The sequence below is a fragment of the Pan paniscus genome, chromosome 9, assembly GCF_029289425.2.
Source record: "Pan paniscus chromosome 9, NHGRI_mPanPan1-v2.0_pri, whole genome shotgun sequence".
In the NCBI taxonomy this organism is placed as follows: domain Eukaryota; kingdom Metazoa; phylum Chordata; class Mammalia; order Primates; family Hominidae; genus Pan; species Pan paniscus.
In genome coordinates this window covers 94,970,624-95,175,658 of record NC_073258.2, presented here as the reverse complement: position 1 = coordinate 95,175,658, position 205,035 = coordinate 94,970,624, and the positions used below count along the sequence as shown (strand labels likewise).

General features: G+C 41.5%; 2 protein-coding genes and 1 pseudogene across 4 annotated transcripts; 1 reads left to right on the top strand and 2 right to left on the bottom strand.

The window, feature by feature from the left end:
- Positions 1-13,350: 13,350 nt before the first annotated feature.
- IZUMO1R (IZUMO1 receptor, JUNO) lies at positions 13,351-16,919 on the bottom strand. The gene is made up of 5 exons (XM_003813790.4): positions 16,620-16,919; positions 15,725-15,868; positions 14,777-14,986; positions 14,199-14,334; positions 13,351-14,075 (listed from the first exon to the last, which is right to left on the bottom strand). The coding sequence occupies exons 1-5, from the start codon at positions 16,701-16,703 to the stop codon at positions 13,807-13,809; spliced, it is 843 nt and encodes a 280-aa protein (XP_003813838.4). The 5' UTR covers positions 16,704-16,919; the 3' UTR covers positions 13,351-13,806.
- Positions 16,920-39,287: 22,368 nt separating this feature from the next.
- On the bottom strand, positions 39,288-194,336 carry PANX1 (pannexin 1). Of its 3 annotated transcripts, none has more exons than XM_063608756.1 (12): positions 191,908-194,336; positions 167,597-167,736; positions 143,030-143,253; positions 141,363-142,018; positions 139,644-140,828; positions 135,681-135,989; positions 132,568-132,744; positions 121,693-121,794; positions 119,130-119,280; positions 107,395-107,564; positions 44,414-44,567; positions 39,288-42,758 (listed from the first exon to the last, which is right to left on the bottom strand). In XM_063608756.1, exons 1-5 carry the CDS (start codon positions 192,086-192,088, stop codon positions 140,749-140,751), a joined length of 1,281 nt encoding a protein of 426 aa, XP_063464826.1. In that variant the 5' UTR covers positions 192,089-194,336; the 3' UTR covers positions 39,288-42,758; positions 44,414-44,567; positions 107,395-107,564; positions 119,130-119,280; positions 121,693-121,794; positions 132,568-132,744; positions 135,681-135,989; positions 139,644-140,748. The 3 variants fall into 3 exon arrangements, with proteins under 3 accessions (XP_063464826.1, XP_063464827.1, XP_003813837.3); XM_063608757.1 differs by having other exon boundaries at positions 107,438-107,564; XM_003813789.6 differs by lacking the exon at positions 119,130-119,280 and having other exon boundaries at positions 107,438-107,564.
- Positions 132,654-133,231, top strand: LOC100979343 (actin-related protein 2/3 complex subunit 3-like; annotated as a pseudogene).
- Positions 194,337-205,035: the final 10,699 nt, after the last annotated feature.

Below are 205,035 nucleotides of genomic sequence, written 5' to 3'. Positions count from 1 at the left end.
TTACATATGTATACATGTGCCATGCTAGTGCGCTGCACCCACTAACTCGTCATCTAGCATTAGGTATATCTCCCAATGCTATCCCTCCCCCCTCCCCACACCCCACAACAGTCCCCAGAGTGTGATGTTCCCCTTCCTGTGTCCATGTGTTCTCATTGTTCAATTCCCACCTGTGAGTGAGAATATGCGGTGTTTGGTTTTTTGTTCTTGCGATAGTTTACTGAGAATGATGATTTCCAATTTCATCCATGTCCCTACAAAGGACATGAACTCATCATTTTGTATGGCTGCATAGTATTCCATGGTGTATATGTGCCACATTTTCTTAATCCAGTCTATCATTGTTGGACATTTGGGTTGGTTCCAAGTCTTTGCTATTGTGAATAGTGCCGCAGTAAACATACGTGTGCATGTGTCTTTATAGCAGCATGATTTATAATCCTTTGGGTATATACCCAGTAATGGGATTGCTGGGTCAAATGGTATTTCTAGTTCTAGATCCCTGGGGAATCGCCACACTGACTTCCACAATGGTTGAACTAGTTTACAGTTCCACCAACAGTGTAAAAGTGTTCCTATTTCTCCACATCCTCTCCAGCACCTGTTGTTTCCTGACTTTTTAATGATTGCCATTCTAACTGGTGTGAGATGGTATCTCATTGTGGTTTTGATTTGCATTTCTCTGATGGCCAGTGATGATGAGCATTTTTTCATGTGTCTTTTGGCTGCATAAATGTCTTCTTTTGAGAAGTGTCTGTTCATATCCTTTGCCCACTTTTTGATGGGTTTGTTTGTTTTTTTCTTGTAAATTTGTTTGAGTTCTTTGTAGATTCTGGATATTAGCCCTTTGTCAGATGAGTAGGTTGTGAAAATTTTCTCCCATTTTGTAGGTTGCCTGTTCACTCTGATGGTAGTTTCTTTTGCTGAGCAGAAGCTCTTTAGTTTAATTAGATCCCATTTGTCAATTTTGGCTTTTGTTGCCATTGCTTTTGGTGTTTTAGACATGAAGTGCTTGCCCATGCCTATGTCCTGAATGGTAATGCCTAGGTTTTCTTCTAGGGTTTTTATGGTTTTAGGTCTGACATTTAAGTCTTTAATCAAGCTTGAATTAATTTTTGTATAAGGTGTAAGGAAGGGATCCAGTTTCAGCTTTCTACATATGGCTAGCCAGTTTTCCCAGCACCATTTATTAAGTAGGGAATCTTTTCCCCATTGCTTGTTTTTCTCAGGTTTGTCAAAGATCAGATAGTTGTAGATATGTGGCGTTATTTCTGAGGGCTCTGTTCTGTTCCATTGATCTATATCTTTTTTTTGGTACCAGTACCATGCTGTTTAGGTTACTGTAGCCTTGTAGTATAGTTTGAAGTCAGGTAGCATGATGCCTCCAGCTTTGTTCTTTTGCCTTAGGATTGACTTGGTGATGTGGACTCTTTTTTGGTTCCATATGAACTTTAAAGTAGTTTTTTCCAATTCTGTGAAGAAAGTCATTGGTAGCTTGATGGGGATGGCATTGAATCTATAAATTACCTTGTGCAGTATGGCCATTTTCACGATATTGATTCTTCCTACCCATGAGCATGGAATGTTTTCCATTAGTTTTATCCTCTTTTATTTCATTGAGCAGTGGTTTGTAGTTCTCCTTGAAGAGGTCCTTCACGTCCCTTGTAATTTGGATTCCTAAGTATTTTATTCTCTTTGAAGCAAATCATGTTCACTCATGATTTGGCTCTCTGTTTGTCTGTTATTGGTGTATAAGAATGCTTGTGATTTTTGTACATTGATTTTGTATCCTGAGACTTTGCTGAAGTTGCCTATCAGCTTAAGGAGATTTTGGGCTGAGACAATGGGGTTTTCTAGATATACAATCATGTCATCTGCAAATAGGGACAATTTGACTTCCTCTTTTCCTAATTGAATATCCTTTATCTCCTTCTCCTGCCTGATTGCCCTGGCCAGAATTTCCAACACTATGTTGAATAGGAGTGGTGAGAGAGGGCATCCCTGTCTTGTGCCAGTTTTCAAAGCGAGTGCTTCCAGTTTTTGCCCATTCAGTATGATATTGGCTGTGGGTTTGTCATAGATAGCTCTTATTATTTTGAGATACGTCCCATCAATACCTAATTTATTGAGAGTTTTTAGCATGAAGGGTTGTTGAATTTTGTCAAAGGCCTTTTCTGCATCTATTGAGATAATCATGTGGTTTTTGTCGTTGGTTCTGTTTATATGCTGGATTACATTTATTGATTTGTGTATGTTGAACCAGCCTTGCATCCCAGGGATGAAGCCCACTTGATCATGGTGGATAAGCTTTTTGATGTGCTGCTGGATTCAGTTTGCCAGTATTTTATTGAGGATTTTTGCATCAATGTTCATCAAGGATATTGGTCTAAAATTCTCTTTTTTTGTTGTGTCTCTGCCCGGCTTTGGTATCAGGATGATGCTGGTCTCATAAAATGAGTTAGGGAGGATTCCCTCTTTTTCTATTGATTGTAATAGTTTCAGAAAGAATGGTACCAGTTCCTCCTTGTACCTCTGGTAGAATTTGGCTGTGAATCCATCCGGTCCTGGACTCTGGTTGGTAAGCTATTGATTATTGCCACAATTTCAGATCCTGTTATTGGTCTATTCAGAGATTCAACTTCTTCCTGGTTTAGTCTTGGGAGAGTGTATGTGTCAAGGAATTTATTCATTTCTTCTAGATTTTCTAGTTTATTTGCGTAGAGGTGTTTGTAGTATTCTCTGATGGTAGTTTGTATTTCTGTGGGATTGGTGGTGATATCCCCTTTGTCATTTTTTATTGCGTCTATTTCATTCTTCTCTCTTTTTTTCTTTATTAGTTTTGCTAGTGGTCTATCAATTTTGTTGATCCTTATACTATTTTTTTAATCATTGCCAATCTAATTAGTTTTAAAAAGGTTCTCATTATTTTAATTTGCATTTATTTAACTACTCATGAAACAAAATTTTTGTTAATGTTTATTGATTATATTTTCTCATTTTTCTTTATTCATTCATTTAATCATTTAACAAATATTTGTTGAGCCGCTACTATGTGCCAGGAAATGTTCCATATACTGGGGATACAGCAGTAAATAAGACAGGTGAGGTTCTCCCCTCATGGAGCCTGCTTTCTAAGAGTGAGGTGAGGGAGACAGTGCAGATACACATACACACAATTTTCGATGGTGATATAAGCTATAAAAAATAAGACAAGGTGACATGGAGTATGACTTGGAATGGTGACTTGAGTAATTGCAGAAGGCTTCTCTGAAGATGTGATATTTGAACTAAAACCCAAATTATGAGAAAGAGCTAGGTATGCAATGATATGGGCAAAAGCATCAAAGGAATAGAAAACAAGCAAGTACAAATGTTCTGAGGTATAAATGAGCCTAGTTTGTTTGAGAATGAGAAGAAATCCCAGGTCACTGGAGAGTGGTAAGTAGGAGCAAAAGTCTTAGGAGCTAAGGTCAGAGTTCTAGTCAGGAGTTTAAAGTTTATTCTAAATGTGAATTACCTATACAAATCCTTTGCTTATATTTTAAAAACTTTTATTGTACTAAAAATATTAACATCTGTATGTATATGTTGCAAATATTTCTTCCTATTTTTATCTGTCTTTGAATTTTATTTAGAGTGTTTTTAAAAAAACCCTTTCCTTTTTCTTTCTTGCGTTTTAAAAATATTAGTAAATATATTAATCTTTTACTTTATAGCTACTGCCTTTAGAAAACTCACCTCATCAAAACTATGAAAATATTCACCAAAATTACTATCCTACTCATTATTTTCACATACCATCAATTTTTAAGGTTTTTTTTGTGTAGTTATTAAGTCATGTGTAAGACAAATGTTTTTATCTTACCTCTGAACTTCCTTGGGCTAGGAAATGGGTTAAGAACTGGGTGGTGTCATACCTCTTACTTAATAGTAAAACCATAGCAACAACTATTATTTAATACCTTGCTGTGGCTATTTTGGAGTCCTAGAGTAAGGGAGGGGGAAGGGGACCAACCACATTTGACTTGTATCCACAGAGGATAAACTCAACTTAGCTATTGGTGAGAAATGCGACCCTTCTGCTTGCCTTTCTTTGTTCTTGTCTATGATCTGGCTTACTGGGGCTTGTTGTTAAGGCTCCAAATTCCATTCCAGGGAAAATTGCTCTTTCTTCCCAAAGATCTCCTTTGAATTGAAGTAATCAGAGCCTGATAAGTGCTAAGTTCTTCCTTCATGAAGTAGTCAGCAGGACTAACCCCATCAGCTTTACAATCAGGGGTTGTTCTAGGATCTGGAACCATAGCCCCTCTCTCTATAGACAGATGCAGAGCTCAGAAAAGGTGGAAATGAATTTGTTTTTTGCTTTTTCATTGCTGGTGCCAATTTTTAATCTCTAGTCATAAAATGTCCTGACTCTGAATATAATCCTGTCTCAGTTTTTAAAATCTCACTGATAGCAACAGGAGGCAGCCAAATGCCTAGGCAGATAGGGGCAGGTCCCTGGTGAAAACCCACCTCTGAGCCAAAGTCAGTTTAAAGCCTGAAAGGAAAGCTACAAATCAAATCTACGCACTGGATTGAGAACCTGTCTTCCCATTTGGCGTACTTTCCTCTGATTGATCCCCACCCTTTGCCTGTTTTACCTTTATCTACCCTGTCCTAATTTGTTTTCTACACTGTTATGCCCACCTTTGAGTGGCGTCTTCACTTTAACCTTTTTTGTACACTGACAAACCAATCAGCATCCACTCCCCATTCTGAGTCCATAAAAAGCCCTGGACCCAGCCACACAAGGAGAGAGACAAACCACCTGACTGCATCCTCTCTCCACTGAGAGCTTTTCCGACGCTCAATAACAGTTTCCACCCTCATCATCCTTCAATAGTCAGCATGACCTCATTCTTCTTGGACACTGGACGAGAGCTCGGGACCCACTGGGTGTGGGTACACAAAGGTTGTCACACTGGCACTTTGCCCTTGCCGATAGAGGGCAGCCAACCCATGTGACAGGGCCAGGGGCCAACTGAGCTGCTAACATGACACCATCCATAGAGTTGTGGACAGCAGAGCTAAAAGAGCTAATTATCACACTGACACCCTCTCTGGGGCTTTGGGGTCATAGATACCCTTGTCTGGGTGATGCCACATTCACCTTGAGGCCACATTCCTGGTCTGGCTGTGGGCCTCACATGGAGCTTGCTCCCGTGTCGGTGCTCAGAGTGGGCAGCCAGATCCTGCACTGGCTCACTCACATGCTCCCTCCTGCAAAGGGCTGAGCTCAGCAGGCTGAGTAGATGGGGTACCCCAGCTGTGAGTCCAGCAAAGGGCTGAGAAAAATCCCGCATTATCAACCTTGGGTGGATTTTGATTCTTTGGACATTTTACATTTACCATATGGCTGGGAATAGACGAGCTGCCCAGGCTGTGAATTTGGGAAGCTGGATGTGAGGAGTAGCTGCCCATGTGACACATTGCAGCCAGAATGTTCCCACTGGCCCACAGATATGGGCTTCTAAACTCACAGCAGGTGGCAAACCTCAATGTTAATTGAGTCAAAGGTTACATTTGAAACATTTTAATTCTGAAATCACTTTTTAACATTTTCTTTCTTCTCTCATTTCAGTGGAAAAACTATCCCACCTCCAACAATCTTTGTGTTCAATGCTGGGTCTCCTAACCCCTTTGAAATCATGCCCTAAGTTCTTCTGCCCTGTTTTAAACCTCATCTCAGTAGCACTTTCCATTTATCCTACAAACATGAGCCCCAATCTTCAAAATGTTTTCTCAAGCTTCCTATTCCTTTAATATATCTACCTTATCTAAATTATCCACTTCTTCAACTCTCTCTGGGTCCTTGTATGCTTCTTTCCTAAGAATCATCTTATTTGTAGTTCCTTTAATTTTAACCATCTGCTTATATTTTTTAATGTATTTCTTATCATAGTATAAGCTCCTTGTGGCCAGGAATGATGTTTGTCTTCTTTGCTATTCTATCTTGTGGAAATAAATGGAGACCACCCATATGAGAACAAGCAAAGGCTACTCATTCAGAGCTTGCAGAGAGTCAGCCACCATAACTTACATTTTGCCAGAGACTCAAGGCAAGCAGGGGAGTGGGAAAGTTTTAGAGTAAATAAAAGAGGAGGCTTCAGATCTGCTCAGATCGAAGGCTGTGAGCAGGGGCAAGCTGTAGGCAGTTGTATTAGTCCATTCTTGCATTGCTATAAAGAAATACCTGAGACTGGCTTATATATAAAATATATATATAATAGGTTTAACTGGGTCACAGTTCTGCAGGCTGTACAGGAAGCATTGCAGCATCTACTTCTGGGGAGGCCTCAGGAAACTTCCAGTCAAGGCAGAAAACAAAGGGGGAACAAGCACATTATGTGGCAAAAATAGCAGGAAGAGAATTGTGGGTGGAGGGGCAGAGGTGCCACACACTTTCAAATGACCAAATCTCATGAGAATTCATTATCACGAAGACAGCACCAAGTCATGAGGGATCTGCCTCCATGCTCTAAACACCTCCCACCAGGCTCCACCTCCAGCATTGGGGATTACAGTTCAACATGAGACTTGCTTGGCTGGAGACAAATGTCCAGACTATATCAGCAGCTAACTAGAAGCAGGGCATTCCATGTGATTGGTGAGGGGGCATATTTAGCTTTCTCCAGTTGGTCCTAAGTTAAAAGCAGGAGCTGAAACAGGAAAGCTGGAAGTTATTAATCAATTCCTGATCATTTTGGGTCAATCGTTATAGGGGTTATCCTTTGGCTTCCTGGAATGGATACTGTGGATAGTAAGTTGGCTTCCTGGGCTGGCTGTTACAGGTTGTGGGTCAGAGTCCTGCTTTATACATTGCCTTGTCATTGCTCATTTGTATATTCAATCTTTCAATTCCCAGGACCAGCATTTTCCAGCATAGAGTAAGAACACAGTAATTATGAGTTAATTAATATGAAGCGGGCAACTTCGAATTTGACATTGCCCCTCAGAGATGCAGCTCCCTTCCATCCTTTTTCTACCTGGCTTCTGCATCCCTGTGTCTTTACTAGCTCCATTCCCTGTCACTTCTTTGACTGTAGGTGAGTCAGAGAGACTCTCCACAAGCTTTTCCTTTTTCTCTCTTTATTTTCCTTAGAGAACTCATCTACTTCCACACTTCTACGAAAGTGAGTCCAGGATTCTTATCTGCAGCCCACACCTCTCTCCTGCACTGTGGGTCAATTGGCTGATGGACAACTCCTCGCTGACATCCTGCCAGCATCTCAGAGCCCATCATCAGCTCCTCCTCACTGGGAAATCCTCTCTCCTCTTCCAGATGTTTCTTTCTTTTTTTTTTTTTTTTTTTTTGAGATGGAGTTTCACTCTTGTTGCCCAGACTGGAGTGCAATGGTGCGATCTCGGCTCACCACAACCTCTGCCTCCCAGGTTCAAGCGATTCTCCTGCCTCAGCCTCACTAGTAGCTGGGATTACAGGCATGTGCCACCATGCCCAGCTAATTTTGTATTTTTAGTAGAGACGAGATTTCTCCATGTTGGTCAGGCTGGTCTTGAACTCCTGACCTCAGGTGATCTGCCTGCCTTGGCCTCCCAAAGTGCTAGGATTACAGGCATGAGCCACCGCGCCCGGCCCTCCAGATGTTTCTATTTAGTTTCTGTGGCAAAAGCACTATTGAACATGGTTTCTGATTCTGTGGGAGAGTAAATCTGAGGATGGATGTAAGGAAAACCGAGTAGGAGGGAATACAAAAAAAGGGCGACTGGTGTTGTTGGCAGGAAAAGTGTCCCCTGGGGATGCAAGAAGGGAGTGGACACTCAAGCTATCTCAAGGGCTGGAGCTGGGGAAAGTGATCTGACCTTTTCTCCTTACCCCCTAGTCTCCAAAGTCCATTGTATCATTCGTATGCCTTTGCATCCTTGTAGCTTAGCTCCCACTTGTAGCTTAGCTTCCAACACCAGCCTGGAACACCAAAATAATCTTCATTTCTGGGTCTTCCAACAGACAAAGCAACAGGACATTGGGAAGCAACTAAGGAAGCAGTCCTTTTTGTGGAGGAGGTCAGTGGGGGTGGGGTGGGAGAGGAATGGCAGGGGTGCTCAGTGCTCCTCCGTCAGGCAGCAGAGGCGGTCTAGGAACAAGATCTCTGTGCATGACTGTCGGGCTGCAGCAACTCCTGCGCTTGGTAAGGGATCTCACTGAGGAAAGTTACTCAGAAAGAATCTTAAAGCAAAGGCAGCATAAAAGAGGGCCGTTTTGTTTTGTTTTTCATTTGCCTCCCAGGACTTCCCATTGTCCCTGAGGAAGGACTTGAATAGGGTTTGATGTTCCCACATCATCAAAAGTGACTGGGTTGCCTCCAGGAGAAGGAACACCCTCCAGTAGCTCCCTGCTACCAAGACCTAGTACGATCCAAAGTGGGGAAAGTTCCTCTTATAAATGGAAGCATCAGAGTACAGTTATCCAAGGCTGTTGGTTTCTTTGTGATAGTTCTCTGTCCCTAACGTCTTATACCTATTTTGTGGCACTTTATGCAAAAATATGCTCTAAGCTTCTATTGATTCTATCTTCTAATAGTTCCTGAATCTGCCCCTCTTGTGTCCACTGCCTCTACTGTGGCTTGGCTTCATGCCTCCTAGAAAGTTGCTCGCAATTAGGTTTCTAGCACCTGCCTTCTGATTTTCTTTCTTTCCTGCACATTCATTCTACATATTGTCCTTATCCTCCTTGTCTTCCATTTGGCTTTCTTCTAATCTACTGTTTAAACAACCGTTGAGTCTTTAATAAATCTACAGCTTCTGGTTACAGAGAGTGGAATGAATACCTGGGATTCCACTAAAATTATTATTTCCATGTTCCTTTATCAAGAGCATGTGAAGGAAACCATCAGTGAACAAGAGATTTCAACAAATATTTAGAAGACAGGAAGCACATGAGGGCACATCAAAGGAAACAAGGAGGCCAGAGAAATTGGGGGTGGCAGCTGTAGTGGACGAAGGAGCTGATTCATCATGCAGAAACTCTGAGAGGATCTGGGCTCAGAGTTGGCAGGTGTTGGGGGCAGAGCAAGAAAGTCTCTACATGCCCCTGGCCCACATGTCCTCTGCCCAAATCTAGTGCTCAGGCAACCCAACTTTAGCCCTTGGGGTAGAAGAACCTTCTCTAAAAAATTAAATTCTGGATAGTGCTGAAGTTGGGTTTTGTTTTTGTTTTTTAAGATAGGGTCTCGCTCTGTCACCAGGCTGGAGTGCAGTGGTGCAATCTTGGCTCACTGTAGCCCCAACCTCCCGGGTTCAAGCAGTCCTCCTGCCTCAGCCCCTCAAGTAGCTGGGACTACAGGTGCATGGCACCACGCCCAGCTAATTGGATAGTGCTGAAATTTCACATATGGTTGTTAGCATCCCAGAGAGAACCATCCCTATTCTGGCATGCAAAGGCTCCATACCCCAATATAGCTATATAGCTCCTGCTAACTTGGTCTCGAGATGGACAATGGTCAGACCACATATAACAATAGAACTCTAACCCATTATCTATAGTAACCAGCCCAGAAGCCATCCTACTATCTTGCAAGTCAGACTCGTAGGACATCAGTACTCTCTCTCTAGCAATTAGCCCAGAAAGCCAAACAATCAGCCCTGCAGTAGCCCCAAACAGCCAGGAGTTGATTAATAACTGTTAGGTTCCCTAATTTTTATCCCTGGGATTGAAAGACTGAATCTACAAATGAACAATGGCTAGCTGTATATAAAACAGGATTCTGACCCACAAGTAGCCCAAGAAGCCAACCTACTAACTGCACTTGGTAAGGGATCTTACCTTCAGGAAGATCCAGTCCAGGAAGCCAAAGAATAATCCCTATCACAATTGACCCAACATGGCCAAGAATTTATTAATAGCCAGCTTTCTTATTTTTGGCTCCATTTCCAACTTAGGACCAATCAGAAAAAGCTAAGTATGTTCCCTGAACCAAACACATAGGATGCCCATTTCTAGTTAGCCTGCCTACAGCTTGCCCCTGCCCACAGCCTCTGAGCCTAGCAGACCTAAAGCCTTCCCATTTTTTTTTTTTTTTTTGAGACGGAGTCTCGCACTGTTGCCCAAGCTCGAGTGCATTGGTGCGATCTCAGCTCACTGCAACCTCTGCCTCCCGAGTTCAAGCGATTCTCCTGCCTCAGCCTCCCAAGTAGCTGGGATAATAGGCACCCGCCACCATGCCCAGCTAATTTTTTTGTATTTTTAGTAGAGACAGCATTTCACTATGTTGGCCAGGATGGACTCAATCTCCTGACCTTGTGATCTGCTCACCTCAGCCTCCCAAAGTGCTGGGATTACAGGCGTGAGCCACCACGCCCAGCCGAAGGCTTCCCTTTTATCCACTCTAAAACTTTCCCACTCTCCTCCCTGCCTTGAGTCTCTGGCAAAATGCAACTGATGGTGGCTGACTCCCTTGTAAGCTCTGAACAAATAGCCTTTGCTTGTTCTTATTTGAGTGCTCTTCATTAATTTTCACACTCTGAAGCAAGGTCTTTCAACAAGCTCTTCTCACATACCAGTAAACCTTTACAAATTGTTACAAATAGCAGCACTGAAATGAAGATCCTTATATAAAACCATGGAGGAAACCTATACTAGCTTGCTATAAAATCAACTCGGCTCCTCATTCTTAAATATGACAGCCAAAGATAGACAGCCAAAGCCACCAGACTCAGAGAGAACGAGCAGCACGTAGGAGACGATAAAGAAAACAGAACAGATTGACCTTGGAGGAAACAGGTCATTCAGAGACTCAAAACAAGCTTAAAAACATTCTAATTAGATCTTCAGTGACATTTGAGAAGATATTACATCCATGAAACAAAAAACAGCAGGCTGTGGAAAAAAAAAAAGTCTCTTGGAAATTAAAAGTGAACTGCCAGAATTAAAAAGATTGGAGGATTAAGTTGAGAAACTCAAACAGAACAGACAGCAAAAAGATAGTCTGAATGTGTGGCAGAAAAGGTAAGTCACATTTTGTCACTTTTTTATAGCTAAACCCAAAAATGGTTAGAAGGGGTGCTCCCAGGGTAGGAACCTGATGGATGAGTGAGCTGGCAGCTGCTCTCTTGCTTTGCATTAGAAATCCCTTGGCCGATGTTTGTGAGCCATGTGCATGGATCACTCTGATTAAAACACACAATCCAACTGCAAATCTGACAGTTGTACTCCTTTGCTTAAAACCCATCACTCCTCCTGTTGATCAAAATTAAGGCTATTTGTAACAATTTGTAAAGGTTTATTGGAAGCAGAAATAATTTGTAAAGGTTTATTGGAAGCCAAATGTGAATAATGACCCAGGAAGACACACTAACAAAGTTGGGAGTCTTCTGGACTCTGTCTCAAAAAAAAAAAAAAAAAAAAAAAAAAAAATCACCCTTTTCAATGTCGGTAGGCTACACATTAATCAGTATGTCAACAATTTGGGAACTCATAATAAGATTCTTTCTCAAGGAAAGGATGTCACCATGAATCACAAGACCTACCCCAGGTGAGTTAACTTGGAAGCCTTTTTACTTTTAAACTGTCAGTGTGACCTGTGGGTTATGACTCCTAATCACATGAAGGGGTAGAACTCAGTCTCTTTCCTGACTGTGACTTGCCACCAGCTATCCCTCCCTCTCTCCCACCACTCCCAAATCCACATCAGTTCAACTCAACTACAGATCAGGCTGTTCAGTGTAAGCCTGTGAGCTGGAACCGTGGGTTCAGACTTAGCTGGTTTCTACTTATATTTATGTCCCAATCTGAAAAATGAGAATAGTAAAAAATGATATTATAATACAACAAGGATAATAGGGCTTTTGTGAGGATCAAATGAGCTAACATATATTATGTACTTCCCAGAGATCCTGGGTGCATGGTAAGTGATCAATAAGTATCAAGTTATTAGGGCTTCCAGACTACTCTTGTTTTGTCCATTCCAGTTTTAACCTTCTTTTGGCAATTCGTTATATTTAAAAACACTTTAAAAAGGGCATTAACCTCTCAGCTTTATTATCAACCACACACCCACAGACACCTCAGTTTTCAAGAGATTTTAAATTTCTTAAGCTCTTTAAGAGATTTTTGATACATTTATATGTACTTTTTAAGCCACAATTTATTAATTTAAGAGCAATTGAAGGTCCTGCTTTGTCTGGCTCATACTTTGGGGCCTCCACTGGGTTTTGACTAGCACTTCCCTTCTGTTCTCAGCTGCTCTCCTTTTTTGGGGTTCCAGCCTCACCCCTTTGTGAGGCCTTCTCAGAGACCCCCACCCAGCCCCTTTCTTTCAGACTTCCTATGAACAGCTTTGTCCCCACTGCAGCTGTCATCTGTCTACTACTCTAGACACCGAGGGCCACACTTGGAAGGACGCTCTTTGTAGGTTTTGTGACTCCAGTGCCTCCCCTGAGACAAGATCTGCTCTGTGGATGGGCCTGTGAGGCCAGTGCAGAAGGAATGGAGGCCGAGTTTAAGCAATGAGCAGGGCTGGCTGGTGTCTGGCAAGAATGGACAGTTGTTAGAAAAGCCAGTCAAATCAAGTGCAGCCATGCTAGAACTTTCTCTTTGTCAAAGAAAAGGTTGTGGGGAAAGCATCATCTACTGCTGGGAAGCTGCCCGGCTCCAGGCTCCGGAAAGTGCTGGGTGGGCAGGTCAGCTGCTTGACTACTTACAGCTGGGGTGCGAGGTCAGGGCCCCATCCCCAGTTCAGTTCTAATACTTCATTCTTGAGGTCTTCTCAGATAGTATGCTATCTGAGAAGCACACACTATCTCCTGGCAAACAAGGTTGCTAGCTTTTTCCTTTTTCTTACTTCTTTTTCATAAGTTAAATCCAACTAACTCATTCCTTTCAGCAGAGAGAGAAATTAAGGCAGTCTTAATGAAGATCACAGGAGTTGCCAAAAGTCATATAGAAAGCAAAAAGGTCAGATTAGAACTTGGGTTTCCAAAATGTTAGACCAGTGTGCTGTGATTCTGGGGGTAAAATGAATGGGTTAAAAGGAAGAGGGAACCCTGAAGGCAGTCGAGGTAGCTGCTTCAATTTTGGCAGCCAAAATAGAGCTGATGTGCTGGGTGGCCCCATCCCTCTCGCCCTGGCTTTGGGTCCTTTGTGTGGTGTCACTTATTGAAAAAAAAGGGGCATTGAAAGTACTCCCATCAGAGAGGTATTGTGAGGATGTGTGGCAGATATTAAGAAGTTAATAATTGTTAGGCAAGTAACAACCTAACTTTGAGGCTTCAGTGCAGTGGGCAAACTGGCTCCCTCTGTGTGCATGTTGGGTCCCTGCACATAAAGCTAAGACACAGGAAGTCAAGCAGAGGAGAGGTTGAGTGCCGATTTATTGAAGACACCATCGGAGGATGGGAGGCCAGGTCTGCCACCATCAGCTCTGTCACAGCAAGGGGTAGGCGTGCACTGGATGGGAAAGTCCTTGAGCCCCTTGAAAGCTCTCATCCCTCAAGGCAGGAGGTGGCCAGTCACCTTGGCACTTCCAGCCCCCAGCTGCCTCCTAGGCCAGCTAAGATAGAGCAGAGCAGTGGAGGGGGTCTCGGACCAAATGTGCAGGTTGCAGGCACCAGCCGCTGAAGCCTCAGGGGCACTTCCTTCCTCAGGCCCTCCCCTAAAAGCAGTGGCATGGGCTAGGGACTGGGTGGGACTGCAGTCCCTAGCCCATGCCACTGCTTTTAGGGGACGGCCTGAGGAAGGAGGTAGGCCATGGCCTGGCCTGACCCACAGTTGGTGGACATGCAGGAATGTGAGTGGGAGAAGAAGGGCTCTCAGGAAAGGAACGGCAGGAACAGGGAGCAGACCATGATGGTGTAGGACAGTTCCCAGGATGGGGCAGAGCTGGCGAAGAGGCGGGCCACGGCCACATTGGGGTTGCCCTGAGCAGGCTCAAACCACTTCTGGAGACACCGCCCACTGTTCCGTCGCTCAGGGCTGGCTTTGAAGGAATTGCTCCAAGTCTTCTCACACAGGTCAGCTGGGGTGGGGAAGTAATGGGAGAAAGGGAGGCACTGGGCCCCTTTGGGGCAGCGGTTCTTCCCTGCAGGGGATGGAGGAGGGACAGCTTACCTCCTACTCCCTCATTGCTAGCCTTTGCACCTGCACCCTTGTGGGGACCACCAAGGGGCCTCTTCCCGACCAAGGCCTTGTCAGCACCACTCACCCTGACTCCAGTCCCAGCCACCACGCCAGTTGGATTTGCATGTGTAAGACATGCGACAGTCTTCCCACCACTCCTCACAGTCCTCCTGGCACAGCGGCACATTCACAACTCGCTCTCCCTGCCCACTCGGGGCCACCTGGGTGCAGTCATAGCCAGAGATTAGAACATTAATAGCAGAGATGTGAAGACTACTAATAGCTACAGTGGTATTTGTACCAGGTACCATATGTACATCATCTTCCATAAAGTCTCTAAGTGTTATTTTACAAATAATACCAATGAGGCTAAGAGATTTAATAGTTTGTCCTGGGCTATACAGCTGGTAGGGGCAGAACATGAGACTGAAGCTCAGGTCTGTCAACTCCACCAAGCCTCCTGTGGTAATAGCCCCTCATCCCACTGTTGTCAGAACAGTCTCCCCCATGTGGTTCTCCAGCAGGGGCCTCTGGCTCTGCTCTTGTCCATAGGGAAATAACACCTCCTGTTCCTACTAGCATCCTGGCGGCATCAGCATAAGATCGGGTGAAAGCTCTGGCTGTTAATATAATAACAGGGCATGGCACAGATCTGCTTCCTACCTCCCACCCCAGGCTTCCCACTGGCTGGATCCAGGGCCCCAGGTTTGGGGAGCACTCATAGAAGCAGATAGCCTGGATGAAGTGCTTCCGACAGCCAGGCATCAGCAGTCCACAGTGAAACAGGCTGAAGTTGTAGAGTGGGGATACGTCCAGATGGGCTTCCCAGCTTGTCGTGAGGGTGCAGCAGGCATTGTCCTTCCAGGGGATGCACTGAAGGCAGAGGAAGAAACAAAAGGCCCAGGCAAAAGGGGCAAGGATCGGCAAGTGTCTAGGGAAGAAAGGTGGTGAAATGAAAATGTCCCTTAGGAGGCCTGAGCAAGTGGGATGCCTTTGGCTAGTAAGCCCCTACATAAGAGGAACCCTGATAATCTCTCAATATTTACCCAAAGGGCAGAGGCACCTGCACAATGACCCCCTGCCACAGGCTGCTACAGTCCTCTAGGAACACAACTTCCGGGCTGTCAGCTCCTGAGAGGCAGCAGAAGCCTTTTAGGGCAAAGCAGGTAGAAGAGCCTCAGAGAGACCCAGGGGAATCTGGGGTTGCATTGGGTGGGAGGGTCTCATAGGCCAAATGCCAGCTGTGTTCTTCCTCCCATATCCCTGGCAATTGCCCTTAGGAGCTTGGGGAGGGGTCACATAAGTCATATGTTTCCCCAGGACCTGTTGGCAGGAAGGCTTGTTTTCATCTGTGCCGAGTCAACAATGGATCTCTGGGATCACCAGCGGTCCCTGCTTTCCCAGTGGCTAGAGCAGCTCAGAAATGGGAACTTTGAATCGCTTGGCTCTTATGGTCTCAAAAAGGCATAGTCTCTTTCCATCTAGTTGCCTTTGCTTAACTCCTAACCCCAGGAACCAAATGATCAGGGTTGATGAGGTTCGGAGACCATCTTGGCATTTGTGTCCCTTCCCTGATCTTCCCCATCCCATACCCAGGTCTGGCCTCTGTACCTCCTCATAGAGCTTGTCTTCTGGGCTGGGCACTCTCTTGTGGTGTTTGGCATTCATGCAGATGTTGAGCAGCTCGTCCCCAGCCCAGGTGGGCATGACTGTCCACAGCTCTAGCAGGAGCGGCCACCACCATGCCATGGCCTGCTACAGAGAGACCCATGCTGCACACTCGATGGAAATGACACCCCACTCCACCCCCTTCATCATAGCAGGCACTGAGAAAGGGGGATGGGCTTCAATCTCCCTCAAATAAATGCAACACTCTGGCTGCTCCTAGGACCTTCTGTTGGAGGCAGCATCACAGAATGTCAGGGCAGGAAGAATAATCCTTGGAGGCCTGACACAGTGCTGGAGGCCTTGCTGGCCCTGCAGAGCCAGGGGCATGCCGAGGCATGAGTCAGATAGGAGGAGCCTTCTACATCCAAAGCCTGATCCCCATCACAGGAATGAGGAGGAGGGCCCTTCCTATTTCCAACTCTGTTCTGGGTAGTAGTGGTAATGAGAGGTAGTGGAAAGAGAGACAAAACAAAGCAAAAGGCAGAGGGGCCCCAGGCCTCAAGCACCCAACCTCTTAGGACACAGGGCCCCTCACCTTCATAGCCCAGGAGCCCATGGCTCCCCCAGCCCCCCAGGTCTGGCAGGAGCCTGACCTGGACCCATCATGGTGAAACTGGAAACTTCTAGCCTACCCTGGTCTAACAGCCTCAAACATCCTGGGGAAGAAGAGCCCAGCCCCCCTCTTCAGAGCCCAACCTCAAGTCCAAATCTAAGGCTGTTCTCTCTCCAGACGACCAGTTTCAAGCTCAGCCATGGCCTTGAATATTTTTAAAGAATCAGATCTGTTAGGTAAAAGGAGGAAAGATGCTGCCCCTTCCAGCACTCTCTTCATACTCACTTTCAAGGCAGGAGCCTCCAGGTGCTCCTGCTCCCTCCTCCCCCTGAGACTATGAGGCTGAGGGGAGTTCCATGTCCCGCCCATTTATTACCCAGTCTGATTTCTACCAGGTCCAGGTGCAGGAGGAGAACTCCACGTGGCTCCCATTAAACAGCATCTGTCTCACCCAGCTCTGCAGGCCTGTGGGTTCCGAGGAAGTTTGCTTCCTCAGAGAAACAGACCCCATCGTAGGCAAGATCCGGGGCTCTACAATAAGTTACCGGGTTCGGCTCTCAGCTCTGTTACTTACTAGCTGGCTGCCCTGGAGAAAATGACTCAAATTCTCTGTCAGTTTCTCTCTCTGTAAAGGAAGTTTTTATTATGGGATTGGAAAAATAAAGAGAAAGTTCATGAACAAAAACCTTGGCATTGTGCCTTGGATAGAGGAAGTCTTAATGGTTTTAAATTTTATTCTTTTATCCTCTCTCCACATGCCCCTCCTATGTTCTGTTCCGTAGCTCTACCTGCCCCTTCACTGTTAGCCAAGCATCAGCTCAGTCACCTGGTGGCTTTTCTGACAGTGTCCTCGCACAGCCCACAGGAACTATGGTCCCTGCTGGAGCACAGACCGAGGACACAGGATGCAGAGGTGAAGTGTGGCCTTGGGGACCCAAGAATTTAAACATACAAACAAAGCCAAAGCAAACAAAACAAAGAAAGTCCCTCCATAACCCACCAAGCAGCCTCCCTTAGCATACAGGAATCATTGTCCTGTGAAATATTCTACAAGTGTTCTCAGCAGTGATCATATTTGCAAGACTATCCTTTTCAGCGAAGGAGAGACTGGAAACTGGGATAGGATTCTTGGGAGAGTCCCAAAGATGATAAAAATGCTGGAAAAGGAGCATATTTCTTTGTTTTTATAATATGTCCTCTCTCTCTCTGAAAGAGAAGTAGCTGAAATCATTGAAGTTTTATTGATACAAAGGAAATGAAAACAAAACACTAAAAGCGTTTTTTTAATGGAATAAAATACATTCTGTGGTGTTCAGCTACACAATTGATGTGTAAAGCATATACTAATGTTGGAAAATGACATTCTCCACACCTGGGTAATCACAGCCACTGAATGCTGAGCACAAACAAGGAGCCAGGCACTGGCCTGGTACTGTCTACAGGATCTGAGGTCTCAAGAAGACCTCCAATATGAACACCCTCTTTGTTTTAGCTGTGGGGAAACTGAGGCTCAGCAGTGAGTAGCAGAGCTGGGATATAATTTCAGGTATTCTCGACTCCCTATCTAATGCTTAAGGACCAGGTGAGCGAGAAACCTCCGGGACTAGAAGAGTAGATACTGCCTGGGTGCCTGGGTCTCAAGTGAGGTCTGCTTTTTTTTTTTTTTTTTTTTTTAACGTTAAATGCCATAATGAGGTTGTGCATGTATTGGGAGGTGTGTGTTGGCTTTATTCTAGAACAGTGACAATTATCAACCCAGTCTCCCATGTCCCCACATTAAGCAGAGCCTGGAGTCTCCTCCTTAGGGTCAGATACCAAATGGTAATAGCGTCTCTATAGCCTGACAGAGGGAGAAGCAGGCTCTCATGTTCTGTTCAGTTCCTCATGAATATTCAGGAAGCTCCAAGCATTGATAAGGTAAGAGATTTGGGGTTTAAGGTTCAGTTTAAAATGGCTGTGGAGGTGCCAGAGCCGAGAATCCAGACATGAATCACAAGAGTAATTATTGAAATGGAAATAGGTCCTCTGACAACCGTCCTTCATAGGGTGGGAAGAAGGACGAAGGGCGGCTTGCTAACAGTCTCCAGGACAAAGCTGTAGGAAATGAGCTAAAATTGCAGCCAGCGCATATGCAGGTGGAGGGAGGGAGGGAGGGAGGAAGGAATTACCCAGTGAGTGAGGCTGCCTTTCAGAGAACCATCAGGCCGGCCAGCATCTGCTCTCGGGAGACGCAGCTTGAGACCCTTGAGCAAAGCTCATTTTTGCCTTATTGTGACTGAGCCTTCCATAGCAATCTGTTTTCTGACTGAAAGCAGATAAATCAAAGCTGACTGTAGATGAAGCAATTTGAAGTGGCTGATTCAAAACAATTTTTATTCTAAAACACACACACACACAACAAAACCAACACTTCCGTTTCCAAAAGAAGAGGTACAGCAGCCTTCAGCGGGCTCTGAGGGAGGACAAGGAGGGCAGGGCAGTAGGTGAAGCAACCCAGCCTTGGCTCTGGTTTGGGGCCACTGGAGATGCTGGGCAGTGATGACTTCCTTCCCCTCTCCCATCCTGAGGTCACTCCCCCACTGAGTTTGAGAACAGACTAGGAAAGTGAAGAGCTAGAGCCAGGAGTCTTCTGGTGAGAATCTGATGTCAGAGGCCAGCCGAAGGGGACTTCAGTGATTCAGAGTTCTTATTGGGTCTCATGAATTCTTCTCACCCCAAACCTGATTGACCATCCTCATGTAAACTCTTAATTGGTTTCTGTCTAGGGAGGTAAATAGGGATATTAATTTATTCTTCGCTCTATGTCTATCCAATCGCCGAAGCTGTTGATTTAACTTTCTAAATATTTCTTGAATTCACATCCCTTACTTACTGTCTGGACCATGATCGGCTCTTGCCTCAGTTACTGCAACAACCTCCTAACTAGCTCTCCCACCCTTTTCCAGAGCTTTAATCAAGTAGCAGCCATAATGATCTAATTTCTCAGAATTTTTTTTAATTTGTATAAATTTAAGGGTATAAGTGCAGTTTGGTTACATGGATATATTGCATAGTGGTGAAGTCTGTGCTTTGTACATTGTACTCATTATGTAATTTCTTATACCTCACCCCCTCCCGCCCTTCCGAGTCTCCTACATCTATTATTCCATGCTCTATGTCCATGTGTACACATTATTTAGCTTCCACTTTTAAGTGAGGAAATTGCAGTATTTGACTTTTTGTTTGAGTTGTTTTACTTAAGATAGTGGCTTCAGTTCCATCCATGTTACTGCAAAAGATACGATTTCATTCTTTTATATGGATGAATAGTGTATCATTGTATATATTTTACCACATTTACTTTATCCATTCATCTGTTAATGAACACTTAGGTTGATTCCAAATCTTTACTATTGTGAATAGTGCTGTAATAAACATAAGAATGCAGGTATATTTTTCATATAATTATTTCATTTCTTTTATCAGTATTTTAATTATGAAAGTTTTCAAACATAAAGTTGAGATAATTTTATAGTGAACTCTCTCTCATATGCCCACCACTTAGATTTCACCATTACCATTTTATTATATTTTCTTTATTATATATTTAGCCAACCATCCTTCTCTCTATTCAGGTATCAGTCTTATTATTTTTTATGTATTTCAAAGTAAATTGCAGATATCAGTAAACTGATGTCTTCCTAAGTAATTCAAACATGCATATCATTAACTAGGGTTCAACATTTGTTTGCAGTCTTTGTTTTTCAGAATGATCTTTTAAAAATGTAAAGACAATTATGATACTCCCATGTTTAAAACCTTTCTAGACCTTAAGGTAAGTCCCAGGTCCTTAACATGGCACACCAGCCCTTTTAAATGTGGTTTTTATTTACTTTTAGATCTTAATCTGTTGTACTTGCTCTCATTGATGCTCTGGGCACTCCTGAGGCCTGACGGCCTGTCATTGTCCTGCCGCTTGCAGGGGCCCCACTTTCAGGGCTGTTCTGTCATAGCCCAGCCTCTGTGTCTAGGGATACATACCCCTCAGCTCTCGGAACTGAAGGCTTCCTGTCAGGGAAGATCGTATGGCCGTCATGGGCTGGTGAGATGTCTCTTGGAGCTTATGCTGCTGCAGTCATTGCACATACCTCCTGCCCTTGGAAATGAATGCCTGCAGACAGGCTCGACATTGCCTCTTCTGTAAGCTGCTCCAGGAAGACAGTAATAGTCACAGGGTCAAACACAGTCCCTGGCCCAGAGTGCATACTCTGCAATTTGTTGAGTAAATGAGGAGAAATACCTGAGTAGAATAAAACTGCATTTCTTTTCTTTTCTTTCTTTCTTTTTTTTTGAGACAGACTCTCGCTCTGTCGCCTAGGCTGGAATGCAGTAACACAATCTCGGCTCACTGCAACCTCTGCCTCCCGGGTTCCAGCGATTCTCCCACCTCAGCCTCCCTCCCGAGTAGCTGGGATTACAGGTGCACACCACCATGCCCAGCTAACTTTTTGTATTTTTAGTAGAGATGGGGTTTCACCATGTTGGCCAGGCTAGTCTCAAACTCCTGATCTCCAGTGATCCACCTGCCTCGGCTTCCCAAAGTGCCGGGATTACAGGTGTGAGCCACCGTGCCTGGCCCAAACTGCATTTCTTAAAAACATAGTTTTAACTCAGACCCTTCTCTAGTTTAACCTGACGTATCCCATCTCTCTTTTCTGCCTCTCTTCTTTCCTGCTGCTGAGTGTAATAGCTCATAACTGAGGTTTGTATACAGTTTTACAATATGCAATTGTTCTTGATACATTTTCAATCCACCCAGCATCTCTTCCTGGAATACTAATTCAGACACCTCCCTAGTTTAACCTGACCTATCCCGTCTCTCCCTTTCTCCTGCCTTCCTTCCTTTCCTCTCTCTCTTCTCCTTTATCATGTGCTCACCCATCCTTTTCTCTCCAACTTAAGGTGACATCTCCTTTCTCCCTCTCCCCATCCTTCTTCCCATCTCTTCCCTTCTCTCTCTCCTCTCCCTCCCTCCCCTCTCCTCTCTTCCTTCCTATCCCCTTTCTTTTCCTTCCCTCCTCTATTCTTCCTCCTTCTAGTTTATAGTGACCTCTCCTCTCAGCCTTTTCTCCCACCCCTCCCCTCCCTGCCTTTCCTCTCTCAGTTTTCTTCCTCACTCTCAGATTTTCCAACCAGAGCCTCTTCATTTTCTGATAATTTCTGTGATGTTTCAGAGCGTTAATGCTGGGGCCTCTGATTGCCACTTGAAGAAGGCCACTTTTTAGGTCTAATCACCACAAGGGAAATGAATGCGAAGCTCATCAACTGTTGAAGAGAGTCCAAGTAAGGGGAGAACAGAGAGCAAAACACCAGTGTTCTATGGACAAGGAATTAACTGAAAATTACAGACAGGGGAGAAAGAACAAACGTCTTTACTCTCCATATTTTCCTTCTCGGGCCGATGGCTCCCTTGCTCACCATTACACTTATGTCACATTGTCACATTCAAACCAGGCTGCTGCTGGGTATATCAGAGAGCATTATTAACTAGTAACTAAGATTTGCATGCAGTTTTAAAATTTGCACTGTTCTCCATACATTTTCTTTCTTTTCTTTTTTTTTTTGAGATGGAGTCTTGCTTTGTCACCCAGACTAGAGTGCAATGGTGCAATCTCAGCTCACCGCAACCTCCGCCTCCCGGGTTCAAGCAATTCTCCTGCCTCAGCCTCCCCAGTAGCTGGGATTACAGGCACGTGCCACCAAGCCTGGCTAATTTTTGTATTTTTAGTAGAGACGGGGTTTCACCATGTTGGCCAGGCTGGTCTCGGACTCCCGACCTCAAGTGATCCACCTGCCTTGGCCTCCCAAAGTGCTGGGATTACAGGTGTGAGCCACCACGCCCGGCCTCTTCATATATTTTCAATCCACCCAACGTCCCTTCCTGGAACTGTCCTTTGACCCTAAGTTCCACCTCAGCTACCAAACTGTCTTTTCTTCCTAGCCATGTTTTGTATAAAACCTGTGTATGTTCATGGTGGCTCCTCTGTGTCTCCTTATGCTCATTATCCCTCCCTGCTGCCTGGCTCCACCACCGTTCCCTGGAATCCACTCTGGCCATATTCAGCAGCAACTTCTAAATTATCCAATCCAGTGGGTAAGGTCCATCTGTATCCTACCTGACCCTTCAGCTGCCTTTGACCAAAGTACTCAATCCCCCTGGCCTTCTTGAAAGTCATGTCTTCTTGATTCTCAGGACTTTCCTCCTGCGTCTCAACTAGTTCCTTGTTGGTCCCTTTGATAGGTTCCATTTCCGCCTTCTGCCCTTTAAGTGCTTTCTGGGGCTCTGTTCTTGGTTGGACCTCTTCTCTTCTTACGGTACACACTCTCTCTCTGGGCAATCTCACCCCCAACATGGCTTTAGTGATCATCTATATGTGGGTACTCTTAAATCTCTATACAGTCCCGACCTGTAGAATTACATACCTACATACTTCCAATGGTATTGCACTTGAATTTCTCACAGGCACCTTACACTTACCTGTTTTAGCTCCTCATTCAATCTGCTTTTCTATGCTGGCTAATGGCACCCCTTCCCTCCAGTCACCCTGCCTGGAGCTATCCTGGACCCCTCTTCCTCTGCCACCTCATGCAAATACTTTAACATGGTCATTCGAGGCTCTTCATCATCTGACATGGGTTACAACAGAAACTTCTCACCCCCCGTCCCATCCTCACCCTTCAGGCCAGCCACACTGAGCTACTCCCTGCTCTCTGAATGAGCCACCTCTGCTCTGTTCCTTTTCATCTGCAGCTCCATCTGCTGGGGATGACCTTTCCCTGCTTCTCCGCCAGGCTGCTCATCATCTCGGGCTCTGCTCAGGCACCTTCATCACAAGACAGCCTGCTTTTGCCCCTTCCTCTGTGGACTCTCATGGCATTCAATGCTTCTTTTCAGCATCGTATTTAATACAGGGTGATGCAATCTTCTGCATATTTGCTTGCCCCTCCCTCCTTAGACTCTTGAGTTCCTTAAGGGTGAGGACTTTGCTTTATCCTTCTGTATTAGTCTGTTCTCACACTGCTATGAAGAAATACCTGAGACTGGGTAATTTATAAAGGAAAGAGGTTTAATTGACTCACAATTCTGCATGGCTGGGGAAGCCTCAGGAAACTTACAATCATGGTGGAAAGCAAAGGAGAAGCAGGCATCTTCTTCATAGGGTTTCAGGACCAAGTGAGTGCAAGCAAGGGAAATGCCAGACGCGTATAAAACCATCAGGTCTTGTGAGACTCACTACCATGAGAACAGCATGGGTGAAACCACTCCCATGATCTAATTACCTCCACCTGGCCCTGCCTTTGACACATGGGGATTATGGGGATTATAATTCAAGATGAGATTTTGGGTGGGGACACAGCCGAACCATATCACCTTCTGTCACCTGCTCCTACCAGTTTATGCTACATAGAAGGGCCTCTCAATATTTGAACACATGAATGAGTGAGTGAGTGAATGGGATGTGTCAGGTGTGACAACCCACAGGGCCTGAACCTGGGGTAGAACTCAGTGTTTCTGACTCCACAGGCCATGCTCTTTCCTCACAGTCCAATTTTCAGTGGATGCCCCTCCTGCCAACCTTGTATGCTTAAAAAGATAAGTATTTGAATAGGTGCAAACTTATCAGTAGCTCCTCTCAAAGGACCTTGAAACACCCCTACATATGTTCTTTTAGACTGGGACAATTTTACATGGGTATAATACGTATGGTTCAGTGGCCCCCTGCAGGCAAGGCTGCCCAAAGCATGACTCTCAGTGTGGCTGTGTCCTCCCCCCATCTCTCCCCTTCACTTTCCAAGGATGTAAGCCAGTGTTGGTGGCAGCATTAGAATTGTATCCACAATCCTATCCTTCCTAGTGTGGGAAAGTCCAGCTAAACGGAACTATCTTCAATACTTCGAACTCTCTATGATCACTGTTGCTCCAGGCTTTTGTACATGCTGTTCCATTTCACATGGGACCTCCCCCGTCATCCTCAAAACATGTAGTATCTTCCTTTAGCTAACTTGTTATTTTCTAGATCTCAATTTGAAGATATCTATATCCAAGGAAGCCCAAATCTGGGTTAGGTGTCCTTCCAGGTACTCTCTCTCATAGCTCTTGGGTTACCTCCATCATGTCACTTGCCACACTATTCCAGAGATGCCTGCTGACTCATGTGTTCCCCACTGGGCGGCTGTAAGCTCCTAGACCAGTAGAGACTGTGTCTGTCAGTCTTACACCTATAACCACAGTTCTGGGTACATGATAGGCATTCAGTAGGTATTTGTTAAATGAACAAGGGATTGTTTTTTGGTTAAAAAAAAAAGATTTCTCCTATGATTCATTTTTGCCAAGAAGCATACCAGGAAAAATTCTTGGAAATCTGAGTTTCTGTGTATGGTCATATTTAGATGGTCATGTACATATGTGATTTGCAGGCGTTTCAATTTCTACTTTGTAGAAAATGATTGTTTTTCTTCTCTTTATTCACCTCTCTTATCACTAGATGTCCTGTGTCTTGCTGGGCTCATCTTCCTGACTCCCCACAGCTCTATAAACCATGAGGCTTGGCAAATGCAGTTGGTGAATTGTTTTTTGTTTTTTTCTTAGTCAAGTACACAATTTCAAGTTTGAAGAACGGAATCAGTTGGGTTATACTTCATAGCCTAGAGAAAACAAATATGCATCTTTTTGGATTTGTTTTAGTCTTTGTCTTACATTGAAAATATCTGAGAAATCTCGCAGAAGAGCTGGAAGGTCCGCAATGTATTTTACAGTTTTTATAGACAGAAAATAATGGAAAGTATATAGTTTCAAGGTGGCAAATATTTGGCTCTTTATGCCCTTGTGCTTACAAATGAAAAGACAGAGAGAGGAAAATCAATTTTCCAGGAGGCTGTGGGTAAATTGCCTTGCAATACAATCATTAAGCAGTTGCCATTTCTAGAAAAGTAAATTTTGTGATTCTTCAGAGACCTTTATTATAGACCAGTGAGATGTACCATTATGTGAAGCTCTTGAATTGCTTTAAGTTTATTTAAGACTTAAATCTCTGAAAAATGTTAATAGTTGGGAATATTCAAAGACTCCAATTTATGAAACTATAATAGATTTTAAGTTGCTAAGTGTCTTTTCATATTTGAGTTGATGCTTCCGTTTTATGATCAAAGTGTGTGGAATGTCTGGTTGCCATGCAAACTGGGGCTTAAGAGGAAACATTGAGGCCTCTTGCTGTATTTTCCTTAAAGACAAAGCATTGCACTCATTCATAGAAATGTGGAAAGCCTTTATCTCCTCCTTTATCTGCCAAATCCCTTGGCATGGTGTTTTCTTTGAATCTGGAGGAAGTGTTCTGTGATTATTTCTACTGAAGGATAAATGGTCTCTTTGGGTGAAGTGAAGAAACCTAGGATATGAGGATGGTTGTTCTCAGAGCTGTGCCTTACCCATTCCATGAATAAGGGGAAGGCAACTAAGATTTCTCAAGCATTGGCTCTGTTCCAGGTCCTGTATCAAATTCTTGAGACATCTCATCTCACTGTCTGTCTGCTAATCAAGGGCAAAGATTGTATCATATATGAATGTCTTTGTGTATACAACACAGTTGACATTGATTGGTATGAATGACTGCTGAATGAAGGAATGAGCAAACAATCCTGTGTAGGTGTTTTAAACCCATTTTAAAGATCACCTCAGAGAAGTTAAATAAGTTATTCAGTCTTACCTCTTTCATAGAACAGAAGACATATTAGTAATAGTTAACTTTATTTATTTATTTTGAGACAGAGTCTCACTTTGTTGCCCAAGCTGGAGTGCAGTGGCATGATCATGGCTCACTGCAGCCTCAAACTCCTGGGCTTAAGTGATCCTCCCACCTCAGCCTTCCAAGTGGCTAGGACTACAGGCATGCACCACCACACTTGGCTAATTTTTTTTTTTTGCAGAGATGAGTCTCACTATTTTGCCCGGACTGGTCTCAAACTGCCAGGCTTAAGTGATCCTCCCACCTCAGCCTTCCGAAGTGCTGGGATTACAGGTGTGAGCCACCATGCCTGGCCAATAGTTAACTTTATATCACAGTACAGTCATGTGTTGCTTAACAACAGGAATATATTCTGAGAAATGTGTTGTTAGACAACTTTGACATCATGCAAACATCATAGAGTATACTTACACAAACCTAGAGGGTATAGCCTACCATACACCTAGGCTAAATATAGTAGTATAGCCTATTGTTTTCAGGCTACAAACCTATACAGCATGTTACTGTACTGAATACTGTAGGCAATTGTAACACAATGATAAGCATTTTTGCATCTAAACATATCTAAACATACAAAAGGTATAGTAAAAATACAGTATTATGATCTTATGGGGCCACTGTCATCACTGTCATATGTGGTCTACTCTTTGTATTTAAGCTACAAGATATGAAAGGAAAAGAGTGAATATCACCCAAGAATCTGCATTCTGTTCTGGGGAAAGGATTAGCATGTTTCTGTTTGCACACAGGATAGCTGTGTCATGTTAGGGGGAAGTATCACTTTGTTGTCTTATTTGGATATTAAATATGGCTTAAGAAGATGTGTATGGGTGCCAGGTTGTCAAAGGGTGGATTCATGTGGTCGTTATGTATGAAATTATCTAGGCTATTGCCCCCTATTCTCAACAAAATGGTAATCTAGGTGTTGCTAGGAAGGTATTTTGTATCTCTTGTTAAAGTCTGTAATCGGTGGCGAGCAATGAAACAAGAATTTGAGGCCCAATCTATCTAGCTCAAGTCTGTGTTCCCCCTATTCTATATTAAACAGAAAATAAAAGTCTATTGAGTGTTTCATAGGCAATTAAATCTAATAAACTCTGCAAAGTTTAAACACCTGCCATGTGGCAGCCACTGGGCCAAGTGTGTCACTCAGGTTATCACACAGCAACCCTAAATGCCACCACCCCAACTATGGTCATGAAGAAACGGGGGTTTAGAATATCTCTATTTTTTTGCTTAACTTTGCTATGCACGATTCTCTAAAGAATGTTCCCTGAAGTTCTAGTCTCAAAAAGAACAGATTCTTTCCACGATGAAAATGTTTGGGAAACATTCGTGTTATCACTACCTCCTGAGGACTCAAAGTGTACTTGCACAATGTGTTACAGATTCCAATAAGTACTGCAGTAAAGACTTTAAAAAAAATTTTTTTTTTTAAGACAGAGTCTTGCTCTGTCAGCCAGGCTGGAGTACAGTGGCATGATCTCGGCTCAATGCAATCTCCGCCTCCCGGGTTCAAGTGCTTCTCCTGCCTCAGTCTCCCGAGTGAGTAGCTGGGACTACAGGCACATGCCACCACGCCTGACTAATTTTTGTATTTTTAGTAGAGACAGGGTTTCACTATGTTGGCCAGGCTGGTCTGGAACTCCTGACCTCAGGTGATCCACCCGCCTCGGCCTCCCAAAGTTCTGGTATTACAGACGTGAGTCACCGCATCCAGCCAAGACCTTTCTTAAACTCCATTTAACCCAGCATTTCAAACATATTTGGCTACAGCAGCCCTTTTGTGTGTTATACCCATTAACATCATGGCGTGAGACTTCTGCCAAGCAGACTTAGAAAAATTTTGGCTTGCTATGTAGCACCAGGCCTCAATTTCACAGGAGCAACTGTAGGCAGGTTCTCAGACCATGTTGAACTGCTAGGTCATGCTTATTACCTAGATAATGCTTCATGTTTATTTATATTATGTTTTTGCTAAAAATCTTATGTGGGCTGAATTTCTGTTCAGAGGAGTCTCATTTTGCCCACAGGCTATGTGTCATATTCCACTGAAAGCCAATTCTTGCACCTGTTGGCAAAATGAGCCAGAGGACCTCTAGATTATTTTCTTGTTTTTTTCTTGTGTGCCATTTTGATTCCCACCTCATTTCCTTTTCTGTATGTTTCTTAGTTATTTTCTTAGTGGTTACCCTGGAGATTATAATTAACATCCTAAATTTCTTTGAATTGATAGCAACTAACTTCAACAGCATAGAAATCTCTGCTCCTGTACAGCTGCTCTCCCTCTTTACATTGCTGTTGTTAACAGTTTCGTCTTTATACATTGTGTGCCAATTAGCAGAAATTTATAATTAGTGCTTTTTGCACTTATATTTTAAATAATATAGGAAAAGAAAGATGAGTTACAAACCAAAAATACAATAACCCTGGTTTTTATATTAATATTCACTTATGTTGTTACCTTTACTGGTGTTATTTCTTCATATCGTTTTGAATTACTGTGTAATGTCTGTTCATTTCATCCTGAAAGACTGCTTTTAGCATTTCTTGTAGGGCAGGACTGCTAGCAATAAACTTTCTCAGTTTTTATCTGAGAATGTCTTAATTTCATTTTAGTTTAGTTTTTTTTTGTTGTTTTGTTTTGTTTTTTTTTTGAGATGGAGTCTCGCTCTGTTGCCCAGGCTGGAGTGCAATGGCGCAATCTCGGGTCACTGCAACCTCCGCCTCCTGGGTTCAAGCTATTCTCATGTCTCAGCCTCTCGAGTGGCTGGGATTACAGGTGCCCACCACCGCACCCGGCTAATTTTTGTATTTTTAGTAGAGACGGGTTTTTGCCATGTTGGTCAGATTGGTCTTGAACTCCTGACCTCAGGTGATCCACCTGCCTCAGCCTCCCAAAGTGCTGGGATTACAGGCGTGAGCCACCACACCTGGTCTTTTTTTTTTTTTCTTTTTGAATTTCATTTTGATTTTTAAAGAATATTTTTATAAACATATAATTCTTAATTTACAGGCTTTAAACTATGTCACCCCATTGCCTTTTGGCTTTCATGGTTTCTGATGAGAAATGAGCTGTTAAACTTATTGATGATTGCTTGTATATGACGAGATGTTTCTCTCCTGCCACTTTCAAAATTGTCTTAGTCTTGTTTTTCTTGACAGTTTAATTATCATTGTGCCTCAGTGTAGATGTCTTTGAGTTTATTCTACTTAGAGTTTGTTGAATTTCTTGGATATATAGATACATGTATTTCATCAAATTCAAGCCATTTTAGCCATGATTTCTTCAAATAGCTTTTTTGCCTTTCTCTGTCTTCTCTCCTCCTGGGATGCTTCTTGGTATGCTTGATGGTGTCCCACAGTTCCCTTAGACTCTGTTCCTTTTTCTTTTAAAAAATATAGTTTATTTTTTAATTTTATTTCAGTAGTTTTTGGGTAACAAGTGGTTTTTGATTGCATGGCTAAGTTCTTTAGTGATGATTTCTGAGATTTTGGTGTACCCATCACCCAAGCAGTGTACACTGTACCCAATGTATAGTCTTTTATCCCTCACCGCCCTCCCATCCTCCCGCACTGAGTCCCCAAAGTGCTTTATATCATTCTTATGCCTTTGTGTCCTCACAGCTTAGCTCCCATTTATAAGTGAGAATATACAATATTTGCTTTTCCATTCCTGAGTTGCTTCACTTAGAATAATGGTCTCCAATTCCATCCAGGTTGCTGTGAATGCCATTATTTCATTTCTTTTTTATGACGGAGTAGTATTCCATGGTATGTATATGATATATATGACATTTTATTTATCCACTCATCACTCATTGGTTGATGGGAATTTAGGCTGGTTCCATATATTTGCAATTGTGAATTGTGCTATTATAAACATGCAGGTGCAAGTGTCTTTTTCATATAATGACTTCTTTTCCTCTGGGTAGATACCCAGTAGTGGGATTGCGGATCAAATGGTAGCTCTATTTTTTGTTCTTTAAGGAATCTCCATACTGTTTTCCATAGTGGTTGTACTAGTTTACATTCTCACCAGCAGTGTAAAAGTGTTCTCTTTTCACCACATCCATGCAAACATATGTTATTTTTTGATATTTTAATTATAGCTGTTCTTGCAGGAGTAACGTCATTGTGGTTTTGACTTGCATTTCCCTGATAATTAGTGATGTTGAACATTTTTTCATATTTTTATTGGCCATTCGTACGTCTTCTTTTGAGAATTGTTTATTCATGTCTTTGCCCACTTTTTGATGGGATTTTTTTTTCTTGCTGATTTGAGTTCCTTGTAGATTCTAGATATTAGTCCTTTGTTTGATGCATAGTTTGTGAAGATTTTTCTCCCACTCCATGGGTTGCCTGTTTACTCTGCTGATTATTTCTTTTGCTGTGCAAAAGCTTTTTAGCTTAATTAGGTCCCATTTATTTATCTTTGTTTTTGTTGCATTTGCTTTTGAGTTCTTGGCCATGAACTCTTTACCTAAGCTAATGTCTAGAAGAGTTTTTCTGATGTTGTGTTCTGGAATTTATATGGTTTTAGGTCTTAGATTTAAGTCTTTGATCCATCTTGAGTTGATTTTTGAGTAAGGTGAGAGATGAGGATCCAGTTTCATTCTGCTACATGTGGCTTGTCAATTATCTCAGCACCATTTATTGAATAAAGTGTCTTTCCCCCACTTTATGTTTTTGTTTGCTTTGTCAAAGATCAGTTGGCTGTAAGTATTTGGCTTTATTTCTGGGTTCTCTCTTCTGTCCCACCAGTCTATGTCCTGATTTTTATACCAGTATTAGGCTGTTTGGGTAACTATAACCTTGTAGTATAATTTGAAGCTGGGTAATGTGATGTCTCCAGATTTTTTCTCTTTCTTAGTCTTGCTTTGGCTATGCAGGCTGTTTTTTGGTTCCACATGAACTTTAGGATTGTTTTTTCTAGTTCTGCAAAGAATGATAATGATACTTTGATGGGAATTGCATTGAATTTGCAGATTTCTTTTGGCAGTATGGCCATTTTCACAATATTGATTCTACTCATCCATGAGCATGGGATGTGTTTCCATTTGTTTGTGTCATCGATAATTTCTTTCAGCAGTGTTTTGGAGTTTTCCTTGTAGAGATCTTTTTCTTCCTTGGTTACATATATTCCTAGGTGTTTTTCCTTTCTTTCTTTCTTTTCTTATTTATTTATTTATTTTTGGTAGCTGTTTTAAAAGGGATCGAGTTCTTGATTTAATTCTCAGCTTGGTCATTGTTGGTGTACAGCAGTGCTACTCTTTTGTGTACATTGATTTTGTAACCTCACACGTTACTGAATTCATTTATCAGAACTAGGAGCTTTACGGATGAGTCTTTAGGGTTTTCTAGGTATACAATCATGTCATTGGTGAACAGCGACAGTTTGACTTCTTCTTACTGATTTGGATGCCCTTTATTTATTGTCTGATTGCTTTGGCTAGGACTACTTTTCTTGATTATTTTTTCTTTTCTCTACTCAGACTGGATAATTTTTTTTGTCTTGGAATTATTTTATTTTCCACCCTTCCCTAATTTGTAGGCTTATTACGGTGTTATCATCTATCTCTACTTAGCATTCTTTTCCCACTTACTTTCTGATGCAATGGAAAACGTGGCCATCTTCCTGTATAAAGCCAATTGACCCATCCAGCTAAACTTAATCATGATTCTCTCTCCTCTATCTTTGAACTTTCCCTCTTGCTCAGACTGGATAATTTTAATGAACCATTCCTCAAGTTACTGACTGTTTGTTCTGCATGCTCAAATTTTCTGTTGAACTCCTCTAGTGAATTTGACAAAAGTAGCTATTATACTTTTCACCTCCAGAATTTCTATTTGGTTTCTTCTTATACTTTCTGTCTATTGATATTCTCTGTTGAGACATCATTTTCCTGGTTTTCTTTAGTTCTTTTTCATAGTTTCCCCCAGTTATCTGAGCATCTTTAAGACAGTTGACTTAAAGTGTTTACCTGCTAAGTTCAATGTCTGAGCTTCCTCAGGGAAAGCTTCTGTCAATGTCTCTTTCTTGTTCTTCCCGTGAATGCGTCATACTTTTCTGTTTCTTTGCATGTTCATAATTTTTTGCATGTTTGTAACTCTGGAAGTCAGATTATCTCCTTTTCCAATAATTGGCTACTGTTGTTTGTTTTGGGCTGCAGCCATCCATTTGTTTAGTAACTTTTCCAAAGAATTTGGCAAAGATTGTATTTCTTCTTATGTATGGTCACTGTTATGTCTTAGCAGTTAGCCAGTCACCTGAGAGATACTTACTTAAATGCTTGGAACCAAAAATAAAATGAAAAATACTTAGTGGCATCTGCAGTCTTTGCAGATTATTTTTGAGCTGGAGCATTCAATGCTTAGCCAAACCACCAACAACTCTGTCTTAACCCTTATCCTCCTGCTTCTGCAGGGCCCAAAGATCAGCCAGAGATGCAAGCACCGAATCATCCCAGATCTTTCTGAACATTTATTCGGAGCATGCACATGGCTGTCTGGATTCCCTGATATATTCAGGAGTCCTTCAAAGTCCTTATTTCCCCATTTATCTTGATCCTCAGGCTCCTCATTCCCAAGATTTTTGGTCTGTCTCCTGCTTGTCCCATTCTCCACCTCTTTCTCCAGGTGGCTGTCCATTGTATAATGTCCTTATGTGCTTTTGACAAATGCTGTCCAGGAGGCCTCCAGTCATGAGAGAATTCAAAGTGAGGTAAAAACAAAGGCAGTTCTCTAAGCCAGCCTCTCGAGGAACTGCCAAAAAGGTTAAAATGCATGCACAACCACAATTTATTGATAACAAGGTCTGTACTGATCTTTCTGGCACTAGCAACTAAACCACCAGGAACATGGCCACCATTCCTGTGGCCACCACCAAGCTAGGGTATAGGGGGTGATAGGTGGATAAGCAAAAATGCCACACAATTTCTTACTGAAATTTAGAAGTCTCCTCTTTATTAAGCACTCTCCTGGTTGTTGTAAGTTTTTTCTTATTAGATTCTCACATTCCAAAATAGTTTAACAGCTTTCACTAGCTTAACATTTGCTTCAGTGGAGGAACAGGTCCTTAGGGCTCCCTATTCCACCATTTTTGGTGACATCTATCCTCCAGTGTTTTTGAACCTGGATTCTATAATTTCCTGAATCACCTTGGGGGTCCATGGAAAGGTCCTTAGAGTCCATAAGAAGAGTTAATGAATCATCTTGGGGGTCATTGACCTTACTCCACCATTTTTAGTGATGTCTCTTCACTAAATTCTTTTTGAACCTAGATTCTATGGTTTCCTGAATTACCTTGGGGTACATTGTAAGAAGCTCTTAATTTTAGGCCATGTTCATATTTTCATCCTGTTTTGATTGTGCGTATTTTTCAATGTTATTTTTAATGTTACATATAAATATACCATAATGTATTCAATCATTTACCTAGAGTTGACCATTTAGTTCTTTCCAGTTTTTTATTGTAAGTGAAACCATGATAACCATTCTTGTATGCAAATATTTGCTTACAAGATAGATTTGTCTGGATTTTGAGGATTTCTAGAAGTGATATTGTCAAGTCAACTTTTAAAAAATTCTTTATGTGTTAGGAAATAATTTATATTCCTATCAGCATTGTTTAAGAATGACAACATCAAAACTCCCCAGGCAGTGAGCACTAGTGTTTTAAAATCTTTGCTGATACAATATTGAAAACGTAGAAAATTTAAATAATTTTTTTATGCTTGAATTAGTAGTTCCTTCTTGGACCTACCTCATAATATGGCTTTGAGATGAAAAGTCAGCTCATAAACAGTGCCCAGAATAGCACCTGACATATCATAAGCATTATATTAGCTCTTGTTGTTTTGTTTTTGTTTTGTCATTTTGAGATGGGGCCTGGGTGACAGAGTGAGATCTTGTTATTTTTGTTGTTGTTACTTTGTAAATTGTTCACTTCTGTGACTTATTTTTAAAAATTATAGACTTTCATAGGTTTTATTTTACCTATTTATTTCTTTATCTATCTGTATGTCTATCTATCATCTAGTGTTCTTTCTATCTTTTGATTCTTTATTTTGTTTTAATGCACCTTGGTCACAAAGGTATCAATGTATCAAGTTCTGGCACTGAATAGAGAAAGCCAGCCAACTCTCAGGAGAGGAGAGATTTCTTTCTGGCGTAGTTTCTCTAGAGTTTATTTAAAGAACTCCTGCAGCAGAATCACCTGAGACATTTGTTAAAATAAAGATTTATGTGCTCTATCCCTCAGATTCTGATTCAATAGACCTGGGGCAGACCCCAGTAATATTCTCTTTCAGCACTTTAAATATGTCATCCCATTGCCTCCTGGCCTCCATGGTTTCTGATGAGAAATCAGCCCAAGAATCTTCATCTTTTAACATGCTCCCCCAGGTGATTCTTAGGTTCATGAACATTTAGAGGACCACTTTTTTGAAGGAACTTCACTTCATCTTGCCATTCAGATAACAGAAAATAAGAAAGGGCTTACTTTTTCCCCTATCCTCTCTTAATGCATGCTATTATTATTGGTTTGTGTTTGAATGAAATTCTTAATACTCTGGTATGACTCATGTATATATATCCTCCCTTGGTGAAAATCCGGAAGTCCCCTCTTTTAATAATCTGTCTTCACGGGCATTGGTTTCTCAGTCTGTGAAGCAGGAGCAGGGACTAGCAGTGGGCCTTCTTTTTTTTCACTCTCAGTCTCTATCCTCACCCTGTGATTAATGCCTGTTGCTTTACCTGTCCACATGTTCCCCTGCTTTGGGAGTTGGTAATCCCCTTATCCAGGGGTCTGATTCTCTCTCAACTTCCTTTATATGGAGGGGCTGCTGTATCCTTTCAAGACCCTCCCACTGGCATAATTTTTTGGTTTATAGGGACAATGCCTGACCCAGGCTGGGCCAGTGAGATCTTTCCCTGGATTTTTCAACATGAGATTAAATATATCAGGTTAGTCTCTGCTATGGAATGAACCTTCGTATTCCCCCAAATTCATATGCTGAAGCCTAAATCCCCAGTGTGATGGTATTTGGATGTGGTGCCTTTAGAAAGTATTTAGGTCATGAGGGTGGAGCCCTCATGAATAGGAGTAGTGCCCTTATTAAAAAAAAAAAAAAAAAAGACATGGCGGAGGCAGGAGAATCACTTGAACCTGGGAGGCAGAGGTTGCAGTGAGCCAAGATTGTGCCACTGCACTCCAGCCTGGGTGATGGAGTGAGACTCCATCAAAAAAAAAAAAAAAAAAAAAAAAAAAAAAAAGAAAGACATGAGAGCTTGCTCTCTCTGTTCTGTTCTTCTTTGAAATGTCATCACAAGAGGAGATGGCCATCTGCAGATCAGGCTCTCATCAGGACCTGATCATGCTGGCACCCTGATCTTAGCCTTCTCAGCCTCTAGAACTGTGAGGAATAAATTTCTGTTGTTGGATCCCCCTTGTCTATAGTATTCTTTTATAGCAGCCCAAACTAAGACAGTCTGTCTGTGATAGCTAAAACTATGCTCATATTTTCTGTCATGTAGATAAATTCAATTTCTAATGAGGGAGAATGAAATGAGAAAGAGTAGAGCTGATGTGCAGGAAAAAAGGCACTGATATGAGACGGGAAGGAGAGGTTCTGACATAATTTTATTTCATGGTTTTAGTCTTCCAAAACTAGAAGTACCGTTGATTTTCCCCACTCTTTCATGGGATACTCAGTACGGTCAAATACATTGCCTTTTCTACCCACTCTATTTCGAGTTGGATTTCTGCCATTTGCATGCAAGGATTCTTAACATACAAACTTTCTCTGCTTAAAAAAAAATTTCTAGTAGTATCATCGCCACCTTTCATGAAATTTGGAGTACAAGCTATCATTGGCAAAAATGAAATTGCTTTAAGTTGTATCATAAGTGGCTCAGCTTGAAGGTCACTTGGATCTCTAAGTAGCAAGACTGCCGTTGGCCAAAACATTTTGTCTCTAGAACTAAGACAGCAAGAAACTTCAAATGAAGAGAAAGAGATGGAGATCATCTGTGCTCAAAATATAATAATTTCCAGCTAGAATAAGATTTCATTTAACAACAATTTATTAAGAATAGTATCATGGGGCCAGGCGCGGTGGCTCAAGCCTGTAATCCCAGCACTTTGGGAGGCCAAGGCGGACAGATCACGAGGTCAGGAGATCGAGACCACGGTGAAACCCCGTTTCTACTAAAAATACAAAAAATTAGCTGGGTGCGGTGGCGGGCGCCTGTAGTCCCAGCTACTCAGGAGGCTGAGGCAGGAGAATGGTGTGAAGCCGGGAGGCGGAGCTTGCAGTGAGCCGAGATTGCGCCACTGCACTCCAGCCTGGGCGACAGAGCGAGACTCCGTCTCAAAAAAAAAAAAAAAAAAAGAATAGTATCACCAACTCTGTCCTGGAGAAAATCCCAGGCAATCCTTCTTATTCTGCAGCACTTTTTTTTTTTTTTTTGTATCTCAACTGCTTCCTTTTGACTTGGGGTCACAGTTAAGGAAACAAGAGTCTGTAATCCCAAAATGAATTAAAATAGTTTAAACTTTATGCAATATCTTGATGAAACAAATGTTTAGAAAACAAGTTATAAACTTGCCTTTTCTCTCTAACCTGTATGGCATCTTCTCTTTTACTTTCTCTCCTTCCTCATTCTGAAGTCTCCCAAACTCATAAACACAACCTGTGCAGGGCTTTTTATTTTTATTTTTATTTTATTTTATTTATTTTTTTGGTTGTTGTTGTTTCTTTATCCCTTTTCCTATAACTCTCTGCAAGCTTAGAGGTAAATACATTATGTCCATCCAGTTTCTCTTGTCATTCTCACTATTCATCATCCTAATCTGAATAATAATGTCCCAGGGTCAACCAGCAAAACAGAACTTTACCCAGTGGGTGGAGGTGTGGGAGAGGTGGCAAATATTCCATCACTGAAGCTCTTTCTGCATCACTTGCTACATAAGCTAGCCCAGGCAAGCTTATAAGCTGAATTCAGGTCTACTGGGAATGGGCCTCCCTGCTATATAGATAAGGGCATGACTCTTTTTTTAAACAAACCTCGTTCATCAGCTTTATAAACTGGACTCCCTATGCTGAATCAGGCAAAATTGCTTGAAAAGGGCAGCTTGTCAGAACCCCACAGACCTTGGGGCCTCTTCTCCTGCCCAGCCAGGTCTTTTTGGAATAAGAATGATGTGTAGGGTTGATTCTCTCTGACCTAAATAATTGCCTGCTAAATTTTTTAGGCAAAATCGCTTGAAAAGGGTAGCTTTTCAGAGCCCCACAGACCTTGGGGCCTCCTCTCCTGCCCAGCCAGGTCTTTTTGGAATAAGAATGATGTAGGGTTGTTTCTCTCTGACCTAAAGAATTGCCTGCTAAATAACAAGCATGTTGTTTTCTTCTTATTACTGAAGGGCTATTACAGAAAAGTCAAGTGCTGCAGGGCCACGGTGCTGTGTCTTTCTTTGAGTAGCTGCCAAAACTAACAGAGATTTTTGAGGCAAACACCCAGCATTTGCCAAGTTTTTCTTCTCTCCCTCTGTCTAACTAGCCTCTCATGAGTCCTCACCTAACATTCCCTCTCTATCCAGAAGGGGGTAAAAGTTGGGGAAATGCCAATTTCAATTTTATTATGCATTTATTCATTCATTTTAAAATTGTATAAATTTTATCCATGAGCCAGGTATTGTTGTAGGCACTGAGAGTAAAAGAGGGGATTAACAGGCAAAGTACCTGCTCCCATTGCATGTATATTCTAGTGGGAAGAGCCAGAAAATAAACAAGCAAATAAGTAAAAAGAAAAAAGATTATGATATGCTATGAGCATATAAAAGTATTGATGCCATAATTTTGGGGGTTGCAGCTACTTCCATTTGGGTGCTCAAGAAAGGACTCTCTGGGGAGGTGATATTTGAGCTTAATCATGAGAGGAACCCTGTTCTGTGATGATCTGAGAGAAGACTGTTCCAGAATCTATTATGTACAAAACCCTGTGCTGGGAACATTAAGAGGCAGAGTTAGATAAGAAGAAACTCGACGCCCACAGATACCAACGTAATAATTGCTTGGGTTAGTAGAAGCTGTGAGATATCATTGTAAGCCAGTAGATTATGAGAAACCCTAAACTAAAAACCCTAAACCATAACTAAAACAGAAAGGCATAAATACAGCACCTGAGTTAGGGGAGGGAATGTGGCATGTACGCTACTTATCTTCCTTAAGGAATGACATGTCCCATTCTCGGAAATAGCATAGAACCACAAAAGCCTATGGAATCAGATATGTGAGTTTTGAAAAATCATTGTTCCATTTGCTTAAGATGGTCTAAAAATTGCAAATGTATTGTCTTTCTAGAAAATAGCAGCAGAGAAAAGTGAATAGCACTTTGATAGGCTTCATTTGATGATGACATTGCTGTCATGCCATCTCTACCTGGTGGTGTTTATGGGGGAGAGCTTTCTCTCCCTTGGCTTCTTATGAGAGGCATCCGTCACACTTCCCCACCCTCGCATTCAAACTCCTTAGGGGGAGGAGGAGTGATCTAAATTGTGATCATGGGATGAGGGGCTGTCAAAGTGTGGTCAGTACTGGCCTCTTATTTTGGGGGGTCTACTCATCATTCCGGTTTGCTCCTTCATACTGTAAGTTTTTCAGGGGCAGGCTGCAATCAGGAGGCCTGAAGTTGCTTAGCACTGCCTGTGGCTGGGCAGGTAAGCTCTGTTTGAGGTTTAGGATTAGGAAGCCATATTTTTCATTATTAACTTAACTTTATCAGTAATAAAGCCAGTATTTGAATGCCCATCTGCTTTTTCTTCTCTATTTCTCAGTGGTTCCAAACTCAGATGGGAAAAAAGTAATGCTACTTATTTGGCCTGTCTCAAATCCCTACACAATTTTCCTCGTTTGCCAGCAGATCTTGCTTGTCCATATTGGACTGAAGACTTCCTGGTTTTCTATTAATTAATATTCCATTTATTAACAACTTTATTTTAATATTTTACCCACGGATGATTACGAATTATTTATTAGAAATGGCAATTATTTGAAAATGATTTTAAAAGAGAAGTTTTCCTCCTCATTAGCAATATCTCACTGTCTAAGATTACGAGAAACAGTTATACCTTAGGGCAGTGTTTTCCAAAAAATAAGTCAAAACTCACTCAGCCATAATAACAGTTTAATGGGTCATGACAGCACTTTAAAACAATAAAATAGAATAGAAACTATGAGACTATATCACACACAGAGGATTATTTAATGAATTTTTTGCTCTAGTTGTATTTGTGTTGAGTGTGTGTGTGTGTCTCGGTGGGGGGGTAATGGGTAACAACATAAAAAATATTTTGTGGCAAAAACAAGCTAGTGATTTTCCAATGAACTCACAAATAAGCAACATCCCACTGTCTCTTTTATTCTTAGGAATGGTTGTATGCCCGAGTTTTAATTAACAGTGACAGTGATGAATGTCCCTTCTAGATCTGGTTCATAAAAATCTGCCACACAGTTCTCTACTCTCCTTCTCTCCTCTGATATACCACCTGGAGTCTAAATACTGAGCCCAGAACAACTCTGGAAACTATATGTTGAAGATGGCCATCTTCATCAATATGAATCTCTGAATGGTTGTGTGGAACAAACCCCTTTACCACCTCCCCTCCTCACCCCCAGCACCAATGGAACCCTATGAGAACAGGAAAAGACTTCTAATATGGTAAAGCTACTCAGATTTGGGGGTAGAGAGGGTTACCTACTACAGCAGATAGTGTTACCTTAACAAATAAATAATTCTTAGTATTCTTGTAAAAGCCACTGTGCGCTCTTTAATTATTCAGGACCCCGGACAGTGACACAATAGTACCCCATCACCCACTCCCATGGACTAGGACTGTCAGGGTAAGCCTGCAAATTCTTGTAATGTATGGCAAGCCAGACTGATATCTCTCTTCACATGTTGCCTTACTGACACCAAAGCCATCATATTTATTGAGTGGGAGGAATATAAGTACCTTTGGTTGGAGTTTTCACAGTCAGATGAAAAGTGAGAAGACCACATTAAGTTGGGAGCCAGCATAAACAAAAACGTGAGATCAAGGGAACTAAGTGCACTTGGCTATAGTGAGCCCATTCATATTACTGGAGCACAAAGTTTCCATGCTGTATAAGGTAGCTATCACATTTCACAGATGAGGAAGCTAAAGCATGGAGAGGTCGAATCATTTACCTGAAATTTCACCAGGTCATGGCAGAGCCACAGTTGAACCTAGACAGCTTGAAGTTGTAGTCCCGGCTGCTAGCCATAATGCCCTAGATGGCTCATCTATTGTTAATGGCCTCAGCAGCATGCAGGATATTAGAAACAGTTGGATTTCAATTACCAAGATATGGGGGCTGCTACTGGAATTCAGACACTGGTATAAATTCCAACTTTACATTAATATATGTCTTTATTAAACTCAACTAGTTCATAGTGCATACTTAGGAGGGAACATGGCATGGGGCAGGAGTAATAAACACTTTCTAGAAGAAGGCCCTCTTCTTCAAATGAAACCTCAGGCAAAAGCCCAATGTTTAACACAAACAGAAGCAGAGATGCCCTGGTTGGAGTAGAGATAGGGAGCCTGGGGCCCCATGCTGCCAGACAGCCACTCATACTAACCCTCCTCATGTTACCCAAGGCCTTTGTGGCACACAATTTAAAAACCGCCCGTACAGAGGATAGAACATGAACACTTGGGTTAGACAAGCCTACCTGCTTGCTTGCTTGCTTCATCTTATTTACTCATTCATGTATTCATTGCTCAATAAATATTTATTGAAGACCATGTGCTGGGTGCACTGGTTTGAATCCTGGACCCACAGCTAATTAGCTGTATGACTTTAGCATCTTTCTTAGTCACATTGGGTTTTATTTGCTTTCTTTGAAAATATATCATACACAGTGATAACTGCCTCACAAACCTTCAGGATCACAAGAGAGAGCGGTGGCATATGTGGTATTCAGGGAGCTCCTGGCCCTTAGTGAATGCTCTCAGTGAATATTTGTTCCTTCTTCACTTCCTATGCTGATCTTCAAAGTATGATGTAATTCCGAGAAAAGTCATTTTAAAAATATATCTAGTACACGCACTCACACAAACACAGAAACATTTTTAAAACAGCTCTACATGTTCCCATTCCTTGTGGTATACTTTGTTTCAAACCTGTATGCAACTTTCAAAGTCTTCTTTGTTCCCCTCTCACCTTCAGCTTAATACCATTTCTCAATTCCTGTTCTTGGACACAGCAAGAAACCGCCCTTCCTACCAATCTTCTTCTCATTTTCTCAGTGTGAGCTTCCCCAACTCATTCTCTCAGAATCTTCTCCAGATTAGCTGATCCCAGCTTCTCTGTTAGCATCTACTGAGCCACCCTTACTTAAAACAAAAAAAAGCAATTTCCAGAGATTGAAAAAAAAATTACTTTTCTTTCCAGAACATCCAGCATCTTCCAGTTATCAGAGGATTTCACCCTCATTTCTTCTGGGTAAAATGTGTTTCTTCAGTGCTGGTAGAAGACTACACTTGGCCTGGCTTTGCAAATGGCCATTAATGAGGGGGGTTAGTACTAAACAGACTTTCAACAGTTTCCCAAGGAATAGGAATTTTCAACTAGCAACCACTATCGGATTTTTAAACTTATATCATTCAAGTCAGCAAAGAAAACTGTGCATTTCAAGTTTTCTCTAAGGTCAAACATTTCATTCATTAGACAGACCATATAATGGCCATGAATGGAGGCTCTGCAGCTAGACTGCCTGTATCCAAATCCCAGCTCTCTCTCATACTAGCTGTGTGAAAAACTAGCATTTTAATAGTGCCTGTTTCATCATACTCTTATAAAGTATAGTTACAATCATTTTAAATGGTTATTACATTGCTTCACATACAAAAAACACTGAATATATGTTATCTATTATTGTCATTGTCATTATTTTAAAATAGTGTTCTGAAGAGTGTTTTCAGAGCGCTGGTAGTGGATGAGTAAACCTCAGGCAAATTATAAGAAATAAAACATTTGCCAGGGTCTGTGTAGGAGAGAGAAAAATGAAAAAGACAAAGTCTTTACAGATTCCTTTAGCTCTCATCATGAAGCAGAAGATTGTATTCACATCCTTGGATCTTTTCCTGCCCTCTCTCTAGCGATATGGTAGGCATACAATCATGATTGTAGAATAAGCGAAAGAGAATGGATGGAGGAATGAATGAATAAATGAATGGATGGGTAAGCAAATGAACAAACAAGCAGATCACTGGTAATGGAATAAACTAAGCAGTCATGTTCCTTTCCATAATCTTTGATGTTCATAATCTTTGAAGTATGATGATGTTTATCATACTTCACCTAAATACACAGGTCTGATGTACTCCATTCTCTTTCAAATGAAGAATCCTGTTGGTCACTATATGTTGTCCCTCACCTTCCACCCACACAAACCAAAAACAGGGTTCTTGGCTTCCAGCTGTGCTTTCTGGGCTTCTTTGTGATTTTTCCTGGCATCCTCTTGGTCTGCTCCATCCTTGGCCTCTGCTTTCCAGGAAGACACAGCAGGAGCCCACGTGTCTGATATAGAAAAAAGCAGTCCTAGCACCGTCCTGGGAAGAAACAAAGACAGTGCTGTGAGAAACACATATTCACCCATCCAAACCCAAAGAATGGACTCGGAGACATGAAGAGTAGCCGAAGTGAGACTTTTGATGGGGGTCTTGCAAGATCGGGTGTCTGGTAGACAGGTACACCCTGGGCAGTTACAGCAGGTAATTTACCTCCTAGCATGCAAATCCCTCCCCCAGTTCCTCATTGGTCAAGTACTGTGGGGTTACAATCTTCCTGGACGTCGCCTAAGTTTAATCATCCCCCTTATAAGGTTATACCCTGGTCCCCTTCCTGCTTAAGCTTTGATTTCCCAATAACGAAACTTTCTTCCCTTTTATGGGCTGACCCCTCCTCTACATTCTGTTTACATATCGTGACCTTCTAGATGCATGCATGCTGTTTGTTACATCTGCAGGCTGGCTGCCAGTACTTAGATTTATCATGCCTTGAAAATGGACCATTTAAAATGTTTTCTCACAGGGCCTTGTGGCTCTGCTTTTCAGAAAGACTGGAGGACACTCATAGTCACAGGAAGACTAGGATATTCATGGGTAGCAGGCCTGAATTTTCTGGCAAGAACCCTTGGACTAAGGTTTCAAAAGGGAGAGAATTTCCATGCGAGGCTGTAGAGTGTTAGCATATCTGCTGGATATTTCTCTTGTGTATTGACTCAGGTAAGCCCCATTTTTCTAAAACATGGCGGTGACATGATGCACAATTTTCTAGTGGGATGAGACAGTGTACAGGATATAATTTCAGAATCTATCAGAGTGACCTGATACAGGGGCTTCCTTTAAGTTTTCCTAATGCACTGGAAGTGGAAAGGGGCAATGCTTGCAATTTGGTCAGATCGAGGTAGACAGTAACAATGCAGTTGAGCATAGAACAGAGTGAATTCAAATTGTAGCAATTTTAACAACCTATGGCTATACTTAAGTATCTTATTTCTTTCAGCTGCCAAAGACGAAGTGATAACTTAGCACAAGGTGTGAAAAAAGAGGAGTTGTCAATAACTATATATCAAAGTGCTATGTCAACTGTTGAGTGCTTCACTGTTGTGTTAATTTAATGGCATTTATTTTTATTTATACAATTTTTCAATGATGAAAATCTAGTATGTAGAGTTACCTACGTGACTGACAAGCCCAGTCAAAGTTACTTTGACACACTGACTCCCACAGCATAAGAGGGATCAATGTAAAGTCTTATCCTTAGATCCAAAGATCAATTGCACAAATGAGGCAATAAATTACAGCTCTTTGGAGAGCTGTCTTAGGCTGAATCTGGGTTTGAATCTCACTTCCACCACTTATAGTATTGAGCAAACTATTAGACCTCTATGAGCTTCAGTTTCTTCATCTGTAATATTTGGTCAATTATACTAGCCTTGAAGAATTATTTAAGGATTCTGTAAATTAACTCTTATTAAGTGCCTGGAACTTTAGTAAATGGTCAATTATTTATCATCCCTCCCTCTACCCTACACTGGGCAGAGGATCCTCTAGGACATCCCAAGCAGAGGGCCTCCGGAGCTCCGAGAGAGGTCACACTCTTGTTTTTCAATCTCTATATCAAAGACAAGGTGAAGGGAAGCAGGAGCCTGTCTCATCTCCATTTCAGGATGTGTTTTGTTTCACTTCCCCCTAATAATTACCTGACGTAGGATTTTGACGCTTGGCCATTGTTCGGCCTATTTTCTGTTTCCATCCTGATTCTTTACCTCTCTCTCCACAGTATTCTTCCTGATGTGACTTGGTATTTACCGGGGGACAATATTCTTCCTGATATCTCCTTGGTATTTGTCTCTCCTTGGGGAGAAAGTTGAGATAAGGTAATCAGCCCTTAGGACTAACGCTAATATTGCTTTAGTGATTCCTTGCAATAAGGTTGTTAAGCTTGTTTTAATGTTACCTTTAATAACTTCCTCTCCTGTAGCAAAAAGAAGCAAAAAATGATGCTGGTGGCAGTGGAGAGGGTGTGAGTTGTCAGGAAGAAAGAAAAAAAAGAAAATAGAATTGTAGCATAGGTATAGTAGATATGGAATTCTGTAATTTCTATAAGTGCAATGATAGAAAATATAGGCAATTTAAATCCACAAACAACTATAGCTTGAATTACATTTTTCTCTATGAAACTTTTACTCAGACCACATAAAAGGGTTCATCATAGATATGTATTCCAAAGAATGCATGTAGTGAGGCACTGTATGGCACAGGGGGAAGTATGGGGGATTGAAAATTGAAGGCTTTGGTTCCAGCTGTGGCTTTGCCATTGACTATCTGTGTGACCTCAGGGAATTTACTCTCTCTGGGCCTCAGACTTCTCATCTGTAAATTAGCAGTAGTATTACCTAACTGTCAGTGTGTGAGGATTAAATGAGAGAATGTGTACAAATTTCCTGGCACTGTGAACAGACCCCTTTATGGGTCCTAGCACCTTTATTAATAAATTCAGGATAATGCAACCTGCCTTGAGGACCTCAGTGCTTCTAAAAATGAGGACAGGCTTTGAAATAGCCCTACAAATGTAAAGTGTTCTTGGGTTCAACACAGGAAGGTCAGCTGACTCATAGCCTGTAATCAGCAAATGTCTAATGAGAGTAATGATGAGATGGCAGAATCTGGAGAGCTTTTGAATTGGTATCCCTGAGAAGTGTGAGCTTTGTAAAGAGTTCCCTAGTACCTTTGCTGATGTCTGCTTCATTTGAATTTACATTCAGGTGATCGCAAAACCTCAAAGTGAAGTTGTGAGCTTGACAATAGTTTATCGTGCTATGCTTAACCAAGTTAAGAACCATCCTTTTGGTTTCTGATTTTGTGGAAAAAGAGGAAGCACCATGGATCTGCAGAGGCTTGGGCCTGAGGCTCCAGCATGAGAAATATGGGCATAAATGGCATAGAAATTAAATTTTGAGGCCTGGGGATCCCATAGTGTCAGGGAGAAGGCTAGACTTGTACCTGTGCTTACACCTGGCACAAAGTTGGTACTGAATGTATATTTGTGCCACGAAAGAAAAAAAGAAAGCAAAATCTGAGCTAACGAGGATGCAGTGCACTCTCCGAGAAATCAGTAGAGCTGAGTTTCATGAATTTTATAATTTTATAAATACTGTATTTAAAAATAACTAGATCTAGAGCATGGCCAACCAATTTGGCAATTTTATTTATAATAATGGCCACAGTTTATTAAACACTATGTAAAAGTCCAGCACTATACTAAGAACTTTACAAATATTATTAAATTTAATACTACAACCCTGTGTCAAACCAAACCCCTATTGGTTACCCACAATTTAGCCATAACCTACCTCTTACTTGGTAACAAAAGCCTGATTTTTTTTTCTGAGCTGCAATGTTCCCAGCCCAGGATATGAATTCTGGTTGGTCTAAACCAATAATGATAACAATTCCCCAATCTCCCAGCTCTTTTCTAAAGAATTGTCATATGCCCTGTTTCTGGCTAACAGGAAGTCTAGTACAGAGACCACAGAGAATCCTTCTATCTTCTTGATAAAAGGAAAGATATGGTTTCTTTGAATATAAATGTGATATCTGGAGCTACATCAGCCATTCTGCAAACATGAGGCAATAAGAATGAGGCAAAGGTCAAAAGAACTGGGAGATAGCATTGAGGTACTAATCCAACACAGTTAGCCACCATTTGCAGAGCTCTCGTTAAGTGAGAGAAACTATACTTCTTTCTGTTTAAGCCACTGAAGTCATATTGCTTTACTTGGAACCAAATGATGCAAACTCTGTGTTATAGAATACTATCATTCTCATTTTTAGATAGAAAAATAGACTTAAGTAAGTAGCCAACATTACACAAGTGGTAAATTGTGGTATTAAATTCAAGTCTAGCTTTATCCAAATTTAAAGCCTATCTTCTCAACCACTATGCTGTGTTTAAACTATCAGTATTGTTAATCTAATGTATGTTTTTGAACCCCTGTGAATTCTAAAAGATAGAAAAATGTAGGGCAGCAGAAAAAGAGGAAAAAGCAAGTTCCCACAGACTTTGCTGTGGAGTTTGGGCCTTTTCGAATCTGGAATGCTGATCTCCAGGAAGAGGCTGGAATGGTCCTGCAGACTTGCTTGGTATCACATTTGGAAGTTTCTCCAGCAGCAGAAGGAGACAGGGGGTGCCCACATGGTATCGTATTTGGAAGTTCCTCCAGCAGCAGAAGGAGAGAGGGGGTGCCCACATGGGGTGAGGTCAGAGAGTCAGCAACTAGGATTGAGGTTTTGGGGTGCAGGCTTTGCTGGCTTGGTGAGGAAATATGAAGCAATGCTGGAGAGCTAGCCACGGAGCTAGATAGAGACTCAGCCTTAATAATGACTTAATGGGCATTGGCCGTGTGCCTGTGTCTCCTGCACATAGTTAGGAAGCATGGCAACTCAGAAAAGATGCAACAGGAGCCAGGGAATGCCACTCGCTTGTAGCATGCTTATCACGTAAGCAGAAAGAAGGGAGGATCTGCCTGAAAAACATACTCAAAGATGCATATCTAGGGGCAAGACACTTTGGGTCTGCCTAACGGTTATGGAAAACAACTGAATCTTGCACTCCCAGGATTTTCCAAAGAAGGGTAATGATACATTCACTCAACCCTAAGTCTACTGCACTGGAAAACAAAAATGAATAGGTTTCTGTACAATGTGCCAAATGTTGAATTGGACACTTTATGTATCTTATTTAATTTTTACTACAACCCAGGAAGGTAATTGTGTTAATATTCTTAAGTTGTCAATTTTTAAAAAATTGAACCACAGGGACATTAAGTAACTTTTCCAGGATGCACAGCTAGAAAATGATGCGGTTGGAATTCCAGCCTAAGTCTGTTTTGAAAGCCCAGGCTGCACCACACCAACTCCAAGGAAGCTCAGGGTAGAAGGAAACAGATGACGTATGTTTCTTCTATACTACAGAGAGAAGGCAATTAATATGTAATCCCAACACTTTGGGAGGCTAAGGCAGGAGGATCACTTAAGGCCAGGAGTTCGAGACCAGCCTAAGCAACATAGCAAGATCCCATCTCTACAAAGAATAAAAAAAATTGACTGGGCATGATTATGTGAGCCTGTAGTCCCAGCTCCTAGGGAAGCTGAGATGAGATGATTGCTTGAGCCCAGGAGTTTGAGGCTGCAGTGAGCCATGATCGTGCCATTGCCCTCCAGCTTGGGTGATAGAATGAGACCCTTTTCAAAAAAAAGAAAGAAGAAAAGAATTCAGGAGCTCAGTTTGCAAATGTTGAGTGAGTGGTATCAGCAAGATATTCAGACAAAGGTATCCAAGAAACTCCTCTTTTTATAAGAATTTGGGTATTGGCCAGGAACCACAGGCTGAAATCCTAACATGGTTGTCATCAGTATAGAGAATTATCAATTCTAATAGGGTAACAGAGGTTTAAGGGTGAGAATATCTATTGAGAGGAGAAGTGGGCTGTATTAATGAGTTTACTAATGTGGATGCTATTATATCTCAGTGAACCACACTTCCCAGTATTCATGCTCTTGTGAAGTTTTTCCCTTTGCACCTGGCCTGGCCCTGTGACCTGCTTTAAGCAATAAAATGCTGAGACTGTGATACTCTGAAAGTCTAGGACTAACCCTTAACAAAGGCCAGCAGCTCTACTTCGGTGCTCAGGCTCTGAGGGAAGCCAGCTGTTATTCAAGAAATCTGAACATCCTGTGAAAAGTCCAACCCAGTCATGTGAAAAGGCCATACAGACAACTAAGGCTGTCCTTAGAGAGCCTAACATTAAGATAGACTAACATTCTATCTTTCAGTTCCTATCATTCTTAGCTCTGCTGGTCAACAGACACAGCTGTGTTCCTCGTCAACAAACAGCAACAACTGCCTGCCATGTGAGTGAGAACTTCTTGGGATTTGATCTTCCAGCCCCCATTGAGCCATGCCAGTCGATGCAATCAATGTAGGGCAGAGATGAGTTCACTCCACTAAGCTCTGCTCAAATTTCAGAATCACGAGCAGATAACTAGAATGGTGGTATTTTTTAAGCCATTAAGTTTCGGAGTTCAACATACAGGAATAAATACCCAAAACAAGTATGTACCTTGACTGATATGTATATGAGCCTGTTTATCTCCATAGATACATGCTTGCCTGAGGCTATTATTTTTTCCTTTTGAAGACTCTCTTAGAAACAGAACCAGAAGATAATTGGAGATTCAGGAAGATGAAACCTCTCAAAAGCTGTGATCAGTTTGTTTTATATTTTAAAATATAGCCTGTTATTTATAGGTCATGGTTTAGCATCCTGATGTTCCCTTTCAAATACATCTAAAAATATGTATTTTGTAGGAAATGAAATTATATGTATCAGTTTCATTAATGTTCACATCCTTTAGTTTCCAGGGGAATTATGAAGAATTTTTAAAAGAAGCAAAGAAATGAAAACAAAACAAGACTTTCAAAGGAGCAAGGGGCTTAACCCGCCTCCATTTACAAGATCTTTCACTGAACTTCTATGTGTGTGACCCACATTTTGTTGTATTTGACTAACATTCTATCTTTCAGTTCCTATAATTCTTTCAGTTCACCTGGCAACCTGAAATATTTATTATGTCTCATCGTATCAGTCATGTTTAATTATATAGCAGTATGGCCTCAGTGAAATGAGGCCATACTCATTTCACTGATATGTGAAATGAGTATCCTCAGACATGATACAGCCTGACTTCCAATTCTGGTTTGACCTAATCTCCTTACCATGAAACTAAGAAAATGTTCTCTGAACCGCATTGCTGTTAGATGGGGGAAAAAATATTGTCAGGCTGCACGTGGTTGCCCGTGCCTGTAAGCTATGATTGCACTACTGTACTTCAGCCTGAATGACAGAGCAAGACCCAGTTTCTTAAAAAATAAGAAAGTATTGCCTAGAGATACATTTTCAAAACCATAGCCACTATCTGTAGGCAGCTACTAAGAATGTGAAATGTGACTCCTCTGAATTGAGATGCTCTGTAAGTGTAAAATACACACTTGATTTCAAAGATTTAGTATGAAAAAGATATAAAATAATAATTTTTATATTAATTATATGTTGATATAATTTGGATATATTAGATTAAATGAAATATATTAGAATTAATTTCAGTGGCGCATGGTGGCTCCTGCCTGTAATCTCAGTGAGTTGGGAGGCTGAGACAGGAGGATCACTTGAGCCCAGGAGTTTGAGGCTGCAGTGAACTATGATCACACCACTGCACTCCAGCTTGGGCAAAAGAGCAAGGCCCTATCTCTAAAACAAATAAATAAATAAAGTTAATTTTATCTGTTTCTTCTTTTACTTTTTTAATGTGGCTATTAGAAAATTTAAAATTACATATGTGGTTCACCTTTGTGGCTCACATTATATTTGTACTGGATAATACTAGTCTAGAGCACTAGGCTAAAGGTACAAATAGAGATGCAGAATTATACATTCAGGCTGATACTACTACAAAAATATCAGGAGATTTCACATTAACTGACCCCCTTATTGTGGCCTGACAATCTTCGTGACTTCACTTAGTAGAATAATGGTCTCCAACTCCATCCAGGTTGCTGTGAATTCCATTATTTCATTACTTTTTATGACTGAGTAGTATTCCATGGTATGTATGTATGGGTATATACGTACCACATTTTCATTATCCACTTGTTAATTGATGGGCATTTAGGTTGGTTCCATATTTTTGCAGTTGTGAATTGCAGTTATGAATTTTGCAGTTGTGAAACATGCATGGGCAAGGGTCTTTTTCATATAATGACTTCTTTTCCTTGGGGTAGATACCCAGTAGTGGGATTGCTGGATCAAATTGTAGTTCTACTTTTAGTCCTTTAAAGAATCTCCATACTGTTTTCCATAGTGGTTGTACTAGTTTACACTCCCACCAGCAGTGTAAGTGTTCCCTTTTTCACCACATCCATGCCAACATCTGTTTTTTTGTAGTTGTTTGTTTGTTTTTGTTTTTTTAATTATACTTTAAGTTCTGGGATACATGTGCAGAATGTGCAGGTTTGTTACACAGTGATACACATGCCATGGTGGTTTGCTGCACCCATCAACCCATCACCTACATTAGGTATTTCTCCTAATGCTATCCCTCCCCAGCCCCTCACCCCCTGACAGACCATGGTGTGTGATGTTCCACTCACACACGTCCATGTGTTCTTATTGTTCAACTCCTACTATGAATGAGAATGTGTGGTGTTTGGTTTTCTGTTCCTGTGTTAGTTTGCTGAGAATGATGGTTTCCAGCTTCTTCCATGTCCCTGCAAAGGACATGAACTCATCCTTTTTTATGGCTACATAATATTCTATGGTGTATATGTGCCACGTTTTCTTTATCTAGTCTATCATTGATGGGCATTTGGGTTGGTTCCAAGTCTTTGCTATTGTGAATAGTACTGCAATAAACATACATGTGCATGTGTCTTTATAGTAGAATGATTTATAATCCTTAGAGTATCTACCCAGGAATGGGGTTGCTGGGTCAAATGGTATTTCTGGTTCTAGATCCTTCAGAAATTGCCACACTGTCTTCCACAATGGTTGAACTAATTTACACTCCCACCAACAGTGTAAAGCATTCCTATTTCTCCACATCCTCTCCAGCATCTGTTGTTTCCTGACTTTTGAATGATCGCCATTCTAACTGGTGTGAGATGGTATCTCATTCTGGTTTTGATTTGCATGTCTCTAATGACCAGTAATGATGAGCTTTTTTTCATATGTTTGCTGGCTGCATAAATGTCTTCTTCTGAGAAGTGTCTGTTCATATCCTTCATGTACTTTTTGATGGGGTTGTTTTTTTCTCATACATTTGTTTAAGTTCCTTGTAGATTCTGGATATTAGCCCTTTGTAAGATGGATAGATTACAAAAATTTTCTCCCATTCTGTAGGCTGCCTGTTCACTCTGATGATAGTTTCTTTTGCTGTGCAGAAGCTCTTTAGTTTAATTAGATCTCATTTGTCAATTTTGGCTTTTGTTGCCATTGCTTTTGGTGTTTTAGTCATGAAGCCTTTGCCCATGCCTATGTCCTGAATGGTATTGGCTAGGTTTTCTTCTAGGATTTTTATGGTTTTGGGTCTTATGTTTAAGTCTTTAATCCATCTTGAGTTAATTTTTGCATAAAGTGTAAGGAAGGGGTCCAATTTCAGATTTCTGCATATGGCTAGCCAGTTTTCCCAACACCATTTATTAAATGGGGAATTCTTTCCCTGTTGCTTGTTTTTGTCAGGTTTGTGAAAGATCAGATGGTTGTAGATGTGTGGCATAATTTCTGAGGTCTCTGTTCTGTTCCATTGGTCTATATATCTGTTTTGGTACCAGTACCATGCTGTTTTGGTTACTGTGGCCTTGTAGCATAGTTTGAAGTCAGGTAGCGTGATGCCTCCAGATTTGTTCTTATTTGTTCTTTTTGCTTAGGATTGTCTTGGCTATGTGGGCTGTTTTTTGGTTCCATATGAAATTTAAAATAGTTTTTTCTAATTCTGTGAAGAAAGTCAGTGGTAGCTTGATGGGGATAGCATTGAATTTATAAATTACTTTGGGCAGTATGGCCATTTTCACAATATTGATTCTTCCTATCCATGAACATGGAATGTTTTTCCATTTGTTTGTGTCCTCTCTTGTTTCCTTGAGCAGTGGTTTGTAGTTCTTGAAGTGGTCCTTCACATCCCTTGTAAGTTGTATTCCTAGGTATTTTATTATTTTTGTAGCAATTGTGAATAGGAGTTCACTCATGATTTGGCTGTTTGTCTATTATTGGTGTATAGGAATGCTTGTGATTTTGCACATTGATTTTGTATCCTGAGAGTTTATTTTTTATTTTTAAATTATGGCCATTCTTGCAGGAGTAAGTTGGTATCTCATTGTGGTTTCGATTTGCATTTGCCTGATAATTAGTGATGTTGAGCAGTTTTTCATATGTTTATTGGCCATTTGTATATCTCCTTTTGAGAACTGTCTATTTACGTCTTTTGCCCATTTTTTGATAGGATTATGTTTATGTTTTTTTCTTGCTGATTTGTTTGTGTTCTTTGTAGAGTCTGGGTATTAGTCCTTTGTTGGATGCATAGTTTGTGAAAATTTTCTCCTGCTCTGTGGATTGTCTGTTTACTCTGCTGATTGTTTCCTTTACTGTGCAGAAAAGCCTTTTAGTTTAATTAGGTCCCATCTATTTATTTATTTATTATTATTATTTTTTGCATTTGCTTTTGGGTTCTTGGTCAGGGATTCTTTGCCTAAGCCAGTGTCTAGAAGAGTTTTTCCAATGTTGTCTTCTAGAATGTTTTTGGTTTTGGGTCTTAGATTTAAGTCTTTGATCCATCTTGAGTTGATTTTTGTATAGGGTGAGAGATAAATATCTTGCTTCATTCTCCAACATGTGGCTTGCCAATTATCCCAGCACCATTTGTTGAAGAGGGTTTTCTTTCCCCAATTGATGTTTTTGTTTGCTTTGTTGAAGATCAATTGGTTGTAAGCATTTGCCTTCATTTTTGGATTCTCTATTCTGTTCCACTGGGCTACATGTCTATTTTTATACCAGTACCATGCTGTTTTATACCACTACCATGCCTTGTGGCATAGCTTGAGGTCAGGTAATGTGATGCCTCCAGATTTGTTCTTTTTGCTTAGTCTTGTTTCTGTTATGTGGGCTCTTTTTTGGTTCCATATACGTTTCAGGATTGTTTTTTCTAGTTCTGTGAAGAATTATGATGGTACTTTGATGGGAATTGCGTTGAATTTGTAGATTGCTTTTGGCAGTATGCCCATTTTCACAATATTGATTGTACCCATCCATCAGCATGGGATGTGTTTCCATTTGTTTGTGTCATCTATGTTTTAAGCAGTGTTTAGTAGTTTTCCTTGTAGAGCTCTTTCACCTCCTTGGTTAGGTATATTCCTAAAGTGGTGTGTGTGTGTGTGTGTGTGTGTGTGTGTGTGTGTGTGTATGGAGCTGTTGTAAAATGGGTTGAGATTTTGATTTGATTCTCAGCTTGGTCATTGTTGGTGTATAGCACTGCTACTGATTTGTGTACATTGGTTTTGTATCTTGAAACTTTACCAAAATTCACTTATCAGATGTGAGCTTTTTGGATGAATCTTTAGTGTTTTCTAGGCATATGATCATGTCATTGGTAAACAGTGAGAGTTTGACTTCTTCTTTACTGATCTGGATGTGCTTTATTTCTTTCTCTTGTCTCATTGTTATGGCTAGGACTTCCAGTATAATGCGGAATAGCAGTGGTGAAAGTGGGCGTCCTTGTCTTGTTCCAGTTCTCAGAAGGAATGCTTTCAACTTTTTTTCCATTCAGTGAAATGTTGGCTGTGGGTTTGTCATAGATGGGATTTATTACCTTGAGGTATGTCCCTTCTATGCCAATTTTGTGGAAGGTTTTGATCATAAAAGGATGCTGGATTTTGTCAAATGCTTTTTCTGCATCTATTGAGATCATATGATTTTTGTTTTTAATTCTGTTTATGTGCTGTGTCACATTTATTCACTTGGGTATGTTAAACCATCCCTTCATCCTGGTATGAAATTACTCAATCGTGGTGTGTTCTTTTTTTGATATGCTGTTGGATTTCATTAGCTAGAGTTTTGTTGAGGATTTTGTTCTCAAAAAATATTGAGCATCTGTGTTCCTCACTGATATTGGTCTGTAATTTTCTATTTTTATTATGTCTTTTTCTGGTTTTCAAATTAGGACGATACTGGCTTCATAGAATGATTTAAGGAGGATTTCCTCTTTTTCTGTCTTTTGAAATAGTTTCAGTAAGATTGGTACCAGTTCTTCTTTCAATGCCTGATAGAATTCAGTTATGAATCCATCTGGTCCTGGACTTTTTTTATTGGCAATTATTTTATTACTGTTTCAATATCTCTACTTGCTATTGGTCTGTCCAGAGTTTCTATTTCTTCTTGATTTAATCTAGGAGGGTTGTATATTTCCAGGAATTTATCCATTTCCTCTAGATTTTCTAGTTTGTGTGTGTGTAATGGTGTTCATAGTAGCCTTGAATGATCTTTTGTATTTCCAACGTATCAGCTGTAATATTTCCCATTTCATTTCTAATTGAGCTTATTTAGGTGTTCTTCTCTCTTCTTTTCTTGGTTAATCTCACTAATAGTTTATCAATTTTGTTTATATTTTCAAAGAACTAGCTTTTTGTTTCATTTGTCTTTTGTATTTTTTTAAATTTCAATTTCATATAATTCTGTTCTGATCTTTGTAATTTCTTTTCTTCTGGTGGGTTAGGGTTTGGTTTGTTCTTGTTTCTCTACTTCCTTGATGCGTGACATTAGATTGTCTATTTGTGCTCTTTCAGACTTTCTGATATAGGCATTGAATGCTATGAGCTTTCTTCTTAGCACTGCTTTTGCTTTATTCCAGAGGTTTTGATAGGTTGTGTCACTATTATCATTTAGTTCAAAGAAATTTTAAATTTCCGTTTGATTTCATTGTTGACCCAAAGACTATTGAGGAGCAGATTATTTAATTTCCATATATTTGTATAGTTTGGGGGGTTTCTTTTGGAGTTAATTTCCAGTTTCATTCCACTGTGGTCTGAGAGGGTACTTGATATAATTTAGATTTTCTTCAATTTATTGAGACTTGTTTTGTGGCCTATCATATGGTTTATCTTGGAGAATGTTCCATGTGCTGATGAAAAGAATGTATATTCTGCAGTTATTGGGTAGAATGCAGTGTAAATATCTGTTAAGTCCATTTGTTCTAGGGTATGATTTAAGTCCATGGTTTCCTTGTTTACTTTCTGTCTTGATGACCTAGCTAGTGCTGTCAGTGGAGTATTGAAGTCCCCACTATTATTATGTTGCTGTCTATCTCATCTCTTTGGTCTAGCAGTAATTGTTTTATAAATTTGGGACCTCCAGTGTTAGGTGCATATATATTTAGAATTATGATATTTTCCTGTTGGACTGATTTTTTCATCATTATATAATGTCCCTCTTTGTCTTTTAAAATTGTTGTTGCTTTAAAGTCTGTTTTGTCTGATATAAGAATAGCGACTCCTGCTCACTTTTGGTTTCCATTTGCATGAAATATCTTTTCTCATCCATTCACCTTAAGTTTACTTGAGTTCTTATGTGTTAGGTGAGTTTCTTGATTATTTAATAAGTAACACCATTTAGCTAAAGATAATATCAATCTCTATCTCATATCCGCAAAATAAACACTAGATAGACAAAAAAACCTAAATATGAAAATCAAAACTTTAAAGATTTTAAAAGAGCACACAATAGCCAAAACCAGACAAAGACACAGCAAGAGAAAAGAAAAACCCTACAGGCCAGTATTCCTGATGAATATTAAAGCAACAATACTAAACCTAACATTAGCAAACTGAATTCAACAGCTCATTGAAAGGATCATACACCATGACTAAGTGGATTTATACCTGGAATGCAAGGACTGTTTAGTATACAAAAATCAATACATGTACTATACCTCATTAACAAAATAAAATACAAAAACTACATGGTCATCTCAATCAATACAGAGAAAGCATTTAACAAAACTCAAACCCCTTTCATGATAAAAAACAACAACAACAACAACACTCAACCAACAAGGAATAGAAAAAAATCTACCTCTGGACCAGTCATGGAGTCTCATGCATGTAATTCTAGCACTTTGGGAGGCTAAGGTGGGGGGAACACTTGAGGCCAAGAGTTCAAGACCATTCTAAGCAAGACAGTGAGATACTGTCTCTCCAAAAAAAATTTTTAAGTAGCCAGACACAGGGTGCATGCCTGTAGTCCCAGCTACTAAGGAGGCTAAGGCAAGAGGACAACTTGAGCCCAGGAGTTCAAGGCTGCAGTGAGCTATTACTATGTCACTGCACTCCAGCCTGGATGACAAAGTGGGACCCTATCTCTTTAGGAAAAAAGAAGACCTTAACATAATAAAAGTCATATATAAAAATTCCACAGCGAACATGATACTCAACAGAGAAAGCTTTCCTCCTAGTTAAGGAACAAGACAAATAAGTCCACTCTTGCCACTACTATTCAACATGGTACTGGATGTTCTGGTAGAGCACCTCCACAAGAAAAAAAAAGGAATACAAATTGTAAAAGAAGACATAATCTTATATATAAAAAACCCTAAAGAGTACACACACACACACACACACACACACACAGTAGAATAAATTTAGTAAAGTTGCAGAATACAAAATCAGCACTCAAAAATTAGTTACATTTTTATGCACAAATAATGATCAATCTGAAAACGAAATCAAGAAAACAATCCTATTTACTATAAATCAAAAATAAAGAAATACTTAGGAATAAACTTAACTGAGGGGATGGAGAAAGACTTGTTCACTGAAAACTACAAAATGCTGCTGAAGGAAATTAAAGAAGACATAAGTAAATGGGAAAGCATCCTATGTTCATGAACTGGAAGACTTAATATTGTTAAAATAGCCATACTACCCAAAACAATCTACAGAGTCAATGCAATCCCTTTCAAAATCCCAGTGGCATTTTCAGAAATAGAAAAAAAAATCCTACTGTTCATACATAATTTCAAGGAATACTGAATAGCCAAAACAAACTTGAAAAAAGTAGGCCAAAGTTGAAAATTTCAAACTTCCTTATTTCAAAACATATCTCAAAGCCAATAGTAATTAAGACAATGTGGTATTGGGATAAAGATAGATATATAAATAAATGGAGCAGAATAGGTAGCTCATAAATAAACCACTGCTATATGATGAAATGATTTTTGACCAGTGTGCCTAGACTACATAATAGATAAATAACAGTCTCTTCAACAAATATTGTTGGAAAAACTGAATATTCACAAGCAAAAGAATGAAGTCAAATCCTTACCTTACATCATATACAAAATGTAACTAAGAATGGATTAAGTATTTAAATTTAATACTTAAAATTATTAAACTCCTAGGAGAAAAAAGGTAAAAACTTTCAGGATGTTGGATATGGCAATAATTTATTGGATGTAACATCAAAAGCATAGACAACAAATTTTTAAAAAAAGATTATGCAAAACTTTAAACTTCTCAGTGGGAAAGGAAACAATCAGCAGAGTGAAATGCCAGTGGGAAAAGGAGAGAATGGAAGAAAATAATTCCAAATCACATAGCTGACAATGTGTTAATATTCAAAATATTTAAGGAACATCTACAACTTAATAATGATAACAAAATGCCAAATAACCCAATTAAAATATGGCAAAGGACTTGGATAGACATTTCTCTAAAGAAGATATACAAATGACCAATAAGCACATAAAAAACGCTCAGTATCACTAATAATTAGGAAAATGCAAATAAAAGACACAGTGAGATATCACTTCAAACCCATCAAGATGGCTGCTATCAAAAGAACGGAAAATAACAACTTTTGGTGAAGACGTGGAGAGATTGGAACCCATGTGAACTGTTGGTGGGAATGCAAAATGGTGCAGCTATTATAAAAAACAGGAAGGGGGTTCCTTAAAAATTGAAAATAGAATTATCACATGATCCAGAAATCCCATTTTTTTAGTATATATCCATAATAATTCAAAGCAGGATCTCAAAGAGATACTTGCACACCCATGTTCATTGTAGCATTATTTGCAATAGCCAAGAGGTGCAAGGAACCCAAATATCCACTACTGAATGCATAGATGAAGAAAATGTGGTATATACATACAATGGAATATTATCCAGCCTAAAAAATGAAGGAAATTCTATCACATACTACAACATGAGTGAATATCTAGGGCATGCTAGGAGAAAGAAGCCAGTCACAAAATAACAAACAGTATATGATTTCACTTATATGAAGTATAGTAGACAAAATCAGACGAGAGAGTGACACCAGCAAGATGGCAGAGTAGAAGTTCCTTCAGCATCATTCTCCTACCAAAGTACAACTAAAAACTACTCAAAGAGAAGAATACTACCCTAAATTCACCATATATTGGGGAGGGGAGTGGAAAAGCCACCTGGACCCACAGAATCAAGAAATGCTTCAACTAGTAAGGGGAACGCTCATTTTAGACTGGACTAACCCCTACCTCAAGCTGGCACAACGCCACTCACAAAAATTTTTCCTAAACCCAAGGTTTCTGAGGTGGTAGGAGAAAATTGGAGGTGGACGTTAATATCCCCACCAGTCTGGGAATCTTCTTGGGAAGCCAACTCCAGTTCCATCTCACAGAAAACACTGAGAGTACCAAGAAGGCTGAACCACCTGGGGTGAATTGGGGACAAAAAGTAGGGGCACTGATCACAGCAACTGGCATGCAAATCTTGGTGGCTTCTCTGAGCTTAAATCAAAGGGGACACCATGCTGAGGAGACTGACTGCTGCCAGAGCACTATAAGGGAAACAATCCACAGGAAGATCGAAATCCCTGGCCAGATTCCCCACAAAGCCCAGGTGCTTTCATGAAGCCTTCTTCTGACCTGGAAACAATTAAGTTCTGGTGCTTATTTAAGTCTTCTTAAGACTAGAAAACAATGGTAGGGCAGTGATATAGTTCTGGTGCTTAAGTTCTGGTGCTCACTGGGAGTCTTCCCCAGACCAGGCAAGCAATGAGTTAGTTCCAATGCAGTGTTTTAGTTCCAGTGCTTATTGTAAGTCCTTCCTAAAATGAGGAGCAATAGCAGGTCAGCAATTAAGTTCCAATATTAAGTAGTAAAGGTCTAACACCACCAGAGAACACCTGCAAAAGCTGGAAGTGGTGGCTGTCTCCTCAAGTGCATGGGCATCAGTGTAAAGATGCAAGAATTGTGAAAACTCAAATAAATCTGACACCACCAAAAGAAACCAACAAAGCTCTTGTAATAGACAAAAAAGAACTGAAGAGCTATGAAGTGTCTAACAAAGAATTCAGAACATTGCTCTTAAAGAAGTTCAAGGACTCACAAGATAATATGAATAAAAAGCTAAATGAAATATGGAAAACAATCCAGGAAGAAAATTGACAAAAATTTTGTTTTTTATAAACAGAAATCCTATAAATAAATAATTCAATAACTGAATTTTAAAACACATTAAAAATTTTTAACAGCAAACTGGTTCATACTGAGGAAAGAATCAGTGAGCCTGAAGACAGAACATGAAATTGCCAATCAGAGAGGCAAAGAGAAAATGAATAAAAAAGAGTGAAGAAGGCCCATAAGAATTATGGGACACCACCAAGTGAACCAACTTTTGCTTAACAGGAGTTCCTGAAAGAGACAATAGAGAAAAAGGCCTAGACAGCATATTTATAGAAATAATGGCTGAAAATTTCCCAAATTTGAAGAAAGACATTATCCAAGTACAGGAATCTCAGAGGTCACCAATCAAATTCAATCCAAAAAGAAATTCTTTAAGGCACATCATAATCAAATTATCAAAAATCTGGGACAAAAAAGAAAATTGAAAGCAGCAGGAGAAAAGAAACATATCATATTAAGCCCCAATATGGCTTGCAGCTGAAAGGAAATAATGCTAATGTGCAAAAAGAAAACATTTGAAGGTATAAAAAACTCAGTGGTAAAAGTAAGAATATAGAAAAATTCAGAATAATACTTTAACTGTGATATGTAACCTACTTATATCTTAAGTATAAAGACTACAAGACAAAACTATTAAAGAAAATAATAATAATCATGACAATTGGTAAAGAGATAGGCAATACAAAAAGATGTAAATCAAAATATCAAAAAGTCAAAATTTGTGTGTAGGGGGAATGGTGTTAAAGCATAGTTTATTTTTGTTAATTTTTTGTGTTCAAAGTTAAGTTATCAGTTTAAAATAATCTGTTATAACTATAAGATGTTTTAAAATAAGCCCCATGGTACTCATAAATCAAAACCCTGTAATAGATAGAGTAAAAATAAATAGCATGAAATCAAAACATAATACTAAAGAAAAATCACTTAACCACAAAAGAAGATAATAAGAGAGGAGAAAAGAAAAAAAGGATCTACAAAACAACCAGAAAACAAGTAACAAAATGGCAGTAGTAAACCCTTACCTTTCAGTAATAACCTTGAATGTAAATGGATTAAATTCTCCAATTAAACATACACAACATACCAAAACCTAAGGGACACAGCAAAAGCAATGCTAAGAGGGAGGTTTATAGCAATAAACACCTAAATCAAAAAAACAGAAATGTCTCAAATAATCTAATGTTACACTTCAAGGAATTAGAAAAACATGAATAAATGAAATCAACAATCAGTAGAAAGAAAGAAATAACAAAGATCAGAGCAGAAATAAAATAAGAGATTTAAAGAACAATACAAAAGGTTAACAAGACAAAGAGTGGGTTTTTGAAAAGATTAAAAAATCAACAAACCTTTAGGAAGACTAAGAAAAAAAGAGAGAGACTCAAAATCAGAGGTGAAGAAGTAGGCATTACAACAGAAACTACAGAAATGCAAAGGATCATAAGACTATGATGAACAACTATACACAAACAAATTGAAAAAATCTAGAAGATATGGATATATTCCTGGACACATACAACCTCTAAGTTTGAACCATGAAGAAATACAAAACCTGAGTGGACCAATAATGAGTAACAAGATTAGAGCAGTAATAAAGACTCCTTCATCAAAGAAAAGCCCAAGACCCGATGACTTCATGGCTGAATTCTACCAAACTTTTAAAAGAAGAACTGGCTGGGTGTGGTGGCTCACACCTGTAATCCCAGCACTTTGGGAGGCTGAGGCGGGTGGATCACAAGGTCAGGAAATCGAGACCATCCTGGCTAACATGGTGAAACCCCATCTCTACTAAAAATACAAAACCAAAATTAGCCAGGCGTAGTGGTAGGTGCCTGTAGTCCCAGCTACTTGGGAGGCTGAGGCAGGAGAATGGCATGAACCTGGGAGGCGGAGCTTGCAGCAAGCCAAGATCGCGCCACTGCACTCCAGCCTGGGCAACAGAGCGAGACTCCATCTCAAAAAAAAAAAAAGAACTAATACCTATTCTCCTCAAACTCTTCTAAAAAATTGAAGAGGAAGAAATACTTTCAAACTCATTATACAGCACCAGCACTGTCCTGAAATCAAAACCAGACAAAGACACCACAAAAAGGAAAACAACAGGCCAATATTCCTGATGAACATAGATGTAAATATTCTCAACAAAATACTAGCAAACAAAATCCAACAACACATTAAAAAGATCATCATAATCAAGTGGGATTCATTCCAGGAATGCAAGAATGGTTCAACATATGCAAATCTATAAACATGGTACATCATATCAACAGAATGAAGGACACAAATTATATTGCCATTTCAATAGATGCAGAGAAGAGTTCAACATTGCTTCATGATAAAAACTCTAACAAATTAGGTATAGAAATAACATATCTCAACACAATAAAGGTCATATATGACAAACCCACAGCTAACATCATACTGAATGGTGAAAAATTGAAAGCTTTTTCTCTAAGATCTGGAATAAGAATGCCCTGTTTTACCACTGTTATTCAACATAGTACCAGAAGTCTCTGCAGGAGCAATTAGAAAAGAGAAAGAAATAAAGGGCATCCAAATTGGGAAGGAGGAAATCAAATTGTTTCTTTTTGCAGAGAAAATGATCATATATATAGAAAATCCCAAAGACTTCACCAAAGACTATTAGAACTAATAAATGAATTCAGTAAAGCTACAGGATACAAAATCAACATATAATAATTAGCAGTCTATCAGCCAATAACAAACTTGAGGAAAAATAAATCAAGAAGCAATCCTATTTACAATAGCTACAAAAAATAAAATACCTAGAAATAAGTTTAACAAAAGAGGTGAAATACATCTTCAATGGAAACTACAAAATCCTGATGAAAGAAATTGAATGAGACACACAAAAATGGAAATACATCCCATGTTCATGAATTGGAATAATTAATATCACTAAAATGTCCATACTATCCAAAGCAATCTACAGACTCAATGCAATCCCTATCAAAATTCCAATGACATTCTTCACAGAAGTAGAAAAAAAAATTCTAAAATTTATATGGAACCACAAAAGACCCAGAATAGCTAAAGCTATCCTGAGCAAAAGAACAAAGTTGGCAGAAGCAGATTATATTACAAAGCTATAGTAACTAAAATGGCAGGGTATGGGCATAACACAGACACATATACCAATGGAATATAAGAGAAAATCCAGAAATAAATCCACACATCTACAGGGAACTCATTTTTGACAAAGGTGCCAGGAACATACACTGGGGGAAAGGACAGTATCTTCAATAAACGGTGATGGGAAAACTGGATATCCATATGCAGAAGAATGAAACTAGAACCTCATCTCATATACAAAAATAAAAATGAATAAAAGATTTAAATCTTAGACCCCAAATTATGAAACTACCATAAGAAAACATTTGGGAAACTCTCCAGGACATTGGTCTGAGCAAAGGTTTCTTGAATAATACCCTAAAAGCACAGGCAACCAAGGCTAAAATGGATGGATGGGATCACATAACTTCTGCACAGCAAAGGAAACAATAAACAGAGTGAAGAGACACCTAGAAAATGGGAGAAAATATTTGTAAACTATGCACCAGACAATAAATTAATATCCACAATATATAAGGAACTCAACTCAATAGCAAAAACAAAAACAAAAAACAAAAACACATAATCTAATTTTTTAAATGGGCAAAAGACCTGAATAAATATTTATCAAAAAAATACATGCAGGTATATAATAAGATGCTCAATATCACTAATTATCAGAGAAATGCAAACTAAAACCACAATGAGATCTGACCTCTTACCCCAGTTAGAATGGCTATAATCAAAAAGACAAAAATTAACAAATGCTGGTAAGGATGCAAAGAAAGGGAACTCATACACTGTTGGTGGTAGTGTAGATTAGTTCAGCCATTATGAAAAACAGTATGTTCTTGCCTGGTGGTACTAGTTTATCTACTAAAAAGGAAAAGAAAAAAACAGTATGAAGATTCCTCAAAAAACTAGAAATAGAACTACCAAAAGATCCACCAATTCAACTACTGGGTATATAGCCAAAGGAATTCAGTAAGTATATTAAAAAGATATCTGCATTCCTATGTTTATTTAAACACTATTCATAGTAGCCAAGATATGAAGTCAACCTGTGTGTACATCAACAGATAAACAAATAAAGAAAATGTAGTATAAGTACACAATGGAATACTATTCAGCTATAAAAAGGAATGCAATCCTGTCATTTGTAGCAAAATCAATGAACCTGGAGGACACAATGTTAAGTAAAATAAGCCAGGTGCAGAAAGACAAATACTGCATTCTCTCACTTATATGTGGAATCTAGGAAAGTTGAGCTCATAGAAGTATAGAGCAGAATGGTAGTTATCAGAGACTGAGGTGGTGAGGGATAAGGGGAAGAGAGGAAACTCAGCCAATGAGTACAAAATTATAGTCAGATGGGAAGAATAATTTTGGTGTTCCATTACATAGTAGGATGACTATAGTTAAGAACAATGTATTGTATATTTTAAGATAGCTAGGAAAAAGGATCTTGAAAGTTATCACCACAAAGAAATGATAACGGTATGAGGTGAAGGACATGCTAACTATCCTAATTTGACCATTATATAATGTATACATATATTGAAACATAATACTGTACACCATAAACCTGTACAATTATTGTATGTCAATTATAAACAAAATTTTTAAAAAATAGAGTAGTCAAAATCATAGAACCAGAAAGTAGAAAGGTGGTTACCAAGGGATGGAGAGAGGAGGAATTAGAGTTTAGTGAGTATGCACTTTTAGTGTTGCAAGATGAAGAGCTTCCATAGATTTGTTGCCCAACAATAGAACTATACTTAACACTAGTGAGTTGTGCATTTAAAAATGGTTAATAATAAGTTTAATGTTACCTGGTTTTTTAACCATATTTTAAAAAGTGAGGTACAGGAAGGCAATGTTAAATGTTCGATTAGAGAGAAGAAATGGTCTTTTAGAAGAAGAGTGGATGGAGGAAGAGACTATGGTATAATTGTAAGACAATATTATGGAACCGTGTAGTCAGTGTTCAGATTTAAGAGGTTACCAGTCATCATGATTGAGTTTTTCTTCAGCATTGGTCAACTCTGCATGTGAAGATACCATGGAAGCAAAAATTTTTATTTAACCAGATTTTGATTTAGCTAAGGGAGTAAGAGACAGTGAGAAGTAAGAGGTTTAAGGATTTGTGCAAGGGACAGTGAATAGCAGTAGAATTGACAACATTTTCCACCTTATAGCTATGCAAATAATGTTTTGCTATACTTAATAAAAATGGAATTTCAGAAGCAGTAATAAAAAAACATATAGGAGAACATCTTTATCACACCAGAGTATGGATAGAGTTTTGATAAGCCACAGAAGGTATACACCATAAAAGAAAGAATTGCTAAATCTGATGACATTAAAATTGAAACACCTGGGCTGGGTGCGGTGGCTCACACCTGTAATCCCAGCACTTTGGGAGGCTGAGGCGGGTGGATCACGAGGTCAGGAGATCGAGACCATCCCGGCTAACATGGTGAAACCCATCTCTACTAAAAATACAAAAAAATTAGCTGGGCATGGTGGAGCATGCCTGTGGTCCTAGCTACTTGGGAGGCTGAGGCAGGAGAATCGCTTGAACCCAGGAGGCAGAGGTTGCAGTGAGTCAAGATCATGCCACTGCACTCCAGCCTGGGCTACAGAGCAAGACTCTGTCTCAGAAAAAAAAAAAAAATTGAAACACCTCTGTGGCAAAGAGCACTATAAAGAAAAGGAAATTCAAAAACCGACCTAGTAATTGTTTTCAATACATTTACTAACAAACTCTTTCAAATAATAATTTTTAAAAATTCAATAGAATAGAAAATTGGGGAATTCACAAAGGAAAACCAAATGGCCACGTAAACATGAAAAGATGTTGACCTTCACTAGTTTATAATCAGAGAAATATACTTTAAAATAACCACATGATATTTTCACCACTCCAATTGGTAAAAAATTTTCAGTTTGATGATTGCAGGGGACTGATCCTCACTCTTGAGGTCTCAATTCAGGGAATTTTAATGCTACAAACATTTCCCAAACTCCTTTGTCTCCCTGTACTTCCCAGAGCAGAATTATTTCTTTGCTTTGTCCTTACTGTTAATACGTATTTTTTCACCATTATTTTGGTGTATCTATCTCTTTAAGTCATAGGCACATAGAAAGCACATGGGACAAAGCACATGGGAGGTGTTTTGAATTAATTAAGACAAGGTCCTATGTGGCAGAGGAAATTAAAATCATAACTTTGCTAATCTGTCTTTTTTCTGCCCCTGCCCCTGGTACTGTTCATGGCTTATAGTGGGCTCACAATGAAAGCTTGCTGCATTAAATGTAAGCCACCTTTTTTCTTCCAGAAAAGTACACAGGCCAGTCACCAACAAACTATTCTGAGTTTATGTAGTTTGGGCTTATGACTTATAAAATGTGGATGAGCCCAATCCAGAAATTTTTATGTCAAGGAATGCTGGGGAAGAAGCTGATGGTTAGGCATAGATGAGTGGAATGTTTCTGTCACTTATCTGGATTCTTTAACCTTTATTCTCAAAAGTATTTTCTCCTGGTGGGAGAGGCTAACAAGAAAAGTGATATGAGAGGCTGCTTAGGCATCAGGGGACCTTTCTATCAGGCATTAATAATTTGAATCTCATTTGGAAATTCTTTTATCATTTTAGCCGATGGGACCTGAGGCACTGACAATCAATTTTTAAAAATACAAGATGCCAATAAGGACTGGATTGTTTTGAATTAACTAAGAAAAGGTTCTATGTGGCAGAGGAAATTAAAATCATGGCTTTGCTAATCTGTCTTCCTTGTGAAATTGTTCTGTATATCTGATTTCATTTTTAATGCAGAAGTTTTAGTGGGCCTTTGAGGAGATGGAGAGACAGGAGAGTGGGGAGCTGGACATAATGTTTCTGATCAATTGTACCCTTCAGTGGAGAAGGTAGTAGGGGAGGGACTTCTGGACCTTGTGTGTTGGGGGTAGTGGGGGGAATATAGATAGGGCAGTAGGGTACTGCTAGGGTAATTCACTGTAATTAAATTACAGTAATTTAATTATATATTTAGCTCTGCCACTTATTAGCAATGTGGTCTTGGGCAAACATCTTGAATTCTCTCCACCTCAGTTTCCTCATCCATAAAATATGTATAATATTAACAATGAGAATTTAGAAATGTAACATATGTAAACATTTTATGTCCCTGACACACTATAAGTACAGTATGCATTAATTTTTGTTGTTATATAAGGGTTAGCTATTCCTGTTGTAGTACAGTCATGATGTCACACAGGATGTTTAGGTCAATAATGGACTGCATATATGACAGTAGTCCCATAAGATTATAATGAGGCTGAAAAATTCCTGATGCCTAGTGACATCACAGTCATCTTAATGTTGTAGTGCAACCCATTACTTGCATGTTTGTGGTGATGCTGGTGTAAACAAATCTGTGCTGTCACTCATATAAAAGTATAGCACATACAATTATGTACAGCACATAATACTTGATAATGATAAATGACTATGTTTCTGCTTTATGTATTTACTATATGTTACTGGTTTCTTTTTTTTTTATTATACTTTAAGTCCTAGGGTACATGTGCACAATATGCAGGTTTGTTACATATGTATACATGTGCCATGTTGGTGTGCTGCACCCGTTAACTCGTCATTTACATTAGGTGTGTCTCCTAATGCTATCCCTCCCCCCTTCCCCCACCCTATGACAGGCCCTGGTGTGTGATGATCCCCACCCTGTGTCCAAGTGTTTTCACTGTTCAATTCCCACCTATGAGTGAGAACATGCAGTGTTTGATTTTCTGTCCTTGCTATAGTTTGCTCAGAATGATGGTTTCCAGCTTCATCCATGTCCTTACAAAGGACAGGAACTCATCCTTTTTTTATGGCTGCATAGTATTCCATGGTGTATATGTGCCACATTTTCTTAATCCAGTCTATCATTAATGGACATTTCGGTTGGTTTCAAGTCTTTGCTATTGTGAATAGTGCCACAATAAACATACGTGTGCATGTCTTTATAGCAGCATGATTTTAATCCTTTGGGTATATGCCCACTAATGGGATTGCTGGGTCAAATGGTATTTCTAGTTCTAGATCCTTGAGGAATCGCCACACTGTCTTCCACAATGGTCGAACTAGTTTACAGTCCCACCAACAGTGTAAAAGCGTTCCTATTTCTCGACATCCTCTCCAGCACCTGTTGTTTCCTGACTTTTTAATAATCATTATTCTAACTGGCATGAGACAGTATCTTATTGTGGTTTTGATTTGCATTTCTCTGATGGCCAGTGATGATGAGCATTTTTTCATGTGTCTGTTGGCTGCATAAATGTCTTCTTTTGAGAAGTGTCTGTTCATATCCTTTTCCCACTTGTTGATGGGGCTGTTTGATTTTTTCTTGCAAATTTGTTTAAGTTCTTTGTAGACTCTGGATATTAGCCCTTTGTCAGATGGGTAGATTGTAAAAATTTTCTCCCATTCTGTAGATTGCCTGTTCACTCTGATGGTAGTTTCTTTTGCTGTGCAGAAGCTCTTGAGTTTAATTAGATCCCATTTGTCAATTTTGGCTTTTGTTGCCATTGCTTTTGGTGTTTTAGTCATGAAGTCTCTGCCCATGCCTATGGCCTGAATGGTATTGCCTAGGTTTTCTTCTAGGGTTTTTATGGTTTTAGGTCTAACATTTAAGTCTTTAATCCATCTTGAATTAATTTTTGTATAAGGTGTAAGCAAGGGATCCAGTTTCAGCTTTCTACATATGGCTATACAGTTTTCCCAGCACCATTTATTAAATAGGGAATCCTTTCCCCATTTCTTGTTTTTGTCAGGTTTGTCAAAGATCAGATGGTTGTAGATGTGTGGTATTATTTCCTAGGGCTCTATTCTGTTCCATTGGTTTATGGAACAGTACCATGCTGTTTTGGTTACTGTACCAAAACAGCTGTTTTGGTACTGTTTTGGTTACCAGTACCATGCTGTTTTGGTTACTATAGCCTTGTAGTGTAGTTTGAAGTCAGGTAGTGTGATGCCTCCAGCTTTGTTCTTTTGGCTTAGGATTGTCTTGGCAATATGCGCTCTTTTTTGGTTCCATATGAACTTTAAAGTAGTTTTTTCCAATTCTGTGAAGAAAGTCATTGGTAGGTTGATGGGGATGGCACTGAATCTATAAATTACCTTGGGCAGTATGGCCATTTTCATGATATTGATTCTTCCTATCCATGAGCATGGAATATTCTTCCATTTGTTTGTGTCCTCTTTTATTTCGTTGAAGAGGTCCTTCGCATCCCTTGTAAGTTGGATTCCTAGGTATTTTATTCTCTTTGAAGCAATTGTGAATGGGAGTTCACTCATGATTTGGCTCTCTGTTTGTCTGTTATTGGTGTATAGGAATGCTTATGATGTTTGCACATTGATTTTGTATTCTGAGACTTTGCTGAAGTTGCTTATCAGCTTAAGGAGATTTGGGGCTGAGACAATGGGGTGTTCTAGCTATACAATCATGTGATCTGCAAACAGGGACCATTTGACTTCCTCTTTTCCTAATTGAATACCCTTTATTTCCTCCTGCCTGAGTGCCCTGGCCAGAACTTCCAACACTACGTTCAGTAGAAGTGGAGAGAGAGGGCATCCCTGTCTTGTGCCAGTTTTCAAAGGGAATGCTTCCAGTTTTTGCCCATTCAGTATGATATTGGCTGTGGGTTTGTCATAGATAGCTCTTATTATTTTGAGATACGTCTCATCAATACGTAGTTTATTGAGAGTTTTAGCATGAAGGGATGTTGAATTTTGTCAAAGGCCTTTTCTGCATCTATTGAGATAATCATGTGGTTTTTGTCTTTGGTTCTGTTTATATGATGGATTACGTTTATTGATTTGCATATGTTGAACCAGCCTTGCATCCCAGGGATGAAGCCAACTTAATTGTGGTGGATAAGCATTTTGATGTGCTGCTGAATTCAGTTTGCTACTATTTTATTGAGGATTTTTGCATTGATGTTCATCAGGGATATGGGTCTAAAATTCTCTTTTTTTGTTGTGTCTCTGCCAGGCTTTGGTGTCAGGATAATGTTGGCCTCATAAAATGAATTAGGGAGGATTCCCTCTTTTTCCATTGATTGGAATAGTTTCAGAAGGAATGGTACCAGCTCCTCTTTGTACCTCTGGTAGAATTTGGCGGTGAATCCATCTCGTCCTGGACTTTTTTTGGTTTGTAGGCTATTAATTCCTGCCTCAATTTCAGAACCTGTTATTGGTCTATTCAGGGATTCAATTTCTTCCTGGTTTAGTCTGGGGAGGGTGTATGTGTTGAGGAATTTATCCATTTCTCCTAGATTTTCTAGTTTATTTGTGTAGAGGTGTTTATAGTATTATCTGATGGTAGTTTGTATTTCTGTGGGACTGGTGGTGATATCCCCTTTATCATTTTTTATTGTGTCTATTGATTCTTCTCTCTTTTCTTCTTTATTAGTCTTGCTAGCGGTCTGTCAATTTTGTTGATCCTTTCAAAAAACCAGCTCCTGGATTCATTGCTTTTTTGAAGGGTTTTTTTATGTCTCTATCTCTATCAGTTCTGCTCTGATCTTAGTTATTTCTTGCCTTCGGCTAGCTTTGGAATGTGTTTGCTCTTGCTTCTCTAGTTCTTTTAATTGTGATGTTAGGGTGTCAATTTTAGATCTTTCTTGCTTTCCCTTGTGGGCATTTAGTGCTATAAATTTCCCTCTACACACTGCTTTAAATGTGTCCCAGAGATTCTGGTATGTTGTGTTTTTGTTCTCATTGGTTTCAAAGAACATCTTTATTTCTGCCTTCATTTCGTTATGTACCCAGTAGTCATTCAGGAGCAGGTTGTTCAGTTTCCATGTAGTTGAGTGGTTTTGAGTGAGTTTGTTAATCCTGAGTTCTAGTTTGATTGCACTGTGGTCTGAGAGACAGTTTGTTATAATTTCTGTTCTTTTAAATTTGCTGAGGAGTGCTTTACTTCCAACTATGTGGTCAGTTTTGGAATAAGTGTGATGTGGTGCTGAGAAGAATGTATATTCTGTTGATTTGGGGTGGAGAGTTCTGTAGATGTCTATTTGGTCTGCTTGGTGCAGAGCTGAGTTCAATTCCTGGATATCCTTGTTAACTTTCTGTCTCGTTGATCTGTCTAATGTTGACAGTGTGGTGTTAAAGTCTCCCATTATTATTGTGTGGGAGTCTAAGTCTCTTTGTAGGTCTCTAAGGACTTAATGAATCTGGGTGCTCCTGTATTGGGTGCATATATATTTAGGATAGTTAGCTCTTCTTGTTGAATTGATCCCTTTACCATTATGTAATGGCCTTCTTTGTCTCTTTTGATCTTTGTTGGTTTAAAGTCTGTTTTATCAGAGACTAGGATTGTAACTCCTGCCTTTTTTTGTTTTCCATTTGCTTGGTAGATCTTCCTCCATCCCTTTATTTTGAGCCTGTGTGTGTGTCTGCATGTGAGATGGGTCTCCTGAATACAGCACACTGATGGGTCTTGACTCTTTATCCAATTTGCCAGTCTGTGTCTTTTAATTGGAGCATTTAGCCCATTTACATTTAAGGTTAATATTGTTATGTGTGAATTTGATGCAGTCATTATGATGTTAGCTGGTTATTTTGCTCATTAGTTGATGTAGTTTCTTCCTAGCCTCGATGGTCTTTACAATTTGGCATGGTTTTGCATTGGCTGGTACTGGTTGTTCCTTTCCATGTTTAGTGCTTCCTTCAGGAGCTCTTGTAGGGCAGGCCTGGTGGTGACAAAATCTCTCAGCATTTGCTTGTCTGTAAAGGATTTTATTTCTCTTTCACTTATGAAGCTTAGTTTGGCTGGATATTAATTTCTGGGTTGAAAATTCTTTCCTTTAAGAATGTTGAATATTGGCCCCCACTCTCTTCTGACTTGTAGAGTTTCTGCCGAGAAATCAGCGTTAGTCTGATGTGCTTCCCTTTGTGGGTAATCTGACCTTTCTCTCTGGCTGCCCTTAACATTTTTTTCCTTCATTTCAACTTTGGTGAATCTGACGATGTGTCTTGGAGTTGCTCTTCTGGAGGAGTGTCTTTGTGGCGTTCTCTGTTTTTCCTGAATTTGAATGTTGGCCTGCCTTGCTAGATTGGGGAAGTTCTCCTGGATAATATCCTGAAGAGTGTTTTCTAGCTTGGTTCCATTCTCCCTGTTACTTTCAGGTACACCAATCCGACGTAGGTTTGGTCTTTTCACATAGTCCCATATTTCTTGGAGGCTTTATTTGCTTCTTTTTTCTCTAAACTTCTCCCCTCCCTTCACTTCATTCATTTGATCTTCAATCGCTGATACCCTTCCTTCCAGTTGATCAAATTGGCTACTGAAGCTTGTGCATGCATCACGTAGTTCTCCTGCCATGGTTTTCAGCTCCATCAGGTCATTTAAGGACTTCTCTACATTGTTTATTCTAGTTAGCCATTCGTCTAATCTTTTTTCAAGGTTTTTAGCTTCTTTGCGATGGGTTTGAACATCCTCCTTTAGCTCGGAGAAGTTTGTTATTATTGACTGTCTCAAGGCTTCTTCTCTCAACTCGTCAAAGCCATTCTCCATCCAGCTTTGTTCCATTGCTGGCGAGGAGTTGCGTTTCTTTGGAGGAGGAGAGGCGCTCTGATTTTTAGAATTTTCAGCTTTTCTGCTCCGGTTTCTCCCCATCTTTGTGGTTTTATCTATCTTTGGTCTTTGATGATGGTGACATACAGATGGGGTTTTGGTGTGGATGTCCTTTCTGTTTGTTAGTTTTCCTTCTAACAGTCAGGACCCTCAGCTGCAGGTCTCTTGGAGTTTGCTGGAGGTCCACTCCAGACCCTGTTTGCCTGCGTATCACTAGCAGAGGCTGCAGAACAGCAAATATTGCAGAACGGCAAATGTTGCTGCCTGAGCCTTCCTCTGAAAGCTTCGTCTCAGAGGGGCACCCGGCTGTGTGAGGTGTCAGTCAGCCCCTACTGGGAGGTGTCTCCCAGTTATGCTACTCGGGGGGTCAGGCACCCACTTGAGAGGCAGTCTGTCCGTTCTCAGATCTCAAACTCTGTGCTGGGAGAACCACTACTCTATTCAGAGCTGTAGACAGGGATGTTTAAGTCTGCAGAAGTTTCTGCTGCCTTTTGTTCAGCTATGCCCTGCCCCCAGAGGTGGAGTCTACAGAGGCAGGCAGGCCTCCTCTGCTGCAGTGGGCTCCACCCAGTTCAAGCTTCCTGGCCACTTTGTTTACCTACTCAAGCCTCAGCAATGGTGGATGCCCCTCCCCCAGCCTCGCTGCTGCCTTGCAGTTTGATTTCAGACTGCTGTGCTAGCAGTGAGCAAGGCTCCGTGGGTGTGGGACACTCCAAGCCAAGCATGGGATATAATCTCCTGGTGTGCCGTTTGCTAAGACCGCTGGAAAAGCACAGTATTAGGGTGGGAGTGTCCCAATTTTCCAGGTACTGTCTGTCACGGCTTCTCTTTGCTAGGAAAGGGAATTCCCTGACCCCTTGTGCTTCCCGGGTGAGGTGATGCCCCACCCTGCTACGTGGGCTGCACCCACTGTCTCACAAGCCCCAGTGAGATGAATCCAGTACCTCAGTTGGAAATGCAGAAATCACCCGTCTTCTGCGTTGCTCATGCTGGGAGCTGCAGACTGGAGCTATTCCTATTTGGCCATCTTGGAACCTCCTCTTAGTGGTTTCTGTATTAACTTTTAATTGTGATTTTAGAGTATACTCCTTCTACTTATATATATAAGTATATATATTTAAAAAGTTAACTGTAAAACAACCTCAGGCAGGTCCTTCAGGGAACATTCCAGAAGAAGGCATTGTTATCATAAGAGATGACAGCCCCATACATGTTACTGCCTCTGAAGAACTTCCAGTGGGACAAGATGTGGAGGTGGATGACAGTGACGTGTAGGCCTAAGCTAATGTGTGTGTTTGTGGGCTAGTTTTTTTTTTTTTTTTTTTTTTTTTTTTTTTGATGGAGTCTTGCTCTTTTGCCCAGGCTGGAGTGCAGTGGCATGATCTCAGCTCACTGCAACCTCTGCCTCCCAGGTTCATGCCATTCTTCTGCCTCAGCCTCCTGAGTAGCTGAGATTACAGGCACCCACCACCATGCCTGGCTAATGTTTTGTGTTTTTAGTACAGATGGGGTTTCGCCGTGTTAGCCAGGATGGTCTTGATCTCTTGACATAGTGATCCACCCACCTCGGCCTCCCACAGTGTTGAGATTACAGGCGTGAACCACTGTGCCCAGCCTGTGGGCTAGTTTTTAACAAAGAAGTTTAAAAAATAAAAACAAACAAGCAAAAAACTTGAAATAGAAAACAGCTTATAGAATAAGGAAATAAAGAAAGAAAAAAAATTTTTTGAGACAGTCTTGCTCCGTTGCCCAGGCTGGAGTGCAGTGGCTCAATCTTGGTTCGCTGCAACCTCCACCTCCCAGGATCAAGCAATTCTTGAACCTCAGCCTCTCAAGTAGCTGGGATTACACATGTGTGCGACCACACCCGGCTAGTTTTCTGTATTTTTAATAGAGATGGGGTTTTACCATGTTAGCCAGGCTAGTCTTGAATTCCTGCCTCAAACTGATCCACACACCTCAGCCTCCCAAATTGTTGGGATTACAGGCATGAGCCCCACTGTGTTCGGCCAGAAAGAAAATATTTTTGTACAGCTATACTATGTGTTTTATTTTAAGCTAAGTGTTATTATAAAAAAGCCAAAATGTTTAAAACTTAAATTTAGAAGTTTGTAATGAAGTTACAGTAAGTTAAGGTTAATATGTTATTAAAGAAATAAATTTTTAAAAATAAATTTAGTGTAGCCTAAGTGTACCATGTTTATAAAGTCTACAGTAGTGTACAGTAATGTCTTGGCCTTCACATTCACTCACCACTCACTCACTGACCCACTCAGAGCAACATCTAGTCATGCAAGCTTCATTCATGGTAAGTGTTTTATAGACACAGCTATGCCATTTTTAATCTTTTATACTGTATTTTTTATGTTTAGATGTGTTTAGATACACAAATATTTACCATTGTGTTATGCTTGCCTACAGTATTCAGTACAGTGACATGCTGTACAGATTTGTAGCCTAGGAGCAATAGGCTATCCCATATATCCTAGGAATACATTACTTTTAATGGCAAAAACCGAAATTACTTTTGCACCAACCTAATAGTAGGCTATACCATCTAGGTTTGGTAAGTGCACACTATGATGTTCACATAATGACAAAGCCACCCAACAATGCATTTCTCAGAACACGTTCCCATCATTAAGCATGACTGTAGTTGTTATAGAGGCTGAGCCCTGAGCTAGGTTCGGTTAATACAATAATGAATTCTGTACACCCTATTCTTAATAAGGAATCTGGTGGTGGAGACAAGTAAGCAGGCTGTTACTATAAAGTGGTCTGTGTTACCATGGAGACAAGTGCAGGGCATCCTTGGGACTGCAAAGGAGGGGTGCCATCCCAATTACGGGTGTCAGAAAGTACTTCCTGATACCCGTAATTGGGTGCACATTCTTCCCTGCCATTTTTTCTTTTCTCCTACTGTGCTTTCACTGTATACTACTCATATAAGCCTCTCTGGGTTTCCTTAGCAGTCCTCAGGCCTGAAGAAGTTGGGACATCTAGGCTACTCACCCATGCCCAGGCTGAGATGCCTTTGCCAGTGCTGGATGACACAAGGCTTTGTCCAAGCTTTGAAAACTCCTAAGCCTTTCATCAGACCAACCTTAGAATTTAGCCTTACCCAGCCCTTCCTTGCCCTGGTTTCATTTTCTTTTGTCCAAACTGCCTTTGTGGTTTCCACAGAAATGAAAGCTTCTGGCTGGGCCCATCCCCGTGGAAATTTTAAGGTGATTAATAGGCACCATTGCCATATTCTATTTATTTCTCATTTGCTTGCTTGATTAAAAACTCACAATTCCACCTCCTTACCTCCCTGGTGCAAGGGAGAGGGGAATACATGACTTTTTTTTTCAAATATACATATAAACTTTGTTTATTAGGTTACATATGACATTCACGTTTGATTCCCAGGCCACTGCTCTGCAGTTGTGCAAACATCATATTTGCTGGCTTGGAGTAAAAAAATACGTATTTTCATAGATGCTGATGGCTGATGAAAATGACTGACTCTTAAGGTTCCCTTGTTAACTGATGGGATCCTGAAGAATAGACAGAACATTACTTTTGTTTCAATAGGTATGGATGGTCATGGTGGCTCTGAGCTATACTTGGTCATACCTAGCCTGGCCCCTGGGGCTGAGTCTGTTTACCCTAAAGCAACAAGTCCCCCCAGGCAGGGAGGAGTTGGCAGACAGTCTTAGAGGCTGAGGAGGGAGGGTTACGGGAAAGACAATCTTGGCTTATAAGACCCTCACTAACTCAGGGAGCTCAGAGTGTGACTAAGACCTTGACTACCTCAGCAAGCTCAGAGCTGTGACTAAGCCTGTACAGCTTGTCTTGGTGAGCCAGACTGAGAGAGTTATTGAGTCTGCACCTTTTACATCCTTCCATTAATTTTAAAAGCAGGTTTATTGAGGTATAATTTACATACTGCAAAATTCAACCTTTTTAGTGTATAGTTCTGTGATTTTTGGACAAATACATACATTTCTGTAGCCATCACTGTAATCAAGATACAGAACGGTTCCATTGCCCTAAAAATTATTTTGTGACCATTTGTAGTCCACCCCTCTTCCCACCTCTCACCTCCACTGATCTGTTTTCTGTTACTATAGTTTTGCCTTTTCCAGAATGTCATGTAATGTAGCCTTTTGAATCTGCCTTCTTTCCCTTAGTATAATGCATATTAGATTCATCCATGTTGGTGCATGTCTCTAATTCTTACAATAACTCCTCAAGGTGAGAGTTCTCTTAATTTCATAGATGAGGCCCCCAAGAGCCTCAGAGAGGATTCATGATCCACTAAAGGTCACCCAGCTCATAAAAGTGAACCTGAGATTTGAACTCAGGTCCATGTGGTTCCACAGTTCACACTCTGTGCATTGTCCTTCCAGCAAAGGTGATGCTGGCCAAGGAGGCTGCATCTCTCTCTACCTTCACCAGCCGAGGGAGGTGGAGCCATGAGGGAGGACTTGTGGGCAAAGACCAACCATCTGAGTGAGACCATCCATCCGTCCAACAGAGCTTCCTCCCACCTCTCTCCATGCCAGGTGTCAGGATGTTTGAATTCCATTAGCAGCTCAGAGCTAGGAGTGCTCCCATAAGAGAATGTGGAGAATCTCTCTTCCCGTGCCTTGGAGAAGGTCTATGAGTATATCCTAGTCATTGTAATATTATAAAACTGCTATTCTGTAAGAAGGCTTTCCAGGGAAAGAATTGGGTGGGGCAACTGAGTTCCACTCATGTTGTTGCAAATGGTCAGAGAAGATCCTCTGGGCAAGGAAAAGAACAGAAGCATATGCTACTAGGCACTGTGCTTCACTTCCTTTTTAATGAGCATTGCAAATTTTAAATACAGACCAGATTTCGTTGGTGCATTAGTTATGTATTGCCTTAGAATAAATTACCCTAAAATGCAGTGGCTTAAAGCAACAACTATTTATTATCTCATAGTCTCTGTTGGTTGAGAATCCAGGCATAGCCTAACTGGGTGTCTCTGGCTCAGGGTCTCATTCAAGGCTACAATCAAAATACCAGGAGGGACTGTGGTTTCCTCTCAAGGCTCAGCTGGGGGAAGAGCTGCTTTCAAACTCACTCATGTAGCTGCTGTCAGGTCTCAAGTTCTTGCTGGCTGTTGGTCAGAGTCATCAGTTCCTTGCCATGCGGGCCTCTACATACAGCAGTTCACAATAGGGAGCAAGCGAGGCAAGAAGGGCAAGAGAGCACCTGAAAGCCACAGCCTTTTTGTAACCTCATCTCGGAAGTGACAATGCCTCACTTTTGCTGTATCTATTTGTTGAAAGGGAATTGCTAGGTTCAGCACACAATCCAGGAGAGGGAATTCCACAAGAGTGACTGTGAGTACCAGGAATCAGGGATCATCGTAGAGGCTGCCTGCCACAAGGTGTAATTTACGTATCATAAAATGCACAGATCTTAAGTATTCAGATCAATGAGTTTTGACAACTGTATGTGTCATGTACCCATCACTCAATAAGATCTAGAACATTTCTGACCCTCTGGAAAGCTTCCTGATGATCTTTTCCAGTCAATTCAACACATTCCTTTCTCACTCCCCACCACCCCTCCCCTCCATCACAGAGCCAACCACTTTCTTATTTCCACCAGCATAGACCTGTTGTGCCTGTTTGTGGACTTTATATAAATGGAATCCTCCAATCTGATTTTTTTTGTGTGGGTACATACATTTTGTGTGGGTGTATATATATTTATAGGATACATGGCATATTTTGATATAGGCATACAATGGGTAATAATTATACTAGGTTAAATGGGATATCCATCACCTCAAGCATTTATCCTTTCTTTTATGTGACAAACAATCCGATTATACTCTTTTAGTTATTTTTAAATATACAATAAATTATTGTGGACTGTAATCACCCTGTTGTGCTATCAAATACTAGATCTTATTCATTCTTTCTAACTACATTTTTACACTGATTAACCATCCCCACTTCTCACCCCCCTGACTACCCTTCCCAGCCTCTGGTATCCATCATTCTACTCTCTATCTCCATGAGTTCAATTGTTTTAATTTTTTAGCTCTCACAAATTAGAACATGCAAAGTTTGTCTTTCTGTGTCTGGCTTGTTTCACTTAATGTCTTCCGGTTCCATTCATGTTGTTGCAAATGACAGGATCTCATTCTTTTTATGGCTGAATAGTACTCCATTGTGTATATGTACTACATTTTCTTTAACCATTTGTCTGGCGATGGACACTGATCCACTTAAAAATGGCCATTGTCCATTTTTATGTTCAGCTTTTTGGTTGTTTTCAAAGACATGAGGAAAAAGATCCTGGGTAACTCTGTCCTACTTAAAATTCAGTAGCACAAGAGAAAAAGCAGGCAGGAATGGAGGCTGTATTCACTGGTAAAACCAACTTTAACAATCATCAAACATGCTGCAGGGAACCCCACAGGACAGAGGGAACATGGCCAATGCTGAAGGAAAAACTTCCAGGGCCTGGAATTAGAAGCCCTGGAATCAAAGCTGGCCATTTTGAGGCACTTAGAGACTAAAAGATGAATCTTTACGGCCAGCTTGAAATCTACCTTCTTTATTTAATGGGGATACCCTGGGTAAAGTGGGGTGGGGTGGGGCCAGGCCTTGGTCTGGAGAGATTAGGAAGGAGGCTCCTACTGGGCCTGAAAATCCCACCAGCAGTAGCAGTCTTATTACCAGCTTGGATTTCCATGGTCCACAGCTTGCACAGCCATTCTGATCATTGAGGATAAGTCCCCAAGGATGACGTGAGAAGGGAAAGTAGGAGACTGGGCCTCCCATTTGTTTTCAGGAAAGTCAAAGAAATGAAGACCTGGAGAGAACAGGCTGCCCTGAAGGGATCCCAAAGTGAAGGTGGCAGTTCAACAGAAGGAATGTCAAATGTGCCTTTTCAAGATTCTAAGGCAGGTGTGGTATGGTGAGGAGAAGGACCTCTGGTTCTACTTCTCATTCTGCTGAGTGTAAATGCCACAGAAACTTGAAAAATTCTGACAATGTACAAGAGGACATTCTGCCTCTGTGCTATCATCCTCGGGCAGCACAGAGGGAATGAACTTCCATCTTTCTAGGCTGATTCATCTAAATCTTTGTTTTCTCAGTCTGCCAGAACTTTGCTCAGGCCTGCCTTTAGGGTTGTTTTGTTTTGTTTTTCTTTTTCTCTCCCAAAATCTGCTTGGAATTTCAATTATATTTTCAATCTCTTTCATTGGTCCTCCAAAAAAGAATTTGTCTCATAAACTCACCACTTAAAATATAGAGATGCTACTATTTTCTCAAGCAATAGATTGCTTTAGAAGCCTAATTTTTTTTCCCGAAGCAGCTTCTTTTTTATTTTTTACACAAGCAGATTTTGGGAGAGAAAAAAAAAACAAAATGTTTTATCATGCCTCCTCCATTAAAGGGAAGCAGGATTTCATCTGGCAGACAGGATGTGGGGGCTCCAGCTCTTGGGCTCTACTGCTTTACAGCCCTCCTGTCCTAAGAGAAACTTGAGTACTTCAAAGGCTCCCTGGAGTCTCACCTTTTCCAGAGAGCCTGCCCTTCTTAACTCCAGGGTTCTTTGACAGTTTCCTTCTCAGAAACACACCTATAAGAGTTACCAACAACTAGTGAGTGGAGAAGCACATTTGAGATGACTCAGGAATGATAAGTAAGTGTCTGGTGGTGCCTTTAAGGCAGTGGTGCTCAGTCTTGAATTCATTTTGGAATCTTCTGGGCAGCTCTGAAAAATCCCAATGCCAAGACCCAACCCCATTAAATCAGGCACACTAAATCAGAATCTTGGGGGATGAGGATCAGGCATTCATATTTTTTTAAAAAAGCAGGAAAGATCTAAAATTGACACCCTGACATCACAATTAAAAGAACTAGAGAAGCAAGAGCAAACACATTCAAAAGCTAGCAGAAGGCAAGAAATAACTAAGATCAGAGCAGAACTGAAGGAAATGGAGACACAAAAAACCCTTCAAAAAATCAATGAATCCAGGAGCTGGTTTTTTGAAAAGATCAACAAAACTGATTGATAGACCGCTAGCAAGACTAACAAAGAAGAAAAGAGAGAAGAATCAAATAGATGCAATAAAAAATGATAAAGGGGATATCACAACTGATCCCACAGAAATACAAACTACCATCAGAGAATACTATAAACACCTCTATGCAAATAAACTAGAAAATCTAGAAGAAATGGATAAATTCCTGGACACATACACCCTCCCAAGACTAAACCAGGAAGTTGAATCTCTGAATAGACCAATAATAGGCTCTGAAATTGAGGCAATAATTAATAGCTTACCAACCAAAAACAGTCCAGGACCAGATGGATTCACAGCCGAATTCTACCAGAGGTACAAGGAGGAGCTGTTACCATTCCTTCTGAAACTATTCCAATCAATAGAAAAAGAGGAAATCCTCCCTAACTCATTTTATGAGGCCAGCATCATCCTGATACCAAAGCCTGGCAGAGACACAACAAAAAAAGAGAATTTTAGACCAATATCCCTGATGAACATCGATGCAAAAATCCTCAATAAAATACTGGCAAACTGAATTCAGCAGCACATCAAAAAGCTTATCCACCATGATCGAGTGGGCTTCATCCCTGGGATGCAAGGTTGGTTCAACATACACAAATCAATAAACACAATCCAGCATATAAACAGAACCAACGACAAAAACCACATGATTATCTCAATAGATGCAGAAAAGGCCTTTGACAAAATTCAACAACCCTTCATGCTAAAAACTCTCAATAAATTAGGTATTGATGGGACGTATCTCAAAATAATAAGAGCTATCTATGACAAACCCACAGCCAATATCATACTGAATGGGCAAAAACTGGAAGCATTCCCTTTGAAAACTGGCACAAGACAGGGATGCCCTTTCTCACCACTCCTATTCAACATAGTGTTGGAAGTTCTGGCCAGGGCAATCAGGCAGGAGAAGGAAATAAAGGGTATTCAATTAGGAAAAGAGGAAGTCAAATGGTCCCTGTTTGCAGATCACATGATTGTATATCTAGAAAACCCCATTGTCTCAGCCCAAAATCTCCTTAAGCTGATAAGCAACTTCAGCAAAGTCTCAGGATACAAAATCAATGTGCAAAAATCACCAGCATTCTTATACACCAATAACAGACAGAGAGCCAAATCATGAGTGAACTCCCATTCACAATTGCTTCAAAGACAATAAAATACCTAGGAATCCAACTTACAAGGGATGTGAAGGACCTCTTCAAGGAGAACTACAAAACACTGCTCAATGAAATTAAAGAGGACACAAACAAATGGAAGAATATTCCGTGCTCATGGGTAGGAAGAATCAATATCGTGAAAATGGCCATACTGCCCAAGGTAATTTATCGATTCAATGCCATCCCCATCAGGCTACCAATGACTTTCTTCACAGAATTGGAAAAAACTACTTTAAAGTTCAGATGGGACCAAAAAAGAGCCCGCATTACCAAGTCAATCCTAAGCCAAAAGAACAAAGCTGGAGGTATCACGCTACCTGACTTCAAACTACACTACAAGGCTACAGTAACCAAAACAGCATGGTACTGGTACCAAAACAGACATATAGATCAATGGAACAGAACAGAGCCCTCAGAAATAATGCCACATATCTACAACTATCTGATCTTTGACAAACCTGACAAAAACAAGAAATGGGGAAAGGATTCCCTATTTAATAAATGGTGCTGGGAAAACTGTATAGCCATATGTAGAAAGCTGAAACTGGATCCCTTCCTTACACCTTATACAAAAATTAATTCAAGATTGATTAAAGACTTAAATGTTTGTTAGACCTAAAACCATAAAAACCCTAGAAGAAAACCTAGGCAATACCATTCAGGACATAGGCATGGGCAAGGACTTCATGACTAAAATGCCAAAAGCAATGGCAACAAAAGCCAAAATTGACAAATGGGATCTAATTAAACTAAAGAGCTTCTGCACAGCAAAAGAAACTACCATCAGAGTGAACAGCCAACCTATAGAATGGGAGAAAATTTTTGCAATCTACTCATCTGACAAAGGGCTAATATCCAGAATCTACAAAGAACTCAAACAAATTTACAAGAAAAAGACAAACAACCCCATCAACAAGTGGGCAAAGGATATGAACAGACACTTCTCAAAAGAAGACATTTATGCAGCCAACAGACACATGAAAAAATGCTCATCATCACTGGCCATCAGAGAAATGCAAATCAAAATCACAATGAGATACCATCTTACACCAGTTAGAATGGCAATGATTAAAAAGTCAGGAAACAACAGGTGCTAGAGAGGATGTGGAGAAACAGGAACACTTTTACACTGTTGGTGGGACTGTAAACTAGTTCAACCATTGTGGAAGTCAGTGTGGTGATTCCTCAGGGATCTAGAACTAGAAATACCAATTGACCCAGCAATCCCATTACTGGGTATATACCCAAAGGATTATAAATCATGCTGCTATAAAGACGCATGCGCATGTATGTTTATTGTGGCACTATTCACAATAGCAAAGACTTGGAACCAACCCAAATGTCCAACAACGATAGACTGGATTAAGAAAATGTGGTGAAGGAGGAGCCAAGATGGCCGAATAGGAACAGCTCCGGTCTACAGCTCCCAGTGTGAGCGACGCAGAAGACGGGTGATTTCTGCATTTCCGTCTGAGGTACCGGGTTCATCTCACTACGAGTGCCAGACAGTGGGCACAGGTCAGTGGGTGCGCGCACCGTGCATGAGCCGAAGCAGGGCAAGGCATTGCCTCACTTGGGAAGCACAAGGGGTCAGGGAGTTCCCTTTCCAAGTCAAAGAAAGGGGTGACGGACTCACCTGGAAAATCGGGTCACTCCCACCCGAATATTGCGCTTTTCGGACTGGCTTAAAAAACGGCGCACCACGAGATTATATCCCACACCTGGCTCAGAGGGTCCTACGCCCACGGAATCTCGCTGATTGCTAGCACAGCAGTCTGAGATCAAACTGCAAGGCGGCAGCGAGGCTCGGGGAGGGGCGCCCGCCATTGCCCAGGCTTGCTTAGGTAAACAAAGCAGCCCGGATGCTTGAACTGGGTGGAGCCCACCACAGCTCAAGGAGGCCTGCCTGCCTCTGTAGGCTCCACCTCTGGGGACAGGGCACAGACAAACAAAAAGACAGCAGTAACCTCTGCAGACTTAAATGTCCCTATCTGACAGCTTTGAAGAGAGCAGTGGTTCTCCCAGCATGCAGCTGGAGATCTGAGAATGGGCAGACTGCCTCCTCAAGTGGGTCCCTGACCCCTGACCACCGAGCAGCCTAACTGGGAGGCACCCCCCAGCAGGGGCACACTGACACCACACACGGCAGGGTATTCCAACAGACCTGCAGCTGAAGGTCCTGTCTGTTAGAAGGAAAACTAACAAACAGAAAGGACATCCACACCAAAACCCCATCTGTACATCACCATCATCAAAGACCAAAAGTAGATAAAACCACAAAGATGGGGAAAAAATAGAACAGAAAAACGGGAAACTCTAAAACGCAGAGCGCTTATCCTCCTCCAAAGGAACGCAGTTCCTCACCAGCAACGGAACAAAGCTGGATGGAGAATGACTTTGACGAGCTGAGAGAAGAAGGCTTCAGACGATCAAATTACTCTGGGCTACGGGAGGACATTCAAACGAAAGGCAAAGAAGTTGAAAACTTGGAAAAAAATTTAGAAGAATGTATAACTAGAATAACCAATACAGAGAAGTGCTTAAAGGAGCTGATGGAGCTGAAAACCAAGGCTCAAGAACTACGTGAAGAATGTAGAAGCCTCAGGAGCCAATGCGATCAACTGGAAGAAAGGGTATCAGCAATGGAAGATGAAATGAATGAAATGAAGCAAGAAGGGAAGTTTAGAGAAAAAAGAATAAAAAGAAATGAGCAAAGCCTCCAAGAAATATGGGACTATGTGAAAAGACCAAATCTACGTATGATTGGTGTACCTGAAAGTGATGGGGAGAATGGAGCCAAGTTGGAAAACACTCTGCAAGATATTATCCAGGAGAACTTCCCCAATCTAGCAAGGCAGGCCAACGTTCAGATTCAGGAAATACAGAGAACGCCACAAAGATACTCCTCGAGAAGAGCAACTCCAAGACACATAATTGTCAGATTCACCAAAGTTGAAATGAAGGAAAAAATGTTAAGGGCAGCCAGAGAGAAAGGTCGGGTTACCCTCAAAGGGAAGCCCATCAGACTAACAGCGGATCTCTCAGCAGAAACTCTACAAGCCAGAAGAGAGTGGGGGCCAATATTCAACATTCTTAAAGAAAAGAATTTTCAACCCAGAATTTCATATCCAGCCAAACTAAGCTTCATAAGTGAAGGAGAAATAAAATCCTTTACAGACAAGCAAATGCTGAGAGATTTTGTCACCACCAGGCCTGCCCTAAAAGAGCTCCTGAAGGAAGCGCTGAACATGGAAAGGAACAACCGGTACCAGCCGCTGCAAAATCATGCCAAATTGTAAAGACCATCGAGGCTAGGAAGAAACTGCATCAACTAACGAGCAAAATAACCAGCTAACATCATAATGACAGGATCAAATTCACACATAACAATATTAACTTTAAATGTAAATGGACTAAATGCTCTAATTAAAAGACACAGACTGGCAAATTGGATAAAGAGTCAAGACCCATCAGTGTGCTGTATTCAGGAAACCCATCTCACCTGCAGAGACACACATAGGCTCAAAATAAAAGGATAGAGGAAGATCTACCAAGCAAATGGAAAACAAAAAAAGGCAGGGGTTGCAATCCTAGTCTCTGATAAAACAGACTTTAAACCAACAAAGATCAAAAGAGACAAGGCCATTACATAATGGTAAAGGGATCAATTCAACAAGAAGAGCTAACTATCCTAAATATATATGCACCCAATACAGGAGCACCCAGATTCATAAAGTAAGTCCTGAGTGACCTACAAAGAGACTTAGACTCCCACACATTAATAATGGGAGACTTTAACACCCCACTGTCAACATTAGACAGATCAACGAGACAGAAAGTCAACAAGGATACCCAGGAATTGAACTCAGCTCTGCACCAAGCGGACCTAATAGACATCTACAGAACTCTCCACCCCAAATCAACAGAATATACATTTTTTTCAGCACCACACCACACCTATTCCAAAATTAACCACATACTTGGAAGTAAAGCACTCCTCAGCAAATGTAAAAGAACAGAGATTATAACAAACTGTCTCTCAGACCACAGTGCAATCAAACTAGAACTCAGAATTAAGAATCTCACTCAAAACCACTCAACTACATGGAAACTGAACAACCTGCTCCTGAATGACTACTGGATACATAACGAAATGAAGGCAGAAATAAAGATGTTCTTTGAAACCAACGAGAACAAAGACACAACATACCAGAATCTCTGGGATGCATTTAAGGCACTGTGTAGAAGGAAATTTATAGCACTAAATGCCCACAAGAGAAGGCAGGAAAGGTCCAAAATTGACACCCTAACATCGCAATTAAAAGAACTAGAAAAGCAAGAGCAAACACATTCCAAAGCTAGCCGAAGGCAAGAAATAACTAAGATCAAAGCAGAACTGATGGAGATAGAGACATAAAAAAACCCTTCAAAAAATTAATGAATCCAGGAGCTGGTTTTTTGAAAGGATCAACAAAATTGACAGACCGCTAGTAAGACTAATAAAGAAAAAAAGAGAGAAGAATCAAATAGACACAATAAAAAATGATAAAGGGGATATCACCACCGATCCCACAGAAATACAAACTACCATCAGAGAATACTACAAACACCTCTACGCAAATAAACTAGAAAATCTAGAAGAAATGGATAAATTCCTCGACACATACACTCTCCCAAGACTAAACCAGGAAGAAGTTGAATCTCTGAATAGACCAATAACAGGAGCTGAAATTGTGGCAATAATCAATAGTTTACCAACCAAAAAGAGTCCAGGACCAGATGGATTCACAGCCGAATTCTACCAGAGGTACAAGGAGGAATTGGTACCATTCCTTCTGAAACTATTCCAATCAACAGAAAAAGAGGGAATCCTCCCTAACTCATTTTATGAGGCCAGCATCATCCTGATACCAAAGCTGGGCAGAGACACAACAAAAAAAGAGAATTTTAGACCAATATCCTTGATGAACATTGATGCAAAAATCCTCAATAAAATACTGGCAAAACGAATCCAGCAGCACATCAAAAAGCTTATCCACCATGATCAAGTGGGCTTCATCCCTAGGATGCAAGGCTGGTTCAATATACGCAAATCAATAAATGTAATCCAGCATATAAACAGAGCCAAAGACAAAAACCACATGATTATCTCAATAGATGCAGAAAAGGCCTTTGACAAAATTCAACAACCCTTCATGCTAAAAACTCTCAATAAATTAGGTATTCATGGGACGTATTTCAAAATAATAAGAGCTATCTATGACAAACCCACAGCCAATATCATACTAAATGGGCAAAAACTGGAAGCATTCCCTTTGAAAACTGGCACAAGACAGGGATGCCCTCTCTCACCACTCCTATTCAACATAGTGTTGGAAGTTCTGGCCAGGGCAATCAGGCAGGAGAAGGAAATAAAGGTATTCAATTAGGAAAAGAGGAAGTCAAATTGTCCCTGTTTGCAGATGACATGATTGTATATCTAGAAAACCCCACTGTCTCAGCCCAAAATCTCCTTAAGCTGATAAGCAACTTCAGCTAAGTCTCAGGATACAAAATCAATGTACAAAAATCACAAGCATTCTTATACACCAACAACAGACAAACAGAGAGCCAAATCATGAGTGATCTCCCATTCACAATTGCTTCAAAGAGAATAAAATACCTAGGAATCCAACTTACAAGGGATGTGAAGGACCTCTTCAAGAAGAACTACAAACCACTGCTCAAGGAAATAAAAGAGGATACAAACAAATGGAAGAACATTCCATGCTCATGGGTAGGAAGAATCAATATCATGAAAATGGCCATACTGCCCAAGGTAATTTACAGATTAAATGCCATCCCCATAAAGCTACCAATGACTTTCTTCACAGAATTGGAAAAAACTACTTTAAAATTCATATGGAACCAAAAAAGAGCCTGCATTGCCAAGGCAATCCTAAGCCAAAAGAACAAAGCTGGAGGCATCACACTACCTGACTTCAAACTATACTACAAGGCTACAGTAACCAAAACAGCATGGTACTGGTACCAAAACAGAGATATAGATCAATGGAACAGAACAGAGCCCTGAGAAATAATGCCGCATATCTACAACTATCTGATCTTTGACAAACCTGAGAGAAACAAGCAATGGGGAAAGGATTCCCTATTTAATAAATGGTGCTGGGAAAACTGGCTAGCCATATGCAGAAAGCTGAAACTGGATCCCTTCCTTACACCTTACACAAAAATCAATTCAAAATGGATTAAAGACTTAAACGTTAGACCTAAAACCATAAAAACCCTAGGAGAAAACCTAGGCATTACCATTTAGGACATAGGCATGGACAAGGACTTCATGTCCAAAACACCAAAAGCAATGGCAATAAAAGACAAAATTGACAAATGGGATCTAATTAAACTAAAGAGCTTCTGCACAGCAAAAGAAACTACCATCAGAGTGAACAGGCAACCTACAAAATGGGAGAAAATTTTTGCAACCTACTCATCTGACAAAGGGCTAATATCCAGAATCTACAATCAACTCAAACAAATTTACAAGAAAAAAACAACCCCATCAAAAAGTGGGCGAAGGACATGAACAGACACTTCTCAAAAGAAGACATTTATGCAGCCAAAAAACACATGAAAAAATGCTCATCATCACTGGCCATCAGAGAAATGCAAATCAAAATCACGATGAGATACCATCTCACACCAGTTAGAATGGCAATCATTAAAAAGTCAGGAATCAACAAGTGCTGGAGAGGATGTGGAGAAATAGGAACACTTTTACACTGTTGGTGTGACTGTAAACTAGTTCAACCATTGTGGAAGTCAGTGTGGCGATTCCTCAGGGATCTAGAACTAGAAATACCATTTGACCCAGCCATCCCATTACTGAGTATATACCCAAAGGACTATAAATGATGCTGCTATAAAGACACATGCACACTTATGTTTATTGTGGCACTATTCACAATAGCAAAGACTTGGAACCAACCCAAATGTCAAACAATGATAGACTGGATTAAGAAAATGTGGCACATATACACCATGGAATACTATGCAGCCATAAAAAATGATGAGTTCATGTCCTTTGTAGGGACATGGATGAAATTGGAAATCATCATTCTCAGTAAACTATCGCAAGAACAAAAAACCAAACACCGCATATTCTCACTCATAGGTGGGAATTGAACAATGAGATCACATGGACACAGGAAGGGGAATATCACACTCTGGGGACTGTTGTGGGGTGGGGGGAGGGGGGAGGGATAGCATTGGGAGATATACCTAATGCTAGATGACGAGTTAGTGGGTGCAGCGCACCAGCATGGCACATGTATACATATGTAACTAACCTGCACAACGTGCACATGTACCCTAAAACTTAAAGTATAATAAAAAGAAAAAAAAAAAAGAAAATGTGGCACATATACACCATGGAATACTATGCATCCATAAAAAATGATGAGTTCATATCCTTTGTAGGGACATGGATGAAGCTGGAAACCATCATTCTGAGCAAACTATTGCAAGGACAAAAAACCAAACACTGCATGTTCTCACTCATAGGTGGGAATTGAACAATGAGAACACGTGGACACAGAAAGGGGAACATCACACACTGGGGCCTGTTGTGGTGTGGGGTGTTGGGGGAGGGATAGCATTAGGAGATATACCTAAAGTTAAATGATGAGTTAATGGGTGCAGTACGCCAACATGGCACATGTATACATATGTAACAAACCTGCACGTTGTGCCCATGTACCGTAAAACTTAAAGTATAATTTAAAAAAAAATTTCTTTAGCATCTTTTATGTCTTGCCAAGGTTAAGAATTACTGCTCTAAGGACAGTCCTGGTCCAGCTGCCAAACAGAATAAAAACAGGCCATCCTGAGCTTACTCCAAATATCCTGTCTCCCGTCTCCCAGACTGGTTTCAACTATGCCTCCCCATATACACCTCAAGGCTGGCTGTACTCCCACTTAGCTCCTGGTGTCTGTCCATCCCGACCCCTGGTACCTGGCAATCCAGGCCTCTCAGGCTGGGTGTGACTCTCACTCCCACTCTCTGCAGCCGGGACACTCCATCTCCATCTAACTTTGTATGCTATTGGGTGTGATTCCCAGATTGCTTCAGGAAAGTCTCACTTCCTTAAGGAGATTTTAAACTCATCCAAGTCGTCTCACTTCCTTAAGGAGATTTTAAACTCATCCAAGTCAGAGTCCTAATCTATTTCCGGGAGGGACTAGCATACTATTGAGCATATAGCAGACAGAGCCTCAGTGTCTTTATCTGTAAAATGGAGATATCTGTAAAATTGCCTGTAAAATAGAGATATATATAAAATTTACAGGCACAGAAATTTATACCTTATTCCAAAAGAGATACTTGACATGACGTATAAAAAGTGCCCAGGAAGATCTAAAACACAGCAAGGACCCCATAAGTGGTAGCTATTATTGGATCCATTGAAACCCAGGCATTATGACTTCTGGACCAGTGTTTCTTCTAGATCTCAAGTCAACATGACCTACCAGAAAATAACAGTATCTGAGTCATTCAGAGTACTAATGATGTGGCATCAGGAGCCCATCAGCCATGTCAGCCTGCCTGTGTACGTTATGCCAGGCCAATGCTTAACTTATTCTATGAAAGATGCAACTGGCTGGCATTGGCCTTCCTTTTTCTCTTCATTCGGCCTGAATTTTCTGAGAAGACTGTGAGGACCTGCTGTTCTGGACAGTGTGTAGGATGGGCATCTTGTTTTGCCACTCAGCAGGAGGAAGGACACATGCTTTCTGTTTTGTCATCAAAGGAAATAACAACTCTCAGATGTTGCAGTGTTGCCAATAGAGAGAGAATGCAGAACTGTCCCAATCCTGCCTCAGTTTGTCTCTTCTCTTAAGAATCAATAGTTGTCAGACTGGAAAAAGCAGGGTCATACTAGCTAGACCCTATAGAGATCCAAGAGCAAAAAAGACCATAAGAGAGTTCAGAATTCATCTAAGTGACCTTGAGGCTCCCCTGATAGAATAATTCTCACTGTGCTGGGAGAAGTTGCAGATGAAATTGCGGATCTTTTGTTAGTACTTCGGTGGAAGTAGTGGAAGAGAAGATCAAGACAAGGGAGACCACTGTTACCCTGTTTTAGTTAAAGTGACTCTAGCTGCTGTATGCGAAACCTTGCAGTCTCTGTGACTTAGCACAATATGGGTACGTCTCCCTAGGACACAGTCCGGTGTGGTGGCATGGCCCAGCAGCCTTCAACATCAACATTCAGGTGCCCAGTCTCTTTCCAACTGTGGCTCGGCCTTCCTTATGGTGGTCCCATTCAACTGGTAAATGAGGAGAGAGACAAAGAAAAAGGTACACCCACCTGCTTCTGTCCAGAAATGATACCTACTACTTCTGGCCATGTTTCATCGGCCAGAGCTCAGTCATATGGCCACAGCTGATTGCAAGAGACATGGAAAATGTGGTCTAGTTGTGTGCCCAGGAGGAAAGGGAAATGGGCTGGATATGACAAAGCAGCAAGCCAAAACATAAAGCTAACTGAAATACAAATGCATTAGTATAAATTAAGTACTCAGAATTTTAATGTTGATGTCCCAATTTATTTCAAGCTGGTAAAGACAACCCTTGAGTATTTTGTTCCATTCAAGATGCTACACGAACAGAGACATTGAAATACTGGAGTGCATCAAAAAATGAGTGCAATAATCTGAACACTTGTGTCCCCCCAAAATTCAAATATTGAAATCTAAATCCCAATGGCATGATATTGGAGGTGAAGCCCTTGGGAGGTAATTAGATCATGAGAGTAGAGCTTTTATCAATGGGATTAGTGTCCTTATTAAAGAGACCCCAGAAAACTAGCTAACCCCTTCCACCATGGGAAGACACAGAAATAAGGCACCATCTATGAACCAGTTAACAGTTCCTCACCAGTCCCTAAATCTGCCAGTGCCTTGATGTTGGACTTCCCAATCTCCAGAACTGTAAGAAATAAATTTCTGTGGTTTATAAATTAGCCAGTATATTAGTCTGTTCTCACACTGCCAATAAAGACATACCCAAGACTGGGTAATTTATAAAGGAAAGAGGTTTGACTGACAGTTCAGCATAACTGGGGAGGTCTCAGGAAACTTACAATCATGGTGGAAGGGGAAGCAAACACATCCTTCTTCACATGGCAGCAGCAAGAGGTGCAGAGGGAATTGGGGGGAAAGTCCCTGATAAAACCATCAGATTTCTTGCGAACTCACTCACTATCACAGTAACAGCACGGAGGTAACCACCCCCATGATTCAATTACCTCCCACTGGGTCCCTCCCATGACATGTGAGGATTATGGGAACTACAGATGAACTACATTTGGAACTACAGATCGCAAATGTCCCCTCCTTTGTGAGCCTTCTCTGTGGCCCCCAGGTAGTCAGAAAATCCCATTCTCTGTATTGTTGTGTCACCTTGTTTGTATATATAAGGATCCAACTCCATCGCTCTTCTCTTGACTTGAGCCATGATGGCTTGTGACCTGGGACCATACTTTATTCTCCTGGAATCTCCAGCAGCTAGAACAGAGTAGGCTCTTAATCACTGATTACTGAATAAAAGATTTCTGGCAGGGAATCATCTGAATTAATGACACAGCCCTGGCTTCCCTGCCATGGAGATGTACCACAGTTTCTACATTCCAACCTGGTGAGAAGCTGATCAAATATACATTTTAAGCATAATTAATATAGAAAAAGAAAGAAAATGCCAAGTGTTGATGAGTATGTGAAGGAACTGCAACTTTCATCGACTGCTGATGGCTGTATAAATTGGCACAATCTCTTTGGAAAACAGCTCAGCCATATCTCCTAAAGCTGCACATATGTATACCCTATGACCCAGCATTTCACTCCTAGGTGTGTAGCCTATAAAAATGCGTATATCTACTCACCAAATGACATGTTCTGGAATGTTGAAAGCAATACTATTTATAATAGTCACAGACTAGTCACTGCCCAAAAGCCCATCAAGAGTAGAACGAATAAATTATAGTATAGGCTACAGCAATAAAAATGAACTATGACTACACACAACAATGTGGATGGACCTCACAACTATAATGTTGAGTGAAAGAAGTTAGACAGGAAAGTGTCTATATTGTTTTATCCTATATATATAAACTACAAAACAGTCAAGTTGGAGTCAGAATAGTGACTTCCCTTGGAGGTGAATAATGCCAAAATAGGACAAAAGAGTTTTCCTGAGTGCAGATAATGTTTCTTCATCTGACAGTTGGCTATAAGAATGCATTTGTTTGTGAAAATATATTAAGTTGGAATTTTGACTTATGTTTCTTTTGCTGTGTGTATATTTTGATAAGAAATTGTTTTTAATATTAGTATCCTCAAACCACAAAAGTCTCAAAGACCTTGAGACTTCACTGTGCCTAGATAGGCCTTGCATATGGTAAGTTCCAGAAAAAAATAATTTGGAAAATGTTTATTTAGCCATTGTTATGTTTAAGACCCAAGCAATCCAAAGATGAATAGGACAAAATCCCTGACCTCAAGCAACTGATAATATTGTTTAGAATAAGCAAGATCTCCGATTATAACATGGCTAGAATGCTGTCGTGGGATATGGGAAAGGATGATAACAGCTAGCACAAAGTACACAGGTACTATGTGCTTTATGCATATTAATATTTCATTTTCATAGTAGCCCTAAATATAGATATTACTATTATTCCCATTATATAGATGAAGATATTGGGGCATGGAGAGATTGAGTGCTTTGCATCATCTTCTCTGTTCCTCTCCAACTTACTATCCTTTAATATTCAAGCTCCTCTTTGCTCTGTTTTCATCACAGTAGTCTCAGTTTCTCTAGGTGGGTCCCCTACCTCCTGCCCAGGACTTTGCAGACACTGTTTCCTCTGCTGGAACCATTCTCCCTCCTCTAAGCCCTGTTATTGTCCACTCATTTATTAGCTCTCTACAAAAACATCACTTCCCCAGGGACTTCCAGATAGGTACAATCTGACTGTTATAGGTTCTCAAGCACCATATGCTTACTACCTTCACAGCATGTCTCAGCTGAAAATTTACATATTTTTAGTGAGATGATTTTATTAAGACTTTCTTTATCCCTAGACTATAAGCCTCATGAGAGCAGGAACCATGCATGTTTACCACTGTTATCTCAGTAGCTAGCGTAGTAGATACATAATAAATATGTGCTGAGTAAACGAGTTAAGTATCCACCATGGCCAATCACTATATTTTTAAGTGATACAAAATTTAGAGCAAGAATTAAATATAAATGACATGATATCATCTGGTACAATTTTCATTAATTAAGTGTAATCACTGCTTATTCTTCAAAGCCAAGCAGAACATGTTCTTCTAACTTACTCTGAGCCTTTTTATTAGAATAATAAATTCTTAGAAATATTTAGAAACACATTCAGAGGTCTGTCTACAGCCTGTTTTCCACTTTCCTGTGGTTTTCTTTCTTGCTCTGGTAGGAAAGAGAGTCTTTGAGTTGCCTGCTTAAATGTTCTCAAGGGAAAGGCCTTAGTTGTCCTGCCAACTCCTTTGATCTTTCCTCAAGGCAGAAGCAGAGAGATAAGACTGTGGGGAAAAAGATTGAAAGCATAGCATATGCCTATATATCAGCAGTGTGCATCCCAATAATTGTGTTTTTCCAGTTACTGGTTTTCCCAACAGTAGACTGGGCTACCATTCTAGAAACTTTTTCTCCCATAAGATGGCTTAAAATTCCCAGAGAAATAGTATCTTCAGTAAACTCTTGGGTTTCCAGAGGTTATAACTGGGTCTCTGACTCTGCTTTCTTGATTTTAAATGTAAGTTTTTTGCTGCAATCAAACAGAATAAAATAACATTCTCAAAGAGAGACAAAAAAGCAGTTGTCCACTGTAACTATGCTATGTTAGGAATTTTATCTGATCTAAGAGTCAAAGGCTATTCCTGGTGTCAACCAAAGTGCCTTCTGCTACATCATCAAAGCTTTTTATGATGGGTTTCAAGTTTGTAGGGTACTGATGCTACAAGTTCATCACCTTTTCCACATGTGAATACACCTTCCTGTAATCACCCAATCTTCCAGGGAAGCAAAAAATAAAAATAAATAAATAAAAAATTCCATTAGAACCTTCCTTCGCCCTGTGCAGTACGTGAAATGTGAATTTCCAACTAGAAGCAAAAAGTTAAGATCTATAGTTTTATCCCAGCATCCTTCCAAAGGGCTCAATATTTGGAAACCAACACCAAAAACAGTGTAAAGGTGCCACCAGTCCAAGTGAGCATAAATGCTTCCCTAAGGGATTCTTGGAAGATCCTTCCAGTCATCAAGGCTGTGCAGATAAGATGCCCACCTCAGCCCCAGTGATCACTCAAATATCTGCCTGGTAGGGGCTTAATACAAAATCTGTCCTCCAATTCCAAATGCCTGCTTCATAGGCAGGGGCCTAGGAGATTCAGCAGCTTTTGTAGGGGGGAACTTGAGGCCAGATAATAATCGATATCCAGTCACCTTATAGGGAGCCAATACATTTTTGAGAGAGAAAAATGTAATAGTATCTTACTAGGGAACCTCCTAAGGCCCTCCTTCTTAGCAATCATACTACAACAGTAAAACAAGAACAAACAAAAATTCATAAGATTAAAACAAATCTCCCCAACTACTCCCAGAGAACAAACACTGACATTTATCCCAAGTAGGCCTTTTTTTGCCCTACTCTTTGAGAACATAATGGGATCTTTGAGTGGTGGTTTCTTTCTTTGAGGAGAGTCCTCACTCACATAAATTGCTGTTAAGTTAAGCGCTCTGCCAATCTCTGAATCTGTGGCTCAGCATTAGGACAGATGAAGAGAATCTAACTCTTTAAGAATACTTGCTATCTGTCCAGTGTTCACATCTGCAGTTTTACTTGTACCTCACAACTACCTGAATTAGAATGGAAGCCATGAGGCACATATTTCTGTCTAGTTTTTCCACTGCCATATCCCTGGCACCTACAATAGTATCTGGCATGTAGAAGATGCTCAATAGAAACATGAATAAATGCAAGCATATTATTATGGATACTATTATTCCTGATTTTCAGTTAAAAAACTGAATCTCAAATTATGAAACATATTCAAAGTCACAGGTTTTGTGAGTAGCAGAGGCCTTTCTGATGCCAACTTTTATGCTCTGTCAACTCTGCCTTTCAAGGCTCATTCTTCAATTTCCCTATCCAAGAAAGCTTCTTTTCTCGATGTTTGTCTTCCTTATCTTTCTCCTCCTTTTTCCCCTCCTTCTTACAAGCTACACTACACTTATAGCCAGTTTATTCATTTCTTTCTCCTGTGCTTGTTCATCTGCGCAAAGAGGGGAATAACCTCCACTCTTATGGAGAAAGAAACCTCCTTATGACAATAAGGAAGAGAGAGGTCTGAGCTGTAAAGGTGCTGTACCTACTGCTGAACACATGGACTGCTCCTAAATGTGTGATTTTTTGTGTGTGTACTCACCCATCCAGAGAAACACTTGTTAGACCTCAATGCCAGACCAAGGTTTCTCCTCTTGAACTACTGGTTTGGTTTCCTTTAGATAGTCTGATTCTTCTTGCTGATTCTTTTTCTGTCGTCATTTGCTCACTACAAACCTCAACGGTGGGAACTTTACAATGTGTGCTTCTCCTCACCAAGATTGGTGTAGCCTTTCCTTCAAAATTCACATCTACTTGGATTCTCAGAATGTGACCTTACTAAGAAATAGGGTCTGTGCAAAATGTAATTAAACTAAGAAGAGGTCATACATGATTAGAGTGGGCTCTAAATCAATGGCTGGTGTCCTTACAAGAAGAAAAACAGAAACAGACAGAAATACAGGAAAGAAGGCTGTATGACGATAGAGGCGGAGACTGGGATGATGCAGCTGCAAGCCAAGGAATGCCTGGGATTGCCAGTGACCACCAGAAGTTAGGAAGAGGCATAGCAGGATTCTTCCCTAGAGCCCTCAGAGGAAGCATGGCTTGCCTGGTACCTTGATTTTGGACTTCTAGCCTCCAGAACTGTGACAGAATAAATTTAAGCCACTCCATTTGTGGTACTTTGATATGGCAGTCCTATAAAATTAATACAGGGAGTCTGAAACATCTTGTTATGCCAGAGAGCAAGGAATCTATCAAAAACCAGTAGGACCTTTTCAAAAAAACTCAGGAACTAAGTTGAGGAGCCTCCCACTGGCCAAAGATGAAACAGCTTGAACAACAATAAGGATAAAAACTAAAATGAATTTAAACATGTTAAGTATGTTTAAATTCATGATTTATAATAATACAGAATTGGTCATTGATCATCTTTGGAGGGTGCTCTAAACCCTACATATTATTTGAAAACTGGCAAATAAAAGGAAATAAGCATATTTCCTTTTTTCTTCTGGGTAACAAATAGTTAATGAAATGAAGCTTCTCTATATAAAAACAAAGAAGGAACGATAGAATAAGAGCATCAACATTTGTAACCCCTAAGGAATTAACAGATCTAAGTCATGATCAGCAACAGCTGCTGGCATCACAGAAAGAGAAACGGTCGGAACTTATGTGCTTCCTGAAGGAAATACTCACCGCCACTTATGAAATGGTCTGCACACACACACACACACACAAATGTGAATCTGATTAAGTCTCTAGATTTACCTACCTATTTGCAAAAAACATAGAGAACAGTGAAACATGTTCACCATGACAAATGAAAAATGGCATCATGAAGATGAGTCAGCAACATCAAGGCTGTGGGAAATCCTATAGGAATAACAACTTGTTTTCGTCAACAAATAATTGCAAGGAGAGGAAAACAGATGAAGGGTGTATTACTAGATAAAAAAGACATATTATTCATAGAAATGAAAAACAATGAATGGCTCTTAATTGAACCTGATTCAAACAAGCTCTGTCTATCTGTCTGTCTGTCTGTCTGTCTGTCTGTCTATCTGTCTATCTATCTATCTATCTATCTACCTTCTATCTATCTATCATTTATCTATCATCTATCTATATAAAGAAAAAATTCATGGACAGAATATTTTAAATTTAAAAATTATGATTAACATTTAGGTAAAATAAATTCATTATAGCTTTTTTATATTTCTTTCAGAAAGACATACTGAAATACCTATGGATGAAATTACGTCTGAAATTTTCTTCACAATAATCCATGGGGTGGGAGGCGGTATAAATGAAACAAGACTGGCCATGAGATGAGAATTGTTGAATCTGGGGGGTGGTTACATAGGGGTTCATCATACCATTCTCTCTATTTCTCTACATGTTTTAAATTTTTGTCATAAACAGTTAAAACTTATATTTGTACCACAGTCAGGATTGGCTTAGGAAAATAGGGTACACCAGAGGCTGCAGGAGGGTAGGCATTGGTGAGGTCAACTATGAGAAGTCGTGAGCCTGGAGAAAGAGCCAGGCTGACATGGGAGTTGGGACTCAAGTATAGAACTTGCATCCTGGGGTCACTTGCCTAATCTTTTCCTCCTATGCTCACACATTTTTTTCCTGCACATCCACTTGCCAAACCACCCTTACTCCCAAGCTTTATCTTCCCAAGCTATGTACCCAATAACCTTCTAGTGGCACTCACCAATCCCCCATTCACTAACTCTGTTTCCTTCTCTTTCTCAATGTTTGAGTACAGAGACATGAGGCAGTGGGTAGGCCTATATCTGCTCAAGAATGAACAAGTGGTCTTTGTTGTGTTTAAATACTGTTGAGTTTCTAGAAGTCAGTAAACCTCTTACTGGCAAGTAGAGACTTCTAAATTCCCTCACAGTTCCTATCCCAGCTATAAACATTCAGTTAATATTTCATCTATAATATTTTCAAATCTGACTTTCATAGTATGAAATAAATCTCTGGTACATTTAGAGAATTGATGTTTTCCAACTTGACGGCAAAACATTTCTGGTTGCTTCACTTTTTCCATCGAGTAAGGAGTAGCCCTTGTTCTTCTCTGCTTCATATGGACTATTTCCATAAATCCTCAAACAGAAGGTACTATGGAATTCCAAGGCAATCTAATGTTGGTTTAATGCAAACCTGGAGACAAGAGTGAGTGAACTAAACTAATTGTGTTGTAATCCCATAGCTTGGCTCCTTTAAGTCACATACACAGTCTAAACCATTATTTACAATAAATTTGCCTTAAGATAGCTTATTCAGAAATATTATAGAGGCAAAGGAAAGGAAAAGTCAGAATTAGCTCTTACTAAGCACCTTCAATGTGCCAGGCATGATGGTGTTTATCATTACTCACATGCATTATGTCATTTAGTACTACAAGGGTTTAAAGAAGAGTAAATGAGTTGTAAAGCAATAAGCACAGAAGCTGGTTCATAGGAAATATCAAAAAAGTAGTGCTCTAAAACAAAATAAGAATACTTTTTATTATTAACTCTGGAATAGGTATTGTTACCCTAATTTTATAGATAAGAAAGCAGGGGCTCAGAGCCACTCACTAGCTTTCCTAAGATCACACAGCTAATAAGTAGTAGAGCCAGGTCTTGAACCAAGTATAAAGCATATACTTGAATCAAAGTATAAAGCTTATGTGGGTCAGAGCTCAACCAAAGGGAGATATATAGAGAGATGTTAATGAAAGCAATTGGGTTATGCAATTATGGGGACTGGTAAGAGAAGCTGGAAATCTGTAGGTCAGGAATGAACTCTTGGGCACAGGCCGATGCTGCTATCCACAGGCAGAATGTCCTCTTCTTCAAGGAATCCTCAGCTCTGCTCTTAAGAATATTTAGCTGAATCAGGCTCACCCAGGTTATCTAGGATAATCAACTGATTATGGATCTTAATCACATCTATACAATATGTTCACAGCAATACCTAGATTAGTGTTTGATGGAATAACTGGGGCTGTAGACTAGCCAAGTTAACATATCAGAAAACCATCACAAAGTTCTTCCCACTTTGCTTTCTAAATATAAATTTAGAGCAGGAAGTTACCCTTAGGCCTTATCAACTCTAACTTCCAGTTTAGAGGAGAGAGAAATGAGGCTCAGAGTGGTGGAATGGCTTGGCCAAGCTGGTACCAATGACAGAGCTGGTACCAATGCCCAGGCCTCCTGGCCCTCAGCACAGTGCTCTTCCCATAATAGCAAATGCATGAGCTCACTCAACAAGGATTTGCAGTGTCCATGCTGCACCTTGTGGGGCACAAGAGATATGATGTAGTGTATGATCAATGCTGTAATAGGTGTGTGTAGTGCACAGTAGAGGCACAAAGCAGGCCAATTCTACCTTGCAGAGGAGTAGGGTCAGAAAGGGCCTCAGGATAGAAGAAAAGCTGCGATTTGGAAAATGTGCTGATATTGGCCAAGCAGTCAGCGAGCAGACAGCCATCACTGAAAGAGGAAACAATGGGAGCAGAGGCCTTAAACAGGATTTGTTTGAGGTAAGAAGAGAAAGGTCTGGCCACAAGGAAAGCACAGACCTTTTCACATTACAGTATAAGCAATAAACTAGCTGAGGCTCACCCAGGCATGCTGTTCTGGGCCCTGCTGGGCCCTGACTTTATCTTGACAACCACTGCTGCGCACTAACATATAAAAAAAGAGGTAAACAGGTATCTCAGTTGTTAAATATAGAGGACAATTGGGAACTCTGGCAACTCAGCTAGACTCATCCAGCTCTGAAGCAAAATCTCACCATTCTCCAGTGTTCATGATTAGGAAGAGCCAAACCTTCACCATAACAGGACGTGTCAGCACTGTGTCTCTGGGGATTTTTCTCTGCCTCAGGCATTGTCTGGGCCTCTAGCTGGAGTGGTCTAAGGATTGAAGGATCACTGTTCTGTTCGATGGAATCCTTTTATCTGGTGGATAAGACTTCCTCTGTGATGTGGTGGAGTGACATTTACTACCCTCTGACAAAGGGGTACAGTGAGGACAGTCCTGCTGCAGCCAAAATGTGCAGGGAACAGTTCTCTGAAGCAGCTAAACATCTTGAATAAATTTAAGCTGGCTCTAATACTGCTTCTACGTAAAAGACTGGAGGGCAACAGGACCTTTGAGAGTTTGGAGAGGTATACTCCCAGGGGTAGGACAAAGGGCATATGGGGCTCCTGCATGGGAAAGAACTCAGCATTTAAGTCCATCATATACTAGCAGTGGGATCTCTCTGAGCCTGCAAGGAAAATGAAACAATATAAAACCCTGACTCCAGGGTTGCTGCAAGGGCATTGGGAGGTAATGCAAGGACAAATGTCCAAATGGTATGTGGAAAATGTTTGTGGAATTTCAAAATCATGAAAAATCTATACAACACGTCAGACCCTAACTGTTGCAGGAAGTCAGGGACCTTGAACAGAAGGACCGGCTGAAGCCATGGCAGAAGAACATAAATTGTGAAGATTTCATGGACATTTATTAGTTCCCCAAATTAATATTTTTATAATTTCTTATGCCTGTCTTTACTGCAATCTCTGAACATAAATTGTGAAGATTTCATGGACATTTATCACTTCCCCAATCAATACTCTTATAATTTCCTATTCCTGTCTTTACTTAAATCTCTTAATCCCATCATCTTTGTAAGCTGAGGATGTATGTCGCCTCAGGATCCTGTGATGATTGCGTTATCTGCACAAATTGTTTGTAAAGCATGTGTGTTTGAACAATAAGAAATCTGGGCACCTTGAAAAGAACAGGATAACAGTGATTTTCGGGGAACAAGGGAGATAACCATAAGGTCTGACTGCCTGTGGGGCCGGGCAGAACAGAGTCACATTTCTCTTCTTACAGAAAGCGAATAGGAGAAATATCGCTGAATTCTTTTTATCAGCAAGGAATAGCCTTGGGAAAAGAATGCATTCCCAGGGGGAGGTCTCTAAATGGCCACTCTGGGAGTGTCTGTCTTATGCAGTTGAAGATAAGGGATGAAATATGCTCTGGTCTCCTGCAGCACCCTCAGGCTTGCAAGGATTAGGAAATTCCAGCCTGGCAAATTCTAGTCAGACTGGTTGTATGCTCTCCAACCCCGTTTCCTGTTAAGATGTTTATCAATGACAATGTGTGCCCAGAGAGACATGGACCTTCATCAGTAATTCTAGTTTCACCCTGGTCTTGTGATCTCACTCTGCCTCTCTGCCCTTGTGACCTTTTATTGCCCTCTGAAGCATATGATCTCTGTGACCCACTCCCTATTCATACCCCCCTCCCCTTTTAAAATCCCTAATAAAAACTTGCTGGTTTTGCAGTTTAGGGGGCATCATGGAACCTGCTGACATGTGATGTCACCTCCAGAGACCCAACTGTAAAATTTCTCTCTTTTGTACTCTCTATTTCTCAGACCAGCCAACACTTAGGGAAAATAGAAAAGAACCTATGTTGAAATATTGGGGGCTGGTTCTTCTGACACCTAACTCCCCACAGTTAAACTTAGTTAGACATACAGTAAGAGAATGTTCAAAAGGGGATTAAAGCTACCAAAAGTCTTCTCTGAACCCATCCCCCATTTCCCACACCAAATAAATTAGTTTCTCCAGCTAGGTAATCCCATAGCATCCCAGTACATCATCAACATAACACTGACCAGACTTTTTAATACTTGCTGGCTAATTGTTGGGCTTCCTTGATGGACTGTCAGTTCCATGAGTGCAGGGTCCATATTTGTCTTGTTCCCTACTGCATTCCCAGGGGCTAGGATAGGTTTAGCCCATGGTAAGTGCTCAATATTTGTCAAATGACAGATGGTAGGAGGGAGTGGGCACCCCCAGTTGCTTTGCCTTCATCTTCTGCACCCTTGGCCTGGCTTCCAGCATAAGATTTGGGAAGAGCATCCAAGGGAGCCAAAATCAAGTTATGGAAGACCTAGACCCAGCTTTGCCTCCAAGTCACCCAATAAGACCTATGGTCTGACTTCTATATGATCTGGTCATTTACAGTCTGACTGGGGCAGAGGGTAAGGAAGAGATGACTGGAACACAGCTTCTCATGAGCAAGTTATAAATGTGTGGTATATTGATTACCTAAGCCCATCAGGCAGAGCCTAGGATAGCTGGAGCTCACAGGTTTGTCACCTCCAGCCAGAAGTGGCTTCAAGTATTTATCCCAGGAGGCCAGGTAAATATTCTCATGCATAACATAATATAGAGAGAAATAAGTCGGGAAGCACTGTATTGGATGAATACAGATATGGTCCCCGGCCTACAGCACTACTAGTCCTCGCTTAGGAGGAACTGGGCATTTGGAGGCTGAAAAGGACTCTTTAACAGCAAAGCTAACCTGAGAAAATTGAGCTGCCCAGAAAAAAAACATTAGAGGAGAGGGCCCATGGGATCTGTCTGTGGTGCTGAATCAGCTCCCAGCAAGTTGAGCCCATCTCCTCTCTTACTTGGCCCTGACTTCTGCTATTTTGATCTTTTCTATTTTTACTGGTCTTGGAACAATGATGTTGATGTCATCTCATTAGGCCACTACAAGCAATCACGGCAAATTCATTTGTGACCCAGCCCAAATATCCACTGTGCCGATAACATTCATCACATCTGAGGTTCTCTCTACCCTCAGCCAGTCAGGAATCTGCCCCTTCCCAGCTCTCCTCCTCTGGACTGTATGTCCTGCAGATTAACAGTTTAAAATTTGGTTACTAAAGATTCAAGGGAAAAACAGCCAAGGAGATTGCTGAATTGTGTGAGGGAAGATAAGTTGTGCATGACAAAATATGCCTCTCTGAACACTAGCCTGAGCTCTAAGGGAGAGAGACCCAGTCATGTATGGAGTCTGCCAGTATTATTTAGGGTAGGCTAGGTTATGCTGTGGCAACCAACAATCCCAAAATCTTCTTGGCTGACCACAGTGAAAGTTAAGTTCTTGCTCAAGCAAAGTCTTCTGCAGGACCAGATAGCTTCCTAGAGAAAATTTCCTCCATATGTTGACTCATCATTCTAGGCTATTTTTGTCTTACAGCATCTCCATATCAAAAAGTGCTTCTGGAAGTTCTAGCCAGAGCAATCTGGCAAGAGAAAGAAATAAAAGGCATTCAAATAGCAAAAGAAGAAGTGAAACTATCTCTCTTCACTAATGATATGATTATATGCCTAGAAAACCCTAAAGACTCTGCTAAAAGGCTTTTGGAACTCATAAAGGACTTTGGTAAAGTTTCAGGATACAAAACCAATGTTCAAAACTCAGGAACATTTCTATACACCAATAACATTTACGCTGAGAGCCAAATCAAGAACACAATCCCATTTATAATAGCCACACAAAAGATAAAATACCCAGGAATACCTCTAACCAAGGAAGTGAAAGATCTCTACAAGAAAAAACTATAAAACAATGCTAAAAGAAATCACAGATGACACAAACAAATGGAAAAACATTCCGTGCTCATAGATTGGAAGAATTAATGTGGCCATACCACTCAAAGCAATCTACAGATTTAATGTTATTCCTATCAAACTACAAATGTCATTTTCTCACAAAACTAGAAAAAACTATTCTAAAATTCATAAGGACCCAAAATAGTGCCCAAATAACCAAAGCAATCCTAAGCAAAGAGAACAAAGCCCTTGGCATCACGTTATCCAACTTCAAACTAACTATAAAGCTACTGGTACAAAAACAGACACATAAACAACTGGAACAAAATAGAGAACCCAGAAATAAAGCTGTGTACTTACAGCCATCTTATCTTCGACAAAGTTGACAAAAATATGCAGTGGGGAAATGACTCCCTATTTAATAAATGGTTCTGTGATAGCTGTCTAGCCATATGCAGAAGAGTGAAATTGGATCCCTACCTTTCACTTATACAAAAATTAACTCAGGATGAATTAAAGATTTAAGTGTTAGACTGTAAACTGTAAGAATCCTAAAAGAAAACCCACGAAACACCAATCTAGACTTTGGCCTTGAGAAATAATTTATGACTAAGTCCTCAAAAGCAATTGCAACAACAAAAAATTGACAGGTGAGACCCAATTAAACAAAAGAGCTTCTGCACAGCAAAAGAAACTATTAACAGAGTAATCTGTGACCTATGGAATGGGAGAAAATATTTGCAAAATATGCATCCAACAAAGGTCTAATATCCAGAATGTATAATGAACTTAAACAATTGAACAAGCAAAAAAAACAAATTACCCCATTAAAAAATGGGCAAAACACATGACCAGACACTTCTCAAACAAGATATACAAGTGGCCAACAAACCTATGCAAAAAAGTTCATCATCACTAATCATCAGAGAAATGCAAATCAAGACCGCAATGAGATACCATCTCACACCATTCAGAAGGATTATTATTTTAAAAATAAAAAATAGCAGATTCTGTCAAGGCTGCAGAGAAAAGGGAATGCCTATACATTGTTGGTGGGAATGTAAATTAGTTCAGCCACTGTGGATAGCAGGTTGGAGATTTCTCAAAGAACTTAAAACAGAACTACCATTTGACCCTGCAATCCCATACTGGGTATATACTCAAAGAAAAACAAAACATTCTACCAAAAAGATACATGCAAATGTATACGCATTGCAGCACTATTCCCAATAGCAAAGACATGGAATAAATCCCGGTGCCCATCAATGGTGGATTGGATAAAGAAAACATGCTACATATACACCAAGGAATACTACACAGCCATAAAAGAGAATGAAATAATGTATTTTGCAACATGGATGCAGATGGAGGCCATTATCCTAAGTGAATTAATGCAGGAACAGAAAACCAAATACCACATGTTCTCACTTATAAATGGGAGCTAAATATTAGGTACTCATAGACAAAAAGATGAAAACAACAGACACTGGGGACAATTAGAGGGGGAAGGGAAAGGGGAGGGAACCATTGAAAAACTAACTATTGGGTACTATGCTCAGTACTTGGGTGATGGGATTAATTGTACTCCAAACTTCAGCATCACACAATGCAAACTTGCACAGGTACCACCAAATCTTAAATAAAAGTTGAATTTTTTTAAAGTGCTTCCATGTGTTAAAAGCTGTAGCAAGGGAAGAGTGAAAACTGGTGAGTTGACCACTAAGACTTAAGCACTTGGTCCAAAAGCAACACACATCCCTTTTGTTCTCATTTTATTGGCTATATCTGGTAACACAAACATAGCCAACTTTAAGAGGGCAAGGAAGCACAGTCTTACTTATCTGGACATAGAGAAGAACCACACATTGGCACCCATTGGCAGGGTCTACCACATTGGCATTGGGCCTTGGCGTGATGTATTTAAGTCAGATATACCCTGTTCGAGTCCCAGCTCTGCCACTTGCAGGGACAAATCACTCAATCTTGCTGAGTTATTTTTTCTTTTTGTGTAAAATGGAGACGATACCTGTTCCTGTTGAGACTCAAATGAGCTAATGTAATTGCAAGTGTTTTGAGAACTGTAAGCACTAGCTATTAATTGTTAAGATTATCAGAAGCCCTTGCAAAATTTAATAGAAGAGGGAGCTGAGGTTTCTATATAGAGAAATGACAAAGTACAAAAATACCCTCAGGGGAAACATTTCTAGCAGTTAGGACTAGAGAAGGAATTCATTTTTCATCTGTTCTTAGTCCTCACTGTCTTATATAGCTATTTTTTGTTCTTCTTTTATTTATGAATTGTTGATTGACTCATAATGTACATGTTTAAGGTTTCAGGGACAATGAATTGCATCTCTCTTTTCTATCTAAGTTTGGAATCAATTGAAAAGTAGAAGTCAAGCAGAGGGAAAATAAAATGTAAATTTTGTTAGTAATAAAGCTGATATTGGAAAACATAGCATTAGTGTATGCACAGTGGGTTTCTTAATACTAAGTACTAGAATTAAACAGATCCTCTCAAATCATTTCAATATAATGCAAGTGTGTTTAAAGAAATGTGTGCAAAGAGCTATGGAAACAGGGCAAATTACTCCTCAGCTCTGTGGTGCCAACCACAAAATAAGGATGGATTAGAATGTCAGCCCACCATCCATGGCTGTGCAATTGTGTACTGCACAACTCTAGAGGATATTATAGCCTATGTGCTATTCCCCCTTCCCTCCAACAAGAAGTTGAGTAAAACACAGCTTGAATGACTGCACATAGAATAACTGCATGAGAAGAATAGACAACCTTTAGGGCGTGTAAACCACTTTGAAGATCTATTGAAATACAGGGATAACACTATCTGTAGAAAGATTCACATACTCAGTGTAGAATTTCACAAATAATTTCAGGGGTGACACAAACTGTCAAAAGCTCATCTTTGAAGAGCCAATTAAGAATTGCTTCAGAAAATGATCTCCAAAACCTTTTATAGCTCTGATAGTCCATAATTCTGGATTGCATGGTTTACCTGGCAACAATCTGGGGAAAATGTATGAATGATAAGGTTAAAAAAAAAGATAAACTTCAAAACACAATGCACACATCAGCACAGAGCACAAATGGCCCAAGCCTAAAAAGCTCAGGCAAAAATCTACAGTAGTTACTAGGATAGGCTTTTGAAATTATGGATAGCTTCATTTCTCTCTCTTTTGACATTTAGAAATTGCTGTGTTATTTTTATAATGTTTAAAAAGAAAAAAGAAAGAGATAAACAACCCCTGTGGTTTCTGTGCCATTGGCATTTCTTTGAGAGTAGACGTTGTCACTGCAGGGGAGGTAAGATTTCCATGACTTCCTGGCTTACCATTTCAGTTGACTCTCCAGAGGTCACGGTCAGTGAGACTCACCTGAGTCCCAGCCCCTGGCCTGGTTTTACTTCTGAAATCACATTCAGAAGAAAGTTAGACCAGCAGGGCTATGTGAGGGGCTGACTTTAAATGAGCTTTGAAGTTTCCTTCCAAGATGCGGCGGACCCTGTAAAGACACAGTTCGGTGTATATTAAGCTTTTCAATTACTTTACTCTGAATGAAGGTGCCTCTTCCCTCTCCATTCCCTTCAGTTAAAATATTATGGGATAACACAATATCTCAAATGAGGCTTTTAAAAGACTTCACTTTTACTTTGAAGAACATTCTCGTCTTTTCATGGGAAGCAACTACTTTTTATTTCCCAGGGATGTAGGAACACCGAGGAGGTAGAACAGAGGGCACACAATCAGAGGCATGGGAAAATGGGAGGGATGAGAACATGGACAAGGAGACCGATATTCTCTCCTCTGAAGGACTTCCCTGTTCTGAGAGCTTCCAAAAAGTGAGAAGGCAGGATAAAAGCCACAGTAACCTGCTGGGAGACCTCCCAAGGAAATTAAAGTCTTCCAATCCTTGTTAGTTTAGACTAGGCTAAGCAGACATTTTATATGTGTTTAATTGGTGCCTTCCATCATGTGAAATGGTTTAAATCTGTTGTTCTTGGTGCAGTGTGGTGGCTCATGGCTATAATCCCAGCACTTTGGGAAGCTAAGGCAGGAGGATTGCTTGAGTCCAGGAGTTCGAGACCAGCCTGGGCAAAATAGTGAGACTCTGCCTTCACAAGAAAAGTTAGCAAGGCATGGTGGTGCATGCCTGTAGGTCTAGCTACTTGGGAGGCTTAGGTGGGAGGATCGCTTAAGCCCAGGAGTTGAGGCTGCAGTGAGTTGTGATCACACCAGTGGATGCCAGCCTGGGAGACAGAGCAAGCCCCTGCCCCCATCACACATAAAAATTAATTGTTCTCAAGCTTCAGGATCATCTGGATGATTAAAATAGTTGGTTAAGATAGTGGCCTCACCCCCAGAGTTTCTAATTCAGTAGATGTGGGATAAAGACCAAGGGTTTGCACTTCTCACAAGCACCCAGGGAATGCTGTGGCTACTGGTCCACAGACTACACTTTGAGAACTACTGGTTTGACTGCATTTCCTATTTTCTATTTTCAGAATGAGAAAAACAGAATATGAACAGTGTGTTCAGGGCAATAGAGGATGCTGGAGAGATAAGGAGAATCCAGTTTTCCTGGAATGTCAAGCAAAAAAGTCTATATTTATTCTAAAGTAATAAGAAGTTACTGAATGATCTTAAAAGAGTGAGTCAGACGGCCTAAATTAAAATTTAAGAGATTATTCAGGAGGCATTCATCTCCCCTCTTCCCTTAGAAAGACACCAGAAAGATGTTAAGGGTTAGGCTTACACGCCAGGAACTCCAGGTGAAAAATGGATTGAAGATAATATACAGTCAAGAAAGGTGATGCCCATTAAGACATGGGTAGAGGGCTGAGGTGGAGGAGGTAGTCAAAGGAGCAGCATGTTTCTAATACCGGTTTAAGGGGTGTAATGAGGATCCATTGTCTGGGCTCTGGGAACAGGCTATTGATTATATTCTGCAGGCAGCATCACCAAACTTTCAAATTTAAATCTCTGGCTTTTTCTCCATATAATACTCATTATACATACATCACGTAGAAGAAAATATAGATGTAAAAGAAAACACATAGTGCATCACACAGATCATGGACATTGTTAAATTATACCACAATGCTTATCATGAGAAAATTTTCTGGGCAAAAGGAGAAGGAATTACAAAGAGTGAAAGAGGAAGCTGTCCCATATGGGATGGGAGCTGGGGTTATGACATTTCAAGATGTAAGGCATGTAGTGGCAATATATATTTGCTGAGAAGTGAATGGATACATGAATGCATAATTTAACAGTGTCAAATTAAAATCTATTGAAAAGATTTAGAATGGAGCAAACCCAGTGGCTTTAAATGCTATGCACTCAATGGTTTTCAGATCATGAGAATTAACCCCACTGGATCTCTGCCCTTTCATACTACAAATGGGGACTGTGCTCAGTTCATAACAGGACATTTTGAGAGGGCAGTCACATGTTTTTGTGAACTGAGAGAAAAGATAATGGCTCTAGGAAAATGGCTCTATGTGAGAAGTTTCCTGTGTCATCTTGTGTGGATGCTTGATTCTGATTGCCCTTGGAGAGCTTGGGTCCTCCTCATTATCTTATACATGTCTCATGCAGATTCTCAGCTTTCCTTCAACTGTCAAATGATAGTCACTTCTGGGTTGAGGTTGGCACTAGAGTACACGGAGTTCCCCTCTACCATCAGTCTCCACCTGCCCTGCTCCTGCCATGATGAAGCCTGGGACCTGCCCTAGGGCAACACAGTGATTTTGAGAACCAGGAGATTTCAAATGTCTTTGCTTGTTCAAACAATGCCCAGTTATTTTCCTTTGCCAATAATTCACAACTTCTGGCAAGATTGTTTCTGGATGTTATGTTCATTTTATGGCTACATATGTCTTCAAAGCTGAGACACAGCTTCCGACACAGTCTCCTCTGGCTCTGGTTCAGAACTGCCTGAATTTTCTCTTCATCACATCCTTTTGATGGATCACATTTGGGTCACAAAAAGTGATTCCTATGGTCAGTTTGGGCTTTATAGTCCTATAAAATTCTGGATGAAGCACAGAGGACCTTTGCACTAGATTTTAATGTTTCACTGTTTGAGTGGGCTCTGTTAACTGTGCACATGGGGTGCCTGACTGCAATACATGTCTCTTTCTGAAGCCAAGCAGTTCATCCAAATTAAACTGCTAGAATCTGCAATGAGCTTCGAGGCAAATACTCTGTCTTCCTAGTGGTTTCAACTGTGTAGATAGAAAAAATTGTGCATAGAGCTAACCACACACACAAAAATCTGGTTTTGGCCACTGGTTTGGGCACACTCAAATCCAAAGTTCGTTTCTTGCTTTCCTCAGCTTTACTGAGGTGTAGCTAACAAAAAAGTATACATTTATTATGTAACAACATATTTTGAAATATGTACATTGTGAAATGGCTACATTGAGCTAATTAACATATGCATTACTTCACCTACTTATAATTTTTGTGGTGAGAAAGAACATTAAAAATCTACTCTTAGTGATTTTCTGGTTTTCTTCCTTCAACTTTTATTTTAAGGTCTGGGGTACATGTGCAGGATGTGCAGTTTTGTTACATAGGTAAACACGTGCCGTGGTGGTTTACTGCCCAGATCATCATATCACATAGGTAGTAAGCCCAGCATCCCTTAGCTATTCTTCCTGACGCTCTCCCTCCCCCTTACCCCTACCCCCCACAGGCCCCAATGTGTGTTGTTCCCCTGCCATGTGTCCATGTGTTCTCACCATTCAGCTCCCACTTATAAGTAAGAACATGCAGTGTTTGGTTTTCTGTTCCTGCATTAGTTTGCTGAGGATAATGGCTTCCAGCTCCATCCATGTTCCTGCAAAGGACATGATCTCATTCCTTTTTATGGCTGCATAGTATACCATGGTGTATATGTACCACATTTTCTTTATCCAGTCTATCATTGATGGGCATTTGGGTTGATTCCATGTTTTTGCTATTGTGAATAGTGCTGCAATGAACATACACGTGCATATATTTTTATAACAGAATGATTTATATTCCTTTGGGTATATACCCAGTAATGAGATTGCTGGGTCAAATAGTATTTCTGCCTCTACATCTCTAAGGAATTGCCCCACTGTCTTCCACAATGGTTGAACTAATTTACACTCCCACCAACAGTGTAAAAGCATTCCTTTTCCTCCACAGCCTCACCAGCATCTGTTGTTTCTGGACTTTTTAATTATCACCATTCTGACTGGCATGAGATGGTATCACATTATGGTTTTGATTTGCATTTCTCTAATGATCAGTGATGTTGAGCTCCTTTTCATATGTTTGTTGGCTGCATGAATGTCTTCTTTTGAGAAGTGTCTGTTTATGTCTTTGCCCACTTTTTAATGGGGTTGTTTGTTTCTTATAAATTTGTTTAAGTTCCTTATAGACTCTGGATAGTAGATCTTCAACAGATGGGTAGATCACAAAAATGTTCTCCCATTCTGTAGGTTGTCTGTTCACTCCGATGATAGTTTCTTTTGCTGTGCAGAACCTCTTCAGTTTAAATAGATCCCATTTGTCAATGTTAGCTTTTGTTCTAGTTGCCTTTGGCATTTCATCATATAATCTTTACCCATGCCTATGTCCTGAATGGTATTGCCTACATTTTCTTCTAGGGCTTTTATTGTTTAGGATTTTACATTTAAGTCTTTAATCCATCTTGAGTTAATTTTTGTATAAGATATAAGGAAGGGGTCCAGTTTCAATTTTCTGCATATGGCTAGCCAGTTCTCCCAGCACCATTTATTAAATAGAGAATCTTTTCCCCATTGCTTGTTTTTGTCAGCTTTGTCAAAGATCAGATGGTTGTAGGTGTGCAGTCTTATTTCTGAGTTCTCTATTCTATTCTACTGGTCTATGTGTCTGTTTTTGTACCATTACATAATGTTTTGGTTACTGTAGCCTGTAGTATAGTTTGAAGTTGGGCACCATGATGCCTCCTGTTTTGTTCTTTTTGCTTAGGATTTTCTTGGCTATATGGACTCTTTCTTGATTCCGTATGAATTTTAAAATAGTTTATTCTAGTTCTGTGAAGAATGTCAACGGCAGTTTAATGGGAATAGCATTGAATCTATAAATTACTTTTGATAGTATGGCCATTTTCACGATATTGATTCTTCCTATCCATGAGCATGGAACATTTTCCCATTTGTTTGTGTCCTCTCTGATTTCCTTGAGCAATTTTCAAGAATATAATACACTGTTATTAATTGTAGTCACCATATTTTACAATAGATTTCTGGAACTTATTCCTCCTATCTAACTGAAATTTTTCATCCTTTGATCAACATCTCCCCAACTCTCACCTGCTCTTAGCCCCACCATTCTACTTTCTGCCTAAGTATGTCTTTTAAAAATTACACATATAAGTGGGATCATATGGTATTTATATTTCCGTACCTAGCTTATTTCACTTAGCGTAATGTCTTCCAGATTCATCCATATTGTAACAAATGTTAGGATTTCCTTATTTTTGTAAGGCTCAGTAGTATTCCATTGCGTGTGTGTGTGTATGTGTGTGTGTGTGTATATATATATATAAAATTTTCTTTATTGATCCATTAAGGGACAATGAATTCCATATTTGTTAATTCCATTCCTTGGCTATTGTGAATAATGTTGCAATTAACATGGAGTACAAATATCTCTTTGACAAACTGATTTTATTTTTTTAATATATACCCAGTAGTAGGATTGCTGGATCATAGAGTAGTTCTATTTTTATTTTTTTCAGAAACTTCCAGACTGTTTTCCATAATGGCAGTATTAATTTACATTACCACCAACAGTGTGCAAGTGTTCCCTTTTCTTCACATCCTCGCCAACACTTATCTTTTGTCTTTTTGATAAAAAGTAGCCGTTCTAAGTGGTGTGAGGTAATATCTCATTGTGGTTTTAATTTGCATTTCCCTGATGATTAGTGATGCCCATTTTTCATATACCTGTCAGCCATTTGCATGTCTTCTTTCATGAATGTCCATTCAGGTTGTTGGCTCATTTTAAAAATCAGGTTATTGGTTTTCTTGCTCTTGAGTTGAGTTCCTTATATATTTTGGATATTAGCCCCTTGTCAGATATATGGTTTGCAAATATTTTTTCCCATTCTGTATGTTGTCTCTTCACTCTGTTGATTTTTTTCCTTTGCTGTTCAGAAGCTTTTTAGTTTGATACCATCCTATTTTCACTTTTGTGCCTATGCTTTCGGAGTTATATCCGAAAAATAAGACAAATGTCATGCAAGTTTCCTTTATGTTTTTCTCTAGCAGTTTTATAGTTACAAGTCTTATGTTTAAGTCAAGTCTTTTATCCATTCTTACTGACTTTTTATGTGGTGTGAGATGAGGGTCTACTTTTCTTCTTCAGCATATGGATATCCAGTTTTACCAACACCATTTATTTGAAGAGACTGTCTTTTCCCCATTGTGTGTTCTTGCACTTTTAGCAAAAATTAGCTGACCATAAATGCATAGGTTTATTTCTGGGCTTTCTACTCTGTTCCATTGGTCTATGTGTCTGTCTTCACACCAGTACCATGCTGTGCTAATCACCATAACTTTGTGATATATTTTGAAGTCAGATAGTGTAATGCCTCCAGCTTTGTTCTTTTTACCTTGGCTATGCAGGGTCTTTTGTATTTCCATATGAATTTTAGGGTTATATTTTCTACTTCTGTGAAAAATGCCATTGGAATTTTTGATAAGGATTATATTGAATCTATAAATTACTTTGGGTAGTAAGGACACTTGACAATATTCTTCTAATTCATGAACACAGGGTATCTTTCCATTTATTTGAGTCATCTTCAATTTCTTTAATCAATGTTTTATAGTTTATAGGTCTTTCACTTCCTTGGTTAAATATATTCCTAAGTATTTCATTCTTTTTGATGCTTTTTAAAATAGGATTGTTTTCTTAATTTCTTTTTTGAGTAGTTTTAGTATATAGAAACATAATTTTTGTATATTGATCTTATAACCTGCAACTATACTGAATATGCTTATTAATTCTGAGATTTTATGGAATCTTTAGTGTTTCTATTTATGATCATGTCATCTGCAAACAGAGACAATTTTACTTCTTACTTTATGATTTGGATGCCTTTTATTTCTTTGTCTTGCCTAATTGCTCTGGCTAGGACTTTCAGTGCTAGGTTAAATAGAAATGGTAAGATTGGGCATGCTTGTTTTGTTACAGATCTTGGATGAAAAGCTTTCAGCTTTTCACCATTGAGTATGATGTTAACTGTGGAATTGTCATCTATGGCCTTTATTGTGTTGAAGTGCATTTCTTCCGTATCTAATTTGTTGAGGTTTTTTTTTTTTTTTAATCATAAAAGGACATTAAGGGCCAGGTGCAGTGGCTCATGCCTATAATCCCAGCACTTTGGGAGGCTGAGGCAGGTGGATCACCTGACATCAGGAGTTTGAGACCAGCCTGGCCAACATGGCGAAACCCCATCTCTACTAAAAATACAAAAATAAGCTGGGCATCATGGTGGGTGTCTATAATCCCACCTACTCTGGAAGCTGAGGCAGGAAAATTGCTTGAACCTGGGAGGCAGAGGTTGCAATGAGTGAAGTTTATGCCATTGCACTCCAGCCTGGGGTGACAAGAGTGAAACTCCGCCGCAAAAAAATAAAAATAAAAGGACATTAAAAAAGGAAATTGAATTTTGCCAAAGGCCTTTTCTGCATCTATTGAGATGATTATATGGTTTAAATCCCTTATTCTGTTAATGTGATATATCACATTTATTGATTTGCATATGTTAAATCATCCTTGCACCCTTGGGATGAATTCCACTTAATCATGGTGTGCAGTCCTTTTAATGTGTGGTTGAATTTGGTTTGCTAGTATTTGGTTGAGAACTTCTGAATCTATGTTCATCGGAGATATTGGCCTATAATTCAGTTTTCTTGTCTGGTTTTGGTATTAGGGTAATGTTGCCCTTGCAAAATGAGTTTCAAAGTGTTCCCTCCTATTGAATTTTTTGGAAGAGTTTGAGAATGATTTGTATTAGTTCCTTAAATATTTGGTAGAATTCTGTAGTGAAGTCATCAGGTGCTGAACTTTTCTTTGATGGGAGACTTTTTATTACTTGTTCAATATCCGTACTCATTATTGGTCTGTTCAGATTTTCTCTTTCTTTGTGATTCAGTCTGGTAGACTGTATGTTTCAGGAACTTACTTATTTCTTCTAGGTTATCTAATTTGTTGGTATATAATTGTTAATAATAGTCTCTTATGCTCCTTTGTATTTCTGCGGTATCAGTTGTAATGTCTCCTTTTTTCTGATTTTGAGTCCTCTCTCTTTTCTTCTTAGTCCAGCTAAAAGGTTATCAATTTTGTTTATCATTTCAAAAATCCAAGTCTTAGTTTTGTTCATCTTTTGTTTCTCTAATCTCTTTTTTATTTCTGCTCTGATTTTCATTATTTTCTTTCTTCTATTAACTTTGGGATGTTAGTTTTTATTTTTCTAGTTCCTTGATGTGTAAAGTTAGGTTGTTTATGTGAGACTTATTTTAACTTCCTGTTGACATTTTACCACTATAAACTTCTCCCATAGAACTGCTTTTGTTGCATCCTATACAAATTATTATAGCTATTGCTATTTTTAATACTTTCATCTTTTAACCTTTATACTATACTTATAAGTGATTTACAAAGAACCACTACAGTATTATTCTATTTGACTTAGCTTTACCAGTGAGTTTCAGACTTTCAAATGTTTTCATGTTACTGATTATCATCTTTTCATTTCAGCTTAAAGAACACCCTTTATCATTTCTTGTAAGATAGGTCTAGTGGGAATGGACTCCATCAGCTTTTCTTTGTCTAGGAAAGCTTTTCTTTCTTCTTCATTGCTGAAGGACAGCTTTGATGGGTGAAGTATTGTTGGTTGAAAATTTTTTTCTTTCAGCATTTTGAATGTATCATCCCACTCTCTCCTGGCCTGTAAGGTTTCTGCCAAAAGCCTGAGGATAATGTTACAGAGATTACTTTGTATGTGACAAGACTCTTTTCTGTTGCTATCAAAATTCTCTTTAATTTTTGATAGTTCAGTTATAATGTGTCTGTGAAGTCTTCCTTGAGTTGAACCTATTTGGGATCCTTTGAGTCTCGTGTACTGGATATCCACATATCTCCCTAGGTTGAGAAAATTTTCAGCCACTATTTCTTCATATAAGTTTTCTGTAACCTTTTTTCTCTCTTTTCCTTCTGATACTTTCATAACATGAATGTTAGCTCTTTCTTGATGGTATCCCATAAATCTTCTAGGCTTTTGTCTTCTTTTTTTAATTCTTTTTTCCCTTTTCCTTCTCTGACTCAACATTTTCAAGTAAGTTGTCTTTGATTTCATAGTTTCTTTCTTCTGTTTGACCAAGTCTGCTGTTAACTCTCTCTATTGCATTTTTAAATTTTATTCCTTATGTTCTGTATCTCTGGAATTTTGTCTGGTTCTTTTTAAGTGACTCCTATCTCTTTATTGAACTTTTGTTTAGTTCATGTATTGTTTTCTTGATATCATTTAGTTTTTTATTTGTGTTCTCTTGTAGCTTTCTGAGCTACAATGGTTAAAACAATTACTTTGAATTCTTTGTCAGGCAATCTGTAGATGACCGTTTTTTGGCATCAGTTACTGAAATATTATTGTGTTATTTTCATATTGTCATGTTTCCTTAATTTTTCCTGTTCCTTGAGGTCTTGTATTGCTGTCTGTACACTTGAAAAAACAATCACTTTTTTCAGTCTTTACTGACTGGCTTCAGGAAAGAAATGCCTATACCAGTTATCCTGCCTATGGATTCTGAGGCTCATTCAAAACTTTTTTATGAATGTGCCTGTTTCATACTTCTTGTTCCCTTTTGGCAGGGAATTCTTGAGATTGTATTGCCTCTCTCAATCCCACAAAGCCAGATCAGATGTTGAAAGCCTCTCATTTGTTTTCCACAGGGTAGTGTCCTGAAACGCTCAACTTTGTATGCCTTCTCCTAATCCTGTAGAGTCAAGTCAGCTATCTGCATGGGATGAACTTACCATCCATGGGGACAGGCTTGAGGAGGAGCTGGCCTGGGGAGGGAAGTTGAGGTGCACAGAGCATTTGGGATGCTGGTGGATCAGGTGTGGAGGGGGTCCATAGATGAGGTGTCCCAAACAGCTCATGGGCAATCTTCCTGATGGAATCTATGGAGCAGTTAGTAGGGTACACAACATCTCTTCCTTGCTCCCAGACTCTCCCAACCTGTCAGCTTTGCTGATCACCTCACTAATACGGGTGAGGTAAGAAAGAGGTGGGCCTCGTTGGCAGCACCTTGCATGACTGGGAGAGCTGGATGGTCACTCACTATGCTCTTACTTTCCCCTATGGGAGAAATTGGACTGGGTGGGGGTGTCTCTTGGCACCAAGCTATGCCACCTTAGAGGAGAGGTGATGTGCGTAATGTGAAACTCTTTTTGTATATTTTATGTTTTAAGAGACAGGGTCTTGCTCTGTCTCCCAGGCTGGAGTATAGTGGTGTGATCATAGCTCACTGTAACCTGGAACTCTTGGGCTCGAGTGATCCTCCTGCTCTAGCCTCCTGAGTAGCTGGGACTGTAGGCACATGCCACCATTCCTGGCTAAGTTTTGTTTTGTTTTTAACATTTTTTGTAGAGACAGAGTTTCACTGTGTTTCCCAGGCTGGTCTTAAGCTCCTGAGACCTCAAGTGCTCCTCCCACCTTGACCTTCCAAAGTGCTGGGATTATAGGCATGAGCCACTGCACCTGGCCAAAACTGTTCTTCTTACTCTTTTCATGCATCTATTCTCAGATTTTTTTCTCCAACAGTGTGCTGGAACTTCTCCACTGGTATCGTGCCACCGTACTCCAGCCTGGGTGACAGAGCAAGACTCCATCTCAAAAAAACAACAAAAACAAAAACTTCTCCACTGGACTCCCAGACTCCCACTATTCATGAGTACTTGTCAAAACTGATGCCTCTGCAAAAGAATAACAGTAGAAAGCTTCTATTCTGTCAACTTGCTGACATCCCAAAGCTGGTTTATTAAGAATGTCATGCTTTGTATATAATATTGATAATAAAAATAATAAATAATTTGTTTTGAGCACCCTCTGGCCTGATAACTTTGTATATGTTATCTTATTTAACGATGACATTGGGAACAATAACATTTGCCATATAGTGTGGATTTTCATAGGCTAGCCTCTGTGCTTTATGTAAATTATTCAATGGCGCTTATCAACAAACTTACATTGTTATCTGCATTTAACAGATGGGGAAATTCAGTACGCTCATATTTAAGTGGCTGACTCAGCATTTGAACCCAAATCTGTCCAGGACAAGGGCCATACTCCTCTATCCACTAGGACACTCTGGCTTCCTCACAGGGAACAAGGTCATGGCCTATGCGGCTTAACCAAGCCCTAAAAACCTCTCCCACCCCAACATACATAGGTGCAGCTGGTACATCCACATGCATTCTGGCCCTATGACAGTCAGGGCTCCTATTAGCTGATACACAGAGAGAACACAACCCCCCGGGAGTATTTCATTAGACCTGCATGTGGTCTGTTAATAGATGTTGCTCTAGCATATTCAATGGTACCAATTTGGCCCCTGACTTTTAATTTCCACAAAAAACCCTCAGTGGTGTATCATGGAAGCGGATCTGGAAAGCCAGACTGACAAACTTAGGCTGAGAGCTAGTCCTAACTGCTTGTCTTTCTTGGGTTAGGTCAGACCCTCATGATTCTCAAGCACACTAAGCCACCTAGCAGAATTCTAAGCAAAAGGTTGCTTCCCTGGCCCAGCAAATCCTCAGTTTCTTTGTCTGAAAAACAAGATGATTAGACTAGGGAAGTATTTTTCAAACTTGAAAGGTTTTGTTCATAAAAACAACTTAGACTTAGCATTGACAACCATTTTTTGTTATATAATGCATTTTTCACATCTGTTTGCTTGTCTTTTTTTCCCTTTAGTCTGTTCATGTTACCATAATGAAAATACCAGAGACTGGGTGGTTTAAGCAACAAACTTACTTTCTCACAGGTCTGAAAAAGGCTGGGAAGTCCAAAATCAAGGCACCAGGAGGTCCAGAGCTTGGTATCTGTGGGGGGCCACTTCTTGGCTTGTAAAAAGCACTCTGCTTTCTACCTTACTTGCATCATTTCATTCATTTCTCCTAGCAACCTAAAGGCACAGATATTATTCCAATTTTACAATTGAGGACATAGAAAGTAAAAGGCTTAACTAAAGTTAAGCCTAATAAGTGAAATAACTGAGATTTGAACCCAGGTCTAGATTGAGCCTAAAGTACCAATACCCCTAATCACTGTGTAGGCTGCTTCTAATGGAATTTTCCACATCACAGGTGCCCTCATCTCCTGTCTCCACTGCTTTTTTTCATCCAGATTTACCACCATTTCCACCTTTGTTTTGGAGCTTCTTGCTGTCCCTTCACAGGTAAGGGAAGATGGAGAGGAGAGAGAGATAAATATATTTTATGCATATCCATATTCCCAGCCTCTTGCACAGTCCCTGGCACACAGTGGACATTCAGACAATATTTGATGAATAAATGAACATATGTATAAATGAGTAAAGGAATGGATGGAAGACTGGATGGATGGATGGATGAATGGATGTCTGAAACAATCAGGAGAGTTGCTGAAGATGTGGGAATAACCCATGATGTCGTGGTAGACGACCTCTTATACCAAAGGACGAGAAGTGATAAAGAAATGGAATATGAAGACCTTATTCCAAAAAAGCATAGATGTGGCAATGGCATGAAGCCATCAATGAATGTAGTGATATCTCAAACAGACCGCACTTAAAGTTTACTTGTCTAGCCAACACATATTAATAAGCATCCATTATGTATATATGAGTGCATGTTGGCACTGTGCTGGGAGCTCCAGAATCAGAAATGAGTAAGACACAGCTTGTACCCTTAAAAAATTCTTGGTTATGAGGATAGACAAACATATAAACAGAATTTTTACAATACAGTCAGTCTAAAACAGAATGTATCAATCAGTATAGGTCAGTTAATACTACAGTAACAATCGACAACTTTCAGTGTTTTTAATCAACAAAGCTTGTCCTAAATGTTCATGGCCTCCACTCATATAATTCTCACTCTAGGGCCCAGGCTGACATAGCAGCTGTTGCTGGTTGCTGTGGCAGAGGGAAAGGAACCCTAGTACACTGTGCATTAGCTCGTAAGGAGCATGTCACTTTCACTCATGTTTGCTTCATCAAATTCATGTGGCCATATTTAACTCCAAAAGGGCTGGGAAGAATTTAACTCCAAGAGGGCAAAGGGAACACTGGAAGCATCTGGTAATTATTAAACAGATGTATAAATAAACTGCACTGGGAGTACACAAAAGGGCATTACTATGAGCAGCCAGGGTCCCGTTCAAAGAGGAGCTGCCGTTTGAACTGAGTCATGAAATGCATGCACTAGTCAAACTGATGCACAGGGTCTAGGAGGTTAGTCTACAGGGAGGTCAGTCACCTTCATGCTGTCTGGAGGTGCCCCAGGGGTCCCTATCATTGTGCAGTGTACAGTGACAAAACTCCATCTGCAGTATGTGTGGTGGTTTCAGCTTCACTGGAGACATTATGATGATGCTGAAAATTACTAATATTTTTTTCTTTTTTTTTTTCTTTTTTCTTTTCTTTTTAGACAGAGTTTCATTCTTGTTGCCCAGGCTGGAGTGCAATGGCTTGATTTTGGCTCGCTGCAACTTCTGCCTCCCAGGTTCAAGTGATTCTCCTACCTCAGCCTGCTGAGTAGCTGGGATTACAGGTGCCCGCCACCACACCCAGCTGATTTTTTTTGTATTTTTAGTAAAGACAGGGTTTCACCATGTTAGCCAGGCTGGTCTCGAACTCCTGATGTCAGGTGATGCACTCATTTTAGCCTCCCAAAGTGCTGGGATTACAGGTGTGGGCCATCACTAAATGAACACTTACTCTGTCCAGGGAGGTTTATTGAGGCAGAATGCTGGGCAGCTCAGTCACAAAGGACCACAAGTTTTGACTATGACATCATGTTCAAACAATTTATAAATAAAATCACAAAGATTTCCTGAGAAGATGATACTTATCATTCAGACTTTGTGTCTAATTTCTAGACACAGAGTCATGAGGAACCTTGAATTAATATTTCTAGAATTCCTATAATCTTGCATTGTATTTTTGTACTAAAAAAGTGATAATTCAAAAAAAGTATACATAAAGCTCTTCCTCAATTTATGTAATATTGTTGCTATTCACTTTCTATCTAAGAGCCTTAAAAAATGGGAGGTCTGCATCCCTCTTGGCCTGGGCAAGGCTCCCGTAGGTACCAGGCACTCTGCTTTCTAACTTCCTTGTATCATTTCGTAATTTCTCCAGGCAACCTAAAGGCACAGTATTATCTCAATTAAAACAAATGAGAAAATGAAGGCTGAAAGGCTTAATTAACCTTAAGCCTAATAAGTGGAGGAAGTGAGATTGAACCCAGGTATAGCTTGATCTTAAAGCCCTGACACTTATAATCACTCTGTAGGCTGCTTCTGATGGAAATTTCCACATTGCAGGGCCACTTACCCTCCTTGTTGCTTTTTTTCACCTGGGTTGACCAACATTCCCACCTTTCTCTTGGAGCTTCTGCTTCCGATTGCTCCTCCTGACCCAGATGGAGGTGGCAAGCTGGGAGAAGCAAGCACAGAGAGTCAGCATTTTGTCAAGCATAAAGTCAGGAAGGAATCCCACTGTTGCACTAGAATCTGATGGTTTCCATAGCAACAGAATCAATCAATCAGTTAATCAACAATAAATTGTTGAGCATCATCCATAAACTCAGTTCAGTGTTGCAACTTGAAGGGCAAGGAAGAGGGAAGAGGGTGGGAGCAGAATTATGAAGATGAAGGAGGCACGGGGCGAGCTGTGGGCGTGGGTATGGCTAGTTTCCTGCACCAAATCTGTGCAGAGAGGCCAGAACTTGGCTGTGATTCAGAAAGGCAGATGGGTATCATTCTGAGCTGCTGCTCAAAACTCTAAACCCCAGAGCCACTGTTGGTTGATCCACTGTGTTCAGGTACTTTTACAGAAACCCTGGCAGCTCCTGAATGTCAACAGAGGAGGAATTAGGGGCAGCCATATAGTTGCTTGAGCGTGGGCTAAAGGTTTTGTTGTGAAACTGCATTTATTTAGAAAGCATACTGACTTTTACTTAAATTTAAATTTAAATTTCGGATGGCTGGGAGGTGGGCGGGTCTAATTAGGAGGAATTAAACTACCCCCTCCCTGTTCTTGACCAAAGTATTTATTAAAGACCTCTTAAGCACATGTTACTTTGCCTTTTCAATGTGGATTTTAAAAGCAGAACAAAGACTGAGGATAATTAAACATACTCTAAGGAATGGTGAATACATTCATAACAAATATAAATTGTAAAAATTGAAATCTACCAGCATAACTACGATGCAGCTCTGATGGCATCTCCAGTTCCTTCTCACTAGGCAATGGGTAAAGTTCTCAGCAGGGAAAGCACAGCAGTTCTTGGTGGCCCTGTCACTTCCTTTGTTCACAGATGTCATGCCAGTCACGGAGTTAGCTCTCTCCCTGTTAGTTTTAAGGGAGAGAGCTTTTGCCAACTGTATTTCCAGAGCGCTGCCTACTTCTGCTGCCTGCTGCTGTGCAGATCCCTGTTTAAAGACTGGAAATGAGGAGGCAGGAGAGCCAATTCTCAAGCCCCAACACACATAAGAATCACATTCAGAGCTTGTGAAGAATTCATATTTTGGGGCCTCACTGTCAAGATTTACTGAGTCAGAGGAGGGGTCAGGAATCACTCTCCAAACACCCCCACAAGATTCTGAAGCCTGCGGGACCACCTCTGGGAAACACTAGTGTGCATGGTGGTTGGGAGAATGAATTCTAGTCAGGGAGGTCTGTATTTTCACCTCTCATATCTTGTCCTCTCAATTGTAAAATGGGGAAAAGAGCACCTTCCCTTGGGAGGCCAAGTGCCACCCCAGGCCCTGCAGCTAGTAAGTGGCAGAATAAGGCTTGTACTTGCTGGCCCTAAAGTTGCATTTAACCTCGATGTCAGAGTGGGTCTAAAAGCTGTGATATGACTCCTCCCCAGGTCTCCAGCCACTGCAGGCCAAGTGGGGTGTCATGTCCATGAGGATGATAAAGAACATATGAGTAGTGCTCACCACAGAGGATGTACTCAGAAAATGTGTGATGAATAGATGATCAGACAATAATTACAGCGGCATCATTTGTGGAGTCCATTCTCTGGACTGGACCCTCCACTAGTGCTTCTGAGTCCTGCCCTGGAAGTGGGCCCCACTATTTGTCTATATAGTGACCACTCATGTGACAGCTACCAGCTCTCCCCCTCCCTACCTCAGGACAAATTAGGGGATATGACGCCCTTCATCTAGCTTCTTTCCCCCTCTACTCTACCTCCCTACCCTCTCTCAGAACTCATCTTCCTCATCTATAAAGTGGGGATAATTGACCCTCTTTTTCCTGCTATTGGACTACAAAGTGAGACGACATCAGTGCTATGGACCAAATGTATGTGTCTCACCAAAATTTATATTTTGAAGCTGTAATCCCCAATGTGATAGTGTCTAGAGGTGGGACCTTTGGGGGGTAATTAGATCATGAGGGTAGAGCCCTCATGAATGGGATGAGTGTCTTTTAAGAAGCAGCCAGGGAGTGAGCTAGCTTTCCCTCAGTCATGTGAGGATACTGTGAGAAGGCATCCCTCCACAAACCAGGAAGTGAGCTCTCACCAACAACCAAATCAGCCAGCACTTCGATCTTAGACTTCCCAGCCTTCATACTGTGAGGAATACATTTCTGTTAAGTCACCCAGTCTGTGGTGTTCATGTTCTAGCAGCCCAAACTCACTTAGACAACCAACATAAAGTGCCCCCTCCACCATAAAGGATGTTTCTGACCCCTCTGGCTCCCTTCCAACTAAGGATGGTGTATTAGTCTGTTTTCACACTGCTGATACATACCCAAGACTGGGAAGAAAAGGAGGTTTAATTTTACTTACAGTCCATCATAGCTGGGAGGTCTCACAATCATGGCAGAGGGCAAAAGGCACTTCTTACATGGCAGTGGCAAGAGACGATAAGGAAGAAGGAAAAGCGAAAACCCCTGATAAACCCACCAGTTCTCGTGAGACTTACTCACTATCACGAGAATAGCACAGGAAAGACCAGCCCCCATGATTCAAGTATCTCTGCTGGGTCCCTCTCACAACACATGGGAATTCTGGGAGATACAATTCAAGTTGAGATTTGGATAGGGACACAGCCAAACCCTATCAGAGGGCCAACCACATTGGCAGCATTCAGCCCCAGTTCAGGGTGGGCTACACTCATGGGGGTGGGGTGCACAGGGCCATCAGGGATGCCCAGCCCTTGAGTCAGGGTGGGCAGCCAAGATAGTCCAGTGGGCCACAGCTGGTGCTGCCTTGTTGCTTCTGTGAATGTATGTGCCCTCTCAGAACACTGTCTTTTCTTGGAACTGGTGAAAGGAGCTAGAAATGTGTGCAGGGCACCAGGCCTCTAGCATGGCCTATAGTGGGGGTGTCCTCAGGGACCTTCACTGTTCCTTTGGTTCCCAAAACTCCACTAGATCTTCCTAATAAACAGGTGTTGGCAGATTCTGATCCTTCTGGAACAACCTCCCCTTCTCCTAGCTGTCTTCTGCTGGGTCCCCCTGGTTCAGTGCATAGGCAGGCAGTACAGCACAGGGCAGGGATTCTCAGATGTTGGTATGTTTCAGAGTCACCAGGAAGGTGTGATAAATGCACATCCCCAGGCCCTGCCCCAGAGGTCCTGACTCAGTGGGTCTGTGGAGAGGCCCAGGAATCTGCCTTTTTAACAAGCATGTCCACATATTCTGATGCGAGCAGTCCTCCGGTCACAGTTAGCACTGACATGACTCGGGTTTTCGAGTCAGGCTGGCCCAGGATTAGATCCTGGCCGTGTGGTTTGGGCAGGTCATGGAGGCTCCCAGGCTTCTGTTTACTCTTCTGGGGAGGGTGCCAACCTACTCATTATTACATAGTAAGGGGTAAACTAGTTCATTTAGACTGTGTGCTTTAGCAAAGCACCTACCACAGCAGGTGTTTTGTGAAGGAAACTTTTCCTAGGGCCAGGAGACTTCCCGCCTGCCCCCTAAGCCTGTGCACCACCGTATGTCTCTTCTGATGACATGATGGGGAGTTATCTGAGGGCAGGTTGGTTGTCAGCTTGTTCTGGGGGCTGCAGGAAGAAAGAGGGGACCCCAGGGTGGAGGTGAGCTAAGAAGAGAGAACTTGTGAGGCAGAGGTCGCAGTGAGTCGAGATCACGCCACTGCACTTCGGCCTGGACGACAAGAGCGAAACTCCATCTCAAAAATAAAAAAATAAAAAAATAAAACATGAAAATACGGTAAAAAATTACTGAGAGTTCTACTGTAAGGCCAACAACAGATTCTAATAAAATAACCAGAACTAATATTAGGCTTCACCTGGGCCAGGCATTGTAGTTGCTGACATCTGTTCCCTCTTTTAACTCTCACAAGAGTCTTCTGGAGTAAGTGATATTATCATTATTTCTTGGTTGAATATTGTGTTGTTAGAAGATCAAGGAAGTTCTTTAAGTTGTGCAGCAAAACTGCATCTGCTGGCCTTCAGAGCCTCTTTAAATCCAGTTGAAAAAGAATTCCTCAAACTAGTGGCACTTGACCAAACTGTTACATGTTGATAGAAAAATATGCTTAAATATGTGTCAGAAAATTATGATGCTCTTTCCCTTCTGAAACAATTCAGTCCTAAAATCATTAAACAGGTGAGCAAGGCAGCTTGGTGCAGAGTATAAGACCTCAAGACGAGCGAGGAGGTGGACACTCTGGTGATAACTGTGACTCTGCTGGGCAGCCCAGACTGGGCTTATGAAAGGCAGCAATACATGGAGGACCCTCACTCCATAGACAGTCAAGCATTGCGTAGTGATAACATTTCGGTTGAGGACAGACTGCACATACAACATACCTTATTTTTAAGGTATTACTGCACCTTTTCTGTGTTTAGAGTTGATAGATACACACATACTTAACGCTGTGTTACAGAATTCAATACAGTAACATGCCGTACAGGTGTGTAGCCCAGGAGCACTAGGCTGCATCATATGGTTATACTATCTAGGTTATAGTAGCTAGGTTTGGGTAAGTTCTCCATGATGTTCACATGACAAAATCACATAAAGAAGCATTTCTCAGACTGTATCTACATTGTTAAGTGATGCATGAATATATTTCTGTATTATCCGATTTTCTTTTGCAATAAATGTATACTCATCAATAGCTTGCATCATCTTTTAAAATTAAAACTAAAACTAATAAATGACAAAAGAGAAAGGAGTAGAAAATGAGAGGAGCCAGTGGCCTGTTTTGGGATTCACCTTCTGCCACCCCAGCCAGGCAGGGCAGGATGAGCTGGCAGCCCTGGCCCGGGGAGAGGAGCGCTGAAGCAGGCAGAGCGTGTGTCTCCGGCAGTGCCCACGTGGGTTTGCACAATGGGCCTGGGGGCTGGGGTTCCCTGGGTAGCTTCTCCAGCCTCCGCTCCAAATGCTCGGGAGGTTCACACCCACAAGGTCCATCTGGCTGTTGCCCGTGCTGAGTCAAAGATGTTCTTGAGTCATTCCAAAAATGCCCACGGCACCTTCACAACTCTGCCATCTTTGCTGCCACTCACACAGGGCCCAGTGACAAAGCCTGGGGGTTGAGGGTAGGGTGTCTCGCTGCTCTTGGATGAGGTCGAGTTTTTCTGTCTTAGCAATAGCCTTTCCAGTATCCTTTCCCAGCTGAATTCGCCTCCATTGGGTTCTGAGCAGCAGCTCGAAATGACATCCTTTTCACTTAACTATTGTAAATGGGTTTCTATTTGAGGTAAGATAGCTATTGTTGAGCTCCCATAGAGTGCCAGGTACATCATTCTCATTGAATCCTCACAACAACCCTGAGGAGTAGACACTGGTACAGGGAAAACATTTTAAGTGACTCACAGGGTCACCTCTTGGAAGTATTAGAGCTAAGACTCCAAACCAGATTTTCTGATATCAAAACTCAAATTGAGCTTTCTCAATATGCTAAACCGCCTGTCTGTAATGCTCCAATAGTTTGGGATTTTCTCGTTTTTCAAACATGGCTTACGATGTGAATAAAGAAAATGCTGCTAGACTTAAAAAAGACTGAGGGATTGAGTGTTTATTATGTGCCGGCATTACGTTTACTGCCTTTGTTTAATCGACTTCAGCCCTCGTCAAAATCCATGACTTTCTGTCATACAGGAGGGAACTAAGGCCCAGAGGAGTCAAGAACTCAGGTCACGCAGGTCAGCGGGCAGCCACAGGCCAGAACTCAGGCAGCTTGTCTTGAGAACCCATTCCCTTCATGTCCCTCACCCCAAAACTAAAGGAACATCCTCACTGGATTGTGAAGATTTAATGAGCTAATACGCACTGTTTAATGCCTGGCATGTAGGCACTCAACAAATACTAATTTCCTTCCTTCTTTCCATCTGGATTCCCAGGGATCTAGTGTGGGACACGATGAAAGAAGACACAGACCACAGAGACACAGACCAATAGATTCTAGAGGTTGTTTAGTCCAAGCCCCTCACTGGGCAAATGGCTCAGAGAGGTGAAATTATAGATGGAAACAAAGCTTTAGGCTTTCTTGGTCTTCCTCTTCCTTTTTGCCACCATAATTCCCAGCAAACTCCATGAGCCCAGAGGCTTGCTGGATTTTTCACCTTAATATGCCCAATACCAGATAGCAGGTGTTTGAAAAACCCTTTGTTGAATGAATGAATGAATGAATACCAACTTCACTCTGCAACTGAGTCTGAAGTCATGAAGGCTATTTCCTCATGAGTTTCCTATCTAGGGAAAAGCCCACCAACCCTTGGTTCCCTGCCCCAACCTGATCAATGCTCAGGGATGACTCACTGGCTTGAATATGAGCCCAGCTTCTCAGTTGATGTGCTGCACAAAGACCATCCTTGGGCCAAGTGGGAGATGAATCACCTGGCACAGATTGCAGGCTTGGAGGAAGGCACAGGATAGTGAAGGGAGCACTAGGCTGGGAGAAAATAGGGTATGAATTTTTCTCCACTTATGCAGTGGGAGTCTATGACTTAGAAAGCTCATCTGATGGGAAAACTTTTGGAGGGACTCTACCATGTGCTCTTATTACATTGCTTTCTCCACTTCACAGGTTAAAGAATGAGCACCTGTAGTTTGCTCTCAGAGGGGTGAAACACTGCATCACCCACACACTGACTTTCAGCTTCCATCCATCTCCCCTCAGCTTGCTGTGTGCTCAGCATGTTCCTAGACTGAGGTTGGGGTGGGGAGGTTGACAGATTATTTGCTCCTACTGTTAGGTTGAGTTGGCGAGAATCTCCTTAACTTCTGATGGTTCCTCTTAGTAATTTTCCATTCAATGATCCCCATCCTGCTTCTTGGTTATAAATTTCCATTTGCCCATGCTGTATTCAAAGTTGAGCCCAATCTCTCCCACTGTGAAATCCCATTGCAGTGGTCCTGATACCTGTTGTGATGGTCCTGAATAAAGTTTGCTGTCCCATGCTTTAACAAGTGCATCGAACAACTTTTCTTTAACAAAGACTACTAAGAAGGCACTAAGATGCCTGAATTTAACAGACTTGTAGCCTTTATGAGAAGAAGGACTAGCAGCAAAACAAAACAAAACAAACATCAATAATGACAATTAAGGCAAGACAGTGTGGGCACTGGGGAAGCAGCCCAGTTCTTACTAGTTTATTTCAGATAAAAAAGCCTCAAAGGGAGGAGGTAGTTAGTTTGCATCACTGTGAGCAGGTAAGAATATGCATCCAGTTAACCAATTCTGCTTAGAGGGCAACTTAATCTTGCAGAAAGGAGACAGATCTGAAGGGAAGAGAATTCCAGGCCAAAAGAAAGACACTGACAAGGACACAGGGACAGTGAAGCACCTCATTAGGTGGGAACAGATGTGCATAAAATAGGCTGGTCAACCCATTCTGTCCAATATGGTAGCCACTAGCTACATGCGACTATTGAGCTGTTTAAATGAGGCCAGTGTGAAATGAGATGTGCTCTAAGTAAAACATACACACTGAAATTAAAAAACTTAGAATGAAAAGTAAAATATCTCAATATTTTGTATCCTGAGACTTTGTTGAAGTTGCTTATCAGCTTAAGGAGATTCTGGGCTGAGACGATGGGGTTTTCTAAATATACAGTCATGTCATCTGTAAACAGGGACAATTTGACTTCCTCTTTTCCTAATTGAATACCCTTTATTTCTTTCTCCTGCCTGATTGCCCTGGCCAGAACTTCCAACATTATGTTGAATAGGAGTGGTGAGAGAGGGCATCCCTGTCTTGTGCCAGTTTTCAAAGGGAATGCTTCCAGTTTTTGCCCATTCAGTATTATATCGGCTGTGGGTTTGTCATAAATAGCTCTTATTATTTTGAGATATGTCCCATCAATATCTAGTTTGAGAGTTTTTAGCATGAAGGGCTGTTGAATTTTGTCAAAAGCCTTTTCTGCATCTATTGAGATGTGGTTTTTGTCTTTGGTTCTGTTTATGTGATGGATTACGTTTATTGATTTGCGTTATGTTGAAACAGCCTTGCATCCCAGGGATGAAGTCCACTTGATCATGGTGGATAAGCTTTTTGGTGTGCTGCTGGATTCGGTTTGCCAGTATTTTATTGAGGATTTTTGCATCAATGTTCATCAGGGATACTGGTATAAAATTCTCTTTTTTTTGTTGTGTCTCTGCCAGGCTTTGGTATCAGGACGATGCTGGCCTCATAAAATGAGTTAGGGAGGATTCCCTCTTTTTCTATTGATTGGAATAGTTTCAGAAGGAATGGTACTAGCTCATCCTTGTACCTCTGGTAGAATTTGGCTCTGAATCCTTCTGGTCCTGGACTTTCTTTGGTTGATAGGCTATTAATTATTGCCTCAATTTCAGAGCCTGTTATTGGTCTAAAAATCACAAGCATTCTTATACACCAATAACAGACAAACAGAGAGCCAAATCATGAGTGAACTCCCATTCACAATTGTTTCAAAGACAGTAAAATACCTAGGAATCCAACTTACAAGGGATGTGAAGGACCTCTTCAAGGAGAACTACAAACCACTGCTCAACAAAATAAAAGAGGACACAAATGGAAGAACATTCCATGCTCATGGATAGGAAGAATCAATATCATGAAAATGGCCATACTGCCCAAGGTAATTTATAGATTCAATGCCATCCCCATCAAGCTACTAATGACTTTCTTCACAGAATTGGAAAAAACTACTTTAAAATTCATATGGAACCAAAAAAGAGCCCACATTGCTAAGTCAATCCTAAGCCAAAAGAACAAAGCTGGAGGCAGCACACTACCTGACTTCAAACTATACTACAAGGCTACAGTAACCAAAACAGCATGGTACTGGTACCAAACAGAGATATAGACCAATGGAACAGAACAGAGCCCTCAGAAATAATACCACACATCTACAACTATCTGATCTTTGACAAACCTGACAAAAACAAGAAATGGAGAAAGGATTCCCTATTTAATAAATGTGCTGGGAAAAGTGGCTAGCCATATGTAGAAAGCTGAAACTGGATCCCTTCCTTACACCTTATACAAAAATTAATTCAAGATAGATTAAAGACTGAAATATTAGACCTCAAACCATAAAAACCCTAGAAGAAAACCTAGGCAATACCATTCAGGACATAGGCATGGACAAGGACTTCATGTCCAAAACACCAAAAGCAATGGCAACAAAAGACAAAATTGACAAATGGGATCTAATTAAACTAAAGAGCTTCTGCACGGCAAAAGAAACTACCATCAGAGTGAACAGGCAACCTACAGAATGGGAGAAAAATTTTGCAATCTACCCATCTGACAAAGGGCTACTATCCAGAATCTACAAAGAACTCAAACAAATTTACAAGAAAAAGAAACCCCATCAAAAAGTGGGTGAAGGATATGAACAGAAACTTCTCAAAAGAAGACATTTATGCAGCCAACAGACACATGAAAAAATGCTCATCATCAATGGCCATCAGAGAAATGCAAATCAAAACCACAGTGAGATACCATCTCACACCAGTTAGAATGGCGATCATTAAAAAGTCAGGAAACAACAGGTGCGGGAGAGGATGTGGAGAAATAGGAACAGTTTTACACTGTTGGTGGGACTGTAAATTAGTTCAACCACTGTGGAGACAATGTGGCGATTCCTCAGGGATCTAGAACTAGAAATACCATTTGACCCAGCCATCCCATTACTGGGTATATACCCAAAGGATTATAAATCATGCTGCTACAAAGACACATGAACACGTATGTTTACTGTGGCACTATTCACAATAGCAAAGACTTGGAACCAACCCAAATGTCCAACAATGATAGACTGGATTAAGAAAATGTGGCACATATACACCATGGAATACTATGCAGCCATAAGAAATGATGAGTTCATGTCCTTTGTAGGGACATGGATGAAGCTGGAAACCATCATTCTCAGCAAACTATCTCAAGGACAAAAAACCAAACACTGCATGTTCTCACTCATAGGTGGGAATTGAACAATGAGAACACCTGGACACAGGAAGGGGAACATCACACACCAGGGCCTGTTGTGGGGTGGGGGTAGGTGGGAGGGATAGCATTAGGAAATATACCTGATGTAAATGACGAGTTGATGGGTGCAGCACACCAACATGGCACATGTATACATATGTAACAAACCTGCACGTTGTGCACGTGTACCCTAGAACTTAAAGTATAATAAAAGAAACTCAATATTTTTATATTGATTACACGTTGAAGTCTTTTGGATATATTAGGTTAAAATAACCATTAATTTCACTCATTTATGTGGCTATTAGAAAATTTAAAATTACTTATATACGTCTCTCATATTCAACTGGACAGAGTGTCTAGACCACCCTTTTATTATTATTATTTTTATTTTTTTGAGACGGAGTCTTGCTCTGTCTCCTAGGCTGGAGTGCAGTGGCGTGATCTCTGCTCACTGCAACCTCTGCCTCCTGGGTTCAAGCGATTCTCTTGCCTCAGCCTCCCGAGTAGCTGGGATTACAGGCACGTGACACCAAGCCTGGCTAATTTTTTTTGTATTTTTAGTAAAGACGGGGTTTCACCTTGTTACCCAGGATGGTCTCGATCTCCTAACCTCGTGACCCACCCACCTCAGCCTCCCAAAGGGCTGGGATTACAGGCATGAGCCACTGGGCCCGGCCCCTTATTCTTTTTTTAATGTTTACTCTTTTTTTTTTCTTTCTGCTCTCTTTGCCACAGCCATAGTTTTGGGTAATTTCTTTTAAATGAAGCTTCCCTTATCTCATGGGTTACTTACAAAGATGATAAGGAACTCCAAAGGCCTCTGTACTTAACAATGCTTCCGATCCTGCTCCTCTGGGTTGAAACCCGGGCGCCGCCAAGATGCCGGCTTACCACTCTTCTCTCATGGATCCTGACATCAAACTCATCGGAAACAAGGCACTGTTGCCTATCAGAATTCAATTCAAACGACCTGCCCCCAGAGAGACAAAAAATACAGATATTGTGGATGAAGCATCTATTACTTCAAGGCCAATATCTTCTTCAAAAACTATGAAATTAAGAATGAAGCTGATAGGACCTTGATATATATAATGATATATATAACTCTCTACATTTCTGAATGTCTGAAGAAACTCCAAAAGTGCAATTCCAAAAGCCAAGGTGAGAAAGAAATGTATACACTGGGAATCACTAATTTTCCCATTCCTGGAAAGCCTGGTTTTCCACTTAACGCAATTTATGCCAAACCTGCAAACAAACAGGAAGATGAAGTGATGAGAGCCTATTTGCAACAGCTAAGGCAAGAGACTGGACTGAGACTTTGTGAGAAAGTTTTCGACCCTCAGAATGATAAACCCAGCAAGTGGTGGACTTGCTTTGTGAAGAGACAGTTCACGAATAAGAGTCTTTCAGGACCCGGGCAGTGAAGGGAGCCCTGGGCAGCATTTTCCATCAAGATGTACACAATCTTTTGCCTTTATTTCGTAAAGTTTTATACAGAAGAGAGAAGAGCATGAAAAACTCTTGATCAAGAATTTGGGTGGGAGAAAAGAAAGTGGGTTATCAAGGGTGACTTGAAATTTTCTGCAGCATTAAGCTGGCACTTAATAAGTAATAATAAAGAAATTTCTAACATTCAAAAAAAAAACAAGCTTCCTTTGTAACAGTTCTGATATTCAAAATGAACAAATGAGACGCATCTCTTTAGGAGTCTCTACCTATGAAATTACCTTGAGAACATTGCCTTTTACATTCCTGAATCTTCCATGAAAGCTTGGGTTTTATTATTGGATTCTTTGCTTCCTGAGGTAATGTGAATTTCATTTCTGGGAATTTGGAAGTGATTTTTTGGTAACACTTTAGTTGTTTCCATTTCCTTGTGTCTGAGAAAAGGTACATTGCAATAATGGAACAGGGCTCTTGGGAAGATCTATTTTGACTTTTCCTCATTTATGGGCTTGGTGTGCTTCTCCTTCCCCTGAGGGGTCTCCACAGTCTCTGGTGTACCACAGAGGAGCATTTGGGCCTTTCCTTTCCACTCCTCTTTCAAAGAGGGAAATTCAGAACACTGGCATTATATGAGGGGAGAAGAGGTAGGATCTGATCAGCAAATTGTCTCATCTGCAGTTTAGTTACTGTAATTTGGTTTTATCAAGGGGGACACAGGTCGGTAGCCTCCAGCTTGGCTTCTCTCCTTCCTCCTCTGCTCTCAGCACTGGGTGGTGGTAGGAGGGGGATGTGGGGTGGGGGAAAACTTCATAAACATCTTCCCTGGGTGGACACAAATTATGAACAGAAAAGCTATCAGTATTCTTACCATAATGGCATTAAGTATCTCAGATCAATAGCACACCCAACTGTGGAGTTCAAATAAGCTGGTCAATGTTAGAACTCTTAGAAAAGTGAGGCCACTCAGATGTAAATTAGCATGGGTGCAGATGGGAGAAACCACCACCACGAGAAGTTTCTTAGAAGTGCTTCAGCAAGCCTTCAAGTTAAGCCCTCAATTACTAAAATAGGAGAAGGAAATACAGGATGAGCTGTACTTGGCCACTTCAAATTGGGCAAAGGAGGAGGAGTCGTGATAGAGATGATAAGGCCTGGGGGAAGAATTCACTTCTAACCTGATGCTGTCACCCACTCTGGACATGTTCAGAAGGCATTCATGGGGGCAGATGGGGGTCTAAATAATCCCTCAGCACATGGGCATCAGGCTGTGTGCCAGGTGCTGGGAGCACAGGGATGTGGAAGGCACCATCCAGCCTCAAGGGGCCTCCAAGACAGGGGGAGACAGACAAAGCCATCAACATAGTGCAGAGTGCTAAGCACTGAGGCAAGGAGCAATAGCAAGCACAGAGGGCATCTAAGTCAGGACAAAGGGAGTGGCAGGTCACGAATACTTCCTGCTGGGGAGGCTGGAGGTGACTTCTGAATAGAATGTATGAGGCGGATGAGGACAGACAGCATCCGAGAAAGCAGAGAGGCTTTTAAGAAACAGTGCACGAGGCTGTGTAAGAGATGAGAGGGAGAGTAGTGGCTATGTGATGATCTTCAAGAGGTGGGGCCTTGTATGGTCTAAGAAACAAGGTTGTTCTTTGTCCTGAAATCCACGAAGAGTCCCAAGGGATTTAAAAGTGGTGATGGTGGAATGGTAGGGAGAGTTTGCATGATCACTGCTGCATTCTAGAAAGTCCACAGACAGGAAATGTGTTAGCTGGGTTAGATACAGTAAGACTATCAGAGGAATTCAAGAGAGACAAGGGCCTGAATGACACCACTGGGAACAGAGGCCGGCCTCAGAAGACTGTTAAGCGGGTAAAGCTACAGGTCTCTGAGACAGACTGGGTAGGATTTAGGTTATTTGTGCTGACAGAGTGTAATGTGGCCCCATGACTCCCACTTAGAGTGTGGGCAGGACCTGTGACTTGATTCTAGCCAAGATAATATGGCAAAGGTGGAGGGTTTTAGCAGATGTGATTAAGGTCCCAAATCAGTTGGTTCTGAGTTAGGCAAAATGAATTCTGCCAACAACCTGAGGCAGCTTTGAAGCAGCTCTTTCCCCAGTTGACCTTCCAGATGAGAATACAACCTTCCACAACTGGGCTGTAGCACTGTGAATCCCTGAGCACAGGACCTAGCTGAGCTGTGTCCAGATTCCTGACCCAGGAAACTGCAAGATGATATATGTGTATTGCTTTAAGCTGCTAAGTTTGCATTAATTTGTTATGGAGCAATAGAAAACTAATACAACATCCAAGGGTCCTGGGGTTGCCACCCTAGGAATAGCTGGTGAGCAAGATAGTCAAAGCTAGCACTTAGAGAGAATTTACTATATTTGTGATACGCCAGGAATGGCACTAAAATTTCACATGGCTGTGATTACCCACAATAGTAAGCTGTACTAACCATTGTACAAAGGAGTCCTCCTCTTGAGAGAGGTGAGCAGGAGAATCCATGTTTAGTAGCACATGGTTGCTGATCTTTTTTTCCCAAGCCCAGGCAAACAATCCTCAATCAGAAAGCAAGTGATTTGTGCTTTAGAAATTCCAGAATCTGTGGGCCCTTAATCAAGGACTCTCTTTCTTTAGTCGCTGCCAGCTGGATTTTAGCAAGCAGCATGAAGCCTGTGGAATTTTATGTTTCCAGCAGACAGCAATGAGCCTCAAGACATTTTGGAATGCATCTCCCATTACATCTTCCACGAAATGACTCTCCCTAAAGGGAAGGCAAGAAATATTAAGACATTTTTCATTACTTACTCAGTTTTATTTAGGTGGACACAACAGTGAGGAACTCAAACATGGTTTGACCTTTATCTACAGACACAGCAGCCTGGATTTTCAGCCTTTCATTCCTTTTAAATGAAAGTCAGCAGGCTCAAAATGCAGAGCTTGGCTAAGTGACTTCTGTGGAAATATGAAATATAGTAGTGATAACCACCAAGGGCTTTCAAATTCTTGTGTTCTTCTAAGGATCCTTTCCTAACACCATGATTTGTTCTCATCTTTGTGGAAATGAAACCAAGATGGTCTTAATTTGTAAAGTCCTTTTTCATCTGTTGGCAGTCTTCTTACAAAGGATGCAGCAAAAAGAACACATTTTTCTTTCAAAGTTTTGAAGAAATATAGTCATTAAAAAGAATTTAAATTATGCCTAGAGCACCACTTTACAGAATACCATTAAATTGTAATTACATGCTTTTAAAAAGCCAACTTGTTAAAGAGGAGCTGATGGTTTCAGTTTTTGTAGGGAACACTTGTAACACTGCAGAATTCTACAAGGGCTTTCTCCTCTGGTGGGCAGGGAAAAAACCACTCAAGTCATGAGAAACTTTTATAGCTTTCAGGAACTTGAAGAACAATTGCTGATTAAATTTCATGCTTTAGTGACAAAGTATTTTTACAGCTAAAAGAGGAACCCACAAACATAATACATTTCATTTAAAGCAGGCAGAAAAACCAACCACAAATTAATATCTATTGTATTCCACATGGCACTATATAATTGTTGTCAATCGTTTTAAATGGTTTCGCTTTATTTGTGAAAAATAAAGCCAAAATGCCAACAACTTCCAAGAAGGAACCATTTCATCATCTCCATCCCCTCAGATAAAACCTCAATTACTGGTAATTGTACATTTCCATCAACATCCCTTTTAAAGAGGTTTATTCTGAGGAATTACGGAGACCAGGAGCTTTAAAAGCTTCAATTTCCCTAATCACTGAGAGGCAATCTTGAACTTGTATTGAACTTGGAAAGCGGTCAAGACTCACTCCATAATAAGAAGTTAAGGACTGTCACTACTTAAGGTGGAAACCTATTCATTTGCAGAAATAGTCCTCTTTCTACCAAGAGGCTAATAAGCCTCCCCTCCCCTTCTCCTTTCTAAAATAAAATCAGTTTGCCTTCTAAAATCAAATAACAGTTGCCAACAAATTAGGATTTATCCTAAGAGTTTGTCCATTCATTTCAACAAACATTTGAAGAATGCCTCATCTGAGCCAGTCTCTGTTTTAAGCACTTGCGATATAGCAGTGCATAAAAATTCTCACCCTTACAAACCTTTGATTGACCCAGGACTGACAGTAAGCAAAACAAACCAAACACGAGCACATTTTAAAAAGGTGTCTAAAAACCTGCCTGATAGCTGAGCTAATTCTCATAGGCACAAACTGCCCTGACCTGAGCTCACTCTTGGACAAGCAGTTCCCACAAATGAAACTAAACATGCAAACCAGACCCACTGTACAGGTGGAAGCTTCCAGCCTTCTCACAGTACAAGTGTAAGGTAGGACGCAGCATTTTATAGCGTTACGTCCTTCCTCCCCACATTCCTGTGAGGCGGAACAAGAACAATTACTTGACCCTGGAGGAAGATGACGCCTTGTGGTTAGGGAGAGAACAGCAGTTCATGCTGGCTGCCTGGTCTTTCCAGGCCCGCTGCTGCCTAGGCTTCTACTGACCTTGTTAGGTCTGATTCTAGAAAATGAAGGCAGGTACTCAAAAGGTACAGTTCACCCAGAAGAATGTAAATGTGACTGAGCTAAGCAAACGTACAGCTGAGTCTTAGTGTTGGGGGAAGTAGCTTTCATGAAGGCAAAGGGAGCCCCATTCTCTGCCGTGTGGCTTGCTCTTCAGCCGTTGGAGTGCAGCTTTTTCAGAGGCGTGGACTAAAATGACCTCCTAAGGTGCACTGAAAATGTTGGCTGTAGATCTGAGGAGAGGGTCCATAGCTATAAAAATATTTGCAAGGGGGTTGTAACCCCTCGAAGTTTAAGAACCTCTATGTTGGAAGTCTCTGCCTATCCCTTTGTAAAAGTGAAGATGTGTTGGAACGCTGCTTTCACAGTACTCTATGTCCCTCCCAGTTGCAACAATGTTGTTTCCAGCCTGGTTGAGCAGCTTGCTGGTGGTTTACTAGGCAGACATGAGCCAGAAACAAAATCAGCAACCCTGGAGTGGTCATTTAGGATCTGTTTGTCTCCTTTTACAAAGCAATGAGTGCTTTATAAAAGCATTTCTCCTCAGGAAACTGGCTCCTCAAAAGTCATTCTCCAAGCCAGCAGCTCACAGTAGATGGATGAGTTTACCTGTCCTAATAATACTTTTTATTATAATACTTTTATTACTGATACTTTATTATAATACTTTTATTACTGATACTGATACCTAATAATACTTTTATTAGATGAAATGTATCCCCAGGCCTCCACATCAGCCTTCTGGGGCCCTGACAGTTGTCTACCAGTAGCTCCACAACCTCCACAGGCTTGTTCTCTCATCCCTGTGAGGGAAGGTTCAAAAGGCAACTGGATCCCTTACTATTCAAAATCACTGTGACTATTTCACGCAAACTTCAACCTAGAGGATTTGCAGCTAAAGAACCTTAAGGTGGTCATCTGCCTCTGGGAAAAATGATTACTATATTCTCAAAACCAGCAGTTACAGGAACTATAGGAGAGAAAACAAAAACAATGTGCCCTCTCCCAAGAACATAGAGCATTTGCTAGGAGTTTTCTGGCATAGCCTTTACTGTGGCTACGCTTTCTCCTCTTAGGCACCAGCCCATGTTTCTGCTGCCTTTTACTGGACTCTGAAGTCCTCAAGGATGGGACCTGCCTATGCGTATCTGCACATCCAACTTGGTACTGGTGCCTGGGACATCACAGACCCTACTGGAGTTCAGAGAGTGGGAATGGCTTGGAGACTTCCTGGTCTCCTAAAATATCAATTTTTACCATTTCAAAATACAAATTAAGGATAGTCTACAGAAGATGAAGCTTTTTGTAAAAAAAAAAAAATCATATCCTAGAAAATGTATCTCGTAAATCTTTTTAAATTTTCAAAAGAAACCAGTGTAGAAACTTGTGATGGAACATCTCAGATACGGCAATATAATAATTTTGCAAATTCCATTATTTAGGTTACTGCCATTTCTAAGTCACAGAATAATTCAACAGTAATAAATATCATGTAACAGAATAATTTAACGCACTGATTGCTACTTTGATATTTATCATCAGCTTTCCATTTCAGAAAACATCACAGAAGTACAAATAAAATCTGCTTTTCTGAATATTCCGAAAGGCAGACAGCAGCTTATATAATTTCCGTTCTTCAGAAAACAGTAATTAGATTATGTAAACAACTGTCCGTAAGAGCTAAAAGTAAACTTGGAGGTTCCTGAGGATTACTGAACTTATGCAACATGCTAACTTTCTAAGACTAAAACTGGGAAGTTCCACAGATGTTAAAGATTTTTGTGTGTGTGTGTAAAATGTGAACATAGGATCTATTTACACAGTTGGAATTGGGAACAGTTTTTAACATGTTCTGAATCAGCTTTAAATGTTTACGAAATAAGCTTACATTTGTCTTATCCAACCATTTATAATCTTTATTCTATAATTCTCCGCCAGTGCTAGAATTTTCTTCCCAAATGGCCTCAATTTGGACACTGAATAAACGATAATGAATTTTTTAAAGCTGTGCTTAAATATAAACAAAATAAACCGCTAAGTTTTTCTGGCTCCAAGCACGCCATATGAAGCACGCCAATGTCACTTATGTGCCCTGATCACATTCAGGCAAAGTGTTCTTCACTTTAAATACTCCTGTGTTCCATTATTGTTTAAGTAAAATCCTATTTCAAATGCCTTTGATAACAGAGAAACCGCCTGTAGACAAACTCTTTGAAAGTGACTGAATTAATGTCTTCTGTGATGTCAGATTTCCCCACTGGGCTCTTTTGGAAGCATTCTTCCTGAATTGAAGTCACTGTGAATATCCTTTAGATTTCGTCTTGTTAACTCAGTTTTCAGTCAGAGCAGCACTTGGGCCTGCTGCCCTTCAAGGCACAGTGCAACAAATAGTGGTTACGGGATTTCCATCAGCCAAGGTTGACAACTAACAATGTAAAGAGAGCTCGAGTGTGGGCCAAGGCATCGGACCTTACACCTAACTTAGGACATAGGTCGACCTATGGATCATTAGCCAGTGAATGCTTTTCTTGTCTAACAGTCTTTAAGGGCACATAAGAAACTCACGTTAAATTATATCCTGATATATTATTATTCCACGAAAACAAAACAAATCTTCCAAAGTGCTTGTTTTCCAGTAGCTCTGGGTCTTGTCTCACCACGGGTACAGAAAGGTATTGCTCCGAGGCTCTGACAGGGCTACTGCTCTTGACTAATTGTTCTTGTCTTTCTGCTTTTCATTTGATGAGGACTTACACATAGTTACTTGCTGCAGTTTACTTATCTCTCAGGTGCTTCCTATGGGAAGTTCATAAACCATTCTTCCATAACCTTTTGTTGATCACCATTTCCATTAGGGACTCAATAAGACATGCTCAGTATCTCCACCAAGAACCATTTATTGCAAACCAGCTGTGAAACCAACAGGGGTGCTCTAGCCAAATTAAATCCCATGTCACAGAAGTCACAGATTTACAGCTCAAGGAAAAAAATCATCAGCAAGAAGAATCCAGAAGTCTCTGTCGGGCATTCTTCTCTCCATTATTTGCTTTAGTTTCACTGTCTATGTTCATAGCTGTCAAAATTGAAAACAAATATTTATGACAGAAATATAGCAGGAATTACCAATACTAATCAATTTTTCTTCTGCCAAAAATTCCTCTCACAGTCTATACCATGTTTTGCTTCTTGGCCTAACTAAAAGAATCAATAAACTTTTAGTCCTCTTTGAAAGAGAAAGTCAGAGAGTAACAGAGAAGGAGATCAGAGGTACAGAGAGGAAAGCCAGTAAGATAAGACAAAAATAAGCAAGAAAGACAAGGAAGATTGCTGAGCAAGAGAGAGTGTGAGACAGACAGAGAAGAGGGAAAAACCAGAAAAAGCACAGAAGTTATTCTTCTTTGGAAATGTAGAGCAGCACCAATTCTTTTCCTGTCTCTCCTTATACTGAGGGGTTCCCACTCCCCCTACACCGCACCTTGGTATTAAGGTTTTTAATGCTTGGAAATGGTTTAAATGATGGGCAGGGTAAAGACTGTCAATATTCCCACAAGGCTGCTGCAAAGGCTCTCGGTGGACTCCCGTAGCCTCTGCCAAAAGCAAACCCTACCTTGGAGCTCTGCCGTCTGGTTCCCCTGCTCCTCTCTCATCTCTGCAGACATGGGAGTTTTGCCATCAACAACATCCATCTTGATCATGCCAAGGTTTGTCAGGAGTAGCATTGGGTCGATCCCCTGACCACTGCTCTTAATATTCTCCAGTACCTTAAGACACTTGTATGACTTGACCTCACTTATATTTTCCTCCAAGAAGAGATTGTAGAGGCTCAAATCGTTGTACCCTTCAGATTTGAAATGCATAACATCAAAAGTGGGGAGGATTTCGTACACTTTGAGAACATCTGTCTTCTGTCGGAATGGAACAAACAGCGTGTAGACAACCACGGGAACCAGCAGGACATAAACCACAAGGTTAATGACACTGAGCAACTGGAAGATGCCCACGGCAATGAGTTTGCACTGAAACTGATCGGGCACAGTGCTGTCGTTTCTCAGGATCCCTGATTTGATGCTGCACACAAACTCGTCTGAGAGTGAGGAGAGGCTGAAGTAATAGCCCAGGTAGATACACGCTAACAGTATAATGATGAGTGTCAGCAGGCGGCAGCTAATGTACTTGATGATTAAATTATTAGAATTTTTCTTTGTCTTCAAGTACTGCTCCACAATTGGGTACTTGAAGTGGCTGTCAGATACCTCCCACAAACTAAAAAATAAAGGAAACAAAAATAACTTAGGCACTCATCAAGACCATCAAATATTAAAGGCAGATACACATTCAACAATGTCACACTAAAAATTTCAAACACCCATACTTCTTTACCTACAACGTCAGCAGAGTAGTCAAAAATAAAATCAGTTTAAAAGAGGAGTAAGAAAAGGAATAATAAAATGCTTTTCCCCTTAATATTTAATAGAAGGCCTAGTTGATTAAATGAGTTAATATTTGGAAATTTTTAGAGTGATGCCTGGCATCTGGTAAATCCTAAATACGTGTAAACATGCGCCTCTTACAGGTGAGGGGTGGGACAACTCAGGGGGTATGGGCAAAAACTATGGGGTCTAAAGGGCATGGTTCAGTTCCCAGACTCTCACTTACAGCTACAGAAGAGTGTTTTTATCCAGAATAAAAGTGGAGGAGGAGGTTAACAAATGCACTAGTAATGTTGCTCTGAGGGTTAAAGGAGATAATGTACTTAAATAACTCAATACGGTGTGTGAGATATATTAAATATTCAAAAAATGATGGCTCTATTATTCCAATTATTCAATAACAAGAACCAAAAGAAGGTTGTGAAAAGGCAAGCCACAACCTACTCATTCCCCATTTCTCTCTCATCCTTTGCTCAGCTGCCTTGAAATCCTCTGTGCGTCTCCATTAAGGAGTTAAATAGATCAAAGCAAGCAAGCTTCATATAGCACCTCAATCTGTTACCCCTACAAGAACTGCATTTTTAAAATGAGAAGGTAACGTTTCACTCATCAAGGGAAAGAGTCTTGACAGAAGGATAAACAAATGGGTGGGATGGGTCGCAGTGAGATTTGGGGAGAGTGGACATCCCGGGATACTACAGGCTGTCACTAGGTGCATGACGTCCCCCTGCTTCCACTCCTGCCCCGCCTCCTAGCAATGAGAACTCTGGGCCCAGACTGGCAGTAGAAGGGCAGAGAATTTGTCCTACAAAACCCGATGAGCTGCCTGCTGGGGCTAAGTTACCTTTGCCCTAAGTTCTCGGTAACACCTGGAACTGAGCAGGCTCCATCTCTCATGTCAAGGTCACGCACACTCTTTGCAGCCTTAATTGCACGGTTGTAAACTTTGTCAAGTTCTTCCATGATAAACTTCAAGTCCGAGCAAATATGAGGAGCAGCTGCGAAACGCCAGAACAGTGGGGGCAGGTACAGGAGGATCGCAAAGAGCAGCAGGATGTAGGGGAAAAACTGAAAAACAAGAGAACAAATCATGGGCTTAACAAACCCCCCATGCAGTAACCTATGGCGCCAAGTGATGCTCTCATTTTCTCACATCTTGAGACAAATGTGCATTGTGGAAATTGGGCTCATTCCCTAATAACTACTTCTTATGGCTAAATTCCCCTGTCCAGGTAATACCTGTCACAGGTAACTACCTATTTTTTTTTTCTTCCATAGGTATTAATTTGAAGTAATCAGCAACTGCATGGTGACACATGGTGTGTACGTTCTAATCACAGAAGGAAAATAAAAAAATAAAATTACTCCCGTTCCCTGAACAAAATCCCAGTTAAGAAACCTGCAGCTATCACGAAGGCTTCTGCTGGGTTTTTGTTAATTTTTATGGTTTTAAGAAGCAACTAAGGCATACGGCTCCATTTTTGCCCTCCTCTGGAATCTGGGAAAATGCCAAAGAAACATGTAACTTCCCCCAAAACAAATTAGAAAAGCTTCGACTTCAGTGATTCAGTAATCATCCCAATAAGACAGCTGAAATAAGCAGTTGAATTCACAGAATGCAGAATGAATGTGGAACAGACTTTGAAGGCAGTCCAACACCCTCATTGTATAGTTGGATAAACTTGGGCTCAGAGAGGCCATCCACAACGGGCAAGGGAATCAAGAGGAGAGCATCCACATCAGGGTGCAGACACACACCAAACAAGAGGGGATTCACACGTCAGAGAGGGTGAGGAGCACCCCAGTAACCAGGACCACCAGTTGGTCAGAGGTGGCTTAGCCTCAGCAGAAGACTTAGGAAGACTGTAAATTGCAGTCAGTGCAGATCTGAATTGAAGCTCAGCATTGTGGCCTTGGGCAGTGAGGTCACCGAGTCTCTGACCCTCAGTTTCCTTATGTATGAAATGGTCATGGAATAGAGGTGTCATGAAGATTAAAGGAGATAATTGATGGAAAATGCTTAGCAAAGGGCCTGGCATAGAACAGGCACTCAAACACTCCAGGTAACCACAAAAAGGTTAGCTAGGTGGACACGTTATGTTCAGTCCTCACAGCAACCGTGGCAGGGACTCTATAGATGGCTCCATTCTGCAAATGGGAAGAGAAAGCCGGGAGCAGCTTCTGGCCCCAGATCACAAAGCTGGTAAGTGAGAGTCAGACTATGTTGCCAACCTCTCTGACCCCAGAGACATCTTTTTCCAATCTAACACACTCTCAATTACTTTACTCCTCTGGAAAACTTCTCCTTACTTTTGGATGGGTCTATCTCCACCATTTCTCAGAGTTGTAATGGACGAGGCCATGATGGCCGTAAGTTGACATGAAACCCTCCCCCCAAAACATTTCTGGGAGTGGACGGCAGCCCCCACAACATGGCCCTCACTGTAATTTCAGATGTACACAGCATTCCCATAAGGCCCTCACTCAGTTTCCCCCATTGCTAATGACTCATATTTCTGTGATATATTTGTTAAGACTAAGAAGCCAACATCGGCACATTATCAGAAACTAAACTTCAGACTTTTATTTGTCAAGTACAGTAGTAGTTTTTCCCCTACTGTCCTCTTCCTGTTCCAAGATCCAATCCAGGGTACTCACTGCATTCAGTTGCCATGTCTCCCTAGACTCCTTGGTTTTGTGACAGTTCTTCAATCTTTCCTTGTTTTTAAATGCATAAAATAATATATATATAGGTTCACAAAGGAAATAGAGCACTGGTATACAGTTACCAAAATATTAATATTTTGCATCCACTTCTTTATTCATACTTAAATTAGGATCTAGCAGATGATCTAACAGCTATTGAAACTTTGAAGTAGTGAAGAGTAAACGATATTCCAGGATATCTGTGATTTTCTGTGGGTGACAAACTCACAGGTACTGCTAATATCCCTATGGACTGTTGCCTACATAAAAACTTTCTTAATGCTAAATTTTAGTTGGAAGTGAATAAGAAATAAAGCTGTCATATATTTTCCTATCCTAGTTTGCAGGCCTCCTGTCACTATCACAGACCCACGTAAGGAATCTCTGCCCCAGACGCAAGAGAGAAATAAGCACAAATGACCCCAAAACTTTGCAAAGCCCTCTTACCAAGACAGCTGCTTTACTTTGGCATTCTGGCACGGGATGAGGTGTTTCAAAAGTATTAACCCAATTTGCAAAGGGCTGCTACACAATGACACACAAAGCAGGCTGTGATTAGCTGAATTTTGGCTGCATAATTCATAGCTGGCTGTGGGGAGAAGGAATGTTCATTTAATTCTTGCCCAATCGGAAGGGTGCCCATTAGTTTAAAAACATAACTGCATGACACAGAGTTTCTGCTGCTTCCATAACCACGAAAGCCAGGCATTCTATCTGGGAACCACAGGGAGAAAACTTTTTCTAACATGGGCTTGTGAAACATCTGTATAAGTCACTTTTGTTTCAAAGCTATTTGAATAATGGCATTTCACTTTGAACTGTTCCCTTGAATTAAAAAGTGACTATTTACAGTCTGTGGTATTTTTAAACATGCCCAAGTGGTACAATAATTTGGTACAATAAGTGGTACAATGAATAGCTCAGCATAGCTCATTGTAATTAGAAAAACAAATTACATATTGGGTGTAAATTTCCCTAAAATAGCCTTGTACCTTGATCACCACTATAATAACATCATTTAATGCCCCATCTCTTGGTTTTCTCCACACTAAAACCTCTTTTTATTTTTTTTCCCACCAAAATAAAAAGGCAACTTTCAGTGAGTCTATAAAAATGCAGTAAAACAAGAAATAAGAATCCAAAAAAACACAAAATTACAGTCTTTAATTTCAAATAAGAAATATGGAAAAGCTGCAGGGCTTTGAGGGTGCATCTGCAGATGGAAACAGCTTTGTTCATAAGCTGCGTCAACTCCACATTAGGCCTGGGATGCTCAGCATCTCTTGAAACCATGATGGCACTATTCTGCATGATGTTCGAGTGAGTATTGAGCTCTTCCAAGAACAGGGAAACTTCTCAAATCATTGTGGGACCAAGCAGCTGTCCAACTACAATTTTCAGTTTATCTGCCTTAAAAATGTGTGCTGTTTCTGGAATGGGTTATAGTTAAAACAACAGAAACCTCCAGATGGAAGGAACCTAGAGGGTGAGCAGTACAACTTCCCTCCATATTCAAATCCTCTCTACCTCATTGAAGGCAAAGAACCATCCAATTCGGACTGAACAACTCCTCCCCTAAAATGCATGTGACCTCATCTTAGGGGATTAAGTGCAGATGGGTAAATTCACTCAAAAACATCTCCTGGGGACCTGCTATGTGCTAGGCAGTGGGCTGGATGCATGGCCCCCACAGACTAGGCACAGAGTCTGCCCCAAGATTACACAGGACAGGTGGGAACACAAGCTGATAATTAAATCATCAAAACATGTAGGTACTAAGCACTGAGGGAACAGAAAAGTCCCTGGGGAGGTGGTCAGGGACGCTTCATAAAAGAGGTAACACCTGAACTATGTCTTAAAGTACAGTGCGGCAATAAAATAAAGCCTTATGTTAAGACTCAGCACAAATGTCACCTCTGTGGCCCTTTGGAATCCTCTTTCCTCTGCTTGGAATCCTTTCCTCCTTGTTTGTCTGTTGAATTCTCACTCATCCAGAGCACCAAGGTAAATGAACAAGCCTGTGAGTGAGGAAGTAGACAGAGCAGAGGCTGGAAGGGTGTGCTGGGTTGAATACTGCCCCCCAACCCTAACTGATGACCACCTGGAACCTCAGAGTGTGGTACTGTTTGGAAATAGGTCTTTGCAAATATAATTAGTTAAATTAAGATAAGGTCATGATAAATTAGGGTGGGTCCTAATCCAATGACTTGTGTCCTTATCAGAAGGCCAAATGAAGACACAGAGACAAACAGGAAGAAGCCTGTGATGACAGAGGTAGAGACTGGAGTGATGCATCTACCACCCTAGGAACACAGAGGACTGCCAGCAGCCACCAGGAACTAGAAGAAAGCACATCACAGACTCTCCCTGAAAGCACCAAAAGGAGCCAATTCTGGCAACACCTTGATTGTGGACTTCTGGCCTCCAAAACTAGGAGGAAATACATTTCTGTTGTAATTTGTTATAGCAGATCTAGGAAACTCACAAGAAGTGTAAGCAGAGACTGAATTAAGAGGGCCACAAATTCCCACACCATACACAATGGGGTACCACTGGTAGAGGGCAAAATCAAATATATTCCAGAAAACCACTACAGAGGCAAAGAAGAAACACATGGGAAGGAGAGAGACCAGGCAGGAGGTCACTGTGGCAGAGAGGCAGGAAGAGAAGACAGATCTGACAGCAACAGATGGGGGAGACATACACTTCAGTGTCCACACAGAAGAGGGGGACGGAAAAGGAGAAGAACTGAGGATCACGCCGGGTGTGTAGCTCATGCAAGGGCACGACGGGGTGGAACCTTCAGGTGAAATAAATGAGGAGTCCCAGATTCAGAGCAGACGGGAGTGAGGTGGGAGGCAGACCTGAGAAGATGAGAAATTTTGAATATGAGATACCTGCAGTCAAAACGCCCTGGTTTGTAGTAGATAACTGAAAATAAAGGAAAAGAATCTAGCTGTACAATTCAGGATTTGGCAGCACATATGTGGTCAAAGCCAACTGTATGGTTAAGATCATCCTAGGAGAATGGGCAGAAGGAGAAGACCAGAAGACCACGAACAGGCCTGAGACCCTATAACATTTAAGGGTCAGGCAAAAAGCGAATCTTGGAAGAAATGGAGAAAAGCAGTCAGAAAGTAGGAAGTAGGTAAACCAAGAACATCCTGCACTGGGGAAGTGGAGTAAAAAGATGCATGAAGGATGTCTGTTCTGGCTATATGCTGTTCAGGTAATACCGCACTTACAGACAATCCTAGACAGCGGGAGTCAAGAGTGAACAGCTACCCCAGAAAGCTAATGTGCACTCCCTGAGAAGCTTACAGAAGGCAGAAAATACAGATGGCATGGCTTCTATTCAGCACCAAAGGTGCTGTGGTTTGCATTGGGTGACATTCTGGAGTGCAGCTGGAGGGAACCCATCATGGGGAGAGCCCTGGAGAAGACAGCGAGCAAAGTATCTGTTCACAGAAGGAGGAAAAGATGCCTACCAAGATAAGTAGAACCAAGTGACAAGGAGCAGCCTTCCCACGGATCTATGAAATGCAATGAATTGTCCTATGAGGCAAGGAGCTCCCTTTCAATACAGTTTGTGATCATCTGGGAGAGCTTGAGTATTCCAGATTAAGGGTCCATAGGGTTTTCTTGTAAAGGGCCAGAGAGTAAATATTACAGGTTTGAGAGCTACATGGTCTCTGTTGCAGCTGCTCAACTCTGCCATTATAGTGCAAAAGCAGCCACAGATAATGTGTGAACAAATGGGGCACAGTTGTGTTCCAATAAAATTTTATTTACAAAAACAGGTATGGACTGATTTGGCTCAAGCATGTGTGTCCTAGTCTGCCAACCCTGGCTCTGGATTCTTGCTTCTCAAAGAGTGGTGTGGTCCATAGACCACAAACCTCAGTTATCACCTGGCAGTCTGTTATAAATGCAGAATTGCAGGTCCGTATCAGACCTGCTGAATCAGAGCCTAAAGTTCAACAAAATCCCCAGGTGATCTGCATGCACAGAGAATTTGAGAAATGGTGTAGATGGGTGGTTCCCACATTGTACGGCAAGATGGGCTCACATTAGAATCTCCTGGGAAGCCGATAAAAACCACATTCCTGACCTTAACCACAGAAGCTCCAACCTAATGGCCTGGATGGCCTCGGGAGCCTGAATTTTCACAAGGCCACTCTGGCAATGCTAAGGTTTGGAAGCCTCTGGTCTGAAAGCCTCAGAGGATTCCTCCAGCCAAGTTTCTATGAGTCTACTTAAGAGAAATAAAGATTTGCCCACTCTCTTAATTTTGTTCTTGTTTTTCTTATTGTTTTTTTCAGTCAAAAACGGACTTTCCTGTTTCAGAGAGAAATCTTACTAATAGTTGCCTCCTGCATTCTAAACTTGAACAAAGGGAAGAGAACACTCAAAGGAAAAAAAAGCCAGTTCTCAAGCAGTGTTAGAGCGCCACCTACTGGGTGGCCCCCCTGACTGTACCCACATCTCCAGCAAAGGCCTCACAGTCTGTCCTTAGAGGTCATCAGTAGTGCATGGAGTGGGAGAGAAAGGGAGGAGGAAGACAGGGAGAAATCAAAGGCGGTTGGGGAGAAATGACACCATTGATCATACCAGTGTCATACCAGTGCTGACTTAAATATTACACTGAATAACTTCTTTGGGGTAACTGAGCTCTCCTAACTTCAGCATCAGAATTAAATTGAGAAGTGCTGAATAAACCCTGTGCCTCTAATCCCCCATCCTTTGTCAGGATGCTCCTGGAGAACCAAGTCTGGTTCTGAACAGGACACACAGCGACCTCACTGCCCTCTTCCCTTCCGCATATAGTCTTCAAGCACCCACTATGGACTACGCATTGTCTCAGGGGTACATGGATAAACAAGGCATGGTCATGGTCTCTGCCTGCATAAAGCTTACAGTCTTAAGAGATAAAGAATTAATAAAGCAGAATTATGGCAAGATATTTTCATGTCAAGCTTCCATTTTATTTGAAAGTGCTTGGGGAAGGCCTTGGAGGGCAGGAGGCAGAGATAGGGAGTGGGATGCCTGAAGTTAGTTTCAAGTGACAGCAAGTTCAGAATAAGGTGGCCACAGGAACTCATGATGGAGATGGAAATGGAAAGGAGGTAAAAGTTCTTGCAGATGAGACAGAGACTGAGGCTAGATGTGCCATCCAGGAGGACACAGAAGTCACCTTGGGGTGATGAAGGAGGATGAGCATGACTGAGTCCTGAATGAATGAGGGGTGACTGGGAGAATGATAGCAATGAGGAGGGCATGGGGAAGGCATAGCCAGTATCCAGAACAGCTAAGGAATTGAGTTTTCTATGAAGAAACAGTAGCAAGGTAAGAAATACAGGCATGGGAAGAAATTACACAAGTCCATGAGCACACTGAACTGAGGACCTCCTGGGTCAACAGTGGGCTCCCCTGCTGGACAGCTCTTCTGCCAGAAAGACTCTCCTTGTGTTGAACTGCAGCTCATCAGCAGGTGACCATCACCTACAGGCTACAGTCCAGAATTCTCAAGCCACAGAAGTTAGAACTGGACCTTCTCACATGGGAAACATGTCTGAAATCTGAAGGAGGCTGTGGGCTCACCTGCCATCTGGCTGTGCAACCTCAGAAAAGGCACTGATCACTCTGGCCCTCGGAGCCTGAATGAGAGGACCCTAACAGCTTAACAGTCCCGAGTCTGCTCAGTGTGGAGAAGCCACAAGAAAACCTTTTTATCTTTGAAAGAGAATCCAGCAATTCCACTTTGGGGTATGTATCCAAAAGAAACAAAGTGAGGACTCGAACAGATGTTCACAGCAGCAATATTCACAATAGCCAGTAAGTGCAAGCAACCCAAGTATGCGCTGACGAATGGATAAACAAAATCTCGTACAAATTTACAATGGGATGTTATTCAGTCTTAAAAAGGAAGGAGATTTTGATGTATGTTACCACATTAATGAACTGTGAAAACATTTTCTTAAGGGAGATAAGCCAGACACAAAAGGACAAATACTGTATGGTTTCACTTATATGAGGTATCTAGAATAGGCAAATGCAGAGACAGAAAACAGAATGGAGGTTGCCAGGGGCTGGGGGGATGGGGAAATGGAAAATTACTGCTTAATGGATGCAGGTCTCAGTTTGGGAAGATGAAAAATTCAGGAGATGGATAATGGCGATAGTTTCGCAACAATGTAAATGTACTTAATGCCACTGGGCTATATACCTACAAAGAGAAAGGTAAATTTTATGTTAGGTATATTTTATCAAAAAAGAAAAAGAAAAACTTGAAAAAGAGATCAACGTAGAAATAAAGCAGCTGCGATTACTGAATCTGGCCTAAGAAAGCCATGCACTAATATTCCTATCTGGTATAGGTTTTATTTCTCCAGTTAGGCTGAATCTTCATTTCTCTCTAACTCCTGGCATTACCAACCAAATCCCACAAATTTGATGGCTTAAAACCACAGAAATTTTTTCTTTCATGGTTTTAGAGGTGAGGAGTTCAAAATCAAGGTGCTAGCAGGGCCATGCTCCCTCCCGAGTCTCCATGGCAGGATCCTCCCAGCATCTTCCAGCTTCCAGTCGCCCCAGCATTCCTTGGCTTGGCAGCATAACTCCAATCCAGCCCCCTGTGGGCATGCGGCTGTTTTCTCCCTCAGTGTCTTCATGTTGTCTTCCCTCTGAGCATGTCTGTGTCCAAATTCCCCTCTTCTTATGAGGATAGCAGTCATACTGAGTTAAAGGCCCACCCTACTGCAGTAAGACCCCATCTTAACTAATTACATCTGCAATAATTATATTTCCAAATAAGGTGTCACAGTTTAGGGCACACTGGGTTAAAACTTCGACATATCTTTTGGGTGACACAATTCACCCCATGATACCACCCAAATGTAGAGTTAGCCTAAGTCTCAGTCCTCACCTTACTCGCACTCTTGGCAGCATCTGACACAGGTTATCACATTGACACCATCTTTCTTTACAAGATACCCTGCCTTTCAAGCATACAGCACACTGTTTAACTTTCCTTATCACCCCACCTCTCTGTGTCTCCTCTGTTGACTGGTCCTACCCCACCCTCTCTCCATGTTGGAGCAGCCCTCAGACCTTGCCCCTGTCTACATATAATCACCCCCTAAGAAACCCCATCCACTCCTATAGCTTTAAACACTATTTTCTGACAATCTGCCATATCTATAGCTCTACTCTAGCCTGCAATCTCCAGATACCATATCTCACTGCCCACCTGACACATCCTCTGGACCACAGCACCTGATTCAACATGTTCAAGCAGAACTCTTTGATTTTCCTCCAAAATCTGCTTCTTCACCAGGCTTCTTCAAGTGTCATGAAGGTGTCATTCCATCCGGTGCCTGAAACCTTGGTCATGTCCTTAATCCTGATCTTTCTCTCATCTTCCCATGTCCAATCAGCACATCTTGTTACTTCCGTATCTTAGAAAAGATGCCCTGAGTCTTAGAAAAGATGCACTTCCCACCTCCGCTGCTGTCACCCTAGATCTCAACTGCTGTCACTCTAGACCAAGGATCAGCAAACTGCTGGCTCTGAGCCAAATCTGGCCATAAGCAATCATGTCTACTCTGCAGAATTAAGTAGCTGCGACAGTGACCATGTGATCTGCAATGACAAAAAACTTTATGATCTGGCCCTCTGCAGAAGTTTGCTGACCCTGGTCTAGGCCCTTGATGTCACTTTCGACTATCCTTTTGCGTGATCTTCTAATCAGCAATAAGACATAAGAGTATTGCTTTTTGTTTGCTCTTTGCCTTCTTGGACAAAACTGCTTCTTTTCCTTTCTGTTCCCTAATTAGAACCCTCACTCTGTGCTTACGAAGTGGCTCTCCCTGCCTCTATTCCCTCCTGTACACTGTTACTGAGGCTTAACTCTTGGAACCGCCAAGTTCACCCTGCTCAGGTACCTGCAATGTCTCCCGCTGTCCCCAGCATTTAGCCCATACATCTGGTTAGTTTTCAAAGTCCCCTGTAACCTAGCCTACCCTGCGTCATAGTTACTCAAGGCCCCAATGCCCCCAACAGGCCACGCCTCCCCCAGAAAGTGCTTCCCACCCTTCCAGACAGTGCTTTTTTTGTGCTTTTGGGCCTGTATTTTCCTTCCAGTTGTCACCCAGCTTGTTCCTCTCTCTTCTGGTTATCAGGAAGAGAGAGTTTATGAAAAGGGAAAAAAAAATTGTGAAGAAATTGTCTAATCATCTTCATTTCCTTACCTGCCATTCACTCTTCACCACAGCCATCTGCTTCCCACTTCTCCACTAAAATCATTCCTGCTGGATCCCCAATATTTTCATTAAATCCAGTAAGTTGTATTTCTCCCAGACTGCATTGGCTTCTCTGCAGCAGCATTTAACAGAGTTCACTGCTGTCTGAAACACTCTCCTTTTACCATTTAGCTGATTATTCCCTGTCACTGCCTTCTTCCATGTTTATTTTTTCCACTAAACAACAAGCTCCTTGATGAAGGGACCATGTCATCTGTGGCTTTCTGCCACTGCACATACATTCCAGCGTATGGTAGGCCCTCAATCAACGTCACCTGAAATCAACTGTGACTAAATGTTTTCAGCTCAAGAATTTCTATTTGATTATTTTGGTGCAGTTTTCAGTCAGTTCTCCGTAAAAATCTCCATATAATCATAATTCTTTGAATATATGATTAATGATTAGTTAAAATGCATGGTTGATCAATCCACTATCTGGATCTCCAACAGGTTTGTTTCTATTTCTGATTTTTTTCTTGGTTTTCTTGTACATCTAGTTATTTCCTAGTGAGTGCTGAATATCATATGTGAAAAACCTGAGCAAGAATTTGACAGCACGTAAGAGGAGGCAGAGCAAAATGGCTGAATTGAACCCTCCAATGATTGACCCCCGTTAGGAGATAGACAATATAAAAAGATATAAAGTATCCATGCAAGAAAGCACCCTCCTAAGAACTAAAAAATCAGAGGAGCAATCACCGTACCTGGTTTTAACATAACAATGAAAGTGGCATTGAAGAGAGTAGGAAGTATGGTCTTGCACTGCTTACACCACCCCTCCCCTAAACCCAGGCAGTGCAGTCTGGAGAAAGAATCCATGTGCTTGAAGGAGGGAGAGCAAAATGAGTATGCGACTTTGCACTGGAACTCAGTGCTGCCTTGTCAAAGCCTCACACACCACCAGGCAGACTTCTGCCAGGTCCCACAAAAGAAGCATTTAGACCAGCCCTGGGCCAGAGGGGAATCTTCTGCCCCAGTGGGAGAAAAGTGACTCCTGCTGGCTTCACCACCAACTGACTAAAGTGACTTAGGGCCCCAAATAAATCTGAGTGCCAATCAGGACATAGTAACTGTAGGCCTTGGACAAGCCCTGGTGCTGCACTGGTCTTAGAAGCAGTGGGCTTGGGATGTGACCCAGTACGACATTAACTGTACCAGCCATGGGAACACCTGCATCACCTCTCTCCCAACTCCAAGCAGTGCAGCTTGGGGAGAGATCTTTCAACTTGGGCAAAGGAGAGGAAAGAGTACAGAGGATACTGTCTTGCAACTTAGATATCAGGCTCAGTCACAATAAAATAAAGCACCAGATAGATGCCTGATATAATATGCAGGTACGAGAAGGTTAAAGGACACAAAGAAGACTCAACCCAAGCAAGACTACCTCAAGGAATACAATAATCCAACTTTCAAAGGTGAAGGACAAAGAAAGGATCCCAAAAACACCAGGTGAAAAGACGCAAATTACATATAAAAGAGTTGCAAGATATCTGGCAGCAGACTTTTCAGTGGAAACCTTACAGACCAGGAGGGAGTGGGATGACATATTCAAAGCACTAAAGGAAAAAAGCTTCCAACCTAGAATATCATCACCAGCAAAGTTATCCTTCAAACATAAAGGTGAAATAAAGACTTTCCCAGACAAACAAAAGCTGAGGTATTTCATCAACACTAGAACTGTCTTATGAGACATGGTAAAAGGAGTTCTTCAGTCTGAAAGAAAAGGATGGTAAGGAGCAACAAGAAATCATCTAAAAATACAGACTCACTGGTAAAAGTAAGTACACAGACAAATACAGAATACTCTAACACTGTAATTGTGGTATGTAAACCACTCATACCTTAAAATGAAGACCCTAAGGTAAACGTATCAAAAATAATCATAATTACAACAAGTTGTTAGGAGATACACAATATAAAAAGATATAAAGTGACAAGAAGTCAAAAGCGAGGGGGGGATGAAGTTAAAGTCCAGAACTTTTTAGTTTTCTTTTTGCTTGTTTTTTTACTTTCATTGTAATTGGAATTAAGTTATCTTCAGTTTAAAATAATTGGTTAATAACATAACCAATAATAATAATAATAGTTATTACTATTATATTATTTGAAACAGAGTTTCACTCTTGTTGCCCAGGCTGGAGTGCAATGGTGCGATCTCAGCTCACTGCAACCTCTGCCTCTTGGTAAGTTCAAGTGATTCTTCTGCCTCAGCCTCCCGAGTAGCTGGGATTACAGGCATGCACCACCACGCCTGGCTAATTTTGTATTTGTAGTAGGGACAGGGTTTCTCCATGTTGGGCAGGCTGGTCTTGAATTCCTGACCTCATGTGATCTGCCTGCCTCGGTCTCCCAAAATGCTGGGATTACAGGCGTGAGCCACTGTGCCCGGCCACATAACCAATTATTTTAAACTGAAGATAACTTAATTCCAATCACAGCCTCATGTGCAGCCTCATGGCAAACAAAGTAAAAGCCTATAATAGATACACAAAAAATAAAAAGCTGAGAATTTTTAATTGGAGCATTTAGTCCATTTACATTTAAAGTTAATATTGTTATGTGTGAATTTGATCCTGTCATTATGATGTTAGCTGGTTATTTTGCTCATTAGTAACAAACCTGCACGTTGTGCACATGTACCCTAAAACTTAAAGTATAATAATAATAAAATTAAAAAATTTAAAAAAATAAATAAAAATAAAAAGCAAGAAATTAAAACATACTACCAAAAAAATCATTTATACACAAAGGAAGACAGAGAAAAAGGAAAAAAAGAGAAACTAACAAAACAACCAGAAAACAAATAACAAAATTGCAGTAGTAAGTCCTTACCTATCAATAATCACATTGAATGTAAATGAACTAAATTCTTCAATCAAGAGAAAGAATGGCTCACTGGATAAAAAACCAAGACCCAACCAAAGGCTGCTGACCAGAAACTCACTTCACCTATAAGACACATATAGGCTGAAAATGAAGGGCTGAAAAATATATTCCATGTAAACAGAAACCAAAAAAGAGCGGGAATAGCTATACATGTATCAGATAAAATAAATCTCAATACAGAAACTGTAAAAAGATAAAAAGTAAGTCATTATATAATGATAACGGGATCAATTCACTAAGAGGGTGTAACAATTGTAAATATATAAGCACCCAATGCTGGAGCACTCAGATATATAAAGAAAATATTATTAGAGCTAAAGAGGGATAAAGCCCAATATAATAATAGTCAGGAACTTCACACCCGACTTTCAGTATTGAGCAGATCATCTAGACAAAAAATAAAGAAATATCAGGCTCAAGCTACACTGTAGGCCAAATAGACCTAACAGACATTTACAGAACATTTCATGCAATAGCTGCAGAACATTCTGCTCTTTAGCAAATGGAACATTCTCACAGATAGACCACATGTTAGGCCACAAAACAAGTCTCGAAAAATTCAAAATAATTGAAATCATAAAAGTATCTTTTCTGACCACAAGGTCAGAAATCAATGACAAGAGAAACTTTGGAAACTAAACAAACACATGGAAATTAATATGCTCCTGAATGACCACTGGGTCAATGAAGAGATTAAGAATAAAGTTTAAAAATTTCTTGAAACAATGAAAATGAGAACACAACATACCAAAACCTACTGGATATAGCAAAAGCAGTACTAACAGGGATGTTTAAAGCAATAAATACCTATATCAAAAAAGTAGAAAGACTTCAAATAAACAGCTTAATGATAGATCTTAAAGAACTAGAAAAGCAAGAGCAAACCAAACACAAATTCAGTAGACTATTAAAGAGCAGAAATAAAATTGAACCCAAAAAAATACAAAACATCAATAAAATTTAAAAGTTGGTTTTTTGAAAAGACAAAATCAACAAACCTTTAGCCAGACTAAAAAAAAAAAAGAAAGACCAAATAAATAAAATTAGAGACAAAAAAGGAGACATTATCATTCATACCACAGAAATTCAAAGGATCACTAAAGACTTATTATGAGCAACGATATGCCAATAAATTGCAAAACCTAAAAAAAAATTGATAAATTTCTAGACACATACAACCTACCAAGATTGGACCATGAATAAATACAAAACCTGAATAGACCAATAGCAAGTAACAAGGGAGAGGCAGTAATAATAAGTCTCCCATCAAAGAAAAGCCCAGGATCTGATGGCTTCACTGCTAAATTCTACCAAACTTTTAAAAAAGAACTAATACCAATCCTACTTAAAGTATTCAAAAAAACTGAGGAGGGAATAATTCCAAACCATCCTTAGAGGAGGGAATAATTTTATAAAGCCAGTCTTACCATGACACCAAAATCAGACAAAGACAAGTAAAATTATAAGCCAATACCTCCGATGAACATAGATATAAAAATCCTCAATAAAATCCTAGCAAACTGATTCAATAACACATTAAAAAGATCATTCATCACAACCAAGTGGGATTTATCTTAGGGATGCAAGGATAGTTCAACATATGCAAATCAATAAATTTGATACATCACATCAACAGAATGAAGGACAAAAAGCATATGATCATTTCCACAGATGCCAAAAAAGCATTCAGTAACAGTCAACATCCCTTCATGATAAAAACCCTGAACAAACTGAGTACAGAAGGAACATACCTCAATATAATAAAGAAGACTTACAACAAACCCACAGCTAGTGTCACAAAGAATGGGGAAAAACTGAAAGCCTTTCCTCTAAGATATGGAACAAGGATGCCCACTTCTAACACTTTCATTCCCTGATTTGCTCATTATACATTCTATGCTTATATCAAAATATCACATGTAGTCCACAAATATGTACAAATATTATGTAACCATAAAACTTAAAAATTAAAATTAAAAGTAAGAAAAATAAGCCAGGTGTGGTGGCTCACGCCTGTAATCCCAACACTCTGGAAGGCCAAGATAAGTGGATCTCTTGAACCTGGGAGTTTGAGACCATTTCTACAAAAAATAACAAAAATTAGCCACATGCAGTGGTGCATGCCTGTAGTCCCAGCTACTTGGGGGGCTGTGGCAGGAGGACTGCCTTACACCCAGGAGATTGAGGCTGCAGTGAGCCATGTCTGTGCCACTACACTCAGGCCTGGGTGACAAAGTGAGACCCTGTCTCAAAAAAAAAAAAAAAAAAGAGAGAGGTTGGTGGAGCCACGATGGCCGAATAGGAACAGCTCCAGTCTAGAGCTCCCAGTGTGAGCGACGCAGAAGACAGGTAATTTCTGCATTTCCAACTGAGGAACCGGATTCATCTCACTGGGGAGTGTCAGAAAGTGGGGGCAGGACAGTGGGTGCCGTGCACCCAGCGTGAGCCGAAGCAGGGCGAGGCATCACCTCACCCGGGAAGCGCAAGGGGTCAGGGAATTCCCTTTCCTAGTCAAAGAAAGGGGTGACAGATGGCACCTGGAAAATCAGGTCACTCCCACCCTAATACTGCGCTTATCCAACGGTATTAGCAAATGGCACACCAGGAGATTATATCCAGCGTCTGGCTCGGAGGGTCCTATGCCCACGGAGCCTCGCTCATTGCTAGCACAGCAGTCGAGATCAAACTGCAAGGTGGCAGCGAGGCTGGGGGAGGGGCGTCCACCATTGCTGAGGCTTGAGTAGGTAAACAAAGTGGCCAGGAAACTCGAAATGGGTGGAGCCTACCACAGCTCAAGGAGGCCTGCCTGCCTCTGTAGACTCCACCTCTGGGGACAGGGAATAGCAAAACAAAAGGCAGCAGAATCCTCTGCAGACTTAAATGTCCCTGTCTGACAGCTTTGAAGAGAGTAGTGGTTCTCCCAGTATGCAGCTGGAGATGTGAGAATGGACAGACTGCCTCCTCAAGTGGGTCCCTGACCCCCGAGCAGCCTAACTGGGAGGCATCCCCCAGTAGGGGCAGACTGACACCTCACACAACCAGGTACTCCTCTGAGACAAAACTTCCAGAGGAAGCATCAGGCAGCAACATTTGCTGCTCACCAGTATCCCCTGTTCTGCAGCCTCCGATGCTGATACCCAGGCAAACAGGATCTGGAGTGGACCTCTGGCAAACTCCAACAGACCTGCAGCTGAGGGTGCTGACTGTTAGAAGGAAAACTAACAAAGAGAAAGGACATCCACACCAAAATTCCATCTGTACATCACAATCATCAAAGACCAAAGGTAGATAAAACCACAAAGATGGGGAAAAAACAGAGCAGAAAAACTGGAAACTAAAAATCAGAGCACCTCTCCTCCTCCAAAGGAATGCAGCTCCTCACCAGCAACAGAAGAAAGCTGGACGGAGAATGACTTTGACGAGTTGATAGAAGAAGGCATCAGACGATCAAACTACTCCGAGCTAAAGGAGGAAGTTCGAACCAATGGCAAAGAAGTTAAAAACCTTGGAAAAAAATTAGACGAATGGCTAACTAGAATAACCAATGCAGAGAAGTCCTTAAAGGACCTGATGGAGCTGAAAACCACGACACAAGAACTACCTGACAAATGCACAAGCCTCAGTAGCCGATTTGATCAACTGGAAGAAAGGGTATCAGTGATGGAAGATCAAATGAATGAAATGAAGTGAGAAGAGAAGTTTAGAGAAAAAAGAGTAAAAAGAAACAAAGCCTCCAAGAAATATGGGACTATGTGAAAAGACCAAATCTGCGTCTGATTGGTGTACCTGAAAGTGACAGGGAGAATGGAACCAAGTAGGAAAACACTCTGCAGGATATTATCCAGGAGAACTTCCCCAATCTAGCAAGGCAGGCCAACATTCAGATTCAGGAAATACAGAGAACGCCACAAAGATACTCCTCGAGAAGAGCAACTCCAAGACACATAATTGTCAGATTCACCAAAGTTGAAATGAAGGAAAAAATGTTAAGGGCAGCCAGAGAGAAAGGTGGGGTTACCCACAAAGGGAAGCCCATCAGACTAACAGCTGATTTCTCGGCAGAAACTCTACAAGCCAGAAGAGAGTGGGGGCCAATATTCAACATTCTTAAAGAAAAGAATTTTCAACCCAGAATTTCATATCCAGCCAAACTAAGCTTCATAAGTGAAGGAGAAATAAAATCCTTTACAGCAAAGCAAATGCTGAGAGATTTTGTCACCACCAGGCCTGCCCTAAAAGAGCTCCTGAAGGAAGCACTAAACATGGAAAGGAACAAACGGTACCAGCCAATGCAAAAAAATGCCAAATTCTAAAGACCATCAAGGCTAGGAAGAAACTGCATCAACTAACGGCAAAATAACCAGCTAACATCATAATGACAGGATCACATTCACACATAACAATATTAATTTTAAATGTAAATGAGCTAAATGCTCCAATTAAAAGACACAGACTGGCACACTGGATAAAGAGTCAAGACCCATCAGTGTGCTGTATTCAGGAAAACCATCTCACATGCAGAGACAAACATAGGCTCAAAATAAAGGGGTGGAGGAAGATCTAGCAAGCAAATGGAAAACAAAAAAAGGCAGGGGTTGCAATCCTAGTCTCTGATAAAAGAGACTTTAAACCAACAAAGATCAAAAGAGACAAAGAAGGCCATTACATAATGTTAAAGGGATCAATTCAACAAGAAGAGCTAACTATCCTAAATATATATGCACCCAATACAGGAGCCCCCAGATTCATAAAGCCAGTCCTTAGAGACCTACAAAGAGACTTAGACTCCCACAATAATAATGGGAGACTTTAACACCTCACTGTCAACATTAGACAGAGCAACGAGACAGAAAGTTAACAAGGATATCCAGGAATTGAACTCAGCTCTGCATCAAGCAGACTTAATAGACATCTACAGAACTGTCCACCCCAAATCAACAGAATATACATTCTTCTCAGCACCACACTGCACTTATTCCAAAATTGACCACATAGTTGGAAGTAAAGCACTCCTTGGCAAATATAAAAGAACAGAAATTATAACAAACTGTCTCTCAGACCACACTGCAATCAAACTAGAATTCAGGATTAAGAAACTCACTCAAAACTGCTCAACTACATGGAAACTGAACAACCTGCTCCTGAATGACTACTGGGTACATAACGAAATGAAGACAGAAATAAAGATGTTCTTTGAAACCAACGAGAACAAAGACACAACATACCAGAATCTCTGGGACACATTCAAAGCAGTGTGTAGAGGGAAATTTATAGCACTAAATGCCCACAAGAGAAAGCAGGAAAGATCTAAAATTGACACGCTAACATCACAATTAAAAGAACTAGAGAAGCAAGAGCAAACACATTCAAAAGCTAGCAGAAGGCAAGAAATAACTAACATCAGAGCAGAACTGAAGGAAATAGAGACACAAAAAACCCTTCAAACAATCAATAAATCCAGGAGCTGGTTTTTTGAAAGGATCAACAAAATTGATAGACCGCTAGCAAGACTAATAAAGAAAAGAGAGAAGAATCAAATAGACGCAATAAAAAATGATAAAGGGGATATCACCACTGATCCACAGAAATACAAACTACCATCTGAGAATACTATAAACACCTCGAAGAAATGGATAAATTCCTCGACACATACACCCTCCCAAGACTAAACCAGGAAGAAGTTGAATCTCTGAATAGACCAATAACAGGCTCTGAAATTGAGGCAAAAATTAATAGCTTACCAACCAAAAAAAGTCCAGGACCAGATAGATTCACAGCCGAATTCTACCAGAGGTACAAGGAGGAGCTGTTACCATTCCTTCTGAAACTATTCCAATCAATAGAAAAAGAGGGAATCCTCCCTAACTCATTTTATGAGGCCAGCATCATCCTGATATCAAAGCCTGGCAGAGACACAACAACAACAAAAAAAGAACTTTAGACCAATATCCCTGATGAACATCGATGCAAAAATCCTCAATAAAATAATGGCAAACTGAATCCAGCAGCACATCAAAAAGCTTATCCACCATGATCAAGTGAGCTTCATCCCTGGGATGCAAGGCTGGTTCAACATACGCAAATCAATAAATGTAATCCAGCATATAAACAGAACCAACAACAAAAACCGTATGATTATCTCAACAGATGCAGAAAAGGCCTTTGACAAAATTCAACAACCCTTCATGCTAAAAACTCTCAATAAATTAGGTATTGATGGCACGTATCTCAAAATAATAAGAGCTATCTATGACAAACCCACAGCTGATATCATACTGAATGGGCAAAAACCGGAAGCATTCCCTTTGAAAACTGGCACAAGACAGGGATGCCCTCTCTCACCACTCCTATTCAACATAGTGTTGGAAGTTCTGGCCAGGGCAATCAGGCAGGAGAGGGAAATAAAGGGCATTCAATCAGGAAAAGAGGAAGTCAGATTGTCCCTGTTTGCAGATGACATGATTGTATATTTAGAAAACCCCATTGTCTCAGCCCAAAATCTCCTTAAGCTGATAAGCAACTTCAGCAAAGTCTCAGGATACAAAATCAATGTGCAAAAATTACAAGCATTCTTATACACCAATAACAGACAAACAGAGAGCCAAATCATGAGTGAACTCCCATTCACAATTGCTTCAAAGACAATAAAATACCTAGGAATCCAACTTACAAGGGATGTGAAGGACCTCTTCAAGGAGAACTACAAACCACTGCTCAATGAAATTAAAGAGGACACAAACAAATGGAAGAACGTTCCATGCTCCTGGATAAGAAGAATCAATATCATGAAAATGGCCATATTGCCCAAGGTAATTTATAGATTCAATGCCATCCCCATCAAGCTACCAATGACTTTCTTCACAGAATTGGAAAAAACTACTTTAAAGTTCATATGGAACCAAAAAAGAGCCCGCATCGCCAAGTCAATCCTAAGCCAAAAGAACTAAGCTGGAGGCATCATGCTACCTGACTTCAAACTATACTACAAGGCTACAGTAACCAAAACAGCATGGTACTGCTACCAAAACAGAGATATAGATCAATGGAACAGAACAGAGCCCTCAGAAATAATGCCACATATCTACAACCATCTGATATTTGACAAACCTGACAAAAACAAGAAATGGGGAAAGGATTCCCTATTTAATAAATGGTACTGGGAAAACTGGCTAGCCATACATAGAAAGCTGAAGCTGGATCCCCCTTCCTTACACCTTATACAAAAATTAATTCAAGATGGATTAAAGACTTAAATGTTAGACCTAAAACCATAAAAACCCTAGAAGAAAACCTAGGCAATACCATTCAGGACATAGGCAGGGGCAAGGACTTCATGTCTAAAACACCAAAAGCAATGGCAACAAAAGCCAAAATTGACAAATGGGATCTAATGAAACTAAAGAGCTTCTTTCTGCACAGCAAAAGAAACTACCATCAGAGTGAACAGGCAACCTACAGAATGGGAGAAAATTTTCACAACCTACTCCTCTGACAAAGGGCTAATACCCAGAATCTAAAATGAACTCAAACAAATTTACAAGAAAAAAACAAACAACCCCATCAAAAAGTGGGCAAAGGATATGAACAGACACTTCTCAAAAGAAGACATTTATGCAGCCAACAGACACATGAAAAAATGCTCATCATCAATGGCCATCAGAGAAATGCAAATCAAAACCACAATGAGATTCCATCTCACACCAGTTAGAATGGCGATCATTAAAAAGTCAGGAAACAACAGGTGCGGGAGAGGAGGTGGAGGAATAGGAACACTTTTACACTGTTGGTGGGACTGTAAACTAGTTCAACCATTGTGGAAGTCAGTGTGGCGATTCCTCAGGGATCTAGAACTAGAAATACCATTTGACCCAGCCATCCCAGCCATCCCATTACTAGGTATATACCCAAAGGATTATAAATCATGCTGCTATAAAGACACATGCACACGTATGTTTATTGTGGCACTATTCACAATAGCAAAGACTTGGAACCAACCCAAATGTCCAACAATGATAGACTGGATTAAGAAAATGTGGCACATATACACCATGGAATACTATGCAGCCATAAAAAAGGATGAGTTCATGTCCTTTGTAGGGACATGGATGAAGCTGGAAACCATCATTCTCAGCAAAGTATCGCAAGGACAAAAAAACCAAACACCGCATGTTCTTGCTCATAGTTGGGAATTGAACAACGAGAACACATGGACACAGGAAGGGGAACATCACACACTGGGGCTTGTTTTTGGGTGGGGGGAGTGGGGAGGGATAGCATTAGGAGGTATACCTAATGTTAAATGACGAGTTAATGGGTGCAGCACACCAACATGGCACAAGTATACATATGTAACAAACCTGCATGTTGTGCACATGTACCCTAAAAGTTAAAGTATAATTTAAAAAAAGGAAAAAAAAAAACAAGAGAAAAATAATTTTTTTTAAAAAAAGATGAATGATAATCACACCCAGAAAATCCTCCAGAAAGGATTTATTTTTACTTCTGGCAGGCAAGTAGACCAGACACTGGTAATCCCCGATCTCTGTCATTCAACTGCTATTGCAATGATTTAAATCAGGACTCTTGTCCCTATGGGAGCTAGATTAATTCTGGATCGCCCCTTATTCTCAAGGAACAGCCTTTCAGAATCCCAACCAAATGCCAAGGAGTGTTAATAAGGGTCCTTCCAACGTGGCAGGTCCTGACTTCAATTTCTGTCCCCAGCCTTGTGAATTTGGCAAGAGCTCTGCTGAGAAACTTAGATAAACCTCCATTCAAACAAGCAGTCTTCCACTGCCAGAAAGAGGGTTTCTTAATCTCTCATTAATACCAGGTAACTTAAGGTTTGGCTACCTATACTGTTTCCAGATTTCCCCTTCCTTGACTAGAAGAGCAATGGGCTAGAAGTCTGAAGATCTGAGCTCTGATGTGTTCGTCAGTAACTGGTCCTATAACCTTTAGGCTAGATCCCTCAAAGTTCCCTTACGCTTAAATGTAAAATACATCTGGATAAAAAAATCTTTTAGTTTATTCTTGCTCTAAAATAATTACTAACACCCCTGCCAACTCTTACATTAGACAATTCTCCTGCAGATCCATCAAAGGCAGCCCAGTGACTCATTAAAACTCTCTATTTTCATGAGAACACTATAACAAACGAACTTAAACTACAACAGTAAAAATTTGGATTTACAAAGCAAGCTGTTAAACTTTAGAACTGTGGTCATTCACACTGCAAGTCCTATTATTTGTTGCCTTGGCTACTAAACCATGCAAAGCTGACGAGAACCCACCTATGGCTGAAAATAAAGAGAAAAGCCCAACCTAAATGGAGAAAAGAGTCACTATAGGGCACCACTATGCAAAATGGCAAGCAGTACAGTTGACGCTTGAACAACATGAATTTGAACTACATGGGCCCACTTTTATGGGGCTTTTCTTCTGCCTCTACCGCTCCTGATACAGCATGAACAACCTCTCCTCTTCCTTCTCCTCCTGAGCTACTCAACATAAAGACAACGAGGATGAAGACCTTTATGATGTTCTACTTCCACTTAATAAATACTAGGTTGGAGCAAAAGTAATTGCGCGTTTTGCCATTACTTTTATATATTTATTTTATTATTATTATTTTTTGGAGTCTCCAGCATGTTGCCCATGCTGGAGTGCAGTGGTGTGATCTCTGCTCTCTTCAACCTCTACCTCCCGCATTCAAGTGATTCTCCTGCCTCAGCCTCCCCAGTAACTGAGACTACAGGCATGCACCAGCATGCCTGGCTTTTTTTTTTTTTTTTTTTTTTGAGATGGAGTTCCACTCTTGTTCCCCAGGCTGGAGTGCAATGGCACGATGTCAGCTCACTGCAACTTCCACCTCCTGGGCTCAAGCGATTCTCCTGCCTTAGCCTCCCGAGTAGCTGGGATTACAGGCACCTGTACCATGCCCAGCTAATTTTTGTATTTTTAGTGGAGATGGGGTTTCACCATGTTGGCCAGGCTGGTCTCGAACTCCTGACCTCAAGTGATCCGTTTGCCTCGGCCTCCCAAAGTGCTGGGATTACAGGCATGAGCCACCGCACCCAGCCACGCCTGGTTAATTTTTGTATTTTTAGTAGAGACGGGGTTTTACCATGTTGGCCAGGCTGGTCTCAAACTCCTGACTTCAGGTGATCCGCCCACCTCACCCACCTTGCAATTACTTTTAATGGCAAAACACACAATTACGTTTGCACAAACTGAATAGTAAATATATTTTCTTTTCCTTATAATATTCTTAATAACATTTTCTGTTCTCTAGCTTATTGTAAGAATACAGTATATAATACATATAGCATATAAAATATGTGTTAATTGACTGTTTATGTTATTGGTAAGGCTTCCAGTCAACAGTAGGCTATCAGTAGTTAAGTTTTGGGGAAGTCAAATGTTACACACAAATTTTTGACTGTGCAGGGGACCAGTGCCCCGACCCCCACATTGTTCAAGGGTCAACTATAAACAAACATGCCTGAGTCATAGCTCCCTTAAATCATTCCTTTTACGAAGAAGGATGCTGATGGTGTGTCTGGAAGAAGGTCAAAGCAGAAGAGAGTCAAACTTTGGCTTTTGGGTTTTCGAAAGCTAAAATTCTATATTTTCTTCAGCAGAAAAGAATACCAGAAGATACACATTCTAATTGTTTTCACAATGGACAAAAGAAACAGTGGTTGAAATTAATGACAGGCTGAAACAAAGTCCTACTTTCAGAAGCACAGAGAAGACCTAATGCAGTCACTTCATAACTCAGAGAACATTCTTCTGCACAAACTTATCAACTGCTGCCTAAGTTCCTCACTGCATCCCCTGCCACCTGCATGCACAAACCACCACTTCCCTGACTACAGAATGTACCTCTTCTCTATGGGAAGTGGAGTGGAACCCAGACATTGGTGTCTCTTGTGTAGTATCTCCCCTTCCCTGCAGTATCTGGATCTATCAACAAGCAAAGGGATCCATTCCAAAAGCAGTGCTACAGCCAACACCCCCAGAGGGCCTCATCACTAGGCTTTTTGATGTTCCAGTAACGTATCAGCTAGAAGCAACTGAACTCTAGGTCAGTCCTTACTTTCTGCAAGAGACCCTGTGTGTGGTAGAAAAGGTGCTAGCTGAGAAGCTATACATGAATCCTAGCTCTGCCATTGTCTAGCTATGCTCATTCAGACACTCAAAATGTACTAAGAACCTACTACGGGCCAGACATCCTGCTGGGCATTATGATATAAAGGTGTCAAGACACAAAAGGTGCCTGCTGTTATAGAGCTAAAACTCAAAAAACACTTCCATTGCCCCATTGTGCTAAATGATGGTGCCTACACCAAGTCATCTCTGAGGTTCTTTTTGACTATAAGGTGCTACAGTTTTACAATCTGAGATACAGCACTGGTTGGCTACAATATCTGTGTGGTCTTTGGCATAGCCTCCCTGGGCTTTAGTTTCCTTATCTATAAAGCAAACAGGTTCTATTTGGAAATGTCTCCCTTTACCTTATGCAGCCACAGTGGGAGGTTTCCAGACTCGCTCTGCAGTGAGTTCTTCTGCTGAACAGCCGCCCAGCAATATGAATCCACAAAGGCGGCCTGACGCCAGGAGAAAGAACTTGGAGAGAAACAGCTTATCTGTGTACCTAAGAAGCAAAACAGATAGTTTCCAATGAAAACACAGCTTACCTGGACCCTTGTCCCCATCTCACATGTTTTTAGTTTTGTCTAAGTTAGGGAGCACCAGGACAGGAGGTGGAGACATTAGGACAGAACTAAAAACAAACACCCAAGTTCATATTAAAACAAAAGATCACAGAGTGGTTTTGGCCAACACTGGTCATGATAGCAGCTTGGCCTCAGTTGGGGAAAAATTCTTAAAAGAAGTAGAACTACCATACAAAGAAAAAGGAAGCAGGAAAAGAACCAGAACCCAAAATTCATGAGGCAAGCATGGAGAGAGCTGGTTTAGTTTGGAGTAAGGATTGAGAAAAAGGAAAGGTTATGTGGGAGGGTCAGTGAGGCACCTGAATGCGGAAAATTGGACTACAAAAACAAGTTCTTATAGAACAAAGAAGCAAAGAACTATTAGCCTGAGGAAGAGAAAGCTGAAGGGAACATTGGTAATAGAACACTGGATGGGAAATCAGTGGTTTTCTACCTCCTGTAACACTAAAGAAGAAACAGGCCCAAACTGCAGCCCAACTGGTTTACATTTGGAAGGGAAATGCTCATGACCGCAAACCTCCCAACAGCAGATGGGCGCTAAATGGGGAATGGGAAGACCTGGATCCTGGTGGGGCTCTGCCGTTCACTCGCTCTTCTGGGAAGGGACTCGGTTTTCTCCTCTGCAAACTGAAAATTACATCTCTCTGCAGATGCTACCGTCACATCTGTAAAACCTACCATCTGGAAGACTCTTTGTGCTCCTGACACACACAGGCCATGGAGGGAAACTGACCAATAGGATCGTAAGGCTCAGGCAGGGCTGTGTCCTCCCCTTCCCACCAGTAGCACAGGGGCTGGCGCTAGGCCTTGCCTGGCCCAGCCCTGATCCCCTGTCCCCACCTGGCACATTCAAAGGTGTGTGTGTCACAGGCATAGGGGTCAGAGCTAAGGCTCCATGACAGGCACACTCTCTTCCACATCCAACACAGCCTGGGAGTGTGCTCAGTGACTGGGCTCTGACATGAGTCATATTTAAATTTGACTCTGCCACTCTCAGCAGGGTGAGTCACAGCTGGTAAGTCATTAACTTCCCAAAGCCTGGGATCTCTAAAATAGGAATGACATTAATACTGTATCCACATTACAGATTTGTTGTGGTGAATACAAAAATTTAAAAAAACCACAAAAAACAAAACTTGCTGCAGCACTTGCTAGGGTGTCTGGTTCCCAGAAGTTGCTGAATTAGTGTTACGTTTTTCTAGATGAAGCAACAAGCAGATTCTCATATTGCCTTAAAGACTGGGATGTGCCTACCATTCTCCCTTCCCACCCTATGGAGCAGTGATAGGGACAGTGGGAAGTTACCGAGCTGGATTTCCCTAATCCCTGGCACATAAAAGGCCTCGACACTCATCTTTGCCTGGGGAGGGGGTGGCCTTTATGCTTATGGTACAAGAGAGAAGTGATGGAGATGTTTTCAGGAGAGTATATTCTTGTGGTAGGAGTGGTATGCGGCAAAGCCCTGAGCACTTCTTCCCCATCAGGGGCCTGTGCACCCACAGCCATCAAGAAAGGACTTCTCAGCAAGAGGCTTTACAGGAAATCATCATGAAAAGTCACAAACATCAGCAAGTGTTCTATAATGGGGTAGTTCTTGCCATTCAAGAATGGCTTAAATATGAGTGGGGGACAGGTAAGATATTTCAAGGTCCCTTCTGACTGTCTTATCCCATTAAACTTAAGTTCTTAGATTTTATAAAAAGATGAGTAGTCGGGACAGCACAGGACTTGGCACTAAGCTCACACGGTTCCCGCATCAGTGTGAAATGCTTCCTAAGCCAACCACATACCAAGGCTTATGAGGGCAACAGTAAATAGCCAAGGGGACAGATAGTCCTCAGGTTACAATCAGATGGTTTCTGGCAAGGATGTTGATAAGCTGCTTGCTTGGGAATATCTGTCCAAGTACTCACTCATGAAAATGAATAATGCTGTTATGATTTCATGAAAGCCTGCCTGGCCCAGAATGTTCCTTAGGCAAAGTCCTCATTGTGCAAGTATCCAACATTTATTAACATTCTTTCTATAGGAAAGAGTGCTTCAAGCTCTATCTTGGGATTTCGAGGACCTCCCCCTCAAGGCAGCAGTAGAAACTCCTGGAGCAGAAATAACTACACTTTTTATACTAAAGCTTTTGCAAAAGAGGAAGAAGGAAAATAGAGAGAGGAGGGCAGAAACATGTGAAGCTCTTAAGAAATGGTCTTCATCTGGAATGGAAAGTCAGAAGAAAAGGCAGTGGCCAACTCATATTCACTAGACACCAACCAGCCCTTTAAATCATTACCTCATTTAAGCCTCACAACCAAATGGAGAGACACATCATTATTTTCCTTTTCCCCTGGAGTAAACCAAAGCTCCAAGTAGTTCAGTAATCCCCTACCCAAGCTAGTGAATGGTAGCAGCATTCATTTAAATCTGTATCCAACTCCCAGTTTCTCTCAGCACTCCTCTCTAAGCCAGTCACCCCTGCAAGGCCACCCTGGAGGAGCTCCTGGGGACCAGGGCTTTGTTGGAATGGGTGTGGTCTAAGTAGGTGGCTCCTCCAAGTGGCCAGGAAGGGGACAGCTTCCTGGGAAGGGTCAAGGGCATTTCTAGAAAAAGAAACACATCAATCCCCAGGTATTGGGTATTCCCAGGCCAGAAATGGGAAACCAAGTCAAAGATGTCAAGAGTCAGGCAGGGAGGGGCAGGCAACAAATAGGGAGTGAAGAGCAGGAGTGAAGAGGGGGGCAAAGCAGGAGGGTACAGGGGACCAGCACAGCCGGGCTCTGAGCCCACACCTTCACCCAGGCTGCCTAAAGGCACCTAAAGGCAAGGGGTCAGGGTGATCAGCTGCTGCCAGGGGGCTGGGGGCCAGGAAGCTTGGGACAGGGACCATCCGGATTCATTTTTTCAAATGTATTTCCACATCCTCTATATCACTTACTCTTCAAGATAATATTGGGAGGTAAACACATTAGATCTTCGTGTGTTTTCCAAGTAGTCTGAGTCAGGAAGGCTTCCAGTCTCTCCCTTCTCCACCTGTTTAAGCTGTTGCCAAGTTATTCATCCTAGAGCTCAGTTCTATCTTGCCACTCCTGGGGCTCAACATTTTTCAGTGGTTCCCTACTGCCTGGGTTACAAATCCAAATCAATGCTCCAATCCAACTCAATGAAGGCTGTGGCTTGTATAGGCCTGATACGTACTCAGATCTATGCCTTACATGATCCCCTCTGCCCGGAGGCCCTCTTGCCAGAACCTGCTTGTTAAGTCAATGCCCCATACACACCATCTTCCTCAATGGCTCATCTTTCAAAGCTCTGCTTAGGCATCACCCTCTTCACAAAGCTTCCTCCCCACTGACTTCCCACAGTGCTTTTCTGCACATCTTTAAATCAGAGATGTGCAGAAAATCACTTTGAACCATGTCACATAGACATATATGTCTTATCTCCTCTAGTACTACATCAAGGTTTTACAGGCAAGACATATTCTGTCTCTGAACTTCATGCACGATTGTGTACCAAGGAACATCTGTCTGGTGCTTTGAAAGTTTCAAAGTACTATCATAAATACTATCTCAATTAATGTTAAAGTATCCCCCAAAGATATCACTGTCCAACTTGATAGCTGAGAAAAGAGTCCCATGAGATCCCCAGCCACAGCCCCATGCTCTGCTCCACTGTGTGTCAGCTTAACAAGTGTGTGCTATAATTTCTAGGGAACAGATTTTGCAAGACATGCACTGCCTTTTATTACTGTACAGGAAAGAAAGAAAGGAGTTTCAGGTTTATGCCAAGAACAACAAAGAATACTACTTCCACTTGGCTGAGAGTGCAGAGGCAGCTGTGGGCTTTACATTTATGTACGTCTGCCCAAATATAATAAAAGATCACCAGGAGAAAACGTGTGCTCACAAGGCCCAGAGGAAGTAGCCACAACATCCATTAAATAATGTCTGTGGCAATCTATGCCACGGACATCTCCCCATCCACCCTCTTCCAGGTGCTTTGACCTGGAGCATAGGGTGCTGGTCACACCTTCTGCCTGAGCAGCAGCACAGGTGGCTCTTGGTGTAGCCTAGACCTGTACCTATAAATGATTAGAAAGTAACATAGCCTAAAGAAAAATAGGACGGGGCTGGGGTGAGCAAGCCAGAGGTTTCTCAAAGACACCACAGCGGGATGGCTCTCCATTCTTGTTCCACTTTAGCAGGAGGGCTTTGGCTTACTTTTGCTATGATCTATGCCCCCCATTTTTTTTGTTCCTCTCCTTTAACATGCTTTCTTTCATTCTCATGCATTAATAACACGGGGTTAGATCCTGCTCCTAGGCAGGAGAAGGGAACTAACCCTTGCTGTGTACTTTCACCCCTATTTTAAAGCTGAGGAAAGTGAGGTGTGAGGCACAGTGATCTTGTGGCTAGTAGGTTGTGAAGCTGGGATATCAACTCAGCTCTCTCTACCTTCTAAACACAAGAAAGAGGAGGTGAAAGGCATAAATTATTAAAGAAAATCAGGTCAGCAATGGAGGGATGAGAAGGAGGGAGCCAGGAGAGAAAATCCTGGGGTTGTTCTGGAGGCTCAAAGGGAAAACAGAGAATATGATGATGATTATATCAAGTACAATCATTAGCATATACACATGATTTTAAAAGTCTGCAAAATGATTTTAATTTACAAAACAAAAAATTGGTTTAATTCACCTTAATGTAAATTATAGACACACATACCCCATACATATGGGATCCAAGTAGATTATATTACAACCCATAAAGCACCAGACTTGAAAGGTCTGGCTATATTTTAAGGTTGCCAAAAGATCTGAAAACTATTATAAATTCTCAGTGAGAACAATCATACAAAGAGGACCCTGAATGTGTGGTATAGAGAAGAGATGGACAGTGGTCAGCTCTGAAAACAAACCCAGAACAGCAACAAGCACTCAGAAGGATGAAACAGGTCTGAATTTGTTTAAAGTACCTCTGATCCCAACATACTAAGACCAAATGACGTTTGCCCCGAAGGGTATTCTTGCCCAATACTTATAGTTCTCAACTATCATAAAATACAATAATGTTACAAGAATCTCAGAATAACTTCTCTTACTAAAAACAAGCCAAATTCCTCTCCTTTCACCTTTCCAGCAGACTTCAATCCAAACCCATCTTTAGCTTCAAACACATGAAATTAAATATATTCTGGATGTCCCAAATTGTCCATTACTGCCTTCACTTTTCCTCTGTGGGAACTGACTCTGAGGCACATGCATGTTTTAAACCAGTGAGAAAATATAAGTACCCTCCGCAGCCCAAACTAAAAAATGGAATTGAAATACTTCTTTTTTTTTCCTTTAAACCACATTGGTTCACCAGGTCTTTCTTTCCCACAGCTAAGCCTGGCTTTTAAAGAGAACACATCAGGGCTAACACCTGCTCCTTAACTAAAGCTGAGCATCATCAAATGTTTCCTTTTAAATGAATTACAAGAAGCCCCAGATGCTTCCCTCCCCAACCCTGTTGAATAGATCAACAAATAACTGTGGGGCATTTTAGAATGAATGGTTTGCCCCTGTGAGTCCAACATATCAGACACGGCACTGTCAAGACAGCACTGCCCTCACCAGATGGAGGGAAGAATTAATAGTCTGTACCTGCCAAACGCGTGGTCCAGGGTGTGACCACTCAACCCCACAGCCAAAGAGAGCAAACAACCACACTGCTGGGCCTCAGAAGCGAACCTGCGAGGCTTATCTCATTTAATTGGGAATGACGGTGTGAACAACGCAGCCCGCTAAGTGCAGGAACAGAAACGAGAAGGAGGCTGGGCTAGAGATGGCAGCCACAAGCAACCACGAAGACAGGATGACACCCACAAGAATAGACAGACAAGAAAACTAAGTAGCAGTTTGAGGGGTTTCCTCCCTGTGTTACCAAGTCCAGTCCCTCGCACACCCACAAGGTCTAAACCACACAAAAAACCCATATAATTCCAATGTAAATGTCACCACCGTTGGGTGGAAAAAAAGTTCATGACCTGGGTACCAGGGAAAAAAGGCATCAGAAGAACTCAATGTTATATTAAGATGAAAGTACTGGATGTATTTAAATATATATATTTTACTTTTGTCATCAGATTACAGATCATAAATACAGATTTTCAAACATACAGAAAATAATGTAACAGACACCTAAGAGTTTAAAGCAATACTGACATTTTGCTCTATTTACCTCATCTTTTTAAAATTAAATATTTTATTTTGAAAATTTTTTCAGACCTACCAAAAGATTACAAGACTATTACAATGAAATCTGATATACCCAGCACTTAGATTCAACCAGTGTTAACACTCTGCCATACACCCTCTCTCTCTATGCATATGTAATATATCCTTTACTTTTCTGAACCACTTGAGAGTTAGTTGCAGAGATCATGACCCTTTACTCTCAAAAGTGTGTGTCTTCTAAAACAAGGACATTCTCTTTAAATAATCTAATGCAATTACTAAAGTTCTTAAAATACCAGATACAAGCAATTATCTATAGTCAGATCTCCCAAACGAGCCTTTATAGCAACTGTTTTTATCCAAGCAGGATCCAGTCCTGCCCTACACATTGCATTAGTTGTCCTATCTCTGTAGTCACCTTATCCTGGAACTTTCTCTGTCTTTCTCTGTCATTTGCGACCCTAATGTGTGTGGCGAGCACCACCTGTTTAATGCAATGCTCTTCATTTTGGGTCTGTCTGATTGTTTCTCCAAACTCCAATCCAGATTCTGCATTGCTGGCAGGAATCCCGAGGAAGGGCTGTGGGTCCTCAGGACAGCACCCTGGGAGCATTGGATGACCTTTCCCCCATAACTGGGTGACATCAGCTATGGTGGGCACTTAGTCAAGGTGCTGTCTGCTAGGTCTCTTCTGCCGTAAAAGTACCTTTCCCCCTGTGCAATGATAAGTGGTCTGTGGAGGGATCCTCGCAGACAGGGTCAATATTGTGTCCCAGAACACACTTTCACCCAGTGGTGAATCAAATACTTTAAATGTGGTTGCAAAATAAGTATTTTTTTCCAACTTGATTTGCTCCTTCTACATGTATTAGTTGCAATGGATTAAGAAGAGCTTTCTCTTGATTTTTTAGTATCAATATGGACTCACGTAATCCTTTGTTATTCAATATTTTATAATCCATTACTGTTATTCACTCTGATGTTCAAATGGTTCCTATCAAACTAGCTCCTGTGTCCTTCGACATGTTCCCCTCAGTTCCTGAGCAGTCCCATGGATCCTGGTACAAAATGTTCTGGGCTTGTCGTGTACTTTCTGTTTCCACTCTGCAACTGGCCATTTCTGCAAAGAGCTCTGGGTTCCTTTTGGTGGGTAAAGAAATTTTAAAACCATTATTTGGGTGCTCGATGTGCTCCTTGTTACTAAGATGCCATTGTTCCTAGGCCCTTCAGCAGAAACTAGAAAAGAAATCTTTTATAAAAAATTGTAAACTGAGATGGAAACTTTTACTTCTAATCCACTACCACTGGGTTCTTCTTCATCTTCCCCCATCCCATGTTTGTTCTTTCTTCTTTCACAGTGAGAATCCTGGCTCCCAACAGTATCTATAGTTATTCATTTACTCAATCCCAAATTGTACACAAAATAATTTCAGAATTCTTAAAGCAAAGGTAGTTTCTGATTTTTGTTTTAAACGGTTTAGTCTGGACACTATGTCAACAACTATCTGGGGTCAAGAACAGAAGCAGAGACCAGACAGGAATCTATTGCAATAACTCAGGAGATGGTATGAAGACACAGTCACAGCACATGTCTGCAAGGAATCTCTTCTATCAGACAGGAATCTATTGCAATAACTCAGGAGATGGTATGAAGATACAGTCACAGCACATGTCTGCAAGGAATCTCTTCTATCACTTCTAGGTCCCAGCCTGGTACAGGCCGAAGATTTTGGTTCCATGAAATGACCATGAATGCAAAAAGCTAGATGGAAGGAAGAAAAGAAAACCAAATATCTCTGCTATACAACTATTGATATGTTCACAAACGTGTTCTGCAAAGTCATGAAAATAACAGTGCTTCTGGAGCATATAGGTTTGGGGCAGATCACTCAAAAATCTATGCAATTTTTTTTTTAAACCAACAGCACTAGAATCCTGATAAAAACATGCTTGCACAATTAAGGGGTGTATAAAGAAAGGTTGAGGCTGCCAAGTTACACATATAAGGACTAAATGCACAAAGAGCAGAGAGCACTGTATAACAGCATTTCTAAGATGGAACACATGGTCAAACAAAGCCAAGGGGAAAGCGGGGCATCACGTACACGCTATAGTCCTCTTTGGCTTGCTTCATCCACATGTTGTTACTTGATGGCACAAATCATTCACATGTTGGAAAAAATCACATATAACCAATGTGATTAGTTACACTGATATGATATTATGTTGATATCATTTCCCCTATGTACTGATCAGACATATGAGCTCCTTTCCATCACAGAATCAGGGGGAGACGGTATTTACTGAATACTACTATAAGACAGGAATTAGATTCTCTCATTCAACCTAGTAAAAGAAACCTGTGAGCTAGCTATCATTATACCCATTTTACAGAGGAGAAATAAAGGCTCAGAGAGGTTAAGTAAAGTAAGACAGCTAATACTTGGTCAAGTTGCAATTCAGCCCTGAGTGTGTGGTCATACTCTTTCCCCAACACCTATGACACCCTGAGGATGAATGGCCAGGGAGGAGAGAAGGTGTAGACAGGCCATGGGGGCTGGGTGGAGTGGAGAAGGATGGGCACTGTGGAATGCCAGGCCAGCCCGTAACACAAGCAGCAGCAAGAAAGGGCCAGCACCAATCTCCCCAGAAACCTGGTCCCGAGCTCTAGGCCCAAGTTCATTAAAAACCACAGAGCTGACAAGACTAGCCACCTGCAGTCAATGGCTGGAGTGTGAGAACCCCACCCAGAGCGCCTAAGGCTACTCTGTGTGGAGTCAGAAAGACTGCTGACAGGGTGGAGGGGACTGGGCACCAGGTGGAGTTCACCTGGTGGAGACAGAAGCTGGACCCATGGAAGGAAAGGGCCAGATCAAAAAAACGACATCATCAAAAATGTCACAACAGGAATGTGACATGTGAGAGCTGGGAAGTGAATCCTTGCAGCAACCCCAGACTGGTCACACATTCACTAGAGGAAATGTGCTTGGTCTTGGTTTTTGCATTGTAAGAAATGAATGATGGAAAAAAATGGGGGAGGGAGAAGAAGAGGGATTGACTTCAGAAAAATGTTAAAGGAACAGACTATTTAAGGCCAAGGGGCAGCTTTAATAGACTTCTTCAAGTAGAAGAAGGGTTAGAACAAAATTACTCTTCAGCTGGTCTTCACTGACACAAAGGCCTAATGTGCACGAAACAAGTAGAAATCCAGTTAGATATGGGTGAGGGGGACTGGGCACCGTGGGTCACCCCTATAATGCCAGCGCTTTGGGAGGACTGCTTGAGGCCATGAGTTTGAGATCAGTCTGGGCAATAAAGTGAGACCCCGTCTCTACAAAAAATTTAAAAATTAGCTAGGCATGGTGGCGTGCGCCTGTGGTCCCACCTACATGGGAGTCTGAGGCAGGAGGATCACTTGAGCCCCAGAGGTCAAGGCTGCAGTGAGCCGTGTTCACATCACTACACTCCAGTCTGAGCAATATAGAGAGACACTGTCTCAAAAAAAAAAAAAAAAAAAAAAAAAAAAAGATATGGAGGAGAGACTTTTAGCTTAAAGGGGAAAAGTTAGGTAGGTCTTCTATAAATAGAGGTTCTCTGGAGTCTTTATTCCTGAATGTTGCTTTAAAAAAGATTCTATTATATTCAATAGACATTCGGTTTTCTCTTTTACTTCCCAGCAACTTACTTAACCTCTCTGAGGTTTTATTAGTAAAACCTCACAGAATTCCCAGGAGGATTAAACAAAATGTCTGCTATAGTACCAGCACACAGTTAAGAATTCAGTAAATGGGAACTAGTATTTTTATTTCTTTGTCAGGCAACATGGTAAGCACTGGAGATAGAAGAATGGACGGCTCCCTTGTCGCATCCTCTATTACTTTCTTCCGTGCGTTTATCATGAATTTCATATTTATTTGTTTACCCATCTGTCTTATCCTCTACAATACTAGAGCAAACACATCATGAAAGCAGGCCTCCTTGGATAACTGGGATCTTAGATTTAAAGGGGCCACAGCCTGAAACTAGATCCAACTTCATTAAGTCCTTCTGCATCATCTCTCCCTCAAAGATGCCTTTTAAAAGCTGGGTTTTGTAGTTCTTGCGATGAAGAAACCCTTTTGTGTAGGACAAGGCCTTGAGTGTTTAAATTCAGTACTGAAACAAAGATTAGTGACTCTGGCAACATGAAAAGGACTTACAATGACTGTTACTATTATGTAGACCACTGGTCATGAGATCTCTTTGCAAACAAGGGCATTCTAAATAGACAAAAACTCATGACAGATGCAGATGCTAGAGTGGCAAACGCTTTTTCAAGGAACCTCAAAAAAGAAAAGGGACATCCACACTTTTTCATCAGAGCTGGGTATTTAATGCCACATGGCCTTTATACCAGGAGCACGCCCTCCCCAGGGCTCCATTCTTCCCGTTTCTACACGGGGCAACAGAGCACAGGTATTCTCCCTAAGGCACTCAGCTCAACTGTGTGGCGCTTAACCCAAAAAGCATTCACTGGGCTCCTATTATGTACATGGTACCATATGCAATGCAAGAGATTCAAAGATAAAGAAGACATGGTCTCAGCCCTCCAAGGGCTTACAGTCCAGTGGAGGCAGCCAAGGATATAAACCACCAATTATTGTAGATGAAAACAAATCACATAAGGGTAATGACTGAACCATGACAAATGTTCATACTCAAAGGAGGAGAGAAGGGAACCTAGGCTTGGAAAACAGCACAAGAAAACACTGAGTCCTTAAAGCTGACAGCCCATTTAAGACAGGAAGCAGACCACTGTGTCTGGAGCACACAGTCAAGCTGGGGTCAGATAAAGGACATCCTGGGGTGACAGACTGGGAAGTCCAGACTTAAATTTATGAGTAAAGGCAAGGAGGGCTTGGTAGGTGAGGGTGAGGAGCTGTGTTTTGTGTTTTCAAGTCCCCAGTGGTACTATAATCCATACACCCATGTTCCTAATGACCAGCTGAGGCTGCAGTGCTGAACTGAGGGTGAGGTTGGTGGTGGCGCTTAACAGACTAGGCACCCTCCCCAGCAGGAATCCAAGGGGTGGGGAAGATAATCCCAGGGCGGCAGAGCCGGAGACCCAGGACAAACCAGCAGCTTCTGAGCTGGGCTGTGAGCTTGCCCCACGCAGTCCTGTGTCCCGCAGACACACGACAGGAAGGGGCAGAGAGCACATAGCAGTGCCTGAGAACCCAGGCTCTGGAAAGAGCAATGCACTCTAGCCCCACTCTGTGTGCCCCAGACACATTCCCCAACCCCAGCAGCCCCAGGTCGTCACCTGTCAAAGGGCCAAAACGGGATTAGGGGATGTTTAGCAGCTAACCTGTGCTGAGTGCTTCCTACGTACCAGACACCGTTCCAGTGCTTCGAGCGCTAATTTATTTAATTCTCACCCTGTGACACAGGTGAGAATTCTATTACTGCCCCATTTACTGACAAGGAGGCTAGGCACTGAGAAATTCTGTAACTTGTCCAAGGTCTCACAGTCAATGTGTGCCATGCCAGAATTGGAACCCAGGAAGTCTGGCTTTATAACTCATGCCTTCATCACTATTCACATTTCCTAATAAATAATATTTGCCAGTTGACTAAATGTAAACAGCAAACAGAGGGCTCAGAAGTGAAACAACTAGGGTTTTTTTAAAAAAACATTTTAGCTTAAAAAAATTAATTAAAAAATAGTTAAGATGGATTTCAGAAGGAAGGGGTATTTCATAAGCCAAGGAAAACAAGCGGAGACCTGTCAGTCTCTCTAGGATCAAACATCCCAGGCCAAAGAAAAAGGTGGGCACTGGGGAGGGAGGGGGCAGTCACCAGACACCGCCAAGTGTCACAGTGAGCCCAGAAATGTGTGTCTCATGAAATCCCAGTGTAAATAGGGAACTACAAGCTAAAACAATGAGATGGCATTTTAACCATTAAGATTGGCAAATTTAAAACTCTGAAAGTATTAAACATTGGTAAAGAAGTGGGGTGGGGTTGGCCTATATTGGTGATGGGAGTGTAAACTGGTATTCTGGAAGGCAGTTGAAAGTGCCTTTTAAATTTAAAATGTGCACAACTTTTGTCCCTCTGATTTCAAACCCCACTAGAACAACGGTTCTCAAAATGTGGTCTGGAAACCCTGAAACCTGAGACCTTTTCAGGAGGTTCACGACATTAAAACTATGTTCATGATACTACGTTGTTACTTGCCTTTCTACTCTCGTTCTCTCATGAGTGTATGCAGTGCAGTTTTGGGGGCTACTGATGTGGGATATTACAACATAATGAATGAGAATCCAGAATCCAGTCATCTACTATGAAATGAAATATTAAGTAGATTTTCAAAAATAGAAAATAATGCTATTCTTATTACTGTTTTTGTTTTATAATTATTTTTCATAAAAATATGTTATACCTGAACATGTAATAGGTTTACTTTAAATCAATTAATAAATATTTTTAAATCTGTCAGTTTTAATTTCTAATATGATAAATACCAATAGACAACAAAATCTCTTTGGAATTCTCAAGAAATTTTAAGGGTGTAAAGGGGTCCTAAGACCAAAATGTTTGAGAACCACGGCTCTAGAGAAACATTCTGCACAAAGAAGCACATGCAAGGATGTTCATTAAACCACTGTTTGTAGTAGGAAAAAGTGGAATGAACATACTAGCCCATAAACAGACGGTTAAATGAATTGAGGTATAGTCACATGATGGAAAATTGTGGCACATTTAAAAAGATGAGGCAGATCTGCATGCACTAACATGAAGATATCTCTGGGACATATTAAAGATAAATGAGCAAACTGCAAAAAAATGAGCACTGTAAAAGAATATGCACTAAACAGGAACAGTAGTTACCTCTGGGGAAGAAACTGAGATTGAGGTGTGTCCGTAAAAAAGGGCAGGGCTTTAATGTTTCCTCTTACTGTCTGAACTTTGACATATATAGACATTTGGCAAATTAAAATTAACCTGGAAAACTCCCTCCACTGCCACACCAGCAGTAAGGTGAGGGGACCTGCTGGGGCTGATGCAGTGAGCACCCCAGGACAGCCATGGGGTACCCATGAATGGGCCTGTCTCATTAGCTGAAGCACCAAGTCCATGTATAGCCTATTTATCCTTCATACTGAAATATTCACCACTTTCTGAACCGATCTGGAAGTTGTAATCTTTTTCAAAGCATTTCTACTCTATTTAGCCCATCCATTATTTATTACAGCTTCCCACAATTACAAGAACAGCAGTAATAGAACTTCTGACCAACCAGCTATAAATTGAGGATTCCTACAACCCCTTCCTATGGTTCATTCATTTGCTAGAGTGACTTACAAACTAAGGCAAACCCTTTACTTACTATTGGCAATTTACGAAAAAGGATCTTTTAAAGGATACAAATGAACAGACAGGTAAAGAGATACACAGAGCGAGGTTCAGAAGGGTCCTGAGTGAAGGAGCTTCTGTCCCCATGGAGTTGGGATGCACAACCCTCCCAGTGTGGATGTAACGTGGATGCCCTCGGAACCCTCTCCCTGGGTTTCTATGCAGGCATGGTTGATTAGATCATGAGCCACCAGTGATCAACTCAGGCTTCAGGCCCTCTCCCCTCCCGTGAGGTCAGGGGTTGGGGCTGAGAGTCTCAACCCTCTAATCACATGGTTGGTTCCCTTGGCAACAAGCCTGGCTCACAAGGCTATCCAGGAGACCACTGCCATCAGTGACCTCATCAGCAGAGTGCTGGGAAACCAAAGACCAAATAAATATTTATTATATATCAAAATAGTGTTCCTCATAACTACAATATTTTAAAAGGTCCAATAGTGAGATAGCCTGACAAGTTTCCAGTAAGGATCCTGCTGATAATGATGCTCTTCCTATAATTCAAGAGCCTTTTAAATATCTGATATATTATGAGAAATTAATCTGCTAAGGCGATGTGACAATTGGTGCCAAGCAAGTCACTCACTTAGATTGCTGAGCTTCAGTTTCCCTGTCATGATTCTAATATTTTATAACTTTAATTTACCTAGGTATCTACTCACATCTAAAAACAAGCCAGTATGAAAGCAGTGACAAAATGGATGGTCTGGTATTTTCATGAAAATTAATAGACCAGTGGAACAATATAAACAGCCCAAAAATAGGCTCACTTACTTGAGTTGACTATATGATTGGGAAATCATCAAAGATCAATGAATAAGGAACGGGTTCCTCAATAAATGACAATGGGGGGATTATCAGCTAGAGTCTTGACTTATAGCACCAAAAGAACAAAACAGACTGTAGAGGTAAATGTTCAAATAAAATCATTAAAGATCATTTTAAAAAACTGATAGACCTAAGGATGGGCTATGACAGTCTAATCATAACGCAACTGAAGAAATAATTAAAAGATGGGTAGTTTTGATGACTTAAAATAACTTCTGCTTATCAAAACTTATACTGTAAAGGTTACTGAGGGATGGCTGTCAGGGGAAATGGGGATGGTTAATGGGCATAAAAATAGAAAGAATGAATAAGATCCAGTATTTGATGGCACAATAGAGTGACTGTAGTCAATAATAATTTAATTTTACATTTTAAGATAACTGAAAGAGTACAACTGGATTGTTTGTAACGAAGGATAAATACTTGAGGTGATGGATACCCAATTTCTCCTGATGTGATTATTACACATTGTATGCCTGTGTCAAAATATCTCACATACCCCATGAATATATACCTTTACATACCCACAAAAATTAAAAATTAAAAAACAAAAATGCTTAACATAAACAGAATTCAAAGGAAACGGACAACCGGAAAAGAAAATACAATGAAGGCTAGCTAGAAAATATTTGAAACATAGAAATAGTTAATAAAACCCATTGAGAAACCAACATCGCCTTGGAAAAATAAGCAAAAGATAAGAACAGACAATTCACAGAATTATATAAATGGAAAAAATACATACGAAAAAACATTCAATGCCGTAACTGAATAAATGCGACTTAAAACAATGGCACACCTTTGTTCACCTATTAAGCTGTGGACGATAATCCACTAACTTTTGCCAGCTGTGGGGAAAGCCACTCCTTCAGCTGCGGGGAGAAGTATCCATTGGGGGTCTATCCAGAGGGCAACCCAACCACACCAGTCAAATCTTAAAAATGTCTATGTATACTTTGACCTTGTAATTAGAATTATACAATCACTTGAAATACTGAGATCTTTAGAGAGGTGGTTTATTATGTACAGGAGTGTTCTTCACAATGCTATTTATATTACAAAAATTGTGAAACAGTTAAATTTTGACATGTGCACAACATTCCATGTCACTGCCAACAAAAAAATCATGTACAACAATTTAGGAACATGGTAACATGGCCTTGACTTAGTGTTTGGTTTTTCAAAACTTTTTAAAAGTTACTGTATATATATATATATATATCTATCCTGGGGGAAAACAGACCAAGATAGAATAGTAGTTATCCCTGGTAGTATTATAGATTTACTGCTATTTTCTCTTCTGTATTTTCCATATTTTCTACAGTAAGTTTTATCTTTATAATCATATAATATACATATATAAATATTTATATTTTAAAAAGGAGTGTGAGCTTTATAGAGAATTTATTAAAAAACAACAGCGTCCCCTCCCCACCACCCCTTTCACCCCCCACAGAACCAGGTGTGCCTGGTACCAAGCAGATGGTAGATTCTCTTTAGGCCCCCTTCTCCCCAAGTAACTAATGTCTCCCTGCTGCCCCCAGAAACCCCACAGCATGCAGCAGGGCCTGCCTCGCCTAGAGTTCCTAGCTTAGCCAGGGCAAATGCCCCCAAATTGCCTCCCTTTCTCCACTTTGGACCAAGCTCTCGCTGCCTCAGTTAGGGGTTTGACAAGGAAGCAATCCAAGAAAGCAACCAGCTGCAGAAAAATGGTGTTTGCATGGTTTTTTAAAGGGATGTTGCTAATCCAAACCTAGAGTCCATGAAGGTCCTAAGGCCTATTTTCAGGTTTTATCTATTTGTCTATATATTTTGAGAAGGAGTCTCGCTCTGTCGCCAGGCTGGAGTACAGTGGCATGATCTCAGCTCACTGCAACCTCTGCCTCCCGGGTTCAAGCGATTCTCCTGTCTCACCCTCCCAAGTAGCTGGGACTACAGGCATGCGCCACCACGCCCAGCTAATTTTTGTATTTTTAGTAGAGACGGAGTTTCATCATTTGGCCAGGATGGTCTCTATCTCTTGACCTCATGATCCGCTCGCCTTGGCCTCCCAAAGTGCTGGGATTACAGGTGTGAACCACTAGAAATGTGTAGCACCTTCCCCCCATTCTCTCTTGCTCCTGCTCCTGCCATATAAGACGTGCCTGCTCCCTGTTTGCCTTCCGCCATGACCGTGTTTCCCGAGGCCTCCCCAGAAGCCAAGCAGAAGCCACTAGGTTTCCTGTACAGCCCGCAAAACCATGAGCCACATAAACCTTTCTTTATAAATAACCCAGTCTCTGGTATTTCTTCATAGCAATGTGAGAGCCGCCTAATACTTCTATGTATCAAGTTTTTTCTTTTTTTTTGAGACGGAGTCTCGCTCTGTCGCCCAGGCTGGAGTGCAGTGGCGGGATCTCGGCTCACTGCAAGCTCCGCCTCCCGGGTTCATGCCATTCTCCTGCCTCAGCCTCCCGAGTAGCTGGGACTACAGGCGCCCGCCACCACACCTGGCTAATTTTTTGTAGTTTTAGTAGAGACAGGGTTTCACCGTGGTCTCGATCTCCTGACCTTGTGATCCGCCCACGTCGGCCTCCCAAAGTGCTGGGATTACAAGCATGAGTCACCGCGCCCGGCCGATATGTATCAAGTTTTAAGGACACATGGTCCCTGCCCTAAATGAACTTACAGTATTCAACAAATAAGTATGCAAGTAATTACCTAACTTCAAGTTATGGTAAATGTTAGGAAGGAAACTTACAGTGTTAGGAGAACATGTATCATGAAGTTCTACTTAAAGTTGCAATTCTACCCCCTGAAGGAGGCCCTTTCTTTCTTAAAACCAAGAGCACATCAAAATGCTTCTTCCAAACTTCTAATGCAGTCACATTTTGAGGGAGTCGGAGCTGGATAGTGTACAGGGCAGTGGTTTTTTTTTTTCTTCCACTTATTTCAAATAGGAACGCAGGAATGCAAAACTATTCGGAAAATGATTTCATCCTTCTGGAAACTGATACTGCTGCGACTAGTCTCCTTTCCTTTTAATGCTGGGAGGAGAGAAATATTTACGAAGATTTTCATGCAAACAAGCTTTATGTGTGAGTAGAAATTTTGAAAGAAAGTAAATGTCCATCATTAGGGGACTGCTTAGATGAATTGTAAGTATATTCTAAGCTATGAAATACTGTTCTATTATAAAACAGTGAGGTGACACCTATGTACTGGCACGGAAAGCTCTCCAAACATACTAAGTGAGAAAAAGCAAGCCACTATGGTATGACTCGATTTGTTTTAAAAAATAAAATAAGGTGTACACGTTATGCTAATGCAGACAAAGTACAGCAATAAGGCTGCACAAAGTGTCCACCTACCTTCAGCACATAGTGAAAGAGATTTATGAATCCTTTACCATGATAATGTATTTAGCTACTACTTGTACAAGAAAAATATTAACAAAGTAAAACATGTATCCAACAGTAGACTCTCTGGACAGCATGCATCCTTCTGGAGGGGTTAGGAGTCTCTCTTGGCTCTTTGGTTTAGTGTGAGTTGAAGATGTTCTATTATAGGACCTATGCCATGAGACCCTAAATATTGGCCCACTCTGATAGACAACCCTGAAAAGAATCGATCTGCTTTGCCAGCTGGTACATGCTAAAAAGCAGCCTGAAGATATTCCCAAAGACAGGTCTAAATTCAGCCACAACAGAGCAGATAACTTAAGCCACCCAGCCGCTGACTCAGTTGCAGGAAATGAAAGGGGAACTCCAAGCAAACTATATTGGAAGCAGCTGCAGTTCTATCTATCCTTTGACTCACTGGGGCTGGCCCAATGCCTGCCCTGTAATGATAGCAAAAGAGCAGTGCTAACTCAGAAAGACTAAGTCCTCTACCCAGAACGGTGGCTGCCCACTAAGAGGTCAGTGGGGGAGGGAGGCAGGGTCCCCGGCTGACCAGACACCCTTTCCCTAGTAGACTACTGGCTGCCCCAGCTCCCCACCTGGTCCAACCAGCCAGAAACATCCTGGCAGGAGACACGGGCTCTCCTTCCCAGGGGATATGTGCCACATGAGGCACCAGGGAATCAAAGCAGCCCCTGACGCCTCAGGCCTTGTACAGCCCTAAGCGCAGGGCACAGGAGGCCCTGTCAAAAGACCCCTTGAACATGAATCCCATTCAGAGTCTGGTCTGTTGATAGTTTTGTCTTCAACTAGGCTGCTGTAAGAAAATCCCACAGACTGGGTGGCTTAAACAACAGTTATTTTCTCACAGTCTGGGAAGTTCAAGATCAAGGTACCAGCAGATTCAGTGTCTGGTGAGAGCTCTTTTCCTAGTTTGCAGATGGCCCCCTTCTCCCAGCGTGCTCACACACCTTTCCTTGTGGCCGCACTTGTGGAGAGAGGAAGAGAGAAGAAGAGAGGAAGGGGGGTAGTGGGAGAGAGAGGGAAAGAGGGAGAGAGGGAGGAAGGGGGGGAGGAAGAGGGAGGGGGGAGAGGAAGAGGGAGGGGGGAGAGAAAGAGGGATTTCTTCTTTTTCTAAGGGCATCCCATCATGAAGGTCCCACTCTCATAATCTCATCCAAACCTAATTACCTCCCAAAGGGATCTCCAATTAGCATCACATTGGGGATCAGGACTTCGACATATGAATTTTGCGGTTGGGAGACACAAACATTCAGTCCATAACTGCAGCACACTAAGGGAATTCATAACTTTAGAGAAATACTTCTAGAATTTCAGAGCTTGAAGGTCACGTCATGCAATCATGCTTATATTCTACACAAAGCTGTCGCCCAGCCATTTCCTAAACCTCTCCCCCCATCAATGAAATGTGCAGCACTTCTAGAGGCATCTGAGAGTAGATGTGTTAGAAATGAAGGGCCTCGAGGCACTGTCTCTCAGCAGCTTGCACAAGGTGACACCCATAGGGTACCCAAGCCACACAGATCACACTCATCCTTCTTCCACAGTACACCATTCTGCACTCTGAACACAGATTCTTCCTCATCACAAAAATAACATAAAAAAGAATCTGAGGCACACGCAATATAACCTGAGCTTATAAATCAAGTGGGACAACTTACCTATCATGACGATGTGCATCCTTTACTGCTATCATCAGAGGCAGGTGTCTGGGAGGTGGCCAGGACAGGCCTGACCCAGGACAGCACTTGTATCATTAAATGGCACTCAGAGGGCGCACTTCCAAGCAACTGGGACCCTTATCCAGAACACTCCGTCCATTCCCTCAGCACAGCCACTCTGGGAGAGTTCCCTAGTGTGCTCTGGCACTTCCTTCACTAAATTCCTATGGAGCACTTGTTGAGGGCAAGACATGATGGAAGACAAGAGGAAGGAAAAATGAGGGCTGGTGAAACCACTGAATCTCCCTTCTCTGGCTCCCACCACACAGCCTTTCTAGCCCAAACTCACAATTAAATTTAAACTGTCTTTTGCTGTGTGTCACTTATTTTCCCCCTACCCAGCTGAATCTCAGAGGAGGCACACCTGCAGTATTTCAGAAAGGCTGACTAGAAATATCAGGCCTAACCAGACAGGTGCACATTTTAGTTCTTACATTCAATCCTTAGTATCTCACTGTCCAAAAGCCTTCAAAATGCTCCCAGGCACAACTCAGAAGAGTCTCCTTGCCACTCCCTCAGGAGGGTTTCTGCTTGTAATTCTCACTATCACAGGGCACATCTGGACCAATGAGTGGCTGCCGCAAAGACTACCAAAGTTGCCTCCACCTTGACCATGGCACCAGCCTTGCCATGCCCCTCCAGACCACATCACTTCTGCAGTGACCCTCAACCTGTGATTGTGGGCAGCCAGACCAAGATCTGGTGAATGAGCAAGGCAGAGTCCCTTCTGCTCTCTGTCCCCAACACAGTCCCCACCAGCCCAGGCAGCCCCACACCAGTGCCTACCATGTAGGACCTGTGTGAACTGCTGTGGGAGGGAAGGGGCCAGAACCTCTGAGGAGTGGACGCTTCACCTGCAGCCACCATGCTGGCACCCAGCAGGGCTTGATAAAGGTCAGCCTGCTGCCATGCCCATGGGTCTCTGTGGCCCAGGCAGGCTCAGTCCTTCTTTTCTGAGAGGAGCCCAGTGGGCTGAACTACTAAGAGAAAAGGCCAAAGACTAAACGGAAGCCTTTAATATGAAGCCAAGTATTTTATCATATGAGGACATTCCCTCTCTCTAACCTACAACACTCCCACCCCCACAGAGAACCTGCTCTTAAATCTAAAGCACAATCCATGCACATTTCTTGATTTAATAGATTTTCTTTAAAGTAAAAAATCATTTATTTAAAGGAAAAATCGCCACAAAGTTTCAACTTGAATCCTATTTTATCAAACAACAGTTGACAGAAAATTTAATTTTTGGAAAGTAACTGGAAAATATAATTTATTTTATGCTTGAGGGGATTTTATATCAAAAGAGATGAATTCTTATATATACTAGTTTATCATACAGGTGGAAAAAGGAAAAACATGTAATTACAGCTGATTTTCTGGTTTCTAATTTTATACACACACACACCACCCCCCCAACACAAACAGGAAAACAATGGGATTTGCTATGCCTTCTTTCATGTGGAGCCCCTGGACCCTTACTTTGGCTCCCACCTCTCCATGTGACGGTGCCACTAAAGCTCCAGCGGCCACATGTTGTCTCACACATCTCAGCTTCAGCCAACACTGCTCCACACACTTGGAATCCTGCCTCCGGGGCCAACTCTGCCCTGAAACTCTCACTGTTCATGAGTCAGAAGAAACCCCTCCTTCTGCCTTTCCACAGCATCAGGCTTTAGTACACACTTCTGACACTGCCCAGGTTCCATGAATCCTGCATTAGGAGGGTTATGCGTTCAACTTCTCTACTAGACGGTGCTTCCGGAGGAAAGATTCTTATGTCCTACGTGTGTCTGACACCCCATTGCCAAGGTACAGCATCATGCACATAACAATCAATTAGCAAGGTCTGATGATGCCAAAAGCTATCACCTTTAATTCACAACAAATGTTTATAGAGTAGTTTCAATCTCCATGCAAAACATGCATAGACAGGTTATAAAGCTCTGTGTTAAGTTCAACAAAAGAGTATTCCAAGCACCAGAGAGGGAAGCAGTAATTATCAACAGAGGAAGGATGAAGCCATGTTTTAAGTCTGCAGGCCTTATCTCAGTGTCTTCCCGGGGCCTGAGTTCACTGGCCAATATGGTGGGCAAAGTGCCAGCTCCATTTCAATTACTTCATTCTCCCTTTATTGCTGTTCTTTTTTTTGGTTTGTTTTTGGCTGAGTGCATACTACTAACTACACAAAATTAAATGCTGCATGACATGATCCCTCCCACTGTACCAACTCCATGTATTAATCTATGTACCTCTCCCCTCTTCTCAAAAGCCCTTCTTCTGGTTTTATCTAAATGTATACCTAATCTAATAGGTCTTCCCTGGTCCTGTTAGCTTCATCCCACATGTCTGTCCTTCCCTGGAACTCCTGAAAACACTTCAGAAAACATGGGAGTCTGCTCGACAGCTCCTCACCCAAGTGCCTGCCAACCTTCACCAGCCTGGAGCTCATAGCTCAATACCTGGCTGGGTGCTGAATTACAGACAGCTGAATGACTTACCTGCTAACAGATACGTTCTAGTGCCCAACTGCATAGTAAACTGCCACAGGGCAGGGAGAGGGCAGGGCAAGAACAAGGTCTCAAAATCCTTTCCCATCTCCCTCAGCACACAACAGTGCTATGCACACAGCATGAGCTCAAACTCTTGCTAGTTAAAACCACTCCCAATACCCCAAAAATACCTCTCAGACAGCCCACCAATTTAGACATATCTAAGGCATTACAGGTACAGGTGCCTTAGGAGTCCCTCTAGTACATGCGCTAGAGGTGGAGATTGGTCACAGAGGGTGACTAACTCCTCCCTCCTGCCTTTCTGTCCCAACCAGGTACCCAAGACTTGCACCTCCAAGACAGGGATCATGCCTCTTTTACTCCCGGGTCCTTGGAGGTCAGCACCGAGTTCAGCACACAGCCAGTACTGAAGGAGGAATTGACAGAAGGGAGAGATTATCGCCAGGACTCATGCTACTTGGTGGTTTTGCTTTCAGCTGGAAGCCTCAATTCACTGTCAAATGGAAACTTAAAGAACATCCCGATGACTATGCCTGCGCAAAGAGCAGGAAAACTAAAAACTATTTTCCACAATGAATTTGACAACTTCCTGCCAAGCTGAACAACTTAGTGCTGCAGATTGCAAAATCACACTCATCGTCATTCTTTCCTAATCAACTCTTCCCTCAACTTCACAATTCCCATCACCACCAATACCACACTCCACTCACCCAGACAGACAACCTCCACAGCACGTTCGACCAGTACTGCCGTTCATGGCCTATTAAAAACTAGGTACTCAAGTGCTGTTTATTTACTCCTTGATCGCACAGCAATCACCCACCCATTTTCTTCCACTCTTCACACCCTCTGTGCACAAGACCTCAACCGATGCCTTGCTCTCTGGCACCCAGCCCTCCAGGCCCCATCCTCTCACCTTCTTCCCAGACCCTAAATGCCACCATCAGGTTAGTATTTACTTAGTGCTGTTTTCAACCAGTCTGTCCTCTGCTCAAACAATAACTTCACAGTTCTGAAACCATCGGCCTACACTCTTCTGTTCCAGGCTGACCCAGGCCCATATTCACTCTCAGACTCCAGGAACTCTGACTTATCCTCCTGCCTTGGCTAGGAGAGTCACTGTGTCTCTCTTTCCAGGAACATATAACATTCTCTGCCATCTCAAAACCTTAACAAAGGTCTTACTCCTTCTTGTCCAAATCCCACCCACCCTCTGACAAAAGTTTTCCCAAAGTCCAGCCGCACTGGGTCCTCTCTCTTCCCCTGCCACAGAACTGTATTTAACCCTCCTGCGCTACCTTCCTGTTGGTTCATAAACACTCTCTCCTGTGTGGAAAGTCAGAACAGCTGATGAGGAAGGTAAGGCACGTAGCCACGTGATCCTGCCCAAACCACCAGACTTTCCAATCTCACACAACTGTTATGAAGCTCAAATGATAATTTACAGGAAGGGGACTTGTTCATCTCACATTTGTAAGACCGTCCAAGTTGAGGATCCCTCTAATGCCTGCCAAGTGCAGATATTTCCTATCATTCACAACCCTAGAGAGCTAAGATCTCAGCAAATACCAATTATATGTAAGACACTGAAAGAACACACTTCTCATGGAGCACCGGTCTTCACATCCTCCATGTAGCCACTCAGGAACTTCTCTGGTGTAAAATTTTAGGCGGCTGGACAAATATGTAGGAGACAGGGGTGAAAAACGGGGACACAGCTATTCTTGGCAAATCTGGTGGCAAGGTGCCAGTTCTAAGGGTGGAACATAAACTATAAGCCACAGTCCGATCAGAGGGGCATGAGGAACAAAAGAACTGAGGAGTAGGGATGCGAGTAGAGTAGACCAGGGTACCAATGAAACACCTGGGCAAAGAACGCTTTGGACCATAAAACTGGGGCCACTGCCCTTCCTGACGCTCACGACCATCACAGCTGGGCGTACCCAGACTCGGGCCTGTGAGCCGTAAAATCGCAGCTCACCGGGCCAGACCGGGGCGGCCACTCCCCTCCGTCCTGGGCGAGGCTTACCAATCGAGATCTCCTGCGCGAAAGCCAGCGAGATGAGCAGCAGGGGCAGCCCCACCGCAATGCACGTGACCATCTTGTCCACAGCCAGCTCCAGTCGCAGCCCCTTGAACTTGGGCTCCGTGGGCTCCTTCAGCAAGAAATCCGAGAACACGTACTCCGTGGCCAGGTGAGCGATGGCCATGGCTGCGGCGCGCCAGGCTCGACCAGGAGCTCCGGGTACCGCCGGCGTCGGGAAAGCTGCGCGGCGCCTTCACCCTGTCACCGGCCGGGCGCGCGGCTTTCGCTTTCCCTTTGCCTGCTCCCGCATCCCGCCTGCCTTTGTGTCTCGGTGCCTCAGGCTCCCAGCGACTCCGCTGGGCTCTCGCGCTCGCTGCCTCCGCCGCCGGCGGGGCGGGGCGGGGACCCGAGAGCTCCGGTTCCTGCGGTTCCACCCCGCACGCCCGTGCAAGTCCCCGGGCCGCGCGCGGCACTCGGATTCGCGCCTCTCCCGCGCGCCCCCAGGCGCGGGAACCACGCGCGGAACAAAGCGCTTCCCTCTGGCCCTGCCCCTCTGCGCCGCCCTGGCTGCCGAAGCGGCCTCCGGGCTAGCCCTGCGCTCACAGCCAGCTGCGCCGCGCTCTTCCGGAACCATCCGGGGAAACCAAGTACCCAGGGGCGTGGAGCTTCCGGAAGACGCGGTGACGCGGGGCGGGGTGGGCGCGGCTGCATCCCGCGCCCCTCGGGCCACTCTGACAAAGGGATTTTCCCACTGAGCGGCACCTTTGGAAATTCTCCCGTCCCTCCCTGCCGGATTCTCCTCACGTCCTGGCACCCGGGATTTTTAAAATCATTTCTGCAAGCGACTCTTTCTGTGGACGGGATGGCCCCCTTTACGCCCCACCCCCAACATTTCCAACACGGTGAAATCGGGTTAGAAGGAGCTGCAAAAGCTTCAAAGAACAGTCAGTGCCATAAAAGGCCAATCGAGTGGTGTAGATCGACGGTGCCTTGCAGAGGGAGCGCTGGACCCTTCCAGGAGCTCCGCGTGAGAGGGTGGCGCGGAAACGGTAGTGAGTGTGGAGTTTCGAGGCCTGAGTAGCGCTGCTGGTCCCGTTTCTCTTTCCTCTGCCATCCCAATCAGAGCCTTGTTCCGGGAGCCAGCAGAGAGAGGGGGGCCTGCAGGTAGGTGGGTGTTGGGGCTGCAGAGAGCTGCTTCTGAACAGCTCACAGGAAGTGGATGATGGAAAGACAGGAGGAAATACTCTGACCAGTGTCCACGGAAATTAAGGCTGTTGAAGTTGAAATAATTTGATTTATTGGAAGCTAAATGTGAGGATCCACCCAAGAAGACTTACCAGCAAAGTTGGGCATGTTCAAAATTTGTTACACGTTGGAAGGGTTTTAGAAGAAAGTTTAGGAAAAGGGAGGAGGACCCCTTATATCAGAGGTGGGATTTTTTTCATCGGAGGGTATGGTACCCAGGTTACAGTCACTGGCTGCAGATGACAACATACAGGCTAAAATGTTTTGTGCACAAGAAAATCAAAGTTTATATGATTCAGAAACAAGTCAGTGTTCTTTTCAATGTCAGTATTTTACATACTAATCAGTACATCAACAGTTCGAGGAACTGACAAAAGGATTTGAAGGACTCACAGTAAGATTTTTTACTCAGGGACAGGATCTAAGCCATGAATCATAAGACCTTTCTTAGATGGCTTAGTTTGGAAGCCCTGTCAAATGTGACATGTAGGTTATCACCAGCAACATTTGAAGCAGGCAGGACCTGCAAACATGAGGGCTCCTTGGGGCAGGGCTTGGCTCCCTTCTCTGTGGGTCCACAGATACAAGCCTCAACTCCCACATGTACCTCTCCACCCCAGCCTGGCCGCTAAACACACATCCAAGAGCCTATACAGCTCTCTCCGCGTAGATGGCTCGTAGGGCTTCAAACTCATAACGGCCAGGACTTCAGTCTTCATCTTCCCCTTAAACCTGAACTCCATCTTCCCCATCTTACTAAATGTACCACCAGCCACCCGTGCACCCAAGTCGGAATCCTGGAGCACCATCTTCAACACTCCATTTCTCACAGCTGCCATAACCAATTTTCAAATTCTCTTGCTTCTCTCTCCTAAATATAGCAAATCCGACACCCCTCCACCTGCACTGCCAATACCCAATTGAACTCACCATCCTGTCTCCTAACCACATATAGGAAATATGTGAGACAGGGTCCCCCTCCATTCTCCTCTACAGCTGCCAGGATGAGCTTTTCAAAACTCCAGTCGGATCATCTTTTCTACTTAAAGTGTACATTGTTCTTAGCATAAAATACAAATTTCTTAGCATGGCCTCTGCCTACCTCACCACCAGCTTCACTGCTTTCCTTTCAGTTCTTCAAGTTAGCTAAGCCCTTGGCCTCCTCCAGGCCTTCCCACCCAAAACACTCCCCACAGTGGCCTCTTTGCCTGGCCCACCTTTATTCACCCTTCTGGCCTCAGCTTGATGTCACTTCCCTGGGAAAGCCTTCCCTAAGTAGACAGACTAGATTAGGTCCCTTTGTGAAATTCTCCCATAATACTAGCCACACTAGTTACTAGCTATTAGTCTTGGGGAGTTCTTTGACTCTCCTGTGTCTCAGTTTTCTCATCTTTAAAAAGGTTGTACCTCTTAGGACTGTGGTAAGGACCAAATGAGTTAACACGTGGGTAGTGTCCAGTGCCAGTGCCTGGCACCTTGTGAATCTAGGTACATTTCATCTGTCGTTGCTCTCTATTTTTCCTTCTTAAAAATAGTCACAATTGCAACTCAACAAATATTTATTCATTTATTTAGTGTTTGCCACCACTTTATATGATCGGCTTCTTGAGGGTAGGCCCATGCCCATGTGTACCACTTTTATCCTCAACACTTAGCACAAATGCCTCACACAGAGTTGGTGTTTTAATGCATATTATTAAATAAATGTCTGAAGGAATCTGAACACTTTTTAAAACTGGCCCAGTTCACACTCATTTATCCATACATTCCAGGCATATATTAGAGGCTGGTGATGGGCCAGTTCTGGGCTCAGTGGATGGGGAAGCAGAAATGAAGTGAATGGATTCCATTTCCTCAAAGACCTTATGGCTTAGCAAGAGAAATAAGGCATGCACACAATTAACTATAATGCAAGGTAGAAAGAGTGATTATTGTGAAAAGTGGGGTATACCAAGGGAGGTGCAGAGAATAAGTAGGGCCTGGGAGAATGTGTCAGTTGGGACATTCAGAGCTGGGACAGGGGCTTTCTGGGAGTCAGGAAATCATGGGTGCCATTTCCCTTCTTTCCTTGCCAAAAGCTAATCATCCGATAGGCTCAAATGGCCCCTTTTTAGGCTCAAATGCCCCCTTTTTAGGAAGCCTTCCAGGATCCTCCAGTTGTAATGAATCCTTCCCTCCCTTGTTACTCTCTCCTCTGGCCTAGAAGTTAGTTCATTTTGCCTTCTGTGATGGGATGGTGGATTGTGTATCTCTTTTTTCATTACATAGCAAGTTCCTCTGAGGATATGGACTGAATCTCAGCAGTTGCATAAATTGCCCTCAGTTTTGGCAATTTTTTACATTCCATATGATGTTATCCTACTTTTAATGAATTTAAAATAGAAGCCAGATGGAGAACTTGTTGGAAAATAGTGTGTCCGGAATTGGTTCCTTCTAGTGGGTTCTTGGTCTCACTGACTTCAAGAATGAAGCCACGGGCCCTCGTGTTGAGTGTTACTGTTCTTAAAGGTAGTGTGGACCCAAAGAGTGAGCAGCAGCAAGATTTATTGTGAAGAACAAAAGAACAAAGCTTCCACAGCATGGAAGGGAAGCTGAGCAGCTTGCCCCTCTGGTGGCCAGCTTGTATTCACTTATTTGGCCCCGCCCACATCTTGCTGATTGGTCCATTTTACAGAGCGCTGATTGGTTCATTTCACAGAGTGCTGATTGGTCCACTTTACAGAGTGCTGATTGGCCTGTTTTTACAGAGTGATAATTGGTGCATTTACAAAACTTTAGCTACACACAGAGCACTGATTGGTGCGTTTTTACAGAGTGCTGATTGGTGCATTTACAAACCTTTAGGTAGACACAGAGTGCTGATTGGTGTGTTTTTACAGAGTACTGATTGGTGCGTTTACAAACCCTTAGCTAGACACAGAGCACTGATTGGTGTGTTTACAATCCTCTAGCTAGACAGAAAAGTTCTCCAAGTCCCCATCTGACCCAGAAGCCCAGCTGGCTTCACCTCTCAATCCCCCCTCTAAACAGGACACCCCAACTGCTGTTGGGAATTGGGCGATGACCGCTCTAGCTACTTCCTGCTGGATAGGAGCAAAGAAGGGGCCCTGCAGTTGTAGTGTCCTCCAGAGGGGAACTCTTTAGGCCAGTGAAAGGACCAGCAGGTCGGTCCAGCGGTCCTCGGTAGAAGTTGTTAGTTGAGCTCATTTGGGGTTCCATTTGTAAGACCATCTGTAGCTTGATGGCCTCGATCCTAGAGGAAACAAATTTAATAAGGAGGTTAAAAATACAGGGCCCGAAGGCGAGTAATAGTAAGATGGCTGCCATGGGACCTAGAAAGGGGAGAAGCCATGTTGCCCAACTCCAGAGGTTGGTATAAGAGTTTGAAAGGCATTGTCTGATTTTGGAAGCCTTTTCCTGTAAACGCCAGGCGGCATATCATACTATCCCTGAATGGTTAGTGTGAAAACAACACTCTTCCCCTAAGAAGGTGCACAGTCCTCCTTTCTCAGCAGTGAGGAGGTCTAGGCCTCGGCTGTTTTGGAGAGTCGCTGCTGCCAAAGAGTCTATTTGGGATCGTAGAATAAGGATAGATTTCGTTATCTCTTACAAACTGTCTGAGAAATCCTTTGGGAGTGTGTGGTAGTAGGATAATGAAGTAGATAAACTGGCTATTCCGGTTCCTGTAGCAGGAGCCATTCCTAACCCTATAAGTGGGGGTATTAGTTGTATGGCTCTGCACTAACAGACTTGAGCTTTGAGGGGTACTGATAGGGTCTGATTTCCCGGGGAAATGTTAATGTCGGGACTTAGAAATACTAAGGTGCAGGTGCCTTCCAGTTAGTGGGGTGGCAGATATAGTTCAACATTCCACATAAGAAGAATATACCTTGGCTGGGTAGACAGAACTGGTTGTGTATGTTATAAAGGTGTGTGAGTTTATTGTTTTCATTTTCCCATACTCCTAGAATACTTGCCAAGGTAGCTCCTATGAGTGGCTGGAAAGGGGTGTTGGGGGCAAACTGAGTGGCTCCCTGTGTTCTATTTTCCCACTGGAGAAAAAACCATTTTGTATCTACTAGGAACCATTCGAGAGAGCGATTGAAAGAGGGGATGAGAAGGCATTCACTAGTGGTGGGGATACTGCTGCAGGGGGCCCAGGGGTGAATGGTCACGCAGGGAGTATGTTTGCCATTACAAAACCTGGACTGTTTGTTAAGCAGGGAGGAGGTGATGATTTTGGGGGGCCCTGAGACATGGACAAGCCATCTGAATGGAGCTGTTTGAGTGACTTGGAAGTTACTATGATCAGTTGGGGCTTGAAGTTGTAGGGTGTAATTACACTGATGGGGTAGTAGGTGCCCCAGGAGCAGACCTGATAACAGGTTGCATTGGATGCATAAAGGGGCTTGGAAAGTTAAGATGGTATTTGTAGTTACAGGGCCGTGTATGGGCTTTTCATTGCTTGTGTAATAGGTGAGGTTGGAAATGTAAGAACGCAAAAGTTGTATTGCATGTCCTGTTAGGGTATTCTTGGTCCTATCAGAGATGGGGAAGTCGGCTAATGATTGCATATTTAGAAGTCGGAAAGGGTCTTTTCCTTCAAAACGAGGGTGGTATGTTAAGTTGGTAAAGACCCAATTTTTTGCAGGAATGGGAGGTTCCGCCTGGCAGCAATTTTGGCCTTAGCATCTGCCTGACGGTTTCCTTCTGCCTCTTCTCCTTCACCTTTCTGATGGCTTTGGCAGTGTAAGACTGCCACTTCCTTGGGGTTTTGCACTGCGTGCAATAACTCCATAATTTCCTTGTGGTTTTTAATGGGGGTTCCCCCAGAGGTTAGGAACTCCCTTTCTTTCCATATTGCAGCATAAGCATGTAGGATTAGATAAGCATACTTACTATTTGTATACACATTTATTCTTTTTCCCTTTCCCAGTTCTAAGGCTCAGGTAAGTGGCACTAGTTCTGCTAACTGGGCGCTGGTCCCTGGGGGAAGAGGCTTACTTTCAACTATGGTTACATCACTAACTATGGCATAACCTGCCCGTTATATCCCATTTTCTACAAATGAACTTCTATCAGTATATAGGTTAAGGTCAGGATTAGCTAAGGGGACTTCTAAGAGATCATCTTGGGCAGCATAAGTCTGGACTATAATTTGTTGGCAGTCATGCTCGATTGGTTCCCCATCATCTGGGAGAAAAGTGGCAGGGTTGAGGGCCATGCACGTACATATTTGAAGCACCAGTCCCTCAAGAAGTAGCAGCTGGTATCTAAGTAGGCGGTTGTCTGATAGCCATAAACTTCCTTTGGCACCTAGTATGCCATTTACATCATGAGTAGTCCAGACAGTGAGATCTTTTCCTTGTATTATTTTGATAGCCTCTGACACTGAGACGGCCACTGCCACAACTACCTGTAAATGGTGAGGCCAGCCTTTTGCTACTACATCAATTTCCTTACTTAGGTATGCCACTGGTTGTGGGGTTGTCCCACGAGTCTGAGTAAGGACTGCAAGAGCTATCCCTGCTCTCTCCATGACGTATAAAGAGAAGTTTTGTCCTGTGGCAAGGCTTAAAGCTGGAGCTTGTACTAGGGCCGGCTTTAAGGTTTTGAAGCCTGTTTCTGCCCCTGCTTCCCGTTCTACTAGATGAGTATTTGTCCTCTGGGTCTCCTTGATTAGAGTATAGAGGGGCCTGGCTATCTCGCTGTATCCAGGGATCCATAGTCGGCAAAAGCTGGTGCTTCCAAGGAACCCCCGCAACTGTTTTAATGACTTAGGGCAAGGATAAGCCAGTATAGGCTGTATTTGTTCCTTGCTGAGGGCCCTGGTTCCTCTGGCTAAGATTAGGCCTAGATATTTGACCTGCTGTAGGCAAAGCTGGGCCTTCGACCTAAACGCCTTTTACCCTTGATTAGCTAGAAAGTTCAAGAGATCTAGAGTAGCCTGCTGGCATGAGGCTTCTGAACCGGTAGCCAAAAGTAAATCATCCACATCCTGAAGGGCCGAGTGCCTGAACTTGAGAAGTGGCCTAGATCTTGGGCCAATGCCTGACCAAACAGATGAGGGCTATCCCTAAACCCTTGGGGCAAGACAGTCCACGTAAGTTGGGATGTGTGGTCTGTGGGATCCTCAAAGAGAAACTGGGAGTCAGAGTGCAGGGGAATAGAGAAGAAGGTATCCTTGAGGTCCAGAACTGTGAACCATTCTGCTTCCTCTGGTGTTTGAGAGAGCAGGGTACAGGGGTTGGGTACAACTGGGTATAGAGGAATTACTGCCTCATTGATGAGTCTAAGATCTTGCACTAGTCTCCACTGACCATTCAGTTTTTGTACTCCTAGAATTGGGGTGTTGCAGGGACTGCTGCATTTCCTTACTAAGCCTTGAACTTTTAAATGTTTAACAATATCCTGTAATCCTTTATGAGCTTCAGGCTTTAAGGGATATTGCCTTTGATTAGGAAAAGTGGTGGGATCTTCTAGCTTGATTTGGACTGGGCAGGCATTTTTTGCCCTTCCAAATTGTCCTTCCAATGCCCAGACTTCAGGGTTGATTCCGTCCTCAAGTAGAGGACAACAAATGGGTAACTTGTTCCCCATATTCATGTAGATGATAGCTCCAGCTTTGGCTAATATATCCCTTCCTAATAAGGGTGTGGGACTTTCAGGCATAACAAGAAAGGCATGTGAAAAGAGCAAAGTCTCCCAATTACAACTGAGGAGGTGCAAGAAATACCTGGTTACAGACTGTCCCAGGATTCCTCGGATGGTACCGGACCTTGAAGACAGTTGTCCAGGACAGGAGATTAACACTGAGAAGGCTGCGCTAGTGTCCAGGAAGAAGTCAATTTCCTGGCACTCAATGGTTAAACATACCCGTGGCTCAGTGAGGGTGATGACATGAGCTGGTGCTTGCTCCGGGCACCCTCAGTCCTGTTGTTGGATCATCTGGTTGGGGGCTTCTGGCCCAGAGAACCATTGCACCCTGGAGCAGTGCACCTTCCAGTGAGTGCCTCGACATAGCAGACGTGGACGAGGGGATGGCTTGTTTCTTGTTGGACAATCTTTTTTAAAGTGTTCCTGTAAACCACAAAGATAACAAGCCGTACTGGGTGATTGGCCTGCTCCATTTTCTGTCCTGTCTGAATCACCAAGGTTTATTTGTCTGATGGCCATGACTAAGCCTGTGGCCTTTCTCTGGTCTCGCTTTTCCTTTTGAGCCTGTTCCTCTTGGTTCCTATTATAGAACACTGAGGTTGCCAGGTTTAATAATGTCTCCAGATTTTGTTCAGAGCCCAGGGCTCACTTTTGGAGCTTTCCCCTGATATCTGCAGCTGATTGGGTAATAAACTTATCTTTTAGGATCAATTGACCCTCTAGTGAGTCAGGTGACAGGGGAGTATATTTTCCTAAGGTCTCCCATAGCCACTCGAGGAAGGCAGAAGGATTTTCTTCCTTTGCCTGAGTTATGGTGGACATCATTGAATAATTCATGGGCTTTTTCTTAATTCTCCTTAGTCCTTCTAGAACACAGGTCAACACATGTTTATGACTCCAGTCCCCATGATGTGAGTCACGATCCCAGTGGGGATCCATACTGGGGATGGCTTGCTGACCAGTAGGGAATTTGTCCCTTTCTTCAGCTGTCATTCTGTCATTTACTTGACTAAGGTACCAGTTATCTCCAAACTCTCAGGCTGCAGCTAAAGCCACATTCTTTTCATTAAAGGCCAGGGTTTGATCTAACAATAGCATGACATCTCTCCAAGTGAGATTAAAGGTTTGCCCTAGACCCTGTAGGACATCTGTGTACCTATCAGGATCATCTGAAAACTTCTCCAGGTCTGCCTTGATCTGCTTTAAATCAGAGAGGGAGAAGGGGACATGTACCCAGGTTGGGCCAAATTCCCCTCCCCCTACAGCTTGAAGGGGACATAACTGATAGCCCAGGGGTTTTTGTGGTCCTTTGGAGATTTCTTTGCTTGTTTCCTTCTGGGTGGGGGAGATTAGAGGAGGCTTATCATTAATACAAAGGGGAGCTATAGGGAGGATAGGATATGGGGGTAAGCTGAGAGGTCCTCCTGTGAGATGTAAATTGCAAGCTTTGCATAGTTGTGTGTTCTCCTTCAATGAAAAGAAAGCTTGGATATAAGGTATTTCACTCCATTTGCTTTCCCTCTTACAGAAAAGGCTAAGCTGCAGGATAGTATTGTAATTTATACTTCCCTCAGGTGGCCAGTTTTCCCCACCAGAGAGAGAATATTGGGGCCAGACCGTAGTGCAGAAAAAAATGAGCTGCCTCTTTTTCAGGGTTTGCAGGTCAAATTGCTCCCAATGGCTTAGGATGCATTTCAAGGCTAAGCCTGTTGATGCCTGAGTGTTTCCCATCTGAAAGACAAAAACCGCCCACGGGTTGTTTCTCCCCCTGCCCAAGAACCTGCAACCGTCCCTGGACCCTGCTGATCAGAATAGTTGCACTCACTGATGCAGCAGCAGAAACACTAATTTTCCTCCTAGACCACAAGGAGGACCGAGGAAGGTCAGATTTAGTGGCTGTTGCAGACACATTCTCGAAAACCCGCACCCTTGCCTGTCCTCCTAGACCACAAAGAGGACCGAGAAAAATCAGATTTAGTGGCCCTTACCGATGCATTCTCGAAAACCTGTTAGAGTCCTAAGCATTCTCCTGTTAGTATTGGGACTTTACTTGTGTCCTATAAAGATGTTTTGCCCCAAAAATCAAGTGGAGGGCCATACCCTGAGGGAGGGACAGGATCTCCAGAGTTGGAAGAGTGATGCCTTTTGTCCTCACTTATATGAATAGGAAGGATAAAATTTCTGAGGCTCCCCATATCCTAGCTTCAGGAACAGCTTTTGTTAGGCCTGCTTGTCTGAGGAGGGATCCTAAAATTCCAGGTAGTCCCCGCTATGATGGAGCTTTGGGCAAAAATTATGTCTTTCTGGTTGGTGAGTCTGGGTGCCTAAAGAAGGGAATAGAGTCCTGAAGTTTATACTAGAAATCATTCTTATAGGAGAAACTAGAAAAGCACCAGAGGCAGGGAGTGGTTTTTAGAAGCAGGACTAGCCTTGGAGAAGAGAGAGGAGAGGAAGTTTGTCTGACAGGCATTGGGACCCAGGGGGCAAGGGTCAGGATAGATAGGATAGATGGGCGAGTCTCACTTGGGTGACATGACTTTGAGAGTTCTGCTCATGGCCGCAGGGTCAACCAACTTGTTGTCAGGACCCCAGAGCTGAGTGACTTTCCTCTCTGTTGACACTTGGCTCAGCCCAGAAGTACAGGAAAAGCAGAAGCTGGTTCCAGGCAAACCACCGCTCCCAACTCCGAAGAGTCGGGAGTTGTTAGAGAGCCCTTTCCCAGAAAGCCTGACACCCGTGTCTTTAGTCCGGTGGCCGCACTAGTCACTTTTAACTGGCCAACAGGTGCCCAGTATTTAGCCCCCAAATTCTAAGGAAAAATAGGACAGAATAGCAAGGGAAAGGGGTCCGATGGTACTCACCACGTGGTAATAGGCAATAGTCCCTTCATGGTCACCAAAATGTGTCTGGAACTGGTTCCTTCCAGTGGGTTCTTGGTCTCACTGACTTCAAGAATGAAGCCGCAGACTCTCACTGTGAGTGTTACAGTTCTTAAAGGTAGTGCGGACCCTAAGAGTGAGCAGCAGCAAGATTTATTGTGAAGAACGAAAGAACAAAGCTTCCACAGTGTAGCAGGGGACCTGAGTGGGTTGCCACTGCTGGCTCGGGTGGCCAGCTTTTATTCCCTTATTTGGCCCCACCCACGTCCTGCTGATTGGTCCATTTTACAGAGTGCCGATTGGTCCGTTTTTACAGAGTGCTGATTGGTGCATTTACAAACCTTTAGCTAGACACAGCTCTGATTGGTGTGTTTTTACAGAGTGCTGATTGGTGCGTTTACAAACCTTTAGCTAGACACACAGCGCTGATTGGTGCTTTTTTACAGAGTACTGATTGGTGCGTTTACAAACTTTTAGCTAGACACAGAGTGCTGACTGGTGTGTTTACAATCCTCTAGCTAGACAGAAAAGTTATCCAAGTCCCCACCTGACCCAGAAGCCCAGCTGGCTTCACCTCTCATTAGGATGTAGGTCCTAATCAAGTCAAAGATGGAAAGGTTGGGGCAGAGGAGGTAGTTCGGATTTTTTTAGTAGGCATTAGGGGGTTTTTGGAAGGGAGGAATATAAAGGATGTTGTGCTTTAAGATGATTAATCTGCCAGCCATGTGTACAATGGACTGGAATGCAGAGAGTGGAGATGGAGAGGCTGGGTAAGAGGCTGTCAAAGTTTTGCAAAGGAGAAGTAACAAAGGCCCAAACTGGTGCTGTGGTCTGGAGGATAGAAATGGGTAGCACAGAAGGGTGCGGTAGCTAAGGGAACTATTTTTCCTACTGTAAAAATCAAATCAGACAATCTGACATGTGCCAGCATTCTTTCGGGGTAATGAGAAGGTAAGACCCTGGGTTCAACTCCTGGGTTTGTCACTTACTTGATACATGACTAAGGCTGTGTCGTTGGAAATCTCTAAGCCTCAATTTCCCTATTCTCCAAATAGGGATAATGCTTCTGAACTCATGGGTTGTTCTGAGGATCAAATGTGATAATGTATGTAACAGTGCCTGCCACATTGGTGGCATTTAGCATTTGATAGCTGTCATTACCAACCACAGGACTTTAACATGTCAAATGAGAGTGTAGATAACATTGTTTTTTTAAAACATAGACTTTATCACTTGAGGCCAGAAGTTCAAGACAAACCTGGGCAACATAGAAAGACTCCATCTCTACAAAAAGTTTTATTTAAAAAATAGCCAGGTGTGGTGGTGTGTGCCTGTAGTCCTAGCTACTCTGGAGGATAAGGCAGGAAGATTGCTTGAGCCCAGGAGTTTGAGGCCGCAGTGAGCTGTGATTGCACCACTGTACTCCAGGTTGAGTGACAGAGCCAGACTCTATCTCTACACACACACATACACAAACACCCACACACACACCCCAGAGAGTTCCCATGTACCCCATTCCTGCATCCATTCTACACATGACTGGCAGATTAATCATCTTAAAACGCAAGACCCCTATTATTATTATCTTACATTAGTATGGTATATTTCTTACAACAAATGAGACAATATTGGTACATTAATTAAAGTCCATAGTTTATTCATATTTCCTTAGTTTCCCCCTAATATCCTTTTGTTCCAGGAACCCATCTAGGATACCACAGTATGTTTCTTTCATCAGCATGTCTTCTTAGCTCCTCCTGGCTGTTTCTCATGCTTTGTTTTTGATGACATCACTTTTTAATAATTATACATTTAGGGATTAAATCACACATCCTCCTCCCATGTCCACCTGCCTCTCCCCTTGTCCCAGTGTCATTTGTTAGAAGGAAGCCAAGGTGGAGACCAGGTGTGGTGGCTCATGCCTGCAGTCCCAAAACTTTGAGAAGCCGAGGCCAGTGGATGACTTGAAGCCAGGAGTTCGAGACCAGCCTGACCAACATGACCAGCCTGGCTGACCATGTCTCTACTAAAAATACAAAAGCTAGCCAGGCGTTAGCCAGGCATGGTGGCACATGCCTGTAATCGCAGCTACTCAGGAGGCCGAGGCAAGAGAATCGCTTGAAACCAGGAGGTGGAGATGGCAGTGAGCCAAGATTGTGCCATTGCACTCCAGCCTGGGAAACAGAGCAAGACTCTGTCTTAAACAAAAAAGAAGTCAAGATAGGTTGTGAAACTCATAGGCAGTCTCTCAGAACTCTGTTTTACTTGTTTGAGAACCTTGACATTTGAATATGAGAGTTTTGCAACCAAAATAGTCTAAGTCAAAATAGTGAAGTTCAGTAGACTGCCT

Excerpts from the sequence above, each read along its gene's own strand:
- IZUMO1R (XM_003813790.4), bottom strand. The coding sequence starts at position 16,703 with ATGGGCGGGACATGGAACTCCCCTCAGCCTCATAGTCTCAGGGGGAGG. Across the intron at positions 15,869-16,619 it reads TGGAGGCTCCTGCCTTGAAA|CAGGCCATGGCATGGTGGTG; the intron begins GTGAGTATGAAG and ends GTCTCTCTGTAG. Across the intron at positions 14,335-14,776 it reads TGGGAAGCCTGGGGTGGGAG|GTGGCCCCGAGTGGGCAGGG; the intron begins GTAGGAAGCAGA and ends GACTGCACCCAG.
- PANX1 (XM_063608756.1), bottom strand. The coding sequence starts at position 192,088 with ATGGCCATCGCTCACCTGGCCACGGAGTACGTGTTCTCGGATTTCTTG. Across the intron at positions 143,254-167,596 it reads TCCCACTGTGGCTGCATAAG|TTTTTCCCCTACATCCTGCT; the intron begins GTAAAGGGAGAC and ends CTTGTTTTTCAG. Across the intron at positions 142,019-143,029 it reads ACCGAGAACTTAGGGCAAAG|TTTGTGGGAGGTATCTGACA; the intron begins GTAACTTAGCCC and ends TTTATTTTTTAG.